The sequence below is a fragment of the Onychostoma macrolepis genome, chromosome 01, assembly GCF_012432095.1.
Source record: "Onychostoma macrolepis isolate SWU-2019 chromosome 01, ASM1243209v1, whole genome shotgun sequence".
Taxonomy (NCBI): domain Eukaryota; kingdom Metazoa; phylum Chordata; class Actinopteri; order Cypriniformes; family Cyprinidae; genus Onychostoma; species Onychostoma macrolepis.
Genome location: NC_081155.1, coordinates 38,318,896 through 38,607,253, shown reverse-complemented (window position 1 = coordinate 38,607,253; position 288,358 = coordinate 38,318,896). Strand labels below are relative to the sequence as shown.

General features: G+C 36.6%; 13 protein-coding genes across 19 annotated transcripts; 6 read left to right on the top strand and 7 right to left on the bottom strand.

Moving 5' to 3' along the window:
- Positions 1 to 18,102: 18,102 nt before the first annotated feature.
- On the top strand, positions 18,103 to 25,090 carry npy2rl (neuropeptide Y receptor Y2, like). 2 transcript variants are annotated; one of them, XR_009271506.1, is made up of 6 exons: positions 18,103 to 18,625; positions 19,537 to 20,230; positions 20,673 to 20,829; positions 21,729 to 22,059; positions 22,275 to 23,026; positions 23,169 to 25,090. XR_009271506.1 is itself a non-coding variant. In XM_058777153.1 (5 exons), the coding sequence occupies exons 2-4, from the start codon at positions 19,596 to 19,598 to the stop codon at positions 22,056 to 22,058; spliced, it is 1,122 nt and encodes a 373-aa protein (XP_058633136.1). In that variant the 5' UTR covers positions 18,103 to 18,625; positions 19,537 to 19,595; the 3' UTR covers position 22,059; positions 22,275 to 25,090. The 2 variants fall into 2 exon arrangements, 1 of the variants encoding a protein (XP_058633136.1); XM_058777153.1 differs by having other exon boundaries at positions 22,275 to 25,090.
- A 5,144-nt stretch (positions 25,091 to 30,234) lies between these two features.
- LOC131544473 (uncharacterized) lies at positions 30,235 to 35,120 on the bottom strand. Its single transcript, XM_058782697.1, has 2 exons — positions 33,363 to 35,120; positions 30,235 to 31,061 (listed from the first exon to the last, which is right to left on the bottom strand). Exon 1 carries the CDS (start codon positions 34,593 to 34,595, stop codon positions 33,489 to 33,491), a length of 1,107 nt encoding a protein of 368 aa, XP_058638680.1. The 5' UTR covers positions 34,596 to 35,120; the 3' UTR covers positions 30,235 to 31,061; positions 33,363 to 33,488.
- A 22,022-nt stretch (positions 35,121 to 57,142) lies between these two features.
- eif3f (eukaryotic translation initiation factor 3, subunit F) lies at positions 57,143 to 61,889 on the top strand. The gene is made up of 8 exons (XM_058792102.1): positions 57,143 to 57,300; positions 57,486 to 57,556; positions 57,825 to 57,904; positions 58,990 to 59,127; positions 59,220 to 59,311; positions 59,476 to 59,612; positions 61,307 to 61,420; positions 61,776 to 61,889. Exons 1-8 carry the CDS (start codon positions 57,189 to 57,191, stop codon positions 61,851 to 61,853), a joined length of 822 nt encoding a protein of 273 aa, XP_058648085.1. The 5' UTR covers positions 57,143 to 57,188; the 3' UTR covers positions 61,854 to 61,889.
- Positions 61,890 to 62,074: 185 nt separating this feature from the next.
- On the top strand, positions 62,075 to 67,217 carry zgc:77880 (zf-DHHC domain-containing protein). The gene is made up of 9 exons (XM_058792090.1): positions 62,075 to 62,258; positions 63,033 to 63,121; positions 63,864 to 63,937; positions 64,107 to 64,219; positions 64,377 to 64,438; positions 64,767 to 64,887; positions 65,011 to 65,083; positions 65,444 to 65,588; positions 66,262 to 67,217. Exons 1-9 carry the CDS (start codon positions 62,134 to 62,136, stop codon positions 66,351 to 66,353), a joined length of 894 nt encoding a protein of 297 aa, XP_058648073.1. The 5' UTR covers positions 62,075 to 62,133; the 3' UTR covers positions 66,354 to 67,217.
- A 440-nt stretch (positions 67,218 to 67,657) lies between these two features.
- Positions 67,658 to 73,251, top strand: pip4p1b (phosphatidylinositol-4,5-bisphosphate 4-phosphatase 1b). Its single transcript, XM_058775005.1, has 7 exons — positions 67,658 to 67,893; positions 69,566 to 69,756; positions 69,886 to 69,992; positions 70,589 to 70,694; positions 70,806 to 70,858; positions 70,963 to 71,053; positions 71,140 to 73,251. Exons 1-7 carry the CDS (start codon positions 67,791 to 67,793, stop codon positions 71,284 to 71,286), a joined length of 798 nt encoding a protein of 265 aa, XP_058630988.1. The 5' UTR covers positions 67,658 to 67,790; the 3' UTR covers positions 71,287 to 73,251.
- Positions 73,252 to 73,849: 598 nt separating this feature from the next.
- On the bottom strand, positions 73,850 to 84,806 carry LOC131536034 (FERM domain-containing protein 7). 2 transcript variants are annotated; one of them, XM_058768664.1, is made up of 12 exons: positions 84,328 to 84,806; positions 81,716 to 81,820; positions 81,018 to 81,060; positions 80,036 to 80,114; positions 79,838 to 79,935; positions 79,607 to 79,721; positions 78,993 to 79,140; positions 78,767 to 78,862; positions 78,096 to 78,259; positions 76,878 to 76,946; positions 76,100 to 76,175; positions 73,850 to 76,025 (listed from the first exon to the last, which is right to left on the bottom strand). In XM_058768664.1, the coding sequence occupies exons 1-12, from the start codon at positions 84,454 to 84,456 to the stop codon at positions 74,979 to 74,981; spliced, it is 2,169 nt and encodes a 722-aa protein (XP_058624647.1). In that variant the 5' UTR covers positions 84,457 to 84,806; the 3' UTR covers positions 73,850 to 74,978. The 2 variants fall into 2 exon arrangements, with proteins under 2 accessions (XP_058624647.1, XP_058624656.1); XM_058768673.1 differs by having other exon boundaries at positions 79,607 to 79,718.
- Positions 84,807 to 99,945: 15,139 nt separating this feature from the next.
- dachb (dachshund b) lies at positions 99,946 to 144,358 on the top strand. 3 transcript variants are annotated; one of them, XM_058768690.1, is made up of 12 exons: positions 99,946 to 100,547; positions 124,459 to 124,574; positions 130,143 to 130,262; positions 135,806 to 135,925; positions 136,205 to 136,374; positions 137,004 to 137,142; positions 138,547 to 138,618; positions 139,851 to 139,981; positions 140,391 to 140,538; positions 140,634 to 140,771; positions 140,862 to 140,927; positions 143,313 to 144,358. In XM_058768690.1, exons 1-12 carry the CDS (start codon positions 100,096 to 100,098, stop codon positions 143,348 to 143,350), a joined length of 1,710 nt encoding a protein of 569 aa, XP_058624673.1. In that variant the 5' UTR covers positions 99,946 to 100,095; the 3' UTR covers positions 143,351 to 144,358. The 3 variants fall into 3 exon arrangements, with proteins under 3 accessions (XP_058624673.1, XP_058624678.1, XP_058624665.1); XM_058768695.1 differs by having other exon boundaries at positions 137,001 to 137,142; positions 139,941 to 139,981; XM_058768682.1 differs by having other exon boundaries at positions 137,001 to 137,142.
- Positions 144,359 to 149,793: 5,435 nt separating this feature from the next.
- On the bottom strand, positions 149,794 to 158,572 carry cnpy3 (canopy FGF signaling regulator 3). Of its 2 annotated transcripts, none has more exons than XM_058768707.1 (6): positions 158,347 to 158,569; positions 157,690 to 157,816; positions 157,208 to 157,304; positions 152,688 to 152,810; positions 152,012 to 152,129; positions 149,794 to 151,426 (listed from the first exon to the last, which is right to left on the bottom strand). In XM_058768707.1, exons 1-6 carry the CDS (start codon positions 158,444 to 158,446, stop codon positions 151,152 to 151,154), a joined length of 840 nt encoding a protein of 279 aa, XP_058624690.1. In that variant the 5' UTR covers positions 158,447 to 158,569; the 3' UTR covers positions 149,794 to 151,151. The 2 variants fall into 2 exon arrangements, with proteins under 2 accessions (XP_058624690.1, XP_058624697.1); XM_058768714.1 differs by having other exon boundaries at positions 151,154 to 151,426; positions 152,007 to 152,129; positions 158,347 to 158,572.
- A 5,830-nt stretch (positions 158,573 to 164,402) lies between these two features.
- trpc5a (transient receptor potential cation channel, subfamily C, member 5a) lies at positions 164,403 to 257,808 on the bottom strand. Of its 2 annotated transcripts, none has more exons than XM_058789947.1 (11): positions 257,787 to 257,808; positions 213,120 to 213,514; positions 203,127 to 203,648; positions 182,565 to 182,901; positions 182,068 to 182,207; positions 179,885 to 180,207; positions 173,999 to 174,194; positions 172,732 to 172,944; positions 169,256 to 169,297; positions 168,948 to 169,037; positions 164,403 to 165,795 (listed from the first exon to the last, which is right to left on the bottom strand). In XM_058789947.1, the coding sequence occupies exons 2-11, from the start codon at positions 213,504 to 213,506 to the stop codon at positions 164,914 to 164,916; spliced, it is 3,132 nt and encodes a 1,043-aa protein (XP_058645930.1). In that variant the 5' UTR covers positions 213,507 to 213,514; positions 257,787 to 257,808; the 3' UTR covers positions 164,403 to 164,913. The 2 variants fall into 2 exon arrangements, with proteins under 2 accessions (XP_058645930.1, XP_058645924.1); XM_058789941.1 differs by lacking the exon at positions 257,787 to 257,808 and adding an exon at positions 241,005 to 241,120.
- Positions 257,809 to 260,489: 2,681 nt separating this feature from the next.
- Positions 260,490 to 262,798, bottom strand: zgc:174945 (uncharacterized protein LOC793867 homolog). Its single transcript, XM_058789979.1, has 3 exons — positions 262,477 to 262,798; positions 261,943 to 262,275; positions 260,490 to 261,847 (listed from the first exon to the last, which is right to left on the bottom strand). Exons 1-3 carry the CDS (start codon positions 262,544 to 262,546, stop codon positions 261,741 to 261,743), a joined length of 510 nt encoding a protein of 169 aa, XP_058645962.1. The 5' UTR covers positions 262,547 to 262,798; the 3' UTR covers positions 260,490 to 261,740.
- A 308-nt stretch (positions 262,799 to 263,106) lies between these two features.
- LOC131548568 (OX-2 membrane glycoprotein-like) lies at positions 263,107 to 266,316 on the bottom strand. The gene is made up of 5 exons (XM_058789963.1): positions 266,072 to 266,316; positions 265,638 to 265,976; positions 264,530 to 264,829; positions 264,160 to 264,267; positions 263,107 to 264,020 (listed from the first exon to the last, which is right to left on the bottom strand). Exons 1-5 carry the CDS (start codon positions 266,112 to 266,114, stop codon positions 263,956 to 263,958), a joined length of 855 nt encoding a protein of 284 aa, XP_058645946.1. The 5' UTR covers positions 266,115 to 266,316; the 3' UTR covers positions 263,107 to 263,955.
- Positions 266,317 to 271,216: 4,900 nt separating this feature from the next.
- LOC131546822 (OX-2 membrane glycoprotein-like) lies at positions 271,217 to 274,418 on the bottom strand. The gene is made up of 5 exons (XM_058786831.1): positions 273,845 to 274,418; positions 273,392 to 273,733; positions 272,297 to 272,596; positions 272,003 to 272,101; positions 271,217 to 271,898 (listed from the first exon to the last, which is right to left on the bottom strand). The coding sequence occupies exons 1-5, from the start codon at positions 273,966 to 273,968 to the stop codon at positions 271,867 to 271,869; spliced, it is 897 nt and encodes a 298-aa protein (XP_058642814.1). The 5' UTR covers positions 273,969 to 274,418; the 3' UTR covers positions 271,217 to 271,866.
- A 3,655-nt stretch (positions 274,419 to 278,073) lies between these two features.
- On the top strand, positions 278,074 to 283,938 carry mpc2a (mitochondrial pyruvate carrier 2a). Its single transcript, XM_058786842.1, has 5 exons — positions 278,074 to 278,452; positions 279,295 to 279,335; positions 280,108 to 280,192; positions 280,650 to 280,761; positions 282,770 to 283,938. The coding sequence occupies exons 1-5, from the start codon at positions 278,305 to 278,307 to the stop codon at positions 282,816 to 282,818; spliced, it is 435 nt and encodes a 144-aa protein (XP_058642825.1). The 5' UTR covers positions 278,074 to 278,304; the 3' UTR covers positions 282,819 to 283,938.
- Positions 283,939 to 288,358: the final 4,420 nt, after the last annotated feature.

Below are 288,358 nucleotides of genomic sequence, written 5' to 3'. Positions count from 1 at the left end.
ATCTTAGAGAACCCAAATTTCTTAATGGTATTGGATGTGTCTTAATTGTTATTAATTAAAAATCATTAACAATTCTGAGTCATTTTTACGATTTGATCATCTAAACTAACCTTTATCATAATGATATATCATGATTTCCTAATTATACTTTCCGGTGCTACATTTTGTCTTCAGAAAATAAGTGCCACATCACTGATTTTAGCGTATTAGTGTTTGATGCACATTTATTTTTGCAGCGACCTGAAGCTTTTGTAGAACAAGGCTTCTCCTTATGAAAAAGTAGGACATTAAATTGTAAGCCATATCAGTGAAAACTCGTAATGTTCTCCATCTTCCCATCATCTTGTATCATTTTCTCATCTAAATTTTGTCCCAATAACACAAACCCATGCATTCTGTGAGGCTCTGATAGACACTCATAGACAGCATTATAACATCATCGTGATTTTAGATTTTTTTTTCCTGCTTAGATGTCAACAACTCAGATATAGATTCTCAGCAGAGGAGAATATAATCTCTTCTCAATAGCTGTCACATTTTAAGCATGTCCTTTTCCCAGATCCCTCAGGGGTTTTAAGATTGTGTGACTCTGAGGTCTTTGGGGAGGCATGAACAGGGCTTGGGGTCTCTAGTCATTCTAAACCTGAAAACATATTAAAGAGTCCATGCCAATTGCTGCCAATGGATCTTAAATCTCTTGCCTGTTTGGCATTAAAGGGGTTATGCCATGGATTTTCTTTATTATTTTAATATGTTCCACGAAGTTCACTTATATACTTAAATGTTTTTTACACACACACACACACACACACACACACACACAAAAGTCATATATATGCAATCATTTGATAGTTTTCAACACTCGTTCTGAAACGTTATTTGAAATGATCTGTTATAGGAGGCATCTCCCTTAAGGCTTGCAGCCACTGTTGTGATAATGCAATTATAATGCAGTTGCATGGAAAAAAGTATCAATGTCCATGGGAGTAAGTGTTTTGAAAACATTGTCCATATAAAACCATCATTTACATTAAGCATTATGAAATTGTTTACTTATGCTTTGTGATGTTACTGCTGTCAGATACAATCCAGTTGGCTGCTTCATCGTTTAACAAAAGCTTGTTTGAGAAGTCTACATTACAGCCTCATTTACAAAACAAACTGCCATTAAATGCTGTGAACAAACATAACCCTCCATTGTGATCTGGGACTTCAAAAATAAGAAAACATCGACTTGTTCTTAACACATCTGAACCAGTACAGACTGTACTTTTCCATTTGTCCTGTTGTCGGGAGTAGCTCAAGCACGTGGAGTACATCAGAAATTTAATGGGCATCTGTACTGTGTAGACTGTGTCAGTGATTATAATGGTTTCTATTTGCTTTTGATACAATAGTCATTGAACACCAGCCCCTATGGTGCAATTATGTAAAACTATTTGTTAATGTCTTCCTCTGGAGACAGTCATATGCAAATATATTTACCAGTGTGATGTCACAAAACCTACAACATCCAGACAAGTTACCAGGTAAGTAATGTTATGATGTTATGTCATTTTGTAAAGCTGTTTGTTTTTGTCAATTAATACTTTATTTTGGTGCTTCAATCTAATAAAATTTAATCTAATCTATTTTTCAAATAGTCTTCTTTTAATGTTTTATTTACATTTATCACCAGCAGGACAAAACAAACGTTTCAGCTCAAGGCCTTCTTCAGTGCATTTTTGTGAGTGCAGATCATGATTTGATATACTAAGATGTTATGATATGAAATGATATGACAAATGATATGAAATATTAAGAGTAATTGGGACAGATGATTTGCCTTGATCTTTCTTGAGTTCCTCTTTCAGGAACTCGAGCTGCGTCGAGACGCTTTGGGAACGCCTTCAGCGTAACCACGCTCTGAACCATGTGTGTAATCAGTCCAATGGATGGGCGAGACGTCACGGGCAGATGACGTAATGACCAGGAAGCTTAAAAGCACGTGCGGTGGAATCGGTGTCAGCTTTCTGTCATTCAGCAAGCACTCTGTGTGTGTCAGTCTTATTGTTACTGACAGTTGTCTGCCCATTATCACTCCTTGTTTCATATACGAGTGAATACAAACATAGGGCGAGGGCAGGCAACATCTCAGACTGTGTGTTCTTCTCTGCCCGCGCTATATTACGGGTGGGGATACACACAGTTTGTGTGTTGTCTGCTTGAGAGCAGAGCACGCAGAGTCTGCTCTCGAGGGAGCTGACTTCCCGCTTTGCGAGCATTTGTCACTGCGTATGCTTACTCTCGGAGGGCTCTCTTTGAGGAGGGAGACTTCACCAGCGTTTCTTGCGGTGCCGACCCCGCTTTTGCCGAGGCAGAGCGGTGGCTGTGCTCGTGGGAATCACAGATGGATCAGGTGGGGAGAATGCAGATGGGCGAGCCCCTATCTCCTTGCTTTTCCACCAGATGCAGCGCCCACTCTCTGGGATCGGAAGCCTAGTCTTCCGCTAAAACGTCCTGATGCCTATGGCCCCTCTGGGGAAGAGCGGTGTACACCACATTACACAGTGCCCGTCTCCTTAGTGCCCTCAGGAGATCAGTCTCCAGGGAGCGCTTCTCTCAGTCTCTTCTGCCCGGAAACGTAGCAGAGCTGAGAGGCTCGCCACCCCTTCGGGGGTCTCTAGAGCAGCTAGATCAGCCGTCTCCTGCTGGTCCTCCACTTCAGGGCACCGAACTAGCCGCTCTAAGTACACCAGAGGCCAGTCTCGAGAGACTGGTTCCCTTATTAGGTCACCTGGCGGTGTGGGAGCCCCTGCCAAGCATGTCTCATTGGGTCCTGCCTGAGCAGGCTCTGGTTCTATCAGTCTAGTTTTCCTAGGGGATGATGCAGGTCTGAGGCCCATCGTTTCAATAGGAGACTTCAGCTGAGGCAGTCCTGATGCCCATGCCCCAGGACTTATGAGGGCAGGCCCCTCTGGGGAAGAGCGGTGTACACCGCATTACACGGTGCCCGTCTCTCCTCAGTGCCCTCAGGAGATCGGTCTGCCAACCCTGCCAGTGTTCCAGGGCACAGCTGTCTCCAGCGAATTCTTCTCTGTGTCTTCCGCCCGGAAACGTAGCGGAACTGAGAGGCTCACCACCCCTTCGGGTGCCTAGAGCAGCTAGAGCGGCCATCCCCCTGCCCCTGGAAACTACTGCCAAATGTGTCTCGATGGGTCCTGCACACTGTAGAAAGAGGCTATCGCAGTTCAGCGCTCCGCCGCCGCCTTTCAAAGGGGTCATTCCCACACTGGTGGGTCCCGAGCAGGCTCTGGTAATGGAACAAGAAGTGAATACTCTCTTGAGGAAGGAGGCCATCGAGGTGGTCCCTCTTCTTGACAGAGAGTCCGAGTACTACAGCCGGTACTTCATCGTTCCCCATCACAGGGAGTTCTTGAGGTTTGCTTTGGGGGACAAAGCATACCAATATCAGGTTCTTCCTTTCAGCCTTGCACTCTCACGAAGTGTGTGGATGCTGCTCTGGCTCCTCTGTGACTCCAGGGCATCCGCATACTCAACCACATCGACGTTTGGTTGATATTAGCTCATTCAGAGCGGATGGCGGATCGGCATCGAGATGTCTGTGGAGCGGCCACCATCTCACGTGGCACATCGATTGTCTTGAGGTGCTGGTCGTGTTTCAAGCTTTGAAACACTTCCTCCCGGACCTAGGAGGCCACCATGTGTTGGGTGCATCGACAACATGGCGGTGGTTTCTTACATAAACCACCAGGGAGGTCTGTGTTCACGCCCCCTTTACAGGCTGGCGCACCAGACCCTTGTGTGGGCCCTCCTTTTTCGGTCACTGCAAGCGTTGTTAGGTCTCCTGTCGCTGTGGAGAGTTTTCAAGGCCTTCGCTCGCCAGAGCTCTGCTAGGACAGCATCTGTGAGTGGTGGTCTCTATGTGAGCCTCCTTACAGGATGTCCGGAGTGTGGAGTGTAGTCAGGCCTCCTCTCGTTGGGGAGTTGTAATTTGAGGCCTTCGCTCCAAGAGCTCGACCGTGTCTGCAAGTGTCGTCAAGGTCTCCTCTCGCTACAGAGAGTTATTGAGGCCTCCGCTCGCCGGAGCCCCTGGGGGAAGGAGTCTCCACCCGATGAGCTCCTGCTCATCGGGAAACAGACTTGGCCGAGGCTTCGTCTGTACACCTCCCTAGATCGCATGGCTCCTGGGAGTTCTGGAGAGAGTGTGCCCGACGGGTAGCCTTGGTCTGGCTGGGCCAAGTACGCTTCTCGGACCTGATTTCCCTTCTCAATGACTCTCCGTGGAAGATTTCCAACAGGAGGGATCTCCTCTCTCAGGCGGGGCCTTTCCCCCGCCCGGAGTTTTGGAATTGTGGATGTGGCCCCTGAAGGGGCACAGCTCATAAGTTCCAGTCTCTCAACTGAGGTTGCTGATACCATTCTCGAGTAAAGAGCTCCCTCCACAAGGAAACTGTACTCCTTGAAATGGAGACTCTTCATTTCATGGTGCGGAGACCGCCAGCTCAACCCAGTTAACTGCCCGGCTGGTACAGTGCTGGAGTTCCTGCAGGCCCAATTCTCCGCAGCGTTGACCCACTCCACCCTAAAGGTCTACGTGGCAGCCATTGCAGCCTACCATGCCCCTCTTGGTGGCCAGACACCCCCTCAGTTTCACGTTTCCTTCGGTGCACTGAGGCTGAGGCCTCCGGCCAGAGAAGCTTATGCTAAGTGGTGGATCAGGATGCTATTCCATAGCCTCGAGTCCTCTGATCTCTCCTCTCCTTGGGGGTCAAGACTCGCTTTTCCAGAAGTTGACCTTCGGGACGTGGGCCCCGCCCACTTTAGCCACTCCTGGCTCCTTTTCTCTCTCCTTAGTTGTGCTCTTCCACACTAGGCAGGGATTGGTAAGTCTGGCGGCATGGGCGTCTTGTTCCCAAAGCATCTCGACACAGCTCGAGTTCCTGAAGGGGAATGTCTCAGTTTACACATGTAACCATGGTTCCCCGAAGGGAACGAGATGTTGCGTCTCGGGGCCATACTTCCGGCATCCCTGCAAGTGCTTGCTTCATTCCTAGAAGCTGACGCCGGTTCCACCGCATATGCTTTTAAGTTTCCTGGTCATTACGTCACCCACCCGTGACATCTTGCCCATCCATTGGACTGATTACACACGTGGTTCAGAGCATGGTCTCGACGCAGCGTCTCGTTCCCTTCGGGGAAACATGGTTACATGCGAAACCTGAGATGTTTTCTTTCTAAGCTGGTACTTACAGTATCAAATAGGTAAAGATGTGTACAGGATATCTAAATAACTTAAGCAGAACTGCATGAATAATAGTGTGGTTGTAGTAAAAATATAAATTTGTGGTGCAAAACAAATCTATTTATTGATAGAACTTTGGAATGATCACTTTCAGTCAGTCTGAACTAAAAAGACAGGACTGATTAAGAGTAATTGAATAGAGACAAAACAGAGTGAGTAAACAGTAAAATGCACCATTTTTTACCCCTCAGAAGAATTGAAGCTCATTTCATTAAACTGAAGCTACAGTGAACAAAAGAGTTCAAACACATAAGAATCAACTCTGATTGTTCTTTTCATTTGCTCCCCTGATGCTTATTCTTCATCACACCCCTCCCTTTTCACAAACACTCAGACAAATTGTATTTCAGCAGTTTTCTCTGATTAAGCTTTGAGAGATGTTCCCTCACTCTGTTTATCACCTTGACAGCCTGTAGCGTTACTTTCAAGAATCAATACTGCAACACCTATTGCAGAGCATCTTTTTTAAAGGATGCTTAGCCATTTATTGCTTGGAAATTCAACTGTTTTGTGTTTTGTGAGAGATCAGATTGATTTAACTTGTTTTATAGTGCTTATTTATTTGCTAAAAGGAGGTTAAATGGAGGTTATCGAGTGGGATGTGGCTGCTACTCTTAACAGTGAGATACCTCCGGGCCCATTACATGGAAACATTGGTGTAATGGGCTGGGAAGTACCTTCACTGCAGGAAATTCATCTGAAACTTATATTCCTGGGTTCGCTACCCTAAACGTGTGTGTCTTGAGGGTAAATGGCACACTAAAGAGAGGAAGACAAAGTGGCAGCCAAAACACTCGTACATTTGTATGCATCACTGGATTTCTTTTACCGTACACCCATGCAAATGCACTCAAAATCTCACAAATACAGGCAACAGAAGCAGCTGCAATCCATCCCCTACTGTTAGCCTTTGCACCACCCATGTAGAATAGCATTCAGTCATAATCCTGTCAGAGCACTCATGTTTGCATGAAGTCCGAGGCGGGGACTGTTTTGAAAGCAATATGCAGTACATGAAAGTGAGAAAATATGTATCGACCGCTCTGTTTTTTTTGCATTAGATGTGGCTCTCAGCAGTGGTTTACAGCTGTGTCAATGTCTTTTGCATTATTCATGATATGATGTCTTGCAAATGTGTGTTTGGTGTGTGTGTTTAGTGACCCTGAACTGGTCTTTGTCTGTTGTCCAGATGTTTGTCCGCAGCAAGTATGAACAGAGGATTTCAGTTTGCTTAACATTGGCATGTCATCAAAAAAACAAAACCATGAAAAAAAAAAACATGGAAAGAAATGGATGAGATAGCAGCAGCTTGCAGGCTTAATAGTTTTCAGATAAAAGATAAAAGCTTGACATTTGTGAATGTGTTTTGCATTCTAAGCTGCTGCTCTGGACTCAGACCTTGCCAGCTGCACCGCACACAAACAGTGGATTATGTCTAACGGGAACATTTAGCCTGGAGCATTGTATTATTTTGATGATATTAAGAGGGAGGTTGCTGATGAGTTGGCCAACATAAAACACTTTAAAGGTAATAAGGCCATAAACAGAAATGAAGATGTCACAGTGCAAATATGGCCATAAACTTTGAAGTACAGCAGGCGTCAATATTATCTCTTCCTCAGACTGATGAGGAGAACTTTCTCAAAACCACAAACTCCAATCTGAAGTGTTTGGCATGAAATTAGGGATGGACCGATATTAAAAATTTTGGTCAATACCAACAAGCTGGTTTCTAAAATACACCAAAACTAATATTTAAAATGATACAAGTGGAGTTCTGTTAAATACAAAAGATTTTTTACGTCTCTCGTGATCAAGGTTACATTAATTTAATCTAAATGCATTAAAAACAGTAATATTGAACGTGAAAAATGTAATTGCAATTTAAAACAACTATTTTCTAGTATAATATATTTTAAAATGTCATTTATTCCTGTGATGCAAGGCTGAATTTTCAGCATCATTTCTTCAGTGTCATATGCTTTTTTAGAAACATTCTAATATGCTGATTTGCTGCATAAGAAACATATTATTGTCTGTGCAAAAAACAGTTGCGCTGCTTAATATTTTTGTGGAAACAGCGATAGTATATTTCAGGATTCTTTGATTTTTTTTAAAAAAAAGAAACTTTTAGAAAATATTTTTTTTTCTTCTGTTAATCCGGTCAATACCAATAAATGAAATGAAAAAGTTTCTAGTTTTGTTTTCAGAGTTATCTCTGTGTAAAAAAATCTTCTGGTCAAAGGGAACATATAACCACAAATCCTACTATAATTTTCCAGTGATTTCTTTTGTGTTATCCGTACAAGAGTTTGTGCTGCACTATTATTTGTTTGACCTACTGCTTTTCTATTATTGTGGTATCATCTATTTTCCTCAAACGGCACATACAAAAGAACATTGGATGACATTCTGGAAAGGTAGCAAAAGACACCACAGCTCAGAAAGCTGAAAGCAGCATTTCAACATTCTACACTAACTGTGTGTGTAAGTTTGACTATAGCTTTTACAGTTATGTCAGTAGTGAGCTGTTTCTTAATTAGATTTGCCATAGTGTTGTTATTCTGTTTTAGACCTTCTATTCTGTTCTGAACTTTTATATTAACATTTGTTAGTTCCAATTCATGTTAATTGGAAGAAAAAGACAATATATGTTAAAGCAGGTCTAGTTTTCTACATGCATTTGTCTTTGAGTGACCTCTAGGGTTGTTCCACCAGCTGTATTCCCTGCTGTGAAAGATAAGTGATCCATCAAACCAAACATCCAGATTTATCTCTGTTAATGAGTGCCAATGACTCATGCAGGACATGCAAGAGGAAACCATAGAGCCAAATTAAGAGCAGCAGCCTGAGAACAGATCTGTTTTTTCTTTTAATCATTACATTTATCTGTTCATGATTGTTATTAGTTGGGCTTGTGTGCACAGAAGATGCTCTTCTTATATGCACTTACATATATTTTATCAAAAGCCACTCACCACAACTGAGGAATTAAACAATATAAGCTACAACACAAGCAGCCTCCACAAAGCTGAACAGATCTTTGACGCTTTATAATTGTAGAATCAAACAGTCAGACTAAATATGTTTCATAATGCTGAATTGCTTGTGTGTATTATATCTCCAAGATTACTCTCTGTTATCCTTTTTTAGTTATAGTCTGGTGCGTTTTTATTGTCAGCAGTTCACATGAGAAAATTAAATAGGAGTGATGGTTGGGAAGAGACTGCGTATATGTAGCTTTTAAAAATAAATGTATTACCATTAAAAAAACAAAAAAACAACTAAGCAGTGGAAGGAATTCAACTGAATTAGCTGAACAGCAATGAAAAAAGTATATATGTGCAAATTTAGCATATATGTGCTGATAAGCATGTATGCATGTTTTAGTTAGAACCTGTATGACATTCTTTCTTCCATATAACTTAAAAGGAGATGTTTAGTAGAATGCCCAAGCTGCTCTCTTCCATTCAGTGAAAATGGACAGTGACTAAGGTATAGTAAAAGTAGTTCATACAACTTGTGCACTGAATTTTATATCTTCTGAAGCCTTATGTCAACTTTTTAAGAGAAAAAGATTCAAAAAAAGTATTCATTGAAAATCTTGTTTTGACAGCTGTGGTCACTATTCACTTTCATTGTATACAAAAGACATTGAACATTCTGCTATAAATAACTCCTTTTGTGTTCCAGGAAAAAAAAAAAAAAAAAAAGTCATTCAGGGTTCAAAAGGAAGTAAGGCAATAGTGGCAATTTTCCTTTTTGAGTAAACTATGTTTTCATTACGTGTGGCGTAAATTACAGCGTGGCTGAATGTTACCTATGATTGACATCCAGTAACTAATTATGTTTTTGTGAAGTTGACTGAGCCGTTGGGCATTGGCAAGTCTCATTACCTTCACCAACCAAGCGCACTAATCTCAATCATTTTGATCTTAGCACTGCCTTTAGCACTCCCAGAGCTGTCTATCTGTTGGGTGAAGGCAGTCCAGTTTGGAGCTTTGATTATTTTTTTTCCAGCTGTCTGGATACTAACACACTCTTTCTCAGCACCCGCACTTTCCCTTCATCTGCTTCATTACCAAATTTGCTTTCTCAGAAAGGCTGCTGCCACTCCGTAGGGGACTAAACGCAGAAAATTTCCTTGATATTGTTCTCAAAACCAGGGACGATTCTAGGATTTTCATTTTAGGGGGGCTGAGCCCCCAATGAGGGTATAATAATAAAAAAAATTTAAAAAATATTTACAAAAGAATTGATTGAAAATTTGTGCAAAAAATTGTAGAACCGTTCTACATAAATTCAATTCAAACTATTTTTTTTTTTTTTTAATTAATACAAAACACACACACAATGTTTCAATCTCTGTCAATCACTCTGATATGCAATTAAAATAAGTGCACTGACTGAGTGCTGTCGGTCACTGTCTTTAATCATTTCTATGCATAACTGTATGGTAGTTAATGCCACATGCACTGTAATATTATGTTCTATATTGAAAGCTAAATTTTCAAATGAAAATAGCAATAACGTGATCGTTTTATAAAGCGTTCATATGTGTTAAGGGCTTTCGCTGAAGGAAACAGCTGTGGTGTGATGAGTGGTGAATGCAGCGAAAACTTTACAGTAGATTGGAAACCGATTGCTCTCCATGACTTTTTGTAAACTGTATTTATGACAAAGAACTGCATAGATGTAGATATTATAACAATCTATCGATAAACACACACCTTGTCCTCTCCTCTGCGCCACCGCAGTCTGTGGATTGAAGAACGCGCAGAAAGATGGGGAGGAGCCGAAGTCTGCTGCCGCTTTCATTTGAAATTTAAAGGGAAAGAATCGCAAGATTTTTAGGGGGGCTGAGCAGAAATTTAGGGGTGCTAAAGCCCCCCTAAAAATGGCCTAGCGACGCCCATGCTCAAAACTATTCATTTGTAAGCTGATGTACGCATCCAGTCCACAGGGATTGTAAAATTTTATTCTTGAGAGACATTGGCTAACTTCATTTTTTTTCTTTCTTTCAACTTTCTAATTTCTTAAAGGTAATGCGTGTAATGTTTTTCAGTGTTAAAATACTTTAACGGACAACTAAAAGCTTCATTCACACAATACCGGCAATTCTGATGTTTTATGTCACTATTCACTGGTTGATCGCCAGTAGCAATTTCTTATTCTGGTTTCCTGTACTGGTTATTGATGTCAACTATTTTCCATTTTTAGACCAAAACAGATTTATGCCACTAAACATGTCCAAATCTGTTTTTAAACTAGCATTTGTCATTTGTAATTTCATTTCATCATAGTAGTGTGGAAATCACACCCTTCACCCTTTAAGTATTATTTGTTTATTTTAAAGTAAAATTAATAATTATATTAATTTGACTAAAAGTGACAGAAAATACATTTTCACAAAAGATTTCTGTTTCAAATAAATGCTGTTTTTGAACTTTCTATTCATCAAAGAATCCTAAAAAAAACATATCATGGTGTCCATAAAAATATTAAGCAGCACAACTGCCTTTTAATAGTTATAATCAGCATATTAGATTGATTTCTGAAGGATCATGTGACACTGAAGACAGGAGTAATAATGCTGACAATTCAGCTTTGCATCACAGAAATAAATTACATTTTAAAGCATGTTAAAAACAGAAAATAAAGTTTTTTACTTTATTTTTGATCAAATAAATGCAGCCCCAAACTTGTGAATATTCATTTTCACTTTTTTTGTAACTCTTCATGCAATTCAATGAGGCAAGATCTTTTCTAAATTTACATTTCATTAAAAATTGTAATTTTATCTGCCATGTGCCTGCGCACTCATCCCACGCTCCTGTCACGCCAGCAAGTCTGTCTGTCATTTAGATGGCACAAACATAGCTGCCAATGCTTTGATATGAATCCACAAGAGGTCTAGAGTAATCACACACACAATGGCATAAACACAGAGTGTCTCCCGACAGACAGATAAAAGGAATGTCATTGCATGTAGCTCATTTTGACTAAGTCATAACATCGTTTTCTTTTGCTTTCCTTGATTCAGCCCAGCACACTGCGTTCTGTTGGTTAGATTGACTGAAACTATTAGCTGTCAGGCGCAATAAATTACTGTTGCACTCTGAGACCTTTCACAATTATTTTTGAACACATTGTCCAAAAAAAATGATGGGTTTACAAATGTATTAATTAGCAGTGCTTGCTAAGGCGAGAATCACAATTATTGCTCATAGTTGTGGTTAGAGATTTTTCAAAACCCTTAATATGAACACTGTTTCCTAACCAGGCACAACTCAATAAAGTGACAAGCTATGTTAATACAATGATGTTTACAATTATGATAAACTCAGCACAGGCTTATTGGAAAAACAAGCCTGTGGTGACATTTCTGCAAAATTATATTATACAAATGAAAGCTTATTAGCTTCTATGGTTCCATGAAGAATTTTTAACATGAAGCCTTTCTACAAAACGTTATTTGTAGTGGGAAAAGGTAGTCTACAAATAATGTATATGGTAAAAGTGTTTTAAAGTCATAAAGTATTTGCAATTGATAATATGTCTTGTAATCATAATTTGTGTGAACAGGAATATAAATGATGTTTTACTGACACTAATGTTCCTATCGGCAGGAAACTGTGGTTAATTTTAACCATTTAAACATTTTAAAGTTTTTAAGATATATATTTACTAAAATTAATGAATAAATAAATCTGAAAAATATATATATACTGTATATACTGTGTGTATATATATATATATATATATATATATATATATATATATATATATATATATATATATATATTATTATTATTATTATTATTATTATTATTATTATTATTATTTTTTTTATTCATTCATTTTAGTAAATTTATATTTGAGGAAAAGAACAACAGCAAAAACTGACCAGAAAGTTGTTTAGTTGTTTACTAAGTGAATTCTGTCTGGATTAAAACTTTCTTTTGTTGCTTGGTGATTCAGTCACATACAAACACATGCTTATGTCATCTTTCCAATGTTACACACACACACACACACACATATATGCATATGCATGTGCATGTGCGTCTGTGTTGCTAGTACGGGTCACATCAGATGTGTCAGAGCTCACACATGCTTGAACTCTGCTAACCTGCGAACAAATATACACACACACACACACACACACACAGCCACGGTCATGTCAGAAGTGATTCAAATCAGTTTTCTAGTTAGCAGGGTTTGAATAGATGGAGCTGAAGGTGTTGTGAAGGTAAGGGTACTCGATAATGCTTTTGATCAATTGACGTAAACACGGTCAAAGACCTTTTTCCATTTTATTTTCAACCATTATAGCTACAGCTTTTATGTGTGAAAACTCAAGGATACTAAATCAAAAATTGCAGTCCTATTCTGAATCACATTTGCCCCGTCCAGTGATACCAAGAGAAAAACATGAGGATTTGTCACAAGTATATAAAAAATGATCGCTCACTGTCATCAGTGAAATCTGTCACATAATTTAGCCAAACTGCCTGCCTTGAAATTTTGCATCGTACACAATTTTATCCTTTGGTCCAAAGTCCTTCTATTGCAGAAATCTTCATATGTCCATCAGGATTTCATTACTCTGTGGAACTGAGCGATGCATCTTCTGTATACGGGTATACATCATGATAGTGGACTTGCTGTGCCAGCACATCTAAATGTCAAATGACGGATAGCTTCGCAATCTGCGAGTATAGAGGATATACAGTACATCCCTCCAAAATATAGTTGTATATTTGTCTTGCACTCCTTCATCTGTACTTGCAAGGGAGAGAGAGAGAGGTGGGCTGGAAGTAACTGGGCTCCAGGCTTTTTTTCAGAACTCGTACAAAGGGCAAATGAGGAGAAGCAGAGAGTGGCACTAACACACAGAGATCAGACAAAAGGTCAAACTATAAAAGCACCATAAAAGTGGTCTATATGACTAGTGTACTATATTACAAGTCTTCTGAAGTCAGATAACAGCTTTATGTGAGGAAAATGTTGAAAATTTAAGTTATTATTCACTGATTATCTTTAGCACTGCAGTTTTCAAATCAAATATGACTTCAGAAAATGGAATATAATGCACATATCGGACGAATATAATGGTTATATAGACTACTTTTATGGTTTAATATGCTGTTTGTATGCATGTATACAGTAGTCAGCATTTGAAGTGGATCAAAACCTTTCATCAAAGTTGTCCTAAAACTAAAACAATACCCCTTCTTGTCTTAGGACAACTTTAATGAACCTTTTTGATCCACTTCAAATGTTGACTACTATATACAGGTGCTGGTCATATAATTAGAATATCATCAAAAAGTTTATTTATTTCACTAATTCCATTCAAAAAGTGAAACTTGTATATTATATTCATTCATTACACACAGACTGATATATTTCAAATGTTTATTTCTTTTAATTTTGATGATTAGAGCTTACAGCTCATGAAAGTCAAAAATCAGTATCTCAAAATATTAGAATATTACTTAAGACCAATACAAAGAAAGGATTTTTAGAAATCTTGGCCAACTGAAAAGTATGAAAATGAAAAGTATGAGCATGTACAGCACTCAATACGTAGTTGGGGCTCCTTTTGCCTGAATTACTGCAGCAATGCGGCGTGGCATGGAGTCGATCAGTCTGTGGCACTGCTCAGGTGTTATGAGAGCCCAGGTTGCTCTGATAGTGGCCTTCAGCTCTTCTGTATTGTTGGGTCTGGTGTCTCTCATCTTCCTCTTGACAATACCCCACAGATTCTCTATGGGGTTCAGGTCAGGCGAGTTTGCTGGCCAATCAAGCACAGTAACACTATGGTCATTGAACCAGCTTTTGGTACCTTTGGCAGTGTGGGCAGGTGCCAAGTCCTGCTGGAAAATGAAATCAGCATCTCCATAAAGCTTGTCAACAGAAGGAAGCATGGAGTGCTCTAAAATTTCCTGGTAGATGGCTGCGTTGACTGTGGACATCAGAAAACACAGTGGACCAACACCAGCAGATGACATGGCAGCCCAAATCATCACTGACTGTGGAAACTTCACACTGGACTTCAAGCAACATGGATTCTGTGCCTCTCCACTCTTCCTTCAGACTCTGGGACCTTGATTTCCAAATGAAATGTAAAATTGACTTTCATCTGAAAAGAGGACTTTGGACCACTGAGCAACAGTCCAGTTCTTTTTCTCCACAGCCCAGTTAAGATGCTTCTGACGTTGTCTCTGGTTCAGAAGTGGCTTGGTGGCCCTTTTCCTGAAGACGTCTGAGCGTGGTGACTCTTGATGCACTGACTACAGCTTCAGTTCTCTCCTTGTGAAGCTCTCCCAAGTGTTTGAATCGGCTTTGCTTGACTGTATACTCAAGCTTGCAGTCATCCCTGTTGCTTGTGCACCTTTTCCTACCCAAATTCTTCCTTCCAGTCAACTTTGCATTTAATATGCTTTGATACAGCACTCTGTAAACAGCCACACCTTTCAGTAATGACCTTCTGTGACTTACCCTCTTTGTGGAGGGTGTCAATGTTCGTCTTCTGGATCATTGCCAAGGCAGCAGTCTTCCCCATTATTGTGGTTTCAAAGAACCAGAGATACCCAGAATTTATACTGTAGGGATGGTCATTTATTCAAACTCAAATGTAAATATTCTAATATTTTTAGATACTGATTTTTGACTTTCATGAGCTGTAAGCTCTAATCATCAAAATTAAAAGAAATAAACATTTGAAATATATCAGTCTGTGTGTAATGAATGAATATAATATACAAGTTTCACTTTTTGAATGGAATTAGTGAAATAAATCAACTTTTTGATGATATTCTAATTATATGACCAGCACCTGTATGTATGTATATGAGTTGTACTGATTGAACAAATATTACTACACTAAAAAACTAAGCCCAGTGGTATTGTTATATTATGCAAAGTAATAACGGCATTTTAAATGAGGTGGACCTGAACAGTTGACATCAACTTAAAATGATAATTGTGACAGACAATTTGCATAAATTATGATCTAATACAGAAGTGTTTACATCTACATGCACAGATGAGGTTGGTGGAATTGGTATTTTCTGTGAATTCTTTTATACAGTTTATAGAAAATCTGAATTTATATAATATATAGGCTACAACGGGGCTAAAGGCGCCTTTGATATTATTTTCATCTAAACCACTAGATGGCACAAAATCGTGGCGTAGCACTTTCCAAAACATTCGCTTTTCAAGATGCACGTGTATATTTGTCTGGTCTTTGACGCGATCGCATATATTAATTGATGCATATATTTTGAGACAAATGTCTTCTTTATGACTTTGAGTTTTGTTTAAGATAATTAAAGCAACAGTTTTTAAATAACGAATAATATGTAAAAGTATGGTATTTGGGGTAAAAAGCACCTCTGCTGTTGGGGCTAAAGGCGCACAGTAATTAACATGATAATTAATAGATCGCTGACTTTTCCATTTGTTGACATGACATGGTTAGATTCAGATGGTAAATCATATATTATGTTGGGTGTCCATATTAGACATAATCACCATGTTTAGAATGAAACCATCATATTTAAAAACATGATATTAATCATATCATATAATAAAATATAATTTGTTGTTACTACTGTAAATAGCCTATATATTCAATTATTATTGGATCTCCTTCAATACTTTCAGAATCTTTACTTATTAAAATGATTTTGTTTCTGTATTTTAAAATATATTTGTGATATTAACATTTTAATGACAGTATATTTATTGAACAAAAATTAATAATTTTTCAAAATAAGCAAAAGATAGTACAAACTTTTCTAAACTTAGACTTTATTTAAAAACAACAACATTATTTTAGCTGAAGTATTTGTATCAATAGTGTGTGCGGTAAAATGCCCCTCTTGCCACCTCATACATTTATAAGATATTTAAACAAAATAAACGACTTGAATGATTTATTTTCACACAAAATCTGTTGCTCCGTTAATGTTCAATACAACGTATATATTTTTTCCGCAATTATACATTTTAGGCGCAGTTAATAGCACATTTTTTCTTAAGGTGGGCCTTTAGCCCCGTTGTACCCTAATAATTAAATACTTGTTCTATACACACACACACACACAGTCAAACCAAAATTTATTCATACACCTTCAACATTTCTCATATTATGACAGTTTATTCGCTATAATTTAGAAAATGGTAATACAATATGACACAAACTCAGAGTTAAACTGTGTCAGAACAAATTCATCTTGATAATGTCAAATAACTTTGATAGAAATGTAATGAATTAGGTTGAATAGCTGTCAGCTGTCAGCTGTTAAATTTTAGTACACAATTAGATAAAACCAATTTAGGTCAACCAATTACCAAGCAATGCTTAATTTTGTTCAGTCTGCGATGTAAAAAGGTCGCATTAGCAATTAAAGAAAAAACGCTTGAGCAAAACATGGTCAGGTCAAAGTGTCTGAATCATTTTTGATCACAAATGTTTTATCAGTTTTACACTGTATGAAGATTTTGGGTATAATATGTCACCATTTACTTTATCTTGCTATCCTCACTTACATAAATGAACTATATTGTCCTGCACCCGCTAGTAAAAAAAGCTTATTTTAAAAGGACTGCAACTACTAGCAAGTTTAAGATGAACAGAACAGCATTTTCAATTTCTCTACTTTTCTTTATCACACATCTGATGGTGCAGCGATAAGAGGAATTGGAGAGCAGCTCAGTGTGCTCTCCAATGCACAGCACACACACACACACACACACACACAGCCTTGTTGTGCAAAAGGCCGGTCTAATCTCTATCATTAAACCCACATAATATATCACAGCCAAACTCTCATAGACTGCTCGGTTAATATATTAAAAACACACATTTTCTAAGACTAAAGCACAGAAACATGGCAAAACACACACACATACACTATATATATGCCAATATATATCACACAGACGTATGCCCTCGGCCAACTGTGACCCTGTTGCTGCATAAAATACAAACTCACGCAAATATGCATATGAAGCACACACTTTCTTGAGGCACACACACACAGACATAAATAAGGTATGGTATGAAATGAAACAAAACTGGTATTTAAAAAAATAATAATTTATTGTATAATCTGCCTGTTTGTTTGTTTTTTAGGATATACATCATATTAGGAGTAGATATGATTTATTGGTATGACAGCGTTTTACAAAAATTCATTTAGGCAGAAATTTCATGTGATTTCTCATGACAAGATAGTTCAGCATGCATCAATAGTTAGCTGTATTCAGCAAAATTAGTACAAACACAGTGTGATGGACAGACTTTATTAGCCGTAACCACGCCATTAGAGTCACTGTTTCTGACTTGAGGGCTTCATCTTTTAATTACAACAAACACGAGAGGCTCAGTCACAAAAGTGAAAGCATGCATTTTATTGACTCCCTCACAGTGTTGTGTTTGTCCACTTATTTAACAACTGTGCACATAAATAGGTTTATATTTGAATATGCAAAATGATTTATGCAAATACCATTGTATGCTGCTTGAACAAAGGGAGATTTATAAACGTCTCACACTGACTGGGTTATAAGAGTAGTTAATCTAAAAATCATGAATCATTTGCTTACCCTTTCCAAACCATTTGATTTTCAAAACAAGATAAGAAAAAAAGATTACATGCATAGTGACCATAAGACATCAAGCTTTAAAATTGTGTATATATATATATATATATATATATATATATATATATATGTATATATATATATTGAATAAAGTACCAAACATATTGAAGGTAACATACCAGATATCAAATCATTATTTTGACCAGGAAATAAATACAATGCATAAATTATGTAATTTTGCAGCATATAACCTAAAATATATTGTTTTAATGTTTTTTCCTTTACCCAACAGATATGACGATTTTTGAATGGTGCATGCATAAGTTATGCACGCTTTATAATGTTTGTTTTATTAAGCCTAAACTGAGCCTAGCCATCGTGATTCATCTCTCTCCCTCTCTTCCCTATGGAGAACTCTGAACTTGTGGGTTTGGCTTGTGTGGATGAATGCAATTCAGTCGCGAGCGTCAGAGACGGTTGAGCTCCACAGCCCACCTCACCTGAACCTCAACCTTTCCTTCAGGAAAACACATTGATTGAAAAAGGAAACAGAAGAACATGTACTTGTTTATTGTATGTCAATTTATAAATATAGCTACATAACATTTCTAAAGATCTCTGTTTAACTGATGGTGATGTATCCTGAGGCGCACGACGTATTGTTGGAGACGGCGAGGTGAAAACGCTGCCTGGGAATCGGTAAGTCATTCTAATATAGTTCATTTTAAGTCCAAACCCGCATTTTCATCATTCCTCTGAACAGGGCATTAATAATACAGGCTACGATCTTTTATACGCCTCTCAGTTTCTTCGTTTAATTGGTGCGCCTCGTGCGCTCCTTCACGGACCATTGCGCCTTCAGTGTCCGTGAACTGGGAAGTGTGCCATGAAGTTTCCACGGACTCCAGTATGTGTTTATGGCTCCTAGTGATAATGGTTTCGCCATGTACCTATTCGTCTCTCAGAAAAAGACGATGGAGTGTGCACGAGCGCAGCCAAGCCGTGCGTAACGATCTCTTAACGCGCAGAGTAGCCTACATTTTACCTTAATGAAAGTGACCTGACAAGTTACCCCATAAGAAGTCGATACGCCTTCTTTCGCTGGTGGAAATAAAATAATATGGTCTCGCCAAGATGTTCTCTGACAGACTCTCTATAAAAAGATATAAAATATTTATACTCTGGAATGGAGAGCCGTACAATCCGGTAGTCCATTGTAAGATATGCATGTGAATTGGAAATAGACAAATTTTTTATGTATTTGCATTAATATATGGTGAGGTTAGAAATTATTTTATATTTTTAATGGAAATTTATTCAAGGAAATATATCCAGAAAAACCGATTAGTTATTTAAGTCTTATAATAAACGGTATCAGTTTCATAATATACAGTCCAAACTGTTCCCTCTGTGTAATGCATGTCCATTGCATACTTTTATGAATTTTGTTGTTGTCATATTATGTTTTCTATCTATCTATCTATCTATCTATCTATCTATCTATCTATCTATCTATCTATCTATCTATCTATCTATCTATCTATCTATCTATCTATCTGTGTTTGTATATCGATCAGATTCATAATGTCAAATCAACCCTGTGTTTTCAGATTGTCAAACCTAAGGGCAGCTTGGTCTTTCTCTAAAATCTGACATGGCCATGTCATAAATGGATTCCCTCAGCTTAATCAATGGCTCCTCTGGGAGCAAAGAGCTGGCCATCGGGGAGGATTCATCCGACTTGACTCTGAATCATCCGCTGTTGGAGTTGGGAGACAGCACCAAGTTTCTTGGGGTGCAGGTGGTCCTGATCTTGGCATACTCTACCATCATCCTTTTGGGCGTTGTGGGGAACTCCCTGGTGATTTATGTGGTTTACAAATTTAAGACACTCCGTACCGTCACCAACTTCTTCATTGCAAACCTAGCCGTGGCCGATCTGCTCGTTAACACATTGTGTCTCCCGTTCACGCTGGCTTACACTCTCCTCAGGGAATGGAAGTTTGGACAAGTGCTTTGTTTCACTCTGCCATACGCTCAAGGTCTCGCCGTCCACGTCTCTACAATTACATTAAACGTAATTGCATTGGATCGGCATAGATGCATCGTTTATCACCTAGACACTCGAATGTCAAAGGACACCTGCTTTCTGGTCATTGCCATCACCTGGGTGGTAAGCGCCGTTCTGGCAAGCCCACTGGCCATATTCAGGGAGTATGGAATCGTAGATCTTTCTCCAGATAACTCCATTGAGGTTTGTGGAGAGAAGTGGCCTGACAGTAGTACAGACAGCACTCTATACTCGTGAGTACCAGACATGCATATTTTAATGAACTGCATTATTACAGTTTCCTCAGGCCCTCAAGGAGGCACAAATGTATGCTGTGTTCATTTATCAAATGTCACTGTCTTCAAATTGCACTGAAAGCACACAGATCTGTATATTTTATAAATATACAAATTTATGAAGATTAAATGTTGATATTTATGTGAACAGATATCATCTATATTTTGACAAACATTTTCAAAGAGGATGATTACTGTGGATGATTTAGATTTAGATTCAAGATCTATTTTCATCTTTGAAAGCTTGTTTGTTCTGTAACAGATAAATTACTGCTAAAATGAGTCATAGCTTGTTTAATTTTGGAGCAAGATTGCATGTTTTCTGAAAGCGTCTTTAACAATAACATAATGACACTCTTCAGCTGCACTTATGCCGATGATGGCTGTTTTCTTTCTTCAGAATCTCCACGCTGCTGCTGCAATATGTGTTGCCTCTAGCAATCATCTCTTTTGCCTACATCCGTATCTGGAGTAAACTCCGCAATCACGTCAGCCCAGTTGGTCGCAATGACAGGCATCAGCGCCGCCGCAAGACCACCAAGATGCTGGTTACCATGGTGTGTACAGTTCCCAGCTTTCCTGAGCAAATATTATATCGTAGTGTTCCTGTATCTTCATATTATTATAGGCGTTCACATGTATACAGCAAAAAGCCTGATAATGAAAACGATGACCAACATCTAGTGGTTGACCAAAATGGGTTTTTACCACGGCTCTCAATGCCAGTAAAAACAGTAATATTGTGAAATGTTATTATAATTTAAAATAACCATTTTCTATTTGAATATATTTTAGAGAGTAATTTATTCCTGTGATGCAAAGCTGAATTTTCAGCTTTCTACTAATATGCTGATTTGGTGCTCAACATTTCTTACTATAATCAGTGTTGGAAACAATTATAGCATTTGTTTCAGGATTCTTTGATAAATAGATAATTCAAAAAAGCATTTATTGAAACAGAATTCAAAAGTCTTTACTGTCGCTTTTTATCAATTTAATGCATCCTTACATAATAAAAGTGTTAAATAACTTCCTGAAAATAGCTAACTGAACTTTTGGAAGGTGTATACACACACATGATAGATAGATAGATAGATAGATAGATAGATAGATAGACTTAAAACCTGGACTTCTACAGTTGATACTTCTGATATTCACATCAAGGACTTTGCACATTTTTATATTTTGTGTGTACTTTCTATTTTTTTTTATTGTTTAGAGCCTGTACTGCTAGAACAGCATGCATCTTTCCCAAGAGCATTTCCACATAAGAAGCAGTCTTCTGTAACCCAAATATTTTAGAGCTATTTTTGCCACAGTTATTTTGAAAGATGTTGTAGTTGCCAATAATATAAACAGAGAACTAGACCAGAATGTAGATCAGGCTTTAATTGCAGCTTGACCAGTACTGATGCAGCATGTGTGCAGATGTAACATCTCACCGTGTATGTTGCAGGTCGTGGTGTTTGCGGTCAGCTGGTTGCCTTTCCACGCCTTCCAGCTCGCCATTGACATTGACCACAACGTGTTGGACATGAAGGACTTCAGGCTTCTTTACACTGTTTTCCACATTGTGGCCATGTGCTCAACGTTTGCCAACCCACTGGTGTATGGTTGGATGAACCGGAACTACCGCAGCGCCTTTGTTGCGGTCTTCAGTTGCAAGAAACGGCTTGATTTGTTGAACGCCGAGGGCCAGGCTGCCACAGCGGTTCGCAGCAAACCCAAAAAGGCTTTAGAAGCTCAAGATATAGTAACGACACATCTCAATGCAACAGATGTCTGAGGTGATCTATCTGTCTGTCTATCTATCTATCTGTCTGTCTATCTATCTATCTATCTATCTATCTGTCTGTCTATCTGTCTATCTGTCTGTCTGTCTGTCTGTCAAACTCACTATCTATCTATCTATCTATCTATCTATCTATCTATCTATCTATCTATCTATCTATCTATCTATCTATCTATCTAAATTACCCTTCTCTCTGTTTTTATGGTTTAGGTGAGCATACTGAAAGGATTCCTAATGCCAGTTCAAAACTATGGAGGATTTATTGTAGCGGGAACTTCCTGGTGATTTGTGTGGTTTCCAAATTTAAGACACTTCATACCATCACCGATTTCTTCATGGCACACCTTGCCATGTCCGATCTGCTTGTCATCAAGGTGTGTCTCCCATCTATGCTGGCGTAGACTCTACTGTGGGAAAGGAGTTTGGAAGTGCTTTGCCTCACTCTCAAGGTCTTGCTGTCTATGTCCCTGTGTTAAATGAAATTGTGCTGGTGGCAACTTCACAACAACATGACCTAGCTAAATTCTATGTTGTGAACTTAATGTTTGGAAGATAATCTGATCATCTTCTTCAATTCGTCATCTTCAACAAGATGTGCATGTTGGCTGAATATACTTACATTTGAAGCAGGAACATTTTCACAAATATTTCTGGATCTTGCTGTGCAAAATGCCTCTCCATCTGTAGGAAAGATGACTGTATACAGTTTTGTTCATCATAGAAGAAGGTTCTTCATCATGAAAAAGTTTCAGATGTTACCATACGACAAATTTGTGCTTTCTAATCTTTAAGCAGCCATCATCTTGTGTGAACGTACAGGCGGGTCGTGCACTCAAATGGCTCTGGAAAGTGTTAACAGCAAATTGCTTCTCCTTTCATCTGAAAGTAATTTGCACAGAGGAACAGTGTGGTGGCACAGACTAACAACGGCATGAAGACAGGGAGGTGTTTCTACCCCTGCGGTATGAATGTTTCAACACAAAGATCTGTATTATCTCCTCCATTAAACCTTGCGGGATGTTCTGTCAGTTCAATACTTTGAAAATATTATGAATGTATTTCATCTAAAATACATAACAAAGAATTTTATTTTATCGTTGACAGGACTTGACGGATCAAAGTGGATTGTTCACTTGCTGTGGTTCACTTTTTATAAACTTAACCCTTGTAATGGGTTGGCATGTGCAAATATGACAACATACTGTAGATGTGTACGTGAAAAAAGAAAAAGATAAAAACAGTAATGTAAATGTGCTTTCTACTGTATATTGTTGTCATCTGTAAAGCTGTCACATTTGCAATCAACATGCCAGATGAATGTAATTTCAAGAAAAATCAGTATTCTTCTATGTAAGAAAAATACCTGACACACATGATGTACATATATATATCACACAGAGTAATTCATCTGCCTTTGAAAATGTCACTTGTAGAATTACTGAATGATGACATGAAAACATCCACTTATTCCCCCATGTTCTCCAATTTCCTGAAGGAAAATCGAAAGCTGCTTTAAAAAGCGATGACTCACACAAGTTATGGGTTTGCTGATGTATTTCTGTTGACATGGAAGGTATATACCTGTCCACTGTAGAACTAAATGTCTCCTTTTAACTTAAATTGTCTGCAGGAAATGAGAAAGCCACGTTTAATTAGTACTATGGGCTTCTGTGTGGATCCTGCTTGAATTTAGGATGAGAATTGAGAATTGTTTGTAAAATATAACTGCATTCAACTGCGCTAGTGTTGTTTTTGTTAAAGGAATATTCTGGATTCAGTACATGTTCTCTCTTGCGACAGAGAATCATTTTGACCAGTTCTTCAGCATATAAAAACAAACAATAATACATTAATGATGGAAGTCTAAAAGGCATTATATGGCATAAATGTTGAAAAGCACTGTGTATATTCTTATGAAAATCATGTAAAGGCCAGTAACAGGATATGCACCAGAAAGGGACTGTTTATTTGAAGAGTCACTCACAGGAATTACATCTGTAATGCATAACCAGAAATTCATCCGCAGAGAAAAATAGTTCCGTTGCTAGGACACAAAGTTTTGCACTAAAGCGCATTTCCATTTTTACACCCCTTTGAAATTACATTAAAGTGCATTTGTTTATTGCAAAAAGCAATTTGTCCACTACACAGAATGCAAAATCGCAGCTAGAACGTATCTGAGCAAGATTTTTGACCAGTTCACGGTGGGCAGGGCTGACAGCATGGCACCAGCATGACTGTATTATTTATTTAGAAATTATTGTCTGTGGCAACAGCCTGCAGATACTGAAACTTGTTTTAACAAGGGAAAGATGAGTGAGTCAGAATTCCAAATAGTCAAGTGGTGCCTAATTATTTAGTTGACTTTTTATTTTATTTTCCACATGTAGCACAAACACACAGCCAACAAAATCACCAGTCCAGTTTTGCTTCAGGGATCTCAGTTCACACATCAAAACCTGTTTGTCTGTGTGAAGGTCTTACAAAAACAGCCACCAGCCCTTTATAGTTTTTAATTATTATATTTACATGAGCGTGAATGCTTTTACCTGGCACATTTTGAGAAAACACTGAAAACAGACTTTCACTCTGCAAACCATTTACAATGTAACATACAGTACTTTTGAACATGTATATTTGTGGGTCTGTTTTTGTGAAATGTTGTTTGTATTAACAGATGTGTTTACATTTAAAAACATTATGTACCAAAACTTTGGTTGATACTGACCAAATTGTGCTGTGATATGTTAAAATTATTTTTTAATGTATAATTCACATTTTATTTATATATATATTTGCGATATAGAGGATGAAAAACGAAGATAATGGCTCAAAGGGTCTTTGTAAATAAACTTATTTGAATTCAATCTCACAATAAAATTGAAGCTAGCTGTTTAACTATTGCTGATTGTCCTTATCTCAGGATTTTGTTTTCACACGGTGCTTTAGATGACCGTTCATGCCATTCTAATATACACAGACATCAAGCAATCCCTCTCTAAGCCACTCTTCCGGCGATTTGCATGAAGCAACGGCCTTGCAGAAACGAAATGATTTGATTCAGTGAAATGGTGGCTGTCACTCTGAGGCTCATATATATGTTGACACACACCTACCCACTCACACATGCACTTTTTCTTGCTGTCTCTATCCTTATTTACTTTTGCACTTGTATTTCATCTGGTTATTGTACCTTGACTGATAAAAAAAAAAAAAAAAAGCAAAAATGTATTTTCAAATAAACTATGGGTCATCCATCATATCTGTTTGTCATATACAATATGAGGATGACAGGCCTTTTTCTTTCACACTCATGGTCTTTTCACAGACACTGACTGAAGCTGTTTCCTTGATTGCTTGGTCCAAACCCAAATTCAGTCGTACTCCCTCCCTTTTGGATCCAAATTCGCAGTATGATTATGTCCTCAACGTGAGCATCTCAGTATGCTAGCTGCAAATGTTTACCACTGTAACTAGACAACAACTGGAGGAGCAGGGGATGTTCTAGCTGTTTTAAATTAAGTACTTGTCCCTTCTTATTTATCACTTGAACATTATACACACAGAACATCACTTGAACCACTGTCCACTGTATTTCAATGTTTTGTAAGGATTCAAACAATGCGAGCCGCTCTCCAAATTCAGTTTAGTCAGAGACAAGCAGCTATGCCTAGAAATAAATTAAAGGGATAGTTCACCCAAAAATGAAAATTTGCCGTTAATTTACTCACCTTCAGGCCATCCAAGATATAGGTGACGTTTTTTTCTTCATTTGAACAGTAAAGAAGATTTTTAGCTGAATAAATGGCTCTTGGGGATTCATAAAATCCAAGTCAGAGGTCACCGTCACTTTGAGAGTAAAAAAAAAGAAGCATATCAGAGAACACAAAATTAAGACCTGTGGCTCCTGGCAATATATTGAGGTCTTATGAAGCGAAACGATCAGTCTGTGCAAGAAACTGAACATTATTTAAAATATTATTAACTGTAATCCATAGCCTCAGGCAGAGTGAACAGTCAAGTCATGTCAAGTCACTTTTATTTATATAGTGCTTTTAACAATACAGATTGTGCCAACTCCAGTTACTCCAGCAGTACACTGAACTGAGGAAACAGCTCCGACTCGGACAGAAGTAAAAGTTATGGTTTCTCATTGTTTATGTAAAAAGGTAAGTTGATTAAGACTAGTTTATATATTTTAGACATGTAAACATCCTCGTTTTACATAATTATTGGGTGTGTTAATAATATATATTAACACACCCAATATACGTTATGCAATTGCATGATTACATAAACTGATGAATCATTTTTTGAACCAGTTTATTGAAACAGACACTCTGAAAGAATCAGTTTGTGGAAAAGAATCAGACTTCCCAATTTGCCTGAGGCTATGGATTACAGGTAATATGTTGTAAAAAAAAAAATGGTATTTGCATTTTAAGGACCATGGTTTTAGCTAAAAATATTTTTTACTGTTCTACTGAGGAAAAACGTCCCCTACATCTTGGATGGCATGAGTAAATGAACAACTAATTTTTATTTTTGGGTGAACGATACCTTTAAAGATGATAACTGTAATGTTTACCATAAACTTACTATAAAGTATTAATAATTGTTCTAATTCTATTTTAACGATTACGATGCAGATAAACAAAACATGAAGAGTATTGGTGTAATCAAATTTCAGAATTTTTTATTTTTTTTCCCCATCTGATGAATGATAAAAAAAAAATTAAAAAAAATTGACAATCAGAATCCACCCAAGCGTAAAGCGGCAATCAACAAACCTGTAGCGCACACTTATGATAAACAGACTGTAATCTTCCGTTGGTAGACGCTAACATAGTTAGTAATCTTCTTTGTTAAGTACAGTGCTCTCCAGCAGGGGGAATTGACTTAATAAAACTTGGCTGTCTAGGCAGGAAAAACACTGGAAAAGTCGCAAACTGACGTATTTTGCGTTAACATCTGGGTGCAGGTAACACAGAGAAATAGTACACATTGTTTATTTACATATACAACATTGTAACAATACAAAGCTTGTTAGAACTCTGCAAACTTATCCTTTAAGTTCCAGGCTGCTTTTCCATATCAACCTTGTAATTGCAAATAATGACAACAATCAAATTTTTGAATGAACTGCTCTTATTATTGTTATGGAACTCTAGAGGAATAGCTGAATTTTGAAGGATGTATTTCTGTTATTTCTGCTGTTGTATTGGAGAGAGCAGTGTGAACGACTTTCTAATTTTGCCTTTCACAGAAGGGCTTGGAACGACAAATTGCAAAAGCTGATGCTTTACGAGTACTCAATTTTTGAAGACCTTGTAACAGGGAGAAATAGTTTTGTTCCCTTCTCTGCTGGAAGGAGTTCTGATATAGAGTGACCAGCCTCACAGCATTTGTGGCTCAGGTGATTGGCTCAAAAAATTTTTCCCCAGAAATGGACAATGTCTCTGAGAGGCAATGAATCAAAGATAACAGCGTCCAAGTCGTGACCTCCTTGAACCAAGCTTTCTCTCTCTCTATCTTTATCTCTGTCATTTCACACACAGAAACCTCTCTCAAGATGTCCACGGAATGGTAGTTGCTATTCAAATTTCATCAAATCAATATTGCTAAAACTAGCCATTATTACATGGCTTGAAAATGATGTGCAAGATGAAACTATAGTTGAACCAGAATTTTCTATGTATTCAGCTGTAAACTTGTTTGCACATTTGCACTTGCTTAAAATATAAAATCAGTGCAGATGTTGAAAATAACTTGGAAAACCATAAATTAAAACTGGGCTTGTCCTCAGTTGATAAACACAGACTGAGGTGACTGACTGTGTATGTACGCAAGCACTGAAAATAATCTAGCAGACTTTCAGCAGAATTTAATCAGACATAGCAGCTAACCTTTGAGTTGGAATTAATTATTGATTGTCAGTGAAATGATAAAAGACTCTGCTGTTTGATTTTTGTTAGTCTTAATGAATGTTTTCAGTTATAATTGCTATTACATTATGAGACTTGAATTTATAATGACCTGTTCTGCCAATTTATCAAATTTAATTTTGTTTATTCTTCCAGTTTAAATACACGAGAATTAGACATAATCAAATTAACTTGGCTTCGTCTTTGGTGATTGAACATAATTTCTCTGCTGCCTCTCTGAAAGCTGGAAAGTGAACGGTTTTTATGAACAGACATATTTAATAAAGACTGATGGATGTATTTAATCATGACTAAAGAATGATGAAGTCAACAATGACTGATGAATGAATTTAATTACTAAAGATTAATTTAGGATCTCTCCTCAATTCATATCTCATATAACAATAGTGGTAATATGAGTTTAGTTCAATTTCAAGATGTTTAAGAACCTCAGACAAACCAGAAGCAAGAAAAAACAGCAGAAAATATCTAGTGTTAACTGCATTTGAAAGTATATTTTCCATGTTTACCATAATGACATGTTCCTGGATCAACATCCTTGTTGTGGCTTGAACATCGATCTTATCAACAGATTATTTCCTTCTGATTTATAGGGCTGAGGTTAAGAATTGGGTTTGGATTTGTTAGACTGAAATATTGTTTCAGGACCAACAGATGATGTTAGAAGATCCGGACTCATTTGTTTCTGCCCAGTAAGACGCCTTTTAAGGAAGCACACATTCTTTCATCTCTAAGCAGCTGAATCACAAACTTAAAACGATTGTACAGTGGACACATGGTCTCCTTCACCATGAAATATGACAATTTCCCTCAGTTCTGTGGCGAGAACAAGAATCTGCCTACACAACCTCCAAAACAAAACCATTTTTCCAAAACAGAGGTTTTATTTATATGAACAAAAGGACATGGTGTACCTCATTGTTTACAGCTGAAGATTCATCACCAGTAACAGATAAATCAGGGAGTCTGGCCCCACCAGACATTGATAGGCTGGAGGTCAGACAATCCACAAGCTATTACGCACAGTTTTGTGTAATATATCCAGGCAAGGGAGGTGATCTACAACCACTGCAGAAGGCTGCAGAGGTTCGTAAATCAGCCTGCTGATAAAAATGACTACATAAACTGAAGCCATGAATTCGCCTAGTGTTAAATGTTATTTACTCAAGTTGGATATTTTCCTGGATCAACATCCTTGTAGGTTGTGAAACAGCATTCCCATCAACCAACAGGATTTTATACTTAGGTTTACGGTTAGGTCTAATTTTAAGTGTAGGTTATAGGGTTAAGGTAAATATTGTACACAAAACTGCCTACATCACAAACGTTATTCAGATACTCTCTGAGTAAATTTTTTGAAGAAGTAATCACTTAATGACAATTAAAAAGTAGCCTACATTCTATATGTGCGCATTACGAACATAATCAAGACATGTGTCATGTGATCTACCAGCTTCAATTGCATCTCTCCACTGCCATTCACAAATGATCTCCAATAGACTGTAAGTGCTAAGTGCTTATAAATAAATAAGACAAGTAAGTAGTGTCCGTTTAGATACACTTTAGTGTCATCCAGGTACTTTCGGCTGTTGTTTTATGAACACTATGAATTCAGACATACGGTACTACTGTTTTCATATAGTGTCCCTCATCATACACCCTGCGCAATGGGGCGCAAGTGTTTTTGATAGTTTCAGCCCGACGCAGTTCTCATTGTCCCGTCCTGTGCCACGTTGTTTAAATAGCAAATGCATTTGCGCCCATTTGTGCACCCATGGGCGTGCTGGTCTAAAAAAGAGGTGTGTTCAAGCGAATTGTTGGCGCATTGCTATTTTGAAGAACTGAAAATAGACTGGGCCATAGACCAACTCAAACCTGGTCTAAAGTCTAAAGTCAATGGCGCGATATATATATATTTTTTGTTATTTAAAGAGTGCGTTAGTAAAAAATGCGACTCTGGGTGGGTCCACAACGCGCATTCTTTGCTTATTACACACAGGGACTCGCAGCAGCACACAAACATGCCAAATATTTAAAATTAAAGAATTACAGTGTAAAAGAAAATTATTGTGTAGGCTACATAAATATGAAAATGTCATACATGTCATAATGGATAGTCATTGCGTGTATCAGAATTAGCCTACCTATTTGCTCGCCTATGAGCAGATCCGTTTGCTCTTGTCACGGGGCGAACGAGACGTGAGACGTGTGGATCCATTTGCAAGGCTTTTATTCAGAGACGTGGTCATAAAGCAGGCACGGTTCAGACAATGGCAAACTGGTACAACACAGGCAAGACAAAGAGTAATCCTAGGACAAGCGTGGGTCTTCGATCGGCGAACAGAATCCAAAGAGCTTGTCAAAAGGGGTAATCCATAAAGGCAAGTTTATTTATATAGCACATTTCATACACAGTGGTAATTCAAAGTGCTTTACATAAAAGGAAGTGAAAAAAAAGTCACAACAATAAAAACAAGGAATTAAATAATAATAATAATAAAAACAAGATATAAAAATTGATTTAAAAAGAATTTAAAACAGTTAAGAATAGAAAATGATTAGTGCAAGTTGCACAACTAGTGCTCATAGCACAGTGCTCATTTGACAAATGCACAGCTAAACAGATGAGTTTTGAGTCTGGATTTAAATGTGGCTAATGTTTTAGCACATATGATCTCATCTGGAAGCTGGTTCCAACTGAGGATAGCTATAATAGCTAAAAGCGGACTCCCCTTGTTTTGTGTGAACCCTTGCTATTTCTAACTGACTCGATACTAATGATCTGAGTGGTCTGTTAGGTTTATATTCAGTGAGCATATCTGCAATGTATTTAGGTCCTAGGCCACTGAGTGATTTGTAAACGAGTAAAAGTACTTTAAAATCAATCCTAAATGTAACTGGAAGCCGGTGTAAGGACCTGAGGACTGGTGTGATATGCTCAGATTTTCTGGTTCTAGTCAGAATCCTGGCAGCAGTGTTCTGGATGAGCTGCAGCTGTCTAATGGTCTTCTTCGGAAGGCCGGTGAGGAGACCATTACAATAATCCACCCTGCTGGTGATAAAGGCATGAACAAGTTTCTCCAAGTCTTGACTGGACACAAAACATCTAATTCTTGCAATATTTTTGAGATGATAGTATGCTGATTTAGTTACTGCTTTGACATGACTACTAAAACTAAGGTCTGTCTCCAGAATCACCCCAAGATTTTTTGACTTGATTTTTAGTTGTTTGACCCCTAGTGTCAAGGTATGCATTCACCTTGAGAACTTCATCTTTGTTTCCAAATGCAATGACTTCAGTTTTCCCTTTGTTTAACTGAAGAAAGTTCTGGCACATCCAACAGTTTATTTCATCAATGCATTGGCAGAGGGAGTCAATGGGGCTGTAGTCATGCATAAGGCTAGGCAAATCTGGGTATCATCAGCATAGCTGTGATAGGCAATTTGGTTCTTTCTCATTATTTGACTTAGTGGGAGCATATACAGGCTAAACAAGAGTGGTGCAAGAATTGAGCCTTGTGGGACTCCGCATGTCATGGATGTCCACTTAGACTTATGCTCTCCTATACTCACATAATAACCTCTTCCTTCTAAGTATGACCTGAACCATTTGAGTACCATCCCAGAGAGCCCGACCCAGTTTTCCAGTCTCTCTAGAAGTATGTTATGATCAACAGTGTCAAACGCAGCACCAAGATCTAGTAGTACCAGCACTGATATTTTGCCAGAATCAGAATTGAAGCGAATATAATTTATTATCTTAATAAGCGCTGTCTCTGTACTGTGATGCGCTCGGAAACCAGATTGAAAATTGTCCAGGTATCCATTTGAGTTTAAGTAGTTGTTCAGCTGATTAAAAACTGCCTTTTCAATAATCTTACCTATGGAAGGAAGATTGGATATTGGTCTATAGTTGCTCAACATTGTGTTATCAAGATTGCGCTTTTTCAGAAGGGGCTTAACAACTGCAGTTTTCAGGGAGTTTGGAAAAGTCCCAGTAAGAAGTGAAGCGTTCACCACTTCTAAGAGATCTGCTTCTAAACAGTTAAGCACACTTTTGAAAAAAGATGTGGGAAGTGTGTCAAGATAGCAGGTTGACGATTTAAGGTGCTGTACTATTTCTTCCAAAATGTTGCTATCAATTGTTTCAAAAACAGACATAGGCACTTCTTTTTGAAATTGCGGTCGAATCTGTGTGACCTCTGCATAACTTGAGGATGTGCCAATCTCCTTTCTGATATTATTGATTTTCTCAGAAAAGAAGGAAGCAAACTCATTGCATTTGCTTTATTGATGATATATATCATCAATAACATTCTTAACTTTTGAGTTAAATGAATCCAGGAGAAGATCAACAGTCTGCAGAAATGCTTGGTGTTGAAGATATAGCCTTCATAAATAGCGCACTAGTGTTCTTGTTAATGCATCTCTTTCTGACAGAGACAGATCTAGATTCAGTGGTAACAGAGATCAATATATCAAAGAAAATGCAGAAGTGATCAGATTGTGCTACATCCTTAATAACAATAGATTACATTTTTAGACCTCAACTGATGAGTAAATCTTGAGTGTGTCCACGATTGTGTGTGGGTCCATGCACATGCTGAATCAGGTCAAAAGTGTTTAAAACAGTTATCATTTCTTTTGCAGTTTTGATTTCTGCATTATCTATGTGAATATTAAAATCCCCTGCAATAGTAAAACTGTCAAACTCTGAGGAAATCATTGATAACAGTTCTGTGAACTCTTCCACAAAGGCTGGAGAGTATTTTGGAGGCCTGTAAATAATGATAAACAGAATGCGTGGAGCACCTTTCAGCACAATACCCAGGTATTCAAAAGACAGATACTGACCAAATGACACTTGCTTGCATTGATAAACATCGTTAAATAGAGCAGCTGCACCTCCACCTCTCCTAACAGTCCTGCAGACACTTATAAAATGAATGTTAGGAGGGGCTGTTTCATTGAGGACTGTTGCAATGCAGTTGTCTTCTAGCAATGTTTCATTTAGAAACATAAAATCCAGGTTGTTTGTGGTTATTAAATCATTGATCAGAAATTATTTATTTTTTAGGGAGCGAATGTTTAAAAATGCTAACTTGATGGAATTACATTTTTTCTCTACAGCAATCTTAGATTGGTGCATTACAGGCCACAGATTAGATGGGTCAGCCATACGGCTTGAGAAGGCCTGAGACTTTCTATCACGTGCTAAAACAGAGATAGAGAAAGCTACAGGCACACTGGGTTCCCGCTTGTTCTGTAAACATTGGTGAATGTTGCTGCTAATATAGCGGGGACCCGACACATATCACTGAGAGCTGTTTTCAGTTGTTTTTGGTTCACTTACAGCCGATGGAGGAGGGTTTGGGCCCTGGCGTTGTGGCAGCAGCCGAAGAGCTCTCACAGGAGGAGGAGGGAGATCTGGGCCTGCAGTCTTTGGTGGTTGAGGGGCCCGCCGTTTTTTAGTTGATATCTAGGGGCTTGCAGCGAAAGAATGGGAGAGTTTGGTCCCAGCATACACCAGTTCCTCCATTTTCTGTGAGAAGCTTAGAAGTGGAGATGCTGGAGAGAGGGATAATGTGTCTGGTGAGCGGGGCTCTGGCTCTGGTGTTTCCCGTGGCTGTGATATGTTGTCCTGGCTGTTTTCCAGAATGTCGTCCTTGGGTGCTGAGTCTTGTAGCTGATGTAATATGTCACAATCTGTTTGTGATGAGCTCTGTGGGCAGGGCTCAGCCGGGATAGTCTCCATGAGGAGAGCTTGTTTTGGCTGCATGGCGTTATAAATGTCCTTGTGGGTTGTGTCAACCATATGATGACTCTGAAGCTGATATGAAGTCCTGTGGTTACTCATATTCTGACTAGGTGTGTGTGTGCCATCCAGGCCGAGTGGATTGGCACACACCACTGAAGGATGACGGAGGGAGAAATAGATATTGTCCTTTAGCACTCTTGCACCAAGATTGGTTGGGTGGAGGCCATCCAGTTTAAACAGCTGTCTATGGCCCCAGAAAAGATTGAAGTTGTTGATGAAGTTGACTCCTTTTATACTGCAGATTCTTTGTAGCCATGTATTCAGCCCAAGCAGCCATGAAAACATATTAGTTCCCCTTGCTGGGAGTGGTCCACTGATGAACGTCTGAACTTCAAGTCTTTGAAGTGTTTCAAAGAGTTCACTGAAATCCTTCTTAAGCAGTTCTGACTTCTCTTTCCGAATATCATTCTTCCCCACATGGATGATGATTTGATTTGCAGTCTTGTGTTTCATCAGAATGTTCCGAAGTTCCTTGTTCACATCAGAGACGGTTGCTTGAGGAAAGCAGCATGTAGTTGTAGTCCTGCTACTGATGTTTCTGATAATAGAGTCGCCCACTATCAGAGTCCTGGGCTCGGCTGCGCTCTGAGCTGAATGCCGCTGTCTGCTTGACCTTGAGCATTTGTTAGTAACGATGTTAGCTGCTGGCTGATATGATCTATGTTCAATCACATTTGGGGATTCCTCTCCCACATTCATTAATGCTTCAAATCTGTTCTCAAGATGTATAGCGGGTGGTAGAATACCAGTGTTTACAAGTCTTGTCATAGCCGTATCTGGGGTAGAGGATGCTATGGCAGCAATACGAGATACTCGTGGCAATCTGATGTGTCCAGTGCCTTTGGGTCTTGTTCCCTGTTTGTGCCATCGATTAGTATGTCAATCAGTTTTGGCTTGTTTCTCTACACTTGGTATAAACTGTTGAGATTCACAGGACTCACCGGCTGTATGTTGAGGGGGTCCATGATTACCATCTGCTGTGTGTTCCGCCTGTTTTGGAAGTCCAGCAAATAACTTTGCTTCAAGAACCACAATTCTTTGTGGAAGTCTGTGGCAGTTCATGCAACAAGTAGATTCCACGAGAGGCATTTTCTCTTGTCTGTTTGAATGTAGACAGCTGTGTTTTCTCGTCTCCGGAATGTAAGCTGCTGGCAGTGGGAGGCAAAGAGTCTACATTTTCCCCCCCAAAAAATGTGTTGTTTGAGCACTGTGCTGATCTGCTGAAGTTAAAATCTTAGAGAGATCTGAGAAAAGTGCATAAATAGGGAGCAAAGTGCAGAGCAATAAGCAAGAGCGTTCGAACAGTAGCGAAGCCGGAAGCGTAATAAACACAAACAATACTCCAGACAGGATGGAGTCATGCGCCGGGATGCGTCGTTATACTAGCAAAAGTGGATTCGGAAACGCCCTAAGTGCATCTTTAGACCATGCGCTTAGATCGTTAAAATAGGGCCCACTATTTAGTAGGGAACTAGCCTATGTGATTTTAGATGCAGCCATTGAGTCATTAACTTAACAGATTCATTCAAACACACTGTTTCATTCACAAATTCATGTCATTTTGTCATTGAATCATTCTATTTAATTAAATTGTTCAATAACACAGATTAATTTTGGAACAAAAAGATGGCCTGTCCCAAAACGCACACTTGTGGTCTTGGCCCCTTGAGAGCATGTTCATGCATCAGGAAGTAAGTGTACAAGACTGTCCCAGATCAGAAAAATGCCAAAGCTCTGTGCCTTTAGTGCACAAGAATTCCCTAATGCCGCTTCAGAGTGTCATGGTATTTGAAGCTAAGCGTTCAGGAACTCATTTGCCCAGTATTTCACAAATTTGAGGAAAACTTTCCAGTTTAAGTTAAATTAGGTTGATATTGCATATAATTTGGTAGTAAAACAGTTCATTGGTGCAATAATGTATGTATGTTTCTTTTGTAAAATGTTTGCAAATACAACATTTTTTTTTTTTTATTGTTTTTGTTTGTAAATATTCCACTACCCAGCATCTTGTGTTTTTACACACACACACACGCACACACACACACACACACACACACACACACACACACACACACACACACACACACACACATGTCTGGTTTGCTATCCTTGTGGGGACTCTCCATAGGCATAATGCTTTTTCTACTGTACAGACCATATATTCTATTGCCCTACACCAACCCTACACCTAAACCTTCCCCTTACAGGAAACTTTCTGCATTTTTAGATTTTCAAAAAACGTCATTCTGTGTGATTTATTAGCTTGAGTCCCCATGAGTCTGTGTGTATTCAGGTTTAAGTCCCCACCTGAATAGAAAAACAGGTACACATACACACACACACACACACACACACACACACTTTCATTGCAAATGCGATATTGTTTGTTCCCCCTGCCTAAATAGGCAGTTTTAGATCCAAATAAGTTGCAAAGTTGAGTTAAAAGTCTGGCTATACAAGACTATTCCAGGACTAAAAAGGATGTTGGTCCAGGAACATGTCCTATATGTCTCAGTTGTCGTGTCTATTATCTGAAAATTATATGCACAAAAATGGATAAGTAAATTAATTTGATACAGTAAAGTTCTTTTACAGTGGCTTTTTCATCATTGAGGATTTTTGACAATGCCACAGCATAATCTAAATTAATCTGAAAGCCTCAAATATACACTGAACACTCTCAAATAAGGTATTTAAATGCTATTTATGTTAAACATGCTTTTAAAGAGTGGATTTATTACCATCTGAATATATTCTTGAACTCAGCATGTCACATTAATCACATGAAATAGCTAATGCTGAAATATTCAATCCAGAGGGTATTAGATGTTCATTTCTCAGCCAGCATTTTTTCTCAGGCTATTTTGGTTAGTTGGGATACATTAGATCACATTTTGATGAGCATATCCTTCTGAAATTAGAGGATGTTGCAGGATGCTGTCAGCATAGCTCAAGCTCAGAATCTCTGGCTATTTGCCATCAAGATATAATTCACAATTTGAAATGACTTACAGTAAGAAGAACATTACATAAGATGACACACAATCAAGAATCAGATTTTCTATCTGTCTGTGCTGTAAAAGAAATCCATCTGTTCTTAGCACTAATGTGATTAATTTAAAGCGGAGCCATGCCAACTTCCTGCTACTAATATAATGCCCTGTGGTGGTATTGTTACATTTACAAGAGAGAGAGAGAGAGAGAGAGAGAGAGAGCGAAGCAGCGAGAGAGGAAACCTTATCACAAAATCAAAAGACTTAAGGGTCAATACTGTTGTGGTCACTATATATGGACAACATTCTAATATATAATGGAAATGAAAGTGTTTACTAAAGCTGTTTTATTTTTATTATTATTATTTTGACTGCCACCAGGTCACTTTGAGTTGTCTCACCCGAAGAATCACACTTCCCTGAAAATGTAAATGCAAACCTCATTGATTCCATCAGAGGGGGTTAAAATGACTTCCGCTGCCAGAAATATGGCTTTTTTTTTTATTCATTTTTCATGAGCGATGAACCCTGTAAATGTAATAGATGACTGTGCACTGTAATGTTTGCCAAGCAACCCCAGGCAAGCCGAACTCTGCTGCAGTCATCAACGCTACTCTCCTCTCTGCAAAAGAATTATCTGTGATAACAGGAAAAATGGTGACAGTTAGCCACCATGGACCTTACCAGATCAGAACAAATGAATGTCATGTTTTTTTTTATAATTAGGATCAGGGGAGAGAAAAAAAATGAGAAGTAGACATTTACATTTTCCGAAGAGAATGAGCTGCACATCATGATGTGATTCCCATATCTGGTGACTGTGGAGGCCATTAGATTATAGCCTAGTGAACTCACTGTCATGTCACCTTATCCTGCTGGAAGTAGCCATCACAAGATAGGTAGACTGTGGTTATGAAGGGATAGATGTGGTCAGCAGCAATACTCAGGTAGGTTGTGGCATTTACTAAAAGTCCCAAGGTGCAGGATGGATCCATGCTTTCGTGTTGTTTATGCCAAATTCTGACCCTACCATCTAAATATCACTGCAGAAATCGAGATTCATCAGATCAGGCAACCTTTTTTTAATCTCGTATTATCCAGTTTTGGTGAGCCTGTGCAAATTGTAGCCTTAGTTTCCTGTCCTTAGCTGACAGGACTGGAATCCGGTGTGGTCTTCTGCTGCTGCAGATGGGATCTGCTTCAAGGTTCAATGTGCTGTCCGTTGCTCATGTGCGTATACTTCGGTTGTACCGAGTGGATGTTTCAGTTGCTGTTGCCTTTCTAGCCGGCCATTCACCTCATTCTCCAAAGGGCATTTTCACACACAAAACTGCTTCTCATTGGATATTTGATCTTTTTCAGACCATTTTCTGTAAACAGATGGATATGTGTGAACATCCCAGTAGATCAGCGGTTTCTGAAATACTCCGATCACCCCATGTATGTACATACCCCATATATATATATATATATATATATACCTATACACAGAGCTGGGTTGATTAATTACAAACTGTAGTCTGTTACTGATTCCAAATTACTGATTCAAAAATTGTAGTTGTAATGTAATCCATTACATTACACATTTTACATTGATTACTTTTAGTTTACTTTTGACCTAACTCGTTTATCACATAGATTTAAATAGGATAGTCTTGTACCATATTGATATAAAAAATACAAGGAGCAAGAAAATATATTCCATTTGTTGTTATTAACAAAGTGCATTAAACATTATATTACATCGAGGTTTCCCAAACTAGGGTCCATAAAGGAACCGCAGGGGGTTCCTGAGTGTAATGAAAAGCTAATAATTAATTAAATTTCTTGTTGCTATAACAACAGCTGCAAAGGTAGCTAGCGCTGTGTGCTGCAGAAATGTCGGCTTTTGAAGTTAACGGGGAGGGTGTCGGTTCACAACGGCGTTTGTGGGAGCGCGACATTATACGGGGAAGGAAACTGTATGGTGCTTCCAACAATTTAGTCCAGGACCTCCGAAACTAGTACGATCTGTCTACCGGCTATCTTTTCCTTTTTTCTTGTTGTTTTTGTTGTTATGGAAACGACTCGCCACTCGCTTGTCATTGGTCAGCTGTCAAAAAGGCGCTTGACGTAGGGCGTTTTTCTCACAAAAATTAAACTTTTTTCAACTCGGAAAGACGCTCTGAGCTGCAGAAAAAGACGCCGGCGGTAGCGTTTTAAAAAGCGTCCAGGACTTTTTTGAAAACACGGTTTACTCCATAGGATTATAATGTAAAACAGACGCTGGCAGCTTCAAAAAAGACGCCAAGTGTGAACACGGCCTTAATGTGTTTGAAAGTTAAAAGCCCCTCAAAGACGTAATACATGCTTAAATAACCTACTGAGAGATAATTCAAACAAAAATGAATGTGTTCATAAGTAGATTATCCAATGTTGAAACTAGTCTTAAACCTGAAGTAATTCATTCCAGTAATCCAGTGGTCAAATGCTGTGTAGAAGACTTTCTGAGTGTAAACTGTAGGTTATTTTAGAAAGGAACATTTAAAAGATGAAAAAGATGAATTCGGGAGAATCAATAAATTGTGAATAAAATATTTCTATTGTGTGAATATAATATGTAATCATGTAAACAATAAAAAATAACTGTAATCTGATTATGAGTTTTTAAAAATGTAATCTAATTACTTAATTTATAGATCCAGATTACATGTAATCAGTTACAACCCAGCTCTCTCCCCCTCTCTCTCTCTCTCTCTATACAGTATATATATATATATATATATATATATATATATATATATATATAAGTGTGTGTGTGTGTGTGTGTGTGTTTGTAATTTCCAGCAAAAAATAGTTGCCAAGAAATACAAATATTTATACCATGTTGTAAGATTTTGATTATACTGATTTGATCACAAATTCTGTGATATTCAGTGACATTCTTGTAGAGGCTCAGATAGGGCTCAGATTCCTCCACCTGTGTAAATCTATGGCATTTTCATCTTCTTTTTCATCTGCCAAAGGAAAACTGCAAGTCTGATTGCTAGGAACAATAATAGCACACCTCTCCTCAACAAGCTGCATGATTAGATGTATCATTCTTTTCCTCTAAAAATAGTATGAGAATTGTGCACCAAAGTTTAATACTTAGGGTTAGGGGCTTGTTCAAATTCTTAGCCTCAGTATGAGCAACTGTAATAGTGCTGATTGTCCTAGCAAAGACAATGATAAATTGTGGATAATGGGTATAAAAGAAAAGGTCACTAAAGGTGAAAAATTAATGTTATACTGTGAATCTGTCAGACAAGCAATCTGCCCAGCCATTATTTTGAACTAAAGCAACACAGATCATTAGACAACAACGATACATCATTCTAATTAGAAGTGGTTGCATGGGGTGGGTGGGGGGGCGGGGGGTTGTGAAATGTAATACATGCATAAATGGAAATAAACATGTCCCAACGGAAGGACTTGATAAGGGAGTATCAAAACAAACAGAACTGCACAGACCATTAGCTGCCAGAATTGTCAAACCTGCATCAATCACGTCTTAATTTTTATCCTGTTTTGTCATTAGATCTTTTTTTTTATTATTATTATTATTAAATTCTCAAATGTCCTGCCGTTTCCTGAGGATGGAAGTGTGTTTTATGGCACTTTCACAATGTTGAATATTGCCCCACAGAGGCCGATCTTGATCAGGTGGCAACAAAGGCTCATTCCCCAATCAAAAGCCACCCTAGAGATTAATTAATTCTGTATTTTAGGCTTCAAGTCAATTTGCTTTTCATCTAACTTTACACTCCCAGCAGAGCACAGTTTCCTCCCTTTGATTGTGTATCATGTTATGATGATCTCAGCAGGCCCTTTCTCTTAAAGGAGAGAAATTATACAAACCCACCGCCACGCTCCCTCAGTGTGTCGATTTAAAAAGCATTCTCTCACCCACACTTACACACACTATATATATAAGGACACACTGATGACTGATGTGGTCTTCAATCAAGCCACGATAGAATTCAATAGCTCTTCCTGACAGGAATCATCTGCCGAGAAGTTGTGGGTGGTTGGCCAGTTCTCATATATGTGACCAGCTCCATCATTTTAAATCGTTTTGACCCAGAAACACATTTTGAAATTCATGTACAAAATTAAAAAAATATATATATTATTTTGTTGTGAACGTATTGTGTTCTCTTATTGTAAAATATTATTACAAATTATATTATTAAAATAACACTAAATGTAATTCATTCCTGTGATGGCAAAGCTGAATTTTCAGCAGGGTTATTATATTTAACTAAAATTAAAAACTTTTTTGTTTCCTGAAATTAAATGAAATAACATTAACTGAAATAATAATAATAATAATAATAATAATAATATATATATATATATATATATATATATATATATATATATATATATATAAAACTTAAACCTATTTTGTTTCAGCAAGTTGCCAAATATATACTGTATATATATATATATATATATATATATATATATATATACAGTGGGGCAAAAATATTTAGTCAGCCACCAATTGTGCAAGTTCTCCCACTTAAAAAGATGAGAGAGGCCTGTAATTTTCATCATAGGTATACCTCAACTATGAGAGACAAAATTAGAAAAAAATCCAGAAAATCACATTGTAGGATTTTTAAAGAATTAATTGGTAAATTCCTCGGTAAAATAAGTATTTGGTCACCTACAAACAAGCAAGATTTCTGGCTCTCACAGACCTGTAACTTCTTCTTTAAGAGGCTCCTCTGTCCTCCACTTGTTACCTGTATTAATGGCATCTGTTTGAACTCGTTATCAGTATAAAAGACACCTGTCCACAACCTCAAACAGTCCAACTCCGAACTCCACCATGGCCAAGACCAAAGAGCTGTCAAAGGACACCAGAAACAAAATTGTAGACCTGCACCAGGCTGGGAAGACTGAATCTGCAATAGGTAAGCAGCTTGGTGTGAAGAAATCAACTGTGGGAGCAATTATTAGAAAATGGAAGACATACAAGACCACTGATAATCTCCCTCGATCTGGGGCTCCACGCAAGATCTCACCCTGTGGGGTCAAAATGATCACAAGAACTGTGAGCAAAAATCCCAGAACCACACGGGGGGACCTAGTGAATGACCTGCAGAGAGCTGGGACCAAAGTAAGAAAGGCTACCATCAGTAACACACTGCGCCGCCAGGGACTCAAATCCTGCAGTGCCAGACTTGTCCCCCTGCTTAAGCCAGTACATGTCCGGGTCCGTCTGAAGTTTGCTAGAGAGCATTTGGATGATCCTGAAGAGGATTGGGAGAATGTCATATGGTCAGATGAAACCAAAATAGAACTTTTTGGTAAAAACTCAACTTGTCGTGTTTGGAGGAGAAAGAATGCTGAGTTGCATCCAAAGAACACCATACCTACTGTGAAGCATGGGGGTGGAAACATCATGCTTTGGGGCTGTTTTTCTGCAAAGGGACCAGGACGACTGATCCGTGTAAACAAAAGAATGAATGGGGCCATGTATCGTGAGATTTTGAGTGAAAACCTCCTTCCATCAGCAAGGGCATTGAAGATGAAACGTGGCTGGGTCTTTCAGCATGACAATGATCCCAAACACACTGCCCGGCAACGAAGGAGTGGCTTCAGAAGAAGCATTTCAAGGTCCTGGAGTGGCCTAGCCAGTCTCCAGATCTCAACCCCATCGAAAATCTTTGGAGTCCGTGTTGCCCAGCGACAGCCCCAAAACATTACTGCTCTAGAGGAGATCTGCATGGAGGAATGGGCCAAAATACCAGCAACAGTGTGTGAAAACCTTGTGAAGACTTACAGAAAACGTTTGACCTCTGTCATTGCCAACAAAGGGTATATAACAAAGTATTGAGATGAAATTTTGTTATTGACCAAATACTTATTTTCCACCATAATTTGCAAATAAATTCTTTAAAAATCCTACAATGTGATTTTCTGGATTTTTTTTTCTTCTCATTTTGTCTCTCATAGTTGAGGTATACCTATGATGAAAATTACAGGCCTCTCTCATCTTTTTAAGTGGGAGAACTTGCACAATTGGTGGCTGACTAAATACTTTTTTGCCCCACTGTATATTTACAGGTGCATCTCAATAAATTAGAATGTCGTGAAATAGTTCATTTATTTCAGTAATTCAATTGTAATAAAAAATTGTGAAACTCGTGTATCAAATAAATTCAATGCACACAGACTGAAGTAGTTTAAGTCTTTGGTTCTTTTAATTGTGATGATTTTGGCTCACATTTAACAAAAACCCACCAATTCACTCAACAAATTAGAATATGGTGACATGCCAATCAGCTAATCAACTCAAAACACCTGCAAAGGTTTCCTGAGCCTTCAAAATGGTCTCTCAGTTTGGTTCACTAGGCTACACAATCATGGGGAAAACTGCTGATCTGACAGTTGTCCAGAAGACAATCATTGACACCCTTCACAAGGAGGGTAAACCACAAACATTCATTGCCAAAGAAGCTGGCTGTTCACAGAGTGCTGTATCCAAGCATGTTAACAGAAAGTTGAGTGGAAGGAAAAAGTGTGGAAGAAAAAGATGCACAACCAACCGAGAGAACCACAGCCTTATGAGGATTGTGAAGCAAAATCGATTCGAGAGTTTGGGTGAACTTCACAAGGAATGGACTGAGGCTGGGGTCAAGGCATCACACACAGACGTGTCAAGGAATTTGGCTACAGTTGTCATATTCCTCTTGTTAAGCCACTCCTGAACCACAGACAACGTCAGAGGCGTCTTACCTGGGCTAAGGAGAAGAAGAACTGGACTGTTGCCCAGTGGTCCAAAGTCCTCTTTTCAGATGAGAGCAAGTTTTGTATTTCATTTGGAAACCAAGGTCCTAGAGTCTGGAGGAAGGGTGGAGAAGCTCATAGCCCAAGTTGCTTGAAGTCCAGTGTTAAGTTTCCACAGTCTGTGACGATTTGGGGTGCAATGTCCTCTGCTGGTGTTGGTTCACTGTGTTTTTTGAAAACCAAAGTCACTGCACTCATTTACCAAGACATTTTGGAGCACTTCATGCTTCCTTCTGCTGACCAGCTTTTTAAAGATGCTGATTTCATTTTCCAGCAGGATTTGGCACCTGCCCACACTGCCAAAAGCACCAAAAGTTGGTTAAATGACCATGGTGTTGGTGTGCTTGACTGGCCAGCAAACTCGCCTGACCTGAACCCCAGAGAGAATCTATGGGGTATTGTCAAGAGGAAAATGAGAAACAAGAGACCAAAAAATGCAGATGAGCTGAAGGCCACTGTCAAAGAAACCTGGGCTTCCATACCACCTCAGTAGTGCCACAAACTGATCACCTCCATGCCACGCCAAATTGAGGCAGTAATTAAAGCAAAAGGAGCCCCTACCAAGTATTGAATACATATACAGTAAATCAACATACTTTCCAGAAGGCCAACATTTCACTAAAAATGTTTTTTTTTTATTGGTCTTATGAAGTATTCTAATTTGTTGAGATGAATTGGTGGGTTTTTGTTAAATGTGAGCCAAAATCATCACAATTAAAAGAACCAAAGACTTAAACTACTTCAGTCTGTGTGCATTGAATTTATTTAATACACAAGTTTCACAATTGAATTACTGAAATAAATGAACTTTTCCACGACATTCTAATTTATTGAGATGCACCTGTATATTTAAAAATATAATAAACATATGTTTTGAGGAAAATGTGGCAGTTCAAAAGTTTGGCATCATTAAGGTTATTTTTGAGCGAAAGTTACACTTTTATTCAGCCAGAATGCTTTAAATTCTATGTAAATTAAATTTATTTCAAGGAAATGCTGTCTTTTGAACTTTCTATTTATCAAAGAATACTGAAAAACAAAGCGTTGTGGTTTGCACAAAGCAAAGCATGTTAAGCAGCACGACTGTTTTCAACATTGATAATAATAAGAAATGGGTTTTTTTTTTAGCAGCAAATCAGCAATTACAGTTGTGCTCAAAATTATTCATACCCATGATAAATATGATCAAATGCGGCTGTGAAAATAAATCTGTATCATTAATCCTTTTGATCTTTTATTTCAAAAATTTAACTTTTCACTGGAGAATAAGAATTAAAAAAAAAAAATGGGAGAGAAATCTCATTATGAAATAAATGTTTTTCTCTAATACACATTACCCACAATTAATCATACCCTTTTATTCAATATTTTTTGCAACCTCCTTTTGCCAAGATAACAGCTCTAAATTTTCTCCTATAATGCCTGATAAGTTTGGAGAACATTTGACAAGAGATCAGAGACCTTTCCTTCATCCAGAATCACTCCAGACCCTTTAGATTCCCAGCTCCATGTTGTTGCTTCTCCTCTTCAGTTCACCCCACTCATTTTCTGCAGGGTTCAGGTCAGAGGACTGGAATGGCCAGCAGAAGCTTGGTTTTGTGCCCAGTGACACATTTTTGTATTGGTTTTGATGTTTGTTTGTGGATCATTGTCCTGTTGGAAGATCTAACCACGGCCCATTATAAGATTTCTAGCATGGACAGTCAGTATTTAATTTTTCATATGTTGGTATTTAATTGAATCCATGATACCATGTATCTAAACAAGATGTCCAGAACCTCCTGCAGAAAATAGAAGCCAGTGCCATTTGAAGTTCCAGTCGTGTCTGACAACTGAATATGCTGGAGTTTTTTTTGTTTTTTTGGATGAGCTAGGAGAAAGAATCTCTACCCCCCGTAAAAACATGTGGTGATGTAGGGGCTGTTTTTTTTTTTTTTTTTTCTGACCCTAAGATTCAACAAATCTCTGCAATTCTCCAGCTGTGATCCTTGGGAGTCTTTAGCCGCTCAAACTCTCCTTCTCACCGTGCATTAGGACGATATAGACATACGTCCTCTTCCAGACAGATTTATAATATATTTAGTTGATTGGAACTTCTTAATTATTGCCCTGGTGGTGAAAATGGGGATTTTCACTGCTCTAGCTCTTTTCTTACAGCCACTTTCTAAATTTGTGAAGTTCAACAATCTTTTGCTGCACATCAGAAATATATTCTTTGGTTTTACTCCTTGTGATGGATGATTAAGGGAATTTGACCTTTGTGTTCCTCATATTTATAATCCTGTGAAACAGGAAGCCAAGGGTAGACAACTTCATGTTACTAGTCACCCTGGTGTGATAAAAAAAAATACAAATATGAATGGGAATATACTTCATATCAGATTTTTTAATCATAAGAATTTATAGAGCTACCAGTAATTGTGGCCATTGTGTACTAGAGAAAAATATATATTTCCTAATGTGATTTTCCCCCACTTTCACTTTTTTTTAACTTCAATTAAAGGTTAGACTTTTTACAACATTTTAAATGAACAATCAAATGGATAAACAATGCAGACTTATTTTCACAGCCTTCTTTGATCATATTTACCAAGGGTATGAATAATTTTGAGCACAACTGTATATATATATATATATATATATATATATATATTCAGCTTTGCCATCACAGGAATAAATTACATTTGAAATACACTCAAATAGAAAACAGTTATTTTAAATTACAATAATATCTCACAATATTACTTTGGTTACACTTTATTTTGATAGTCCACTTTAGACATTCTACTAACTAAATGTACCTTTGTAACTACATGTCAACTAATTCTCATTAATTTGCAACTACATGTCTACTAACTCTCAGAGTAGACTTAGGGTAGGTTTAGGGTTAGTAGAATAAGTTGACATATACTTGCAAAGTTTCTCATAGTCAGTATGTTGTATGTTGTGGACCCATCAAAATAAAGTGTTAGAAGATATTAAGCAGACAGTCTACTACTACTCTAATGACTGCTAGTTGACGTAGTTGAAAAGTTGCTTACTGTTAGTAGAATGTCTAAAGTGTTACCATTACTTTTTATTTTGATAAGCCTTGGTGAGCTTAAGAGACTTCTTTCAAAAAAATGAAGAAGTCTTCCCGCCCATCAAACGTTTGAATGTAGTGTATATATAATTTATGTTTCACAAACAGCACATGTTTCATAAACACTCACATGACAAGTTTAATACTGAGCAATTGATAGTTTATGCAATGTATTATGCATTGTAATGCACTTTGAGCCCGAAGGTAATATGCAATGAGGTGCAAGAGGTTTGTTAAAGTGCTGTGAGTGTTCAGCAGGTGTTGGGCTGACAGTAGAGAGGGGGTTGTGTGTGCAGACATGGTTTGTCAGTGCTGGGTCAGTGAACGAGCACGACTGCAGCAGCCTGAAGGCAATCCACCCTTAGTCACCCTGCCAGACACACACACACACAATCACTCTTACGCAAACATGCTTGTGCACACACAGATATGGATTTACAAATGTGCAAACATGCACACATGTACACACAGTGCTCTCGCCTGGCTGACATTCTATTCGCATAAAAAATACATAATCATCTGGTTTTGTCCTGCTGACAGAGATTTAAGAGGTGAGGAGATACATCAGGACTCATGCTCAATGCATCTGTGCATGCTCTCTGCTTCAACACAAGAGATACTAGGACGCTAGAGTAGAGTAGAATAGAATATCATAGAATAGAATTTTTGCATAATTTGAGTTTTTTTTAATAACATTATGTGGGAAATTAAATACATCTTCATTTAATTTACAAGTTAGTACTGTTTGTTCTATTTCTCTGTTTTTATGAACTTTATTTCTTTCTTTTTGCCCTGTCTCCAAAGCACCCAACAAATAGCTGGAAATTACAATATAACAGTGTTTTTTCATAGTTTTGCTTTGGTCTTGTGTCCATTTCACACTTCAAAGACATGTAAATTATGTCCAGTAATATGAATATTTAAGCCCTTTCCCAAAGGTCTGTATACTGTGTCCAACATGAGACCACAGTAAACTTCCTGCATAAGTAATGGAGCAACTTAAATTCAGTATTGAATAAATAAAATTAATTAAAAAATGTTTTAATCTTTTTATGTTTATGTATAGTAATATTAATATGAATAGTATTTATAACAATATTAATTGTAAAAAAAAAGAAAAAAAAGTTGTTTTTAAAAATAAAAATAAAAAGTATCCTATATGCTCCCCAGTGCTGCATTTATTTAAACAAGAATAAAACAGTAAACAGCAATAATGTGAAATTATATTACAATTTTTTATATATATAAAAACTTTTTTCTTTTTAAATATATATTTAAAATGTAATTTATTCATATACTGAATTTTCAGTAGCCATTACTCCAATCTTCAGTGTTACATTAGAAATCATTCTAATATGCTGAATTGGTGCTCAAGAATCATTTATCACAGTGTTGAAAACATTTGTGCTGCTTAATATTAATAAAACCGAGATACATTTTACTTTCTTTAATGAATAAAAAACAGTTCAAAAGAGCAGTATTTATTTTATACAATGTAAAAGTCTTACTGTCACTTTTCTATCAGTTTATTATGTCCTTGCTGAAGAAAAATATAAATTTCTTTCCAAAAAATAATAAAAATCTTACTAGCCCTAAACTAATTCTAAACCTTAAGCAGACAAAATTCAATAACATAATGGATTCCTGTGGACTGTGCTAAGATGTGGAAAACAATATATTGAACCATAAAAACATTAGAAAATAGAGCCACTTTTCTTAATGTTTAATTATTTACCTTCAAACTATTGCAGGATTGAGCTTTGATGGTTGTTTGTGAAATGCAATCCCTAGATACAATACACAAAACAAAATTACCCATTGCATTTTGCATTGTGTAAACTAAAACTCTTTCTGCACAATCCAATCACCTTTGGTGGCCACCAACCCATTTGGCCCTGCTTTTTGGCATCCACGATAATGATAAGACTCATCCTTCAGCTCGTAACTCCCCCGTTGTCTGCTGGGAATAGCATGTTGCTAATTTATCTAATTCATTGCAGCTGCAGCAGGCAGTAATTGTTTACCTGTATCCTTATGAAGGTCATCACCAGCAGGCAGGATGTTGAATCATAAAGCCATCCCTATAGGATCCAGCATGGGAACAACATGACAATCGTAAGCATCTCAGGCACTCCAATGTTTAAGGAAACACCTCTACGTTTCCTCTACATCTGGCGTTAACTAACAGCCCAGACAGCAACATAGTGTTGGCCCAGATCTGGCCCACATCTGACCCGTGTGAAATCCACTGCTTGCTGTCTGGGGGCTGTAATCAGAGCTAGTCATATGGTGAGTCACTATTGCATCACTATGTCACACTGATTGTGAAAGTTTAGTCAATCTTTCATCAACATATATATCGAATAAAAGTTTGCGGTCGGTGAGATTTTTCTCCTGCTCACCAAGGCTACATTTATTTGATCAAAAATGTTGTAAAAACAGCAATATTGTGAAATATTATTACAATTTAAATTTGAATGCATTTTTAAAAGTTTATTCCTGTGACGGCAAAGCTGAATTTTCAGCATCGTTGCTCCAGTCTTCAGTGTCACGTGATTCTTGATCCCAGTAATCATGTTAATATGCTGATTTGATGCTCAAGAAACACTCTTATTGTTATTCATTTCTGAAAAAAGTTGTGTTGCTTAAAGGTTTTGTGATGATACGTTTTCTTCAAGAATCTTTGATGAATAAAAAGTTTAAAAGCACATAATTTAAATAAAATGGGAATTTTTGTAACAATGTAAAAAAACAAAAATACTGTAACTTTTAATCAATTTAATGCAATTTCTTGCTTTGTTTTTTTTTAATTGAAAAAGCTGTTTACACAAAATGTGTCAAATTACAGAAATAAACTATATAGGTGTCTTTACACGGATTGCTCTGAAAATTCAGTGTAAAGGTGCAATGCTACATAAAATACCCTCCCAGCCTCTAGTATCAAAGTATACAGTTGTAATTGCTGACAGTCTGTGTAAAGACACCTAAATGTCACTTCGGAAGCGTTTCTGTGCCGCCTTTGCAGTGTACATTTGGCAAATGGCAATAGTTTATGAACAGTATTTCATGCATATAAGGGTTCAGCATTTCCCCTTTGCCAGAGTTTTAAAACATAAAATATAATAATGTATCTGTGTGACTTCAACTTTCATTGCAGTTTATATTTGTACCCACAGCACATTATATTAACCCGCCTTGTGTGTACACCTGCTCTAGTCTATTCAACAGAGGGTGACCGCAGTGGACTGAAGTGTGCCATCTGTCCTCTGGACAGATGGAATAAATGCCTCCAGAGGCACTATCGTACAATCCGCATTGCTGGGTAGGGCAGCAAAGCGAAGCTTTTCTCGGAAGCTTGTACAACAGATTCTCCTGGGTAATGCTACAGGATGGCAGATGGCCACTACCAATGCAGCTTGCAAGAAAACAGACTGAAGTGAAACCTTGGGAGGTTGTGTTGCTTCTCCTTGTGCACCAAAACAGCATTAAATCTGATTTTGTTTGCAGATGAACAGATTGGAGTTTCCAAGATGCATCCCTCTAAAACAGTTCACTTTTATTGGAAAGAAAAATGAAACTATTTGGGAATGAGCTCAAGAAATGACACAGTTCAGCTTGCCCTGGAGCATAAGCATTTATCACTAAGCTACAGCTCAACTCAAATATTGCATTTTTAAGACGGATCATCACTTAAACATGTTTTTAATCTCGACCTGGTTGGAAACTCAATAAACACTCATAAATTAAGCAGTTATGTGGATCTCTGTGACTCATACTGATGTACATGTACACGTCTAAAGGATCATTGTCCTTTTCCCACATTCATAAAGACCAAAGGATTTTTAGGGTCATTGACACGACACTCATGTTCCTATACATTTCTATATTTAACAATCAAAAACTTTTCAAATACATTTCAGACTTGAATATGACTACTTCTTTCAGACTATATTATGAACATGTTTTAAATTTCTGAAATTATTTAATGTTCAATTTTCATTTGGCATGACATATTTATTCAGTTAAACGCATTTCATCATTCAGACAAACAATCTGTTATATGATGAATATGCTTGACATTTCTGAATCAAATCAGACATTTTTGTGTCTAACTACATACTGAAAACGGGTTCAATAAAAGTGAGAAAATCATTCAAAAAAGTGGTTTGCCATAATATTTTTTCTTGCAATAATGTATTTTTTTCTAAAAAAAAAAAAAAATTAAATTACATTTTTCATTATTAATAAAATATTGTTAATTTAAAAAATGTGTGTATGCCAGCCATGCAACTGCCATAAGATAAATGGGAATGCTAATGTATAACATTCACCAGAAATTAAGGACTAACTTGAGTATAACCAACATGCCATTTAGTGACAAGAAAACTGTGAAACAGGAAACAATATTACAGATGAATGTAATTTGGCACAATATCTCCGCTAGCAGGGAACATTCTCAGAAATTTGGCTAATGTTCTAGCAAGGTTCTCTCAAAGTTAGAAATAAGCATTCTTCCAGTAATGTTAATAATGATTGTTCGAAGTTATCTGTTCTTTAATAACACTCTATATTATTTAAAAATCAATAACGGAAAAATCATTTTTCTGAAACATTTTGTTTGGACATTAGTTATTTTTTAAATACTTTCAAAGGTAACTTTCCCATAATGTTTGCAAAATGGTAAAATGGAACATCCACATAACCAAGAAAAAACCTTTTTTAAAAAAAAAATAAATAAAAAGCTGGATGTTTTGCATGTTAAGAGAACTTTCAGGAATAATGCTTTCATAACTTAATGGGAACTTTAGAAAAACATTCTTAAAACATATTTTTGTTATCTGGGACTGCCCTACAACAACATATTCAGATCATTTGAGGTTCCTGCTATCCTAATATGTTAATAGCAGACCAGTAATGTTAAAAAACAACAACAAAAAAACTAAACAAAAAAAAACATCTAGTCTACAACAACAACAAAATCTACCTGCTCAAATATTCACATCTGTCATGACTCAGGTAAAGCTAAAGATAAGCATTCAGCTACTGAAGCAATGAAGCATGATGAGAACATTGGCTTAAAACAAGATAACAGTAAAATGGTCTGATATGGATTTTGACCAGCTGGACTTCTTATTATTCTGTCATTTGTTTGGATGCTGGTCTCTGCAAAACACATCTTTGCATAATTTACAATGATATTTTCCCTAGACACCTTGTGGATGTATCAGTAGGCGGTCTGCGATGGCCTTAATGTTATACTGATCAAAGCTGCAAGCCTTCCTTTCTTAGTAAATTAGACTGTGCGACCACATTCGCTCACTCATCAGTGTTGTCCTTGAGAGCAGGGGAAATTTTTAAGTGGCTATGCATCCTTCAATAGTTCTCTTGTGGAGAAAATGTACGTTTGTTGTGGCCTGAGAAGGAGACAGCAATTTGTTCCACAGAATCAATGTGCCAATAAGAGCTAAGGCACTGATCTAAAGCATGAATGAGACATTCAGTTCCATTAAAAATACATTAGGGCCAATCTGTGAACCAGCAGGGATTTGCTGGACTGTCTCTTGGCTGCCAATAAGAGCCAGTATAGTAGAGGTAGCCGGGCACTTAGTGCATGAAACTGAAAATCGATAATTGACTCTGATGTGAGTGACAATGACCATTCTTATCAGTTTTTTTGGCTTGGTGATTGGCAGATTGCCCTTTTCAGACTTACAGTGGTGATAGTGATAACAGTGCAATGCGTTTATAAAGTGATGTTTATTGCGTACATCAAAAATGTTCCAAAGTGTTTCCTGCGTGACAACATGGGGCGTACTTCCTGTAAGCTTTGCTGATCGCAATGAGTTTGAAATTGTTTGAAATTGGCGGGTGTCATAAAGTTATACTCACCAACACAGAAGCAGCAGTCCATATTTTGCATTGAAACTCATATGAAAAAGGATTTAGGATTTCCTTTGAAACAATTTTCATTCAGAAACATGAGGGAGAGTATGATGACAGAATTTTAGTTTTGAGTGAACTATCGCTTTAAGTTATATTCCCGAATGCACAACTGTAATATCTTTGGCTTTTGATGGGGAAAGTTTGATCAGTTTTACTCACGCAGTATGGAGGTGGATGTCTGTTTGGGGTCAATGGCCCTTTATTGCCTTTACATTTTGTCCGTCCTAGACTGTGATGTTTGACACACACTTAACTTTCAACACACGTTTGCCACTATTATGGCTTTCAGACATTAAGAGGATGACTCAGCTAAATGAGAAAAAGAGGCGACAGTATGCAGTGAAGCACATTAATAGACAGCAACACTGTTTTGTGTGAAAAGAGGTTTGAAGTGTGTATGCGCTATATGGAGTTTCTTGTTTTTCATTTATATTGCGCTTTGGAACATATTTTTCAAAAGTAATTATTTTCTTGTGTAAAACTTTACTAATTGGGAAAAACTACTGTAATGTGAAAATAAATCATTGGAAAAAGACTAAATATATGTTTAACAAAGTATCGATCAATATACTGCATGCATGAAGAGATACAACAAAACATTCTAAAATACATTGCATATTTTTAACAAATTTAGTAAAGAGATTTGTGCTGTGAACTGTTAAATTAATAACAATATCGCCTAATGTTTCCAAGATAATAATAAATTGTGTAAGAAGTATGCAGCTACGACTTCACACTAGCAGAGAGATGATGATGGAGTTTCTGTGTTTCTGCTACATAAAAAAGTTTTTAAGATCTTTTTGGAAATGAGCTGAGCTGTGATGTGTGAAATCTGGAGACAGATAATTGGATTAGCAGTCATCAGATTGACATAACTGCGTGATTTATCAGATCCCACAAGAACACATATCTTCTGAGACGTGATATGACCCAAAGTAGCTGAAACTGTAGAATAACTGGCAGCTGACAATGCAAAATCTTAGAAGAAACGGTTCTATATAGAACCTAAAAAGGTTCTATCAGGTGCTTCATATATGGAACCCCTAAAAGGTTCCATATAGAACCCTTTTTAAGGGTCCAATCAAAAGAACCCTTTGTAGCTGGGGAAAAAAAGGTTCTATATAGAACCCTTTAAGGGTTCCCATTATAGGATCATTTTTTGGATTTAATTTTTGTTTTATTTTAATTAAATTTTAAGACTTAAACAGCTCATATAGCTACATTATCAACTATAAGCATAACACATCAAGGAGTTGTGTGATCATTTAAGACACTTTTATTAGCATTTACAATGACGAGCAATATATAACAGCAATTCATGCTAAATTCAGGATAGAGTCTGTTCCACATTTAAGGTGTTGCTGTCCTGTTGAGAGAAACAAATGAGTTAAGGTCTGTAGTTTGAAACAGTGACAATAAAATAAAAAGATCATTAATTATGAGGCATTTCAACCCTTGGAAATAAAAAGATTAACCCTTATGGAACATAAATATGGTCACTGTCCCGTGTGCTTTGTAAACAGTAACTCTAATTACAAAGTTAATACCATTTATAGAGTGTGGTGGTTTCAAGGAGCATCAACTGACATTGTAAAACCACTGGAATAAATTGCTTTGAGGTTTATGCATTTTTGATGGGCACAGAAGTTTAATTTCAGTTCTATTATTTAATATGGCATGTATAATGAAATACTGGGAACTGAGTCATTTTACTAAAAAACCCATGGACACTCATAGCTATATATAAAAAATAATGCATGCTAAAAAATAAAAGCCAAAATTCCCCAGATTCAGGTCAATCAAGTATTTAAAATGTCTTCAAACCACCAAACCAAATCACTTTTTTTTTTTTTTTTAAATTTAGGGCTATATCTAAATTGTAAAAGTGGGACTAAATATTTAAATGATATGCAATATGATGATGCCCCTATAGGTGACGTAGAGCTAAACTAACCATCAAATGAACTAATGTGACTGGCAGGTATTAACCAACGGCACTTCAAGCTAGATTTGAAGTTTTTACATTATGCACTTTTCTGTATGAGTGATTTTACACTGCTTTGGGGAATGAATACATTTTGTTGAGAACCAAAAGGGAGTTGATTGCGCAGACGATTGTGTATTTCTGCTGCCTTGTGGCATAATTTCAGTACATTGACATTTGACTGCCCAGAGGCAGCAAAATTTGCATAGTTTTAAAGCTGCTGTAAGCATTTCTGCCCCATTGATGGCAAAAAAAAAAAAAAAAGGAATTTGAATAAAATAATAAGTGTTCACAAACAGGTAGCCCGTACAAAAATTCAAAAGAGCTCCTTAAATTCTTCGACCAGGAGTCCTGCCCCAAACTTACGCAATTGGCGGAGAGTCTCCTCTAGGATTTCTGATTGGCTAATACGTGTGGCTGCAGTCACAGAGACAAGGGTCCTGTTTCAATAAGGAGGTTCAACCAACTCTGAGTTAAAAATTGAAGTCTGACTGAGTTGACTTACCCTGAGATGGGAAACTCTGGGTTTTTGTTTTAAGAACAGCTGATTTGAGTTAGTTCATTCAACTCTGCTGATTATAAAAGTCATGATCAGTGGAGCTCCTAAATTACGATTCACAACATACTGTACTTCAACTCATAAGTATAATTCTTAATTACTGTTATAATATTAGAGGTGAAACTGGCAGAAATGCAAGTTATTGAACTAATAATCATTTTCATGATATCCCACGTACAAGTCATTTTTATCGTTCCGGTCAAATATTGCAGCCCAAATATTATTAACATCTTTAATATGTGAATGCTGGCAACGCTGCACGTCGGGCGGTTCTTCGCCTCCACGTCGTGCATTCAAATCGTTTAATGCACAGCTAGCTGTTGATTATCCCTTACATAATTCATGATGCATGTTTTTTCCACATAGTCTAATGCTCTTTTCACATTATTAAGCGCTCTCTAATTCAACCTGTTACATTTCTTAATTAGGGTAATGAAATTAACATTTGACTTTACACAGCTAACAGCAAGAAGTCAGAGGCTCACAAAATGGGGGGAGGACCTGCACCAGCACTACTGACAGATGAAGAGGAGATAGCCACAGATGAATATAGAGATGAATATAGGACCTCCTACTGACATACAGTAATCAGCTTGATTTTCGGAAGGTGATATAGCCATGTCTTGGTTTGAGGACGACCCTACTGTCGTTAGGTCTAAACTCGAGATATGAAGCACGGAGTGACAGTGCTTGTAAATTGTCCACTCGCTTGACCAACGCTCAAAGTTGATGCCAGATCATGCCTCTCACTTGAGAGAGAGGAGATCCTTCCTCAATGGAATTGGTCAAGGAGCTGCCTGCTGGATCAACTCAGGGAACCATGTCTGATTTCTCCAGACACTGCCCAGGCAAGCGGTGCACTTACCGTGCCCGTCTGAGTCAAGCAGGGGTTCCCTGTATGAGCCACACTCGTGGCACAACATTTGAAACAACATCGCACAGAAATTTGCTCAGGAAATGCCCTTTTTAAAGGTTGCCAGATGGCCGCAGGGGAAGCGCTGAGAGAGGGGATCTTCAGCTGCCGGGGCTCCAGCGAGGAGAGGATCTTCAAACTGAAGGAGAAAATTCTGATGAAATGGTGCTCAAACTAATTAATGCAGCCTCCTCAACTACATGATCCTGTATAAAAGGACGTGCCATAGCTATTTGTCACTTTGATGGTGTATGATGAAAATATGCACAATTAATGAATGTGGGGGATAATACAAAATATAACCATCATTACAGACACTTTTAAGCCCCCTTGAAACGATACATTTTTTAAAAAGACTTTTTGTTTTGATCAAGTCTGATCAATCTAGGAAAACTGGAGAGAAAATGAATGAACTTTCGCCACCTGCTGGGCATGTTGTGCAGTCAAACATCAACCACACCTCACTGAGAGACTCATGTAAATACCTTTTAGGCATTGGAACGGGCTTGTTCACCTTTATCAGACTAATTTAATCTAAACATAATGTAGTCAATATTACATAAATACATTGGCATCTGACATGTTTTTGCTGTAATAATTCACCTGTCACTTTTTGTCTTCCTTTTGCCTTGAAGTTTCAGTGAAAAGCTGAATTCAGTGTACCGTTGTCTTAGTATTTTATCGTTGCCTCTTTTGCAATAACAGCAGCACTTATGCTGACTTGAATTTAGCAAATTTATGCTAAATCAGATGATCCATGTTATGCAGCATCTTGTGCTTCACTGCAGTCAAGGACCTTTAAAGGACTTCACATGATAATGATTATGTGTTTGATGTGTGACTTAGAAATAGTATGATTGTTTTTATTTATTAATTAAAAAACTATCAGTTTTTTATTTTTAATTTTTTTCTAGAAATAAAATTGCCAATCTGGCCAATGTGGTCTCAAACTGTATTTGTCAGCCACCTACATCCGCGAGGGGGCAGCAGCACGAATCCCATGGAGACACGCGCTCTCTCTCTTCTTCTCCGTTTATCATCATCCTTCACTTCCTCTACGAAATCATGGCGGTCCACGGCCCGTTCGTGAAAATCCACCCGGTGGTTTTGGCATCGATTGTGGACTCATACGAGCGCAGAAATGAGGGAGCGAGTCGCGTGATCGGAACATTATTAGGTGGGTCCTTTATTTTCTCTGAATGAAGTCCGAGACAGTCGCGTTTCATGAAGACAACAGAAGCGTCGTTTTGTCTAACGAAGCATGTGTTGTAGTCGAGCAGGATGGCTGAAGAGGATGAGAAAGCGCATCCGCACTGAATTGAAAGAGCACCACTTAACTGGTTTAATTTGTGTGTCACACAGGAACAACAGACAAGCATTCAGTTGAAGTCACCAACTGCTTCTCTGTTCCTCACAATGAGTCTGAAGATGAGGTGAGACCAACAGCATCATCTCATTAACCCGTTAAAGTACTATGATATATTCGTGGTGTACCATGGTATCTGTAGTATGTGCCGCTTACACTTACTAAACATGTGCTGTCACTAAACATCTACCATATGTCCTATCAAATGATTGCATGTACTTTGGAGTTCCACCTTATAAATATCACAGTTCATTAGTTTCAAAAACATCCTTCAAAGACAAAGTGAATAACACACAAACGTGACCTCATCCTTGTTTACAATGTCTATATCATAGGTGGCTGTTGACATGGAGTTCGCCAAGAACATGTACGAGCTTCATAAGAAGGTTTCGCCAAGTGAAGTCATTATTGGATGGTATGTGGGCACTCATGCTAAGGAATTCAATCAATTTAGTTTGTCTTAGATTGATTTCACAGCATAGATAATATCGTGAATTAAAACCATAAAATACGTTATTGTTACTTAAAAGAAACATTAACTGAAATAAAAATGATTTCAGACAGTTTTCAAGTGAATGTTTTCATTTCATAGAACTTGATGGACTAACATAACTCAAACTGAAATATGAATTAGTAAAAAGAATATAGACGTAAAGAATTAATATAATTGACAAAAACAAAACTTAAACTAGCTCAAACTTAAACTAAAATTAAAATAAAAACTAATTCAAAATATTTATCAAAACTGCAGTAATGTCTCAATGATACTAAAATAACACTTTAACGGTAGAAAGGCTTTAAGTATTTTGCCAGTCATACAGTTGTTTTAAAGGAGTAGTTCACCCAAAATTTTTAATTTACTCACTCTCAGCAGGCCATCCAAGATGTAGATGAGTTTGTTTCTTTTTTTAGATTATATTATATTAGTTGCTCACCAAAGGATCCTCTGCAGTGAATGGGTGCCGTCAGAATGAGAGTCCAAACAGCTGATAAAACATCACAGTAAACCACTCCAGCCCATCAATTAACATCTTGTGAAGTGAAAAGCTGTGTGCTTATAATACATCCATCATGAAGGCATTTTAGCTTAAAATAGTTGCTTCCAGTTAATATATAGAGTTCTTTCTCTGTATTACTGTTTTTGCTTATGTAAAGAGAAAAATGCACGGATCAAGGGAAACAGTGAAAAACAGTTCTAAACAAATATGTTGATGTATTTTGTTTCTTACAAAGAAGCAGTTTTTCACTTCACAAGATGTTAATTGATGGACTGGAGTCGTGTGAATTATTTGGATGTTAATATCTGCTGTTTAGAGACTCATTCTGACGGCACCCATTCACTGCAGAAAGTGATTTAACGCTAAATTTCACCAAATCTGTTCCAATGAAGAAACAAACTTATCTACACCTTGGATGGTCTGAAAGTGAATACATTTTCATATTTGGCGGACAAATTCTTTTCAAATGCAAGCATAACGAGCACAATCTTTTGTTTTGCAGGTATGCCACAGGATATGACATCACAGAGCATTCTGTTCTGATCCACGAGTACTACAGCCGAGAGGCGCCAAACCCCATTCACCTGACTGTGGACACGGCACTGCAGAGCAACAAAATGAACATCCGTGCCTATGTCAGGTAAAGTCATCTAGACAAAGGTAGATTATTTCTTGCTGCTGATCTGCTCTACTCTGCCGCATTAGCAGTGTATTTGTTGTTTGTGTTGTTAGTTCCCAGATGGGCGTTCCGGGCAAGACGGTTGGTGTCATGTTCACCCCATTGACAGTCAAGTACATTTACTACGACACAGAGCGCATTGGAGGTCAGTCTTTTTTCCACTTATAAACATTATTCATTCTAAATTGAATGGCACTTCTGGTTTACAAAATATTTTGGATTGGACTGTTGTTACAGTTGCATATTTTAAGAACAGCATATTTTATTTTGAGCTCATTCTTATAATGGATTGATCACCTCTTTCTGTAGTTGACCTTCTACAGAGGACTCGTGAATCTCCCAGTCGTACCAATGGACTGACCACAGACCTGGCCCAGGTAGCCAGTGCAGCAGGACGCGTACAAGAAATGCTGTCCACAGTGCTCTCATATATAGAAGATGTACTGGTGAGTGTCTCTTTGGGACATAATCTTAATTCTTTTTGGTTACCTATTTGGTTTCAGAGGTAATTTATCCAAATTTCTATCCTAAGAGTTGGTGTTTTTCATACTTTATTAACTGCTTTGCTGCACAGAAGACTTTTAAGTTTTAAATTATTTTATAAAAAAAAAAAAGTGTATGAATAATACGTGTGTGTATATGTGTGTGTATATATATATATATATCTATCTATCTATCAGGGATGGGAAGATTCCCCGAAGCGCTTGGGGCATCGGCATAAAAAGTAAAAAAAAGAGTGCATCGGCTACAAGTTGTCACTTATGTCGCGATGCATCGTTTCTAATTTTCATCGGTAAAAACCAATTTATTTATATATAAGTACTAGTGGATGTGCTACACTTTTATTATTTAGAAAGTGACCAATAAACTGTGACCAATATTTTATATGTAGATTTGTCCTCTCTAAACTGTGTCTCAAGCACGTTCTCTCATCACCACTGCTGCGTGAATATGACACCACGGAGACCCAAGGAAAAACGGGGATTAAAGTCCAAAACCTGACTTGAAATAACCTAACAAATCAATCGGGGCTAAGGCGGTTCCATAAACGACAAATTAAATTCACACAATCTCACTAATTTGTGCACGCCTATTCTTAAGCAGCCCTTAATGTTGATCATGGATCAAATCAATCCACCATGGCAAACAGCAAATATATCTGTGCTGTTTAATGTATTTGAGACGTTGTGTTTTCCTCGGTGCATAACTGACATGTTTTCATGTGTAAATGTTAGAAAGTCATGCAAACATCTATTTTACTGTCAGGAGTGGGTGAGGCACGCGAGAGCAACAAGCGCTGCTGCGCGCATGCGTGTTAAACAGACAGAGCGCAATAATGTTGCTAAAATATTTGTTGTTGGACATTAAATGTGTCTGTGGAATTTTAAACCCACATATAAGTGTATTTTTATAATAGCAGTAACTGTAAAGGGACTATTGTAATGGGTAAATCAAATGTAAGCTAGTACAGTACTAATTACTAAGCTCAAATGAGTTCATGTGTTTCTTATAGCAGTTAAAATAGTTATTTTCTTTATTTTCATTTTTAATTCAGTGATTTTAACTAAGGCTAGTTATTTTAATGCAATTTTAGATTGTAATGTTCTGCTATTTGTTCTGTAAACTATAAAAGGTACAGCTGTCATAAAACCAGGTTACCATAGACCAGGTTAGTTTCCCAGCATAAGTTGCCACAGTGACTAAGCTTGATCTAGGCCTATGTTAAATTTGCTTTATGGTCAGACTAACTGAAATAAGCCTGGCTTATTTGGTTAACTTGTTTTATGAAACCGGCCTCGAGGCATTAAAAGTGATCTCCATTGCATCGAATCGCATTGTGTTGAATCGAATCGGATCATACTGCATTGTAATAGGGGTGAATCGAATCGTATCGCATCGGTAGATGCTTCATATGTATCTTTAATGTATCGTATCGTTGTCTATGCATCAAGATGCGTATCGTATCGGCCTCAGTTATGAGATCCACATCCCACACATATATATGTGTGTGCAGTTATATTAAAAAATAAGTTATTTTATAGAAAATGCAAGAATCCCCAAGAGTAATCAACACTTGTCTTGTAGGGTGATCTCACAAAATCCATTTTTGTTTAATGACTGAATATTATTTTTTTCCTAGTCTGGTAAAGTGACTGCGGATAACAGTGTTGGTCGTTTCCTGATGGATCTTGTGAACAAAGTGCCCAAGATCACAGCAGAAGACTTTGAGAGCATGCTGAACTCCAACATTAATGTAAGCGACAGTCTGTGCAATTTGATATACTACATGTTTTACATTCTTTCAGGGATCCCACAGTCATGAAAAACTGGAAATATCACAGTGTTGTTTTCCATGTCTGAAAACATCATGAAAGTTTTTAGAATGAAAGTGAGGTAGCTGAATAGAAGTTTTATGAACTACTAAAATTCTTTAATGGTACCGTAGCCAGTCTTCCTGAATCAAAATGATTTAAAAAGGTCTTTATCCAAGCAATCACAAAAAAGCTGTAAAATGCTAAACCCGTAGGAACCCTGTAATGTCTCTCAGATTGAATCATAGCTGTGTTCTGGTGTTTCTGAAGTGCTCATACTCTTCTGTTTCTTTGCAGGATCTGTTGATGGTGACCTACCTGGCAAATCTCACTCAAGCTCAGATCGCGCTTAATGAGAAGCTAGTTGTTCTGTGAAAAGGAATTAAATAAATATGTTTGTCATTCCAACAATCTGTGTGATTTATTTTATTTTAAACAGTGTGCTTAGATATCTGAGAGCTTGTGAGAACATTCCTTAAAAAAAAAAAAAAGAGGTACTCGAAAGTTTGTGCTAGATTTCTAATTGTATCATGTTTTACAAGTAGTTTTAAGACACAAACGTTCACAGGTGGTCAGGACTGAATGCGGTCGACGGTCGCGAGACACGTAAGGCTCGTCCCTTTATGACGTCATCAGGAAGACCACAGATGGAAAGATGGCTGCGTTTCGCTGTCGGCGAGACCCGTGCGGCTTTATTTGTCTCATTTTAACTTATTTCAGCGTCTTTTACGCCGACTATGTTGTGATTCAGTATGTCCTGATCCCCGCGTATTCTGGAAGGTGAGTACTGTATGAACGAAGCTTTGAAGAGCCAGCGTTTGGTTCACGTAACAGCACCCATGATCTCACGAGATCATCGCTTTATAACTGTTCCTTTTTAGAATCGCCCATAGCAACAGACTGCGTTCCGAATGTTATCAGCGTTCTAATGTGTTTTCCCGCGAACTGTGTTTACAGTGCGTTTAAACTGTTTGCAACAATCGTTGTCACTCTGCGGTAGAACAGCATTCAGCGTGTGTTTACTACACTTTCAGTCTGTTACACTGTGGTGGTCTAAGGTTTCAGGGTATCTCACATGAAATTAACAAGCTATCATACCTTGCACTGTAATATATCATTATATACCGCGCTCTCTTTCTCTTTTATTTAATTTTTTTGGACGTGTACTGTGTTATTGTTTGAAGTACTTGGAGTACTGTCTCTAGGCAGTAAAATGTGTATAGAGTTTGTCATTCCGTTCTTCTTGAAACTGTAACATGTCTCGCAACTTTATTTGGACATTAGCTTTTAAAATAGCAACTTCTTATATATTTGTCAGGCACTAGGAAAAGTTTTTATGGGGAAAAAACGCTTGTGCTTCTGCTTTTATTATCTGTTATTATAACCAGAATGGCAACTCTATCCCACATAATGTAAAGAAATTGTTTGGGGTTTATTGCTCATTTTCTTTAATTTAAGTCCTTTTAAGTAGCTGGCAACAAAATTACTACTGCACTGAATATATATGCGATATGCAAAATATAATGTTTATCTATTTTCTCTATTTGTGTTTAGTGTATGGTGCACTCTCCATGGATCTGTGTTTAATGTTATTTTATTACTGTTGCTGGCGTGCCATTCAAAAGCAGTGTTCTCTGATCCTGGTGAGTGCTCTTATTTAATGGATCAATCTTGTTTTCTATGGGTTTTATATTGTAGGCTGATTGTGTTTTTACTCTATGAAGTCTACTGTATCATATTTGATACATGAATTTTCAAATGCTCCAAATTATCAGCATGATCACAACTTGACAAAAAATCTACTACATGCCTTCTGTTCTGCTTGGTAGTTTATACTTTTTTTTTTGGAAGTAAAAGACTTTTTAGTAATTATCCACCTTCACGTGTCTTTTAAGAATACTTAAAGTAAGAATATTTTTATATTGTAAGTATTTAAAGATGAAATCATGTTAAAATGCAAGAATTAAATATCATACAACAGGCTTTTGAGGAATGTTGTATTGCTTTGCATTATATGTTTTGCCCCTCACAATAAAAACTACAGAGCTTTGATCATAAAACAAAACATTTAAATTTCATTAAAGATTATTGGGAGATATAAAGTGACAACTCATAATTATATGCATTTTATGTAAGTTGGACTGTTAGGTTATGTATGAGCTCTATACTCTCACTGTGTGGATACTATATGGACCATAATTTCCTGGTATTAAATATGATACAAAATATAACACACACATGCAAACTTTTATATTTTATGTTAGAATTTGTCTTGTTTAATGAACTGATTCAAAAAATGTGATTTCTCTGACTATCATTTCGTATGTCAGGCTTTACAGGGTCAAAAAGGCTATCAGTGTAAATTTGTACCGTTTATTATTACAGGTATGGTTCCTCTACCTGAGACAGCCATTGACTTCTCAGACTTGAGGTCCCAGTCCAACCGTCTGAATGACAGAGTGAGTGTTGCTGGTCTGTGTACTCCTGTAACAGTGTTTATAATGTAGCTATTATGTTGATTTAATAGTGGTTCACATAGTGTGTATATCCTATTTACTGGCTTTGGATCTGATTTCACAGTGCATTTGCTCTCTGACATGTCTTTAATCTTTGTGTTTCTCTTATCAGGGCTGTGAGGGCTGGACAGTGTGCAGTCGGTGTGAGACATATCGTCCTCCTCGAGCCCATCACTGCAGAGTTTGTCAGCGCTGCATTAGGAGAATGGACCATCACTGCCCATGGTGAATCTCTCATCATTTTCCATTAGCCAATGTTGTCAAATTGAATATATTTTCATGTAACTGGGTGTATTTAAAGTAGAACAAGAGTTTGCAATATAATTTTTTGTTTTTGCAGTCTTTCTGATAAATGTGTTTGCATGCGTTTGCTCTTTTATAGGATCAATAACTGTGTTGGAGAACTCAATCAGAAATATTTCATTCAGTTCCTCTTCTACACAGGTATGTTTTAAAAGGATAGTTCATCCAAAAAAGCCACTCCAAACCTAAATAACTTTTTTTTTCTGTGGAGAACAGATGATATTTAGAAGAATATTAATAATCAAATAGCTTCAGTGTTCCCTTTAACTTCCATTGTATTGTTATCCTTACTATGGAAGTCAATAGGACCCAAAACTGTTTGGAACAACATGAAATGATGATAGAATTTTCATTTTTGGGTTCACTTTCTCTTAAAGAACACATGAAAAGAAAAGAAAAGAAAAGTGTTGGATTTCATGTTTTCCATTCCTGTGCTCTAATGCCATATTGTTTGTGTATGACATTGTAGGCATGGCCAGCCTCTATTCCATGGCGCTGGTGGTGTCAGCATGGGTGTGGAGAATAAGGAGCGAAAGAGAGGGAGATGGAGATAAAGAAGGAGAAGAATCTCCCAGCAAACATCTCATTGTGTAAGTCACCAATACCTGTATAGGTCCTGTATATGTTCGTATAAATTATATAACGATTATCAATATTGTTTAAGATTATTATTTTTTTGTTAGCTTTTCACTTCTCTCACACTTGTTCTTCAGGGCACATTATATCATTTTGCTGGTGGAGTCGATACTTTTTGGAGTTTTTGTCTTGGTGATATTTTATGACCAGGTATGCTTCAAGATTATATAGTTTCTTAATTTTGGACCATACGTTAACATTATAATAAACAGCAATGCCATAATTGTAATATTTCATATTGAATTGCTACTGCTTGTCTTTTTGCATTTATCTGATCCTCATTCACAGATGATAGAATGAATACCGTGATTAATGCAAAGTGTCTCTTTTTAAACTAAAGTTTAAACTTAATCATGCATAAAACTTTAACGCTATTCTTTTTTGGCTTTCTAAATACTAGTATTTTCTTCAGAAAATGCTAATCTTATTTATGTAATTTATTGTTGAAATTTTTGTTGTTTGCATGTGTTGATCTGTCATCTCCTGTCTCTCTGTTGCTTTTGTCCCAAGCTGGTGTCCATTATAACAGATGAGACGCCCATTGAACAGATGAGGAACAGACTAATGAAAGATAAACCCAACAACACCCACCCATCACACATTACACACACAAGAAAGCCTAAAATTGCATTGCTGAGGGAGGTTTTCGGACGTGGTGAGTTTAATACTGTTTATTTACGGTGTCTGTTTTGATCCTGCAAGCTTGTTGTTAGAATTGCATCACTAGCACTTTTACAAACCCAAAGCATTGAGAAATAATGTTTTACATTATTTAAAACAAAACAAAAATGTGTATTTTTGTAAGTGTTTTTCAAAGTCTCTTATATTCACCAAGGCTGCATTTATTTGAGGGAAAAAAATACAGTAAAATCAGCAATTTTGTGAAATATTGCTATCATTTAAAATAACGGTTTTATATTTTAAGATGTAATTTATTCCTGTGATGCAAAGCTGAATTTTCAGCATGATTACTCCAGTCTTCTGTGTCACATGATTAATCAGAAATCATTCTAATGTGCTGATTTGCTGCTCAAGAAACAATTTTCATTAATATTAATGTTGAACACATTTCTGCTAATTAATATTATTGTGTAAAATACATTTTTTTTTCATGATTCTTTGGTGAATAGAAAGTTCAAAATAACTATTTAATTGAAATATAAATCTTTTGTAACATTATAAATGTCTTTACTGTCACGTTTGATAAATGTAATGCATGCTTACTGAATAAAATTAATTCTTAAAAAAAAAAAAAAGTGACCCCACACTTTTGAACAGATGTATACAGAATAATTGTTTTTCCGTTTGTATTTCTCTCATATTTACAGGTTCAGTAATATGTTGGTTGTTCCCACTCCATTCCTCCCCTCCTTCTGTTGGCGGCATCAGTTATTCAGCACTTCCTGATTACGATGTGTAACACTAACCAGTTTTCCATCGGTTCCTTTGAACGTTTCATCAGTATCGCATCATGTGTAGGACACTGTGAATATTATGTTACTGAGGTGCAAATTTCAGCTATGATGAAGGAAGAGTGCTGCTGTGTGAGTGTGACTTCTGCTTGCTGCTTCACACACACAGATACAAATACAAGGTACTTCCTCTACAAACCTGGATCTTTTTCCTTTCTCTGTTCATCTAAACGATTTCTCTTCATATAACCCAGGACATTTATTGGTTTTTAATTTTTTAAATATAATATTAATTACGAGGATTAGTCAGTTTTCTCTCATTAGTATCTTTTTTGAAGTTACTAAAGCAGTATCTTAACCTGAACCTTTATATATTTTGTTACATAACCATTGATTGGCTTTAAGGGACTTGAGGACACACTCAAAAGGTCAGCTGTGTTGACTTTATTTCAGGTAAATGCAATAGGATGCACCATCATTCATTTTGTTGTTATTGTGTGTGTTTGAGTACATGGACTGTACTCCATTTTACATAAGTATTGTAAATAAAGATGTATTTTATAACTTTAATTTCTGACAAAAGTGTTGCTGCATTTTCAGGGTACTGGACTACTTTTGTTGAAGTGCTTGGTTTTGTTTTGTTTGAAATGTTAATGTTTTTTGCTGTTTTATGGACAGCTTGAGGGATGTGTGTACATAACAGATTAACATGTATATTGATAATGTTTACATTGATATTTATTGTAATTTATCTGTGGATTTTTGTGTCTAAATGCTGCTCTGACTTATGTGAAGTAAAAGACATCTTTTCATATTCTGGCTTTTTCGCTTGAAAATTACAAATTTGAGTGGAAATAAACCAGTAGTGGTAAATATAGCCTACATTTCTTTCTGTGTTTTATTATTCAGGAAATCTATCTATCTATCTATCTATCTATCTATCTATCTATCTATCTATCTATCTATCTATCTATCTATCTATCTATCTATCTATCTATCTATCTATCTATCTATCTATCTATCTATCTACACACACACACACACACACACATCATATATATATTGTGTTATTATTTGTATTTGTTATAATAGAGTAATTAATGTTTTGCCCAAAATGTATAACATTCTCTAAAACAGACAGATTTTATAAAGGCGTGGTGAACATTAATATTTCACTAGATGCACAGCACAACTAAATGAGTAAGAGCTAATTAAAAAGGGATCATATTAATTTTTAAATCCTTCCGAGCTCGTCGCTTACTGGCCCAATCCAATCACGTGTTTGTGTTGTTATTTTTGTTGTCGACTTCCTGGTAGCAAAAAAATCATGTGATCATGTGACGCTTCCTGGAGCTTTACTTTCACGCATCACTTTTGCTCTTCGCAACAACATTTACCAGCAGCAAACCTTAAATCCACTGCGGGATTGTGCGCTCGTTTACGGCATGGCTGACGGTGAGCGATCGCCTTTGCTGTCGGACAGCCGCGATGGAATGAACGGGCTGTCACCGGGAGATGAGACCTACCGACCTCCGAGCAAACCACAGAGTGAGTCAAACCTGACCCGGATTGACAGAGAGTTTTTGGAGCTATCTGCCTCCACAGCATTTGTGGGCATCCGAGGCGAGTTCGAATGTACGGCTCGACTCGTTTCAGTTCGATTGGAGCGTTCGAACACGCCTGCGATGCCCACGCTCACAGGCTGACTAGGCATTTATTATTTATTACTTTTGTTTTGATTTATTTAGAGCACAGTGTGTGCATATTTTGACCATGCGATTTAATTTGCCGTAATCTGTAATCTGCAGATCCTGAGCACACTATAAATAGATTAGTGGCAGATTAGACAGTGCACCTGAATCACATGACTCTTAAGAATTCATGATTTTTGCCCTCACACTTATCAGTTTATCGGTTTAAGTACTATTGACTCTGGCTCAGGCTGAGCAAGTAAAAATTGTTGACCGTTTGTAAAAATGTTGAGTGGCAATAAAATTAAATTAATTAAAAAGTTAATATAATGAAGGGATAATGTTAGGTTAGGGTTTTTATTGATGTTGAGTATTTTTTGTATATTTATTTACTTATTATTTTGATGTATTTATTTACATAATATTTTTGTAATGTTTATTTAGATTATATTTTTGTACTATCAATTGTAAAAGTATCTTTCTTTCTTTGTATTGTACTTATGTATATTTGTAATTTATATAAACTTAATTTTAGTGCTGTCAAACGATTAATTGTGATTAATCGCATCTAAAATAATATTTTTTTATTTACATAGTATATCTGTGTGTACTGTGTATATTTATTATGTATATATAAATACACACACACACATACAGTATACATTTTGAAAATATTTACACGTATTTACATTACAAATATTTATATGCAAATAATTTATATAATATATAAATACTGTATATTTAATAAATAAACGCAACATATTTTTCTTAAATATATACATTGCATAGGTGTGTATTTATATGTACACAGTACACACACACACACATATCCTATGTAAACTCGCGATTAATCATTTTACAGCACTACTTAATTTATAATTTAAGTAAAAAGTTTGGAGGCCATAGCTGTTAGATGTTAGTGTAAATTTATTAGCGTAAGTGTATTCATTAATGTTGTGTAAAAAAAAAAAAAATAATAATAAAAGTGTAAATAAAAGGTTTTAAAGGATTGTTTGTATGGAATGTTGATTCTGCCATGTAAAAAAGGCGAAATAATTTTTTCTCTTACAACATTTTATCTAATTCTGACACTTTTTCTCACAATTGTGAGTACGGAGTTGTAAGATAAAGACTGGCAGAAGCGTGCTTTCGTAGTTTGCTTTTTGATATTGGTTAAAAAAAAAAAGTCCCTCTGTTTCAATGCAAATATTTAAATAAAAAAATAATTTATTTGCTCAATTAATTAATTTTAATTTCGTTTCATTGTCACAGGCAACCTAAAAAAAATCTTTATTTAAATAATATTATTAGTAATGAGTTCTATTTGATGCACAAAATGTTAGTCTTAACCTTAAATAAATTTTTGGGATATTGCATGCCATCGAGGGATAATAATATTGGAAAGGAGACCTTCTCCAGTTCTTTATATTTAATTTGCATGTCAGTTGTTAAATGTATTACAATCATCCTTTTCTTTTTCCACTCTTTCTCCTCCTCACATCATCTCTCCTGCTCTCTCTGCATCCCAGATTTCCCAGCGTTCCCGTCAGCTCCTCCCACGTCGATGCTGGGAGAGGCTCCTCCACCGTACTCCCCGCTGGGCTCTCCGGAGAGCGGCAGTGCTCCTGTCATCGGCTGCAGAGTGTGTCAGTCGCTTATTAGCGTGGAGGGCAAAATCCACCAGCATGTGGTCAAATGCGGTGTCTGCAATGAGGCTACAGTGAGTTAACAAGCACATTCATTTAGGATTCCAGTCAGCAGACATGCCTAATATTATGTGAAATATTTATTTGCAAATTGTACTAGATTTAAAGTTCAGACTGTGACATCGCTTGCTGTTTTTATCTAGCCCATAAAGAATGCTCCAGCAGGAAAGAAGTATGTGAGGTGTCCGTGTAATTGTCTTCTCATCTGCAAAGTCACCTCACAGAGGATTGCCTGTCCTCGACCTTACTGGTGAGAGACAATACCATCCTTCATGAGCCTTACAACAAAGCATTAGGTTAGGAACACACCAAGCTGAAGCTGGTCAGTATATAAGAACTCTGTTTCAAATAAATGCTGTACTTTTAAACTTTTTCTTCATCAAAGAATCCTGAAAAATGCATCTAGGCTTCCACTAAATATATCAATAATTCATTGATGATAATAATAAGATTTGAGCACCAAATCAGCATATTACCAGTTATAAACAGTTATTTTGAATAGTAATAATGGCTGTAGTTCAGCTTTGCCATCACAGAAATGAATGAAAATGTCAAAATAGATTATGTTGCTGATTTTGCTGTATTTGTGATCAAATAAATGCAGCCTTGGTGAGGATAAGACATTTCTTTCAAAAATTTAAAAACAAAAATGTTATCACCACAGAAGTTTTGAACAGTAGCATATATTCAAAAACTTTTCTTTAGTAGATAAGTCGGGAGATAATTAAGATTTTAATGATATTAAAGGTTTGTGATATTAAAGAGTTTCCAGAAATTCTTTTATTTAATGTTTTTGTGTTTGCTTGTTTGTTTGTTTATGTTTTTTTTTTTTTTGATGGGGATCAGTAAGCGAATTATCAATTTAGGTCCGGTTCATCCTGGTGCCGGCAGTCCGAATCCTCAGCCTAGTGGTGCCAGAGTTTCCTGTGGCCACTGTGGAAACACTTTTCTAGTAAGAAATTTTCATATTCATGCGCATATTTTAAAGCTCTTTATCATTTAATTTGCCCTGATAATAGCCTTTATATAAGCATGACTTAATGTCTCTCTGTTGTTGATTTAGTGGACAGAATTTACAGATCGGACATTGGCTCGCTGTCCACACTGCAGAAAAGTGTATGTTAAATATTATCCATCGACCTTCCTCTATTTAGTACCAACCGTTACATTCACTGCAAATAAAATAATAGCATGTAATCCCATTCTTTTCATCCATATAGCTCATCGATTGGCCAGAGGTACCCTAGAAAGCGGAGTTTGATATGTTTCCTGCTGTGCTTGATCTTCATTATAACGACTGCAGGATTGATTGTAAGAATAAAAGCATTTTAGAGTTAACTATTTCAAAATGCATCATCGTTTCAGTATACCAGGAATCCTCTTTTCTCTCTTTGTAGGCTGGCACATGGTGGAGGGCACCGACATATAAGGGGATTTATGCCTCCTGGGTATTTTTCATTCTCCTGGTGCTGATCACTTTGGTCAGAGCTCTACACTGGGCCTGCATGAAAATTAGTGATCCGCTGCACAACTACTCATCATAGGAGTGATGAATGTGGAGGAGGAGAAGGAGGAGGAGGTAGAAATGAAGTGTAAGAGACAAAAACAAGGAGAAAACAGAGCAAAAAGATGTTAATAAAGTGATGCTCTGTCAGGAAAATACATACAAGTCAATGCAAAAAAAAAAAAAAAAAAAAAGTAGTTCAATTTCACAAATAATAATCATTATTCTGGATGATAATGATAGTAATAATACTAATAACATCATTTTGATTTGGAGGTGAAATCAGTGTAACTAATTTTCACCCAAATAATAGTTTTTCCCCTTTTTTATTTTTATAGTGCTCTGCTTTTGAACCCTGCTCTTCTCTGAACTGATTTCAAATCCAACTTGCCCACATTCCTAATGGGAATCTGCTTCCTAACACGGCAGAATTAGAAAAAGCATAGAACAACAAATATCTCAGCCTTGTCAGTAGGATAATAACTTCTAGTTTAGTTGCACAATCAGTAACTGCTGAAACAGGGTATTTTTGCTCCGTGAATCACTGTGGCGTCACACAAATATATTGAAACATTACAGTTAGAATGAGCGATTGTGGCTCAATTGCTGACACAAAGTGTAAGTGCCTCATATGACAATGTGCTATGTTGTTATAACTTATACAGCATTTTTTTCATATATGCTGCAAATTGTACCCTGACCTGGCACATCAAATGAGCAAGAAAAAGGAAATGAAAACACACTGAAACATTTGGAAGGTTTAGAAAAGAGGAAATGCAAAAGCAAAACTGTTTTTTTTTTTAGACTGCATTTTAGTGCATGTCACCTGTTATTGGAATGTGCTATAGATTGAATCATAGGCAAAGATGAATTGATTATTCTTTCAGTGTAGTTTATTGCTTTTCCGTATATGTTATTCAGTGGACCTGTAGGGGTTTCTTCTCTTCTGTGGCCCAGGTTTAGACTAAACCTTTACCTTCCTTTTCTTCCTTCTACAGCATTCAGCATGTCTTACTGTGTATGTGCACCCTCAAATTCAGCTTAGGCACCAAATTATGCTTTGCTTACTAACTGACAATGTTCAAATATCCAACACAATGCAATATTACAGATAATTTTGAGATTTCTAATGATCCTTGTGTTACTTTTGTTGATGCCGTTTTTAAATCAGGCATTGCTGCTCATAGTTTGTACCTGTCTGTGGTTATATAGGTATGTAGCTGCATTAAAATCTTCTCCCTTATATGGTATGAAGACTTTCAACTTTGCCTAGTAAAGTAGTATGGGAAGACAATTTTTCTTTTTGACGTTTTTCTTTTCTCTCTTTGGCACAATCTGCACATAAAAACTGTCAAATGCTAGTGACTGTAAATACTCATCGAAGGAAATTGCTGTGATTAACTTAATATCTACATCGTCTTAAAAAAGGTGTGCAAAAATCGCACAACACTTTGCCACTGAGGCAACTTCATACCTTATCTAGCTGTAAAAAAAATAAAACCAATAGTACTTTAGAGTAATAATAAGCCTATATTATGTACCCTTAAGCTACTACTAGAACCCTTTGGGGGTAAATAAGGTACAAAGTTGTACCAGTGACAAGCTGTTGTCATTTTTTGCACGTTATTTTAGAAAGTGTAATCAGATGTAAATGTACCGGCTGACCAATCGCATAGGCTCGTTTCCAGCTGAAATGAACTTCTTGCATTGCACTCTTAATGAAGATACAGTTACTAATAGATATAGTACTTGTACCTATTCTGTGAAATGCAGAAGTGACCAGTATGTTTTTATTTTTGCAGTTTGATTTGTTTACATGAGTGTGCAGTTGTACTGGGCATTTACTCTTTAATTTTTTTTTGTTGAAAATGTTAGATATATATATCTATATATATTGTTGCACTACATTTTAGCGATTTCGCTAACAGATTCTACCCTTGTCATTGTTGATTTTGTTGTTGATCATTTTTGTATTTTCCTTTGTGACTAAAATGTTTTAACAATCTTCTGAGTATTTGTGTTTGTTGGGGGTTCTGACTATTTTAAATACTATAGTGGATATAGTATACTATATAGTAGTGGTACAGTGGAATACTATACTATAGTGAGAATAAAAAAAAATAAAAAAATTCTATTTGGTAAGTTTCCAAGTCAAATGCTAATTTTAAAGGGATAGTTCACCCAAAAATGAAAATTCTGTCATTTACTCACCCTGAAGTTGTTCGAAACCTGTATGAATTTCTTTTATTTTGAAGTATGTGGGTAACCAAACTGTTGACGGGAGACATTGACTTCCAAAAAATACTGTCGAAGTAAATGATGACAGAATTTTCATTTTTGGGTGAACAATCCTTTTTGGCTAAATTAATTAGTTTCATCCAAAGCAACCTGTAGTGCATTCAAGGTATGCCTATACATTTTATCAGTTCATGTGCTTCAGTTTGAGCTACAGGAATGATACTGGAAAAAAAAAAAAAAAGTCATTGTGAAATCTGTGACGTGATTTTGGCATAAAAAGTACGCAAGTGATTATCTTAGTAGCCAGAGAGAAGTTGCTTATTAAGAAAAATATGAAGTATTAAATATAAAATGCAGACATTCAACTGAACATTGTAGTGGTGAGAATGACGTTTTAATAAATGACACCTCTTTTATAGACAAAATTTAACATCCTTGCAAAAATGTAATTAGTACATGTCACTACGGTAGCACAAATGTCAAAGGAATAATTGCTAATGTTTTTCAGCCACACAGACATCTGAAAATCTTTTAAAAATTTTCATTTTCAGCTAATTGAGTTGTTATAATTAGTTGCATTATGGACTTGGAAAAAGTAATAACTTGTATTACTTTTCCTGAAAATGAAGATTTACTTTGAATCACCACAGAATGATTATTTACTCAGTACATTTTATGGAATATAACTAATTAAAAGTATAGTTTACCAAAGAATGACACTTAAGTCATCATTTACACACCCCCATGTTTTCAAATTCTGTGGAACACAGATTGAAAGAATATCCTATCATGCCTGATTCATGTGTTGAGTCTTTTCATTTGGTCTATCCAGTTCACAAATGATGCATTCACACATCTGATTGATCCAGTTCTGGAGCTCATCCTTTTCTTTTTGTATTCCACAGAAGAAAGAAAGTCATACGTGTTTGCATCGACATGGAGGTGAGTAAATGATAACAGAATTTTCATTTTGTGGTAATCTATCTCTTTACATAATTTCAAAGCAGCTTACGACAAAATATAACTTTAGATCAAAGATGCAAATCAAGATGAAATATAAGTTTTTTTCTTATTTACAGTAATATTACCTCATGTTACCTGACTAATAATGTGCCCCCTGTTTTTATTACTACCCCACAATCTCAGAAAAAAAAATGGTACGAAACCTGTCATTGTGGTAGCACCCTTTCAAAAGGTTCTAATATGTAGAATTTAGGTCAGAGGTGTGCAATCCTGCACCTGGAGGGCCACTTTCCTGTGGAGTTTAGCTCCAACACCTTTCCTGCCTGGAAGGAATTGGACACCCCTGATTTACCTTTAAGGTACCTAATATGAATCCTTTAGGATTAAATGAGGTACGAAGGTGTACATTTGGAAAGTGTACACTTTTTTTGTGCCATTTCTTCAAAGAGTGCAAGGTCTGCAGGCCCCAACTGTTTATATTATTTGTTGAGCCCCATCAGTCACTGCCAAGGTTCAAGATTCTACCCATGGCTACAACTTAAGCACCTTAACAGTGGTGAGAATTGCGTTCTCCTCATCATTTGGGCAGTCCAAGTCCTCTTCCTCTCCATCTTCTTCATCAAGTTGGAGGCTCCCAGAAGAAAAGCGCATGCGTGCCAACGGACCAGAACGCACCACTTTACCCAGTGCAGGAAAGTAGGGGTAGAAAGTGTCTGAATCTGAATCACTGTAACTACCTGTGCCGAGTACGCATAAAGAAGTGGGTCTTTCCGGGAGTGGGGCAGGACTTAGCGGAAGGTAGGTGGGCCTGGTAGGAACCTGGTGTCGAGAAAGGTGTGGATAATATCCCAGAGGGCGATACTCGGATGCATAAGCAGCGGCGTTGGAGGCAAGTGTAGGTCGCTGGAATTTGAAGTCTGGTTGGCTTGAGGCTCGACGCGGTAAACCGGTCTGAAAGGTGGAGTCATCGCTGTAATGCCCCGCTTCCACTCCACTCAAGTCCAGTTTCCTATTCAACCCAACCCTTAGTCCTAGTCCTTCTCTGGGGTACAATCTCGATTCTCCCCGGCCGGCGGGATGGAGCCTTTCCTGCTGCTTTTGTAGTTGTGGCGATAAGCAAGAGGACGGTAAGGACGAATGAGCAATTTGTCTGGGCAAGTATTGCAGAGGCACACGATTGTGATGAGTTTGAGGGAGGTGGTCTAGGGATGAGGATGTGTGGTCTTGCAGTAGATATGGGTGAGTGGCGAGTGGGAAGGTTGGCAGCACTGGGTGGAACTGTAGATGGGGCGCGTTAGGATAGAGGAGCACAAGATGCTGGGCGCTAGGAGACAATCGTCTCTTTGCCTTCTGTCTCTGAGCTCCTCTTCCACGATGTTCCGCTCCTGATGTGGAAAGGGAACGGAGCTTGGGAGAGGCAGAGTTGCTTGAGAAGGCAGGATTTCGTGACAAGGGCCTGGATCGTTCCAGCTCATTAGCGAACATGACTTCCACAGCGGATAGGCTGCGCTTTGCTACGCCTGTCTGTTCGTTGTGTTGCCCAGCAACAGTTGGGTTGGGAGGTAGATGCTCAAATAGCTATGTGAGGAAGAAACAAATGTGAGAAAGACGATCCAAAAACACATCTGAAATGTAAGTAACTGGTACAATACCTGCTTGGAGACGTCAGTCAGTATGTCAGGAGAGGATCTGCACTGTCGAGTGTCATATTCAGACTTGCAGTAACTTCTGAAAAAGTGCAAAACAAGCTGTAGATGCAGTGAAAAACAAACCCCTACAGCACTGTTCAATTCCCTAAAGGCTCTGTTCTTGCAACTAAAATGTTAAAACGCATTGCAGTTTAATGTTCAAAGACAACTTTAAACCATTTGTAGGTTGATATGCCCTACACTCTCATAAAACAAAAGGTACAAAAGCTGTCACTGGGACGGCACCCTTTCAAAGGGTACACCATTGTACCTTATTTACCCATAAAGGTGCATTTTAGTACCATAAAGATACAGATTTGTACATAAAGTGTACAAATTAGTATGTAAATGTATTAGAGCCTTTTGAAAAGATGCAAAGTTGTAAAATCTGTGGTGCATTTGTTATTGTTCTGTTGGTTTCTGTCCCGAATGGTGCACTCGATGTGTTCTTGTGTACTTGAAATGGTCATCACTTGTCCGTTCATGACACTGTAGGGTGTCCTATTTGACGTTTTATGTTTCAGATGTGTGCTCATGAGGGCCTTTGTTTGAGTGGCTCAACACAGTAATGTTGACTCAACCATTGGTGTTAGGTCAGGACTACCTAATTGTCTAAGCCAACAGAAGACAATTGTATAATTTTTGCTATTCTGATTATTCCCAATAGTGGCTTAGAAACTACGTGAAAAATTTATGAACAAATGTACTCACATAACATACAATACCCAGCGGAACATCTTACCTTTCAAAAGGCAAATATTTCTTGTCTCCAGAGCCTACACATTCAAGAAGTTGCTTCTGTGTCCTGCCACTGCAATACCACCATCGTAAGAATAAAAAGAGACAACTGTTACTGCTAAAAAATATATATCATCAAGCCTTGTTCACACTGACAGTGATTTTATAGAACATTTGAATTTTTCCGCCATTGGATGCCCGGATGTTATTTGTGGGTTGCATAACTGGCCAGAGCTTTTGAAAATTTAATCACAGATGGGTTGGCATTGGGTTTAAGTTTTTGAAAGAAGTATTTTATGCTCACAAAGGCTGTATTTATTTGATCAAATATAGTAAAAGAAGCAATATTGTGTATCATTATTGCAGTTTGAAATAACTTTTCTATTTTTATTTATTCATGTCATTAAGCTGGATTTTCAGCATTGTTTACTCCAGTCTTCAATGTCACGTGATCCTTCAAAAATGGTTCTATTAAGCTGATTTGTTGCTTAAGAAACATTATTAGCAATAATTATCAACAGTGCTTTTTTCTTTTTTTTTTTTGTGGAAACAATGCAACATTTATTTTCAGGATTAACTGTAGTGTGTATTACTGTAAAAACAAGATGCTATTCTATTTAGAGAATCAGTTTTTATGCAGTTAAAAATGAATATTCTCATTTGTATATAAAATCCAGCTGTGCATGATGCACCATATTCTGAACAAGATCAGTGATTGCCAATACATGACTCAAACTCACTCAAAATGCTGACCGTTTCTGACACAGTATCCACATATTTTTATTATACTGCTGTATGTGGGCAGAGATATATTATACAGAAGACTGAAATCACTCACAGTGACATTAACTTCTGCATCTTGCCTACACTCAACTATAGTATCTGATCATTTTGCCACATCTGTGCTTTTCTCAACTTTGTCATATCGCTAGACACACCCACTTTGTGTTACCAATGATTATCGTCACTCATTTTGCCAGTTATCATCAGCTCTCAATAAAGTCGTTATCAGAGTGAAAGCACTTTCATACATACAAACCAATGAATAAAGTCTCTTGATGTGTGTTTAGCAAAGAAGATTAGAACTACTCTGTTTAAAATCCTCATTACAATCTCTCAGAGGGTTTATGGAAGATGATTAGGAAGGATCATAGCATAAAGTATTAGACAACTGGGGCTTCTCATTGCATTCTGCAAAATCTAAAGTCTCTCTGTCACATACCTGTATCTAAAACTGGATCCTTTACTGGACAGAATGGACTTTTGATGTGACTTGGGCTCTTCGGTGAGTCTGAAGAAAGCATGATACTCCACACACATCTTCCAGAATGCCTTACACACATCTCTGCTGGCCATGGAAAACTCAACAGTGTCTCTCCTTGAAGGCTAACACAGTAAGAGTTGAGGGAATGACAGATGAGGATATTACTTAACATTCCATGTAAAATTCTATTTCATTTTCGTTAAAGCATTTTCAGCCTCAAATTAAATGCTTTCATCCTTATGCTAGCTTAGAAATACATTCCTATATTTATGGAAATCATCAATATAAAATATCTGGAATTTTACCACTTCAGTGTGGATTATTTAGGATGATAAACAAAAGTTGTGCATCTGTCTTCTTGCATTTTATGTTGTTTATCTTTATTTTATTTTCCATCATACTGTTGTCGCTCATGATAAATTGCTTGTGCTGTTCCTCATTTGTAAGTCTGCCAGCTTTGTATAAAAGTGTGTGCTAAATGCAAATCTAAAAGTCAGCACAGGCGTTGCAGATCTAATATATAATGAGAAAGATTATTTCAAGTGTTGCTGAGGAACTATTGTATTCTTTTCCCCACAGATTCCAATGTAAAAACAGCCGTTGCTATGGAGGGATCATTTGTGTCTCACCCCAGTCTCAGTGTGGAGTTTGATGAGGAAATTTTTCCTTTTGAAGCTCAGCTTTCGGATCTTGGCCCAGCTGAAGGTATTGATCTTTGTGTTTCCCTGATAATGGTATGAACATGTAAGAGAGAGTTTAAATTTCTAAGATGCATTTAAGTTTGCTGTGTATATTTGTTTTTATGTGTTTTTCCAATTAGAAGGCTAAAGAGTAAGCATATTTTTTGTACAGTACCTGAAAGACTAGTACTCCCATGTGTGTGACAGCAAGGTTGATCCTCATGCCTTCTCCATCATGGGCGGGGTGAGGACGGATCCCGTACATGTCCATTTTCCGGGCAACCTCCAGCAAATGCACATCTGATTCAGCAGGAGCGTGACCTCTGACCCCATAAACATAAAATTGAACTCACAGACCAGCCACTATGATTACATGGAAACACAGATTTTGACCATTGGATTTATTTATCTTAATTTTATATTTTTATGATTTAATTAACTATTACCTTTTCATTAATTTATGAACCCCTTTATTTTATTATAACTTTATTTTTATATCAGTATGGTACAAGATTATCCTATCTAAACGAATGCGATAAAGTCAGAAATTAGATCTAAAGTAATCAAAAAAGAATCAAAAATAGTCTGATCGTATTACCTAAAATGTGCATTGTAATAGACTACTAACTACACTTTTTGTCATGTAATTTGTAATCAGTAACGGACTGCGATTTGTAAGTAATCTACCAAGCACTGTGTATTTAGGACATTACATTTTACATTATATATGCATGTCAGTGGGAATATTATCATTCTTGTATACTTTTATGGTGTGTATCTGTATGTTACCTGTGCTTTTTGTGAAAGCGAATGATTTTGTGATCCAAGTATTCTTGGTTTGGCACATATTGCTTATTTTCAAGATGATGCGCATCTAACTCGTCGTCATAATCCCCGATTTCTGCTACAAATGGGGACAGAGAGGGAAAAGTACAATGTGCGTATGATAATCAAAAGGTAAGATTTGAAAGCGTTGTATTTTGATGTTATGTAAACATTCAATGAGGTAAGAGGAGCTACCTTGCAGTATATGAGAGACCAGCAGGGCTGCGCTGTTATCGTTACAGGTAAGGCTACCATTTGACAGATCCTGTTTGATCTGAAGGGCAAACAGATACCTGTATAAAAGAGGCAGCAGTCAGACTGAACGCATATCACCTATCACCATCTATTTATCTGCCTATATATATATCAGATTATCATGTGTGTGTGGTTTACCTGGTTAAGCCTCTCTGCAATTGTCCTGGGTCAGGAGGGAAAAACTTCACTATAAAATGGAATGCCACATCACTGATATCTATGGGTGAGGAGCAAACTATCTTATTAGACCCATAAAACTGGCATTTAGCCTACTTTATTAATAAGCTTAACATTCACTAAAGGCAACAGATCAAGTGGATAGCCGTGGTCTAATGGTTAAGCATCTGTGATGGTAAATAGAAGGTTTAATCCAGGAAAGAACTGAATCAATAATTGGTGAATACTGACTTCTGAGATTTCATATTCTACAGTAAGCATCTAGGATATAGGGAAAGTGGGGTAAGGTGTGCCAGGGGATATGTTCTCAAGATACAGTATTTTTTAAAAGTATGTTCATTTGCAAAAAAAAAATGCTGCTGACTTGCAAAAAAGCATGTCAGCAGCATTTCTAGCTGTTTGTGTAGTTTTCTACATGGCCATTATAATGAGTGTTATGTCAAAGAGTTTGGGGCAAGTTGGATCACTAAATTATTGAATCGCTTTTTATGGAAACCCTATTTTAATCCTTCCATCTTAAACCTTTCTCCTTGTCAATAGTAAAACTTAAGCAAAACCGATGCATCACTCCCCATTTACCACTATAAGTTAGCATAACAAGCATTTGCTAAACAAATAATAATAAAAAATTGTAACACTTTAGTTTAGGGACAAATTCTCTTTATCAGCTAGTTACTTATTTGCATACTTATTGCTAGCATATTGGCTGTTTATTAGTACTTATAAAGCACATATTAATGCCTTATTCTGCATGACAATATTTTAAATCACGTAATCCTACCTACAGTATTTAATTTAAATTTAAAAGCAAATTAGGAGTTTATTAGACATAAGTCATAATTAATAATTAATAGTGAGAAGGTCCCCAAATTAAAGTTTGACCTAAAAAAATTAACCAATGGACCTTGTCACAACAAAACAAATATGACACAACAAAACTCACTTTTGATTTGCTTAGCCACTGGTTTCAGGAGTTCAAGCCAAACCTGTAGAAGAAACAGTATCTGATTTAATTTTCTATGGGTGCAGCAAACAACTATCTGTTTGACAAGTGTTGATATAGCAACTATTTCAAGGGACAGTTCAACAAGAAATGAAAATTCTGTCATTTATTGTTCAACTGTTCCAAACCATATTTTCTTCAGATCAAATTTGAATCCATTATTCATAATCTTGCCATGCAATGAGCTATTAACCCAAGAACAGCTGCGACAAGATCAGTGACTGTGAACAAATCATTCAGATTAGTTTCTTGAACTGCATGAACCGACTAAAAAAAATCTCACTCAAAAGACCACCATCACTACTCTTGTGAAGTCACTGCAAAGAGTTTGACGGATGTCAGTCACTATAAATTCGAATTGGAACATCACACAAGTCAAATGGACCATTTAATGACACCTTTATGGTGCTTTTGCATCCTTTTTAAGGCTTAAACGTTCTAGACTTCATCCATAATAATTGCATGTAAAAGAGTGACCATCTACATTATAGAAAATTTCTTCTTTTGTGTTCCACAAAAGAAAGAAAATCAGGTTTGGAGCAACATGAGGATGAGTAAATGATGACAAAATGTTCATTTTGGGGCTGGACTCAAACTCTGTTATTGACATCATTGACAGGTCAAAGGTTTTGACTCACATAGCTGCCAGTATGGTGACGGAACTCCAGGCCAAAGTACTCTTTCTCCAGCAGCTTTAGATGACCACACACCTTATTGAAGAAATCAGAGCCCAGAATCTTTCTCTGTGGGAAGATGAAGAATCAATCACAGCACAGAGACAGAAACGCTTTATACATCATCTTACATGTCATTTCAAAATTGATACTCCTCTCAGTGCTGCTTGTATCAATGTTAATGTTGAGTGATGTGACTGCAGTGTCACTGTGAAATTACTCCTCAGATTTGCTTCTTTCTTCCATCTCTATTACTTGATGCAGGTGGTAATGAGAGGGTGATGCGATTTGAGCAGAATGTGACTCTTGGAGCAACTTTCTCCGGTAATTGAATCTGCAGCAACTGAAGTCCTCAAACAGAATTATGGGAAAGTCAGATGCTCACTGAGTCAGCCTCAAAATATAGGGTTGCTATCTGATGAGTGTGTTTGTGGGCACATATGTGTGTGAGGATGTGTTCTTGAACCCTGTATTTACTGTGACAGCGGGGCATAGAACCTCCCCATTATCTTGTCAAAGATAAGGAACATGAGAAGAAGATAGAGGGATAAAGTAAGGAACAAGCATGAGATAGAGAGGTTGAAACACATACCACAGTACAAAGATAGATCTGTGACTCTCATGGCAGGGTAAATTTATGCCAAAATATACAGACTTTGTAAACTTGTGAGGACATAATGGATGCTTTCTTGCACTGTTTATTCAGAACAAATAGGATCTTTAACAGTGAATCGTCATTGCTCATGCCCTTTAATTCAGTGCTTACTTTGAGTCCAGGGAATGCAATCTACATCAAAATACTCAACATTTTTTACAGGAAATGTGAGTGGTGCTTATCTGTGCAAAAGCTGACACCATGATGCCAGGTAGCAGCATTATTTTTGTATTACGTGTATATCATTATATTATTTATTAATAGTTTGAATGAGCTTTTATTGTAATATTTTCAAAAATTATGTAATATGTTTTAGTCATTTTGTTATGTGGTTTTGGCATTTTATTACTGTACTTTATTGCAAGGCAACACTTCCAATTTTTTTGTTTTAAGTGTAAGTTTTATCTTCTAATATTCAGATTTGTTTCTTTCTAGGCAATTAAAACAAATAAAAACTAGTCACTAGATATTTTTCTCTTTTAATATAAATTAATTACATTTTAAACCTGTTTTTGAGCTAATCCCTGCTGACGAGAAAAAAAAGCTAAAAACAGCCTGATCTGGCTGGAAGACTATCTAAAACCAGCCAACCAAACTGGTTTCCCCTGGTTCTTTTAGCAGATATTGCTTAGGCTTAAACAAGTAGGCTAATAATACTGCTCTTCTCCACAAATCTGAGGTGTGATTTTGATATATACTGCTTAGGTGAAGGAATTAAAAAAAAAAAAAAAAAAAAAAACTCACCTAACCTTAAAAATAATAATAACAAGCACCACTAAATATGCAGAAATTACATTTTGTTGACCAAGTATTGATCGGAAAAAAAAGATCATCTCTCTACAACCTCCTTCTCTCTGATTTCTTGTATTTTTCACTGCCTCTTTACTAATTGCCTGTTTTGCCTGAGGATGTAGGGGAATGCTGGCCTGCTCTCTGGAATGAGGCCAGGACAAGCTTCTGTTCAGTGCTGGCCACGATATTTACCCCTATTCAGACACACATATGGCTCACGGCTACTAACTAACTCACTCACTATCTGTCTTTTTTTCTGTCTATCTCCCCACCCCCCTGATTTTATATCTCACCTGCTTTTTCTGACTGGTAGGACAAGGCTGTTCTGTGTAAAAGCAGTGAAAACCCCCAGGCATGTACACACATACACACAGCATCCCCCATGAAGCAGAAGCAGCAAGCGGATAATGGGACATGAAATGATGCTCCTTTACAAGCAAAACACAGCTGGACCAAAAGTAAGACAACCCACCCCCAAACAACACACACACACACACACAAACACACACACACGCACACACTAGACCAGTGATGTGGTGACATAGTATATATTTTTCGTTTTCTTTTTTTAATGAACTACTTTTTAAATGTGGAAACTTTGATTTAATGTAAATAAGTGTACAATGTAGAAATAAGTGATTAAACGTCACGATTATGTTATCTTGTTATCAGCTACACCACACATTTTAAAGAAACTCTTATGCTTAAGTGGTTATTTAATACAAACAGGAAAAGAAACACAATGTAATTATGGGGTAGGGTAGACTTGTCACACTTTCTACTTCACTGAATATTTCACAGGGTAGGGTTATTTTTGAAAATCAGCACCAAAAAAAAACCCCAAAAAAGAAACAGTTCACTGAACATATTCTTCCTTTTTGTGGCCACATGCCTTAATAGAGGGCCATATTGGCACACTATATGGGCTAACTGTAAAATATTTTTGAGCAATCTATCATACACAAGTGAAAAAGGCAACATACATATTTGGGCAACAAGTAAATATGTGTGTGACAACTTGCCTCAACCTGGCATTTATGAAAACCACTGCTATAAAACAAGCATTTGTGAACCTTGTAGTTACCAATAGCCCCGGCCTGTATATACATATATATATATGATTTCTCACCTCCACCTCGAAAACTCTCTCGCTGTCGTCTAAAAAGATGACTCGTAATCGCAGTTTCTCATTCTTGTTCTTCTTCCGCACAGCTGTCCTATTGACAGGTTTCTTCAGCAGCTCGAACTTATCCCCCATCTTCTGTGCGTCTGTTTGGGGTTTAAGCGCCACACTTTTCTTTTAAATAAAGGACAGAGGATCCATAATGTGTGATATTATCCGTTTGATGCTGTAGTGAGGGAGTTGCGCGCGGCGGTCTCGTGACGAGTGTTCACGCATCCTGTTCTTAAACAGCAGCATCAGCAGCAGCAGCAGCACTGGATCTGATCTCAACCCACAGCATCACGCTACACAACAAACACAAGTCTCTAACTCTACAACGCGCAGAATCAACGGGTTTTTATGTTGTTAACAAAATTGCTGTCGTAAAATATTTAGTTTAGTCAATGTATTCATCGTTGCGGACGCTGAATAAAGTCTCAGAAATGCCTACGAAAAATGCACCATATTTTATATTATGATAATATATTTTGTATATGGGACAAAAATGTATATACTGTCAGCTGAAAAAAATTGGGGTGTTATATATATATATATATATATATGCGTGTGTGTGTGTGTGTGTGTGTATGTGTGAGACCCTGGACCACAAAACCAGTCTTAAGTGTCAATTTTTCAAAATTGAGATTTATACATCATCTGAAAGCTGAATAAATAAGCTTTCCATTGATGTATGGGAGATACAACTATTTGAAAATCTGGAATCTGAGGGTGCAAAAAAAAAAATCAAAATACTGAGAAAATTGCCTTTAAAGTTGTCCAAATGAAGTTCCTAGCAATGCATATTACTAATCAAAAAATAAGTTTTGATATATTTATGGTAAGAAATTTACAAAATATCTTCATGGAACATGACCTTTACTTAATATCCTAATGATTTTGGGCATAAAAGAAAAATCGATCATTTTGACCCATACAATGTATTTTTGGCTATTGCTACAAATATACCCCAGCGACTTAAGACTGGCTTTGTGGTCCAGGGTCACACACACACACATAGCTACACATGTGTATGTGTATATATATATATATATATATATATATATATATATATATATATATATATATATATATATATATATATGTGTGTACACACACATATACACAGTGGGGCAAAAAGTATTTAGTCAGCCACCAATTGTGCAAGTTCTCCCACTTAAAAAGATGAGAGAGGCCTGTAATTTTCATCATAGGTATACCTCAACTATGAGAGACAAAATGAGAAAGAAAGAAAAAATCCAGAAAAATCACATTGTAGGATTTTTAAAGAAAATATTTGCAAATTATGGTGGAAAATAAGTATTTGGTCAATAACAAAATTTCATCTCAATACTTTGTTATATACCCTTTGTTGGCAATGACAGAGGTCAAACGTTTTCTGTAAGTCTTCACAAGGTTTTCACACACTGTTGCTGGTATTTTGGCCCATTCCTCCATGCAGATCTCCTCTAGAGCAGTAATGTTTTGGGGCTGTCGCTGGGCAACACGGACCTTCAACTCCCTCCAAAGATTTTCGATGGGGTTGAGATCTGGAGACTGGCTAGGCCACTCCAGGACCTTGAAATGCTTCTTCTGAAGCCACTCCTTCATTGCCGGGCGGTGTGTTTGGGATCATTGTCATGCTGAAAGACCCAGCCACGTTTCATCTTCAATGCCCTTGCTGATGGAAGGAGGTTTTCACTCAAAATCTCACGATACATGGCCCCATTCATTCTTTTGTTTACACGGATCAGTCGTCCTGGTCCCTTTGCAGAAAAACAGCCCCAAAGCATGATGTTTCCACCCCATGCTTCACAGTAGGTATGGTGTTCTTTGGATGCAACTCAGCATTCTTTCTCCTCCAAACACGACAAGTTGAGTTTTACCAAAAGTTCTATTTTGGTTTCATCTGACCATATGACATTCTCCCAATCCTCTTCTGGATCATCCAAATGCTCTCTAGCAAACTTCAGACGGACCCGGACATGTACTGGCTTAAGCAGGGGGACACGTCTGGCACTGCAGGATTTGAGTCCCTGGTGGCGCAGTGTGTTACTGATGGTAGCCTTTGTTACTTTGGTCCCAGCTCTCTGCAGGTCATTCACTAGGTCCCCGTGTGGTTCTGGGATTTTTGCTCACAGTTCTTGTGATCATTTTGACCCCACGGGTGAGATCTTGCGTGGAGCCCCAGATCGAGGGAGATTATCAGTGGTCTTGTATGTCTTCCATTTTCTAATAATTGCTCCCACAGTTGATTTCTTCACACCAAGCTGCTTACCTATTGCAGATTCAGTCTTCCCAGCCTGGTGCAGGTCTACAATTTTGTTTCTGGTGTCCTTTGACAGCTCTTTGGTCTTAGCCATGGTGGAGTTTGGAGTTGGACTGTTTGAGGTTGTGGACAGGTGTCTTTTATACTGATAACGAGTTCAAACAGATGCCATTAATACAGGTAACGAGTGGAGGACAGAGGAGCCTCTTAAAGAAGAAGTTACAGGTCTGTGAGAGCCAGAAATCTTGCTTGTTTGTAGGTGACCAAAAACTTATTTTACCGAGGAATTTACCAATTAATTCTTTAAAAATCCTACAATGTGATTTTCTGGATTTTTTTTTCTCATTTTGTCTCTCATAGTTGAGGTATACCTATGATGAAAATTACAGGCCTCTCTCATCTTTTTAAGTGGGAGAACTTGCACAATTGGTGGCTGACTAAATACTTTTTTGCCCCACTGTATATGTGTGTGTGTGTGTCTGTAGGCAATACATGTGCATTTTTTATTTAATTTAATTATGATATTTGTTGCCTAAAATTATGTTACCTTTTGTATTAATAGTTTAGCAGTTTAATTTTTACCTAACAGCGGGGCATGTTGTCACAACAAGTCAACATGTGTTAAAGAACTATATATTTTTTCTTGGACTTTTCCTCATCCAAGGTTTTTTTTTTTTTTTGTAGTCAAGACTTTCACATTTGTCCCTAAACATAAACTTTTTTAAATAAGTCTACCTTAAGGAATATTCAGTGGAGTAAAATGTGACAACTAACATAGTCTTCCGTGCATTGTATAAAGGCTATAATATTTGTAACATGTAAAAATGAAAATCTATTAACTTCTCCGATTACGAGAAGCTACGGTACAACAGTGAGTATAGATCTCTAATGGTGAAGGTAGATACTGTAGTACTATTGGTGGAAGTTCTAGTTCAGAGAAATCACGTCTGCTGCAACTCCTAATGTTCGCCAGCAGGTGGCAGTATTTCCTCGTGAATTCCAAAGCAACGACTCAGGTAAAAACAAATAGGCCTACTGTAACTGTGTAGTTTCATGTCTGCCAATAGCGTACAGAACTGTGAGATAAGAGCTTAAACAATTAATTATAATATGCCGGCCTCTCAAAAAGCGTCACACATCAGAAGTGTTTCTCTCGTCCTCACCTATTGTGCTGTGTATTCCTGGGCAGGTGAATAATCTCTTGTTTTGATACGGCGGAGCGGAACCTGTAAGGGGAGCTGAAGCCGGAGCTCTGCTGACCAGCTGCTACTGTTCCATCACACATCATAATCATCACCACCGGCCCTGTTTGATTTTCCGAGCACCTGTCGGTCTGTGTGTTTTCCACCGTGTATTCTGAGGCTCATGTACGGCGGCTGAGAGGTAATCTGTCTCTACGACCACCTTAACCTGTGTGCTACAAGTTCCAACATCTGGAGAAATGCTGATTTCTGCTATGATTTTTACAAACCTTTTTTTTTCAACTTTTTTCTACTTGCACAGACATTTTGTCACGGAACTGCAGCCTAAAACAATCAGTTAAAAAAAAAAAAAAAAGTTTATATAATGTTGTTGCATAAGTTATAGCTTTACAAATGAACATCTAAAGCTGAACAGCTAAACTAAACCACAAGAACGTTATCAGAACTTTCTGGCGGGCTTCTCTTAACGTTGTGAAAAAGTTGCTTGGTCTATAATAATGTTCTCAAAATATTAGCTCAAAAACATTTTTATACATTATTTTTGGACCTTTTTTTCTGAAATATTTTAGTTGGACGTTATTCTTATTTATTTTATATATATATATATATATATATATATATATATATATATATATATATTAATATTTATAATATTTATTTATTTATTATTATGTAGCCTATTGGTTTTAGATGTCTTAGAGAGCTTTCAAAAGTAATATTCCCATAATGTTTGCAAAATTATAAAATAGAACATTTCCATCTGTCTCTAATGTTCACATAACTAAGAAAAAAAAAAAAAAAAAAAAAAAAGGGTGTTTGAAACATTCAGATAACGATCAGAAATAACATTTTCCTAACTCAATGGGAACCTTAGCAAAACAAATTTTTGTTAGCTGGGACCTGGGAGGTTGTCTCAGATGACAACTGAATGCTTTTTAAATTTGGCTGTTTTGTATGTTAGTTTCAAACACCTATTTCACATGCCCTGTCTCTGGGGCATGTCGTCACAAACATTTTGTAGATTTATTTTTTTTTTTTTCCTGTACAGAAATGGTGGAAATTTTAAATGTCTGTTTGTAGTCAAGATTTTAAAGGGGTAGCCTATTTACACCTGATGACTTGACATTATTTTGATCCGATTGCTGACCAAGTGTAAATGCCCTCCAAGACCCATGCAAGATGTGAATAATATCTGTAACAGAAGCGGATGACATAGGGTTTTAAAAAATAACCCTATCCTAAAAATGTTCACCAAAGTAAAATATGAGTACTTCACCTATAGCCATCTATTGATGTGTGTAAATGGCAAATTGTCTCATCCATTTGTTTCTCCCACCTTAAACTTTTTATTTATTGTTATTATTCATTTTCCACTTGAAGGATATAAAAGCACAAATGCCCAGAAAGAGTTACTACAAAATGTCAAGGGTGTCATTTGGAAAATGTCATATACCGCCTGGCATGAGAAGGGTGATATATTTTAAAGCTCTTCTGTTAATTTAGTAAGCAGTCAGTGGTCCTCTGGTTCATCTCACCCTGGGGGTCTGAGAAAAAAAATAGACACTGGAAAAGGTCTAAACCATTCCAGCCACTTTGCCCTTGATGATTCATTCACCTACACACTCAAAACGCATGTATTTAGCCAAACATCTGCCTTAAACTGTCTTCCCATTAGCTAATCCCCTATGGTTGCTTTTCCCCCCGTTTGCACAGATGTCGTTTAAAGTTTAAGACCTGCATTTTCTTTTGCTTCTGGTGGTTCAGTTTGTGTGGTTTATCAATCTGCTTCTCAATTTTGCAATGGATATTTTACATCTAAGGGTACTGGACAATAACAATTTTTATGTTAGAGTCAGCAGTTACCCTTTGCTTGTAGGTAATGTTGTACAGTAGATGCATAAAAGCATCTTTTTCCATTTACAGTCATGCAAAAGTACCTGTATTTTAATGAATTTTTTCTGTATTTAAAGTACCTGTATTTTAATTTTAATAAACATTCACTGCCATTCTAAAGTTTGGGGTTCATAAACTGGGGTTAATAAATAAATCCTTTTTTTTTTTTTCAGCAAGGATGACTAATTTAAAAATGACAGTGAAAACATTTATGTTGTTAAAGAAAATAAAAGCTGTTCTTTGGAACTTTCTGCAAAGAATCCTGAAAAAATGTATCTTGGTTTCCAAGAAAATATTAATGTTGATAATAATAAATATTTTTTTGAGCTTCGAATCAGCATGTTAGAATGATTTCTGAAGAATTTCTGCTGAAAATTCAGCTTTACTGTTATGGGAATAAATTACATTTTAATATACAGTTAAAGACAGTTATTTAAATTGTAATAATATTTAACGGTATGTTTACTGTATTTCGATCAAATAAATGCTGCCTTGGTGAGCATAAGAGACTTTTTTCAAAAACATTAGATTTTAGACCTTTTATTCACACACCACTTTATAATGTGATGAGAGAAGCAGGATATTCACGTCAAAAATATAAGGTGAGACTTCAAAATGAAAGATAACGAAGAATGTATATTAGAAAAGTAAACAGTGGTGAGTTAAAGGGATAGTTAACTAATCCAAAAAATTCTGTCATTAATTACTCACCCTCGTGTCGTTTCAAACCCATAAGACCTTCGTTCATCTTCGGAACACAAATGAAGATATTTTTGATAAAATTCAAGACCTTTCTGACCCTCCATAGACAGCAATGCAACTACCATATTCAAGAAAGGACATCAGTAGTTCAACCGTAATGTCATGAAGCTACAAGAATACTTTTTGTGTGCAAAGAAAACAAAAATAACAACTTCATTGAACAATGTCATCTCTTTCCTGTCAGTCTTCGACGCATGTTCACGAGTGTATACCACACAATGTTATTTTTGTTTTCTTTTGCACAAAAAAGTATTCTCGTAGCTTCATAACATTACGGTTGAACTACTGATGTCACATGGACTATTTTAACGATGTCTTTCCTACCTTTCTGGGCCTTGAACATGGTAGTTGCATTGCTGAAATATCTTCATTTGCATTCCAAAGAAGAACGAAAGACTTATGGGTTTGGAATGACATGAGGGTGAGTATTTAATGACAGAATTGTCATTTTTGGATTAACTATCCCTTTAAATAAGTGATTTATGAGTGAATCATGTTACATATCTCTTAATGTCCTTCCCTGAAGAAAGAAACCTCATCTATGTATGAATAAGTTCACAAGAAAATTTCCAGCTAATGTATATGCAGCCCTCAGGTATGGCACGTCTAACAACAACAAAAAGGATATGAAAGTGTCTTTGAGCTCTTAATAACTTGTTCACTTGTCTCACGAGACAATCCCAATCCTTTTCCAACCCACTCACCCCTCTGGGGTCCATGTCTCATGAGAAGTCTTCCTGTGTCTTCACTCTCCAGCTGATGTCATGACCAAGGACAATGTCACAGCCTATTAAAATCGTCCACACTGTTGGATCAGACTCCGTCTTTGCTTCATAAAAGAAGTAGGTGGAGAGGGAGAGATAGGGAGAGCAATCCCTTTATCCACACTGAAATGAAATTTAAACCCCTACTGTTTTATACCATGGAACGAACGTTAATGTGGATTCATTCTCTTTTGATTTTTAAATCTCCTTCTTCTCTTGTGTTTTAAATGAGATTACATGTCACAGCTTAAACGACTAGACAGAGGAATTTATATGGAGAAACAGAATCTGTTCAATGGTCACTTTGTATGTTAATTGGGATGTTTCATGGTTTGTTTCCTCAAAATTCAGCCATGAGAGTATTGGTGACTTTTAAGAAAATGTTTAAATAGGTATGCTGTCTCAAGTTCAAGAAAATGTATTGGCATCAACATAATACACGTACTTCTGCAGTATCAAGAATAGAAGAAAAGGGTTCTTGGTCAAGACTCTGGAAACAATTTCTATAAACGTTGCAGACAACATACACTACCGTTCAAACACTTGGGGTCAGTAAGATTTTGTTTTTAAAAAGAAATTAATTTTTTATTCAGCAAGGATGCAATAAACTGATCAATAATGGCAGTAAAGACATTTATAATTGCGAATAAATGCTGTTCTCTTGAATTTTCTACTGATCAAAGAATCCTGAAAACAAAATGTATCTCAGTTTCCACCAAAATATTAACCATCATAACGGTTTTCAACATTGATGATAAGAAAAGTTATCGAGCAAATCAGTATATTAGAATTCTGACAAATCATGTGACACTGAAGAATGAAGTAATGGCTGCTAAAAATTCAGCTTTGCGTCACGGGGGAAAAAATTACATTTTAAAACTTATAAAACAGTTCCATTTCCATTTGTGGTTATTGGTAATGTATGATGTTGTCCATTATATGGAGGACACTATAATCTGCCTCGAGGATGTGGATTGTATTTACATAAGATCTGTCAAAGTCAGTCTCGCACTTATCTGAAGTGCAGGACTGTGTCGTTTCATTTTAGTTTATGCCAACAAGAAACAGACAGTCGAGTACCTGCTGAAAGCTAAACTTGTGACAGGATACTCCTGAGGTGATTAATGGCTTTGCTTATGATTTCATTAATCTATTAATACCACTGATAAGTTTCCTGCTGCAGAGAGAGAAGGTCAGTGTCAGAATAAATCTGGACACTCATTAACCCCTCAAGCCAAACCTCTGATCTTCAGAAAGGTCTGCAAAGAGAGGCAAGAGAAATGGCATCTTGGCTAGAAAGAATGCTTTTAAAGAAATAGTCTGATCTTCTCAATGAACGGTTGATCCAGTTTAAAAAAGCCAGTGTGAATAGTTTGATCAGACAGATACAGTTTTCAATTTGAACTTGATAAATTCACAACACAATTTTTTGGCTATGTACAGCAATACCACCCAAAACATTCTTATGCTCACCGATGTCTGCATTTATTTGATCAAAAATACAATAAACACAGCAACATTTTGAAAAATTATTCGAATTTAAAATAACTGTTTCTATTTGAATATATTTTAAAAGGTCATTTATTCCTATGATGCAAAGCTGAATATTTTATGTTTTAGAAACAGTTGTGCTACTATAGTGCTGTCAAACGATTAATCGCATCAAAATAAAAGTTTTTGTTTACATAATATGTGTGTATACTGTGTATATTTATTATGTATATATAAATACACACACATACAGCATGTATTTAGAAAGTGCATTTCCATGTATATATTTATATTCATATAATTGATATTATATATAAATATTTTAAATATATAAACATAACATATATTTCTTAAATATATACATGCATGTGTGTGTATTTATATATACATAATAAATATACACAGTATACACATATATTATGTAAACAAAAACTTATTTTGGATGTGATTAATCGCGATTAATCATTTGACAGCACTTACATATATATCTATCAATAGACAGTTATCTAGCAGATATCTTGTGTAACATTACATTATACATTTCTTTACTGTCAGTTTTGGTGAATTTATGCATGTTACTGAATAAAAGTATACTACTGACCCTAAACTTTTGAATGGTGGCGTATTTAAAAAACTAAAAAAAAAACTAAAAGTATTAGCACAGGTCAATGACAGAACCATCACAATTGATTGATTGTGCTACTGTTGGATCAAGCAAAAAATAACTGCTTTCATAAGGTACCCATAAATCCAGGTATATACTTGATAGACACTCTAGATTAAAACAAGACAAGACAAGGTTTTTTAGATCTGTCCTATGATTGATCTTTTGGGGAATTTGAGGTTGAATACAGATGAAAGAGGCTGAAACTGTAGGTGTTTTCTCCATTATCTCATGGATCAACTTTTTCCTTCAAGTTGACTTTTTCATTTCTTCACCTTATCTGGGTGGATTTCAGCATTTTTGGCCTTTTGCCTGCACTATGCTGAAAATAGATGCTTTTATGCATCACACATTTATTTAGCTCAAAATCACATCCTGTTCTCTGTTTAGTAAGATAATTTCTTCATACTGCATTAGAGTTTCATTTGGATTTAGTTTGATGCAGGAGTAACTAATATTTATAGTCACAATTAAAACCTCTAGCACTTTTTGCTCCTTTTTAATTAAGCCGATAGCACTGATGGCATTGGTCTGTCGAAGATTGTAACTAAAAAGGTTTTTAGTGTTTAATCAATGCTTAAATTTGTGAAATTTTATATCAGCAGGTTTCCTTCACACATACTAATGCTATCCTTATAGACTGAATGACACTTGAAAGCAAATTCAATTAACCTTTTACACAGTTTTGCCAACATGAAAAAATAAGTAAACACTTTAACGTTTGTAACGCAAAAAGCATTAAATATGTAAAACATGGGCTGACAATTAAAAAAAAAAAATAATAATTAAATAAAAATTAAAAGGTTTGCTCATTGTGTTTTTTTTTTCTTTATTTATTTATTTAGTGCTATGTTTTTCCAATTTTTATCAAATGTTCCCAAATAAATGATTGGAGTACATTTTACAAGAAGATGCTATTTACATTTTTGCTAAAATCTGCAGTGAATATTTATCAGCTACAAAGCATTTTAAGTATTTAATTTAAATCTAAAGGTAATATTCTGAAACCGCAAACAGTTTTCAAATATTTTATTGATTGAAATAAAAAAGCTAAACATTGCAGTGCACAAGGACTTAATATTGAGATTTGAAATTTAAGCGGGCCTTAACAACACAAACCAGAAAATTTGATCATGCTTATGTAGTAAGAACATGCTACAACTTGGTCAAATAACTCCAGCTATACATACTCAGCATACCGCAATGGTTAACAACATGTTTGTCTCTGGTGAGACTGTATGGGGTTGTATCAGTTTCTCCAGCTCCAGATCTCAGTGTTTTTCTCATCTTTTACCAAGGCAGTGATATCTACACCTTGGTGGAAAAAAACCTGGCCAGGCATTTTTTCCCTCTGCCTTTATGGAGAGTGAACGGAAAGTTGTAAAACCTGGTGCCAGCTCTTACCTGGCCTTCCAAACCCCGAGATGAACTTGAAGCAGAAGGATGAGTCAAAAGCGATACATGGATGATTTAGAGCCTTGCAGTGGCTTGCGTTCAGGGAGCCCGGAGGAAACTCCTCTCCTCCGCCAGGAAAACTGATGGGACGAGAGGAATCAGTGAAGGAATGATATGTTCTGTCAGATGAAGTCTAACAATAACTGAGAGAATCTCTTCTGCACCAGGGAGATATAAAAGAGAGTGGAGGGGTGGAAATATTATGGTGGAAAGTAAATGAGGGCCAACATGTGGAGAAGAAGAAAGAATACGTGTCAGAGACAATGTAAGACAAGAGGAAAGGTAAACATTTTTTTTAACTATTTTTAAAAATAGGTTATCCAAAAATAAAAATTTGCTGAAAATTCTTCTTCTTACACCACTTTACCAATGGATCCTCTGCAGTGAATGGGTGCCGTCAGAATAAGAGTTCAAACAGCTGATAAAAACATCACAATAACCCACAAGTAATACATTCCTCTCCAGTCCATCGATTAAAATCTTGTGAAGCAAAAAGCTAAGGATGAGCAAATTTTCATTTTGAATTTAATATTTGCACCTTTTTGTTTCTTTCTTTGTTTGTTTCTTCTTTTTTTCAAATAGTGACTCTCTCTCTCTCTCTCTCTCTCTATATATATTCATAAAATAATATTTTTTTTAATAATTAATTCAAACACTTTATATTAAGCGAATTTCATATTTACATTTGATTAAAAAAATACTGTATAAAATATTTAATTGTTTAATACATTCATCAAATATTTAATTATTTTTGTACTGTAATATACAATATTTGCACATACTGTATAGTAAAAAATCAAGCTGCTGTCTTTCAAGTTATTTAATAACAATTAAGCAAATTTTCTCTACCTAACAGTATACCTGGGGGAAAATCTATTAAAAAAGGTTCACATTTTCAACCAAAGGGATCATTATTTACCATTGTAGTGACTTCAAATACAAATTCACAATCATATAATTCAACACAGTTCAGAAAATTATCTGTCCTACATTCATTCATTCATTTTTTGCTTAAGATCTTGCTGTTAAAGCTTGTAAACACCTGGCATACAGTGCTACTCTCATTTAATCTGACAAGCACAAATATTATTAGGAAAAGAATCTGCTTTTTATGCGATCATTATTGTCATACTGATATTTGTTGACTCAGAGAAAGTCCAGAGAGCTTTGTTAAATAATTAGTATTAAACTCTGCCTAACCAATGTCTGAATTCAGCTCAGGCATATAATAACAGCAGTAAAATTGAGCTAGAGGAGACTTCACCTTTTATCAGTGTCACGTCAGGCTGCTGTCACCTCAGACTCATTTAACCAAGAGGAAAATTCATGTAAGTGTTTTTAGCATCTGCCAGATAAACAACGCATCTGTTCTCATTTGCACACAGTGACAAAGAGCTGCCGAAAATAAAGGGAGCGTGTGTCTAAGACTGAGCTGTTTTTTCAAACATGTGCCAGTCATTTCTTTTTGGATGTGACGGCTTGTGATACGCTTAACGTTGGCAAATCATTCTTTCATCAGATGCACATCCGGTTCTAAATGGCAGATAATTAACATGTGTATGTGTACTATATGTATCAGATATATATTAAGCTTCTACGTCCACAAGGTTATCATAGTCCATCCTGTAGGATTTATTCTAGAGCATCTGGATTTTGTTTTTCCATTTGCTGAAGACGTTTGGTCACTCGTCTGATCTTTTCGTATATATATATAGGCTATCATGTTTATACTGCTCTTTTGAGTGGCATATCAGTGTCTGTCTGTCTGTAAATGCTTGTGTTTGAAACAAAGAAAAAAATAGATGAGACAGGAGTAGAAATATGGTCCGTGCTCTTGCTTTATTCTCTCATTCCTTGAGCCCTTCAAGTGATCTGATGCATAGCCAAAACTCTGACCGACTGACCTTGCCTTTTTTCAATTTTGTGCATATGTGTGTGCAATCAAATCCCGCAAACAATGATAATGTATCACTGTATTGAGAGATGGTATCAACGTATGTAATATTTCCCGTTTAAATGAGTTTAAGTTGCATTTTAAATGTTGAATTTATTTTGTTAGTTGTGTATTTAAGTCCATTTTGATGGTTACACTTCAAAATCTTTAAAATACATGAAAATATAACTTTTTTTTTTTTTTTTACAGAGAAATTTAGCTTTGATCCTATGAGCAACATGATTTATTGTCAGTGATATAAAAACAAAGGGAAGATGTCATGGAGAAATTCTCCTATAACTCTTTTTGTTAGCTTAAAGGAATAGTTCACTCAAAAATGAAAATTTGCTAATCATATAGCCTCAGGACATCCAAGATATGAGTTTGTTTATTCATCAGAACAGATTTGGAGAAATTTGGGTGTTAACTGATGGACTGGAGTTGTGTGTATTACTTGTGGATTATCGTGATGTTTCATCAGCTGTTTGGACTCTCATTCTGACGGCACCCATTCACTGCAGAGCATCCACTGGTGAGCAAGTGATGTAATGCTAAATTTCTCCAAATCTGTTCTGATGAAGGAACAAACTCATCTACATCTTAGATGGCCATTTTTTGGGTGAACTGTTCCTTTAAATTAACGTTAATCATGTAAAATAGAATGAACTTCAAATGCATTATGATTAACTTTACCTCTAGAATATAACATAAAAAAGGTACAGGTCTATTACATGAATTAAGCATATTGTTAAAAAATATAAATATAAAAAATATATATTTTACAATATAAAATAAATTGAACACATTTGTCTATATAATTAAATACTGTACAAGATTAAAAATAATAATAAAATAAAAGACCAGCTTATGGAAGCTAACCTAATATAACCTTTGGATATTACAAACCCCCTTTAATATAGAGAAACCTGTACACGTGATTAAAGACACCTTAGTGTCAATGCCAAACCAAAAAATCACTTTGTGATGTCTTATATGCATTTTAAAGTCAAATGAACAACAACAAAACTGTTTATTTCATTCTAATGTCATAAAACTCAAAATACAAAGTTTTAGACAGCTGTAGTATAGCACATTATTTAAAATTCATCATAACACTTTTTTGTTCATATTAATACCCTTATTTTAATACCCCTCACTTTTCAAATCATTCCTTCGCCTCTAAATGACTGAGTGTTCAGTGTGTTTCTACAGCTCTCGCACCATTAATTTACTGTCCATTAACCATTTAAAGAGAAGCATGTCAGTCTAAGACTAGTTATACACTCTCTCCTTTAAATTGGATTTGAATGGATTAACTGCAGCCTTGTTTCCCAGAAAGCCTCATTCCTACTGTTCATAATTACATTTTACACTGAAATGCAAATTCAGGTCAAAGTGTCATTGAGGTCATCCACATCTTCCTGACACTTTATCTCTTTATTGACTTTGGTCTGCGATGCTTGAAGTTTATACTATAAAACCGTGCTTCTCGATACCCAAAATGAATTTTCATGTGTTCATAATGTTGATCAATTGTTAATTAAATGCAACTAAATCTGTATTATGTCACTGTTTTATAATGGTTTCATGACTCACTCGACTTCAGAAAAACCTCTTCCTACTCTTCACCTGTGCAGTCTGAGTCATTTAGTATTGTACATTTGTATATATCAAAAGCTCATGAGTTAAGTCAGTTGTGTCACTCTTTCAAATCTCTAAACTACAAAACAAACTGAAAATGAATAGCATGAAAGCTCTATAACAAAACTGCATACAGTCTGAGGCAACTTGTAGATGTTTTCTGTTTTTCGAATTTAATAGTACTCGTGTCCTATTAACATACAATTAAATCTGCTACAGATTCTACAACAATAAAGCTGTCTCTTATAATGATACCCAGGAAAATAGATTTAGGGCATAGTTTGCCTAAAAATAATATTCTGCAATTATTTACTCACTCTCATATCATTCCAACCTGTATGCATTCATTTTGTTTCCTGCAGAAAAGATGTTTTGAAGAACGTTTGAGTCCAAACAACATTGACTTTTTCATTGTATGGACAAAAGGTTTCACAGATGCTAGTCAAGTCAGGTTTGAAAGGGCATGAGGGTGAGTAAATGATGACAGAATTTTCATTTTTGGGTGAACTATTCTTTTACCATTACAGAATACCTAAGATACTTTATAAAACTGCTTTATTAATGTGAATAAAGAGATGGCATGCCTGATGGGAACACAAATGTGGTTAAAAGGACGTGTGGGATATTTTTATGGCATTTTTCTCAAAGGATTCCTCGTGAGTCCCAGGAGAGGGGTGCACAGAAGTCTTTCCACAGAGTAGACACATCCAGATGTGTGAGCGTGTTTTCCCAATGATGCTGAACAGATGGCATTCAAACGCTTGAGTACCTGACTTAGCCTGACCTATAAAAGACAAAGCTGATTCTTCTGTTGCCTAAAGATCATGCTTCTTATTTCACACTTTATTTTCTTGACATAGAACTATTGCACACAATTTAGTGTGCATGAACAATTTAGAGTGTATTACACAGTGTGATACATGTGTGAGTGGAAATTTCTGTGAAGATTGTATTTTTTGGCCAGAGGGTCATGGAAAAAAGTGGGATCAAGAGTACTTTATATCCCTAGATAGATAGATTGACTACTTGTATGATCTTGACTATGTGTAAATACCAACTAATAGCATCTCTATGTTTGTACTTTTCTAAGTTCAAATAGTGAAAGAAGCTATTCACACTAAATGTAAATAGAAGTAAAATGCTATTTATACCTTGGTAAATTGTCTGAGCAAAGTGGGAGGAGTCAGTGCAAACAACCTTTCCCAATAAATTTGGCTATTTGCTCTCACTTTGAATAAACACTGATTATTAATAATTATGCGTGTGCGGGAAGAAAAAAAAAATGTTCAGAATGATTTTGCACTTGACTGACGGATGGTCAGATAGATAGATCTGGGATATAACATAACAGCTTGAGAGAAGCTGGACACTGGCTCAATAGAGGAGGAGGGCTGTAATTTCTCGACCTCCAGTGAAGTCTTTACCCTTAAATTGGAGCACATGTGGTTGGCAAAATGGAGCATCATTCTTCCAGCGAGAGGCGGAGTTAACCGGACCGAGAAGCGCTCCGCTGATCTGAATTTTCACACGGGTAAAGAGAGGAGCTCTGCTCGGTGCTGCCAGGTTTGCTCTGTGGACGCAGTTCAAAAGAGGAAGGCATATAAAGGAGAGTGATGAGAAAGTAGAAGACCTAAAATAACATATTAAAAAAAATAATAATTGTAATGACCACTATGGCCGTTCCTGCGACTCTTCCAGTTCACTCTGGGACTCCTGCGGTGTCCGGTAAACTCTTCAGAACCGACCCGTTCTTCTCGAGTCCCGCGGACTCTCCGCGACTGATCAACTCACTGAACGCGACGCTTCCGAGCGGCGCAGCGACGAACGAGTGCAAAATCGTGGAGGTGCACGGAGTGAAAGTCGCTTCTTTCAGCGTTGATGGACAGGAGCTTATTTGTCTCCCGCAAGTCTTCGACCTTTTCTTGAAGCACCTTGTCGGCGGACTGCACACCGTGTATACGAAACTCAAGCGTTTGGATATAAACCCGGTGGTGTGCACCGTGGAGCAGGTGCGCGTGTTGCGCGGACTCGGTGCCATCCAGCCCGGAGTGAACCGCTGCAAACTCATTTCCAGAAAGGATTTCGAAGCGTTGTACAACGACTGTACCAACGCAAGGTTCGTTCGGTCAATAACTTTTTTTTTCTGTTTACAGTTTAAATAACTGGTGACTGTGCATTAGCCTTTGAATTGCATATAGACCCCGAAAGAAATATATATATTTTTAGCACTTTTTCAGAATAACAGAAATTCCTAATTTCTTATTTCTAAACGCACCACGCACCACAGTGAAGCAGAGATGTGTGAACAAAACAGAGGCAGACTATATTTTATACTATGGCTGGGTGGAGGAACATAGTGTCCCGTTATGCTGCTTATAAATCATTTCAAATGGCAGTCAGCAGAAAGCAACAAGTGGAGCCCCAGTTTTGACTCAAGTTTTTAAATCTAGTTTAAAACCCAAGCTCAAAGAAAGTTCTTAGCAATGGAACTTTTGTGTTCATGCTCCTTTCATACCAGAATATTTAATTTCTGCAAAAATGTCAAAAGGTATAACCTAGTAAAAATTAAATATCTTAGTTAAAAGTACCCGTACCTTGAATAAAAGTTTATGCAATCTAAAACTTGGTATTGATTCACTATGATTTTCTTTTTTGTTTTTGTTTTATAGTTTTCTTGGGGCTTCCTACATGTTGGTTACACCACACTGACATTGATTTGGCAGCCAGAAGTTTTTTTCAAATATTTAAAGTAAATTGCAAACAAATTAATTAATTCATTACAAAAGTAAGCCTTTTAACGTGACTCACTTTAAGCCCCACAAAAGGTAAATGACTTTAACCCAGAAAGTGAAAACGCAAAGAGATTTTTTTTTTTTTAATTTGATTTTTGAATAACTTAAAGGATCCAGACCAAAAATACAGCACCAATGCAAAGTCCTGCAACTGCTTATTTGAAAAGGGTATTTTCTTGGTAAAACATTTAGTGAAAATTTGCTAGCATTAATACATCACAATGTGCTTATCTTCTCAGTGGACACCGTGAAGTACTTTCAGGGACCCCCAGGGGTCCACAGACCCCTGAATGAAAACCCTGGCTCTAATTAGATGGAATAGTTCCGTCAGGAACCATTAGTTCTGTGAATACACATTACACGTCAGCTTGTGGATTTTTTTGTGGCCAAAGTGTAATTGCCATTCTTTGAAGGCCAGTGCATGCCTGTCCTGTTCAATCCCCTTAGATCCTCACGTACGTGACACAGATAAATTTTCCAGGTCCCTCCATTATGTAAACGCATATGCATTGGTCAAGATAGGAAGCTGTTTACTCGCTTTCCGACCTCTCTGCTTGTTTTTCATTAAGTGCGTTTTGAGCATCCTGTGTTAAGTTTCATTACTAACATCAATAATAACAGACTTCTTCTAAACAGAAAGAGAGAGAGAGAGAGAGAGAGAAAGAGAACCAACTAGATTGCATTTCGACCTAAAAGACAATATTTGCTTGGAGCCTAGTAATGTAATGAATTTAAACAATTCATTTGAGTAATAGCTTCTGTTTATCTCTTAGTGTTTAACTACATGACTGTATATATTTTAGCATGTTTTGTACAGTGCTGTGAAAACACTGGGATCATGTAGCCTCTACAGAGTCAAGTTACGGTCGCGCTTTATTCACAGCAGACAATAGGTTAAAATTTGGCGCTTTGAACGTGATGTCTTAATCCTTCTCTTTGTTGCGGTCTGTTTGTGCAGAGACCATAACTGAATAGAGGGGAGATATATTGTCATATTAGGTCATGTGTTTTGAAGAAAGCCTATCATCAGGTTTCAAAGGGCCTTTTGGATACTTTCAGAGGTTTGCAGGAAATATTTTTATGGCGTGTGAAAGTCAAAACTCTTGCCTCTGGTGAGATTAGGAAACTGTAGTCATTTAAAAAAAAGTTTTGAAATTTAAAGCTATGACTCTTTTAAGGAAACGATAGAGAAAAGTGCATCTAGTAGTGTTTTTCTTTGTAGATAATTATGTAGAAACCCACTGTTTAATGGCTTTTTGTTCATTTTGAGGCCATATGTTTGCTATTATACTGCTAAAAGAAATTGATAATTCATTCATAATTAGTTATTTATGAGAAAATACAATAAAAAATGGAATGAATCCAGGAAGAACAATATAATTTTTAATTGTATTAAGAATTTAGTATTGGTCACATTTCACCTTTGTGTTGTCTGGATTGTGTTTCCTAGCAGATGGTTTACACTGCTGTGCATGAGTGAACTGCTTATTCACCTGTGACATATATTGTGGCGAACACACACATACACTCATGATTTTATTTCTCTGTATAAACATACAATGTCTCACCATATGTGATCTCAAAAATACAAAGGCTCAAAGGGTGGCTTGATTTATTGCCTAGCATGCCATGCATTAAACGTTACCATTTATTAAGAATTTGGAAACCATTAACAATAAGCCTATGCCTCAGACGTTTTTGAATCACAATTGAGTCAGTATGAAGTAATGCATGATGTAATAGTGAGTCTGTACATGGGGCTGCTGTGGATGACTACTATGTCTGCTATAATATGAATGCAGAATAGCCTCTAGGATCATACTAATATTCAGCTTTTGACTCTGTATTGACGCCATTTTAATGGAAGCTTATTTGTGGTTGTGGCTTTTTATCTGATACAATTCTGGCTTTTTAATGCAATTCTCGCTTTTCCTCAACAAACAAACCAGATTTAACCTCAGAATTGCCAGATATAAAGTATTATCGAACAATTGTGAGAAAATGTCAAGCTTGTTTCCACTCACGCAGGTTAACTAAACTAAACCTAAAACTAAAACCATATACAATTTAATTGTTTGAAATAAAATAAATGCTAACTGAAATAAAATATATAAAAATTAAACCTTTTTATTTTTTTATTTGCCAAGGGAACATTTTTCATTTTCACTTAGTTTACTTTGATGTACTAAAATAACTATAATTAAAACAGAAATAATAATAATAAAAATAAAAATAATAAAAACTAGAATATTAAAAAATAATAATGACAATGACAATGATACACAACAAAATTACTAAAACTTATTGAAATGAAAAAGAAAATGCTAAATATAAGAATAAATTCTAATTCATAAAAATTAAAACTGTAAAATAAAAAAACTATAATAGTATCTCAGTGATACTAAAATAACACTGTTTTTGCCACTGAACAAAAAAATTAAAAAGGTAATTGCTTATAACTGGCAATTTTTCAATTTTAAGAAAAGAAAGTCAGAATTATGAGATTAAAAAGTCACAGTTGACTTTTTTATTTTAATTTTTTATTCCATGGCGGAAATAATCTTCTGCATTTCTCTATTTCTGTAGGCACTGCAGTGTGAATCCAGTAACCTGTTAATATGGGGGCCACTGCAAATGCATGCAGTGTAAAACAGGCCGGACATGGCATTATGTGCTGCTTCAAGCAGTGAGTGTGAATGACTATGAGAGCAGCAGTCATTCATTTGATTCCTTATTGAGTTGTGTCTCGGCTGAGGTCATTCAGTACATTCAGTACTAATGAGCTGCACTAGGGGTGCAGTTGCACTCAGCGAGGTTAATGTGTAGCGTGAAGTGGACATTTTGATAACACTTAATTACATTTGTCCACATCAGAGGCGGATGTTGGATGGTACGACTTCTGCGTCACTGCTTTGTGCCTCTTTGTGAAGAATCAGGCTGTAAATATTACAAACTTCCTCTTTAGAAAGTTATTGTACAGACCAGGTGAATATCAGGAACATGTAGATGATAAAGCCCATTTATCTCAGACTGCAATCATTAGAAGATTTGGTTCCTGATTAAAAATGATAGAACTCCTTTGTGCATTTAGTCTTAATCATGAAAAAAAAATAGTTTAATTGCATGTAGAACACTACCGTTCGAAAGTTTGGGGTCAGTCCGTTTTTTTTTTTTAAAGAAATTAACACTTTTATTCATCAAGGATTCATTAAATTGATCAAAAGTTACAGTAAAGAATTTTAAAATGTTAGGAAAAATCTATTTCAAATAAATTCTGTTCATTCTATTCATCAAAGAATCTTAAAAACATGTATCACAGTTTCAATAATAAGCCACGCAAGTTGTCAGCTTTGATAATAATATAAAATGTTTTTTTGAGCACCAAATCAGCATATTAGAATGATTTCTGAAGGGTCATGTGACACTGAAGACTGGAGTAATGATGCTGAAAATTCAGATTTTCATCACAGGAATAAATGACGTTTTAAAGTATATATATATATATATATAAAAAGCTATTTTAAATTGAAGTAATATTTCATAATATTACTGTTTTATATATATATATATATATATATATTTTTTAATCAAATAAATGCAGCCTTGGTGAACATAAGAGACTTTTGACAAAAACAGAACCTTACGGAACCCCAAATTTTGACTGGTATTATATTGATTGGTATATAAACCTTCCTCTTTCTTTTGTTTTCAGTTACAGTTGGTTTCAAAGATTGTGTATAATCTTTTATGGACGTAGGTGAAACCAAAGAGAGAATAAAAGCGTTGTGAGCTTTTTACTGTTTGTGGTGAGACAAGAGCTTTATTTAGCAGTGGGATCACAAAGAGAAGTTCTGTATGTTACGCCATGCGATTAGCTGATTGTGAGGTGCTAAGTGACAGGTTAGCACATTAAGTGCTCGAGATACTGAATGAAACAGGAGGAATCTGGCATCTTTTTTTCATGACCTGACTCTTGTGCGGTTCACAGACGCATAAATGAATGATCTCGTCTAGACGCAACAAGAGTCAGCTTGTTTTCAGACAAACGGATCCTCCACCTCACTTGTTTTAGCCTTAGCATCGTGACCTGTTTATGACTTCTGTTGAGTATGTCATGCCTCGGTGTTTGCATTGTGGTCATGTAGACGGGTAACATGCGGATGGATAGATGTGTTGTGATAATGTATCTCTGAAAAAAATAAACCAGACTTCTGTTCGGCTCTCTTATCTGAGTGAAGGAGATAAGCTGCTGTAAAACAGTCAGTTTCCCCTTAAGACAGTCGAGCAGACAAACGCACTCTCACTCCCCACGCTTTTTCCTGTTGAGGTGTGGATGTTATGGATGGATGTTAGACACATGATAAGCCCTCTCTTCCTACTCACCTCTCCATTAGAGGCTTGAAGAAAACAAGAACGACAAAGTGGAGCTTGACAGTATATCTTTCAAAGCCTGTTTTTTTTTTTTTTTTGCCTTCCTTTTAAAGGAGAGGTTCACCCAAAAATGAAGAAAATCTGATAATTTACTTACTGTTATATATTTCCAGGTCTAACATATATGACCAAAATGGAGACAATTTTTTCATCACTTGTTTTGATGCAATTAAAGTGAAAGCTTTCATACTTTAAGATGCAAAAGCTTCATCATAATGGTAGTCTATGCGACATATGCACTATAGTATTTTTTATATGTACACACACATATGTAATTGTTTTAAGTGTTCTTAGTTCTTAGTTTGTTTGTGTTGTGTAAATTTGTGATGAAACTGATTGTATTGCTGCCCATTTTGGCCAGGACACTCCTGTGAAAGAGATTTTTACTCTCAGAGAGTCTTTTCTGGTTAAATAAAGGTAAATTAAATTAAATAAAATGAAAAAAACTGGTCAAACTTTTTGAATAATTTCAGTGAATAACGTCTCGGTTACGTATGTAACCCTCGTTCCCTGAAGAAGGGAACGGAGACGTCACGTCGGATGACCGACGAATTGGGATCTCGCCAGAGAGACCGATCCACTTCGAGTGTAACTAAATGAGCCAATGGACATTGGCATGCGATCATTGCATCCAGCTGCCGCTGATCACAGCGTGAGTATAAGAGGCAGCGGGTGCACCGCATTAATTCATGCTTTCGCTGAGGAGCCGAGCCGGTGACTCGGCCGCTCAGCAGTGGTACAGTGACTGTGGCGACGGGACGTGACGTCTCCGTTCCCTTCTTCAGGGAACGAGGGTTACATACGTAACCGAGATGTTCCCTTTCAGTCGGTCACTCCGAGTCACGTCGGATGACCGATGAATTGGGATCCCTACCAAAGCGCCACAGGAGCTGCCCCTTCCAGTGCCCTGTGTAGGCCTCCTGATCCTTCCTATAAGGCAGACGATAGGACCGGGCTCTACACAGAGAGGGTCAACTACTGTTGTTCCTTGGGCAACCCAGACAGTAGGACTTGGATAACACTGGGAAGCGTGCCCTTCCGTTTGGAAGAGCCCCTAGTGGAGTGAGCATGCAACCTGAGTGGGCAGGGCACACCTTGTGCTTCATAGGCCAAGGTGATGGCATCCACTATCCAGTGGGCCATCCTCTGCTTGGAGACAGCCTTCCCCTTCTGCTGTCCTCCGTAACAGACAAAGAGCTGTTCTGAGGTCCTGAAGCTCTGAGTTCTATCCACGTACTGTCGCAGTGCGCGTACAGGACAGAGCAAAGCTAGGGCTGGGTCTGCCTCCTCCAGGGGCAGCGCTTGCAGGTTCACTACCTGGTCCTTGAAGGGAGTGGTAGGAACCTTGGGCACATAGTTGGGTCTATCTAACCGGGGACTCAGCGTTGCACTGGAGTCAGCCGGCCCAAACTCAAGGCACAATTCAATCGAGGCCTTGATCGAGGCCAACGCAGTCAGGAGTAGGGTTTTCATAGAGAGAAACTTTAACTCGACCGACCGCAAAGGCTCGAAGGGGGCAGTTTGTAGGGTTCTTAGCACCAATGCCAAATCCCAAGAGGGTAGGGAGGGAGGCCTAGGAGGGTTTAACCTCCTGGCCCCCCTAAGAAACCTGACAACCAGATCGTGCTTCCCCACCGACCTCCCCTCTATGGGGTCGTGGTAAGCGGAAATAGCAGCAACATAAACCTTAAGGGTGGAGGGGGACAGCCTACGCTCCAACCCTTGTTGCAAAAAGGAAAGCACGGCTCTGATCGAACATCTCCGGGGGTCCTCAAGGTGAGAGGAACACCATTCGACGAACAGGTTCCACTTCAGCGCATAGGCCCGTCTTGTGGACGGTGCTCGTGCTGAAGCGATAGTGAGAGCTACCTCCTGGGGCAGATCACCTAGAACCTCCGCGTCCCGTCCAGGGACCACACATGGAGTTTCCACAAGTCTGGACGCGGGTGCCAGAGGTGCCCCGTCTCTGAGAAAGCAGATCCTTCCTCAGAGGAATCGGCCAGGGAGGGGCTGTCGCGAGGAGCATGAGTTCCGGGAACCAGGTCCTGTTGGGCCAATATGGAGCCACTAACAAGACCTGCTCCTCGTCCTCCCTGATCTTGCACAGTGTCTGTGCTAGCAGGCTCACTGGGGGGAACGCATATTTGCGCAGGCCCTGGGGCCAGCTGTGTGCCAGTGCATCCGTGCCGAGCGTTGCCTCGGACAGGGAGTAGAACCACTGGCAGTGGGTGGTTTCTGGAGATGCAAACAGGTCTACCTGAGCAACTCCGAACCGACTCCAAATCAGCTGGACCGCCTGGGGATGGAGTCTCCACTCTCCAGGAAGTGCTGCTCGAGACAGCTCGTCGGCCGCCTGATTGAACACTCCTGGGATGTGGATGGCACGAAGGGACCTCAGATACTTCTGACTCCAGAGGAGGAGGTGGCGGGCGAGTTGCGACATGCGACGGGAGCGTAAACCGCCTTGCCGGTTGATATATGCAATGGTCACAGTGTTGTCCGTACAGACCAGAACGTCCTTGCCCCGAAGACGCCCTCTGGGGCGGCTCAAGGCAAGGCGTACTGCCAGCAACTCGAGGCAATTGATATGCCAACACAGTTGGGGGCCCGTCCACACCCCAGACACTGCGTGCCCTTTGTACGTGGCTCCCCAGCCGGTGGCCGAGGCATCCGTAAATACCACAGCATGCCTGGATACCTGCTCCAAGGGCACTCCTGCCCGAAGGAACGAGGGATCTGTCCACGGGCTGAAGGTTTTGCGGCAGGCTGGTGTAATCTGAACCCGGTGAGTACCGCGTTTCCACGCCCACCTCGGGACTCGGCCATGGAGCCAGTGCTGAAGCGGTCTCATATGGAGCAGACCGAGCGGAACTGTTGCCGCAGCTGCAGCCATATGCCCCAGGAGCCTCTGAAAGAGTTTCAGTGGGACCGCCGTCCTGCCTGATAAAGTCTTGAGGCAGTTCAACACCGACTGAGCACGTTCCTGGGTGAGGCGTGCTGTCTGGTTGACCGAATCCAACTCCATGCCGAGAAAAGAGATCCTCTGCGTTGGCACGAGTTTGCCCTTTTCCCAGTTGACCCAAAGACCCAACTGGCTGAGGTGCCTGAGCACCAGGTCCCTGTGTGCGCACAACTGCTCTTGAGACTGTGCAAAACTCGCAGATCCAAGATCGGTCGTAACCCACCGCTTTTCTTGGGCACAATGAAGTAAGGGCTCTAAAACCCCGACCTCATATCGGCTGGAGGGACCGGCTCTATCGCGTCCTTCGCCAGCAGGACTGCAATTTCCGCACGCAAGACAGGGGCATCGACGGCCTTGACTGAAGTGAACCGGATGCCCCCGAACTTGGGGGGACGCCGGGCGAACTGAATCGCGTAGCCGAGTCTGATGGTCCGCTGGGCCAGCGGCGGAACAAAAACAAAACGAAACAAAAGATTCTCCACCCGGCCCTCCTCCGGGGGAGGGAGTGGTGCGGCCACCATCTCCCGACGAGCAGTCTCCTCCATCCCTGGGTCGCCCGTCTCAGGGCCTCTTGCACTTGCGCTTGCCGCCAGGTTTGGCGGGGGCCTGGAAGGGCTGGGCATCCTGCCTGCGACCGGCTCCACGGCGCTGCCTGGTGGAAGGCTGCTGCGACACGGGAGCATTCAGGAACTGTACCTTCTCCTGCTCCTTCATGTCAGCAAGACACAGCCAGAGATGGCACTCCTGGACCACTAACGTGGACATTGCACGACCCAGAGACTGTGCGGTCACCTTCGTCGCTCGAAGCGCGAGGTCCGTCGCAGCACGCAGCTCATGTAGAACCGCCAGGTCGTGACCACCCACGTGCAGGTCTTTCAGGACTTTGGCCTGGTGGACCTGCAGTAACGCCATGGCGTGAAGGGCAGAAGCCGCCTCCCCACAGGCTCTATAAGCACTGCCAGTTAGACCTGACGAATACTTACAGGCCCGCGAGGGGAGACACGGGTCACCCCGCAGAGTGGTAGCGGCTGTTGGACATAGTTGCATGGCCACAGACCGCTCCACCGAGGGGATGCCCGCATACCCCAAAGCGGCCCCACCATCAAGGGTGGTGAGAGCGGAGGAGCCACAAGACTTGTTTCGGGCAGTAAAAGGTGCCTTCCACGATCTTGTAAGCTCCTCATGCACTTCCGGAAAGAATGGCACCGGAGGGGGGCGCTGAGAACCAGCGTGACCCCCACCGAGAAACCACTCGTCCAACCTCGAAGGATTGAAGGGACGCAGTGGAGGATTCCACACGAACCCGACATTCCCGGCGGCCCGGGAAAGCATAGCCGTCATCTCTGGGTCTGGCTCGGACAACGCTACCACACCCGAAGGGGCAAACGCAGCCGAGTCGTCATCCCCAGAGATCGACTCACCCTCCGATGCAGCGATCGACATCTGGTCGTCAGAGGGGGCACCGAAGGAAACACGTGGTGCACTCTGTCCAGCAGAGGGCCCAGCGCGCTCCTTCGGCAGCTCCACCGGCTGCGGAGTGCTTGAGGGATGAGTAACTCTTCTTGGGGAAGCCCTCACTGTCACCCTCAGATCACCTCTGACTCCACCGGATCCAGCGCCGCCCCGGGAACGAACACTGGATCGCGGCAGAGGCAGAGGGACTCCGCCATGTTTGACATAGCGGAGTCTATTATGCAACTCCGAGATAGTCATGTCCCCACAAGAAGAACATGAGCCATCCACGAAAGCCTCCTCAGCGTGCTGAATGCCCAGACACGTGAGGCAGCGATCGTGACCGTCCTGAGGCGCCAGGAAACGACCACACCTAGATACGCACGGGTGATAAGACATCTTTAAAAAGACGCGATCACCCGTGTTACTCTTTTAGAGAAAATTTGCTCTTTATTAAGTGCTGAAGCACGCAGGGGAGCTGGCCACCACACACTCCTAGTGTGACTGCCTTCACGGGAATCGATCTTTTTCTCCCGTGAGACCGCGACCACCGCTGCTGCGCTGTAACGCCCGCACTCGCTCGCTCTTCTCACTCACAGGAAAGGAGAGCAGCAGTAATTCACCGCCGCTCGGCTCCGAAGCGAAAGGATGAATTAATGCGGTGCACCCGCTGCATCTTATACTCACGCTGTGATCAGCGGCAGCTAGATGCAATGATCGCATGCCAATGTCCATTGGCTCGTTTAGTTACACTCGAAGTGGATCGGTCTCTCTGGCGAGATCCCAATTCGTCGGTCATCCGACGTGACCGACTGAAAGGGAACTGTTTAGCTACATTTTGGCATGTTTCTCACACAAATCTTCAGAGGACTTACAATATAAGCATAAGAGTTGTGCTTTATGAATGTTCATTCCTCATTTATTGTCATTGTAGGGAAAAGAGCTTGAAAAGTCTCTAATTTTTCTGCATTCTTTTACCCGATTTTTTTACACACTTGTAAAATAGATGTTTTGTTTTTATCTGAAATCTAATTGATCAAGCCACAATGTATTAAATTACTTGAGGGAATATTTGTTCAGCAAACACCACATAAGGTGACACTTTATTTACCCCTTTAAATTATAAAAGTGTCCGCCCACTTTTTTACCGGCCTTGGTTTTGGAAGTATTATTCTCATTCATTTTTCCAATAGGAATTTTAAAAAAGACAGTGTCTATTTACACTGTGCAAATATCCCAACTTGTTGGTAGAGCCAACCAACGTGTGATTGGGCTAGTCAACACTACAAAAGTTGATCATGTAACATCAGCTCCAGTGGCGTAGATAGTAAAGGGTGTGATCGACCTGCGTTCAAATGGCCTTTTTGCCACCTTTTTTTCTCCCTTTTCAAATCTAATATCACATCAGAAAGGCATTTATTTTCAACAAAAATTAAGGAAATAATTGAAAAGTTGAAAATAAAGTGGCATCTAGTTAATAATTTGAATTAAAATTATAATTTACACTTAATACATATTGCATACTGTTTTATAATGTGCTACAATACTGAGGTGCAGATAATTGCCACTATTTGCAATAAGTAGTATAAATGAATTTCCAAACGTTGGTTCGGGACGAGCCTAATCATTCAGTCCTGTCAATCATCATTATGAGCCTATATAAGCAGCTGTCATTGCACCATCCCAGCCTCAATTCTTCTGGCAACCCTCCACCTCCCCATCTCCACCTCTGTTCCTGTTTTTCTTCCTCTAGGTAGTACTGAAATGGGTGGTTGAACTCGGTGCTGAAGCTGAGCCTCGGGTTCGAGCCTCCATTAAGGACAGCAAGCCAAGTTCGTTTACCATTAACCATCAGGACTGGATGGGCAGGTGAACTTGTGAAATAGCAGAATATACTGCTATACTTAGTGTAAATAGAATCCAATGTTATTTGCACTTAGTGTAAATAGCATCTTTCACTAATGAAATGGCAGCGGCTATTTACACAAGTGCAAATAGCAATGGATTCTATTTACACTAAGTGAAAATAGCAGTATTTTTTAGTGATATGCTATTTACACTAAGTTTAAATAGCTATAGATTGTACTTACACTGTTAAAATAGCAGGATTTTCTGCTATTTATACTACTTATTGCAAATAGTGGCAATTATCTCCACCTCAGTATTGTAATACATTATAAAACAGTGCAATAATAACTTATTGAGTGTAAATTTTTATTTTAATTCAAATGATTAAATGGATGCCGCCTTATTGGGACAAAAGCCCTCCCTACCCCCTAAACCTACCCGATACTTTATTTTCAACTTTTTGATTATTTCAATTTTTATTAAAAATAAATGCTTTCCTGGTGTGATCTGAAATTTGAAAAGGGAGAAAAAAAGTTTGCCAAAGGCTTTACCATCTGCGCCACTGGAGCTGCCAACTGATAACCGCCTTTTGTTAGGTTGACTAGCCCAATCACACGTTGGTGGGCGGAGTTAGTGTAAATAGCCTCTACCAACAAGGCGGGCTATTTGCACTTAGTGTAAATAGACACTTCGAATAAAATATGCTATTTTTACTTAGAGTAAATAGCGTCTATTGCTATTTGCACTTAGATGTAAATAGCCTCTATCGTTATTTACACTTAGTGCAAATAGCCACTGCCAAGATTTATAAACCACAAACAAAACTAACCAGCTATTAGGTGAAAGTCTTGCAACAGAGCATCAGCAAGCATGGCTTCTGCAAGCAACAATCCTCTCCTTCATATTCTTCTTTTTTCCTTTATCTTTTTCCCTGCTAATCAGCATAAAGACTACTTGCAATACAAGCTTCTTGTGGACTGCAATTTTTAACAGGAAGATATCCAGTCTTGCACGAGAACTCCTGTCTCACACGTGATCTTAATTTTTTCCTGTATCGCTTCTCACGTGTGTCTAGTTGTGAAATATAGTTTGTGGACCAGACAGAGTTGTCTGTTGAAAAGTTGTGTAACGTGTGAGCCCCTGTTGCTGATCCGTCGTGTAGTATGCACACAACAGACAGTCGTGTGTAGTGTGAGAAGAACAGCGATCCTCACTTCATGCATGTGCTCCTGGCATAAGTTTATTTATTTCTTCTTGTTGTGTAAAAAAACCCCTTTAATCATGTTAAAATCGCCGTAGTGCATGTTTCTCATGGCCTATTGCTTTATTTCAGTCCTGTCTCTTGTGTTGTTACTCATTCTCCCAGTTTTTCCATTCTCGCCCTGTAGCACCTTTGAGAATGCTGCTCGCGTCTTTCTGACCGATCACAAGGTGTCATCCCTGACTGTGCTGACTTGACACTTTCCCAACACACATACACACACAGAGGATTGTTTATTGGCTTGCAAATATGTCCTCTATCTAAAAAGGACAGAGAGGGAGGAAAGTAGAGAGAATTGAATAAGTAAATGTTTTAATATGCAGGAGGCAAAGAGGAAAAGAAAGACAGGAAGAGAGGAAGAGAGAGAAGGAGAAGTATTCATGAGGTAGAGGCAGAAACTGGCAAGCAGTCAATGCAGAATTGTGGTCATTAGTGACGCTTGCTAACGTACTGTAAGCATAACTTTTACTATTTCTCATATTTTTGTGATTTAAACAAACTGCAAAAACTGTGAGTATTGAACTTTTGAAGTTCTATTTCTTTAAGTGATCAGATGTGTAAGTTTTCACCTGGCAAAATGATAAAACAAGCTGCAAAGCCCTGAAGGCTTACAGTGAGTCAGGGAGCCTTAGGCCACCTGACCACCTATAGCAACCACACAGAACACCCTAGCAACCACCTATCAGACTTGAATCACAACTGAAACAATTACATTATTTTATTGATATTTTTCGTAATGGAATTAAATCTAAAGTTCCAACGTGTTTACACAGTTCACTATTTTAAAACAGATCATACGTGTGTTATGAAAGCAAATAACACTCATAAACTATATTCACTTGGTCATTTTGTCTTTTAAAGGCATTTCTATATTTACTAAAGCATTAATAAAAAATGCTTTAAGCCACCAGTTGTTGTGCCCCCTTTCCTCTTTCACTCTATGAATAGAAATCAGCATTTATGTTTTCTGTTTGCCTCTGTGATTCTTTTTAGAAAGAGAATGAATGAAGTCTTTGTGTGGTGAAGCAACAGAGCAGCAGATAAACTGTGCCTCTTTTTCTCTCTCTCGCTCTGTCCGTTTCCTCCTCTGCTTTCATACCCAGCCTTCAAAATGCACTTACTGTCATTTAAATGTACAATTATATATGTTTTGGAAAAAAAAATGTATACACCTGTGTGTATATATATATATATATATATATATATATATATATTTACTGTGATGTAAAATATATTATAAAATAATTATATTTAAAATATAAATAATATGCATTGGTATCTATAATATTAATATATAATAATAATAATCACATATATATAATGTATAAAATATATATTATTTTAAATATTCTGAGTTGTTCTTGCCCATCGCCACCACCGTTCTTGTGTGTTGTGTGTGCTTGTATTAGTAAGTAACAGTCAGACTTCATTGCCTGAGAATTGTGTTTTTTTTTTTTCATAATATTCTGTACAAATATAAAGTGTCAGGGGCTGTAAATGATATTGGTTTGGAACACTGAATAAGTCTCAAATTGTCTCATTGCGATCTTCTAATTCCTTCTCTCCCTTACCTTCCTCTTTGTTTTTTTTTGTTTTTTTGTTATGGCCATTTTTTCTTTCCTTTTGCATGTTTTCTCTGCCATCTCCTTCCTCTCCTGCTCTTCTCACTCAATTGAAAATGAGAGACTGTAATTAGCTCGTCTGTGGTCTACACAAAACCAGCCAGAGAAAGATGGGGCTATTGTATTTCTCAGAAGAAAGTCAATAGATGTCATTGTGTATGTGTGTATAAATGGGTGTGTGAAGGTGTGATTAAGCTTGTGTTTGTGTGTGTGTGTGTGTGTGTGTGTGTGTGTGTGTGTGTGTGTGAGAGCATTTGTTTATGTATGTGCTGCCTGTCTATCCTTATTATCATACTTGATAGTAACAAAGAAAAGAGGCAAAGGGCTACATAAATTCAATACCAAGCTCAAATGGAAAGAAAGAAAGTAAAGACGACAACCTTGACCAATCAATAAAGGGAGGGATTCCCTCCAGACCTGAGCACTATGACTTCATAGTAGAAAAAACAAAGAAACAGATGCTTTGTCTTATCAAAGCATGTCAGTTCAGGTGTATCATGCAAAAAAAGCAAAGCAACAAAATATAAATATAACTTTAAAGTTATATTTATATTACTTTTAGGGGGCAGTCGTGGCCTAACGGTTAGAGAGTCAGACTTGTAACCCAAAGGGTTCGAGTCTCAGGTCCGGCAGGGATTGTAGGTGGGGGGAGTGAATGTCTCTTCACCCTCAGTACCACGACTGAGGTGAGACCCTTGAGCAAAGCATTGAACCCCCAACTGCTCCCCGGGTGCCGCAGCATTGGCTGCCCACTGCATGTTCACAGTGTGTGTGTGTGTGTGTGTGTGTGTGCAATTGGATGGGTTAAATGCAGAGCACAAATTCCAAGTATAGGTCACGTCCTTTGCTTTCCTTTCCTAAATATATTTGCAATACAGTATCTACTGCAGTGCAGGGAGATATTATTTTGTATAGGTTGTTAGTAGTGCTGATTACATGTAATCTGGATTACGTAATCGGATTCTAAAAATGAAGTACTTTACATATAAAGCAGGGTTTCCCAAAGTGTTTTGTTGTTGTTGTCAGCCATACCTCTTTCACCTAATATATTTACTTGAAGTACCCTCTTAGATTTTAAAGTAATAAATTAATAATTAAGTAACACATGTTAAGTAACACATTAGGTGCATGTTCACGGTTCTCTGACATTGGTTAATGGTCACAATGGTCCTCATGATATGCAGGAAACAAATATTTAATCTTTTTATTTTGATTGTAGTAAAAATATTTTAGATTTAAGAAAATAAAATATAATAAAATAAAAATAGCTATAATAAAGCAATATTTTCTATAATGACAAGAAAGTGATATTCTTCTTGTTCTTTTTTTGCAACATTATTTACAAAGACAATTAAGTAACTCCCTCAGAGTGAATAAAAAATAAAATAAAATAAAAATGGCTATATTAAAATAAAATTATCTATAATATAATATTTTTTGCCATATTATAATAAGATTTGTTATAATAAAACAAATTTTATTTTATTTATTTTTTTACTACAATACATGCATGCTTAAATGTGATGGAAAGCAATTTTTAAGATGACATGTAATTTCCCGAGCACTCAAAAACAGCTAATATGTTTTGAAACCTTCACAGACCCACAATATTTATGCTTTTAAGGAAATCAACAAGAAAATGGCTAACATATTTTTAATATGTAAGTGTGTCCTAAACACACTTTTAATGGTCCTAAAATTGGACAAATATGCTTATTTTATATAAGACAATTCAGAATTCTTTTCCTTTTAATTTTGGAGTGAAATGTGAACCGATTTTGTGACCTGTTTCTGAGAGATTCACAGTTAACAGTTAACAGTTATAGTTAGTAAACATTTATGGATGTAAAGAGGAACTGCAGTGAGACCTGTGGTCAACGCCTATGGCAGCTGTTTGATATCTATCACGGCAATAAATAGCAGCGCTACCCTCTCTGTATGTGTGTGTGTGATTGACAAAATGAATAGTTGTTGAACTGTGTGTTGGTGTGTGTGTGAGCCTGAGCTTTAGTAATATGTCTTTGATCTCTGGGGGAATCCTCCCTTGTCCTCCATCTGCCACCAATCATAGTCGATGACAGAATATTGATTGAGAACCGGTTTCCATAGTAACAGACTCTTGGGTGTGGTCTGATATATGTTACATGCAGAGATTGTCTTTGCTGAAATGTAGTAATATTTTCATCTACACTCTAGAGTAAACAAAACAATAAATTGTTATTTTTGTGTTCACGGTGATGCAGCAAATATCATCAAGATCTCATATAAACCCTGCTTTACGTAGCCTATACGAGGGAACATGTTTAATTAGATTAGATTAGAGTAGATAATACTTTATTCTTCACTACTGTGGTAATTTGGCTTCACAAAGAAGACTATATACAAACAAATGAAAATGATCTTATGTATAAAATGCAAAGTATCACATTAGAAAATCACAATATTCTTAATAAATAAATAGAATAGATGTCAATACCATTCTGTAAATCATTTTCACATGTACAGCACCAAAAAACACTTCAATTGCGGTAGTATTTTCATTGAGAAACAATTAAAACTACTTTTGAACATAATTATTATTATTATTTTTTTTTACATTTGCATTGCTCACGGTTAGATTAAATACTTAGTCAATCTTTACTTAAATCGCATAAAAAAGGTTATATTGTAACGTTTCTTACCATGGAACTATTGTGACATCTGTAAAATTTATATGTGCAGAACGTTTAATTCACAAACAAAAAAGTTTCAAAAGGTGCTATGGTGCAGTTAAAAATGTTTACATGATTTTGGACGTAATCAGTTTATCAATTATAATCCGTAGAAGATTCTAAATGCAAATGCAGCAAGTCTTTTTGTTCCCTGTGAATCAAACCCGTGACCTTGGCATTTGTCGCATCTTGCTTTACCTGTTGAGCTACAGAAATGCAGTCTTATCTGACGCCATGATATTGGCATGACAGGCTTGTTTAGCCAGTGTGTTTCCAGTGCCTACAATCAGTTATTTTTCGGAGAGTTTGTGTGCGTCAGTGACCTCTGCATGACTGCATCGCTTCCATCAGCGGCTCATCCTGTCGTTCACTAAAAGAGAGGGATTCTTTTCTCTCTGATAATACAGAACAAAAGAGCTGTTGTCAGTAGATCTGGATTAGCTTTTTTTGTGTTTCCGTGCGTGTGCACAGAAAGACAGAGTGAGAGAAAGAGAGGGAGAGAGAAGTGGTATCAAGAGATCAATGAATGAGCGTCTCCAAGAGCTGTATTACTGTAAGCTTTGTAAACAGCGTTCTTCCTTTTGTCTGTGCTTTTAAGAAAGAGGAAACCATTCACACCCCCGTACATCAACACACCGTCCCACACACACTGCACACATTCCTGTTAGGCTGACACAGCGGGTTAGTGGATGTATAAACATTACACACCGGGATGAAAAGAGAGATATGAGCAGCTGAACTGCCGTGGAAATGCTTTTTTTCCCCTTCTCTTTCTTTCTCTCTGTTGGGATTCATCCGCATATGCTTGTGGCTCTTTAGGCATCGAACTAATTAAGCGTGCAAAAAAGCATACAAGATCCTTATTGTTTCAAAATCGCATTGCCTTATTAAATTGACTCTGTTTAAAATCTAAACTGCTGCTGAGCCTTTGTTAATACTCTGAGATTTCAAAGGGGCCGTATCAGAGAAAAGAGGATTTTCCTTGCTCTTTTAAAATACTAGAGTATTACATTTCAGTGCCTAACTCGCCCTGCACCGTTTATCATACAGACATGAATAATTGCAAAATTGTGTGGCTTGTTGAGAAGAGCCTGAGCTATTACTTTTCAAAGTGATCTGGAAGCCAATAAAAAAAAAAAATTAAAGATCCCATAGACTTTTGAAAGAGGGACCCAAATCAGACTTGAACCTGTGCTCTTTTGAGTCGTGACAGTTTTGCACAGATTTATTTTCATATTTCCTTCAGAAAATGTAAACATCTAGTTTAAATAGTTCAAGCACGAGGTTTGGGGTTGGGACATTCAGAACCTCGAGCATATTAGTCACTATTTCATATCAGTGGCTTTTTAGCAGTGTTGGGGAGTAACTAGGCTACATTTAGTAGGCTACGGTTAGTAAAGGGAAGCTATTCTGATGCTTTTGATTGGTTGATTGTGTTCCAATGCTGGAAATGTAAAAATCAAATATCAGAATGATCTCAAAGTAAAAAGAGGTGCTAATGTCTGATTTTGTGGTGGCTGTGCTTTAAAATTCAATTATTATAATCTTAATTCAAGTGATGAAAGATTTTTTTTTGTTGAGTAAAGGTCCTTGCACACTGAGTCCGAAATTTTTGTATGCGTTTTTTTGCTTATTTTGTATTCCTCATCCTACTACAGATGCAAAAATGTAGAAAATCGAACAGACGATTGTTTCGGAGGCAGTGTGTAAGCGTGATTGGTCGTATTTATTTTTTAATGAGCAAAAATTTTGGACAAGAATTTCGGACTCAGTGTGCAAAGGCCTTAAGACTAACCCTACCTGCTTTAAATGTTAGTAATTTAGTAATCAGTAAAAAAGTAATCTAATATAATCAGTTACATTACTTTAATAATGTAATTGAAATAGTTACACTACTTATTACATTTTGAATAGGGTAACTTGTAATCTGTAACCTATTACATTTCCAAAGTAGCCTTCCCAACACTGCTTTTCTTGATGAAGGACAGTATGAATATGCTGATATAGAAAGGTTAGTCAAACATAAAGGAAATTTTGTTTAGTTTAATTAAACTTTATTGTCTAGCCTTACCTGAAGATTAATCTTTGGTCTCGTTGTACATACAGTAATGACAATACATAAACTCCCACAACATACACAGGACACATTTATGTATAGAAGTATTAAACATATGGTATAGCAAAATACTGGTTTTATCGATTAATTGCTGGCAGTTCTTTTTTGGTATTAATCAACAGGGATAGTCAAGTGCTAGAAGATTAAGTAAAACATTTTAAATTTCACCTGTAAAATTTTTTATATTTGTAATTGGGAGCATTTCTTTTTTATAATTAGTTTTATTTATGTTATTTGGAGTGTTACTTTAAAGTTTAGTTTGAGTGTGTCTGTATTCTTTTCTATTTATTTTAATTTCTTTTAATTAATAGCCGAATTGTAAAACATTTTCCTCTGTAAGTTGCATCAATTTTGTAAGTTTAGCACTATTTTAAGAAAATAGTGTGGAAAATTATTTTTATGTACTTAAAAAAACCTCAGCCAATTAATTAGTTATCAGCCTGTTTTTCCACCTTAGTTTTTGGCATCAGCAAATTAAAAAGGCAGCGGCTATTTACTCTTAAGTGCAAATATCAATAGATGCTATTTACATTAAGTGAAAATAGCTTATTTTCTTAGAGATAAGTACACTAAGTGCAAATAGCAGTGGATCCTGTTTACACTAAGTGCAAATAGCAGTGGATCCTGTTTACACTAAGTGCAAATAGCCATAGCTTCTATTTACACTATGTAAAAATAGCAGTATTTTCTGCTATTTATACTACTTATTGCAAATATTGGCAAATATAACTGCACCTCAGTATTGTAGTATAAAACAGTATGCAATAATAACTTATTTATTGTCCCTTATTGGGACAATAAAGCCCTCCCTACACCTAACCCTAACTTCATTTTCAACTTTTAATTTTTTGAAAATAAATGCCTTTCCGATGTGTTATGAGATTATGTAAAAAGGGACAAGAAAGAGTTTGGCAAAAGGCGGATTCACACTTGGGTCAATTGCGTCAAAAAGTCTGCTTTACACATTTTACCACTTAAGCCACTGGAGCTTTTTTGACAGCCATCTTTTGTAATGTTGTCTAGCCCAACCACATGTCGGTGGGCGGAGTTAGTGTAAACAGACTCTACAACAAGGCAGGCCATTTGCGCTTAGTGTAAATAGACACTCCGAATTAGGCAACCTTGACTAAATTGGTACAATTTTTCATTTTGTTTAATTGGTAACGAATTTGTATGAATTTGTCTCATTAGCTACATATTCAGATTGTATGTATTCAAACAAATTCACCACCAACTCACACACACAAAAAAAAAAAATAATAATAATAAACCTTGATTTAAATTGATATCAGTCACAATAATAATAATTTAAAAAAATGTGTAGAAAAGGTGTAGTAGAATATCCCCACTTTAAATAAAAATGCTACTGGTTAACTTTAGCTTACTGTATGCCATTGTAATTTATTTGTTATTCACATATGGGTTCATGGTTGTTGCTGTATCAGAGGACAGATCACATTCTTGTCATCATCTACAATTACCACATAAATCAATGGAGGGATGTTAAACTCAGTCTGTTTCTCTGTCAGTCACGGGTCTCTGTTTAAAGGTCCCTCTCTTTTTTTATTCCACATTCTTCCAGGGCAAAAGCCCCTCAGTGTCTTTTAACCTTTGACTGCTTAGAGATTGTGTCTCTACCCCTGAGATGAACTTTTGGAGTTATAAACAAAAGCAAGACAGGCAAGAAAAGCTACCGGCTTTCCTTTTTCTTTCTCCTCCTGTTACCTCCCATCACCCTTACTGACTGGACAGTCTGTATACTCTATTTTGGCTATTTCAACTGAATTCAGAAGGGTTTTTCTTTCTTTATTTCATCAGTAGTTGATTGTGTTATGAACGCTGTTTCATATCTCATGATTGACAGGTGACAGAGAAAGTGCAATGTCAGAGCAACTGAAGAGCTTTTGGGAAAAACAAAAGCATCCTTTTTGAAATTTACTGAACAGTCTGCACCTGAACCTTCAGAAAGCTTTTCTTGCTTTGACCTTTATAAAGCCTTTCCAATTCCAGAAGTTAGAAACTCATGTTTACATTGTGTAAATACATTACTGTTCAACAGATGTTTTTATAAATAAATACTTTTATTCAGCAATGACGCATTAATTTGATCAAAAATGACAGTAAAGACATACAGTCATGGCCAAAAATATTGGCACCCTTGGTAAATATGATCAAAGAAGGCTGTGAAAATTAATCTGCATTGTTAATCCTTTTGATCTTTTATTTAAAAAAATCACAAAAATCTAACCTTTCATTGGATAATAAAAATTTAAAATGGGGGGAAATGTCATTATGAAATGAATGTTTTTCTCTAACACACATTGGCCACAATTAACGGCACCCTTTTATTCAATACTTTATGAAACCTCCATTTGCCAGTTTAACAGCTCTAAATTTTCTCCTATAATGCCTGATGAGGTTAGAGAACACCTGACAAGAGATCAGAGACCATTCCTTCATCCAGAATCACTCCAGACCAGTGATGGGAATAACGGCGTTATAAATAAACGGCGTTATTTTTTTCAGTAACGAGTAATCAAACGAATTACTGTTTCCCCGTTAGAACGCCGTTACCGTTACTGACAATAAAATGTGGCGTTACTATATTATATTATTAGAATTTAATTTTTCAGTTCATCTGAATGGATGCGCAGTGTAGCTGTATTTGATGTACCATAAACTCTAATAATAATAACTAATAACTAATAATAATTTATTCTTTTTAGTGTCCATTTCATTAATTTAACATATTTAATATTGGGAACATTTTTTAAAAAGTAACGCAATAGTTACTTTCCCTGGTAATTAGTTACTTTTATAATTTTTTTATACATTTTTTATTTGTTGGTATTTGATAGAATCAGTGATGCCATGTGTCTAAACAAGATGTCCAGGACCTCCAGCAGAAATATAGGCTGACAACATCAAAAATACAGCAGTATATTTCATTGTACACATGGGGTACTTTTTATCCCTGTGTTCACCAAACCCATCTTGAGTGTTTGCTGCTAAAAAGCTAATTTTTTAGTTTCATCTGACCATAGAAGCCAGTCCCATTTGAAGTTCCAGTCGTGTCTGATAACTGAATATGCTGGAGTTTGTTTTTGGATGAGCTAGGAGAATTTTTCTTGAAACCCTCCCAAACAACATGTCGTGATGTAGGTGCTGTTTGACAATTTATTTTAAGGTTTTCTGACCCTGAGACTCAACTATTTTCTGCAATTCTCCAGCTGTGGTCCTTGGAGAGTCTTTAGCCACTGAAACTCTCCTTCTCACTGTGCATTAGGACGATATAGATACACGTCCTCTTCCAGGCAGTTTCGTAACATTTTATGTTGATTGGAAATTCTTAATTATTGCCCTGATGGTGGAAATGGGAATTTTCACTGCTCTAGCTCTTTTCTTAAAGCCACTTCACTAATTTGTGAAGCTCAATTATCTTTTGCTGCACATGAGAAATATATTCTTTGTTTTTTCTCATTGTAATGGATGATTAAGGGAATTTGGCCTTTGTTTTCCTTCCTATTTATGTTTCTGTGAAACAGGAAGCCATGGCTGGATAATTTCATGTTCATAATCACCCTGGAGTGCTCAAAATTGTGAATATGAATGGGAATATACTTAAGAGATATTTTACTCATAAGAATTTCTAGGGGTGCCAATAATTGTGTCCAACATGTATTTGAGAAAAACATTTATTTCATAATGATATTTCCCCCCATTTTAAATTCTTATTATCCAAGGAAAGGTCAGATTTTTATAATTTTTTTTTTTTTTAAATAAAAGATCAAAAGGATTAACAATGCAGATTAATTTTCACAGCCTTCTTTGATCATATTTACCAAGGGTGCCGATATTTTTGGCCATGACTGTATGATGTTTCACAGTGCTTATATTTTAAATAAATGCTATTCATTTGAACTTTCTATTCACTGAAGAATCCTGAAAAAAAAAAATCACAGCTAAAAAATATGAAGCAGGTCGGCGCCGAGAGCCTCGTGTGCAGCACGTCGACATGTAGCGCCGTTGCGCTTTGGGCGTCCTGTGTTCGAGTCCCGGTTCGCGGACCTTTCCCGATCCCGTCCCCCCTCTTTCTCTCCAACTTCGTTTCCTGTCTACCTACTGTCCTATCAAATAAAAGGCAAAAACAAATCTTTAAAAAAAAGAAGAACAAAATGTTTTCAACCCTATTAATGAATTAGATGTTTCCTGAGCACCAAATCATCATATTTTTATGATTTGTGAAGGATCATGTGGCACTGAAGACTGAAGAAATGGCTGCTGAAAATTTCTGCTGTCAAATTGTTATAATATTAAACAATATTGTTGTTTTTACTGAATTTTTGATCATATAACGCAGCCTTAGTGAGCATAATAGACTTATAAAAGTCATGACAGACTTTTAAAAATATTACCAACCACAAAAATTTGAATGATAGTGTATAATTTTTTTTTTAATCATGCTGGGATTTGGGGGGAAGAACAGTCGAAAAACTGGAAGATTTCTAAATTTAATGCAAAACCGTTATCAGTTGTGCCATTGGCAGTGATCATGTTATGTCATTTTGGCTTTAAATTTACTTTTAAATACAATTTTTGTTTTAAATATGTTTCCTACCAAACTTGTTGCTGTAATTTAAATAAAAAATGTTATTTTTGATTTCTTTTTTTAAACAATTTTTTGTAGTATTATTATTTGTAACGTGTTATTAAAAGTAAAACATTTTTAGTAAAAAGGTTTTTTTATTTGCTTTAAATCTATATTAATTTTCAATGTCTCTGTTGTCCTTAACGATGGGCACAATACTAATGTGTGTTTACACCCTTCACAGCTCTCGTCCAGGTCGCCCACCGAAGCGTTCCTATGGGGCCGGTGTGCAAGAAAGCCCCAGAATCCTCCACCACAGAGCAAACAGCCTTCTGTCTCCAGCCCTGCTGTCACCCGCAGGTAAACGCAAACGTACACACACCCGTCTCGTTTTTCACCACGTTCAGTGTGCTGTAAATTTAGATGAGCCTCAATTTACTCACTCACAGCCCCCTTCAACACATATGAAAAGTATATGCTTAAATCACTCCCTCCTCTGCTGTCCTTCTGCTCATCTTTCATTCTCTCTCCCTCTCTGCCGCTCAGTTCGGTCATCTTTCATGCACCTTCTTTTACGGGTGACAGTGATGAATGACACACCCCAGCGGGATCACTCATCCATCTGTTCATCCCTCTCTATTTCCCTCTTCCTCTCACTGGCCAGAAGCCTCACATCCCCCGTCCTTGCTTCTCATCTCTACTGTATCACATTGGGAAGGGTGGATGCTGAAATCTGCCCCAAGAAATGTCTTATTTCTGCCAGAATCAGGAGTGTAGCAATGATTATACCTGGAAGGGGACATGTCCTTCCCACTTTTAGACAATTATGGCTAATTCTCAGGAAACAGCGGCTTTTTTTGCCAGATAATGTCTGTTTTTACTTTTTTATCATGTGAAAAAGTAACTACTTAACTTTCAAGAAATCATATTTTCCCACCTCAGATCCAAAATACCTGGGCATTAACCATCATAGACATAGTTTTATGACCTATTTTTTCTATCCTATATGCGGTTACACCAGTAATTATTTCTGATTACTAGCCTTAAGACATAAAGTTTCAACCGTCACAATAAGTCACAAATAAACTGTATTTATTTATGTCATGGTCTGTCTCAATTCTGATTGGCTGGCAGGTGTTGATTAAATTCGTTTAACTGCACTGTAGTTCCAGGTCAGTTTAATCACGTTCTATATTAATGCGCTTCCTATAAACATTGGTAACCATAGTAACATACATGGTTACCAATGTATGTCCGTTGCAAGTCAGGTGGTTCTTCGTCTCCACATCGTGCATTTAAACCGTTTAATGCACAGCTAGCCGTTGATTATCCCTTACATATATTGCTGTTTTATTTTGATATTTTATAGTTATTATTTTAAGTTTGAGTGATTTTGTGTGCTTTGTAATTTTATAATTTTTTATTTCTATTTCGCTTTAAATTATTTTGATTTTATTCATTTTATTAATTTATTTTTATTTAATTATTTTATTTTTATTTTTAGTTCTTTTTAAATACTTCAGTTTCAACCGATTGTATCTAACCTATTTGCCAAGGCAACATTTCTAACCTTCGTCTAATTTCTCATCAAGGTTATCATCTAAAATTCATATTTATATTATATTTCAGCTTCATTTCATTTAACTAAAATTATTTGAATAGTGCTAGTTTTAACTTTATTTAACTGTAATAACACATTACATTATTTACACAGCTTTGTGTAAAAAATATGAAAATGCATTTTTTCCCCCCTTTCTTTATTTAGCTTGATGAGGCCAGTGTAAGTGTAAACAGTAATAACCCCTGTTTCACTGTGGTCAAAAAATTGTCACTCAACATTTTTAAGACTTTTGCTTTAAGACCTTTGCAAAAATAATTCACTATATACTGTATGCTTATACAAAAAAAGTATTCCCTCTCTCTCTCTCACACACACACACACAAAGTTGTGGGGTCACCATGGAGGATGCGCTAGACTGTGCAGTGATATTCTGCCGTGTTTGAGCAGTTACCGTGGAGATGTCACTTAGAGTCTTGGCATCGTCAAGTGCCAGATGTCAGGACTCGTTAGGAATGAGAGTAGGGCAGTTTGCTTTGATTTGCCAAGTGCTCAGTCATTGTTTGGGGCTATGACAGTTGGGTAAAAAAATAAAACATGGTGAGTGAATCAGTGATTATATTCTAACAGCAGCGTACAACAGGCCAGAAAACACAATGGAGATGTGACAGTATTTTGCTTTGCATTTTGTTTGCTTAGAGAAGAAAGAACATCAGAAATGCGTTTAATATCTCAGTTGTTTCTCTTAGACAGGAACTAAAATGCTTTTCAGATTGTTTGCATGAGAGAGAGGAAAAAGACTAGTCTCTGTTTCTCTAGAGCTTCAGAATTGATCTGAACAATGTATCAAACTGTGCTCAGATTTGCCAAGATACAGTGCAATCAAATGTCAGAGATTTCAATATGACATCTCAGATTAGGCAAGTAAAATTTGACTTTGACATTCATTTAAATCTTTCATTTTCTTATTCTTTAATCTACAACTGCAGCAAACTGGCCTTGTTGGCATGTTTTGGAATTTTCTGGACTTTTTGTCACTTAGGGCAATGACAGACAGCAGGGGGTGGTGCCAAAAGACGCCGAGGAGAGGAGAAGAGAGGAAAGGAAAGGGGGGAGATACAAGTATTAAGGTTTAATTTAATGGGTTATTAAGATGTGTTTATACACACAATAGCTCAAAGCTACCTTAAAGAAAAATACTTTTATATACACACTACCATTCAATAGTTTTAGATTTATTGGTCACACTTTATTTTAAGGCCATTAACAAACCATTAACTACAAATTTTGCCTCAATAAACTCGTAATTTGTTGCTCTTTAATAGTCAGTAAGGTAAGTTCAGGTATTGGCTAGGATTAGGGATGTAGAATATGGTCATGCAGAGTATGTGCTTTACTAATAAACAGCCAATATTTTATTAATAAACATGCTAATAAGTAACTAGTTAATAGTGAAAATTGGTCCCTATACTAAAGTGCTACATTTATTATTATTATTATTTTTTTATTTATTTATTTATTTTTATTTTTTTACATGTTTTTGAAAAGTCTCTTGCGCTCATCATGCATGTAACTATTGAGAAAAAATAAATAAAGACAAAAATTGCAATATTGTAAAATGGTATTACAATTTAAAATAACTGTTTCCTATTTGAATGTTTCAAAATGTAATTTATTCCTGTGATGGTGTGTTCAGCATCATTATTCTAGTCTTCAGTGTCACATGATACTTCAGAAATCATTCTAATATGCTGATTTGCTGCTCAAAAACATGTCTTATTATCAGTGTTGAAAGCAAAACACATGAACAGAGTTTATTTGATGTAGAAATCTTTTCCAACGTGATAGATGTCTTTATTGTCACTTTAACCAATTGCATGCATCCTTGCTGAATAGTCATTTCTTTACAGAAAAGAAAAAAAAAAAAAAAAAAACGTACTGACCCAAAACCTTTTAATACAGTATATGTTTTCATTTTCTCTGTACCTGCAATATTTAACCCAAAAATGATATTCCAAACTTCATTCCAAACTTAAACCATTTCCAAACCATTTGACAACTTTCTATAAGAAAAAGAGAAATTTAAGCTATGGTGCTCTAAGTTGTATCGTAACTGTGAGTTACAGACAATACATGTTTTTTGGAGGAACTACTCCTATATTGGTGAGCTGCATCAAACAGCTCAGTTTCACAGCTCATTTTTTAAAAAGCGTGTTTTCTCTATGAATGTTCATATAATCTTAACACACAGGTTGTGTGTGGCTGTGACTTTGTTTCCGCTATACCGTAAGAGTTCCCCCCTCAGGAAAATCTCACTTCACATGAACGATCACTTTCCTTCTCATACAGCTTACGTAACTCACCTCAAGTCTCTGAAGATTGTTTTTTCCCATGAGTCCACAGCGAAGCTCATGCAACAACTGTATACTAGATTTAGTCACTCAGCATTTACATAGAGATGTTAAAGTCATGATGGGCCAAGCAGCCAATGCTCTCCTGAGGGAATATGCCACTTTTTACTTGTGTCTTTGTGTGTGTTAATGGTCCATTGTTTTTCTCCTTATCAGCAGTCAGCCTCACCTGCACCTTTCTTCTCCTTTGTCACAATGTGAGGGAAAATCGTGACCTTGTCATATACAATACACACGCTCACCCAAACTCATATGCAAAACCATACAAACACACACACACACACACACACACACACACACTTGAATTTGTGGTTTACGGGGACTCTCCATAGGCGTAATGGTTTTTATACTGTACAAACCGCATTTTCTATTGCCCTACACCAACTCTACACCTAAACCTACCCCTTACAGGAAACTATTGGCAATTTTTGAATTTCATAAAACACTGTTTTGTATGTTTTTTAAGCCTTTTGTTTTACGGGGACACAGGAAGTGTCCTCATAAACCATGTTTACGTTGTAGTACCCATGTCATTATACACATTTGTGTCCTCATAAACCATATATACCCGTGTACACACACACACACACACACAATGGACATCTTTAGAGTTACAGTGTTGTGTAATGAAAAAAATCTGAATTATAATGAGAGAGGCAGCAATTTTAACATCAATCACTAGTCCAGAGAATTGACTGTCTGTTGCTAATCAATACTATTTTTTTTTTTTTTTTTTGATGGTATCCAGGGGAAACCAAGGCCAGAGCTCTTTGCCTGGCTAATTGTGCTGCTGGTGTGAGGAGTTTAAAGTGATTGATTGGCAGATGGCTATTTCTTGGACTGCTTCCATGATATGCTTATATAAATAATGCAGTCCAGCTAACAGAGAGCTAATTCAGGTCCCTTATCTCACTGTGACCCTCCAGTTGCTCTGACTAAACCCTGCTGCTGATGACAACATCCATTTACTGTCAACTAAGGAATTTATTGCTGTAACTTTTAGACTAATGTGCTTCATAAATAGCACATCTCTTAGCAGCCTGAAACCAGTGTATTAAGGTATTCAAAACCAAAAAGTAAAGGCTTTTTTTTTTTCATTGTTGTCTTACAGTAAAACCCTTACTAGTGAAATTTTTGGTATAATTAAGCTTTTTTAAAAATGTTTTTGAAAGAAGTCTCTTATGCTCTCCAATGCTGCATTTATTTATTAAAAAATACAGTAAAAATGGGAATATTGTCAAATAAATATATATATATATATATATATATATATATATATATATATATATATATATAAATGCAAGAACTGCTTTCTATTTGAATACATTAAAATGCAATTTATTCCTGTGATGGTAAAGCTCTGATTAATATTCAGGTGCTCATTTATTACTAATTATTATTAGTGCTTACATATTAGTAATGGTTCTGTTTTCAATGTTGAAAACCGTTTTTGTTGTTTTTTCAGAAGCACTTGAAATAGAAATAATTGTAACAATCAGCCTTTTTTATGTTACCTACAGTCAAACGTTTGATCACTGTGTATCACAGTTTACACAAAAATGTTAAGAAACAAAAACTCTTTTCAAATAAATGACTCTTTTCACATTTTTTGATCAAATAAATGCAGCCTTGGTGAACATAAGTCACTTCCTTCAAAAGCATTATTATCCTAAAATTTTCACCGATAGTTTATATGTACATAATAGATTTTTGGATGGAAAATTAGTCTTGACATTTTTGGCATTTGATTAGGAAAATCATGGCAAATTTGACCTCAGTTTGGGATTGAGATTTGAGATTGTTGATGTCTTTAATAAAGCTGTTGAGGAGACACATGTAAGTTGAAGGTGTCTCTATTTGATTACTCTATTGCTGTATAGGAGAAACCAATGAGATATGGAGTGTTTTGTGCGTGTACACAGTTGTTTGTGTTTGTGATTGTTCTTGAATGTATTGCAGGTCTAACAACAGCTGCCATGGCTGAAGCTTTGAAGATACAGAAGATGAAGATGATGATGAATTTACACAAGACCCATAATGGCTCAGATTTCGATTCAGATGAGCTCAACTCTAATACAGGTACAGGGCTTTTGCTTTCACGATTTGTTTGTTAATGTGTGTTTGTGTTCCTTTAAGGCAGCTTGTTTAATCTGTAGATGTGCCAGACAGATGGCCTTGCAATAGTAACTTGGGCCTTTTGGGTGAGATGAGCCCCATCACGGAGCTCGCTCAGGGGGCCCATGTTGCAGGGTTGTGCTTGGTTTACAGAGACTAATGGTGACATTAATGACTGCTGCCTGACTGTGCATTTAGAGAAGACCAACAACAGGCAGAAGAATAGTTAATCGTACACCAGCCCTAGAGATGAAACAAGACATTTGCTCCAGGGGTGCATGTGTTTGTGTGTGTGCATACAAGCCAAGTAAAATTAGAAAATGTGTAAATGGATAATGTTACATTTGTACAGTATTTGTGTGTGTACATGCATAAGTAGAAGCAAAATTTGTGGATGATGCAAAGTATTTAAAAAGTGTGCAACTGATATGCCTTATGTGGCTTTTCTGATTTAACTTATTTATTATTTAATTTTATATTTAAAAATATTTAGTCTCTATATTTATATTTATATTTATTATATATGTTTTTATGATAGCAAATGCGACATAAAAATAAAATAAAATATAAAAGAATATAATACACAAAATAATAAAATTATTTATATATACAGTGGGGCAAAAAAGTATTTAGTCAGCCACCAATTGTGCAAGTTCTCCCACTTAAAAAGATGAGAGAGGCCTGTAATTTTCATCATAGGTATACCTCAACTATGAGAGACAATGAGAAAAAAAAATCCAGAAAATCACATTGTAGGATTTTTAAAGAATTAATTGGTAAATTCCTCGGTAAAATAAGTATTTGGTCTGTTTGAACTCGTTATCAGTATAAAAGACACCTGTCCACAACCTCAAGCAGTCCAACTCCAAACTCCACCATGGCCAAGACCAAAGAGCTGTCAAAGGACACCAGAAACAAAATTGTAGACCTGCACCAGGCTGGGAAGACTGAATCTGCAATAGGTAAGCAGCTTGGTGTGAAGAAATCAACTGTGGGAGCAATTATTAGAAAATGGAAGACATACAAGACCACTGATAATCTCCCTCGATCTGGGGCTCCACGCAAGATATCACCCCGTGGGGTCAAAATGATCACAAGAACTGTGAGCAAAAATCACAGAACCACACGGGGGACCTAGTGAATGACCTGCAGAGAGCTGGGACCAAAGTAACAAAGGCCTCAAATCCTGCAGTGCCAGACATGTCCCCCTGCTTAAGCCAGTACATGTCTGGGCCCGTCTGAAGTTTGCTAGAGAGTATTTGGATGATCCAGAAGAGGATTGGGAGAATGTCATATGGTCAGATGAAACCAAAATAGAACTTTTTGAGTTGCATCCAAAGAACACCATACCTACTGTGAAGCATGGGGGTGGAAATATCATGCTTTGGGGCTGTTTTTCTGCAAAGGGACCAGGACGACTGATCCGTCTAAACGAAAGAATGAATGGGGCCATGTATCGTGAGATTTTGAGTGAAAACCTCCTTCCATCAGCAAGGGCATTGAAGATGAAACGTGGCTGGGTCTTTCAGCATGACAATGATCCCAAACACACCGCCCGAACGAAGGAGTGGCTTCGTGAAGCATTTCAAGGTCCTGGAGTGGCCTAGCCAGTCTCCAGATCTCAACCCCATCGAAAAACTTTGGAGTCCGTGTTGCCCAGCGACAGCCCCAAAACATTACTGCTCTAGAGGAGATCTGCATGATATACCATATACGCCAAAATACCAGCAACAGTGTGTGAAAACCTTGTGAAGACTTACAGAAAACGTTTGACCTCTGTCATTGCCAACAAAGGGTATATAACAAAGTATTGAGATGAAATTTTGTTATTGACCAAATACTTATTTTCCACCATAATTTGCAAATAAATTCTTTAAAAATCCTACAATGTGATTTTCTGGATTTTTTTTTCTCATTTTGTCTCTCATAGTTGAGGTATACCTATGATGAAAATTACAGGCCTCTCTCATCTTTTTAAGTGGGAGAACTTGCACAATTGGTGGCTGACTAAATACTTTTTTGCCCCACTGTATATATATATATATATATAGTACATACACACACACACACACACACACACACTGTAAATGATTTATAAAAAAAATATTCAATTATACACCATTAAAAACAGTAATTTTATTAAATATTATTACAATTTAAAATAATGTTTTCTATTTTAATATATTTTAATATATTTTGTAACACGACCCTTCAGAAATCATTCTAATATGCTGATTTGCTGCTGAAAAATATTTATTGTTATTGTCAATGTGTGCTGCTGCTTTATATTTTGTTTGGTGTATATTTCTTTTCAGGATTCTCTGATAAATAGAAATTTCAAACAACAAAAAGGAACATTTCACCTCTGTTAGTGTTTGCACTAAGCAGTATTTGCTAGACAGATTTTTTAGGCATCACATAAAATCTTGAGTCTTCAAACACAGCAGCCATATACTTACTGTGGCTAAAACTAACACAGATAATGTGGACTTCAAAGGCCATTCTCACAAGAGTTTAGGAGGAAGAGAGCATAGCATTCCTAGAGAGAACAGCTGTGGACAAGCAGAATTTAGGAGAGAAGAAAAAAAAACGGCCTTCATCAGAAAGATGGAATGCAGTCAAGGAAAATCAGCATCAAGGATGACATCAGAAGAGCAGAGTGAAGCAGTGAGAGATACTTTTTTTCCCCTGCGTTGACAAGTTGAAAGAAAAATTCCATGCATTATTTAACAAGATGGCCGAAACCTGTCATACGGGTGATTGCCTGCGTTAACAGAAACAGGTGTGCGCTGTGTGCGTGCATACGGGTGTTAGCACATGTGTGCTTGTTTTCACGTCCGCGTGCGCTTAGCAGGGAACTCGTGTATAGTGTAACGCACACATTATCTGTTTGCCCCTCTTTCCCTGTGAGCATATGGTCAGCATTTTTGTATATTCACCCATCCACCTCCTTTCTCTCTCATCTTGTCTGTTTGAAGTTGCCCTCATTTTTAAGATGCTGTTTAAATCAGTAGAGTTTTTTTTTTTCGTTTTTTTTTTTGTGCAGCCAATGTGTGTGTTTGTTTTGGTGAGAGCAAACATGTAGAAACACACAAATCTCTTCTAGTTGACTTTTAAAGCATTTCTCACTTGATCAAACAGTCTAGACAAGCTGACCATCTGGTGTTTATTAATTACTGGGATACAAATTACTGTAATTAATTACTGGCCAAAAATACTCAAAAGTGAGCAATAACCGTTTTCATGAGACAGTTTTGACCTTGTCATCATGGCTTATTTTTTCTCATACAAAATGCATACACTAAACCTAACCTATAGTGTTAATTAAATAAATGTGAGATAAAATGCATTTCCTGAAGCAACCATGCCATTTTAGCTTGCTTCTACAATTCTTTGCATCTTTGAGCTGTTTTATCGGGTCTCGTGGTTCATTTCACTAATATTTGATCGCTCCACATCAAAAATGCAGTGCCGAGCAAGTTTACTACATAAAAAAAAGCATGGAGCTGGTTATGTGACACAAACATCAAAATGTATTAGTTTACAAATCATGCTTTTGGTAAAAGTGTGTTTACTGTCATAAAATAGTAGTGTGCAAGAAACCACATAAAACAAGTCTTCATTAATAACTAATCTGTCCCTGTACACTCTTAAAAATAAAAGCGCTTCACGATGCCATAGAATAACCTTTTTTTGTCTAAATGGTTCCATAAAGAACCTTTAACATCTTATTTGTGGTGAAAGAAGGTTCTTCATATTATACAAAGGTAAGAAAGAGATGGTTCTTTAAAGAACCTTTGACTGAATGGTTCTTTGTGGAACCAAAAATGGTTCTTCTATGGCATCGCCTTTTTTTTTTCTTTTCTTTTTTTGTAATGAAATGGACTTTTGGCCTATTTCATTATCCATCAGGTGAAAATGATCTGTCTAAAATTACAAGCACAAAATAATAGGTATCTTGAATAACATGCACTTATGAACCACACATAAAAGACCAGGAATGTTTATTAAAAAGAAAATATTGATTTTATGTTGACATTTCGCAGAAAGTTTTTTTCCGAAAATCACTTTACAGTGTATTTCTCTTTACACCAGCTCCTTTCAGAATGCCAGTAATCCAAAGCAAGCTGTTCTAGACATCCGACCAAAAGCTGAAAGCCGTTTCTATTTGAGTACTTGACACGGGAGAATATACCGTATGCACGTGTGTGTACGTGTGCATGTTTGTGTTTGTTTTAGTGTGTTTCGCAGCACAGCTGCAGCTCTTGTTGTCTCTGATTGCTCTTGCTTTCCCTCCTGTCATCCATCTTCATCTGTCTGATTACTGTGAATTAGCGCCCTCTCACTTACGTTAGAACTCCAGTCCCACAAGATATGTGAGCTTGTGTTGACACTAGTCTTGATTTCCATGGACGTGCAGATTGTCGCACAGATGGCCGCTCTATTGTACAGTATTTATGTCATGGTGAAGGGCCCAGGTTGCGAAGCTGCCGTGGCGTTGTAATGTATCTGCAGTGTTGGGTTGTGTCGTAATGAGGGAGCTTATTGTTTTTAATCAGGTTATTTTTGTCCGGTCGTGTGAAGACCTTATTGGTTGGAGCATGTGATATTCTTAGGGGGACCGACTTCATCCTGCGCTATCATTGATTCCTTCGCCACAAATCTGCCACCTAAACACCATCTGCTCCCAATGGCACTGACATGAATGCTGATGATAGATTATCAGTTCAGTTCATTGTTGCTGCTGGTCGCTGGGCAACTTCCATTTTATTGTTTCCTTTTTTCCCCCTTTTTTATTGTTTCCTTCTATTGAGATATGTCCATTCTATAGTATTCTGCTCACTTATTTGGGGGATTCCATTCTAAGCATATTACAGTATGTGGTTAAATGTGCACTCGAAGCTAACCAAAAGCATTGAATAGTACTTTTAACAAACTTTAGTCATAGTTACTTTTGGTTTCAAGAATGCTTGTGAATAGGATATTTCTACTGTAACATCCACACCAGTAGGTGTCAGTATGACGTTTAAAGTCACTTAAAAAATAAAAACATAAAAATATTTCTAAATACAGTTTATGTATATATGTATATATTTTACCCATGTTACTAAATTCTATATATTGTTATAATTGTGTATTTTAATAGATTTAAACATGTATCTTGCTTTGCTTAGTCATACTATAGTTTAGACTAGCTTCAATTAGTTAGAATCAATGAACTGAACTGAATCTGTGAATCTGTATTGATAAAAAAATGTGCATACAGTACATATATAAATCTATATATTGATATGGAAATCAATAAAAATTAAAACTATATGTAACTTAAAAAACTTAGACACTAAAAACACTGCAAAATATCAAAATACATTAATACAATATGAATATATGTTCAAATATAAAAGCTTTGTTATATGTTAGCTATGTTTTTTAAAAAAGTAACTACCTGACTAGCCATATTGCGAATATTTCTTTTCACTACTTCATATTCTTTTATGATTAAACAGGATTTAGCGCTTTGTCCTGGGAGAGAGAGAAGCATTCATCACCTGCTTCAGAGAAAACACAGCACAGCTTGAACAACTCTCAGCTCAACTCTCTCCAACACACCCATCTACTGGCCAACAGTGAGAATTAACCATTCACTTTCACACCCTGATGTGTTTAAAGAGATCATTCGATATAAAATGAAAATTCTGTCAGTAACTTCTCGCCCTTATGTCGTTTGACTGTCTATTTTCAATGACTGGGCCAATTAATAGGGACTAGAGAATTCAAGCTTATTGTGCAAAAGCATCGTAAAAGTATTCCATATGACTAAAGTCTAATCTGAAGCCATATAGATTTGTGTGATAAACAGGCCTAAATTTAAGCAGTTATTCCATGATTCTTTCTTCTTCTCGTAGGACTGGACCTGCCCTTCATGATGATGCCCCATCCCCTGCTTCCTGTTGGACTTCCTCCCGCCTCTGTTGCCATGGCAATGAACCAGATGAACCACCTTAATACAATTGCCAACATGGTTGCCAGTGCACAGGTGCACAGCCCCGTCTCCAGGCCGACATCTGCCATCAAGGTAGGACATACTGTACACACCAGATACTAAAACACACAGCTCTTTTGCTGCAAGGTCATCAGGGACTGTTCACACAATTCTAGCTTGAGTTTATTTATTTTGAGTCATTTAAGGCAATTTGCTGGTCCACTTGGTCCAAAGGGGTGTAAACTGCTTTAGGTAAGGTCAGGTAGCTTGAGACCTGTTTTAGGTTCTGTTTTCACCATGTTCCACATCACAGCTTAGTATGGAAGCTTGTTATCTCACAATTCCAATTTTTTCTAGCAAATTTTTCTTGGAATTCTGAGTTTACATCTCACAAATCAGTTTAAAAGGTAATTGTTTTGACTTTATATTTAGCAATTTAGAGTTCATATCTCGTAATTATTTACAGAAATAATTCAGAATTGCGAGATATAAATGCAGAATTGCGAGAAAAAATTGACAATTCATCCTGTGGCAGAAACAAGCTTTCATAACTTACTAGCCTTGCCACAAATCTGAATTTGAAAAACCTTAATGATGATATGAACCTCAAAGCAACCTGTCTCTGTTGGATTTCAGATAAACTGGGCCAATGAAGATGTTGTCATGTGGGGAGTGTTTATATAGGTTTGCAAGACTCAACTCTCTCTTTTTCATTTCAGCAGGAGTGTTTTGATGAAAGCCCCTCTCTGACACCATCCATAGACGGGAATGTTCTTCAGAAAACTGAACCCTCACCTCAACAAACCAGTTCAGTTCCCAGCAGCCCCACACAACCTTACACACACTCTCCCCAAAAAACAGGTAAGTTTGCATATTCAGGCTGTCAGTTGAATTAATTACATGATAACATGTAATTAATTACAGTTATTATTAAACAATCCTCAATCTCTGCTGAGCGAATTAAGTTTGTAAAGTTTGAGGTGATTAAAAAAATCAAAAATTGTTTGTTGTTTTTTTAAGAAATTAATACTTTTTTCAGCAAGGATGCATTAATTTGACCAAAATTTACAGTAAAGATATATAAAGGGATACAGAATATTTATATTTGGCAGTAGCTATTTGCATGAAGTGTAAATAGCGTTAGATGCTTACATTTAAGCGCAAATAACAATATATAAATAGCCATAGCTTTTATTTACACTCTGTAAAAACTACTTATACTACTTATTGCAGATAGTGGCAATTATCTGCACCTCATAATTGTAGTACATTAGAAAACAGTATGCAATAATAACGTATTATAAATGATAAGTTTTATTGCGTAAATATATTGTGTGAATTATACATTTTATTAAGTTTTTTTAATTATTAAACGGATGCTGACTTATTGGGACAATGAAGCCCTTCCTACACCTAACCCTTACCCTAGCCAATACGTCATTTTCAACTTTTCGATTATTTTCCTTCATCTTTATTGAAAATAAGTGCCTTTCCGTGTGATATGAGATGTGAAAAGGGACATTTGAATTCGGGTCAATCATGTCAAAAAGTCTGCACTACTCGTTTTACCACTTACGCCACTGGACTTTGTCTTTGACAGTGGTCTTTTGTAATGTTGTCTAGCCCAACCACACGTTGGCATTATATTTGGCAGGATATTTGCACTGTGAATACACACTCCGTTTCTATTTCAAGTAAATAGTGTTGGAATCAAAGAATCCTAAAAAATGTACAGTGGTTTGCACAAAAAGCATTAAAAATCTTACTCACCCCAAACTTTTGGACGGTAATGTAATTCAAATGCATTATTGTGGCATATGAGTAAAACAGCAAAAAAAAAAAAACATTACAGACAGTAGCATTAAAAGCCATCAATCATAGCCGATTGTTTGTTTTATTTCCATATAATTGAACATAAGCCTGTCATTGGCCTGTAGTCCAGTTGGAACACCTTATCAAACACAGCGTGTTGTTTCTGAATGTTAGTGTATTTACAGAGACCCAGTTACTGTGGTTAGCATCTTCATCTTGAAGTGTGATATTACTGTTGTTTCATAATATCTTACATATAATGTCCATAGAAAACAGCATTATATGATTTACATTGAGGAAAAAATGTTAAACTAATCAACAAGGCTTGCAATGACTCTGCTTGCATACACAATAACAGCACAAAGCAATATATGTTGGCAATAGCCTGCGCTGCTCTGAAACTTCTTGTTTCATTTATCTGCTGTCTTTATTTATCTCTTTCTCTCTCTGTAGCATATGATGTTCACGATGAACAAAGTGAGACAGACTCAACTCTGCATATGAGCAGACTTTCCAACGACAGGGGTGAGTTTCCTCAACATACACGAAATTTCATAAAAAATTAAATTTAATATAACATAACATTACACAAAAGCCTCTCCTCTGACCTCTTCTGCTCTCATTATAGTTCAATTATTGCACAGAGCCACTATATTGCATTGTGTTTAGTTGGGTGATGTAATGGTATGTTGTATGTTGTAATGGGATATTCTAGTTTTTATATACAAGTAATCTCAAAACAGTTAAAATAATATGCTCATGCCTTGCTTCATCCTCTACTAGCAAATGTATAAAAAGCATAAATTAACATACAGATTCTGTCAAATTAAGGTGCAGTGAGAGTTTTTTTTTATAAATTAAATTAAATGAATCGTTTTATTCAACAAGGACGTATTAAATTGACCAAAAGTGTCAGTAAAGACATTTGTTTAGTTTTTTTTTTAAGTTACAATAAATTCTATTATAAATAAATGCTGTTCTTTTGAACTTTCTGAAGACTGGAATAATGGTGGCTGAAAATTCAGCCCTACCATCACAGGAATAAATTAAATTAAAATGCTATATATTATTAAAACAGTTATTATAATAATAATTATAATATTACTGTTTTTATTGTATTGTTAATCAAATGAATGCTGCCTTGATGAGCATAAACAATTAACTTTCAAAAACATTAAACAATTTGAGTGCCCTCACTCAAAAAGAACAACCAAAAGCTAAAAGAACAGGGATTTTCTGTCGATTTATTAACTGATGTAATTTAAATTACATAATTTATAACTATAAATTAAGAATATTCTCCAAAAGAAAAAAAGTTCTTATTTGCTGAAAATCTTACCCTCCTTTGTAGCTTATAAATCACATCTGAGGCCAGTGTTATTTTAGTGTCGTTGACATGCTAGTATAGTTTTTGTTACATTTTTTAAATTGATTTTTATTTGAATATTTTCTTTTAATTTTAATATATTTTTTAAATGTCTATATAGTTTTTATTAATTTGATATCAGTTTAAGTTTAAATTCTAGTACATCAGTTTTTTCAACTAAATGAAAATGAGAAATGTTGCCTTGCCAACTAGCTGCAATTTTATGTAACGTTTACTTTATTTCAAGTAATTTTTTATGATTTTACTTTTGGTTAACTAATAACCCTGTATAAGACTGAGTAAATGACAGAATTTGAATTTATAGCTAAACTATTCTTTTAACAGTCAGTTGATCAGTTGAATTCATCCCTTTGTGTTTATTATTTTACAGTTGAACAAAATGCAGTGAAACCAACAATCTTTGAGAAGGTCCCAACTCAATCATTGTCCTCTGGTTTCCCTGCTTCCCTTCTTTTCACAGACGGCCTTTCCTCCGTCGAGACACTGCTCACTAATGTCCAGGTATGCCCATGAAGAAATGCAACAGGCTCACACACACACACACACACACACACACACACACACACACACACACACACGTTTGTTTTTGTGAAAAGTGGGGACATCCCATAGGCGTAATGGTTTTTATACTGTACAAACTGTATGTGCTATTGCCCTACACCAACCTACACCTAACCTAACCCTTACAGGAGACTTTCAAAACACTCCATTCTGTGTGATTTATAAGCGTTTTGAAAAGTGGGGACATGAGGTAATGTCCTGAAAAGTCACCTTCTCCTTGTAATACCTGTCATACCCTTGTCATTATACAAATTTGTGTCCTCATTTGTCACAAAAACGCACACACACACACACACACACACACTCACTCTCATGTTCAGCATCAATAACATGTGGACATGTGTTGCAGGGTCTGCTAAAGGTGGCTTTGGAGAATGCCCGTCTGCAGGAGAAACAGCTTCAGCAGGAGAGGAGAGAACTCAAGATGGAGCTGTACAGAGAGAGAGAGATGAGAGAGAGTCTAGAGAGACAACTCACCTCTGAGCTACACAGTCGAGGTAAAATGTTGCGTTATAATACATATCTGAAAAAAAAAAAAACTGAAATCGTCTATTTCCGTTTGATGTTTACACATGGATCTTTTCTCTTCCAGCCACCATTCAGAGACGTCTAAAGAAGGAGAAGAAAGCAAAGAGGAGGTTACAGGAGGCGCTGGAATATGAGTCCAAGCGGAGAGGGCAGATCGAGCAGGCCTTACAGCAGGCCATCTCGTCAGACGCTCTCACACACGGTGAGATGCTCACACACACACTCAGAGAGTTTCATTCAGGCCGATAGTCTTCTAGCAGGCTTTGTCAGCTGTCGCTGTCTGTTAACACAGATCCAATCAGTCTGGACATGGAGACGGAGCGATGCAGAAGCCCGGAGGACAACCGCTTGTTACAAGGTATTAAATTTTATATAAACCTAGATGAACTGGCCCCTTTTCATAGAAATATATATTAAGTACTTATATATACACTCTCAGAAATAAAGGTACAAAAGCTGTCACTGGGGTGGTACCTTTATCAAAAGATACACTTTTGTACCTATTAGGTTCAAATATGTACACTTTAAGTACTAATATGTACCTTTAAGGTACCAAAATGGACCCTTTAGGTACAAACATGTACCTTTTGAAAAGGTACCGCCCCAGTGACAGCTTTTGTACCTTTATTTCTGAGAGTATATATATATATATATATATATATATATATATATATATATATATATATATATACACACACACACACACACACACACACAAAATGTAAATTGTGTATAAACACAATGAAAAATAATATATATAGAGTGAAAGAACAGTAAAAACAGTAATACTATGAATTTTTTTATTACATTTATTTTATTATTTTATGTAGTGTCTTAAACATATTAAACGTTAACATTATGTGTTTCATTAACATAAATAAAAATAAAACTGAAAAAGTATGACTGAACTAAATGAGCTAAAATGAAATAAACTAAAATACATTTTCATGACCATTTCATTAACCGTGAGTTAATTTTAGTTTTAGTTTTTGATACACTAGTATTCAAATTTTTATGTTCTTGAAAGAAGTCTCTTCTGCTCGCCAAGGCTGCGTTTATCTGATTAAATATACAGTTATATGCAGATATGCTTAAGAAACTTTTTATTATTATTATTGACAATGTTGAAAACCGTTGTTCTGCTTGATATTTTTGTGGAAACTGTGATACTTTCATTTTTTTTCTTATTCTCAAGATTCTTTGATAAATAGAAAGATAAAAAGAACAGCATTTATTTAAAATATATAGTTTTTGTAACTATGTAAAAGTTTTGGGGTTTTTTTTGTCTTATTGTAATTTTTAATCAGTGTAATGAATTCTTGCTGAATGAAAGTATTAACCTCTGTAAAAAAAAAAAAACAAACAAAAAAAGGTCCTTGTACAAAACGCATGCCCATCAACACACTCATGTATACAGTATGTATGTATATGGATGTGCACAGTTTCAGCCGTGGCTTATTCAGATTTGTTGTCTTGACCTCACTTCCCCTTCCCATCAGTCTTTCTCAGCAACACCGTGTGTCACTCGCCCGTGTCCTCCAAACAGATGAGATCATCGGCTCCCTCTGTCTCAGAGTGAAACCATTAGCAAATAAACACATAGATGAATCAAAAGACTGGGGACTAATTGCAAGTTTCCTGTGTAAGCAAAGACTCACCGCATGAATATTCCAGCGCCGCCCTTCCACCCGTTTATCTGTTTCTGCAGCTGGCCGTTCTCGCTCTCTCCCCCTCCGTGAGACAGCTAAAGCTACATGATAAATTACTTGAATTACACCTTGTGTTAATTTTATTAAAATGGCTCCCTAATGTTGAGAAAATCTGCTACGCGTTGGCACAGCACTGGACTGGAACTATTTTAGAGAAGAGGGGCATTTGAAATTATATGTAATATTTTAGAAATTATGTATTTATTTTTATTATTATCTATGTCTTATATTTCAGTTATCATGTTGATCAAACGCTAGGCCCACCTTTTTATTAGCTTAAATAAAAATACACTTTGATGTCTCTAAACTTACTAAAAAAATAAACATGAGTTAATTTTATTTTTTGATAATTTTGTTACCGTTCAAAAGTTTGGGGTTGGTAATTTTTTTAATTTTTAAAAAAATTTTTTTTACTGTTTTTGAAAAGTCTCTTTTGCTCACTAAGGCTGTACGTATTTTATTAAAATACAGTAAAACAGTAATATTGTCAAATATTATTTTGTGTTCTATTTTAATATATTATAAAATGTAATTAGTTCCTGTGATGGAAAAGCTGAATTTTCAGCAGCCATTACTCCAGTCTTCAGTAATTTGTGGAATACAGTATGTGGAAACCATCATACATTTCATTTCAGGATGCTTTGATGAATAGAAAGTTCAAAAGAACAGCATTTATTTGAAATGAATACATCTGTCTTTGTCACTTTTCTTCAATTTAATGCATCCTTACTGCATAAACGTATTAATTTATTTTACAAGCAACAATCAATCCACTAATCAATCAATCAATATCTTACTGACCCCAAACTTTTATAAAATGCAAAACCTTTATTAAATATGCAAGTCCCATTAGATGGCCCAGAGAAGTTTAAAACTATTACACATACTTAAATAATTGTTGAATTAATATTGAAAGTTGTCAAGGTTTCAGTCTTTTCATTTTTATATATATCAGTCTTTAAATTTACAGTAGATAAAATAAATTCTCAATGTTTAATGTTCTCAAACCTTCCTGTTGTTTTTCTTTCTTACAGAAAGCAGAACATACACAAAAAATCCAATAATGTACTAAGAAGAGGTGGACAAGGATGTTCTCCACATCACACACTTTCCGAATGCTGAAGACAGGACTTCAAGGTTTTATTCAGGGAGCTACATTGGAGAAGATCTTCTCTTTGACCCAATCAAATGCTCCATCCACACAACATTCCAGAATCCTCGACTGTTGTTTTATCTACATACATTGTACTTAATTCCCTGTTTAAGCTCTGTGGAGAGCACTGTTGGTGTACTGTTACTTGTTTTGAAGCAACTGGATGCTGTTTTGGCATTATCCCTTCAGGACAGTGACCTTCAGTCTAATGCCCTCAGGACAGGCTGAGGAAAATGTAAAAAAAAAAGGAAGAAAAGCGATGCATCTGGCTTGTTTCATTCTTGTTTAAAGACTCTAAAGAGTGTGAAATCTTACATTTCGTTGCTTTTCTCTTGTATGTCTGGTTCTACGGTCCATTTATCTCTCTTTGTAGGTCAGTTTAGCTTCTTAATACTCTTTAAAATGTTCACCTGTTCTTCAGTTTGAGCAACCTTATGTTATTTTATTGGCTTTCAGAAAGAAAAACTACTGAATGTGTTTGAATCTTTCCTAATGAGAAATACAGTATTACCACCACCACCTCACTCAAGAGTTTCAAAGTCAAAGAAAACTTCACCCTCATTATTCTAAGGAGAACCTGTGGATATTGTAGATGTGGTTTCATGTTCTCAAGCATTTACAGCGATTTGATTCACTAACCATTTTAGCATAAGCTAAAACTAGACACTAAGGCCGCAGAGGATATTTTCTTATGCATTTGGCATTTTCCCCAACACACGAGTCTTTATTTAGTCTGTGAGTTACTTAAGGAGGAAAACAGACTTCCCGCAGAACAGAATTCCCTGCTGGTGTTGTCAGGATGAGCCATCCATCCTATAGGCATTCGAATGCTAAATGATGTCTTGAAAGGTCTAGATCGATGTCTGTCACTATTTTGTGAACCAGAATGAACCGACAACACAAATAAACAAAGCGATGCTCATGTCACCAGTGTCACCTTGTCGTCAATAGCGTTCCTGATGAAGCTAAAGCCATCAAACAACCCTATTGATTCAGGTCATGCAAATGAGACCCCATTAGTGCTTAAATGCCTCCGCTGCTACATATTGGCCTTTATTGACACGTATCAAAGTCCTCATTAACATTCAGTTTGTGGTCTTCTTGTGGCCAGACACAAGCTAAGTATTGTTCCCTACTGATATTTCTAGTCTAAAACGGCACTCCGACAGCTCCAGCTGTATGATATCCGACTCAAAGTACAGTACTGTAACATGGATTTATAATATTTTTCTTTTGCATACTTTAGGAATATCACCCGAGACCATAAATCTGTGGGGGCCATAAATAGATTTGAAAACAATTTACTCTGATTTGGAATTGCTCCCTAAAAATGGGAAATGACCATTTGGGAACGTGGGAAAACTACAGCTAGCAAAAGATAGGAGCGGAAGATAAACATATGTGTTTAGGATACAGAAATGGCATCTGTTTTGCTCTGATTGTTTTGTGAGAAATATATCAGTACTTGTAAACTTGAAGAGGACTGTTGCGTTTGTTTGTGTATTCAGTTCAGTACAACATCCTGGAAAATATATTATTTTAGCTGTACACGAGACTGGAAACCAAAAAAAACTAAAGAAAAAGTGAAACCTCAAGAATCAAAAACATGATCCAATACATTGAAAAAAAAAAAGCTTTAAAACAATTTTCACAAATTATTACAAAGAATGCAACATGAATTAAACATTAAATTCTGAAGCAAAAAAACTGAAATACTTTTTTTTTTGTGTGTGAAACACAAGTATACAACTGCAAACCAATACAGAAAATTGTTTTGATATTTTCTTTAAAATGATGAGACAAGTTGTGGGCTCATTCAATTCCCTCAAGCAGGGTAAACAGAAATGTGCCTGACATGTCAGATTATTCCCAGGATGCATTGAGGGTGGCTGCTGTTTTCTCAGGGTGGTGCGACTATGACTATAGATAGTCATACGCACTGATTGACTGATTTGCCCATAATATTCACAATAGAAACATGAGTTTATTTTGTTTCTCATAAAAAAGGCAGCCCAGATATTTTTTTTAATGCAATTTGAAGGAGCTTGTTGTCTTTCAGTGAGTTATAGACCCATTTCATGCACCACAGCCTTCAAATAAAGACACACACTTTGAGGAAAAGGCTTAAATAAGACATGAAAAAATGTTTGTTTAACTAGATTACCCATATTAGGGCATGATGGGATGGAAAGGGAGGCAACGCTTTGAAAGGAAATTATTAAACCGTGATTAAGTCATTGAACTCGTGAACAACTTTTTACTTGACATCTGAAGATAACAGGATGTTTTTCCTCATCTAAAATGACCAACGCTTCACTCTTTTGATTAGCACTTTGTAGAAGAATGAGAATGTTTCTTTAAATGATGGTTTCAGATAATCCAAGAAAAAACGAGGCATTTACTTATTTATAGTCCTACACTATCATTCCAAAGTTTGGGGTTGGTATAATTCTTTTTTTTAATGTTTTTAATCAAGCCTACAAATACATGGGGGATTAAATATTAATTCAATATATTTAATTAAATATAATTAAATATATTTAAAACTTTAAATATATTTAAAGTTTTGAATATATTTTAAATTGTAATTTATTCCTTTGATGGCAAAGATGAATTTTCTGCCTAGTCACTATCACTATAATATGATGATTTAATACTCAAGAAACATTTCTTATATTATTTTATTATAATCCATTTTTGTGGCAATTAATTACATACATTTTAGTGACTTTTTTTATTGTCTCTTGATTAATGTATCATTGCTGAATAAAACTATTAATTTCTTTCTTTTTTACTTTTTATTTTTAAATCTTGAACGGTATGTATACACAGGTGCTGGTCATATAATTAGAATATCATCAAAAAGTTGATTTATTTCACTAATTCCATTCAAAAAGTGAAACTTGTATATTATAGTCATTCATTACACACAGACTGATATATTTCAAATGTTTATTTCTTTTAATTTTGATGATTAGAGCTTACAGCTCATGAAAGTCAAAAATCAGTATCTAAAAATATTAGAATATTTGTTTGAATAAATGACCATCCCTACAGTATAAATTCTGGGTATCTCTTGTTCTTTGAAACCACAATAATGGGGAAGACTGCTGACTTGGCAATGATCCAAAAGACGAACATTGACACCCTCCACAAAGAGGGTAAGTCACAGAGGGTCATTACTGAAAGGTGTGGCTGTTTACAGAGTGCTGTATCAAAGCATATTAAATGCAAAGTTGACTGGAAGGAAGAATTTGGGTAGGAAAAGGTGCACAAGCAACAGGGATGACCGCAAGCTTGAGAATACAGTCAAGCAAAGCCGATTCAAACACTTGGGAGAGCTTCACAAGGAGAGAACTGAAGCTGTAGTCAGTGCATCAAGAGTCACCACGCTCAGACGTCTTCAGGAAAAGAGCTACCAAGCCACTTCTGAACCAGAGACAACGTCAGAAGCATCTTAACTGGGCTGTGGAGAAAAAGAACTGGACTGTTGCTCAGTGGTCCAAAGTCCTCTTTTCAGATGAAAGTAAATTTTACATTTCATTTGGAAATCAAGGTCCCAGAGTCTGAAGGAAGAGTGGAGAGGCACAGAATCCATGTTTCTTGAAGTCCAGTGTGAAGTTTCCACAGTCAGTGATGATTTGGGCTGCCATGTCATCTGCTGGTGTTGGTCCACTGTGTTTTCTGAAGTCCACAGTCAACGCAGCCATCTACCAGGAAATTTTAGAGCACTTCATGCTTCCTTCTGTTGACAAGCTTTATGGAGATGCTGATTTCATTTTCCAGCAGGACTTGGCACCTGCCCACACTGCCAAAGGTACCAAAAGCTGGTTCAATGACCATAGTGTTACTGAGCTTGATTGGCCAGCAAACTCGCCTGACCTGAGCCCCATAGAGAATCTGTGGGGTATTGTCAAGAGGAAGATGAGAGACACCAGACCCAACAATGCAGAAGAGCTGAAGGCCACTATCAGAGCAACCTGGGCTCTCATAACACCTGAGCAGTGCCACAGACTGATCGACTCCATGCCACGCCGCATTGCTGCAGTAATTCAGGCAAAAGGAGCCCCAACTAAGTATTGAGTGCTGTACATGCTCATACTTTTCATTTTCATACTTTTCAGTTGGCCAAGATTTCTATAAATCCTTTCTTTGTATTGGTCTTAAGTAATATTCTAATATTTTGAGATACTGATTTTTGACTTTCATGAGCTGTAAGCTCTAATCATCAAAATTAAAAGAAATAAACATTTGAAATATATCAGTCTGTGTGTAATGAATGAATATAATATACAAGTTTCACTTTTTGAATGGAATTAGTGAAATAAATCAACTTTTTGATGATATTTTAATTATATGACCAGCACCTGTATATATATATATATATATATATATATATATATATATATAAAATATTACTGACTGTACATACACAAACATTTTTCATTTGTATTATAAAATTATGTCTTTATCACTCAGTAGTGTTTTTGATGTATTCATTTTAAGTAAACATCTGCATTAAACATATTAATAAACTTCTGGCAAGAATAGGGTAAAAAGGCCCTCAATTCTTTACAATTAAATGTTAACAAACATTAAAAAAAGGTTTAAATTAGTTCAATAAACAACATTTTTAAAAATATATATTTTCTACAATCAGCTAAACAGATATATCAAAAATGATGTTGTATGATTTCAAATGTGGTGAAGAGAGAGATTAATTATGTGGTTATTTGGGCACCATATCCAGGGGAAACCATGCAGGGGCATATAAATGATTTCATATAGCCAGACACGGCCAAACACTGAAAACTGAGAGAAAAAAACAAACAAAAACAAAACAAAACAAGACAAAGGCCCAGAAAAGAGAGATTCATATTCTTGCTCACACATAGGCTACTGTCTCTCGTGTAATATAACAGGTGATTGCAATGTAAAAGATCAATATTTCAATTTCAGACAGCATTTTTATTCTCAGAGATTAGAGAACAATCAAATTCTCGATTTTCTCCATCTGCCATAGGAAGAATCTCTCATTCTTACTGATAGCAAAAATGAAAAGGTTTTAGCCTGGGTGCAAGATGTTTGTTTTTGTGAATTATTCATTGAGATGTGTTTGTGCAAGTGAATAGCCATTTGCTCCAATACTGAAGGGCAAATAATACAGATTGCTCAAACATAACAGAAGAGGAATGTGACATTGAGAAGTGGAAATGCGGACGAAGCCTTCTGCACTGCAGCAGGGTCACTTACTGATAAACAGGCCTCGTGACAGACGGAACAACGCTGAAGCCTCTTCATAACACACCATTACATCATGTCGTTTATCCACATTAATTCTAATAAAAATGAGAAAGAAATGTTAATGGATATCAATAAGTTCCGTTTCTGTTGTTTTTCTTTGAGGGCATAGCACTGCTCAAACAAAACAAGTTAGTTTTAAATACAATGATTACACCTTAAATTAAACGGCTTTTTAATTAATTTTCAAATTTTAATATAGAAATATAGAATCTTAATTATATAGACAAGACCCCCCTATCTGAGAGTTGTCCACCCTAAAAAAAAAAAAAAAAAAAAGATTTAAAAACCACGCTGTGTATTGTAAAAAAATTTTATACTTAAAATAATTGAGTAAGTAGTATAACAACACAAACGGGGCAAAAATGCGTTTTAAGTATAGAAACATTTTGAGTCTCCTCCTCCTTTGCCTCACAGTGCTTTGGTCCAAATGCTTTCCTCTTTTATATCACACACACAAGTCCGGTGAGAGAGAGAACAAAGTCTCAATAGCTGTGGAACTCCAGTAAGTAACGTTAAGGCTGTCAATTGGCTATTTTATTCACTTAAACATCGGATGAAGTGATTATTTTCTCTTTGCGAGAGCTGCGTGTTTCTGAGCGCGCGCGTCCGGTTTTGTGCGAGACCAAAGATTCGCGCTCGCGCATCATATTAATGTGCTTTCATTTGTCATTAAAATAACGCCTTAGTCTCCCTGCTACACTAATAGTTGCAGCTTTCCTCTGTGCATACATATCTTTACAAGTACAATTTTAGTTGCATTATTTGTGTCCCCTTCAAAAACTGCTCGAGAAATTTTATGTATATTGTCCCCCCCCCTACTGTTAGACGAAATTTACGCCCCTGGTCCCAATGTGCATAAGATAGGGTGGATAGTATGCATACTGCGACGCAGGGTAAAAATCATACAGAACGTCCCAGTGACACGTGCACACTCGAATAAAACTCGACTACAATCTCACATCAAGCAAGGATTTGTTCTTCCTTCTTGGCGTTACCACCCCCTTGTGGTGAAGCCAGGAAAACTAGTTTAAAAACATTTCTTTCTGAAGTTTTTTTTTTTTTTTTTTAATCAGCCCAAGAGTTGTTGTCAGTTTTCTCTTTTATTCATCAGTCATCTACACCTCACCAAACACTTATCAAAAGCCTCAGCTAATGAGCTGCTGCCAAGAAACACAAAACCTGCACATGTTCCTCCCATTACACCATTTGCATACACAGTTCAACCTCAGGTCAATAACTTTCACACACTCCAAACAACAGTAATCAGAATAGGCATACAAACACCTGCAGGAGTTCACACACACACACACACACACAGCTTTTGGAAATAGCGACGCCTGATATCAGATAAACAGCTTAAGTAAACAATACCGCTGAAGAAAATATTAAATAAAAATGTAACTCAAACATTCCCTGTAAGTGACATCACATACATAAACATAGAAAATGCAAAAACAAAAACAAATATGAACAGATTGAGCAAAAATGGTACACCCTTATTTGGATAAGAAAGAAAGAAAAGGTCCCAAGTATTTTCTCAGGGTTTCTCCCATTATCTGCATTACTGAAATGAGAAATGTGGGAAATTAAGAGACTTTACGAGATGCCAAGTTCAGACTGTTCAAGCTTAAAAAAAAAAAAAAAAAGAAGAAGAAGAAGAATAGAAAAAAACAAACAATTAATTTAGAAAAAAAAAAAAAAACAGTTTATGTTGAATCACAAAACACAATCTTTTATGCATTTGTTGCATCACAAAAGTAAACCTAAAAATATTTTCCTACACAGAAAAAAGATAAAAATCAGATATTTTTATATAGCTTTTAAAATTTGCACCACCTAATTATATTAATACTGAAAAAGCTCCAAGTATGTATTTCCCTAGTGGGAATCTAGGAAGGATCTTTAACTATGAAATCAATGGCAAATAAAAGTAACAGCTTAACTAAATTCATAATCTATAACCTAAACTAAATTTTAGGGGGGGAAACAATCAGTGAGATGAGTCAGAGTAATAGAGATGAGAACGACAAGGATTTCCAGAATCCATTCCAACAGCTTGCCAACTTGATTGATTCAAAACACTAGTCCCCAAAGGCCGACATTTTTCTGGAAGGAAGATTTCAGCTTGTTTAAAATGTTACCGACATGAAACCAGCATGAGAACAAACACAAGCAAACATCCAAGCTACAGTATAGTTTGATTGGTCTAGATTCCATTTTTGGATTTGAAATGGCATTTGATTTGAGCTTGTTCCTGGATGGAGTTAATGTAACAAGTGATCTAGAATGAGGACCTCAATATTACCTTCTTCTAATAGACTAAAACTCAGTGTACATCTCAGTATCAGTCATAAATTTAGATATCAAGGAGATAAGTGTCAGAAAAAAAAGACAAAAAAAAAAAGAAATAAATCTATCAGAGTTCAGTTTTATCCTGATTAAGAGGAACTTTCTTCTGGATCTCCTCCTCATCTGAGGTGTATCCAGCTTCTTCAGTTTTCCGCTTGCTGGTCTCAGTGTCAGTCAGCTTGGACTTTTTCTTCTTCTTCTTCACCTTCTTCTCCTTTTTCTCCTTTTTCTGCCCATCCTCGCTGTCTTTACCCTTCTTCTTTTTGCCCTTCTTTTTCTTCTTGTCCTCTGCGATAGCTGCCGTGTCTCCCTTTTTCCCAGACCAGTTCTCTTTAAGACAGCCTGCAGAGAGAATCAGAAGTATGTGTTTGTAAGTATGTGTCAGAAGTATCTGTTTTTAGCAACAAGTGATCAAATCAGAGCTGCGTGTTCAGGAAGTGATGTCTTTTTCTGGCAGATCTATATTGGTTGCTATAGCAATGGCAAAAAAAGGCCAGTACAATGCCAAATTAATCTTTTATAACAGGAAGCAACAAGCTGGTCATATGAAGACAGACTGCAAATCATTTGTATTTGCTCATTTACAACCCAACTAGTATTTTTTACTGAGGATTCATTACTTATTTTATATTACATTTGATAAATGCTTACATTTTGTACAGTTTTTACTTAACACACACACACAGATATGCTTATCAAAAGTATTAATTCCTTGAAAAAATGAATATTTGTTTTAAAGTATATCCCTGTACTATTACTGCTCCTGTGGCCTTGAGTAGCCTGTAAAGTCTTCCCAGAAACAACAGCTCTTAAAGTTGGTGCCGATAAAGGAGATCAAGAGGTTTAGTCATAATATTATGTCTAGAGCGGTTTAACTGTTATAAAAGAGGTTGTGATGGAGTAAAACAGCTGTTAGTTTCACATTACTGGTGTCTTGTCCTTTCAGCACATGTTTTTCACACAGGTAAGTGGTGAGATCTTCCTCCTGATTGCCTTTATACCAGTCTTCAAGGACTTCTTCATACTGCTCTACCATCACGTCACACTGAGGGAACAAAGCACACGTCTCATACTTCCCATGTACCTGTACATATACTGCACAAACATGCATTCACATACATTGTTTTTATTTGCACTTCCATTAACCTATGCTAATCAAAGTTATAGCTTGAAAAAGAAACAGAATCAAAGATTTTTACAAGAAAAAAAAAACAGCATACCGGTTGCACAATATTGTTAAAAAATTACATAAACGAAGAATTATTATCAATGTTGAAAACAGTTGTGCTGATTAATATTTTTGTGAAAACTTATGCATTTTTTTTTCAGGATTATTTGATGAATTGGTATAGCAGCATTTATCTGAAATAGATATATTTTGTAACATTATACATGCCTTTACTGTAACCTTTAATCAATTTAAAGCATCCATGCTGAATAAAAGTATTAATTTCTTTAAAAAAAAAGAAACTTAATGACCCCAAATTTTTTAACGGTAGTGTAAATATTGTTACATTTCAGCAAATTTTCAATTAATCACATTAGTGGCAAAATTTAACCCACTAACAGCCTTAATTCTAAGATTTATCAGTCACTCACATACCTGTTTTTTGAGATCTGCCACTTCTGCACTGGTCTCGTTCCACAGTTCAAAAGGAATGTCCATGACCACCTTCACGCCTTTATTAACCAGGTTATGTAAGGTAGAGAATGTCTCAGACATACCCTGAGCAGAGAAAGACAAATGATCAGGGGCCCGTTCTTCGTACGTCGCTTATTACATCTGAGATGATTTGAAAGATTCCAGATCTTCTAATCCTGATAACTGATCTCTGGCTAATTTGGTTCTTCAAACAAATTTACGTATTAGATTAAAATATCTGGATTAAGATGTCTAAGATTATTGCACGTTCTCGTGTTGTTTTAAGGTCTCTTAACTAGTTGCTAATTAGCATGCATATTAATAGAATTTTAGCCATTTATTAGTAGTAATTAAGCACATATTAATGCCTTATTCTACATCCCTAATCCTACCCAATACCTAAACTTAACAACTACCTTACTAACTATTAATAAGCAGCAAATTAGGAATTTATTGAGGGAAAAGTCGTAGTTAATAGTTAATAAGTGTTCCCTATTCTAAAGTGTTAACCAATGCTGTAATTAGCAATTCATTTAATTTTATATTTTAAGCAGATTTCTTATGTGACCAAGAGATTTCTAAGAGATCAAGTTATCTGCATCTGGATAGCTGTCAACACTCAATTAATGCACGACTCTGATTAAGTGCATATGTAAGACTCCAATACAATTATAAAGTAATTATTTCATCACTAATAAATATTTTAATGAGTAAAACTGGCTGTGTCTATAGTAATACTGTCACGAATCCTGTCGGCACTTCCATTCACCACCAGAGGTCACTCGCTCACCACATGGACTTTCACACCACACACCACACTGGACTTCATTTCCCATCATCCAACACTGATCACAGCTGTCACCAATCACTCATTGCACTAATCACAGGCACACCTGATCCCACGCACATACTGATCACACACGCTTTATAAGCCTTGGACCTTCTCTGCCTCTCTGCCGAGTATTGTATGCATTTACCGCTCCCCTAGCCGTAGCAACTCTACCAAGCCCCTGATAGGTTTCCCCGTGTTTGTTCTACCCGTGTTCCCTGGATTAACCCTTGCCTTGCTGTCTGGACACTGTTTACCCCGTATTGGATTCTAGCCCGTGTTCCCTGGATTATCTCTTTGCCTTGCCCACTGGATACTGTTTGCCGATCATCGACCTTTGCTTGCTCTAGGATTACTCTTTGTCTTGTCCCTGCCATGCCTGTTTGCCATTGTTTCGACCCTGCCTGTACGACCATGTCTCTGCCTAATAAAAGCTTGCGAATGGATCCGCACGTCTCACGTCTCGTCAGCCATGTTACAGAATACTCGGCCCCACCAGGATCCAGCAGCTTTTCTAACGGACCTTTGTCAGGTATGGACCCCTTCAGTCAGCTGCTTGACCTGCGTCAGGGGAGATTATCCATTGAGGAGTATGTCATTCAGTTTTGTGTGCTTTCTGACAAAGTACCATTTGACGAAGTGGTTCTAAAAGACATTTTTCGTTTTGGACTAAGTGAACCCATAAAGTCATGGTTACCTGAGGGAAAATTTAATGTTAGTTTAAGGGATTTTATGGACTATGCTTTGCGGTGTGCTGGCTCTTTGTTTACTGTGGGTGTTGCGGAAGAGGAACGCGACGCTGCGTCGGTGACTGAAATGGCAGACGTACCAGCGTGCGCTCACGAAATGGCGGCGACAGTTGAGCCCATTCACAAAATGGTGGCCACAAGTACACCCCATCAGGTCACTGCTGCCATTCACGGGTCGAGCCAAATCACAGCTGCTCCCCTACAGCAGCACGACACCGCTGCTCGCCCAGAGTCACAGCAGCACGACACCGCTGCTCGCCCAGAGTCACAGCAGCACGACACCGCTGCTCGCCCAGAGTCACAGCAGCACGTCTCAGCTGTTCCCGTCACGGCTGACCTTCCAGAGTCGCAGCCCGTCACGGCTGACCTTCCAGAGTCGCAGCCCGTCACGGCTGACCTTCCAGAGTCGCAGCCCGTCACGGCTGACCTTCCAGAGTCGCAGCCCGTCACGGCTGACCTTCCAGAGTCGCAGCCCGTCACGGCTGACCTTCCAGAGTCGCAGCCCGTCACGGCTGACCTTCCAGAGTCGCAGCCCGTCACGGCTGACCTTCCAGAGTCACTTCATGTCAATCCCAATTTGATGTCTAGTTTGAGGGATGTACCGCTGGTGTCTGCACGCACTGCTGGTATCCCCAAACCAACTCACACTAACCCTCCTGTTCTTATGCATATTCCCCTGTCCGAGGCACTTCCCCTGATGGGAACCGCTTTGTTGCGTTTGGGCTGCGTACACCACCGCAGAACTGCCCGAGGTGGCGGCACACGCTGCAGAACCTTCCGAAGCGGCCGGGCTCGCCTCAGCCTCTTGTATGGTGGTGGCGCCCTGCAATGTTCTCTCGGTCTGTCGAGTTGCGGTCGAGGAGACTGTTACCGCTGTAGAACCTCCAGAGGTGGCGGCAACCGCTGCAGAACCTCCGGAGGTGTCAGTGGTATCCACTCACCAACTCTCGTCTTGCCCTGCCACGGCCACAGAGGCCGTCCTTGATTCCTCGTCCTGTCCTGTTTCGGCCAAGGAGGCCGTCCCTGAACTCTCGTCCTGCCCTGTCACGGCTGTGGAGGCCGTCAATGAACTCTCGTCCTGTCCTGTCACGGCTGTGGAGGCCGTCAATGAACTCTCGTCCTGTCCTGTCGCAGCCAGAAGGGCTGTCCCTGAACTCACGTTCTGTCCTGTCACGGCTAGGGAGGCCGTCAATGAACTCTCGTTCTATCCTGTCACTGCTATGGAGACTAATTATAAACTTCCTATGTTCCCTACCTCAGTCCTTGTGTCTGTGCATGTTCTGTCTCCTCCTTGTGTCTCCATTCTCCCTAGTTCCCAGGCTCTGCTGTGGGTTCCTGATCCGTCGTGGTGGTCTTCGGGTCCGTCTGCTCCTCTCTGGTCTTCTGTTCCACCCGCTCCGCTGTGGTGGTCCACTATCTGGCTCTGGTGGTCTTCTGCACCGCCCTGGTGGGCTCGTGCTCTATCTGCGCCGCCGTGGTGGTCTGCTGTCGGGCTCTGGTGGTCTTCTGCACCGCCGTGGAGATCTTCGGGTCCGCCCTGGTGGGCTCAAGTCCCGCTTGCTCCGCGCTGGCTTCCTGCTCTGCCGGCTCTACCTCGGTCCCAGATCACTCCGCTTCCACAAGGACCTGGCCCTCCATCCCTCCCCCTGTTCCGCCTCCGCTCCACCTCCCTCCTGGATTAAAGACTGTGTGGAGCATCTGGAAGCCGCTCTTAGGAGGGGGGCTCTGTCACGAATCCTGTCGGCACTTCCATTCACCACCAGAGGTCACTCGCTCACCACATGGACTTTCACACCACACACCACACTGGACTTCATTTCCCATCATCCAACACTGATCACAGCTGTCACCAATCACTCATTGCACTAATCACACGCACACCTGATCCCACGCACATACTGATCACACACGCTTTATAAGCCTTGGAACTTCTCTGCCTCTCTGCCGAGTATTGTATGCATTTACCGCTCCCCTAGCCGTAGCAACTCTACCAAGCCCCTGATAGGTTTCCCCGTGCCTTGCTGTCTGGACACTGTTTACCCCGTATTGGATTCTAGCCCGTGTTCCCTGGATTATCTCTTTGCCTTGCCCACTGGATACTGTTTGCCGATCATCGACCTTTGCTTGTTCTAGGATTACTCTTTGTCTTGTCCCTGCCATGCCTGTTTGCCATTGTTTCGACCCTGCCTGTACGACCACGTCTCTGCCTAATAAAAGCTTGCGAATGGATCCGCACGTCTCACGTCTCGTCAGCCATGTTACAAATACAGACTACACAACATTATTATTATTATATATATAATATTTTTAAATTATTATTATTTTAAATTATTGTCTCTGGACCAGTAGGGTGATCTTGTAATAAAGCAGCGGTGGCTAGGACAGATTTTAATGATCAATTCTGCTTACAAAGATGCAATCTAATCCTGTTTACATGAAATAAGCCTGCTCCCGAGCAGGTTTAAGCTTAAGGACCTTTTGCTATGACAGCAAGTCCAGGATGAGCTTCGAAGAACCAAATGATCCAAGATCAAGCAAAATCGTCAACAATCAAATCCTGCTAACTGAGTTAGCGACATACGAAGAACGGAGCCCTGATCTCACCAGCTATAATGCAGTATAACACATCACAGCATACAGTAAAAAAATACAAAACTGAAATTCTAAATTGCATACTGTACATTCTACATACATCCATTTACTACTAGATTAAATTATCAGTTGGAATTTCAAAGCTTATTTTTCACATTACATTTATTATATGAAATTGCCATTGCAACTTGGGGTATTCATTCACAAAATCAATTCCAAATCTCATTCACTCATGAACCAAAAAAGTAAAATCACTGAAGTAGTGCTGCAAAAACAAATGTGGTAGAAGAAAAGGAAAAATGGTGGCCGACCTTTGCAAAGCGATTACTTCCATCTCTCTCTTTGTGTAGATTGTACTGCATAATCCTTGAGCAAACATTCTCCACCACTTCTATGAAACGAATATCACTGAAAAGCAAAGGACATTGCTTAATAAAATGCACAAGTCACACTGCATCCAAAAACAGTAGGCTATAACATGGTTACTTTATGGTACTCCTGCATTTCTAAACTAGAATCAGTGGAAGAATGTTGTTAACCAAACAGTTGACAATAGCCATTGATTTCCATAGTATGAAAAAAATAAAAAAATACCATGGAAGTCAACGGCTACCATCAACTGTTTGGTTAACAACGTTCTTCAAAATATCTTCTTTTGTGTTCAACAGGAGAAATAAATTCATACAGGTTTGGGAAAAACTTGAGGGTGAGTAAATGATGACAGAATTTTTGGATGAATTATTTTTTTTAAGGTCAAAGTTTGCATTAAGAAAAAAAAAAAAGAGTGACTTACGATTTGACATATTTGATTGGCGGTGCACCTTTGTCATCCAGGAAGCGGTAGTTGGTTTCAATCACTTCTTTTGTTTTGCCAGTCTCTTCAAATGCAGACTTCATTTCAATACTAAGAAATTTGCACACTATAAAACATACAGAACATATTCAGCCCCAGAAGAGGAACAGAAAGCAGCTGTGCCTCAAATCCTAGTGTGCTGCCTACATAGACAGCATTGTTTGTCATTACAGACCCATTCAACGTTCCAAACATGCAGCCTAGGTAGGCTTCACACTAGGTTTTGAGACACATCCAGTGAGGTCTGTTGAAAAGAGGAAATCTGCTGCCCTTGATTTTTCCCAGTATGTCAATGCAACATTTTGAATGAATTCTTAGAATTAATGAATAAAACGAGAAATAGTTAATAAAATGAAAACAAATGGTCTCTTTCGACTTACAACTGTTATGAAACAAAAAAGCAGACTGCTATTGATACACATGGACATCTGCACGGAGTATGATAGCATATATCGCAGACCTATTATATCGTGTAAAATGTGTCTGCGATTGCATTAAATGATTTTATCAAGCGCTGAAAATAAGTGTGGAAATGCGCAAGCGATTATGGTGTATTTAAAGCAAAACACTGATTCATTATAAATTAGGACAGTCTACCTTCACATTTATTTGGCAGATGCACCCAGTCATCGTCCCCGCTTTTGCTAGCAGCTGCGGCACTTACGAGAAACAACACGACGCAGATAAAAACATTCATTTTTGTTAGTAGGAAATATTTACAACGTGCAATACTAAAATACCGAACATGCTTATTTATCTAGCCACTATTTCTTCTGAAGCTTTCACTTCCGCTGTAGCAGGTTGACGCAGACGCTGCGCGGAGTGGACCAATCACGGACGCCGGAGTGGCACGACGGAGCCAATGAAAAACGTGGGCGGGATCCAAAACATCATGCACTAGAGATGTTTATGAAAGAACGGCTTGGTGTATTTTTGACAGCGCGCTTAATTAAGATATAGAAAGAAAGTGTACGTTTTCTTGAATATCGTAAAATAAGCGGATTCTAGAATATGTTTTCGTTTTGAAATTAGCTCAATACAAATAAAATATACCAAAGAAAGTGTTTTAATTGTGCAACCACCAGAGGGCATTACAATCCACATAATTACATTCTCTCCAGGACTTGAAAATTGCACTCATAAATTAGCATGTCATGTTTACCAATTACTACAGTGGCAGTGTTGGCTAATCTTAGCCTACCAAATACCCTCAGGAATATTTTCTCTGTCATTCACAAATTTCCCACTGGTTTGCATAGGCATTTTTAATAATTCCGTAATAGTTGTACTAAAAAAATATTTTTTATCAAAGGACATTTTTATTTACCTTTCTAAGATAAACTATTTTACTATTGTACTGGGTCACCACTTGACCTCTAATGTAAACTCATGAGCCCAAATTGAAAGTTGAGAACCACTGTGTACATTAAAGCACATTTTACATGCATAAAAATGCTCTACACTACAATATACAGTGGGGCAAAAAAGTATTTAGTCAGCCACCAATTGTGCAAGTTCTCCCACTTAAAAAGATGAGAGAGGCCTGTAATTTTCATCATAGGTATACCTCAACTATTAGAGACAAAATGAGAAAAAAAAATCCAGAAAATCACATTGTAGGATTTTTAAAGAATTAATTGGTAAATTCCTCGGTAAAATAAGTATATGGTCACCTACAAACAAGCAAGATTTCTGGCTCTCACAGACCTGTAACTTCTTCTTTAAGAGGCTCCTCTGTCCTCCACTCGTTACCTGTATTAATGGCATCTGTTTGAACTCGTTATCAGTATAAAAGACACCTGTCCACAACCTCAAACAGTCCAACTCCAAACTCCACCATGGCCAAGACCAAAGAGCTGTCAAAGGACACCAGAAACAAAATTGTAGACCTGCACCAGGTTGGGAAGACTGAATCTGCAATAGGTAAGCAGCTTGGTGTGAAGAAATCAACTGTGGGAGCAATTATTAGAAAATGGAAGACATACAAGACCACTGATAATCTCCCTCGATCTGGGGCTCCACGCAAGATCTCACCCGTGGGGTCAAAATGATCACAAGAACTGTGAGCAAAAATCCCAGAACCACACGGGGACCTAGTGAATGACCTGCAGAGAGCTGGGACCAAAGTAACAAAGGCTACCATCAGTAACACACTGCGCCGCCAGGGACTCAAATCCTGCAGTGCCAGGCGTGTCCCCTGCTTAAGCCAGTACATGTCCGGGTCCGTCTGAAGTTTGCTAGAGAGCATTTGGATGATCCAGAAGAGGATTGGGAGAATGTCATATGGTCAGATGAAACCAAAATAGAACTTTTGGTAAAAACTCAACTTGTCGTGTTTGGAGGAGAAAGAATGCTGAGTTGCATCCAAAGAACACCATACCTACTGTGAAGCATGGGGTGGAAACATCATGCTTTGGGGCTGTTTTTCTGCAAAGGGACCAGGACGACTGATCCGTAAACGAAAGAATGAATGGGGCCATGTATCGTGAGATTTTGAGTGAAAACCTCCTTCCATCAGCAAGGGCATTGAAGATGAAACGTGGCTGGGTCTTTCAGCATGACAATGATCCCAAACACACCGCCCGGGCAACGAAGGAGTGGCTTCGTAAGGAGCATTTCAAGGTCCTGGAGTGGCCTAGCCAGTCTCCAGATCTCAACCCCATCGAAAATCTTTGGAGTCCGTGTTGCCCAGCGACAGCCCCAAAACATTACTGCTCTAGAGGAGATCTGCATGGAGGAATGGGCCAAAATACCAGCAACAGTGTGTGAAAATCTTGTGAAGACTTACAGAAAACGTTTGACCTCTGTCATTGCCAACAAAGGGTATATAACAAAGTATTGAGATGAAATTTTGTTATTGACCAAATACTTATTTTCCACCATAATTTGCAAATAAATTCTTTAAAAATCCTTCAATGTGATTTTCTGTATTTTTTTCATAGTTGAGGTATACCTATGATGAAAATTACAGGCCTCTCTCATCTTTTTAAGTGGGAGAACTTGCACAATTGGTGGCTGACTAAATACTTTTTTGCCCCACTGTACATTTTAATAAGAAATATTGAAAAGCAGTGTAGAAGTCACATTTATCTGAATTTACCCAAACAAACTAATTTATAGGCAGCTCCTGTCATCAACAGCATTATTTCTAACTACAGAAGAGGGAAATTGGATGTGTTCTTTGGACAGTATGCTGAAGTTTAACTTGACAACTATTAGTCAGCACTTCCAAGGGCTCAAGAAAATAGTTTTCGTAGGCAACTTGACTTGCATTTGCTTAGAAATGTTAAAATAGTCTAAAACACCATTACAATTTTCAGTTAAGTAATTAACGAATCAACATGAATCAATTATTCCCAACCCTGGTAAAGTCTGCCCATTTTACAGTGGATACAGTACTGCGGAAAATACCATGGTACAACATGATACATGTACCATGAAAAAAAAGTATATTATGCTCTCCAAATCTTTATTTGATTAAGAATAGAATAAATTAGAAATAGTACAAACTATTTTCACAATTTAAAGTAACTTTTCTATTTGAATATATTTTAAAATGTATTTTTTTAGCCACTACTTCAGTCACATAAACCTTCAGAAATCATTCTAACATATATACCATAGTACATAAATCATTGTACCATGCAATACATCATAGTGCCAATTTGACAAAACTATTGTACGACGGGGCTGGCATTACAAATGTCCCCCATGATAACATTGTATAGTATTTTAAGGTTCTTTTTTGTTACTGCCAAAAATCTGGGCCTTACGTACTTTACTGTACATCCTACAGTAGAGCTGCAGCCAGGATAGAGTAGAGCACATATCTACATTTAAATCTTGTCGGGAAATGGCAAGAAATCAAAGACAACGCCAGGGTTATTCAGCTTTATTGAATCTGCATATTCAGCATTCCCTTGAGTTCAGTTTCTGGCTGTCAGAACTACTTTTTATCTTCATCGTATGTTCACACATTTCCAAGGAAAAGTAGAAAGTGGTAAGAATCATACAAGAGGAGCATGTATTTCATTCAAGTGTTTACATAAGCATTTACAGCGCCTTTCCAAAAGTAATCAGGCCTTGACCAATTCTGTCATGTTACTGGATTACACAGTCCCACATTGCAATTGTGTCCTTTGTGAGGTTTCATTTGAAAGCACTGAAACAAATCTCCTAAAATATGACATTGTTTTGTTACATTCAGCCCCTGCAGTTTAATATTTTGGAAGCTGACAGCATCACTATATCTATATCTATATATATATATATATATATATATATATATATATATATATATATATATATATATATATATATATATATATAGTTAAATATTTTCAAAATGTTTTCAAAATTTTTAGATAATATTCGTCCCTTCACCACTTTTTATTTATATTCTCCAACATAAAACCATGTCAAATTAAAAATGACCTCTAAATACAAGTATCATCAATGTCATATTTATAATACAGTAAAATAGCAGAGTTGGTCAAAAGTCTGAATATTTTTGCATGGCGCTGTACATGGTTTGTCAGCATTCATCATCGCAGAGCAGGGGGATGTCTTATTCGATGCATGTCTCTGGACATCTCCCCTATACCTGATTATTATAATATACTAATTAATATTCACATACAGTAAAAAGTAAGCAGTCAAAGAAAAGAAAAAAACAGCTCCAAAAACATTATAATAGTATAATGTATAAATAATGTCTGTCTAGACTAAAACAGTCTTGAAATTAAATAATTTGTACATGCTATTCAAAATACAAAAATAAGATTTCAGTCATGTTAGATTCTAGCATAACTTCAGCCCTCCGGGTGCATAACACGAGTAATATCACACTATGATGTGCACGTATCATAGCACTAAAGTGAAAAACCTTCACCGCATGAGTGCCAACGGCTCACTGATCAGTTACTGAGGGAAAAAAAACATCAAACCTGTTCCACCAAGAGCATGATGTCCTTAAACATACACTGTAGGTCCATATCAGATGTGTTTCTTGCTCAAGTACACTTTCCAATGAGAACTTTCTATAAAAAAGAAATACATGAACTGACAATGCTTCTGGTCACATTGGAGATATAAAGTTGAATTATGAATTGAATGGCATGAATTGGTTGACTCCTGTGGTTTAGGGTTAATGTCAACATGAAACAGCACTCACAAAATATTTTACTAATGTAATGTGACATTTTGAATAAAATAGGATATTTAATGTAAAAAAAAAAAAAAAAAGAAAGTCGGATGGGTTGGATCCCAACAATAACACTCTGCAATTGCTATTATTGTTGTAACCTTTTCAAAATGAACTTTAACTGGCATTATATTAATGCCATATATATATATATTAAATGACTAATTAATATTAACATCCTGAACAGTCTACTTAACATCAGCCAATAAGACAATTATCAAGATATTAAATTGTTTGATGAAGACAAAACATTTTTTTCTTTGGAATAACATGCGCTGATGAATCATGCACAATCATGTCTGGAATATGTATTAATAAACTAAATAGTGAATTTTAATGTTAAAGGAGTCATCGGATGCCCATTTTGCACAAGTTGATATGATTCTTTAGGGTCTTCATGAAAAGTCTATAACATACTTTGGTTAAAATTTCTTAACGGTAGTGTAAAAAACACATTCTTTACCCTGTCAAAATCAGCTGTTTTCATCAAGCCAAGTCCAAGTTTCTTTAAATGCTAATGAGGTCTGCTGACCCCGCCCCTCTCTTCCGTGGGATGATGAGCAGACTGTAAACTTCAGCCGCGAAACTGGCTAACTAGCACGTTATTAGGAAAGGCGATTTGCAATGATTCATAAAAAAAACCCTTATACTCACTTCTTCTGTAGATGAAGCTGGATCACGAATGCTTTGCGTGAACATAGATGCATTTAGGCAGATTGGGGATCGGCACATTCCCTTCAAAGCGAAAGTAATGTTAATCCTCTGCGTCTTCAGCAGCTCAGATGTCGGGAGTAAATGACGACTGCTATATTCCTTATTACATCCAACAACAAAGCACCTCAATCGCTTAATCTGAGACATCTTGTCTTCCCCTGCACCGGAGTCTCGGCTCTCGGCTCACTCAGGGCGAGTCTAAGGTAAGACAGTCTTGTCAATCAACTATTGGGGGAGTGGCCTGCGCAGAACTACATCATTCTGACAGGAATCTCAGAACAGCCTTGAGAAAGGTGATTTTAAAATAGGGATTTAAAAAAAAAAAACACTGGGTGGATTTTTATCATTATAGGATGGATGTGTACACACACTTCCAACACACATTTATGTTCAAACAACTTGTAAAGTGAATTTTGCATCCGATGACCCATATAAAAGGATATTTCATCTAAAAATAAACTTTATCTCCCTCATGTCATTCCAAACCTGTTGGACTTATTGTCTTCTGTAGAACATTTTTAGAAATGTCTCAGTTGTCCATACAATGGACCATTTTCACATTTCTGGGGTTCTTAGAAGTGGAAACTTCTTCAGTGGTAAATGGAAACTACAACTAATATAATTTTTGCATTCCCACTTGCCATAACAGTAAAAGCGAAATCTACAATAGCGTTTCTATGACTTTCCAAACAGGAAAAAAACATATTGAGAAATTGATCATGTGGGTCAGAATAAAGTCAAATGTCAAATTTGCAGTCGCTCCCTCAGCTGTTGTATTAGAAACACAAACGCAGTGGTTTTTAAGAAAACACATAGTGGTCCATAGAAATCAATGGTAGCCAAAACTAGTTTTGACTTCAAAATATCTTCTTTTGTGTTCTGCAGAAGAAGAAAAAAATCATACAGGTTTGGAATGGCATGAAATTGATTAGCAGATTTCAGAATTTTCATTGTTGAGTGAACAATGTGATGTAATGAAAATACAAAAATGCAACCTGGCCTGCATTTCTCTGATGATTGCACTTTTCTGTCCCTTCTGAATCTCTTTCATCCGTCATTTAATTCACTCATCCCATCTGTCTTGTAAATAACTTTCAATTTGGTTAAATCTCAGAAAGAAATGACAAATATTGCAGCAGCAAACAAAAGAACGAACAGAAGAATCGGTTGTGGTTAAGGTAATAGTTATTGATATCATCACTGATTATTGTTATTATCAAAGTGCTGTACAGTACATACTAGCAATACTATAGCTGCGTGGTCACCGAATCATCCTGTTCCGTTACCCAGCGGGAGGAGTCTGGCATTTGTCCGCCACAGGGCCCGACCAATCCCTGGAACACGTCCTCATTTGAGTCCAGGAGGCGGGAGCTGGAGGCGGTGAAACTGGAAGCACAGTGCAGGGAAGAGGGTGGGGACAGAGGTCCTAATGTCAGTAAAACATCCCTTCCGTTAGCTCTCTGTCCATTGGTCGTCATGGCACCGTCGCCCTCATTTAAAGCACCCACGTCCATCTGATTAAGGTTGGTCTCGCTTCTGGTGACGGGACCGGCTCCCCTGGTGAAGCCCAAGTCTTGCCAAGCCCCCGGCGGGTGAAGCAGTCCATCTGAGATAGTGTAGGTCGCAGCGGTGACACCTGTCGGTTGCGGAAGGTGGCTGCCCATGCGTGAGAACAGCAGGCCGAGCCGTCTGAAGGAGTTCTTCTTGGAACTAGAGAAGCGGGAAAAGCGCCTCCAAGTTCGTGAAAGTGCAGGTCTTGCTGGAGCCACTGAAGACAGGGAAGAGGAGGGCGAGGGGTTCTTCCTCAGTCCGTTGATCTTTGGTTTACCCTCTCTGTACGCAGACGATGCCGCTGTCGTTGTCGTAGTAGTAGCGACCTCCATTCCGGAGATGGAGCAAAAGAGGGCAGAGACTCCGTACGACGGATCCGAGGGCGTAATGGTTTTGAAAGACACACCTTTGGCCCCGATGCTGCTCCCGTCGCTGTGGTGACAGGCCTCACCATCGTCGCTGACCTCGTCTCGAAGCGTGGCCTCGCTGCTGGAGGAATAGTTCCGCCGGGGCGGCTTTCGGTTTCCCAGAAGGTCCAAAACTTCGTAGCGGAAACTGGAAATGTCCTGTTTCAGCTCCTAAGGCAGAACATTATTATAGTATTACATAATGCATTTGAAAAAGATATGCATTTTTTCTACAATAAAAGTTATGTTTCATGGCTAAACTCGTTCGCAAGTTTGCAACAACTCCAAACATTTTTAATGTTACATATTTGATGTACTGTTACATAGCCGCGGGAACTAGGGGTGCTGAGGGGGCTGCAGCACCTCCTGCCGCAGGGCTGGGTCTAAGAGGGGCCATGCCCTCCAGATTTTCCTTGTGCCCCTCAATCATCTCCAGGATACTTCATTATTGTGATAGTTTTGTGATTAATTACATATTTAACCAGAAATATAGTGCAGTTGTATTTGGTTAGCGCGCCTCGAAGCGTTCATGTGAAATGTTCACATGATATTACCGTAATTTTAGATTCCAACTTGTAAAAAGCATTTACATCCTCGTCCTTTTTATGAGCCGTATTCCGAAGCTTTCTCGCTTCTCAAGATGGCCACCGATAATCACATGCACAGCTCTTTAATTGCGCATATAGTCAAGTGTGCTCAAACCACTTTATCCTAATTTAATCTATTAACTACGCACGTCATAACGTTTTAGGCAAGAACCATATTATGTCATAAAATATTTTAATAAGACTGATTTTGTATTTAATCTGATCACGTTTAATAAAAAGACAATTTAAGTTTAATTATAACGCCTCATGTCCACGATTAATCAAACAACAAGCAAAAAGCGTTATCAAAGAATATCATGGAATTCAGTCTCGTAAGCACTCTATAAAAAACTCCATTTATAATAAGTGAAGCTGTCTGCAGTGTATGATGAATAAACCTTTTTTGCATCGCATGTACATCTGCACTTGTTGTTTCTGATGACATAATTATAAAAGTGTAATATTCAGAGCGTGCATATCAGCGATGTAAATATTTAGTAAATAATAGAAATATTAAAGAAAAAATTCTTGATCTAAAATCACAAAAGCACAAATATATATTGGTACTCATGTCTCTGTCTTCTTTAATTTATATGTTCATCTACAGTATAAAAGTGTTTGGGCTGTTTAATATTACGATTTTGTCTAAAATCCCCCACCGTGGCTCTGCCCTGCAACATCAAGCCCCGTCCCCAGCACCCCCCAGATAAAATATGTTCCTGCGGCTATGTACTGTTATTAGAAACCAGATTTTAAACCACTGAGATTTCACTGTGAGTGGAGAAAGAAAATAAATTTAAAGGACTGTAATGGACTGACATTACTGATGATGCTTTATGTCTTCACTGTGTGTGGTGTAATAATGTAAATATGCTGTAAAATGTGAAATTTACAGTAAATAAACAGCAGTTGTGGCTGTCAGAAGTTTACCATGAAAAATACAGTAGCAACATTTTAAGTTTTATGGATTGAACACAAATTAACTGGAAAAAAATTAGGGGTGTCACCGTTAACATGTTAACGCATGCGATTAATCAAAAAAAATTAATGTGTTAATATTTTTTTAACGCAGATTAATCATTTGATAAGGTTTGACCCCAACTTCTTCCCGTCATCGCAGCGCGGAAGGTTATCTATCATTGTGTGATGAGGCCACAGCACCAGTGTTACCAGGGTAACGGCACAAGTGGGCTGTTTTGAAAATACAGTCGCAGGAAATAATTACAGAGCCGTGTACCGCGGCTGCTCAAAGTGTATATAGACAAATAAAAATTAAAATAGATCATTTTACTAATGTGTATTATACTTGGAATATATCCCTGGCAACTTAAGAATGGAGAGGCGGTTATAACATCACAAACAACGTGAGTTTCAGCCAGAGCACATGTTAAGGCTTTTACACAGCAGAAATAAACATGACAACAGCCACTATAGATTATATAAGATAATAAACACACGATTACGATAGATATGGTCTGTATGTGATTTTCTTGAATTGAATGTGTACATCTGAAATGCTAATTTGTGCAGCGATATAAAAGGCTATAAATTGCATATTTTAACAACAGTAAACGACCAAATTCCACATGTGATCGCAAAAAGAAGTTATTACAAACACTCGATGGTGGTTTGAAGTGAGGTCTGAGTAAAAGTGTACTATTAATCTCTTAAATTGTCTTATGAAGCATGATGCTAATATTAGCTCTAATGCAGCTGCAGAACAGGTCCAATTCTTCTTCATAATGCATTTTGACATAATACTTAAGGTCGCAAGAAAATGTTTTGTTGTGTTTATTTAGAAATACTTTTGATAATAGTTGGGTAAATGTAGACTGGGATTGAAGCGATGTGGCTTGGTAAACGTTTTATTGCCAGTTTAAAGGCTGATAATGGCTGAATAAAAACAAAAGAATAATGATAAAAGAATAATAAGGATTATGTCTCATTCCTGGCGGAAGTGTGAAAGGTTCTGTTTCCTTAAACTAGTTTCATGCATTTCTTTTTCAACACATTTACAGGTAAATCCTAGTATTTTAAATTTGCGATTAATCATGATTAATCACAGCCCATGACTGTGATTAACGTGATTACATTTTTTAATCGATTGACAGCACTAAAAAAAAATTTCATTAACTGATGTAATACTAACTGAAAACATTGAATGCCACATGGAAGTTGATCAGTTACTACATGAAAGAGTAAATATTAAAATATAGAGAGTATACACTTCTACACACAAATACAAAAAGGAAATAAACATTCATTTAACAACATAAGATGTAAAAAAAAAAAAATGTGCATAAGTGATAAAAAATCTATTAAAATTCACTTTAAAAAACTGTACTTTTACCAGGATTATACTGTAAAGATGTATTATAGTTTTTCACTGAATATACAGTAGTAAGGGAAATTACTTTTAATCAAATAACAGGTATTTACTGCAGCATATTTGACAAAAAAAAAAAGTATTTTACATTAAAATGAAAACCAGCTGTATAAATTATAGGCCTATTTATAATTATTATATTTTTACTATACAAATATTTTATAAATCCTATTGACAGATTTTTAAAAGCTAAAAAACCTATATAAATAATTGTGCTAATGATTGCAAATAAAGATTATAAGAATTTTATAAGGCATTTGAAGAATGATTACTTGTGTCAGTGTTTTTGTTTATAAGCATGCATTTCCATTTATGTGAGATAAATTGAGAGCAGTCAGTTTCAGAAGCACCTTAAAATTCTCCTCTGTCAGCCCTTCGCTTGTCTTGGCGCTGCGGATCATGGACGCCACATACCTCTTCACTAGACTGCGGATGACCTCCTGAGGGTTGAGAAGGAGAAGAAGAGAAGCAAGCAATCAGATAGAACTCCCTAATCTTGTTAATCTGGAAATGTACAGTTGGATCTTTGGTGTGACGGTGCAAGGAAAAAGAGAGACAGGGAAAACAAAGCCAGAGGCGAAGCGATGTAATGCAATTACATGCACATTGTTTGTATTCTCGCATGTGTGTAATTGCAGAGCTTTATCTGCTGGCATACCTGATAATGCTGATTCTGTATCAGTCTGTCAGCATGCTTTTCCTGAAAGGAGAAACAAATATTCACACTGTAATTATGCAGGGTAATTGAGCTCATTAACTAATCAAATACATTGCACTTTTTTTATTTGCTTTTCTTAGATGATTATTCATTTAAACCCAGAGTCATTCACAAGAAACTGCCATTTGTGTGCTATGAGTCTCCATTATTTACATTTAAGTTTAAATCAGTTACAACATAATATCATGAATTTGAATTAATTTCATATAATTTATACATTCATTATGTATAATTTAGTGTAGAATAAAGTATTAATTGCATTTTTTTAATAACTTTTTTTAAACATAATAATGTTCATGATTATTCTGACACCACTACTTTACATTTATATTGGTCTCAACAATACTAATTTTTCAACAATATTAATTTTCAGTTAGCATATTTTTAGCATAAGAGATTGAAAAACATACACTACCATTTAAAAGATTGGTTACACTTTATTTGATAGTCCACTTTAGACATTCTACTAACTAGAAGTAACTACATGTCAACTACATGTCAACTAATTCTTATTAATTTGCAACCACATGTCTACTAACTCTCAGAGTAGACTTAGGGTAGGCTTAGGGTTAGTAGAATAAGTTGACATAGTCGGTATGTTTTATGTTGTGGACCCATCAAAATAAAGTGTTACAAGATATTAAGCAGACAGATTACTAATACTCTAATGACTGCTAGTTGACATGTAGTTGCAAAGTTACTTACTGTTATTAGAATGTCTAAAGTGGACTATCGAAATAAAGTGTTACCAAAAGATTTTTAAAAGTTATGGAAAGAAGTCTCTTACCAAGTCTAACTCACCAAGACTGTGTTTATTTGATCGAGAGAAAAAAAAACCCAGTAAAGCAGTAATAAAGTTAAATATTGTTATAATTTAAATGAAATATTTTCTATTTGAAAATATTTTCACATTTGTTACTTTATTCCATTATTCCAGTCTCCAGTGTGAGAATCTGATTTACTGATTTGCTAATCAGGAAATATTTGTATTTTTTTCAATGTTGAAAACAGTTATGCTGCTTAATATTTTGTGGAAACCATAATACTTTTTTCAGGATTCTTTAATGAATAGAAAGTTGAAGAGAATGAAGATGAAGTGAATAGCATTTATTTGAAACAGAAATGTTACTGACCCCAAACGGTAGTGTATAAACTGAGCTGATGGTGTTGAAAAAATGAGTTTGATCACATGACTAAGACATGTTGTATGATCTGTTAATGCTGTCGATCCTCTGGTAGGACATTTAGGCTGATGCAAACTGCAAAAGTGTCTGACAGTAAAAATACTGAATAACTAATTTCATGGAAATGAAGGAACAATTGGGTTTTGTTATCAACACTTTCCTATCGCATCCACAATGGGAGAATCGATCGAAATTTTCAAATGCAATTTCAATGCAAATTCTCATGTGCAGTTATACTCCCTGCTTTTGCATTGTATTGAGATGTATGAGTCCTGCAGATGCTTTCTAACGGGAATGCTGCTACACTCCGAAAACAAAATCAGATGAGCACTTCACATGCAGATGAAGGGATTCAGAATTTGCAGTATAAGCTGAGAGATTCTTAGTATTCTTATCAGATATTGTAGGAAAGCTGCTCTCCTCTTAGCTCTACATGTAGGCAGCTTTATATAATGATCAAGGTTTGATCCCAGCTCAGCAATGCCCGCAAACATGTGGGAGAGAGTTTCGAGTGAGTGTGCTTTGGCTGTGTGTGTGTGTGTGTGTGTGATAGTGTGAGAAAGAGAAAGAGAAAGAGAGAGAAAGTGCACGAGCATCTGTATTGATGCAGGCCAATAAAGGCCGTGCAGAGAGATGGATGTGTAATAAAAGTGCGTCAGGTGGAACAAGAGAGGATATATTCGAAACAGAGATAACGGGAGTCCCGGGAGTTTCAAGGGGAGTTGCATGGCAACACAGGAGGTTAAACTCCAGACAGACTCAGGCCATGTTACACCTCATTACATCATCAAAGTCGAAACAGAAACTTGTTGAATAAAAAATTTTCCTTCATAGAAATTTAATTAATTTATATGGAACTCCACTTCAGTGATTCAATTGAAATGAAATTTGCTACCACTCAGGCCACTCTAAATGAAGCCAGTAGTTGAAGTTTGTGGGGGAAGGTGGGCTGACAAGCTGGTTGTGATGTCAAAAACCTGTCTCATGAATATTAATTAGGTCATGCTGACGTTGCTAGGTAACCTTCCTGGTTATCTAACCTAATTAATATTCATGCACCAAGCCTTTGCCATAGTAGGACTGATAAATGGGTAGTTGACATTAAATGTACCTGCTAAACGTGCTAAACTACAACTAAAGCTATTTTAAACAGCATGTCACCAGTCGTTTTAAAATAAATGCATGCCGTTTTCTTGGCCTCATTTTAGCGACACAGAATAATTGTTCTTTTAAAAATTCATGCTGTGAAAATGGAAAGACCATTTAAAAGAAACTATTGAAGACAAGTAATGTTGATCAATTTCAGTAGATATAGAGTACCGTTCAAAAGTTTGGGGTCAGTAAGATATTTTTTTCAAGGAAATAATACTTTTATTCAGCAAGAATGCATAAAATATATATAAAGTGAGAGTAAAGACATTAATAATAATTCAAGATTTCTAATTCAAATAAAGGCTGCTTCAATAATTTAAATAAATGATTAAAATATATAAAACTTTTTTAATTGTAATAATACTTTACTCTATTTTCAATTAATTAAATGCAGCCTTCTTTGAAAATCTTACAGACCTCAATCTTTTTAATACTAGTGTATGATTTCTCCCACATACTCATGTTAATTTTAATCTATAATCTTGATGTTAATAAAAAAAGAAAGCATGGTTATGTTATTCACATCTATACCCGATTAGTGCATAATATGTTTGAGTTATGTGGTGTTGCAGACATACGCTACCACATTCATGTCACTGTTTGGAGATCAAGATCATTTGATTTTAGAAATGACAAAACTGTAATAGCAACCGATTAACACCAGATGCGATATAAATTTAGTGTACGGAATTGTGTATACACTTTCTCTCTGACATCTGTTGATTTGAAAGTCATGCTAGATTTTTAAGCGACTGCCTTTGTTAAAGTCAAAGGTTTTTCTCTCACCCAGTGATACCTGAAAGTAATGCATGATGATACCAGTCTAAATACAATTACTGCATCCCACTATGAGTCAAAAACCAATAGTTCAAAAGCAATAAAAATGTAAATGAGCTGTTTTAGCGTTCATTGTGCTGATATATGTGTGTGGCTGTGCTGTTAGTCATTGTAATGGGTAATCAGTTACACAATGAGCCAGCTGCATTGTGCTTAAAGTGTAATTTAAACCAGAACCACTTGATCAGATTCAGATGAAATCACAGTGTGAATGTTCAGATGGATTCAGGTTGTTTTCTTTACCGTAAACTCCTTCAGATTCTCATGTTTATGGGGGTCTTCTTCAGGCGGAGCAGCCTCCGACCCGCAGAGCCGCCCGTGTACCCATCGACACAGGTACCAGAATGATTTAGGACTGGGGATGGCGTTGAACGGTGGGGGGAGTGTCCCGCCCTCATCGAAATAACTCATCCACAGCTTGGTTCGAGCAAACTTCCACTCGATGTCAGCATGGTCCTAACGCACAGTGACAAATAAATTATTAACAATATGAACTGAATGATGATAATCAATGAGGTATAAGATCGTAAAGCAACTGTATCCAGAATGCATAAAAAAAATTATATTTATATTATACAGTAGAGTACATTTTTAAAAACCTATGATTGAGAATGTGTCACAATGATCAAAAGTTTGGGTAACACTTTATTTTAAGGTGTCCTTGTTACACATTACATGTACTATTATAATAACAATTAATGCATAATTACATGCAAGTAACCCTAAGCCAAACCCTAACCATATAGTAAGTACACGTAGTTAATTAATATTACTCAGTAGTTAAATGTATAATTACTCTGTAACAAGGACACCTTAAAATAAAGTGTAACCAAAGTTTGGGGTCTGTCAGATTATTATAATTTTTTTCACTTTTATTCAGCAACGATGCATTGACCTGATCAAAACCGTAAAGACATTTATAATGTTACAAAAAATTATATTTCAAACAAATGCTGTTCTTTTGAACTTTTTATGCTTTAAAGAAACCTGAAAAAAATTGATCACAGTTTCCACAAAAATATTAAGCAGCAAAACTGTTTTGAGAAATGTTTCTTGAACAGCAAATCAGCATATTAGAATGACTTCTGAAGGATCATGTGACACGGAAGACTGGAGTAATCCTGCTTTGCCATCAGAGAAAAAAAATAAATTTGAATGTATATTGAAATAGAAAACATTATTTTAAATTGTTGTAATATTTCCCAATATTACTCTTTTTACAGTATTTTTGATCAAATAAATGACACCTTGATCACCGTGAGACTTCTAAAACATTAAAAACCTTACCAACCTCAAACTTTTCAATCACAATTTGACCGATATCAAACTTTTCAATTAAAAATAAATCTTTAAATGTGAAAAAGTCTAGAATTTCTATTCATCAGGAAGTGCTATATTTAAGTTTGTACTATGGGAACATGCTTGCAATTTGTGTACATGCAAAATGAGTACAATCTGTGTAAAATACAGTATATTTCTGGCTTTTTGAATTATTGTGGTCAGTACTCACTGCGATGAGCTGGTAGGAGTTGTTCATCATAGCGATGAGCATGTTGAGGAGAACCACCAATGAGATGACATTGTAGGTGCCGAACATAGTGGCTCCAACAAACTCTGTGAACTCGTGCCGAGCTTTCACATTTGTTACATACAGATTCAGGAGTCCAAATATCGACCAGAACAGTGACTGAAGTGTTTCAAACAACCTGAAAGGCAAGAAAGAGAGAGAGAGAGAGAAAAAACATGAATCAGAATATTGTGCAACAATATCACAGACACATTTAGGATGGGCCAGAGAAGGTTACAAAGCTCCAGGGATAAACATGGATAAACACGAAATAGATCAAGTTATTAATATAACTTTAATATATATACAGTGTTTCAATCCATTTAGTTTTTTTTTTAGGTTTATCAAGTTATATTTAATTCAGGAATATATATTACATATATCACATTTTTCACATTGCTATATTTATTCCATTGCAGTTCCATTGAGAAACCTCAAAATCTTCTTTGCACTGGCAGTCTGAAAATCTATTTAAAATTGAATGAATCTCACCAACTGATGGTTTACACAGACATAAACATGCACAAACAATGCGAAACGAGGCTGTCACAGCTTTGTAAATAAGAAGCTACAGTATTGCAATGTACAGCATCCAAAATTTCAGAAAGCAATGTCTGGCTGCCTCTAAGAGTCGAAGTTTGTGCGTCTACGAGCTCCCTTATAGGGTGAAAGGAATTGTGATTATTTTTTTGTCACATTAAATATTAAACATCGTCAGCTTTCATCAAAGTCTTGGCAGAGATAAATACAGTGTGGTTTCCTGAAAATAGGAAAGAGGACATAGCACTGTGGATCACCTATTAGACTGCGTTTGATAGAGTTTGATGGGAGAAACTTCATTGGCACATACATACAAAAGAAACATACAGCAAGACTATTGAGAGAACGCTTACAATGAAAAGAGCTGTGTCTGGGAATCCAGTCTGACGGGTGAAAAAAATCCTTTTATTTTGTGTTTGTAGCAGACTTGTAATGCCTTTAATTCCCAACAGCACATGCAATGGCAGCCTTGGCTCCCTTTGTGCCCCAGGCAAGATAAACACGGCTGAAAACACCCCCAACAACAACATGTAATACTATGTATATAGTGTGCAGTACAGTATATATGAAATATAGATACAATTTATGCATTTATGAGTCATATGTGTGTGTGTGTGTGTGTGTGTGTGTGTGTATTATCTATCTATAACACACTGTAAACATATGCTTGATTTCGTGATATGTTTTTGATTACCACTTGATGCTTGGTTTATTTAAATCCATGTGGCTAAAATTGTGACAAGACAAGTGGCCCCTCGCTTTGAATTGACATGATGTTTCTGTGCAGGACATCGATATATCTGTGTGCAAGCTGTGAATAGTGGTGTCCATTTTGAACACATGGGCCGGATTTAGAAGGCTGCATCCACGTTATATTTTTGGCACATTCAATGTCACTGATACAATAAACAAATAAAAAATAAAGCGTGGTGGGCACCTTAAGCACAGGACTGCCGTGACAGACCTGCCGTGGCGGAGCCCTAATGGAGGCACACAGGTTTGCCTCAAGCACCTCACTGACTTGTCAGAGATGGTGACATAACAACTGGCAGCCCACTAGAGCCAGCAGCCCTCCACATCCTGAGTCGTTTCAGCCGACATTTGGCATTTGAAGCTTTCGAATTGAAAGGCCAAAATAATACAGAGAAGACATGAATATGTTCTGAGTGTACTGATGTGTATAAGATCTGTCTTCAGAAATCTATTTTACCTCTATGCACTGAACAAAAAATAATTTTGAACCAGAATTTTCCTAGTAAAAATATCCAAACATCCATAAAGCAAGATACTTCAGCAAAAATTAAATTTCAATTAAATGTAAAATATATTTCTCATTTATTTGAGAATACCTGTTTTCCGAGAACATATTTTGAATCAAGTTTATTTTCCTTACCCTACACTCACAGAAGAAAAAAAGGTACAAAATCTGTCACTGGGGCAGTACCTTATTTATCCCTAAAGGGTGAACATTAGTACCTTAAAAGGTACAATTTAGTACCTAAAGTGTACATATTTTCCCCATACAAGCTTAAAAAGAAGAAGAAAAAAGAAGCTTATAGGGAATGTTTTTCTGAAAATATATAAACTGTATATACTGTATACTGTGTATATATATATATATATATATATATATATATATATATATATATATGAAGAGTTCATTTTTTAGTTTATGTTTTTATTAATTTTCATAAATCTTGTTTTTTTATTGTTATCATGTTTTTATTGTGTTTTATTGTGTTAGAGTTAGCTGTATACAGTCAGCTCTATTTTTTACTTATTATTATTTTCCATTATTATTATTATTATTATTATTTCAATTATTATCAAAACAACCAGTTTGATTGATATTAATTGAATACAGGATAAAAACAGTCATCTGTTTTAGCAAATTAACTCTTTATATATATATATATATATATATATATATATATATATATATATATATATATATATACAGTGAGGAAAATAAGTATTTGAACACCCTGCTATTTTGCAAGTTCTCCCACTTAGAAATCATGGAGGGTCTGAAATTGTCATCGTAGGTGCATGTCCACTGTGAGAGACATAATCTAAAAAAAAATCCAGAAATCACAATGTATGATTTTTAACTATTTATTTGTATGATACAGCTGCAAATAAGTATTTGAACACCTGTCTATCAGCTAGAATTCTGACCCTCAAAGACCTGTTAGTCTGCCTTTAAAATGTCCACCTCCACTCCATTTATTATCCTAAATTAGATGCACCTGTTTGAGGTCGTTAGCTGCATAAAGACACCTGTCCACCCCATACAATCAGTAAGAATCCAACTACTAACATGGCCAAGACCAAAGAGCTGTCCAGAGACACTAGAGACAAAATTGTACACCTCCACAAGGCTGGAAAGGGCTACGGAGAAATTGCCAAGCAGCTTGGTGAAAAAAGGTCCACTGTTGGAGCAATCATTAGAAAATGGAAGAAGCTAAACATGACTGTCAATCTCCCTCGGACTGGGGCTCCATGCAAGATCTCACCTCGTGGGGTCTCAATGATCCTAAGAAAGGTGAGAAATCAGCCCAGAACTACGGGAGGAGCTGGTCAATGACCTGAAAAGAGCTGGGACCACCGTTTCCAAGGTTACTGTTGGTAATACACTAAGGCGTCATGGTTTGAAATCATGCATGGCACGGAAGGTTCCCTGCTTAAACCAGCACATGTCCAGGCCCGACTTAAGTTTGCCAATGACCATTTGGATGATCCAGAGGAGTCATGGGAGAAAGTCATGTGGTCAGATGAGACCAAAATATAACTTTTGGTCATAATTCCACTAAATGTGTTTGGAGGAAGAAGAATGATGAGTACCATCCCAAGAACACCATCCCTACTGTGAAGCATGGGGTGGTAGCATCATCTTTGGGGTGTTTTTCTGCACATGGGACAGGGCGACTGCACTGTATTAAGGAGAGGATGACCGGGGCCATGTATTGCGAGATTTTGGGGAACAACCTCCTTCCCTCAGTTAGAGCATTGAAGATGGGTCGAGGCTGGGTCTTCCAACATGACAATGACCCGAAGCACACAGCCAGGATAACCAAGGAGTGGCTCTGTAAGAAGCATATCAAGGTTCTGGCGTGGCCTAGCCAGTCTCAGACCTAAACCCAATAGAGAATCTTTGGAGGAGCTCAAACTCCGTGTTTCTCAGCGACAGGCCAGAAACCTGACTGATCTAGAGAAGATCTGTGTGGAGGTGGGCCAAAATCCCTCCTGCAGTGTGTGCAAACCTGGTGAAAAACTACAGGAAACGTTTGACCTCTGTAATTGCAAACAAAGGCTACTGTACCAAATATTAACATTGATTTTCTCAGGTGTTCAAATACTTATTTGCAGCTGTATCATACAAATAAATAGTTAAAAATCATACATTGTGATTTCTGGATTTTTTTTTTAGATTATGTCTCTCACAGTGGACATGCACCTCGATGACAATTTCAGACCCCTCCATGATTTCTAAGTGGGAGAACTTGCAAAATAGCAGGGTGTTCAAATACTTATTTTCCTTACTGTATATATATATAACTGTTCACACACCTTAATCCATGCATAAATGTATTATGTGGCAGAACACAGAAGTTTACCATCATGTGGGAATTATGATCACACAATATTGAATCGGCAGAGAATCGTTTTTCTGAGAGTCATTAAGAAATTATGGTTCTATTCTAGTTAAAGAAATATGAGGTCAACGTGTGAATACATAATGTGCGCACTTTTGGAGTAAAAGTTTGTCAGTTGTGTTGCGAAGCACTGAGCAAAAATAAATGGAAGCAAATGTGATTGAATATGTACAGGTTTGTGTCTCGTTATTCAAAATCTAATCAACTCCTGATTGATTTTGCATTTTTAGCAGAAATAAGACCTATTAGTGTCACTGAAACCAAGTATTATCATAAATAGCTATCTAATCTCAAGGTGAAATCAGACTATTTATTGTAAAAATGTTTCTGTAACAGCTTCCAAAACTAATCTATATATTTATAGATCCACTATGAAATCATCCTCTGGTTTGTTCACAAATCGTATGTATATATATATATATATATATATATATATAAAGGTACAATATATATATATATATATATATATATATATATACACACACACACACACACACATAACCTATAGTTTTTCTGTTTTTCCAAAATGTAATTTTTTTATTTTCATTTTTCTTTTTCTGTCTTTATGAAAGGCCCAAGCCGCATGGAATATCAAAGACTTTAATCTGTGAAGGAGAGTCTCTGTGACTGAACCTCAGAAAAACACCACAGGAAGCCTGAAGGAGCTCGTGCTGCTTCAGAAGTGATAGGGGTTGAGGGATTTGATATCTCAGTGTGGTAATGCCACATACAGCTCATATGCAGCTGTAGGCAAAAAATTGAATTCTGATGGAAACGCAAGAAAATCCCCAGACGTTTCAACAACATGCTCAGGTTTTTTTTTATTTTTCAGGTGTTTATGTTTCACAGAGCAGCTGCAGTTTTCTGAGAGACACAGCACAGATTTATCTTCTTCTTTCTCAACATTTGCTCTCATAAATATTCATGAGATGATTCTTGAACCTGCATTATTGTGCATTCTTGGATGATTGTGCGGTTATCGATGTGTCATTGATCAAAAAAATCACTGGTAAAGCAAGAGGTCTTAATGAATATTCAGAAGCAGCATCAGCGCTGCCCTATCAGGCGTTGACTGAGGCTGACCTGAAGCTGCAGAGCAGGAAAGGATGAATGCATGTTGTAAACAAACAGCATTAAGAAAGCTTCCTTGAAACTACTAACAATCTAAAATTGTTCAAAAACTGACTACATAGAACTACTGTACTGCAGGGAGGATGTAAACAAGTTAGCATTTAGCACTTCCAATGCCAATTCCAAGTCAATGGGATTTTTGAAGGGGTGTTTGGTTAAATGCCTGAAACAAGGTCTGTGGTTAACACAAGCTGAAGATATTTTCCCTCCTTTGTGGAGGACATTACACATCATCACACGGAACAGGTAAACTCATCTCCTCACTAGTCCACTTTTACAGCCTTGCTGTGTTTATTTATAATTGCATATTTGCTAATTATTTTAACTCAAACTTTAACAACTGCTGCACAGTAGTCAAAAATGAATCTGTGAATCTTTGTTTTTAAATGATTCATTTAAATGAAAAATCCAAATGAACTAAAGAACTAAATAAACAGAATAATGCAACAAACGGATGCCAGAGGTTGAAAAAAATAAATAAATAGAAAGCTGACAAACTTACGTAGAGAATGCATTGTTCTGTTTCTCGCAGCGGATCCCCTTACAGTGGTTGGGTTCATCAGCTGCCTCAGTCTCGTAGTAAAAATATAGCTGGTTGAGTCCATTGGCGAAGGCCAGCAGCACTAGACAGTAGATGAAGAGGAACTTGAGGATGTCCAGCAGCATGCGGCCAAGTGAGATCTGCAGCGGGCCCAGGTGAGAGTTGGCCGTGAAGAGGGAGATGAGCCGAAGCGAGCTGAAGATGTTAGCGATGGCAAACAAAGCCTCGGCGATCAGCGTCGGATGCCACATCTCCCATTCCTCTCGTGGACGAGAACTGTTATACTAGAGAGGACAAAAATGTCATTATTTAATTTCTGCATTGAAATAAGCACTAAACCCAGTGATTTAAAATGTACTTTACACAAGTATGTAAACACAATTACTTCTAATTATGTAAACATAATGCAATAGTAGTGCAAGACTGCATTTATTTGAACAAAATACAGTAAAAACAGCAATATTGAGAAATATTATTACAATTTAAAATAACTAGTTTTCTATTTTATTATATTTTAAAATGTAAGTTATTCTTGTGATGTTGAAGCTGAATTTTCAGCATCATTACTCCAGTCTTCAGTGTCACGTGATCCTTCAGAAATCATTCTGATATGCTGATTTGCTGCTCAAATAAATATTTCTTATGATTAACAATGATAGCGCTACATATTTAAAAAAATTTTTAATCATTAGTGCATGTGCATTGGGATCATGATTACAGATGGTTAGCCAAGTCTTGGCGTATTTGTGTTAAGTCCATTTTTAGCCTTATTCACATACTTTAACACCCACAATCTAATATAACCAGGTGCTAAATGCACTGGTATAGCGCTGCATCATGCATATTTATATTCATTGCCAAGTCACTGTCATTTGTTTCTGGACAAATAGGCCTCCTTTTTATGCAAATGTGGCTCAGTGGATCGGATTCACATACGTGAATGGATTGGCTTATTTGCCTGCTGCAGTTAATGATGCACTACTTAAAAGGAATGTTTGTCTACATTTTCTAGTGATCATGGCAGCAGTAATTCATCAAATGATGATCAGAAGATGGAGAAGAGTGTAATAACTATCACATATCTATACACTGTAAAATTTTGCCATTTTAAAGAGTGGATTCAAATGCCTGGACTGCAGTGGTGCAAGAAAAATTGCAATCAGCACGTGATTGCACCATTAACTAACATGATTTGCATATTTCATTGAGTGTATCTGGTGCTGTAACAATACCGACAGCAGACACAAATGACACAATACTATCAGTAGGTTCAAATCACTCTTAGTGAATTCCTTCTAGAAATTTTTGGAATGGTAATGGAAAAGTTCAATGCGGAAACTACAGTGTGTGGAAGTTCTTACATTAGTTTTTGTTCTGGATCTGCCTCAGTCTTTTTCTAGGCAGTTGAGTCAAAGGTCTAACAGATTCTTAAGGCATTTCCTGAGCTTTTGCCTTGTGTAACTTCACTTGAGGGTGGAACGAGATGCCTTCTCCCCTCGGCACCATCCCTCAATTCCATGTTTCAGTGGGCAGAGAAATAAGACTGGCTTTTCAGTGCCAGGCATGGCTGAGCTCTTCTTGCTTTAAATTCTGTTCTCTACTGGGACTAAGACCACAATATTAACTGTCTAATAAATTCACCCCCTACACACAAAAAAATGGTGTAGAAACAATTTTCACTCAGAAATTGCTAGTAAATTTCACAAACAGCAGCAAGTAATGCTGAAAAAATATGTAAAAACTAAAAACTAAAAAAAAATATGAAATAGTAATTTACAGTTTGCTTTTTTACAGCATATTCCCACGTTTTGGAATCATTCTTTAAAATAATAATATATGCAGACAGGAACATTCACACAACATTTATAGCCTGTAAATGTAATTGTTGAAAACGTGTCCAAACACAAAACAAAACATAAATTATATGGCTTAAGTTGGACCATTTATCATTTCGCTCATGTATGCACACACACACACACACACACATGCTGTAAGTGGGCTGGAACCCCTTCCATGCAGGGTGACTAACACAGCTGCAGATGGTCATGAAGTCTGGAGTGTGTCTGCGTGCATGTGCTCGCGTGCATTCGAGTGTGAGTGTGGATGACTGAATCGACAGCAAAACATTTACAGGAGGAGCTCACCTTGACATACGCGACGATCTTTAAAGATATAGTGGCCAAATAGAGAGAATTCATGGCAAAGTCCATCAGGTTCCACCAGTCGTGGACATACTCATTAAAACCTCCGTCCCACATCTCCTTAATCTCAGCCCATATAAAGCCTATGAGCAAAACACACAAACATACAGGCCTAAACTTGGAATACAGAATATACTGGTTATTGGAAAATATTTTAATTTATTGTGACAGTTGATTTAATTGGATATATGTGACCCTGGACCACAAAACCAGTCTTAAGTGTCAATTACAGGGGTTATGCTTTTAATGGTAAAGGCTTAATTAGCTGTAGAACTTTATTACTTGGATTAAGGGTTAAGTAAAAATCCTTGATCTGAATATTTGAAGAATATCAATACAGTGTTGACTTGCACACAATTTCATAATATACTGTATTTCATTAACAAAATTTATACATGCTATATGACCTACATCCCCATCACACATCCAGTCATACTCACCCAGCACCCAAGGTAGTATCATCCACTCCACCACAGTGGGCGGAGGGCCCTGTATGTGTAGGTTGGTGCGTGCTATGTGCTGTGAGGCTAGGAGGAGGAGGAAGAGGAAGGTGAGGTAGGAGGCTGTGTGGCAGATAAATTTGATGAAGGGTTTTTTAATGAAGAGCCCCAGTGTGCTTTTTGGAGCCAGCAGGTAGACCAGTGAGAAGACAGGGAAGAGCAGGCCGATAATGAAGCACATGACCAGCTTAACTGCCCAGTGACGGCGCCGCCAGCCAGGAAAACCGTCATACCATAGTGTGGCCAAGAGCTGCTGACAGTTTGGCTGCGCCACAAACTGGAGGGAAAAAAAGAGAGAGAGACTTGTAAGTGGATTTTAAAGGATTTGTAAATGCTCATACATAATGGCATCCGTACGCAGAAGGACCAATTAACTGGGAGAAAAAAGAGCATTATTCATTCCGACAAGAATGAGTAATCTTTCATCTATCCTACAGATGGGTAAAACTACATATTTTCATAATCCATTCGTTGGTGGGTGGTATGATTGACTAGTTGACTGACTGATCTTAAGGAAAATCTGTATAATTAGGATCCACTAGATCCAAATCAGATAGGTTTCTTAACATTCATAATAAAATAAAATCTTTTCAAATTCACATATGCCATCTTAAAAAAAATCCAGCACTCACGGTGCAAACTTTTAAACTTTTTAAAAATGTTTTGGGTGCTCTGTTTGATGCATGAATAGAAATCCTACATTTTTATGATGTATGGATTTATGATTTAAATACAACAATTAACTTTTAAGGCTTTGTAATGAGTCTGGCCTGTGTTCCCTGTTTTTCACTTGGACTTTTAAGTTGCTTCCTGTCTGGTGTGTCTTTGTAGCCAGTTTGTAGTTCTTTTGGATTCCTTTATTACTCCCTGATTGTGTTCAAGTGTGTCTTGCCAGATTGTTACCCTGTGTGTATTTAAACCTCTGTATTTCATTGTCAGGTCTTGTCCACTGTTGGATGTTATGTTGGCTTCTTTTTGGCTCCTGTTCCTTGTCCTTTGATTATTGTTCAATAAATACTGCGTTTGGATCCTACTCTCCCTTGTCTCTAAGTTCACCAGCACAACAGGTTTACACCCTAATTTCTCCATTACAGCCAAGTGATAATGTAAAACAGTATGTTATATGTTGAGAATAGTTTCAACCAAATCATTAAAATGAACCAGCAGTTCAAAAGAACAATTAGTTCACAAATCAGATGTCACTGCTTTACACAGATGCCCAAAAGAAAATGAAAGTTACTGTCTAGATTTATATATAAAAAAAAAGATACATCTAGTACTCTACGTACATTTATTGCATAAACATATCTCGTTTTAAAGAACAGACAAATAATGTGATTCATTTCTCTGCATTTGTTGTTGATTGAACCATTTGTGTTAACACATTTAGCTCTGAAATGTCACTCATGGTTTGCAGCTGAATAAGAATGTGGTGACAGGAAGACAGACAGAACTGGCAAATGCAAACGGCACTATGATCATTATATTCCTATAGGAAAGGTTTACTCATCTTGCTTATGCCATTCCAAACCCCTCTGACTTTCTTTCCTCCATGGAACACAAAAGGAGAAATTTCGCTTAATAAATGGTTGAAGCATGCAGTGACTATGAAAGGGAACTGGAGCTGTCAAGCTTCAAAAAGTACACAAAAGTATCATAAATTGGTACAATAGTATATTCTGAGTCCTTGATAACTTTTTGTAAGGAAGAGACCCAAATGTAAACCATTAATCACTGAAAATTGTCATTTAGAAACTTTAAAGCCCCAGTCTTCATTTATTTTCATTATATTAAAAAGATATGCATGACAAATAATACTAAGAATAAACAAATACAAACACAGATACGTTATATAGGTTTGCAACAACACAAAGGCAATTAAATTATGACAAAATATTCATGTTAAAGTGAACTATTTTCTTTAATGATGCAAAAAGTATCTCTATTATCAATCATTCTCAAAGAAGCAAGTGGAGGATAAATTGAGAAAAGCTTCTTCAGAGTGTAAACAAAGCTAATTAAAAGTTTAGTGCATTGCTGTAGGAGACTTGCTTGAAAGAGAGCATCCTCAGAAACATCTGCTTTGAAATGAAGCAAGCCAAGAATTGACTTGCCTCATATTTCATAGCACATTTGTGATAAGTTATCTAGTGGCTGTAATGGAAAATGCTGCGTGGGATGACAACACTGCATGATAGATGAGTAACAACTCTTTCTCAGATTTAAAAGTTTCCATTGTCAAGAGTTTCTGTATAGCAAGCCTGAGAGAGCAGCGGCTTCTGAACCAACAGTGCCCCTCTGAATATCCACAGTTAATCACTAGTTTCCCACAATCCCTCATTAAACCTTATTGCATATATCACAAAAAGTGGAAAAAGACAATCAACCTCCACTTAATGAAGTAAGCTAATAGAAGCACCTGAACCCCAGGGAGGGGGCATGGAAAAGGGGAAAAAGGACACAAGAGTGAATTTAACAAAGAGCTTTGAGGAAGGAGATAGGACAGTAATTTCCTTCAGGTTTGATTTTATAATGAACTGCTTGTAAGGTTGGCTCGCTTCCCTACACCTGACTTGTTGGTATTTCATCCATGGTGTGAGGGTAACGCTACAGCAATAAGCTAAATCCCTTCTTCATCCATCAATATGAACACTAACCTTCAGGCGGCCCTTTAGCTAACAACACCATCCCTCAACCTGCCCACGAAATGAGACTGATAACATCCCAGCCAGCATGCACCGCTACAGACCGTAGTAATGACTTACAACACGTGGCTCGCAAGTAAATAAATGGCGTCTTGTATTCTGACCTGTGAGAACGGTCTGGGTGCTGTTCATACCTCAACACTGCATTGAAGATAAATGAAACTGGATCACTGTAAAGATGGATGAGTTTGCTGTAGTAGTTTGCTAGACTTTGATATGAATGAAGTGAATGAATTGATCTTGCTCACTTCCATGCAGTCCTGGGGAGTAACAAACTAAAACCAGTGATGCTAGTAAACTAACTACATTTTTCAGTACCATGACAGAAGCTCAGCTACATAATAGGTTTCACAGCTTATTTTACCATGAGTAAAGGTTTGTTGACAGATAATGACTGAATGAAAGGAGGCATGTTGTTCACTCTGTTTGGCAAGGAGACAAAATGAAAGTGCACTGAAGATCAGTCTTACTTGTGGATATAGCACTATCCTCAATTTATGGATATGGATAAATGAATAATGTCCATGCACACACACACACACACACACACACACAAAGAAGTCAAAGAAGAGTAGCCTTTTTTGTTGAACAGTAAGTTTCTATGGAAGCTAGAAGTTAATGGAGGCTAACTGGAGGAAAAAAAATAGATCTGCTTTGTTTTCATTTGTGTAGAAAATGCTTATGGTACTGAAACACAACACCATTTCTCAAATCTCCGTATACAGAGATTTCCAACTAGGGGTAGTTTGCAAAGATTTTAGTTTTGCTTTGTTGAAGCTATTAAACAGAAAGTATAACTGAATTGCATTTAATTTATAAATAAATGTGTCTTTCTCAGAGACATTTCTCAATTATTGTGAAAGACAAACAAGCGTGGCTCTTTAAAAGATTAGTTCACTTCCAGAATAAAGAAGTTCTGATAATTTACTCTTAATTTACTCTAATTTACATCTTGTCATCCAAGATGTTCATGTCTTTCTTTCTTCAGTCGAAAAGAAATTAAGGTTTTTGAGGAAAACATTCCAAGATTTTTCTGCATATAGTGGACTTCAATGGGAGCCAATGGGTGAAAGGTCCAATTTGCAGTTTTAATGCAGCTTCCAAGGCCTCTACGTGATCCCAGCCGAGGAATAAGGGTCTTATCTATAGTGAAACGATCGGTCATTTTCTAAAAAGAAATAAAAATGTATATACTTTTTAACCACAAATGCTTGTCTTGCACTAGCTTGATCTAACGTATTACGTAGTCACGTTGGAAAGGTCACGCGTGACGTAGGCGGAAGTACCGACTACTAGTGTTTACAAAGCGAACGTGCAAAGAAAGTCAAACACCCTTTACAAAAAAGAGGTAAAACAATGATTTTGGACCATTTTGAAGTTTGAGGAGAAAATTGAGTTTTTCACCCTGACCTACCTTTTTGAACCGAAGTACAAAGACGAAGAACTAACCATGCGTGACCTTTCCAATGTGATTACGCAATGCATGAAGTCACAAATGTGCATTGCTAGGTCAAGATGCTTTCCTCAAAAACCTTACTTTCTTTTCGACTGAAGAAAAAAAAGATATGAACATCTTGGATGACATGGGATGAGTAAATTATCAGGAATTTTTTTATTCTGGAAGTAAACTACTCCTTTAAAAGGAGAACCTATTTGTTTTTTGTTTGTTTTTTTTCATTCGCAGTATTCATTGTTTTAGTTTACACTGTATGGTATACTACAAGACAAGCACTTGAAGATCTTCAACTCAGATTTGCAACATACCTTGACAAACAGTCAGTATATACGAAGGTGCCAAGTTATGCAGTAATAATAAATAATAAAATAAACCAATATTGCAATAATATCCACTTTAATAAATTAAATTACAGTGTTTTAGAATTAATATAGGCTATTGAAGACATGAAAAAAGTATTCACTTATAATTGAAATCCCATAACTGCTAGTCCACCCATTCAAAAAATCAAGTCACTAGGATGAATCAACACTATTAGTTTAGATTCACACTGAGCGAACTTTATGAGACAGTTCAGGAGGTGAACAGAAGGACAGGTTATGAGTTAATATGTTGTTCTTCTGCCTTGTTTGACAGAAAGCGATTATAGAACAACAGATGTCCTGTTCATGTTCTGGTTGCTAGGGAGCAGTATGCTAATGAGGATTGATCTCCAGCTCTAATAATGCAAAGAGTTTAGGCTGGTTCACTCTCGAAGAGTCACTGACTCTATTGCAAAGTCAAAGAATACATTAACTTCCCCCAACACTGTGCACACCTGCTCGGCATGATGTGCATCTCACCTGCATGACAGACTGCATGTGTGCCCAACACTATTTGGATGCTGAAGTCACCCTTAAAAATGCATGAATGCATTATATAGCAAAATATGACCATGGCATCTGCAAACAAATTATTTCACAGGTTTTCTCAGAGCCGACTTTACTTTTCTGACTCATTTTTGGTCATTGCATGAAATGAAGAATGAAGTCAGTTCTCCTCGAGTTCTCACAAGTGTGCAACAGGTGCAGTTCATCACATTAACTATGAACATGTTGGTCCCACTTTATATTAGGTGGCCTTAACTACTATGTACTTATATTTAAATTAATCATTTGATACAATGCACTTATTGTGTACATACATTGTACTTATATTTTTAAAAATACCTATATGTACTTACATATGCAATTAATTTCTGTAATTACATTTATAATTACACTGTCAACCCATCCCTTACACCTTAACCCACCCTTAAACCGACCCATACCACCAAACCTGTCCCTAACCTCACCCGTATCCCACCTCAATAGCAGCAAAAGTGTTTTGCAATACAATATGAACACAATAAGTACACTGTACTTATTTTTTGATGTAAGTACATAGTAGTTAAGGCCACCTAATATAAAGTGCAACCAACATGTTTCACTAACATCTAACAACCAGAAGGTTTCTAAGTACTTAAGTCTTAATTTTGAACAATATATCTATTGTTTCTATAATATATCTATGAATAATGGTTCTTTATTGGCATTGATGGTTATATGAAGAACCTTTAACATCCATAGAACCTTTCCATTGAACAAAAGGTTCTTTATAGTGGAAAAAGTTCTTGACACTTGTTTAAGAACGCTTCACGGAAAGCAAAATCCTCTGTAGGACCTTTATTTTAAAGTGTATCATTTAAAATATTATATACATTCTTTACAGTTTGAGGGCTTGATTTCTAAATATCAATTGAATTTTGATGGTTTCATGCTCTCAGCAGCCAGTAATTTACTACACAAAGGACAAATCACTCATGCCTATTATCCTGGATAACATTTTCTTTATTATATAAAATTGTCCAGTTTCATTGGACAAACAGTATTCAATATCAACAACAACCGAAAAGTAAGCCTTTTCTCCTTTCAAAAACTGATAATCCTATTTATTTTCCAACTGTTGATATGCATGTATCATCTGCTTTTAGTGTTGTTTTCCTGTCCTTGACCCTCATTAGTACTGACATGTGAGTGACCCATTTTGAGAACCACCGCCTTAGAAAACAACTTCATTGCAATGTGTACTGCAGCCACCAAACAACATCTTTTGTAATCTCAAAAGATTACAGAAAAACTGCAGAAGTGCACTGTGATCAGGGGCTTTTTTATTTCTGCCAAATTAAGTTGCTCTTGGTGATCTAGCCGTTCCCTAAACCCCACACATAGCACCTCCTAAATCTTTTAAAACGGCTCTTTTCTAGGAAATTGTCTCTTTAAGGGTACAATGCTTCCCAAATCCCTTTGAAACGCTCTGCTGTAAAAAAGGCTTTGCGCATCAAAGTTTCTCAATATGAGCCGGTGGACTAAATTGCATATCTGGCAATAAAGTAGGAGGTGAATCAAAACTCATACTGAAGTACAAAAGACTGAGAGAGAGAGGGAGAGAATGGATGGTGTTTTGTTTTCATCCTCAGTGCAATGCAACAATGGTTTATATTCAAATCTGTGAAAAATGGTCATTAAAATCTCATTATACACACAGAAAAGCTGTCTTGAGGCTCATGGCAAATATTAGAGTCTAAAAAAACTGGATATCCATGAAATGTGTATTTTTTGTCTCATTTTGTCATACAGAAAGAAACAATGAACCACATATGTAGAAAGGACTAAAGGTTACTCAGGTGCATAAGCACTCCCTTTAGATTACTCAACAAGAACTATTTAGCTGCCACTTTGACTTTATTTGAGTAATGAAACTTGCAGACCTGACAAGGCGGTGGGTACAGGCTACAGGCTACTTTAAGTCACATTAGTATGAGTTATCGGCATGTCAGTTGCATCTACTCGAATCATGCTCTAAAAAGATAGTTTCTCATTAAGCTCCTTACAATCAGAACACAGTAAGTGTGAAAAAAGTTATCCACAGTAAGGTAAGCTATTACTAGCTCTTTCGGCATTACATAACAGATTGCGTGCATCTCATATGACGTAAAAAAAAAAGTATAAAGATTTTCAATGTTTCTTAAACTGCTTGAAGGAGATACTATAATAATTTAAAATGGGTTTACAGGAGTTATAATAAATATGATATTATATTATAATATATGATTAATATTATATATTGATTCTCATTTGTACATACATCTATAACAATAAATAAATAAATAAAATATTAGATCAAATTAGTGCAACAAAGAATTAGTCAAACGTCCACATGCATAGTCAAATGTGGATGTTTAGGAAATATTGTATCATATTATACTATATTATATTATTGTGGCAAGTAGTAAGTGCTTATTTAAACTGCAATGTTTTAATATTAACTTTTTTTGTAGCTTCAATGCTAACAAAAGAGCTACTGTAGTTTAGGAGACATCAGTTATACAAACCCTACGCTTCAAATCTTCCCCTCCCCACCACGCGGTTCTCCTTCAACCTCTCCTAATAAGCGTTCAGCTTGCTCAATTTCATTTTGCACAGTTCAGGTCAGATGTGATTTAAATGCTAATTTACTTAGCCTCTCCAGTTCCCCCAGCTGCATTGTTGCTGCAGTGCCACTGCAATTCTGTGGAGCCCAGGCAGTGCTCCAAACAACAGATCACGATCGCTGTTAGCAGAATGTCATTCACTCTTTAGCTGAGCATGAGCAACCTGGCAGATAATGCACTGCTGGCTGCAGGAAGTGTCGGGTGTCACTCCAGCCAAAGTTCACAAATCATGATATCACTTTTTACTTGCTTTGCACAACAGGGGAGTAAATATTAATTTCATCTTGTTGCAGTACATTCATCTTATGCACTCTAAATGACATAATTATAATTAAAAGAGGAAGGATGTTAAAGGAAATGAGATTGGACCGACCAACTGCATACTGTATGTAATAATGTCAGGCCTAAAGACATTTCAAAGCCTAATAACATAAATAAAAAATACATATACATAACTAGTTTGTATCTAGTTTACACAACAGATATTGATTATGGACAAATTTGTCAAGTTCCACAATGAAACCATACAAATCATTCTGAAGAGGCATCCCAAAGTCCTAAAAAATATTATTAAATGTATTATTATTGTGTTAAAAAAACACATTTCTATTCACTGTTTTTGTTTTTTTCATCTAGTTGAAAATGCAACATTTCTAATTTTCATTTAGTTCAACTTGTTGTACTAAAATAATACAAATTAAAATTAAAAATAGTAAATAAAAAATAAACTATAGACATTTTTTAAAGAAACCTAGCAAAAAAGACAACTAAATTACTAAAATTACTAAAAAAACAACAACAAAAAAATCGATTGATGGTTCCATGAAGAACCTTTAACATCCATAGAACCTTTCCATTGAACAAAAGGTTCTTTATAGTGGAAAAAGGTTCTTTAGATCATAAAATATTCATAAAAATCTCTGATTGGGGGAAAGCTTGTTGAGTCTTGTTACTAATGAAAGATAACAGAAATGTTATTTTTCAGAATAAATGACTAGCGGGCGAATATCACAGATGATTAGAAATCGCAATGATTAAAATACAATTTATTTTTCAGTTCTACTTCCTATTGCTAGTGTGAGATTTTGTCTGGACAAACATTTGGTTTTGCCTGTTAAGATACAAGATGCACCATCTGTTTTATGGTCCACTTTTCAGGAAGAGAAAGACAGAAATATATGCCTTAAGCCTCTAGGAGTACACTAGCATATAAATGACCTCAAAGCTACCAGATGAAGTCAGTGAACTCCAATTATGGTTTCAATCATCTTTAAAGAGTTATGTTCACAGATTGTGCCTAAATATGACCAAGAAATGCTCAAGAGCAATAATAAATGTAACGTTCTACTAACTAAGCTCTACTAAACATTAGTTTAGTAACAGACATCAGCAGTAGAATCCCAGTGTCGTACAGTATGACAACCTGACAGCAAACAAGCTGTAAACACTTCCTCTGATTTCCTAAGTGAGGAATCATCAGGACATGTTCTCCAGGGCACAATCCACCAGCGAGAACTTCACTCACCAGTAAACCCACAGAATAGATAAAAATAACCGCTGCCAGTGATAGAGTAAGAACGAGAGGGAGAGATTATGAGATGGAGGCGGAGGCCAGCGAAAAAGTGAGAGATGCAGAAATGCAAGTGTAAGACTCTGGAGTGAAGACTAATCGCTCCCAGCTTTTTCCACGGAGATCTTCTGTCCCTGTTTGTACTGTAGCAGCGGAAAAGAAACAACATAGGGAGGAGGAGGACATAGCTGAGGAAAAAAATGAAGTCAAAGAGCATCTTGATGAGACAGAATAAGAGTAGGATGGAGACCAAATTTAAAAAAGGTGGAAAGGGACTGTATGGATTAAGCACTATTGAGTTCGGCTAACTCTTGGCAGATGTCATGGCCGCTGTCCTCGCAGGTCTGAGAAATGCTGTTTCAGGGTTATATAAATAGGCATTGTGCCACTCTAGTAAGCTGTGCCCGATGGTCTGTTCAGCTGCCAAAATGACATAGCACAAGGTCCCAATGTTTCTCTGTACAATCTGTAAAACCGCTTTAATACTCTGTATTGAATTATGAACAATGCTGATGTATTATTCAGCCATTTATATGACGAAATCCCTCATAATTCATATTTAATCACAAAATAACTTTGAGCTAACCACAACAGTACAAAGTACAAATCAAAGGTGAAATGTTCAATAAGTGTCCTCATATTTTGAATTTTTGAATACTCACAAGAGCACATGAGAAATGTGCACAGAGCAGATTGAGAATTGTAAAACTATTGATTTTAGGTTACCAAATCGTGCGGGTGAATCACAACTACACAGTAGTGCTCGATGAGGTGTGAAGTGGTTTAATAGATACATAAGTATTTGTAAGATTTCTTTAACACTAGGAGGCAAGTAAGTTGAAAGATATAATTAATGCTTTGCTGAAACTGATGATGCAGAATATGCATGAATGTCATAACAGCACACATCAGATTCTGAGAAAATTAGAGAATCTTCTGAATTAATCAAACTGTGCATTCACCCGGTTTCCTACAGCAGTTTTCACTGTTCACACATGGTTTAATAGAAAGTTTTACTTTTACATTTTACCTTTTATGATGGCTGTGCATTTTTAGTCTTATTTTGTCATGATATCAAAACATATTTTCTTAAAGGGGTCATCGGATGCTAAATTCACTTTACATGTTGTTTGTACATAAAGGTGTGTTGGAAGTGTGTGTACACATCCATCTTATAATGATAAAGATCCAGTGTTTTTTTTTTTAAATCCCTATTTTAAAATCCCCTTTCTCAAATCAGGCTGTTCTGAGAATCCTGTCAGAATAACAAATTATTAATTTAAATGTAAGTACATAGTAATTAAGGCCACCTAATATAAAGTAGGACCAAGTTTTTTATGAATCTTTGCAAATTGCCTTTTCTAATATATGCTAGTTAGCCAGTTTCACGGCTGAAGTAAACAGTCTGAGAGAGAGTTCGAGAAGAGAGTTCATTAGCATTTAAAGCAACATGGACTAAAACAGCTTACTGAAAACAGAGCTGATTTTGACAGGGTAAAAATGGTGATTTTTACACTACCATTGAGAAATGTTAACCAAAGTATGTTATAGACTTTTTAGTAAGACCCTAAAGAATCATATCAACTTGTGGAAAATGGGCATCCGATGACCCCTTCAAGATCCTGACTTCTCTCTTATCTTACAGCTGATGTACAATACCCATATGATGCAGATATACTGTATGAAACTGTCCTAAAGTTTCCATTGAGCAAGGATGCATTAAATTGATTAGAAGAGATAGGAAAGATTTCTGTTTCAAATAAATGTTGTTATTTTGAACTTTCTAGTCATCCTGCAATCCTTAAAAAATGCATCATGCTTTCCATAAAAATATTATTACAGTGCAACTATTTAATTATTTAATATAAAGTGGGACCAAATGATTTCTGAAGGGTCATGTGACAATAAATACTGATTTGCATCACAGACATAAATTACATTTGAAATAATATTAAAACAGAAAACAGTAATTTTAACACTGTCTGTGATCACTATGGGCATTTGGCTGTAGCTACCTAACATATACATATCCATGCATATTAGAATAGAAGTGTGTTGTTTTTGATACAAACAGCTCCTCTTTGTAAACAGACCGAGATTAATAATTAAACAAACACAGCATACAGAAGAAACACATGCTAAAATTAATAAATGGCCATATGCATGTTTGCAGACTGAATAACTTCATTTACACACACATACAAACACCCTGCAATTTACAGTAGAGTTGTATGTTGAAAAACTAACAAAATTACCCACAATGCCTACATTAATATATAAACACAAGCACAGAATACTGCAGTGGGTGGAGCTAGTAGCTATATTCACATTAAAAAAATACATATTGTTAACATTTTGTGTAATAGGTTGTCACAGAGAAATCTCTAGTCGTTGTCATAACTTCCTTGTGTATTTAAGTTTTCTGCTTCAATCTGCTTGTCACAGAGACACTGGAGCGCTGGTTAATTTATGCAGCCCTGCTATTCTTACCAAGTGAGATGAATAAATGACAAGGAAATGCTAGGCAGGGTAGTGTGTAGAAGCAGACGGGCAGCGGGCTGAAACTCCAGTTCACACACAAGCTGCCGGGGATAAGCCTGATGTTACTGTAGCCAGAAAATCGTCTTTTTTTTTTTTTTTTGTGGCTGGAATAAGCTCTCTGTCTCTCTGCCTCTTAGCTTCCTGTTACCTCCTTGGCTCCTTCCCCTGCTTCATCCTTCCTGCTTAGTCCAATTTACAGCCCATATTAATGTTTTATGGAAATATGAATGAGCAAAACAGCACATTCTGTATGCAACTTTTAACAGAGTATGGCATCATAAGTAAGATAAATGTGCACAGGAAGTTTGTACTATTAAATGATAAAACATGATTGCACAATATTTTGAGTATCAGGAGAGTGCGTAATGTTGCCATCACAGGCAGCATACAATGTGGAAAAGGCTATAAAACTATAAAATGTATAATTTATAAATGTTAAAAACAAGATTAAAGGGGGAACAAATGTAACATCTTAGTGTTTCGTGCTGTAATTGTTAAATAAAACTATATATATCATTTCACAAATAATAATTTCAAAAATTGGAAATGTGAAATTTTAAAGTAGAGTAACTGAAAAGGTATTTTCTCATAAAGCATACTTGAATAATCAGCGTTTTATTTACAACTTTGTAAAATCATTTTTACGTGTCTAAGATCTGGTTAGTTTTCATAGACATATCCTTGGTATCCAACAATCCCCTCTGGTTAAAATACCGTAAGTACATTATATTTTTTAAAAAGCATCCAAAAATACTGGTATTTCTTTAGAGGTAATATTTTTTTTTTTTAATGTGGAAAAGGCTAAAACTATAAAATGTATAATTTATAAATGTTAAAAACATGCTCAAAGGGGGAAAAATGTAACAGCTTGGTGTTGTTATTGTTAACTACAACTATACACATACTTGAATAATCATTGTTTTATTTACAACTTTGAAAAATATTTTTTTACAGTTTAAAACTAAATCTAAAAATAAAACTAGAAAAATAAATTACATTTAAAATATTAAAATACAAATAAAAAGTATTGAAAAACTAAAGCTAAACAGAAAAATATAGCCTAATATAAACAATGACAAAAAAATAACACCAAAATTACTACAACTTAAACTAAATTTCAATTAAAATATTTATAAACACAGTACTATAATTGTACATGAATAATGATAAAATAACACTATGCACTTAACTCAAACATCTGAGCACATGCCCAATAATTTCCTATAATCTCTTTATTATACTATGAATACAAGGGCCAAAAACTAAAGCAAACTATTTTGCACAGCTTATCTTGGATTCCTGTAACGAAACAAGTCATCAAAGCAGAGAAGCATTGATTGACTTTACACACAAGGTCCAAAACAGCAGAATAGAGCAGTAGAGTGCTAGAGAGAAAGAATAAATCTCTTTCTCTCTCCTCCCTCGCTCCATCAGAACAAAAGCAGCCATTGCTGCTCAGTTGGCCGGGAGCGATCAACCTGCCGACCAGGCAGAGTGAGAAATTGATTTGTGTTGTATTATTCAGCAACAATTTGTTCTCAGTCAGATCTACTTTCGCTGTCTTTTCTATCTATCTCTCGTCCTCCCCCCCACCCCCAAATCTGTGTGTTTGACTTGGATCAGTAAGAAAGAGTGAGCGAGAGAGATGCTGTGAGAGAGAGAGAGCGGAGGGAGCATACTGTAGTCCCAGGGTGCCGTCAGTGAGAACAGAGCGAGCAATTCCTCCGGCAGGAAGCAGAACTAAAAATACAGGGCAATATCCAATGTTCTTCCAGTATCCAATGTGAAGAAGAACGAGTGCCTGCCACTTGTCACACAAAAATGAAAATTAATTTACTTATTCTCAGGTTGTTCCAAACCCAGTTGACTTTCTTTTTTGGAACATTAAAGCAAACGTTTTGCACAATGTCCGAGCTGCTCTTTTCTGTACAATGAAAGCGCATGGGGACCAATTCAAATTTCAGTCTGTTCCTCACACAATGTTATCATAAGGCAACAGACTTTTATGATGCTATTTTGACCTTTTTAGAGCATGACAGGCTCAAAGAATGCAGTTTCTGCTACATTTTTCTTCTTTTTTTAAGAGGACACAAGGGTGGGTAATTGCCTGTGTCTCAGTACGTTTCTATTCTGAGATGTTTGATATGATATTTGTAATTAGTTTGACATTTTCTGCAGCTAAAAAACACAAAGTAATTAAGAGCCATCAGGTAAGTATGTAATATGTAAGGGAAAATGTATAGTCAAGAAGTCATTATCGCAAACTAAATCAAGACTAAATCAGTACACCAACACAAATGTCATGAAAATACTAATCCACAAAAAAAAAAAAAGAAAAGAAAAAAACAACTGTGAATGACCCATCAGAATTGAGCATTCAAGAGATTTAAAGTGAGTTCAATCAGTGTGTTTCAAATCTTGTAATTTATTTAATGTTGAAATTAGTGACACAAAATTTTGGCTACTGTAAATATTCAGCCGAGCAAAACAAAAAAAAATGTAAAAAATAAAATAAAATAAATAAATATATATACTGTATATATAAATAATTTCTGGTTTCCACTGAAATAATTTTGGAGGTTCAATCAAAATTACTGATGTTTAATTAGTGTTTCTCCCATGACACATTTTAACTGTGTGAGCATCTATTTAATGCACACAACATGAATAAATACCAAAGTAAAATGAAAACTTTAGTTGGTAAAAAAATAAAAAAATAAAAAAAATCAGTGGATCACTAGTCCTATCCCAAAATAATATTTATAGCATTTACAGAGAAGAGATGTTGATGTGAAGGGGAGGGGAAGTTAATGTTTTTGATTAAATATTACGGGGACGCAATATTATTTATAATAAACACTGCAATATTCCATAAAACAATAAGAGTGGTTAATTTTGATTTATTGGTGACTTTAAATCACTGAAATGCTCAACCACTTTGAAGTCCCATTCAATAACACTGGCCAAAGCCTACTTCTTCCAGTTCTATCAGCAGCAGTTGCGTCTATCGATGCACATGAATACAGTGCTGCGTTCAAGCAGCAGTTCAGATAAGAGGCGAGGTAAGGAGATTGAAGCACAGCAGTTACTGAGCAAAACGCTGCTCAGAGTATATGGGGTATGTAATCCTTATCGATTCAAAAAGCGAGTGAGCGAGATGTGGGGTGGGGGATGCTGACTGCGCTGATGTTCCCCTGCAGTAAATCAACTTTCCTAAATTACAGAAAAGAAGAGATGATGGAAGGACAGGAGGTGAGGGGGAGAGGCACAAGAGAAGAAAAGAATAATGAGGGAACAACATAAGAAGAAGTGTAGGAGGGCCCTATAGTATCTGTTATCTACACCTATGGGTTTTTTGCCAGTTTAATCATCTGCCAGGTAAAAATTGTAAGCCTGATCACAAGATTCAAGGCTTCATTCATGTTCATAGTACAAACAATGAGTTACACACCAAAGTTTTAAACTACTCTTTATAGTCAGAACATGACAAACACTTCATGTTTTTAAATTCTTTACACTTTTCCAGTCACAGGTTTGTGTTCCCTGACTTTGATGACACATATCTTCAGCACAGTTTGCAGTGCAGGCTGCAGTATTAATAATATTACTTTTTTTTTTTTTTTGTCTCTCAGAAATGCACATTTGACAGTAGCTTGAGTTGACAGTAGTAGTAGCTATTCTGTACATTCAATGCTGCCTTGGAAAATAACTGAAATAAAATAAGTTATATAATGAGTTGACGCAGTAAAATTGCTCAAATTAAAACAGGTTTTAAAAATTAATAACATCTAATAAAAATGACAAAAATCACAAAACAAAAATACTAAACTTAAAATGAAAAATGAAAATCTAAAAATAAAACCAAATAAAATAAAATAATATTAATACATGGCCTTGAATAAATATGTTTAAGTAATAGAAATATTAAAAAATAATTAAATAAAAATACAAAAATTACAAAAGCACATAACGTAGTTACTAAAAAGGAAACTAAAATGAAAACAAAAACTAATCACATAAAAAAATAAAGGCCATTTCAAATTAGTAACAAACGCTATAATAGGATTTAAATAATACTAAATAACACTGATACAAAATATTTGAAGATTGTTCCAATTCCCAAGCCTAAGATGCAGCAATAATTACATCTTCAAGATGAAAAATCCACAAACCAAGCAAGTCTTGTTGACGTTTGTGTGCAAGGTTGTACAATCCTTTAGCAGTAACAACAACAAAAGAGCAGAACCGGTATGGTCCCATTTAAAGACAGCTCTAAGCAATGCAAAGGCTCTTCCTGAGACCTGTGAGTGTATAATGAAATCCATAAGCAGCATTGTCTGTCATAGAGCCCTGCACGGGCCTCAAATTTAGGCCGGACCTGACCCGAGACACTCAGGCCCTAGCCCGGCCCGTGTCCGACAGCTCATCAGAATTACCGGCCCGAGTCCGACCCGAGCCCGTCTTTTTTACCCCTTCTCCCAAAACAGCTTATACTACTGTTTTGGCTATTAAAATAGTTCAGTTTTGTATGTAATGGCAAAATGATTATATTTCGTTTCGTTTTTTCATTAAGTTAATTTAGAAAACCGTTTGAAGCATTTTTGTTTGTTAAATATACATTTTTGTTTTTTAAAGTAACGGCCAGCGGCAGACAGTGAGCTGATCCTATGTTTGATCAATTTAGCCTTCTCAAATCATCACGTCTTGCCTAAAATAAAATTTATAGATATACTAAAACAGTTCAAGCATATAACAATGTTTAAACGTTAAACCTACGCTATAATAATAATGTGCGCTAGCCTATATCCAAGTTTGTGGAAGCTAAAGCGCGCTCTGCAGGACATGGAGGCACCAGGGCAATCACTTGCATTTTTTTTTTTTTTTTCAGTGGAAACAACTTAAAATAGCCTACGCTGTAATTTTTTTCTGATAAAGGTAAGAGTAATACATCTTTCGGAACTGTAAAGGGTCTACTTTTATTTGTGTGCACTCACAATATCAACAAAACGTGCTTTTATAAAACATAGAAAACAAACATAATGTACTTTCTGATAAATATATCTATAGAAAGCATTAAATTACCACTTAACGAAATTAAAAAAAAAATCGAAAACAAAAACTTTTATTATCTTAATCCATAAAGATGCATTTCTCTCTAAAGGCGTGTCTAATGAGGAGACGGCAAGTCAGGGTCAGCAACTTCATCCTTGCGAAATGGACTCAGAAAACACTAGTTTATTAGTAGGCTAAATAATTCAAATATCTCCTTACTATTTCTCCCGGACACATTCATGGTAATTATGTTTGCTGGGGCTTTGCGGCAAGCTTTAGCCTATTGCGAGCTTTTGAACGCAGAACTCTTCAGCTGCGCTGACAGCTCTCTGCTGCTGCAGGACAAACACCGTCGAGCCGCTCTCGACAGACGCGGCAGCGCGGTCTCCTGTTGTTTCCACCAGTGCGGCAATTTTTTTTTTTTTTTTTTCATCACTAATTGATGGATATCTAAAATATAAAAATAAAGAGAAACCTAAAACAGGCCCGAGGCCCGACCCGCGTCTGAACTCTGACGTGAAAATTGGCCCGAAGGCGGGGCCCGTCGGGGCCCGTCGGGCCCGGGCCGAAATGCAGGGCTCTAGTCTGTCACTACAATGCCCCTGAGTAATGTTTCAAGCAAGCCTGTGTAGCTTTATTCCAGATGTATTTGATTCCCTGCACTCTCTTCACCCTTTCAACCCTGTTTACTATTACAGCATCATCTTCTCTGACTCATTTAATTCTCATATCAAATGAAAAGAGAAATTGCTGTGCGAAATCTGGAGCATAACGCTGGTAACCTTTTCTCAATATTTAATCTCATTCTATAAAACTTTAATCACTACAAATATAAAGGCACACTAAATGGGCTCATAAGAGTCTTCATCTCTCTTTTTCAGTTGTATAGCATCTCTTGGCTCAAAGCCCCACATCTGTCTTGACCATCTTTCCCATGTGTGTACACGTACAGTATTGTGATCTGTATTCACAGCAGCTTTCCTTGAGGCACACAAAACAATTAGAGCTAATTGGAAGAGCAGTCTCGCAGGTCAGGGCCAGCATCACCTCTGATTGACAGGAAGAGAAACGAGACGTTCTGACGCATGTGTCAGTTCTGCAACGAGACCATTTGGGTTTCAGAATGAAAAAGTTGACTGGAATCTCCCTGGAAAGCCAAAGACGGTTTTTAAAATATGAGTGTAAAGCAAGGAAATGTAACTTGAGATGGTTTCCCATGCATCATCCAAATGTTTTTATCCTTGTTTTGGTGGAATGGCTGGTATTTTTCACATTGTTTGATTGAAGATCTTTATAACCTTTAATGTAAGTGTTAGATTAACCTTGCATGTTTCCTTTTATAACTTTAGTCCCATTGTAACCCATATGCCAGTTTGTTTCCTGGATAACTTACGTTGCAACTTATTGTTCAATAGTATGGTTAGTAAGAAGTCTCTTATGCTCACAAAAGCTGCATTAATTTGATCAAAAACACATCTAAAGCAGTAATATTGTGAAATATTATTACAAATGAAAATAACTGTAAAATAATAAAACACTTCTGTGATGCAAAGCTGTATCTTCAGCATCATTACTCCAGTCTTCAGTGTCAGATGAATATCATTCTAATATGCTGATTTGGTGCTCAAGAAATGCGTCTTCTTATTATTAATGTTGTGCTGCTGGATTCTTCAGGATTCTTTGATTGATAGAAAGTTGAATAAACTGATTTTTTTTCTGTAGTACTGTAAAAGTTTTCACAGTTGTCCATTTAATACATATTTTCTTTAAAAAAAGTGTACATTTCATGCAGAATGGCTGAAATATATACACCTAATTGGACACTAATACCGTGTTGTATTACAATGACTTACAGCAGCAAAATCAAAATGCTGAAAGAAATTTAAATTCAAATGCAAGTCTTAAAATATGTTGCAGCTGCTTAAGTTTATCTCAAACTCAATACTACGGTACTTTCTTTGCTGCATATGTACAACTAAAATACACTGCCTGCTTCAACAAAATGCTGCAAGTATTCTACCTAGCACATCATTCCCTTGCTTTTTTCCCCCCAAAACATAGTGATCTGCCTACGGAGGTAGCATTTTAAAGCATCATTGGAGCGCTTCCAGTATGAAAGCTGTTCCAAAAGGTAGGCTTAAAAACTTAATTATGCTGCCTTCTTTTAGCCAAATTCTAAGGCAACATCATGTATCTTTGTGGAGAATGCAATTCTGTAATGCACTGCGACAAGCAGTGCATTCAGTGAAAAAAAAAAAAAAAAAATCCAAGATGGCAGATGAGTAGAGAAATTTAGATTATACTGTAAATAACTGTATATTTAATTCAGTACTTGAGAAGTATCAAAATGGTTCAGAGTAATTAAAAAAAATAAAAAATAAAAAAAACATTCAACCCAACATTTGTGTGTGATGTATTTTTATGTTTATTAGATAATTGTGTGATTTGAAATCAATTTTAAGTCAAGTATCAGTTGCAAACCACTATTTATTTGGTGCATTGATCGATATTCCCTAAAGAGTTTCAAATCTCTTCCAAGACTATTGGATGCTGAATTAGAAAGCAGCTGCCTATAGGAAAATACGCAATGTGGCAGCTCACAAGGTCTTGGAACAGAGCAAGTGTCTATCATCTGCCCAGTGCTTCTTTCCCATTGTATCTATCTCCTGTCTTTCTAATCACGTCAAATCTCTGGTCTTCAGCATACATTGTATCCCCCCGTGGATCAGAAAGTTTAGAGGGAAAGCTTTAGGTTTGGAACAACACATTCTAAAATATTCCAAGGGTCTGCAGAATATTAAATAGCAAAAAAAGTGAGTGGACTTATGCAACTCTTTACCCTAGTATTTTGAGCATTTTTTAGCTGCTCAAGTAAAATTTTGCATTGGTGATGCAAATTTGATGCATTTATACCGCATCTTTATATGACAGAAATGCATAAATTACAAATTTATAAAGCACAAAAAATACTTTTCTTGGTGTATTTGGGTGCACCACACAAAAAACATGTCCAGATCATATTTCACCACATAATCAGACAAAATTGAATTGTATTAAATATAAAGACTATTATTGGACAATTAAAATTTGAAAATTAATCAATTTAAATTTTGTTATTTTCATGATAATTCAGCACATCCTCCACCCCATTTCTCATAAGCATTATGGAAAAAAAAACAAAAAAACTTCTCAGTACTGTAATGTAAAAAAAAAGAATACATTATTTAAATGACATTACATACATAACTTAATTTGTTTAAAAATAACTTAAATGTTAATTGTAATTTAAATAAATGCAAGAATTAATGTAAAATAAATAAAATAAAAGTACTATTTATACTATATTGAGGTATATTTGTTTTGATTTTATTTTATGCTGATTTTAATGAAAACAAAAATGTATTATGCAAATTAAGGAAATATAGGCTTCGTTATTTCCTGCAGATTATTTCTTTTTTTTTTCTTTTAGTTTTTGAAGGGAAATCTGTGATGCAACTGCAAAAAAGAGCCAATCACTCAGCGATACACACTTTTCCCAAAAGCATCAATTTACAGAAACTGTACAAAACCTTGGGAACATCTAATTTATTTGTATGTTTGACATTAGACTGGATAGAAATAACCAGCAACAATTATTTTTTCAAGAAGCTACAAGAAGTCTCCTCACCTCTTTCTGGTGATATTTAATGGCCAGCTTGAGTTTGGCCAGGTCTCGGCACTCTCGCGGGTCCAGCTCCTCGCTCTGGTCATCACGGTGATTGAGGATGGTCTCCAGCTCACGGGAGCTACGTGCCTGGTCCAGCAGGTCTTTGGCAAAGAGCTTACACTGTTGAGAAAGCTCCTCGTACTCTTGTCGAAACTCATTCTCCACTTTACTGAGCTCCTTCAGTTCCCAGCCCAGTCTGAAGGCAGTTAGGATGGGATCCTCGCTGGAGAGGGCGATGAGAGAGGGGCTGGCAAGCGCTTTATAGATGTTGAGACGGGACCGAGAATGACGCAAGCTGTCCACCTCAGAGCTGGACACACACTCCACACAGTCACAGCGGATCTGGTGCGGCCGAGGGATGGTGACTTTGCGTTGGACCAGGAGTTTGATGATCTCATAGTTGTTTGTGTGGGCAGCGAGCATTATGGGAGTGATGTCAGGTGTGAACTCGGAAAACTGGGCGTCCATCATTAATGATGGAACCTGAAAAAGAGGGGACAAGAACGAAAGTGTGAAAAACACCTGCACAAGCTGCTGAGAGTCTATCAGTATGGCAATCCACCAACCCACACAGCATGTAAACACAAACTACAAAGCGAAGCAGCAGAATACAGATGACTGGACGAGAGTGCAGCCAGCTCTGCTCACAGGAACTAAAAACCACAAATGAGCTCTCTAATATCCCAGCTGCTTGCTGTACCAGCCATGAGATTAAATGGGGAACAAACTGACCATTCAGCTGGTCAGTGAGAAAAAGGCACTAAACGAAAGCAAAAGCACTGGATTTACAAAAATAATTTCAGGTTTATGTTATGTCTTTGGAAGGCTTTTGTCTTTCAAATTCATTCAAATGCATATATTCCAAGTAATGCAGGCATTCCAAAACTTTTTGTCATCTAAACCTTATTCGCCAAATATACTTTAAGTATATACTTTAAGTACCCCTGAGATTTTAAAATAAATATTTAAATAATTAAGTATCACATTTGCATGTTCACAGTTTCTTTGATGTTAATTAATGGTTACATGGCATGGAGATAAATAAAAATATTTAATATTTGTTTAGTAAGTGTTTTATTTTAATTGCTATTTTAAAACAGTGCCTGCGTCCCAATGTGGATACTATCCATCCTAAATTCTATGTGATTGCAGTAATTTTCAATACTATTTAGGGCAGATAGGGTGGATAGTATACACATTGGGACGCAGGGAATGTCTATAGAAATACAAAGACTGTTCACTCCTATACTTATGAATGGGAGAAACTGCAACACGCAATAAGGAGGAATAGTCCCACCTTCTGAATGAAAGAGCCAATCACTGATTGGAAAAGTCACTGCGTCACTTCAGCGCCCGTTAGAATCTCCAGTTCCCATAGAAACCTGAGGCTAGACCAGCCGATGTGCATGCGCAGTCATAAGCGCGTTATGACTGTGCATGCGCATTGGCTGGTCTAGCCTGAAAAATAAGCTTTTTAAGAAACAACATTCATGGGGCAATTAATTTCAGATTTGTGTTGCTGATTTGACGTATGTAATTTAATTGCGAGTTCAGCAAGCAGTTTTTGAGATTTCAGGATTCACCCATTCATTAAGATAGGACTTGGTCTTGTATGAGCTGCCCGGAGGCGTTGCAAATATGGCCCCCGAGTGAAGAGACTTTCCTTGAAAGGGACTTTGTTTTAAAATGATTTATTTTAATTTTAAATTGTTAGCTTTTCATTAAACTCACGAGCCCCTGCAGTTCCTTTACAAACCCTAGTTTGGGAAACCTTGATGTAATATAATGTTTAATGCACTTCATTTCGTTTTCATATTCGTAATGCACTTCATTTTTTAATGCACACATTTTCGTACTCTTTGCATTTTTTACATCATTATGGTACAAGATAATCCTATTTAAATCAATTTGATAAACAAGTTGTCAAAAGTAATCTAAAAGTAATCCAAAAGTAATCTGATAATATTACCTAAAATGTGTAATGTAACGGATTATGTTACTGACTACAATTTTTGTCATGTAATCTGGAATCAGTAACGGATTACAATTTGTAAGTAATCTACCCAGCTCTGTATATTATCTCCATTTCACCAAAAATGTCACTTACGCCCTTCTGGTTCTCACCCCTCGATATACACTGTATGAAACAACGCAAATATATAATGAAATCACCCTGCAGCAAATCTATACAGGTGGAGCTGGGGAAGGTGGAGGGTTTCTGAAGTGTTCTACAACTGCTACAGCAAGCACTAGCCAAGAATTTGAATGTTGAGCAGCAAGTTCATTGGCTGCTGCCTGCTGATATGAAAAGAAACCAATCAGCTTTGGCAAGTGAATATTGATGCAATTATGTCAGATTGAGTAAGAACTAGTGCTGTCAATCGATTAAAAAATTGTATCGCGTTAATCACACTCGTGGACTGTGATTAATCATGATTAATCGCAAATTTAAAATACTAGGATTTACCTGTAAATGTGTTGAAATAAAGAAATCCATGACAAACTAGTTTAAGGAAACAGAACAATTTTTTGGATTAATCGCATGCGTTAATGCGTTAACGTTGACACCCCTAGTAAGAACCTAATGGCCTCTGCTTTCTAGAGTTTTCTAACAGAACTTTGGATTTATTTAATTGAATTCTGAAAAATGTCAATTTACGTTTTTTCACTGTAAATGTAAAATTACATGAAATGTCCCATTAGATATTTAAGTTTTTCACTGCATAGACTAAGGAAAGACCGTTTACCAAATAACAGGTTTCTGCTGTAGCATTTTTACAGTCTTTTATCATTAACATTAAGATCTCAAACTCTTCTGAGTACATGTGGAGCAGAATGGTTGATTAAACAAAAAGTCATCCATCAACTGTACACAATTAGAGAGGTCGACTGACTTCAGTATTTTAGCAGTGGAGCATTTAAAGCAAGACCCAACTGTATAAATTAATTAAAGGTCCCATGACATGCTGCTTTTTGGATGCTTTTATATAGGCCTAAGTGGTCCCTAATACTGTATTTGAAGTCTGTTTCCCGAAATTCAACCTTGGTGCAGAATTTCAGCCACTATGAGCCAGTCCCACAATGAGCTTTCCTTAGGATGTGCCATTTCTGTGTCTGTAGCTTTAAGGACGAGAGAGGCGGGGCAAGGTGGAGGGTGGGTGTGTGGCCTTAACCAGCTTGCGCTACCATGCGCTAATGTTGACAGTGGATGTATCGCAAGGGCTCATAGACACGAAGTCATTCAAGCTTTTCAGTTTGACCCAGAATCTGATCCGGATGGAGAAGCACCGGATGAAGAAGTTGCAACTCAGCGGCTACAGCAGGACGTCTCCGAATGGTTAGTTTAAAATATTGTGTCTGGATATGGTACTTTAGTTGGTTTGTTTATGTATGCTGTTACAGTTATTATCATGTAGCTAATGCTAGCCATAGGCTCAGATGAAGGAACTAAAAAAATACTTTGGTGTTCATTTGTACATCCAAACACTGAGCAACTATCATGCTTCGCTCGTTTGCAAGCCATGATGTCTCTCGAGGGAAAAAAAAATATTGCGCTCGCCTCGCACGGTAGTAGCTCATTTTCTCATGGGCGGGCAAAGCAGAGAAAGGGGAGGTAACCTTTCCCCGTATGACGACATAAAGGGAAGATTCCAGATTGGGCCATCTGAGCTTTCATTTTCTCAAAGGCGAAGCAGGATACCCAGGGCTCGGTTTACACCTATCGCCATTTCTAGCCACTGGGGGACCATAGTCAGGCTAGGGGAACTCATATTAATGTTAAAAAACCTCATAAAGTGAAATTTTCATGCCATGGGACCTTTAAAGCAAGAACTGCACTGTACAAATTCACCTTCATGTTAGGAACACGTCAGCAGTTTTGTGTCGTTCTTTTCTTATGAAGACTTTGGCAGTTTTTATGCAATGAAATGTTATAATTAATTCACATAAATTAATATAATTAATTTGTCAAATATTTGTCAGTTACCTTTTTGAAGTCTGCAGCATAAAGTTTTGCAAACAGATCTCAACAGTGTTCAGATATCGCAAGGGCTCCAGAGTGGAACTAAAATACTCACAAATGCAACAAAAATAACAGTGTGCAACAATAATTTAAAATGTATTTATCATATTGAACAGAAGTTTTTTGTGTGGCCATTTCATCCAGTCTCATTTTGATATTATCGTTTCCGAGCTGCAATCAGCAACGAACATGAAAAATAATTTCCGAATAATGATTGTCACGAACTGGTTCTTTATAAGGAGTCAATCAAAAGGGTTCACGAAACTGCTTCGAACCCGCTACTCCCTCTTGATGTATATCTATCGTTTTGAATCAGACTCATCATTTTTCATACTTAAAAGTTTGTAATTAAAGCTTTTTTTAAATCAACTATAGAATATAATAGAGAACAGAATAGAGAACAGAATAGAGACAGAAAGCAAAGACACAATACACAGGTCAGAAGGAGTAGCCAAGACTGGAGCTTTATATTGATGCATATTTTCAGGGATGAAGGAAGAAATGCTCACTTGACAGAAAAGAGAATTGGTTAAAACATAGGCACTTCCAGAACATGATGTGAGACAGTCCTAAGCCCTGCCTCCTCTGTCTTTCACTCCTTTCCTCGCAAACACAGATGCAACACAAGAGCATGAAAGATGAAACTTGAGAGAAAGACTGCTTACAGCATGAGTGAACAGACAAAACGACTGATGATGGAGGAGAAAACTGCATATATATATCAAGCTGTTCTTGCAGCTGTGTGCCATGGAGGGAGATGAACTCTGTCAGAAAGATGAACCACAAGCCAGTTAGAGCCTTTCCTCTCTTTCATTTCTCCTTCTTTCTGTCTTTCACCCCGTTTGTACCTTTTCTCCCCATCCATCACATCCACATTCATTCATATGCTTTACCACGAACCATTGTGTAATTCCTTCCCTTTTTATCCTGATTGTTTACCTTCATTTAGGAGTCAAGGGCTGTACTTTCAAAAGCAGATGACTGCATGTAAACACACAAGCACATACTTAAAAGCATATCATATGCATAACACCATTAATTCATTTTTAAGTGCCAGTATATGACCGAAATACTCAATCCTATCATAAAGACAGCCATATCTGCCATGAGAACATTATGGAAATATGATTTGTGGTACGTCGGTGTTACAAGCCAGCGAGTGAGTAAGTGAGGTTTGCAAACGCATTTTATTTAGAGATTTATTTTCAGTCCATTAGTATAACAGTCCTCCCCCAGAACTCCCAAGTGGCTGCAAGGGTTGCTATAGTGATAGCAATGCAAAATAGCCCATGCTCTGTGAACGGGCGGGCACATGGTACATGGGATAGATTCCAATTTAGGCCCCACGGCACTTCCCGTAACAAGCTCACTTGATGTATCTGCACCAACGAAGTTCACTTTAGGAAACCAAATAATGAAGCAAAAAGAACAAACCTGGCTACCGGCTTTATTTCCCCTAACGCTTGTTCACTCTAACATCAAAAGTATAGGAACCCTGTGCCTCTCTTCTGAACCGTATTAGTGATGTTGCACTTCACTTCATAAAAGTGTGCACGTCTAATCCAAGAGGGAGCAACAAAGCTACCTGGAGCTGAATAAACATCATTGCTGCTCCAGTGGAACTCAGTGAAGCTGTAGAATAATAATAGTTACAAAATAATTCATCTGTCCACATATTTACTCTATCCCAGGGCTTCCCACACATTTTGCAGCTGAACTCCTTAGACGTAAAATATTTGCTTGAGATTTTAAGTTAATATTTTAATGATTTATCATCACATTCGCAAGCTTATGTTTATCTGATGTTAGTTTATGATCACATGACACACAAGTAAACAGATAATCTTTCTTTAGTTAGCGTTTTATTTTAAATTTTGAACTGTTGTAAATTACAATTTTCCTGTAAAATAAAAAATTATATTTGATAATTATAGGTCTGATACTTATTTTACACTGCAAGTTATAATGCCAATATTTTTGTCTCAAATTTTCACTTTCAAAAATTCAAATCTTTACGCTTTTATTTTGATGGAATACTGGTGAAATGCTGTAAATTCTATCCACAGAAATGCTGGAAATTGTGCAAATATGTACATAAAGTGAACCTAGCTCACATTGCATTCCCAAAATGCAAGTTAAACTGTGCACATACAGAGATTGGTGAGAAGGAGCATTTACTTAATGCAACAGACTCTAAACTTATTTCAACTGCATTGCCATCTTTGATTTGACAATCAATTATTTTATTTCAATTAATTGTGCAGCCATTTTTATTTATTTTAATTTTACATTGAATTTCATTATTCGTTTTTCATCAACTAACAAACCCCCAAGGGTACACAAACCTCCATTAAGAAACGCTGCTTTAACCAGCACAAACGATAACCATGTTAAACCATGTTTGATATATAAAATGGAAATAATAACAACAATCCATAGTTTAAAAAGCCAAATAAGTCGGTGCCAATAGCCTCGTGGGCAGTGCAAGACATATATAATCCCGAGTTAGAGTCCCAGCTCGAAGACCTTTCCCGATCCCGCCCCCCTCTCCCTCTCACTTTGCTTCCTGCCCACTTACTGCCCTGTCGAAATAAAGGTATCATAATATGGCAGCATTTTGGGGACATTTTGTTTACTTATATATGTTATGTGAACAATGTAATCATTCTGGAACTCACTGAAATCACAGTTTCTTAACATAACGTTTATGTACCACATGTGTGGCATCCTGTTGATAATCACAAACAATGATTTCAACTCATCCCTCTGTGTTTATAAACAAACCAAAAACGTTTTTATAGTAAATAACTCACAATGTTCACAGTACATAATACACTTGTAAGCAAGCCAGCAGCACCACAACTCTTAAAGACCTCATAAATCAATAAAAAAAGATCAGATTTCTTTCCTGTGTTGATTATTCTCTATTGAAACAGGAAATTAGGGTGGGACACATTGAACAGCCAGTCATTTTTAGTTTAAAAGAATAATTTGACATTATGTAAAAAAATTATATTCCATTAAACACACAAAAAACCCTGCTTGCTCATAATTAAAACACGCTAATGCAATACAGCTCTTGAACAATCACAATTTATTTTTACTCCATGCAATCTGTCTAAATTTGAAAAACAGAAGTTTACTCAATCCAATGATCCTTAGAATTAATATTTTTCATTGGCAGTAACACTGCATTACTGAAACTGGGCAGAGTTTCCAGCAGGCTTTGCATGGGACTGGCTGGGGAGAGTAAATTATGAAATAAAGCTTTATTTAATGTGTTTTGTGCAAAATGAGAAAAGTTGGAGTTTTTAGTGTTTAAATGATCAGTTATTATGGGACTCGGTAGAGTATATGTTAGGGTGGTGTTTTTATGGAGAAAAGTGGAACTGTTGAGTACCTTGTCCAGAGAGAACATATGACTTGATAAAGTATAAATAGATCTGATTGTTCAGATCACACATGCTAACTTTACAGACTTGAGAACTGAACTGAACTGAAAAAGTGAAAAATTGCCACGAGTTTGCAAATTACTTTGATGTTAAAGAACCCCTCTCCACAACTGAATAAAGTTTGGCAAAATAATTATATTTTTTAAGTGAAGAAAAACTGTGAAGGCTTCTCAACAGAATTGCTGTATATGAAAAAAAACATTTAAAAATAATTTAATGAGTTTCTGCAGAATCTGCATTTCCTGCTCAGCTTTACATCAGCTATTCACTTGTAGATGAGAGTGATTCTATATGTATCATTGATTCTACTCCTTAAAAAAGGGCATTCACAACCTCAAGCACTGATAAATTCATATTGATAGCTTTTGTGTGCTTCTGGCACCACGCTGTACAAATTGAACCTCGGTTCACAGTGAATACTGCTGTCACATGCCCTTTTTCAGTGTATGTTAGTGGAACTCTCTTGAAGTTACATTCCCCTTCATCCTCCACTGGCCACCAAATCAAGCATGCCGCAAAACTCGATCTATGAGAATACAGGAATGCAAGCTTTTCAGGTTAATCTTACCATTGAATGAGGGGAAAGATTAGAGGATAACAAAATGCAATCCAATAAAGATTTGTGGTGCTACGTGAGGTGAAAATCAAATCTGAAAGATAAATCTCTGCCATCTCATCTCTTCTATTAGCTTTGGAACGCCCACTCATCCGAACACATGCACATAGAGTACAACCACAAATATGAACAGTTCCCACCTGCATACACACTGTTCACACAAACAGCGATATGGCATTGCATACGTAGGAAGACACTGACAAAATACATATGCAAGCACTATATTTATATGTACTGTGTCCTAACCAGGTGTGCAGGGTTGGGAATCAAGAATAGGTTCTATTTTTTTATAAAAGTACTTATATCAAATTATTTTAATGACATTCAGGGCCACTGACGATCATAAAGTCCATTTTATCACTGATGTGGATAATATGCTATACTAAAGAACCACACCATGAAAGCGTTCTTGTTTTGCAAACAAATGTACATCACCACAGAAAGAGGAATTATGGTTTAGCTGAATTATGAGCTTACAGACACGGAATAATGCAAATACAAAGGTTCTGTAGCGTTGTCCTCTTGAATCCGATGCACAAAATGACTCTCTTGAATTAGTTCTTTTTTTTAAAGAATCAGTCAAAATTTAAAAGTGCATTGAATCATAATTATTTGAGGAAGGGCTGATATACTGAATCATTAAAGTCCTTTAGTTCTAACCAGGTACAATAAGCATTTTCAGTAACAATTTAAACAATATATTTTATTCGTGAACTTATGTTAAGCTATGCTTTTTAATATTTAACTTTTTACCATTTTTAAATTTTTCGGATCATTGGTCATCAAAGCTAGGTAAATATTGATCACAGACAGAGATTTATGTTCAATTTTACCAAGCTGATTACTTGCTAAAAACTCTCACGGATCATGTTTTCAGGCCATTTCAAGTCTTATTTTGATGCAACAAAGTGATTATATTTAAGTGTGTGAGTTGTTTGTTTACTTTTTAAAATTAATATTCCCATTCGCGAACGTGGAGTGTGCACAAACACAAGAGGCAGGATTTATCACATGAACCAATCAATCACAGCCAGTCATAAGTAGATCATATCCAATCATATTGCGATGGAGGCATTGCCTACTCTCTCGTGACTTTCCTCCATTCATTCTCAATTACCCCAACAATCTCACCACATGCTTAAGGGGTCTGTTAAAACTCAATGGGCTCAGGGGAGGCGAGATAGACTATAATGAATATAGACTAAATAGACTATAATAGATTATAATGTAATATTTGCATTGTTTTATTTTTGTACTACAATTTTTTTTTCTCATCCAATATTTTGAGGAGAAGCGCCTCTGATATATGTATATATACAAAATCAAAGTATTTTGAGGGCGTATTACTGTAAGACTTGATCACATCATTCACGGTGCTTCACTGTGGTTTCCTGCTCTTTTGCTACAATTTGCTCACCATGGCTCTCTGATTGGTGGAATTTTCTTTAGCGGCATCATGGGAAATGTAGTTTTTCACCAGGAATTCTGCTGTTAAACATGATACTTTGAAAAATAAGCTTAAATAATTAAAAAAATGGCTTCAACAAAATAATATATAATTGATTAACAACTTTCAAGCTCATATGTTATAATTAAGTTATTATCAAGTTATAGTCAATTTCCTTATGGAGAAAATTGCTGCAATGCACCTGGTCATACACAGTGTAAACCAGGTTAAAAGTTTAGTATGGCATATTTTGTGCTGGTATCACTCTCAGGCATCTTAACTGACTTATCCAACACCGTCAGACCAAGTCTAGACAAGATAGCGTAAACCAGCCTGGGCCATGACAGAAATGAATAATAATGCATAGTGTCTCTTTTCAGCTGAGAAAAGCATATAAAACACCAACACACATACAGACCTGTTTTTCTCCACTGGGTTTCCTGTGGGACAACAGTAACTCTACAGCTCCCACCACTTCTTTGCGGATGGCGTAGAGCAGAGCGTCTCCAGTGTTCACTCCGTGATCCAGAAGCAGCTCGATCACCTCAAGGTTCTCATTCTCAATAGCGATTAGTAGCGCACTGCGGCCCAATGGATCCACACAGTTGACATCAATATTGTAGTAGACCTCCGCCTCACGTAGTGCATGCTGGACCCCTGCATAGTCACCCTTTTCCACGGCCAAAAGGAACGAACGCTCCTCTGGGGAAAGCTCTACCTCCGCCCGGACGATCTGTAGAGGGATTCGGTCCCGGTACGGAGAGTAGCTGCTCTTTTTGTAGTATAGATGTGACATGGGATTCATGATGGATGCTGGTAGAAGAAAAAAAAAAAAACAGAGAAGCTGTAATAATTTAACATTCACTAACAAACAGGATATGGGCACTTGATAAACAGTGAGTCAGCTTACTTGCTGTTTGGCAGTGGAAATAGTATACATTTATGAAATACATATATTATCATTCCACAGAAGTAATTTCAGTGATCTTGAAATGCATTAAAAGATGCTTTAACCTGAGGAAAATTCAATCAGAGATAAAAAAAAAAAAAAAAGAAAAAAAAGTGTACTTGTAGACAGATATGAGAAATTAATAGGTAAACATTAATGTTCACTACATCTGCAAAAACACTTACTTGGAATTACTTTTTAATAGGTTTCCGGGAGTGACTGATGCCTCAAGTCATTTTTCTTAATGGCCACAATGTGGTCACAAGCAACAGCTAGCTCTGTTATTATGTTCAGTCATCAAACTGTGGTGCCAGTAATTCAGCTTGGCCACATTTGCTACACTATTTAAAAAAATAGAGCAAAATCAGGTGTGTGTGTGTGTGTGAACATAATGGTGTTATCGCACTCTATTGACACTTTTGTTTAGGGGAAGTCATTTAGAAAAAGGTGAAGAAGAGTTGATATTTTATAATTATGTCATCTGAGAGTTGAGTGCAGTGATAATTTGAATCATTATCACATTCCTTGTTTTACTAATATTTGCATAATTTGGTCTGTCTTTAAGGTCACTCATATTTATACAGAGAAGAAGTGTCTGTTAGAAAAGTGTATGGAAGGATTAATTATGTGATCTGAATCAGAATCAGATTCATGTCTTAAAGCTACATTATGTAATTGTTTTGCAATTTTTAAATTGGTCGAGGATATTTTGATTCATAAGTAAGTCAAATCTTATAAACACATTCACTAAAAAGATTGGTTCAGATTCATTCATTGATTCATTCAGCAAATCTTTTTGCAAGCAACATTGTTTTGCCAGTAGGTAGCGACAAATGTTGTGACAAATTCGTGCATAATCCTGTCTTCAAATCTGCTAGAAACTCCAGAAAGCATTTTCACCTTAAATGACACAAATCCCAAGCATTAATCCATATAATTAATGACACGTTATAATCTATCAGATCAACAAAAAAGGCTGACAGCATGAAGCGTTGTCTTCTAAACCAGTGGTTCCCAAAGTAGGGGTCGCGCGATGATTTCCAGAAATCAAAACATTTTTTTAAACTATTACAAATAACATTTTATCCATAACTAACAAAAGATAAAAAATAGTTAATATTTACATTAAAAAACATGCAAATAAAAAAGCCATCAGCCTTTCGATTTTCTTTCCGTTCGATCGCGACCCCTGAGGTGATTACGACAGATTAACGACACAGCAATAGCGTCAGTTGCAGCAAACCAATTTACAGCACCACGTTAAACATTCTGATATGTGCACGTAGGTAATTTTTTTCACTTTAGGCTTAGGATATTATTTTTGTTGAAATGAAACATTGGTTAATATCGACCAATGACAACGCAGGGAGACCAGCAGAGAGGCCAGCGGAGGAACGCGGAGAAGCACCACCATCAGAAAGGCAATCAATGTCAGGTACGGAAAGAGACCGGGGTGTGCATAAAGAGGACATCCATAAGCAGTCGGATCAGCCTTACTCAAAATGTCGAAAGTATCAAGAGGAATTTATCCAGTATGGATTCACATGCGTCATCGTCAAAGAAGTACAACATCCCCAATGTGTTGTGTGCACTGAGGTGCTTGCACATGAAAGCCTAAAGCCTGTAAAAATGCTACGACACTTGAAAACCAAGCACCCCTCTCTTGCTGCTAAACCAATAGATTTTTTCCAGCGAAAGGAGCGAGAGTTACAAGGCCAAAAGAAAGTCCTAACTAAACAAACAACAATCCCCACCAAAGCTCAACAGGCATCATATGAGGTGGCATATTTAATTGCACAGGCAAAAAAGCCACATACGATCGGGGAAACCCTCATTAAACCCGCTACTATAGCTATAAGTCGGGCTATGCATGGGGATAAACTGGTCCGTGAGCTACAATCAGTGCCGCTGTCTAACGGGACTGTTGCCCGCATCTCCGACATGGCCCAGGACATAAAGTGTCAGCTGGTGGACAGAGTGAAGAAAGGGAAATATGCATTACAGTTAGACAAATCCACAGATGTATCAAACTCTGCCCAGCTGCTTATATTCGTCAGATACAGTTTTGACAGAAAATGTAACGAGGACATTCTGTTTTGCAAGCCACTGGAGGGAACGTGCACAGGCGAGGACATTTTCACAAAACTTGACAACAAACTAAAAGAAGATGGACTGTCTTGGAGCAAGTGCATCAGTGTGTGTACAGATGGTGCTGTAGCGATGCTGGGGAAAAAGAAAGGTCTTAAAGCAAGAGTCTTACAAGTGGCGCCTCACGTAAAATTATTATACACAGAGAAGCTCTTGCGAGCAAAACACTTGACCCAGAACTTAAACGTGTTCTTGAGACTTTGATAAAAATGGTCAACTATATAAAAGCGCGTCCACTCAATATCAGACTGTTTGCCACTCTCTGTAACGAACTGGGATCGGAGCATGAGTGCTTGCTGTTCCATACAGAAGTCAGGTGGCTTTCGCGAGGAAATGTGCTCAGCCGCCTTATTTCTGATGGAGCATGGGTCCCAGCTCACTGACCACCTCAGTGATCCTGACTGGCTAACAAGGCTAGCGTATTTGGCTTGCATATTTGAAAAACTGAATGGACTTAATATGTCATTGCAAGGTGAAAACACAAACACCATGTCGCTGAATGACAAAATCCACGCATTCAAGAGAAAACTTGAGCGCTGGACTGAGCAAGTTGAAATGGGTAGGATTGATATGTTTTCTGAGCTGGACGAATTCATGGAGGAAAACAAACTGAGTGTTAACATAGTGAAGAAGTCTATCACTACCCACCTTCAAGCCCTCCTGGAACACTTTAACAGGTATTTCCCAGAGGAAACAGCTCCAGAACAATACGACTGGATAAGATCACCATTCACTGTAACGAGGGCAAATCATCTGACATCTGACCTGGAGGACGCATTGGTTGAACTGTCAAGCGACCGAACCTTGAAGACAGTGTTTAATTCCAAGACGCTGGCTGAGTTTTGGATTTCAGTCGAGAGGGAATACCCACAGCTATCCAAGGCCGCTATGGATGTACTGATGCCGTTTTGCAGTACCTACTTGTGCAAAAAGACTTTTTCGGCACTCACGTACATTAAAAATAAATACAGGTTGCGACTGAACGTGGAGGATGATCTCCGAGTGGCGGTCTCCAAAATTAAACCAAGAATGGACTTGCTGTGCTCCAAGCATTGTGCCCACCCATCTCATTAGGTGCGGTTAATGTTGAAATTAAACAAATGAGTAAATTACTATAAAAAAATTATATGGTTGTTAGACAGTTGTGTTTTTTTGTGTTGTCATTAGGCTATGCGCATGTTTGGATAGGCCTATTGGTGCATGTGCGCCATTGCACGCAACGTTTGTATATTTTATCCACCTCCGAGGATAGTGGGGGTCGCGAGTCACTGGCACCGTTATTTTGGGGGTCGTGGGCTGAAAAGTTTGGGAACCCCTGTTCTAAACGACCAATTAGAATTGATATTGAAATGACGCAATGCTGTTTGCTTCAAAGTTGCATCCCTAGTCTGTATACAAAACCAATCAACTTCAGATGTAAACCATTCAAGCCAATCAACATTCAGTATCAGAACATCATCAAACCACTATGATATTAAAACAACAGGCGAAGATAATATTACATTTTAAACAAAATATTAATACATTCCAAACAGACCCAACGTCAGACTGCTTACTTGAATCAATTACTTTAACATTTAGTTGTCAAAACAGTTACAAATATATGTACAAAATGTGTGGTTTTCAAAAGGATTTGTGTTTAGACAATGACACTATATTTGTACATGTAAAATGTTAAATTTACTTGGCCACTGTCTATGGACAGTATCTGGCAATGCTTTGAAGGTAAATAAACTGTAAAATCATTTTGAAGTGAGATTAGTTGCAGAAACCTCTGAATATGCCTTACTAGTGTAATTCCTGTGGGTGTAGTTTTCAAAACTTGGCTGTTGGCTCCATGTAAACAGTGCTATACGGTTACTTGTGTTGTGTTACATCCTTCCCATGATATTCCTGGTATCTTGATATGTACCAAAATCTACATTGAGACATTTTTAGTGCACAAGATATTGGTTTCAGTACAAAAAGTTATGTTAAAATAAAATATTAATCTCTCACACAAAACTATTTATTTTATTTTAAATGACAAAAGCATTTCAATTAAGATATAATTAAATGCAAAAAGTCTAGGTGTGCTTAATGGGTACATTTTTGTACCCTTTAAGCACACCCTTGTTCCCATTAAGCTCACGTCATGTTTTATTAAAAATTCTTGTTTATTTTAAGAAAAATATTATATTTAAAAAATATAATATTTATTAAAATGACAGGATTTTTGCTAAATAAATAGTCTAGGTCATGTATTAAGTTCATACATATTTTAATATGAACAACTATTATTAACAATATCTATGAAATGATACTTTTTCTTATTGATGTCACGCTGAAGCTGTGTGATTTTCATAGTAGTGCAACCTTTAAGCTCACCTTAAAATAATATGAAATCTTTAAAAAATTACAGCAGTGTAAAACGACAGACCAGCAATAAACTGTCAATTTATAATATTACGGATGTAAAAGTGCAAGCCAGTAATGCCTGTGAAGTAATATGTTAGCATAGCACACAATCTTATACAGCTAGTCAGCTAACTGTGTTCTGTAGCATCTGCGCTGTGTTGCAAAACTATCTTTTGGATCCAATGTAATTATTTCCCACATCCAAGTTCCAGGTTATAATATGCAAAAGTCTGAACATTAATCTCTTAATTTTAAAATAAGTAGTGAAATTTACCCAAAATAAAGGCTTAAACATCTAAAAAAAAACTTTTTAGACAGCTTTCAAAATGGCCGCCAGACCGTGTGAACACATGGAGACTCATATCTCAGTGTGCAATGATCTGATTGACTTGAAATTACAGGAGGTATATAGTAACAAACACATCAATTGGTTAAGACATCCAGTAGGATAATAAATTATTTTTTCTTTTTATAATCTGATCTCAAAAATGGAAGTGTGCTTAATGGGTACGTGAGCTTAATAGGTACGTTTACCCTAGTGTTGGTGAACAATACTAAACATTAAACATTTATTGCAGACCCGCTTGCCTGCTAGGCTGCTATTATGATAATATACTTATGAATGCATTTATCATTCATTTATACAGAGGGGTGAAATTCTTGTTTGTGGTAATCGACAGCTTTTCACAGATGCGGCCCATAAACTCAACCTAGATTATGCCTTTAAGGAAACGCCACAAAAGTGGCTGCTTTCTTTGGTCAGGACAATTATTTCTTTGCTATTTCTGTTTTTCTGCTTTCTGTGTACGGATAACATTTAGTGGCATTTAGTGTTATTGGTAAGCAAACCAGTGAAATATTCAAAAGGATTTACCAGTTTACCAGTTTTGACAGTTCATCTCAACTAATTCCAAAGTGTGCCGATCAGTGAGTGAAAAATATCCCACTAATTTCAGAATAATTGAGAGAACTCGAGTAATTACTGAGATTGAGTCTGTGATGATGTTGCATCTTGCTTTGATCTTCCTCTCTGAAGAAGATGAACAGACACACCAGGTGGCATCTTCCATATGGTCTCGCTTCAACTGACACCTCACATGCGCACACACACTTATCAGCACACTCAGACTCATTAGCACCCAATTCACACTTTGCATTGAATTTTACATTATGGGGTCTAACCGGTGTCTAATAGATGCAGATCTCCTAATCCACTCATAAATTAGACGTCATGTTTTCTATAATGTCTACTTTTTTTTTTTCTGGGGAACTACAGTGGAATTCTGACTTAATTTATTAGCATTTTTTCAGCTCGTCATTTTCAATATTTATACATCTATGTACTTTCTGTTGAATCACTGCATTTTGCACTTAAAGTCAGAAATCTAATTCCTTAATGGATCTCATTAAGATCCATGGAACTATCCATGCATGTTTTTTTTGAGCTTGTAATTTTTTTATCAAAATGTTATAACTCCTGTTGAAATTACTTCTCTTTGGTGACAAATGCTGGACTTCAGTCATTTAGTCCACTAAAATCTAGGTGGACTAAATACCATTTTTGTCAAAACTGATCCGAAACCAAAATTCTCAATATCGGATAATACTGACCTGATATAATTTAAGAGTCGCATCTTGTGACATGATATTCGTTTATTGGTTTGTTTAGATGTCTTTGTTTCATGTTTGATTCACATAGGTGTTAATTTCTTTTTAGATAGTCAAAAAATATGATTAAAAAAGTTAATTGACAAGCTTTTTTCCCCAAGACTAAAATGGGACGATGGCGAGACGACAATAATGTCAATAAACAATAACGATGACTATATCAACATGCAATATCATTGACGATAAAAGATGAGACTAAAATGTACTGTATTTAAAAAAAATAAAAACTAAATAAATGTTTATTTTTGTCAAAATCTATTTTTATTTTCATCGATAAAAAAAGAGACAAAATATTATTGCATGACTCTACTACACAAGCTTTCATGTGTGTGGTTGCAAGATATCAAGAGTTCAAATCCCTAAATCAGAGCTTCTCTGTTAAAAGGATACATTTTCTGCCCTGTGATCTGCTTAATTTTTGCAATCTGGCAACCATGCACACACGTTCACTCTTCATTGCGGAAGCACCGATGATGATCTGAAAACACAGACAAACAAGTAAGCTAGAGTTTAGCAATATCCATGTGAGATTTTCGGCTTAAATGAAAGTGTCAGTCAGTCGGCGTTCTATCATGAGATCTCGACTATTTTGTTTGCGATTGTAGTTGCTGAATAAATGCACTTACTCAACCGCTGTCGTTTTAATAGAGAAACATTATTGGAATTACTATTACAAGTCCACATTCTATTGATTATGCGAATTTTTTTAAATAAATTTCTTTGATACTTTTGGAGCTTTAGTGTTGCTGACTTTGCATTTCTAATATGCTTCTACTTGTTTTTTAGTCGAGCACCCATTTGAGATCGATGTTGCTTGCTCTTACTGTTTTATTAATTTAACCATTATACAGCATGACGACAATGTGACTAAGTTTTCATTGCCTAAAACAAGATTAAAATGCTCAGACATTTAGTCGACTAAAATTTGACTAAACAAAAATTGGACAAGGGTGACTAAATAAACTAAGACTAATTTAAAAGACTAAGACTAAATTAAAAATGGCTGACAAAATTCACACTATGTTGCATTCATATATCAGTCAAACTGCACCAGAGATTGTTTGGAAATGGACCCCCTGAAATGGTAGGTCTCAGTCTGCTTGTTTTGTGTGCACTAAAGTTCAGATGGCAGTGTTCACTTATTTAAATTAACTTCTCTAATAGAGCATTCGCACTAGAGTTGGTTTTAACTGAACCAAACCTACCAAGAACACACCTTTGCAGCTGACCTCAAGATCACATTCAGATATGCCTTCTTCCAATCAACCACCAATGGATAAAACCAAGCCTCCTCCCTACTTCCGTTACATCACAACTACACATCGTATATTGAAAGAAAGTCATTCTGTGGTACCCAACAATGATTTTACCAAACAATAGCCTCAACTTTTTCTTTTTCCGAGTTCTTTTTCTCAGCATCTCTAAATATCCACACCATGTTAATCCTATGCTGGTGAACACATCAGTGCACTTGCCCCCACTGCAGCTGGTACACCCACACAGCTTTCTGCTCCTTAATGCAAATTTTTAGATACTGGATAAGCACATGGTACAGGCAGACCTTTCCAGGATCAGTACTGTTTTCAAAATGGATCCTGGTTGCTTTTAGGAAAAAAATAAACCATTGTGTTATTCTGGTTCTTCTGACTGAAAAGCAAAGATTGCAGTGATTGTGAGAACTGAACAGTGAGTTTTACATGCTTTTCTACAGAGAATTCCCACTTGGAAACTGTTCCTACAGAACTCAGATGAAAGCTCTGCCGATTGCCGTAGAATTGAGATATTTGTCATTCACAAAGTTGAACACATCCCCTGTACCTTGCGTATTTGTATATAAACTGAATTGGCTAATTTGATAATGCTTTCAACTACCAATAAAAATGTAGTACTCTCAGCTCTGTTTTTTTTATATTTTACAATGTTAAGTCCCATGGTGATTTTGGTTAGTAACAATAGTTTATGGTAACATTAACTATGGACATGTTCCACTTAGGTCTTAATTTTGAACAATACATAGTTTTGTCATTTGAAACTAGGGCTGCAACTAACGATTATTTTGATTATCGATTAGTTGGCCGATTTGTTTTTTTTTTTTTTTTAATTAATTGATTTTTTTCCTTCTTCTTCTTCGATTAATCGATTAATCGGATTAAAAAGCCTTTCTATTTTATTGACAACATACACAAATTCCACATGCTGCTGAATGCTGTCCTTCAAACAGACATGCCAACTGAATGCTATAAACATACTGTATGGTGAAAATATCGATATCTATGCTATACATTATGTGCAAAATAAAGCACATAATGTATAAAGAACAGTTTAAATGGAGAGTTTAAATAGACAAATGGACAAAGGACAGTTTAAATCCCTACTAAAAATGGAGATAATAATGAAGATAATAAATAAAAACACAAACTCAGTGTTAACAGATGAGACGAATGTTCTGCATGAACAAACACATTGCATATTACATAAACCTGTTATACTGTAATTTCTTTATTCTGTAAATGTAAGGAAAGGCTTAAATGGATATACAATTACACGCTATTATCCCTTTACAGTTAAAATCGTAAAATGCTTGAATTACATGTTGACTTTTACAACCCGAATTCCGGAAATGTTGGGACGTTTTTTAAATTTGAATAAAATGAAAACTAAAAGACTTTCAAATCACATGAGCCAATATTTTATTCACAACAGAACATAGATAACAAATGTTTACTGAGAAATTTTTCTCAGTAAACTAATTTTCTCATTTCAAATTTGATGCCTGCTACAGGTCTCAAAATAGTTGGGACGGGGGCATGTTTACCATGGTGTACCATCTCCTCTTCTTTTCACAACAGTTTGAAGACGTCTGGGCATCGAGGTTATGAGTTTCTGGAGTTTTGGTGTTGGAATTTGGTCCCATTCTTTCCTGATATAGGTTTCCAGCTGCTGAAGAGTTTGTGGTCGTCTTTGATGTATTTTTCATTTAATGATGCACCAAATGTTCTCTATAGGTGAAAGATCTGGACTGCAGGCAGGCCAATTCAGCACCTGGACTCTTCTACTACTACTGTTTCTCTAAAACCTTTATATACCTTTCAGCATTCATAGTGCCTTCCAAAACATGCAAGCTGCCCATACCGTATGCACTTATGCACCCCCATACCATCAGAGATGCTGGCTTTTGAACTGAACACTGATAAAACATGCTGGAAGGTCTCCCTCCTCTTTAGCCCGGAGGACACGGCGTCTGTGATTTCCAACAAGAATGTCACATTTGGACTCGTCTGACCATAGAACACTTTTCCACTTTGAAACAGTCCATTTTAAATGAGCCTTGGCCCACAGGACACGATGGCGCTTCTGGACCATGTTCACATATGGCTTCCTTTTTGCATGATAGAGCTTTAGTTGGCATCTGCAGATGGCAAGGCAGATTGTGTTTACCGACAGTGGTTTCTGGAAGTATTCCTGGGCCCATTTAGTAATGTCAAAGAGAGAATCATGCCGATGAGTGATGCAGTGTCATCTGAGGGCCCAAATACCACGGGCATCCAACAAAGGTTTTTGGCCTTGTCCCTTACGTACAGAGATTTCTCCAGTTTCTCTGAATCTTTTGATGATGTTCTGCACTGTAGATGATGAGATTTGCAAAGCCTTTGCAATTTGACGTTGAGGAACGTTGTTTTTAAAGTATTCCACAATTTTTTACTCACTCTTTCACAGATTGGAGAGCCTCTGCCCATCTTTACTTCTGAGAGACTCTAAGACACCATTTTTATAGCAAATCATGTTACAGACCTGATGTCAATTAACTTAATTAGTTGCTAGATGTTCTCCCAGCTGAATCTTTTCAAAATGTGTTGCTTTTTCAGCCCTTTGTTGCCCCCGTCCCAACTATTTTGAGACCTGTAGCAGGCATCAAATTTGAAATGAGCTCATTTTGTGCATAAAATTGTAAAAATTCTCAGTTTAAATATTTGTTAAGGCCTTTCCACACTGAGTGAAGTGAAACGAATTTGACGCACTGAAATAAAACAACAGCTTCCTATGGAAGCTTCCACATAGGCCGCGAACATTCGCACACCGAGAATGCGAATATTTTTTTTTCGTCCAGTCCGACGAATGTTTTCAGTTTCAAAAAGCGAAAACACGGGCAGTCCAATAAGATTTGAGCATTACATAACGTGGCCAGAGCAACTACTGTTACCCAGAAGGTCGACGCGGTGTTGCTAAAAGCTCAGAATTCTGTATTGAGCAAGAGCGCAAAAACGCCGAAGTAGAGGACTTTTTCCGCAAGAGAGAAGAGAGTGAATGCTGAGTTCTTGTTATTGTTGGTATTTAAGAACAGACTATTCTCACATGTTCTTTATGCAGAATAACATTTCTATTAATTCTCCACTGAATTATGTGATCTGAAGAGCACCGTACATTATCTTCCACGAGCGCGAGTGTTTATGAGTCAGAGCTCGTTCACTCTAGACCTGTCAAGCATGTAATCTCTTGCCCTTCCATATATAAAAAAGATAAATATTTTTCTACACATGAAATATGAAAGCAAATAGACCTATAATTATGAACACAGGTTTTCTATATATGTTTTATGCAGCTCATGTTATTTTTTTTTAACAATAAAGGATGTTTATGACACATGACAAGCAGGTATCAATCAGTCCATTATAAAACAAACAAAGAGTGCATGTCTGCACATTATAGAATCAAAATCCATTTTAGATCACAATCGGAAGTTATTACAAGCACTCGATGATTATTTAAAGTGGGTTTTGAGGAAAAACATTAATAATTACATACATTTTAAATGTAGCTTGATGCATATTCTACCTCTAATTATTTCAGATGTATTCTTGTAAGCATTATGGATATTTTATGTTTCTGATTAAGAAAAACAAGTTATTTATCTTAATTTAATGCTGTATATTGAGCAACGGACAATGTAAACCACACGAGATACATACACGACATGAAGAAAAATGCATTGTCGGCGCCACCTAGCGTGCAGGCTTGAATTAGCAGAAGGCGAACATTCGTTTCCCGCTCGGTGTGAAAGCAACATTCGCAGGCGATTCGCCTCGCTTTTTTGCATCGCGCTCAGTGTGGAAAGGCCTTTATGCTATCTTTGTTCTATTGTGAATAAAATATTGGCTCATGTGATTTGAAAGTCTTTTAGTTTTCATTTTATTCAAATTTAAAAAACGTCCCAACATTTCCGGAATTCGGGTTTTAAATGCTAAATTTAACATTCAATAACAGATATTTCAGATATTTTTGCGCTGCATATTCATTTTCTTCCTCTTTACTACATTCAGTCAGTTTGAAGCACTGTTCAGTTAATTCTGAAGTTTAACTCAAACTGTCAAGATGAGCATGCTGCAAAATAGTAACACTTGCGTGAACATGTAACATTTACAGATAAGGAGATAACCTAAAATAAAAGTTTAAAAGTTTTGCGCTGAGGAATCATATCACACATTAAAAATACGCATCTGTCAAAGTGCCTGACAGGACAAGCCATGTTAAACATTAAGCTAATGAATTAGCTTGAAGTTTAAAATTAAGCATTCGCATGTTTTGGGCAACTTGGATCGTGCACCTTTCCTGAAGTAGCTTACTCTGTTTGAAGAAATGCATTATTCAGTGGTATAATTTGACGTGAATGGCAGAAGTTTTCTGTGCATGGTGAGGCAGATGCGACTAATCGATCATGACATTCCTTGTCGATGATTTTCATTATCGATTATAAGCGATTTGATCAATTAGTTGTTGCAGCCCTATTTAAAACATGTTTATGAATCAGGGCCCGTATTCACAGAACATTTTATCTTACCACTAAGAGTTCTCCTAAATAGCAGTAAAAGTTTTTAGCTTAGAGTTTTCTCTTAAAACCTGATGGTTTTTTTGGAATAACCTCCAAAAAATGCCGGCAACAGTCATTTTAGGATAGTTTGTGGTTTGGTCTTAGTGACTTAGGAGTCCTCTTCACTACTCCTAACATTTCATTTCACAGATTTAGGAGCTAGTTTTAGTGCTAAAACGCTTTGTGAAATACTAAATTTAGGACTGACAACAACTTTTTAAGATTTTCTACTAAATTGGCGAGTTATGAGCTACTTTTAACCTTAAGATGTTTTGTGAATATGGGCCCAGATCTATATCATGCATTTATAAATATTAATAGCCCTAAGAAATTTTCATTTCATGAAGGCCCATTCACTCCAAACTATAATGATAACAACACAGAGGAACATTATTGTTGGAATCACTTTCAGAACATTTTATTTTTCAGAAGATGAATAATAAAAGATTGACAGCCAATCAGAATCCATCTTGCTTTAAAAAGCTCAAGCATGAAGCATCAGATATCATAATTGCAGAGCATGCTTACGATAAACTGTGTGCTTATGATTATTGTGCATTGATGTGGATGCTATTATAGTTATCATTATAGTTATCTTTCTTGTTGTGAACGGGCCTTAAACCTGCAAATGGGCCATGCAGTGTATATCCTACCTATAGACCAGCAAAGAAAGCAATTCTTACTTCAGCCTTCTTTTACTTTCATGTGGTTGCTGTACATTATAATGATTTCTAACAATCAATGACCCTTCCTATAAACTTTACCCTGCTTCTAACCCTGAGGAGAAGATAAAGGGAAGGCAAGCGCTTGACAGCCCCAGTGACTCCACTACAAAGCACTACTCTGACCGAGCAATTATCTCTGCAGTCTAATCGCAGATGGTTTAATTGTGTAATTAATCTGTGGTTCTCAGTCCTCTAAGGGCTGCTTATCTCTGAGGAATATCATTAGAATATAAACTGGGCCAAACATTAGCTGATAAATTAGACGTAAACTAAGTGTGCAGGACAATCCCTAGTGATCCATCTGAAGTGGAGAACGTTTCTCTCATTGGACTGGGAGCAATTCCGGAGTGCCTGAACTCGGTGATACTTCCTTCCATAGCATCTACCAAAAATTATTGATTTATTTACTGCAATAATAAAAAAATATGATCTGAAACTTTTTTACAGTACCATGATTTGAAGTATTATACAAAAGAACAGGTTTTTAATCATACACAGTATATGACATCGACCATGTTACTTACAAAGTCCATTATCTTGAAATCAGTGTTAAAAACAATAGGGAGATGCCAAATACTAAGACATTCTGAGATTCATATATATACAGTATATACATACAGGTGCATCTCAATGAATTAGAATGTCGTGGAAAAGTTCATTTATTTCAGTAATTCTACTCAAATTGTGAAACTTGTGTATTACATAAATTCAGTGCACACAGACTGAAGTATTTTAAGTCTATGGTTCTTTTAATTGTGATGATTTTGGCTCACATTTAACAAAAACCCACCAAATCTCAACAAATTAGAATACTTCATAAGACCAATAAAAAAACATTTTTAGTGAATTGTTGGCCTTCTGGAAAGTATGTTGATTTACTGTATATGTACTCAATACTTGGTAGGGGCTCCTTTTGCTTTAATTACTGCCTCAATTTGGCGTGGCATGGTATGGAAGCCCAGGTTTCTTTGACAGTGGCCTTCAGCTCATCTGCATTTTTTGGTCTCTTGTTTCTCATTTTCCTCTTGACAATACCCCATAGATTCTCTCTGGGGTTCAGGTCTGGTGAGTTTGCTGGCCAGTCAAGCACACCAACACCATGGTCATTTAACCAACTTTCAGTGCTTTTGGCAGTGTGGGCAGGTGCCAAATCCTGCTGGAAAATGAAATCAGCATCTTTAAAAAGCTGGTCAGCAGAAGGAAGCATGAAGTGCTCCAAGATTTCTTGGTAAACGGGTGCAGTGACTTTGGTTTTCAAAAAACACAATGGACCAACACCAGCAGATGACATTGCACCCCAAATCATCACAGACTGTGGAAATTTAACACTGGACTTCAAGCAACTTGGGCTATGAGCTTCTCCACCCTTCCTCCAGACTCTAGGACCTTGGTTTCCAAATGAAATACAAAACTTGCTCTCATCTGAAAAGAGGACTTTGGACCACTGGGCAACAGTCCAGTTCTTCTTCTCCTTAGCCCAGGTAAGGCGCCTCTGACGTTGTCTGTGGTTCAAGAGTGGCTTAACAAGAGGAATATGACAACTGTAGCCAAATTCCTTGACACGTCTGTGTGTGGTGGCTCTTGATGCCTTGACCCCAGCCTCAGTCCATTCCTTGTGAAGTTCACCCAAATTCTTGAATCGATTTTGCTTGACAATCCTCATAAGGCTGCGGTTCTCTCGGTTGGTTGTGCATCTTTTTCTTCCAGACTTTTTCCTTCCACTCAACTTTCTGTTAACATGCTTGGATACAGCACTCTGTGAACAGCCAGCTTCTTTGGCAATGAATGTTTGTGGCTTACTCTCCTTGTGAAGGGTGTCAATGATTGTCTTCTGGACAACTGTCAGATCAGCAGTCTTCCCCATGATTGTGTAGCCTAGTGAACCAAACTGAGAGACCATTTTGAAGCCTCAGGAAACCTTTGCAGGTGTTTTGAATTGATTAGCTGATTGGCGTGTCACCATATTCTAATTTGTTGAGATAGTAAATTGGTGGGTTTTTTGTTAAATGTGAGCCAAAATCATCACAATTAAAAGAACCAGATTTAAACTACTTCAGTCTGTGTGCACTGAATTTATTTAATACATGAGTTTCACAATTTGAGTTGAATTACTGAAATAAATTAACTTTTCCACAACATTCTAATTTATTGAGATGCACCTGTGTGTATATATATATATATATATATATATATATAATTTTATTTTTTAGATCTTTTAGATGAACTTTTAATTAACGTTTTGTGCTGATATTTTATTTTATATTATTTTAAAAATGCAAAATAGCATCATTTTAACAACACTAGTAGTCTCAAGCTTTCTGAAACCCTACTGTAATATTGTCTTGCTCAAATAGCTTTTCCTTTGTTTTTAACCACAGTAAAGAAAAACAGGTCACAAAAGAAACACTGTGCTCTGAGGGGAAATAACTTTAACTTGTACGATCAATGAAAAGCCGCTGACGAGGTCTGAACGGGTACACTGATTAAATCAATACATCGACGAGTATATTCCAGATTGAATCAGACAGAGAGTATGGATCTTTCAGGAGAAACCTCAGGAGAATCAAACACAGACACTTATAAGAAATCATTTGGGCTTGTCTGGTCCATTGAGATGAGTAAATTAAATTAAAAATGGCCTGGCACAGCACAGTTGCATCTTACATTGCATTTACATTTAGTCATTTAGCAGAATTTTTTTATTTTTTATTTTTTTTAATTACAGGAAGCAGGGAGATTGACACATATAGCTTCAGTCGTAACTAAAGGAACAGGCTGGCATGGATGCCATGCAATGGCGTAAACATTTACGGGTATTAGAGGCATCAGAAATTGAAGCATGCCATCTCAGAGGCTACAAAACAGCAGATTCTGAAGGATGGCACGTTTATGCCACTGTAATCCAATTAAACTCCTTGCTGTGCTGTGCTGTGTGTGTTTAGAAAGAGACAGTCTGCAGTAAACCTGTCTGCAAAGATGAATATGTGAAATTGTAGCATTTTTCATCTTTACCTTAAGATCTCTAACATTTCTCTCTATACCCACTGGTTACATACCCATCTCTTTGTTTATCTATCTATCTATCTATCTATCTATCTATCTATCTATCTATCTGTCTATCTATCTGTCTATCTATCTGGGCGTGTGTGTGTTCACTGCTGTGTGTGTGCACTTTGGATTGGTTAAATGCAGAGCACAAATTCCGAGTATGGGTCACCATACTTGGCCACATGTCACGTCACGTCACTTTCACTTTATCTATCTGTCTATCTGTCTGTCTGTCTGTCTGTCTGTCTTTCTGTCTGTCTGTCTGTCGCTAGCAAATGCCTAGCAACTGCTAAGCGACCACTCAGAACACCATGGCAACCACTTAGAAATGCTCAAGGAAACACCTAAATCACTTTAGCAAAGTGCTCAGAACACCTTCGCAACAGTCTAGCAACTTCAGTACAACCTGGTAAAGGCCTGAATGAACATCAAACTTTTTTCTCAGTCACTTTGCATTTCTCAGATCAGAAATGAAATCATTCTTTTGAACAAATTGTGATTGCTTTGGTACATTCATGCAACTGATTATGTACATTTGTCTGCAGTTTCCAACATTTTCAGTTGCTAATATCATGTTGCTCAAAATGTATTATACAGTTCTCTGTGCTATAGTCTTAACCCTCAAAACATCTAGTTATTAGTTCATCGTATAAGTCATTAAATCCAAAATGGTTGATCTAGTTGTCATAAACTGTCAAGCATATTTTATACACATTTCTATTAGACTTTTTGTAAATTTGCCATGAATTGTGCAAGTGAATCTTGACTTTCAATAATGAGGAGAATATAGATCAACCAATTATAAACCAGTTTTCTGAAATAGCTCAAAGGTGCATCTCATGAATCTTCAATTGGAAAGCATATAGACAGAGGACAACACAAGAGTTACAAATTCTGACCATGGATGAACATCCAGGAAACGATCAGGGTCAACAGCCGAGAGGAAGAAGAGGAGTAAAGATGCATGGTGGAAGGATACAGAGGCAAAACAGAGGAAGAGGCAGAAGAGGCCAAGGACATAGGCGCATGTCAGATGAAATAAGGGCCACTGTTGTGGACCATGTTGTCAATCATGGCCTTACAATGGCTGAAGTGTGCAGCTAAATATTGGGAGATCAACCATATCCTCAATTATTCAAACATTTTGAAACAGTCTCTTTCAATCAGTATCCCACATACAGTAATGTGTAAATTTGTACATTTGAAAGGATATAGCATACATAAGAAGCACAGCCTTCTGCATTTCAATACAGAAACTGTTATCCAAACTGTTTCCATAGTTTACATCAGGTAATACTAACAGAGTACACTTTTATACTGACAACATGACTAAGCATTTTGACTATCTTGTTTGTGAAAAATGACACAAGGACTTTTCATTCTGATTGCACTGATATGTTCATTGACATAAATACTTTTGAGAGATGAACTAACGATTTTGAGTAAGTTACAGGCTTTTGCAGGAAATCCATTGTGCGGTGCTGTTTGTATGAATTGTTTTGAGAAATGCATATAGTTCTTTGCAAATATTAAGGATGATTCGAGAAATGCACCAAAGCGACTGAGAAAAACTGTAACAACAGTTAACAGAGTTTCTCTTGACAAACTTTCCTTCTCTACCATCTGTTGTTTTTCTGCTGTTGTAACTTATCATCGTGGTCAATTTGTCATGCCCTACAGTTAACATTTAGAGGAAACCTCAGTCATTTTGCCATTACTCATTCGACAAACCCTAACAAACACTGACAGGCAGACGTACAATGAAAATTTAACATACGTCTGAGAGGAAGGAAAATGCTTCCTCCTGTCAGATTCTCTAACAACACAAAGCGACTGCTTGCCTCACCATTATATCTTTTCCTTTTAGCAAATGTACCCGTGTGCTCCACCCTCATGTCAGAAAGCCCGGAGCAAACCCATGAGGATGTTTGGGAAGCCTTTAAAATAGCATGAAGAGCTAAGCTCTGCAATCTTTCGTGATCCAAAACAAACTTACGAAAGACAAGCACGGAAACATCTTCACCTTGTCGAGTGTAAAGAATGCAAAGACTGGAAAGACTATGGCTGTTCTTCCCAGCATGCTTCACGTATAAACATGAAAAGCCCAGATCTGCTTCTCCAATGTTTATCCGACAGGCAGGAAGGGGCAAATGTATTTTTTGTGAAGTAGCTGCTTTCTATTACATGCTCAAATATGTTATTTTCTAGCGACTTCCCTGGCAGATATGGCTGCAAATTCTGAAATGTGTTGTTTTTTCTTCTTGGAGGCATTTATTATTGACTATTATGTGGTGAGGATAAGCTATACATACACCATACTTAACACTCTTTGCTTTGTTATTTTTTCATTAGTTGGCTGCATGAATCCAAAGCATCCTGCAAAGCCAGTCCTGCTTCTGTACAACAGATACTCTTTTCTTATTAATCCCCAAGTCATACCTGGATATATTTCCAACAGCCTGTCTCCAGTTTAACCTTTTAGTTTAATAGATAATTATCAACCCATAGTCTCCCTGCGTTTGCAACATGCACACACAGTTTTCTATCATTTATCCACGTCAACAAACTCGCTGGTCTATGGAAAGGCTCTTTAATTCAGTAGCAGCGATAATTACGGGAAAGTATAAGCCATGAGTGAGTTCATCTTGTGAGTCATTTTCGGGGGTTAAGAGCTGTTCGCCGTGACATATGGAGACGCTGTGGCAGTGATGTAGAGCATCGGTGTGAGAGTTTAATATGCCAGGCACGTTGAGTTACTCTCCGCTCCGTGAACTTAGGCGATACTTCAAAGCCATGCTTTTGTCATGTCTAAAGAATGTGTCATCGATGTGAGATGGGATCAAAGTTTCTGTTTTGTGTGTCTGCAGCTCTGTTCCACAACCTAGCGAGCTTCTAACGCAGCATCCTAAACAGCATGGGAACTCAAACGTGACTGATTTGGAGCACTCTAAGGCAAATCCATGTGCCACACCAAGAGCTTGTCTCACATGAAGCAAAAAGCATACAAAGCATAAAAACACATAGCACACACAAATATTTAGGTAAAATAATAGTGTTCTACTTACAAACCCGATTCCAAAAAAGTTGGGACACTGTACAAATTGTGAATAAAAAAGGAATGCAATAATGTACAAATCTCATAAACTTATATTTTATTCACAATAGAATATAGATAACATATCAAATATTGAAAGTGAGACATTTTGAAATGTCATGCCAAATATTGGCTCATTTTGGATTTCATGAGAGCTACACATTCCAAAAAATTTGGGACAGGTAGCAATAAGAGGACGGAAAAGTTAAATGTACATATAAGGAACAGCTGGAGGACCAATTTGCAACTTATTAGGTCAATTGGCAACATGATTGGGTATAAAAAGAGCCTCTCAGAGTGGCAGTGTCTCTCAGAAGTCAAGATGGGAAGAGGATCACCAATTCCCCCAATGCTGCGGCGAAAAATAGTGGAGCAATATCAGAAAGGAGTTTCTCAGAGAAAAATTGCAAAGAGTTTGAAGTTATCATCATCTACAGTGCATAATATCATCCAAACATTCAGAGAATCTGGAACAATCTCTGTGCGTAAGGGTCAAGGCCGGAAAACCATACTGGATGCCCGTGATCTTCGGGCCCTTAGACGGCACTGCATCACATACAGGAATGCTACTGTAATGGAAATCACAACATGGGCTCAGGAATACTTCCAGAAAACATTGTCGGTGAACACAATCCACTGTGCCATTCGCAGTTGCCGGCTAAAACTCTATAGGTCAAAAAAGAAGCCATATCTAAACATGATCCAGAAGCGCAGGCGTTTTCTCTGGGCCAAGGCTCATTTAAAATGGACTGTGGCAAAGTGGAAAACTGTTCTGTGGTCAGACGAATCAAAATTTGAAGTTCTTTTTGGAAAACTGGGACGCCATGTCATCCGGACTAAAGAGGACAAGGACAACCCAAGTTGTTATCAGCGCTCCGTTCAGAAGCCTGCATCTCTGATGGTATGGGGTTGCATGAGTGCGTGTGGCATGAGCAGCTTACACATCTGGAAAGGCACCATCAATGCTGAAAGGTATATCCAAGTTCTAGAACAACATATGCTCCCATCCAGACGTCTTCTCTTTCAGGGAAGACCTTGCATTTTCCAACATGACAATGCCAGACCACATACTGCATCAATTACAACATCATGGCTGCGTAGAAGAAGGATCCGGGTACTGAAATGGCCAGCCTGCAGTCCAGATCTTTCACCCATAGAAAACATTTGGCACATCATAATGAGGAAGATGCGACAAAGAAGACCTAAGACAGTTGAGCAACTAGAAGCCTGTATTAGACAAGAATGGGACAACATTCCCATTCCTAAACTTGAGAAACTTGTCTCCTCAGTCCCCAGACGTTTGCAGACTGTTATAAAAAGAAGTGGGGATGCCTCACAGTGGTAAACATGGCCTTGTCCCAACTTTTTTGAGATGTGTTGATGCCATGAAATTTAAAATCAACTTATTTTTCCCTTAAAATGATACATTTTCTCAGTTTAAACATTTTGATATGTCATCTATGTTGTATTCTGAATAAAATATTGAAATTTGAAACTTCCACATTGCATTCTGTTTTTATTCACAATTTGTACAGTGTCCCAACTTTTTTGGAATCGGGTTTGTACATTACAGCTATTTTTATTTATACTTTTCTGATACTTTTTACTTTAAATAAGCAGTGTAGGTTTTTATTGGATATTATTCTTACTGTACATTAGTCAAAAGTTTGAAGTGTGGCTTTGCAAAGTGTTTTATCTGCCATTTGTGTTTAAGGGAACTTATCACTGTCGAATGAAGAAAAAAGCCTAATTTGACAGATTAATTTACCTTGGAGTTAATGTAGGTGTCCTAACCGATGTTATGCAGTACTTAATAGAGGGCTGACATATAGTTTATTCCAAGGCATTAACTTTGAAGTGTTTATTTGATTATTGAACAAAGGGGAAATCTACGGCATCCCTGTAATATGTAAGGATTGAATTTAATTTACACTTTGGTGCATTTCTCAGACCAGAAATAAAATTTTCAAAACTCCTTGTTCAACCTCCACATCATCTAGTCACTTGTGCACATCATAAAAGCAGTTTCTCATTCTTTTGAACAAGTTGCGATTGTTTTGGTACATTCATGCAACTGATTATGTACATTTGTCTGCAGTTTCCCTACATTTTCAGTTGCTAATATCATGTTGCTCAAAATGTATTATACAGTTCTCTGTGCTATAGTCTTACCCCTCAAAACATCTAGTTATTAGTTCATCGTATAAGTCATTAAATGCAAAATGGTTGATCTAGTTGTCATAAACTGTCAAGCATATTTTCTACACATTTCTATTAGACTTTTTGTAAATTTGCCATGAATCTTGACTTTCACTAATGAAGAGAATATAGATCAACCAATTATAAACCAGTTCTCTGAAATAGCTCAAAGGTGCATCTCATGAACCTTCAATTGGAAAGCATATAGACAGAGGACAACACAAGAGTTACAAATTCTGACCATGGATGAACATCCAGGAAACGATCAGGGTCAACAGCCGAGAGGAAGAAGAGGAGTAAAGATGCATGGTGGAAGGGTACAGAGGCAAAACAGAGGAAGAGGCAGAAGAGGCCAAGGACATAGGCGCATGTCAGATGAAATAAGGGCCACTATTGTGGACTATGTTGTCAATCATGGCCTTACAATGACTGAAGGGTGCAGCTAAATATTGGGAGATCAACCATATCCTCAATTATTCAAACATTTTGAAACAGTCTCTTTCAATCAATATCCCACATACAGTAATATGTAAATTTGTACTTTTGAAATTGCTATACTGTATGGCATATATGAGAAGTGCAGTCTTGTGCATTTCAATACAGAACTGTCATCTAAACTATTGCCAGTTTACATCAGGTAATACTAACAGAGTGCACTGTTATATTGACAACATCACTAAGCATTTTGACTAAGTTTGTTTGTGAACAAAGATACAAGGACTTTTCATTCTGATGGCACTGATATGTTAATTGACATAAATACTTACTTTTGAGAGATGAACTAAAGATTTTGAGTAAGTTACTGGCTTTTGCACTACACCATTTCTTTCAGTTATGTAGATCTCTCTTCGCTACAAAGCAAAATTTTACTATATTTTTGAATCATTCGCGTAAAATTTGATTTAAAAATAAATTTGCAATCTTAACACAGAGGACTTCTACTTACAAAAGCTTGTCTGATAGTATAGTCCATAGTAACACTCGATTAGATAGGACTGGTCAGTTTTTTAGGCTTTAACAAAAGGTCAATAATAAATATAAAATTAAATAAATAAAATACCATTATATAAATGTAAAAAAAAGTACCAATTTGTGTTATCCCAAATAGACAAAATTTGAAAGGATCTATTTTGAAATCACATTGACCAATCATTTGATCTTTAGATGTAAATATGACAATAATCACATCCAACAATGCATCCAATGAATTTTATCATTACCATAACAGTAGGTACATTTTGCATTTCCAATAATGGCACAATATTCTTGCTAAAGAGCATTGGCGGTTTCATTAATGGGTTCTGATTTGATGTAAACCACGTAAGCAGCGTGTATGAGTCTGGGCCTGAGTTGACTTCTGCTGGTCTCAAACACTCAGTCACCGCATAAGTCACCAGACACCCAGCAATTCTATTAGATTTATTATCTTCTCACAAAGTACATCTGACTGTATCCCTTTGTCCTTATTTCTCTCTTTCCTTCTTCCTTTTCCGCTTTTTAACTGTCTTTACCACTGTACTGTTTGAAGAATCTGTGCTTTACTTCTAACCAATAAGTCTTCTTGTCCTGAATGATGCCACAGTGACAAAATAACAACCTTTTTTACTCTAAGGCCCCCCTCCTCCCCGAATCAATACTGCAAGAACCCCCAACCTTTTCTATTCACAAAAACCTTTGTATTCTAGAGTTATTACTTTTCAGTTCCATGTAATTATTTTTAAACAAAACAAATTCAAGACAGATTTAAACATTCAGTTTTTTTTTTTTTTTTGTAAACATACTTTGCAAAAATGTCACTACATATGTTCTTTATATCTTAAAAATACTTAAAAGTGCATAAAGCTCAATTATACAGTAACTTTAACAAATAAGCACAGGTCAACCTCCCATACCAAACAAGACTACAGGGAGATGCCAAAGGACTGCATACACTGTAAAAAATAAAAAGATGGACAAACCATCTTAAGCAGATTATTGAGTTTTCTCAACTTGTTGTTTTAAGTTTATTCAACAACAAGTTGAGAGAACTCAAAAATCTGCTGAAGCTGGTTGCCTTAAATTTGTAAGTTTGCTCAACTTTTTTTTTTTTACAGTATAAACTACTAAATGGATCCATTCAGAATCACTAAACACACCAAAATACAAATGAAAAAAATGAAAGCAATCTGAATATGTGGAAACTCAGATATTTGAAGGCAGGTCGATGCCATCAGTGAATAGTTGCTCTGTCAGAACAAGCTACCGTGTCTGTATTTGGAGCATCTGTCGCTCATATGTACATAAACTCACAAACTTCTCCAAAACACTCTTCTTTGGTGGGCATCTGTTATAAAACACTCACTGTACATTCATTTTGAAAGCTATGTGAATATACTAAATATTCCTCCCCAAGGAACTTTTTCTTCACTCTTTTTCTACACTCTCACACACTGTTAGTCTTTGTCCTTCAAAGACTCCTTTTTTTTTTTGAAGGCTTTACCATCCTTGTAGGTGCACCGTACATTAAGGATTTGATGATTATTCTGAGAAAAGCATAATGATCCACTTTTTTGAAGACGTTTGTAGGCCAGTGAGTACACACCTGTATTTGCCTAAGTCCCAAATCTGTTTATCTTATGTAATGCACCATTAAGCGATGTAATCTTATTTGAGAGGCTAGGTCACTCACTTATAATCAAGGGTTTGAAAGGTTGGACCCTGATGGGTCCTGTGCAATTTCATTAAAACCCTGGAGATGAAAAACTGGGGACAAGTTTAAATTGATCCCCAGAGACATTAGTCCAAATGAACCCTGGCTTATAAACTCAAAGCATCTCTTATACACCAACAAACCGAACGTTATACAGTAAATATTTTTTCTTCTGTCACCTCCTAATAGTGTTTCTCACGCCAATTTCTTTTTTCCCCTGAGCTCCCTTAGGGCAATGAGCACGGAGAGTCCATTTGGGACAAACCTTGTCAACTCCCTCCCTTTTGTTTCCACTCAAAACAGCACCTGGAACAAGTGTATACACTGGGATCACACTCCTCAGCCCTCAGAGATGGACAGATATCATGTATTATCCTGTAGCCTTAAGGTAACTGTACACATCCAATGTCTGTTTAAAGACATAATGCAGCATAAAAATGGTACTAAAATATGCCACAGCACTGACTCATAGTATCCAAACCAGCTCTGGTGCTCCTTCAAAACAGCAACAAACAGTCTTAAACTTTCTATATTTCATAATTTATATCTTTGTTGTTTCTTTGTTTTTTCTATTCATAATTTCATTGCTCAATTTCATGTTAAAAACATTAATGTTATAACATTATTTCTGGATTCATAATGTCTGTATAAATGCATTTATACTGCATGGAACATTTTGTATAAGTGGTATATATACTAATAAAATTAAATAAGTAATAAATAAGCGTCCGATTGATGTGTGGTTTGTTAGGATGGGACAATATTTGGCAGAGATACAACTATTTGAAAATCTGGAATCTGAGGGAGCAAACAAAATTTAATATTGAGAAAACTGCTTTAAAGTTGTCCAAATGAAATCCTTAGCAATACGTATTACTAATCAAAAATTAAGTTTTGATATATTTATGGTAGGAAATTTACAAAATGTCTTCATGGAACATGATCTTTACTTAATATCCTAATGATTTTTGGCATAAAAGAAAAATCGATCATTTTGACCCATACAATGTATTGTTGGCTATTTCTACAAATATACCCCAGCGACTTAAGACTGGTTTTGTGGTCCAGGGTCACATATATATATATATATATATGAGTTTGAATGAGAGTTCAAACAGCTGATAAAAACATCATAATAATTCACAAGTAAAGTAATCCACAAACTGTGTGTTTGTAATAAACAAATCCATCAATACGTTTTTAACTTCAAACAGTCTCGTCTGAGTCAGGAGAGAGATATGCATATATCGAGCACTGCTTACAAGCGAAAACAGTCCATAGCAGTTCTAAACAAATATGTCAGTGGATTTTGATGTGAGAGGACAACAGGGGATGGACTTTTCACTCTAGGAAGCATTATTATGGATTATGGTATTTTGTACAGAAGCGACAGTTTAAAGGTAAAATGCCTTGATGGATTTGTTTCTTACAAACATGCAGCTTTTCACTTCACACGATGTTAATTGATGGACTGGAATCATGTGCATTACTTTTGGATTATTGTGATGTTTTTATCAGCTGTTTGGACTCTCATTCTGACGGCACCCATTCACTGCAGAGGATCCATTGGTGAGCAAGTGACATAATTCTAAATTTCTCCAAATCTGTTCCAATGAAGAAACAAACTTATCTACATTACATCTTAGATGGCTTAAGGATGAGTAAATTTTCTGCAAATTCAGAAAATCATGTCAAAAAGAATGATATTTGTTAACAATACCATTACAGTCTAAAACGTTGAACAAACACTGCAGCATTAGGCTCTTTTAGGACTTGTTTTAGAGGATGGAACCCATCACACCATTACAATACAATCTAAAGATGTTAAACCCTATTAACTACCCAGATCATAAATGATGCAACTATCATTTGCATCCTTGTGACAATTTCCTTTAAAATATTACTAAGCTTCCCCAGTTCATTAAGAATCTGCATTAAAAATGCTTCATTTACTGTACATACCTAATAGTGTTGCTCACACCAGTTTTTTTCCCTCAGCTCCCTTGAGGCGATGAGCATGGACAATCTATTGGGACAACCCCTGTCTATCTCCTAACCTCTCTTTCCACACGTACAGTAACAGTGGCCTGGAACAAGTGTATAAATCTTTGATCACAATCTTAAGCCCTCAGAGAGCAGCGGGTATCAATAATGATCCTGTAGCCAGCAGTGCCTTCTTAGCAAGTCTTACATGCATTAAAGAATTTTTTTTTTTTTTTACATAACCATTACAATCTGGCATTTTGAATACAGACAGACTGTTGATTAGTTTGACCAATATTTATCCTGATATTCAGTCTTTTCAACTTATTAGATCTCTGCTATTTGTAAATGATGCCATTTGATTGATCACTATGGAAAAGCAGCCAAAAATTATATTTACAATTGGAGAAACTTATTTAATGCATTGCATCAATGCTTTTAAATGCCACCATCTAGATTGCAAACAGTTTTGAATAAATAATCTTCATCATCATCAATAATAACATTCAATTCGGAATGTATATGCTGTTGTATTATTTCATTCATTATCGTATTTTAAAAAAAAACACACACAAAAATAAAGCAATTAAAAATCTATTCTGCATATTGGTTATTGGATGCTTACATTAAAAAAATAATAATAATAATGCATATTGGTATAGTCACCAAAAATCAATATCGTGTGATCTCGAAGTTGAACTCAAACCAACACTGCAGCATCAAGCATCCATGCAGTAATCAGGATCATTTAAGATTGAATCCCCAATAGACCATTACAACAAAAGATTTAAGTTGTTAGAAGACCCTTTCAGTAAACAGAACATGAATGTTGTGGTAACTCAACCTATTCATGGTCTTAATATTGGCAGTCAAATCTCATAAAGCTTCCCAAATTAATTAAAATCTGCATTAAAAAAACGCTTCATTTACTTTACAGATCAGGTTTGCATGGTCAGTTGCGTGGTATGTCCATTCTTGTTGACCAAACGCACGCACTGACACCTGCAGATGTAGGTAGGAAGGCGCTTGAGCGCTTTCACTTTTGCGACGCATCAAATGATGCTCGACAAAAGACGTTTTAAAACTTCAATGCGAATGTAACGAATCCCCGTATGGCGTCGCTTACCTGATACGCCTTACTATATGGAGATTCAATCGCCCCTCGTATCAAACAAGGGGTCTCTGAGGAAGGTGGTCTTCTTATGTGACAGGGAGTCTGAAATACTATTTATCATTGGCGTCCTCCCGAGATCCTCATATTCCCCATGTAGAGCCAGTGGAACGCGTGCGGCGAATGTACGAGCCTCTTTTCTTTCCTTTATTTTCCTTTCTCACTCTCTCACACATGCATTAACACGCACAGCACAACACGCCCCAGTGGGCTCTCCACGCGTAAACGCCATGAGGAGCATCTCTGACTCCAATGCGCATTTTATCGCTCCTGTACGCGCGGCTTTTTTCAGTGTACTCAACCCAGCGCAGTTCTTACGGCACAGGAATATTAAGGTTTGGCCAGCAGAAAGGCTGTTTAACTCACATTGCCCACGGACGCTAGATACAGGTGGTTTTGCGAATCTCCGACGTCTTCTTCCAAAAGTGCGGAGCGAGGAATATTTCAAAAAAACAAGTGCGTCTCGCACGCGTATGGCGGCATCTTGTCTTCGTATTGGGCTTCGCGGGAGCTGCAAAGATTCCAGCGTTCGCGCGCTGCGGTTGTCATGGTGTCAGACTGAGGGATGCTGCTGTGGCGCTTGATTCTTGACATCACACAACCGTTTGAATTGCTACAACTTTTCTTTTATTGGTTAACACTTACGTGGTTTCCCTTCTTATAATTTAACTCTTAAATGTTGGAGTTAGGGATGACTTTGCAACAATATTCAATTCCTCCTAACTATTGGGATCAATCTGTTCCAGAAATAGATCCATCTATAAATGAAAATTCTGTTATTCCGAATCCGTAGCTATAGACACAAAATTAGATGTTTTGAAGAATGTTTTTGCTGCATTGGATTCTTCCATTTCACAAAACCATATAGTGACCAGGAACTGTCAAGGTCCAAAATAAGCCTCAAAAGGTAGTCCTTTCCAAGACATGTAATGCTTTAAATAGTAATTCTACTATTTAAAATAATAATTATAATAAAATAAAATGCAACCTATTAAAGGAATACTTCATCCAAAAAGGAAACTTTGCTCAAAATGTACCCAGGCCATCCAAGATGTAGATTAGTTTGTTTCTTCATCAGAACAGATTTGGAGAAATTAGTATTACATTAATTGCTCACCAATGGATCCTCTGCAGTGAATGGGTGCCGTCAGATTGAGAATCCAAGCAGCTGATACGAACATCACAATAATCCTCAAGTAATCCACAAGATTCCAGTCCATCAATTAATGTCTTGTCAAGTGAAGAAGCCATGTGTTTGTAAAAATAAAATCTATCATTAAGGCATTTTTTTTTTTTAACTACAAACCATTTAAATAATTGTTTTATTTGTAGTTAGGCTATATATTTTAAATAACTGTAATTTTTGGATATTGACTGGTGGTTCTTCTAGCCGCCTCAAGGCATAGCTGTGATTCACAATACCCATTTTGTCCTTATTAGCTGAGGACCTGAACACAAGAGAAACATTACAGAGTCCCACTGTGATCTCACAATCATCACCATTAAATAGTCATTAAATACATAACTTGTCTCAGCTCAATCCATCATCAAAGGGAAATTTCCCTAATTTTATCAGATGTATTTGGGCTCTCTGCCCTCAACAAAATCTACATCTTTCTCTTGAATTCAAATCTCATTTTTATGTCCTGAAAACACTGAGGGAGGAAAATAAATGCACCATTTCCCTGTTGGAAAAAGCAACACATTGACACATGACAACAGTATGGGCCCTATTTTAACGATCTAAGCGCATGGTCTATAGCGCACAGCGCAGGTGCACTTAGGGCGTGTCCGAATCCATTTTTTCATGACGGGAAAAACGGTAGGCGCGCCCGGCGCATGGTCTAAAAGGGTTGTCCCTATTCTCTTAATGAGTAATGGATGTGTTTTGAGCACGCCCGTGAGCGCACAAATGGACTCAAATGCATTTGCTATTTAATCAACGTGGCGCAGGACGTGAAAATGGAAACTGCGTCGGGCTGAAACTAGCAAAAAACACTTGCGTCGCGCCTGGCGCCGCATTGCGCCGGGTGTAGCCCTGTGATAGGGCCCAATGTGGTAAAATAACTTACCGGATTAAAAGAACAGTTCACCCAACACAACAATGAAAATCTGTTAAAAAGTCGTAAGCAACTGTTTGAACATAAAAACGTCTAAATGATAGATTTGTTTCCTACAAACATGCAGCTTTTCGCTTCACAAATGTTAATTGATGGACTGTAGTAGTGTGGATTTCTTGTGAATTATTGTGATGGTTTTTTTTTGTTTTTTGTATTCATGTCAGGGTATTCAGATTCGGCATTCCACACTACTTTACGATATGATTTTGGAGAGTCTGATATTCTTCATGATATTGTGTTTATAGAAAATTATACAAAAATATAAAGTGTCTGAAATAGCCTACTAGTAATCTCTCCACTTTAATTATTTAACTGTTAATTATGAATGAAATATTTAATCGTTAAGCCAAAAAAAAAAAAAACTTTGATATATCAGGGGGAAAAAAAGTTAAATAAAAAAAAATATTTTTTTAAACAATTTAAAACTAGGTAGTTGGCTTTATTTATTAGTGGTTTATTCAAAATCCACTAGAAGGCTAAAGAACTTGAACAAAACAACTACTTTTGTGGGCTGCCTATATATTTATTGAGTTGATTAGCATTTATATGTACTTAACATGCCAAATTGTTAATGGACAAATTTGTTTATTAAATTTGCATCCAGTGGACCAATGCCTTGTGAAACATGCAAGTGCTGAAGGAAGTGCTGGGTGTTCTGCACTTCCAGTAAAGTAAACAAATGAGTTCTCATGCATTGTCAAAGGAAAGATTAAAATAAAATTAAAATATTTACTCACCCTCAGGCCATCCAAGATGTAAAGTTTGTTCCTTCACTGGAACAGATTTGGAGCAATTTAACATTATATCACTTACTCACCAACGTATCCTCTGCAGTGAATGGGTGCCGTCAGAATAAGAGTCAAAACAGCTAAAAAAAACAAAACAAAAACAAAAACAACACAATGATCCACAAGTAATGCAGATGACTCCAGTCCATCAGTTAACATCGTGTGAAGCAAAAAGCTGCATGAAACAGGTCTGTCATTAAGGTGTTTTTACTTTAAACTGTCGGTTTCGGTCCACTATCCATAATAATGCCTCCTCCAGTGGAAAAGCTCATCCCCTGTTGTCCTCCTGCATTAAAATCCACTGAAATATTTGTTTAGAACTGTTTTCATCTTTAAACAGTGCTTGGTCTGTAAACATTTCTCTCCTGATTTAGATGAGGCAACTTCTTATGTAAAGCAGGTACTCATATTTTAGCTGGAAGTGAAGTTTTGAAGTTAAAAGTGTCTTAATGATGAACTTGTTTCTTATAAACATGCAGCCTTTTCATTTCACAAGATGTTTACTGACGGACTGGAGTCATGTGGATGCTTGTGGATTATTGTGATGTTTTTATTGGCTGTTTGGACTCTCATTCTGACGGCACCCATTCACTGCAGAGCATCCATTGGTGAGTAAGTGATAATGCTTAATTTCTCCAAATCTGATCAGGGCCCGTATTCACATTTTAAGGCTAAAAGTAGCTCCTAACTTGCCAATTTAGGAGAAAATCTTAAAAATAGTGGGCGTGTCAGTCCTAAATTTAGGACTCCTACATTTTTGCTCTAAGAGTATTTCACAAAAGTGTTTTAGTGCTAAAACTAGCTCCTAAATCTGTGAAACGTTAGGAGTAGTGAAGAGGACTCCTAAGTCACTAAGACCAACTCACAACTATCCTAAAATTTCTGTTGCCGGCAATCTGCCTCAGAATATAAACATTTTAGAAACATTTGATAATGAGCTTTTAAAAAGGTATCACCTTTAGGGTTTGGAGGTTATCCCAACTCCAAATTTTCCATTGATTATATCCTTGTTTTCATTAACCAGTTGGGCAAGAAGTAACAGCAGTTCTTGCATCCAGCTTGGTTTTCTTTTACGTTTGCATGTCTTACTATCAGCCATGATTATTCTACTCTGTTAATTAAAAAGCTGTTTATATGCATATCCGCCACGAGAAGCATACATGCAAGAGGCTGACATTTAGCTGAACCAACCGAACATATACTTGTTTGATTAGCGACACTTAGCCTGCATTTTAAAATCTTTATTTGAATGTGGCAATTAACATTTCATTTTTAAACCTTTATTTGAATATGGCAACATAATATCGCGCTCTACAATATTTCTATGAATAAATCTCTGACAGAGACTATCAGCCAAACACTGTGTGCATAGTTAGTAAGCATGCTGACATCATCCATAGCAACGAGGTCAACCCCGCCCCCTTACTCTTAGCTTAAGACTGCTCTCTATTCCTTAGTAAAAGTTTGTCTCAGCAGCTTGGTGAATAGGTTTTTTAGAGAAAACTCTTAGCTAAAAACTTTTACTGCTATTTAGGAGAACTCTTAGTGGTAACATAAAATGTTTTGTGAATACAGGCCCAGATGAAGATACAAACTCATCTACCTCTTGGATGGCCTGATAGTAAATACATTTTCAGAAAATATAAACTAGGTAGTTCAGTATCAGAGAGTTTGTTTGTTTGTTTTTTATTAATTTAGGTTTTTCTACTTATTTTTTATTTTTTTGATTCTGTAATTGTTTGTGAAATTTACTAGCAGTGACAATTTTTAATAAGTGAAAAATGTTTCTACACCAAAGGTTTTTCAGTGTATGCCCACATTTAGCTGTTTTCATATTTAGCTGTGGTAATTTCAGGTTTTACTGATTGCATTCAGTCCAGGCGAAACATAATTACAAACCATAAAAGGGCAAAAGGTTTCTGTGAAGGTATAAGGTATATGGCTGGCTGTGGGTTAGAGGATACAAAATTTAATTAGTGCAGTATAAAAACAGTGTGAATGTATGCAAAAAGACCCCACCTTGATTGACAAACAAATGTGTGTTACTTAAATGCAGGATATAAGCTCCTACTTTTAACAACTCTTTTCCGGTTGGAAAACTGTGCTCTGTAGTAAATCCAGGGATTATTTCTATTTTTAGTTGTATTTTTGCAAGATGAATTTTGCAGTTTGCTGCAGTATTACTTAATTTGGTGAAAGAGAAATATTGGTAGCACTTTATTTTACAGTACGTGTACTTCCCTGGTACATACAGGCAAATGATTGGTAACACAAGGTACTTACCTGAAGTGTATGGTAACAAATAAGAAACACGGCTGTACTTAATGCATGGTAATTAGTTTGTACATACAGACAAGTGTGGGTAATAACGGTCACTTACAGGTAGTACCTGTACATGGTAACTAATTAGATACTTTACTGTACTTACTAATGTATATACATGGTAAATATGTAGTACTTACGGACAAGTGGGTACAAACAGGCACGTCCTTACAGTATCCGTACATGGTAACTAATAAGACACATTACTGTACATATGTACATGGTAAATGTGTAGCACCTATGGAAAAATGTGGTATGTGGTAACAAACAATACTAAGTGCATATTGTACTTGGTGTACACGTGGTAAATATGTAGTACTTACGAACAAGTGTGTATTATAACGGTCACTTTCAGTGTCAGTATATGGTAAATAATAAGACACATTACTATACTGACTAATGGTATATACATGGTAAATGTGTAGTACTTAAGTGTGGTTAATAACAGGCACAAACATACAGTGTATGTTCATTATAACTAATGTGAAATGATATGTGCTTGCCAAAACTTTGACAATTTATGGATGTCTATAAGTTCAAGTCCTCCTGGTACATGCTGTGGAAGTTGGTTGGGAACACGGCAGTAACTGTGGAGCACTGCATAGTGTCTTAGCAGGCACAGTCCTTTTAAATAGGGATTTTGACACATGACAATCAGGAGTTGCAAGTGAGTCTGGTAGCTACTGTATAATTCCAAAATAAAATCTGTCTTCACACATAAATATCAGGAATGTACGTCATCAAAAATAGGACTTTCAAACATTTTAAACACTGTTGTGGAGAGCAATTTAGCATTAACAGTCCTACAACCCTGCTGAAAAAAAAACAGTAGAACCCTGCCCAAAACACAATAGAAAATGTAATGGATTTAATGGTTTTAATGGGAATTGCATTGGTTTTAATGGAAACTATAATGGTGTCTACTGGTATGTGATGGATTCTATTGGTGCACTCTCAGAAATAAAGGTACAAAAGCTGTCACTGGGGCGGTACCTTTTCAAAAGGTACATTTTTGTACCTATTAGGTTCAAATATGTACACTTTAAGTACTAATATGTACCTTTAAGGTACCAAAATGGACCCTTTAGGTACAAACATGTACCTTCTGAAAAGGTACCGTCCCAGTGACAGCTTTTGTACCTTTATTTCTGAGAGTGTGGGATGTTAAATCCTATTGGAAAAATGCCCAAAACACACTAGAAAAAGGTATTTTGTAATGGTTTTACTGGAAAAAGCTAATGGTTCATAATGGTATTTTAATGGAAACCACTGGAATTTCTGTGATGGTTTCTATTGGGCTTCTATTGTATTGTTTTTTTTAGCAGGGAAGCAATTGTAAAACAGTCCTGTTGATATTCGGTAAGGTTCGGACTTACCAAGAGTACTGTATATACCAAGTACAGTATGTGTCTTGTTTGTTACCACATAATACCACATTTTTCCATAGGTGCTACACATTTACCATGTACATATCAATAGTATGTGCAGTAATGTGTCTTATTGGTTACCATATATGGATACTGTAAGGACGTGCCTGTTTGTACCCACTTGTCCGTAAGTACTACATATTTACCATGCATATACATTAGTAAGTACTCACTAAAAATAGTTGGGTTAAAAATGACCCAACAGATAACCCAATGGTGGGTTACTATAGCACCTACCTAATGTTGGGTTATTTTAACCCAATGGATTGGGTAATAAGTTTTACCCAATGCATTGGGTTATAAAATAACTAATTTGTTGGGTTATTTGGCCAAAATGTTTTAACCATCCTGGTATTATTATTATTATTATTATCATCATCATCATCATTATTATTATTGCTATGTAAATAAATAATAATGTACAGCATACAAATATATGGAAAATGCTTTATTTCCATTACATTAAAAGTTGCAAATACTTCTATTAAATTAAATGACTGGTTGAAATTGTGTTATTAATTATTTCCTTATCACATTAGGTTATATGCAATTGTTTCAGTTTACAAGATAAATATAAATTCACAAACAAACAGAACAAAGCTAATACAGACAATGCAATTACAGCTGCAACAGGTTTGGGATACTCAATGTTCCAAATGTAAAATAATTTAAAGCATGTATCAACTGCTTGTAAAAAAGACGGCCTTGCTTCAGTGCCATTTCTCCCACAATAATGAAGGCTTGATTATGAGGGAATTGCCTTGGTTGCTCCTCCTCCTTCAAATACAGAATTAAATTTGTTCCGACCTTTAAACAGATATTTAAAATGGTAAATATGCACACATACATCGGATCAAATAATACCCAAAAATGTATTGTCATAAATGATGAACTTACCCACTTTGTATGGCAATGAAGGAGGATATCTGGCAGGGTTTTACTGCAACTTTAATGCAATCTCCAAGACCAACTTAAATAGAAAAAACAATAGATTAAACTCCAAACATGAATGGGGGGAGGGGTCTTTTCTAAGCCATGGTAGCAGTTTTTCATTTGATTTCTTACTGTTGTAATAATGGATTAATATCTGTTATATATCAATTTGATTAGCCGAGTGTTCCAAGAGTTGTGTTTGTATCATTGTAGACAGGTGTGCGAATTTTTGCTAGTGGGTGGTAATGTGAGTGTATCAATGACATACTGAATGAAATTTAAGTTATGTAAAAGCTATATCACACTCGTAATCGTGCTGTTAGACTCTATATCAGCAGGCTGTGGTTATCTGTGGCCTCATACATGATCTAGAGCAGGGCTCCTCAAATCTGGACCTCGAGATCCACTTTCCTGCAGAGTTTAGCTGTAACCCTAATCAAACACACCTGAACATGCTAATCAATGTCTTCAGGATCATTAGAAAATCACAGACAGGTGAGTTTGATCAGGGTTGGAGCTAAACTCTGCAGTGGATTGGACCTCCAGGGTAAGATTTGAGGAACCCTGATCTAGAGTCTAATGCCAAATTCACACTATAAAGATGGCACAAAAGCACTTCTGAAAGTGGCATTTATGTGTCTTTACAATACTGTTTAATGCCTCTCAGAAGGGCATAAATGCATTTACAGAATTACAAGCGCATACTCAGATTCTGAAACGGGTCAGAGCTGGAATTTAGTTTACCTTTTATGCTGCATTGCATCTATACAGTGAATTTTGAGCTGGCACAAGCAGCCTTAAAGGAGAAGTCCACTTTCAGAATTCAAATTAAGTACAAAGAAATTAAGTTTATTGAGGAAAACAATCCAGGATTTTTCTCCATATAGTGGACTTCTATGGTGGCCAACAGGTTGAAGGTCCAAACTGCAGTTTGAATGCAGCTTCAAAGGGCTCTATACAATCCCAGCCAAACAATAAGAGTCATTTTTCTTAAAAAAAAACAAACATTTATCTACTTTTTAACCACAAATGCTTGTCTTACACTAGCTCTGTGATGCGCATGTGTGTCTTCATGCATTACGTAATCATGTTGAAAAAAGGTCACGTATGGTTAGTTCTTCATGTGTGTACTCCGGTTCAAAAAGTTAGGGTAGGGCGAAGAACTCCCATCTAATTTTCTCCTCCAACTTCAAAATCGTCCAACATTGTTGTTTTACCTTTTTTGTAAAGGGCATTTGATTTTCTTTGCACGTTCACTTTGTAAACACTGGGTCGGTACTTCCACCAATGTCATGCATGTGTGATTATGTAATGTGTGAGGTTGAGCTAGTTCAAGACAAGCATTTGTGGTTAAAAAGTATATAAATGTTTATTGTTTTAAGAAAATGACTGATCATTTCGCTAGACAAGACCCTTATTCCTTGGCTGGGATCATGTAGAGCCCTTTGAAGCTGCACTTAAACTGTAGTTTGGACCTTCAAACCATTGGCCACCATGGGGGGTGAGTAAATTATCAGGAAATTTTTATTCTGTAAGTAAACTTCTCCTATAACTCAGCTATGTAAAACACCTTCACAGTACTCTTGTTTGTGTGAAATTGCTCAAAGGAATAGTTCACCCAAAAATGAAACTTTTGCCATTATTTAATCAACCTGAAGTTGTTCCTGTAGCTCAAATAGTAGAGCATGGCGCTAGCAACGCCAAGATCATGGGTTTGATTCCCAGGGAAAGCAAGAGCTGATAAAATGTAAAAACTGTAACTTGAATGCAATGTAAGTCGCTTTGGATAAAAGCGTCTGCTAAATGCATAAATGTAAATGTAAATGTAAATGTTCCAAACCTGTATGAGTTTCTGTCTTCTGTTGAACACAAAAGATTTTGTAGAATGTGTTTTTATTAATACTATGAAAGTAAAATATATTTTGTGTTCAGCAGAAAAATTAAACTCATAGAGATGTGGAATAACATGAGGACGAATAAATGAGAAAAAAAGTTTTATTTTTGGGTGAAATAACCCTTTAAGTGTGTGTTGGTGTGCTTGTCAGTACATAATGTAAAATATTACAATTTGGCATGAAATACAGAGCAGGGTTTTCTCACCAGAAGAAATATCCGGAAGATCCAACCAAGGCTCTCTTCATCTCTCCATGCCCTTTAGAGCTCAAAGTCTATCTATCCCTGACATGTGGGTATAATATACCTTAGTCCAGAGTAATCTAAAATTAACAAAGAAATGGAACAGTTAAAATCAAACATTAACATAAGATGACTACATTTCCTACTTCAGTGTTCAAAATATAATTAAAATCTCACTTGTTATTATCTATCAATTGAAAAACAGAGACATGCATTTTTTTATGGTTTTGTGGGTTCCATATATTATTCTAATTAACTAACTGGTTTTAATACAGTACACCAAAAATCACACTATGAAAAATATTAAACATAAATCATTCCAAATAGCAAACAGATTAAAACAGTACTACATTATTACAAGGTTATGACTTCACACAAACACATTACAAAAATAAATATGAGAACATGATAAATAAAACAAATATAAACTACTTAACAAATATTCTAAACAAGTTCTAGTGTACAATCATATTTTCATTTTCACAAACTGTTACATGCAGTGCATATATAATACAAACTTTTTGAACTTTTCAAATGTGATTATATGTTTGTGCTTTTGGAAATTAATCTTTAATTCGCCTTATTATTTTGCATTTAAACCTCTTTTTGAGCATAAAATGTAATTACATTCTGAAAATGTAATAGTTGCATGTCCAATTATTTAGTTGTATTTTCATTTATCCACATCAGTGCGCACTTTCATCCAAGTGGTATAGTTAAGACGTATGAGGTTTTAACAGTGGACATTTCAGTAACGTTTACAATTGTGTAAAATCCAGCATCCTGTTCAGACCCTAATATGGTACATACAGTCAGTTTTAATTTAATTTAACATTAACAGTTTGTATGTGACTATACCTTGAAACCGATAACGGTATCTTTTGATAATTGATGATAACAATGCACCGCTCTCTTCCATGTTCAGTTCTTCGTGGCTGAAGAAGCGGCGCGTGTAATCAGTGTAGCTCGCAGCGCCCTCTGTTGGTGAAAATAATCACTACACGATTGCTCTGGTAACCAGCAACTTAGAGAGAATAAAATGCTTAATTTCTGCGTGTTTCATGGTGTTTTAATTTTACACTGTAGTTTCCTGGGGAAAGGACATTAAATTTGAATAAAAAGGCGACATACCTTCAGTCAGAGTGGACGCGACACCACGGAAGAGGCTCCGCTGGTCTTCAAGGTGAGCGCTTCTGCCTAATATCTGAAATGTATGTAAAAAAAAAAAAATTCCCCCAAAATTGTCGAGACGAACAGAAAAAGTAAGGAAACCGTTTTTTATACGTTTGAAATCGATCTGCTACAAGCGCTCGTGTCGTTAGTCAAGAGTGCAGAAAAAAACGGATTAAAGTTTCAGTCGACAGGGGAGATGTAAACAAACTCGTAGGAAAAACAGAAATATTATTGTGTAAGGGCATGAAGACACTTTGTAACGAAAAACATTACGCACACATATTAATTTACCACTGTATCATCTGTCGCAGCTGCACCAATCGACCGTTGAATTTAAATTTTAACCCAACTGGTTGCGTTGTTGTTGAAATAACCCAATAAACATAGGAATAACCCAACAAAGCGACCCAACATGTTTAACCCAGATATTGGGTACAGTAAATAACCCAACGTTTTTTAAAGTATCTAATTAGTTACCATGTACGGGCACTACCTATAAGTGACCGTTATTACCACACTTGTCTGTATTTACAAATTAATTATACCATGCATTAAGTACAGCCGTGTTTCTTATTTGTTAGTACATACACTTCAGGTAAGTACCTTGTGTTACCACTCATTCGCCTGTAGGTACAAGATATTTACCATGTATGTACCAGGGAAGTACATGTACTGTAAAATAAAGTGCTACCGAAATATTTTACCCAGTGGTTAAGTTGAAAAATAAGTTTGCAATACACTCAGTGAAATGACGAATACTTCAAATGCTTTCGTCCTGGGGAATGTTTATTACTGCAATAAAAGCACCTCAGTGCATAAGTACACTTATCTATGAACATCCACATGTAGCAGTTGTTTCTACCCAGTTCCCTCTCCATCTATTCAAGTAATAATAAATTATAAATTTGCTCCCTTTTCACAAAGGAATAGGCCATTCTTCCTCCTTACATCTACTGCAAGCTATTGTCCAATCGGAAGAAATTCTACTGAGGTTTCATTATCCATAGATGGTGCTTTGTTGGAAACATAACATTATAGACTGTCAGATTTAATGGAACTCAGCACATATTATTCATTGTGTTCAGTGAATATTTTTTGAAAATTCATATATTTTATTCATTAGCGTCAGTGATAAGGAAGTAGGAAGTTACATGCACAGTGTCCCTCGGAAGACACTGAAGGCACACTTAAATCGCCTGAATCTTGCTGCTTTAAAATAGGTATCCCTTGATTTTATATTTTGCTAAAGAAAGATAGTATAAGCAAACACTCCAGAAAAGCTCTCTTTTATTTGCAAATTGCACTTTGTTTGAAACTGTATCTAATGGAACTGACATTGTATATTGTATATGTGTGCTTTAGAAGTATTCTTTTTGAAATACCACATCCAATCAACACAAATGTGATCCTGGACCACAAAACCAGTCATAAGCTATAGGTATTTTTGTAGCAATAGCCAACAATACATTGTATGGGTCAAAATGATTGATTTTACTTTTATGCCAAAAATCATTAGGATATTAACTAAAGATCATGTACCATGAAGATATTTTGTGAATTTCCTACCATAAATATATCAAAACTTAATTTTTTATTAGTAATATGCATTGCTAAGAACTTAATTTGGACAACTTTAAAGGCAATTTTCTTTTCTTATTTTTTTGCACCCTCAGATTCCAGATTTTCAAATAGGTGTATCTCAGCCAAATATTGTCCTATATCCTAACAAACCATACTTAGGTGGAAAGCTTATTCAGCTTTCAGATAATGTATAAATCTCAATTTCAAAAAATTGTTCACCCAAAATTGAACATTTGCTGAAAATGTACTCACCCTCAGACCATCCAAGATGTAAATTAATCTGTTTATTCAACAGAACTGATTAGGAAACATTTGTCATTATCATTTACTCACTAATGGATATTTTTCAGTGAATGGGTGCCATCAGAATGAGATGTTCTGATGAAGAAACAAACTGATCTGGGAGTGAAGAAATGTTAATATTTTTGAGAGAATTATTCCTTTATAATATGGTTTACTCAGCCTGTTCTGATGAAGAACAGTCAAACTGATCTGAAGGTGAAGAAATGTTCATTCTTGAGAGAACTTTTCCTTTAAATATATGGTTTACACTCCCTTTGGATTTATTATTTTAAACATCCTGATAATATATTATGGCAATTTATCCACAGTTGCTTGCTACAAGCATTCCCGGAAATGAATAATTGATATAGAGCTTAAAATGATTCCACTAAAATAAAACCCACACCTCCACTACCTCTCCTCTCTGATTATGAGCCACATTAACAATGGACAAGCCCTCCTTGCTCATTTGACAAAGTGATGTATTTGAAATGCACTGGACGGCTCTATTAAATAATACATTAAACCTGGGTGTAATTTGGATGCATGTAAAGTGGGGCTAGAACTGGTGGAATGAGATTGGTTTATCACACTGACATCTAATTACAAATAAATGAGAGGGTGAGCGAGTGTTTATAGATTCCTCAGAATGACAACCAAATATACACATGGCAGTGGATTTACCTCAGTCAACAGTTTAGTGAAAAGGTTTAGGGACCGTATTAATAATTTTAGTCAAACTGCTGCTTAACCAATGCGAATTTATGAAACACAGTCTATAAAAAGGTTTACTTTTTAAAGCAATGCATTTTTATACTGAAAATGAATTTTCATTGAGACTAGATGTTGTTATCATCACTTTGGTCTGAGCTGGGTTAAATAAGAAATAATATGTAAAACATTACTCATCAAGTTTAAATATACTACTTCTTAAACTTGAAATTTGAATCTATACCAGTAAGTGTTGTATATATGAAAATGTGATAAACAAACAAATCAACTTCAATATGCTTAAAGTTAAATTGGTTTTATGTATGACTAAAACAGCTTTAAAATTCATATCGCTTGGCATTTTAAGGCAATAGTGATCTTTACTGGGGACACAAAAGGTACTGAATACTAGGAATGACCGATATAGGTTTCTGTCCCATTGGTTTCTAGTAATTTGAATACCAGTATTATTTTTTGCCTGTACTTTTTCGTGACATAAGCAGAGCACTGTGAAATGTCCGCTGTATCCCTGTTTGTTCTGCCAGTAATTTGAAAACAAAAAAGGAGATTGTTTTTCAAGACGCAATGTCGTTCAAGGGGAAGTATGGGAAGATAGATAGATAGATAGATAGATAGATAGATAGATAGATAGATAGATAGATAGATAGATAGATAGATAGATAGATAGATAGATAGATAGATAGATAGATAGATAGATAGATAGTGAGTTTGACAGACAGACAGACAGACAGACAGATAGATCTAGTCATTTTGGTATTGAGTGACCAGCAGAAAATGACGGAGGGAGTTTTCGGTGTTTTCTTAAGAAGAATAACTAAAAATGAAATCACAGAATTACCTGGCATAGTACTTGGATAAGGTCACCACGAAGGAAGAACTAAATAGGGAGAGAGACTGACAGGAAAAGAAAGAGGAAGTCAACGGACCATACAAGCCGTAAAAGGCCATTAAATCTCACATCTCTTGAAAGCCACTAAACCTCCAATGATAGAACGTAAAACGTGGTTGTCATCTGCCACTTTACCACCTCATGACCATGAATAATTTTATTCCAAACTCATTTAATAGCTCATCAGATCTTTTCCAGGTTGCGTGTACTTGGTTATGTAAAATACTGATGTTAAATTCTCCCCCAACCTGTCAACCGTATCATCTCAGGCAGAAGTGCAATGCTCACACAGCCTTAGAAGGTTTATTATGGCCACAAAAGGAACACTTTTAATTACTGAGTCCATGAGTTGAATTCATCACAGAAAAATAGGGAAATATTGTGTTTTCCAGTGACTTCTAGAAGACATCTGATATAAGATATACTGTATATCCAGTAGATGGCAGTATTTCTTAATCTGCACATATTTTGCATGTCTATTTAGATTTTGTTTTATCTTTATGTTTTAACTGAAAAAAAAGTGTACCAGATGCTTTGAGGTAAACTATACATCCTAATACTGGTGTACTGAATTGCTTGCATACCATCACCAGTGCAGACATACTTTTATGATGTTGCATTGTTATGCAAATTAGCATTCTGTGACTTTTGGTAGTAATAATTATTGACTGTTACATTGGCAACTGTATCACATGTCCACGGTCAAATGCAAAAAAAAAAAAAAAAAGTGCATTGCACTGCGTGTGTCTTCACTGAGCTCATGAGTTTGTCTCTGCACTAGGTAACTTATGTCTTATTCAACACATTTGTCCAGTAAAGCATTTTTTACACCTTTAGAGGCTCATCTATTGTTTGGCAAGATGAGCTTGGTTTTAGTTTCAGCCACAAGCCTGGACCACTGCGCTGAAATGTTCCATTGCAGTTAAAAGTAATGTAGCATAAGAAGTCATTTAACAGGCTGCGCAATGCATTATCCCTTTCACAAAATAAAGTGATAGTCTAATAAATCTCAATTTTGTACAGCAGTGCATTTATGGCAACAATTAGAGAAAAAAGAATCATCAGGTAACCAACTACTTTTAGGTACGTATGCCATCACATTGTAAGAACTTAAGACTTTAGATCAAGTCTAGAATACAAGAAAAGTCCAGTTGGTCACATATTTCATAAGTTGATACAGTACCTTGTATTGCTCTATACTGAAAACACAATGTCATTTAATAACGCCATAATAATAACAATAATAATAATAATATTGCGCTGAGTGCTAGCGCAGTCTGCCTTTTTCTAGACCAGACAAAGCATCCCTTTTTCAATATATATATATATATATATATATGTATGTATATGTGTGTGTGTGTGTGTGTGTGTGTATATATATAAAAAAAATTATATATAGTATTGCAAGATATTTTGACTTTTTCTGACAGAATTCTGACTTTCGTGCAATTCTGAGTTCATAGCATGAAAGTCTGACCTTTTTTCCTCTAAACTATGAGTTTAGATATTGAAAATTCTTTTTTTATTTTTTTATTAAGTAATTGGGACTTTTTATCTCACAATTCTGAAATCAGTTCTCAGAATATCTCACAATTCTGCGTTAATCTCCCACTGACATTTGCATGGCTTTACATTTGATTAATTCATAAATTCACAAATGTATCAGCCTGAAAATTTAAAATAACAGTATGAATATTATCTGTGTATCATACAGTTATTCTTTGTTATCAAAATATTTTGACAGTGATAAAAATATGTATTAATGCAAAGGAATACTATTCAGTAATGTAAACATAATAGGCTAAATAAATACTAGTCAAGAAATTCTTGATTTCTTTAAGGAACACAGTTTAGAACTCAGAAGTTCATATTAACAAAGGTCATGAGCGAATAAAATTGGTTATGCTGTTTGTCAGGCCACAATATGCTTCATGTTGTAACCCCTAAATTAAAATGGTTTTATTTGTGTCAAAAATATTATTTAGAATGAGAGAATGAGCTTTATTGCCAGGTATGTTTACACATACAAGGAATTTGTTATAGTGTTATAGTGACAGAACTAATATCTGTACATAAAATCCATGATAACAGATTTAGCATGACTGAACTAACCTGACTGCATTACGCAGAAAGTAAGAACAGCTGTGAAATATAATCATTTGAAATATATAGCACTCCTTTAAAACCTTAGTAATTAGATATATTCATTTTGACTGAGGGAGTTTTCAGTGTTTTCTCAAGATAGAAGACTAACTAAAAATGAAATCACAGAATTACCTGGCCTAGTTCTTGGATAAGGTCACCATGAAGGGAGAACTAAATAGGGAGAGACACTGACAGGAAAAGAAAGAGGAAGTCAACGGACCGTACGAGGCACTTAATCTCACATCTCTCGAAAGCCACTAAATCGCCAATTATAGAATGTAAAGAGTGATTGTCATCTGTCACTTTACCCCCTCATAATGACAATGTATCACTTTATTCCAAACTCATTTAAAAGCTCATCAGACCTTGTTTATGTTGCGTGTGCTTGGTTATATAAAATAGCCTACTGATGTTAAATTCTCCTCCAACCTGTCAACCGTATCATCTCAGGCAGAAATGCAATGCTAACACAGCAGGTTTATTATGGCCACAAAAGGAACACCTTTAATCAGGCTACTGGGTGCATGAGTTGAATACATCAAAGAAAGGAGAGAAATCAACCTGGTCTCATAAAAATACGTACCTCTGCGCACTTTTTTGTGCGACACCGTTTTACGTACCTTCCTGCACGTTTCGCCGCAGTTTCAAATAGAAATGTCCACTGAGTGGCGCTAAAACACAGGTTCAATATGTAAACCCTGGCGCGTTTTTATTACGTACATATTGGTACGTATTGCTGTTTTTTTTTTTATTACGTTGCTTCAGATACGTATTGCGACGGTTCAGAATTCAAATATCCTTGGACTGTCGGAGCCTGTCCTCCAACAAAACGACCCTATAGGTCGTTTGTGCAAGCCCTTATTACGACCTATATTTACGTTTTAAAGTTAAGCGCCCTCTAGCGCGCGTAAAAATAATGACAGTCTCGTGTTGCGTCTGTCGTCATGATATGACGTATGACTGTCATTACCAATCAAAATGCGTGTTTATTTAAATGCAATATGTGGACTTTTTACACCGATCTCACAGTATTCGTACATATTTTACTAGGTGGCTAATTCGTACGAATGACCACACCTAACCCTACCCCTAAACCTACCCCTTACAGGAATCATGCAAAATAAGGATTTTTAGTGCACATTTTATGAGCGCGTGCGTTCTCTGGGATCGAACCCATGATCGCGTAATTACATATCGCCGTATAACGCAATGCTCTACCAACCGAGCTACACGAAACCCGAACTATGACGCAGATAAAAGAGTACAAAACATTAATATGAAAATGTCCTGTTGCCGATAGGATAGGGGCGCAATTGTAGCATACGCTCTGATGGGTCGTATTTCAGGGATTTGGACAAACGACCTATACGGGCGTATTGGTTGGAGGACAGGTTGGAGCGAGCCGAGCGTCGCTAAAGGTTAATGCTCTATCGTGTTGGAAATCTGCCCTACACCAAATCCAGCCCTAAACCTACCCGATAGTGTTAACAAATGCAACATTGATATAAAAACGTATTAGCTGATGCAACTGTGCCATTTGAACTTCATTTTATGCAGATTTTAACTGCTTTGTTGAACCGTAGTTACACGGGATTCGAACCGGTGCTTCTCGTCTCGAACAAATTTATCATCTATGAAAACCCATAGATATGAAGCTGGATGTGTGCGATGCTGACGTTCAAACGCATCAGTTTTCAAATCTCCCAGCATATTAATATTGTTTTGAAGTCATAGCATGATATTCTTCAAGTAATTGTGCGAAAATTACGCTTTATTAATCGCAACTCTGTCAATTTGTGTGAAAGTGTTCATTTATTTTGGAAACTGCAGTGATATGTACTTATTGGTACGTATTTCATGTCACGCTAAAAAAGTGCACCTAGGTACGTAAATGCCATGAGACCAGGTAGAGAGAAATATATGTTTTCCAGTGACTTCTGTAAGACACCTGATATCCAGTAGATGGCAGTATTTCAAATAACCCTTAAAAATACCTTGGTTTGCATTCAAATCTGCACTCTTTTTGCATGTCTAAGTAAATTTTGTTTTATGTTTATGTTTTAACTGAAGCATTTACCCAAAAAAGTGTGCCAGATGCCCTGAGGTTACTTACATCCTAAAACTGGTTTAATGGCTTATTTGCATACCATCACCAGTGCAGTAGCTATATAATTTTATGATGTTGCATTGTTATGCAAATTAGTATTCAGCCCCTTTTGGTAGTAATAATTATTGACTGTTACTGTCACATGTCTATTGTCAAATGCAAAAAAAAAAAAATGCATTACACTGCTTGTGCTTTCACTGCTTGTGCTTTCATGACTTTTTCTGAAAATTAGGTAACTGTATGTCTGGTTCACCACATTTGGCCAGTAAAAGCAGTTTTACACCTGTAGAGGCTCATTTTCCGTTTGGCAGGATGAGCTTGGTTTCAGTTTCAGCCACAAGCCTGGACCACTGCACTGAAATGTTCCATTGCAGTTCAAATGAATGTACAACAAATAATTTAACAGAGGCTGTGCAATGCTTTATGCCTTTTACAAAATATAGTAAAAGACAAATAAAACTCAATTTTGTACAGCAGTGTAACAATCTATGGCAACCATTAAAGAAAAAGAAAAAAAGAATCATCAGGTAACCAACTCTATAACAACTTTTTAGCTACATATGCTATCACATTGTAATCCAAGACTTTGGATCAAGTCTAGAATACAAGAAAAGTCCAGTTGGTCACATTAGCAGAGTTATAGAGTGCATTTCATAAGTTGATATCTTGTGTTGCTCTATACCAGGGGTGCCCAACCCTGTTCCTGGAGATCTACCTTCCTGTAGAGTTCAGTTCCAACCCTGATCAAACACACCTGTCTGTAATTATCAAGTGCTCCTTCAGATCCTAATTAACTGGTTCAGTTGTGTTTGATTAGGGTCGGAGCTAAACTCTGCAGGAAGGTAGATCTCCAGGAACAGGGTTGGGCACCCCTGCTCTATACTGAAAACACAATGTCATTTAATGACACCATAATAATAATAATAATAATAATAATATGGTGCTAAATGCTCCACCGTGCACTTGAGAGACAATGACAGACCTTCAGTCTTTGTTACCGGTTCACACGGGTATCTCACAACCACTGCGCATGGGAAATATTTTGTATTAGCCCATAAAAAGAGCAGAATGTAACACCAAAATGACAAACAAATGTGTCCAATTTATTTATGTGCAGTGTTTAAAAAACCCTCACAGCAAATAAGTGCTAAACTGAATGCTACCACATCTGCTGGCAGTGACATATTGCAGCTGAGTACACTCTGACATATAAAATTTATATAAATATTCTTAGTTGCTTGAGAAATCAGCTGACTGGTGAAAACAACCATTATGAAGAACACAGATCACATGTCAGCGAAGTGCTGTTTTAAATTTTCAAGTTGGTCATTTGAGGGAACAAAATCTCAAAATGAACTTGTATTCGGTTTTCACTGGTGGTGGTTTGATACGCAAGTTGTGTTAAATGCTGCATAAGCACTTACAAGATTTAGACCTTGTACAGGAATCATCCATCAACTTTTACTGCTAACGTGCTTATAGCTTTAAATGCATTATTTTCAGCTAGATCAGACAAAGCATCCCTTTTTCAATTTTTCAATTATTTTTATCTTTTTTTTGTTGTTGTTGCAATACGTCACAATTGTGAGATATTCTGACCTTTTCTGATAGAATTCTGACTTTCTCGCAATTCTGAGTCTATAGCATGACAAATCTGACTTTTTGCTCTCTATAATATTAGTTTACATATCGCAGTTGATTTTTATTATTTTTTTCTGAAAGTTATTTTTTCACCACAAAATAAAAACAGTAACTAGGACTTTTTAAACACAATTCTGATTTTATTTAAATTACCTCACAATTCTGCGTTAATCTCCTAATTCTGAATTTTGCATGGCTTTACATTCGATTAAGTCTGAAAATTTTAAATAACAGTATGAATATTATCTGTGTATGATATAGTTATTCTCTGTGACAAAGAGAATTGTATCATGTCTATTGTCAAATGCAAAAAATGCGTTACACTGCTTGTGCTTTCACTGTGTTCATGACTTTGTTTCTGCCTAAGAGTATGACTTGTTCACCACATTTCGCCAGTAAAAGCATTATTACACCTGTAGAGGCTCATCTATTGTTTGGCAAGATGAGCTTGGTTTCATTTTCAGCCACAAGCCTGGACCACTGCACTGAAATGTTGTATTGCAGTTCAAATTAATGTAACACAACAGGTCATTTAGCATACAGGCTGTGCAATGCATTATCCCCTTCACAAAATAAAGTAAAAGTCTAATAAAACTCAGTTTTGTACAGCAGTGTAGCAATTTATGGCAATGATTAAGAAAAAAGAATCATCAGGTAACCAACTCTATAACAACTTTTTAGGTACATAAACTGTCACATTGTAAGAACTTAAACCAAGACCAAGTCTAGAATACAATACAATTGTAACAGTTGGTCACATTAGCAATAACAGTGAATTTCATATGTTGATACCTTGTGTTGCTCCATACTGAAAACACAACGTCATTTAATAACACCTTAATAATAATAATATGGTGCTAAATGCTAGCGCAGCTGCATCTGCCTTTAACTGGCCGCTCCATGTTGAGACCTTCAGACCTTTGTATGGATCAGCTGTAGAAAAAACATCACATTAACAAGTGACACAATCAAGAGCATTGTAATATACAACAACCTAAGAATCAAAATAATGTTTTTTCAGCTCAAACCTGTGATGTTGACAGCCACAAGATGGCCTTTTGCTTGAGTCCCACTGTCGAGACATTTGGCATCACATTGGTAGAGGCCACTGTCTTGAAGTTTCAAGGAACTGATTGTCAGGAAAATGTTCCTCAGCCTGAGCTTCTTTGTTTCTAATTCTGTTTCATTTACTGTGATTAGATATGTGTTCGGATCCATGATGGGCAAAAGCTCATAGCTGTTTGTATACCACCATTTGGCCTCAATGTCGCAATCCTTTTTTCTATACTCCACCGTGCACTTCAGAGACAACGAAAGACCTTCAGTCTGTGTTACCGGTTCACGCGGGTATCTCACTATCACTGCACATGGGAAATATTTTGTATTAGCCCATAAAAAGTGCAAATCAAATCAAAATGAAAAATTACTTCGACCAAAATGACAAACAAATGTGCTAACCTGAATGCTGCTGTGTCTGCTGTCAGTGACATATTGCACTGGAGTAGACTTTGAAATTTTAAATATAAATAAATATTCTTAGTTGAGAATTGAGTGAGACTTACCTGCTGAAGTTGGCTGACTGCAGAGAACAAACATAATAAGAAACGCAACGGTCGGGTGAAAGATCTGCATGTTTATGTGCGCAGTCAGTCAGAGGAAATGGCTAACTTGAATATGGCTACCTAAAGTGTGTCTGAAGCGCTACCACATCAAGATGACTTCCTTTGAACTTTGCAGATGCAGCACCAATGCATCACTTTAGACAGAGGATATGCCTGCTGAAAACAAGGTGTAACAAAGTGCTGTTTCAAAGCTTTGAGTTGGTCATTTGAAGGAACAAAATCTCTACATTTTCTCTGGTGGTGGTTAAATGCAGCACAAGCACTTTACAGTAGGTTTATGCAGTAGGTTTAACAGGAATCATGCATAACTTGATTCATTTTCCCCTTCTGTTCACAATTTGAATAGCTTCCTCTATTCCTTTCACAATCTGCAATGTCATATATTTTTAGTCGTCGTATGTGTCACATTAATTTGTTGATATAATTTACAGTATGTACCCTGCATAAACCTTCTGTGTTTGTCCTGTTTTTTATTTTTTTTATTTTTTTTTTACCTTTTTGGGTTTAAACATTTGGTAGAAGTACAGTGTAATAAAATGTTAGTAAGTAAACCAGTCATTGAATTCAACAGTTCACAATTTAATTCAGTGCAATCACATATTTTAGGTTATACACATACTATAACATACACATATACATCACACAGAAATATTTTCAACAACATAAATGTTTGTTTATACTTTTATGATTTACTTTACAGTACTTTTTTGCTAGCAAGATACACTTGTACCTCTATTAAGATTGTTGCAGTCAACAACAAATAATAGTACAAATACTAACAATAGCAGTAGTCTCTCTGTGCAGCCTTTAGAGTTTCATGCAGGAAACCATAAAACAGCTTCTGTGACCAATAATGACATAACTTTCACTTTGTTTCAGACTGCTGAAAACTAGGTTTTTCACCCTTTAGCTTATCTGTTTGTATTGGGTAATAATGCTTTTCTCTTCCCCAAATCACTGTCATTGCTCAAAACAGTACTGTACCGCTGAAGTGTGACATCAAGGATTGTGGGAAAATATCAAGGCTGGTGTAGAGCCTGCGTTTATGAATTTATAAATTACTTTCACAGACTCAACTCCACAAGTAGACACAATTTTAAATTATTTAGTGCATGCCAGTACATTCAAATGAGTCAAAGTGCAAATACATGAGGCTAAAAATCTAAACTTACAGAATAAATATCATCTGTCTATGATATAATAATTCTCTGTGATCAAAATACTCCACCATAGTGGAAATAATATTATGTATTTTAACTGTACTAATGCAATGGAATACTACACAGTAAACATAAATAAATTAAATAAATACTACACAAGAAATTCATGATTTCTTCATGGAATGCACAGTTTACAACCCAAAAGTTCATATTAACAAACATCATGAGCAAAAATCCATACTATGAGGTAGCAGCAGAGTTAACATTCCTCGTTTGTGGCATTAAGGGGTTCCTCATAAGTAGATTTTATCCCAAAAATAGCTCCTTGGGGGAAAAAAGATAAGCAAAATGAAATAATGTATTAAATAAGTTTGCTATTGAGATCTGTTCTTAAAAGATGACAGTATGTTGCAGTTGTATTAGCCTATTTCATCTAGTCGTATAGATGGATTTTGCTGCTTACTCTTTAGTCTGGTGTGATGACAGATGGCAATAATGACAAGAACCACAACAGTAATGATAATGAGGACTGAAATTGTAACGATGTAACTTCTTGGTGTAACGTTGTTCACTGTAAGACAAAAAAAAATGTATTCAATATTGAGAAAAAGTATTGCAGTCAAAATGTCATCATAATGAATGTATCTTAATTGGTTTTGCAGTGTTGTCAAGCAAATCTAAAAATGTGCTTCATGTTGTAACATCTAAATGAACTGGTTTTATTCAAATCAAAAATATGTAGCATAACTGAATCAACATGACTACATTAGGCAGAAAGTTACTGTATAGAATAGTTATTCTATTCTAACCGATATCCATGTTGAACCTCTTACCTTTATAATCTTCATCAGACACATAGATTTGGTCGCTCTTCTCTATGCCGCCACTCTGAGCCACACATTCCACGTACTTCCCATGAAACTGTGACAGTGGAAGCGTGAGGTTGCTCGTAATGGTGGTTGAACTGTCTTTGTTGAGAGTCGTGAAATTACTTGACCAAAAGTTGTTCAACTCTTTCCCTGCAGATTTCCAGAGGATAGTTGGAGCCGGTTTACCAGTGACTGAACATGAGACTACAACATTTGGATCAGAACTGGGTGCAGGATTCACTAAAGCTGTTATTTCTGATATACCTGCAAAAATACAAGCAACATAATGACTTAATTATGTACAATCTTTTTTTTTTAATACCACACACAAAAACAATGGATAATTGGCTGCATGTACTCCTTTCATTTTTCTGGAACTGGAAACTGAGTGAAAGTTTCAGTTGCATCTTGAACACATTGTTTGGTCATGCACTGAGATGCCATTATTAAGATTGCTGATTCACACCATCCCTTACCAGTTTGGGCATATCTGCATTATCTTGGATGAGATTATTTGTTTTTTACTTAGACAACATATACTGTACACTTTACTGACAAATTAGGGGAGAGTGGTTGTCACTTTTTAGTCCAGTGAATATTTCTCAGGGTAGTTTTGCTTTTGAAAGTACATTTCTTTGTAGACACATAACTTAAAAAGCTTGACTAAAAAACATCTATTGAACATTTTCACTGTTATTTCTCTGAAAAAAGATGCAGCTCATTTCACTCACATCAACCTTGTGTTCCCAATGGTATAGAATATTGTCAAAATACATGGGGTAAGTTGTCACAATGGGAACTTGCCATTAAATAGCTCTATCAAAATAACCATGAAATAACTCCTAAATCCATTTTAAATCAGTTTTAAAATGTATATGAATATCAAACGACTCTTTTGGCAAATTGTATAGAATTAAGATATTTTTATGTGACAGCCTGACCCAAACTGACATGCCCTGAAAACATGATTCAATGTTTTGATTAAAATTTTTAGCTGATCCTCCTGTTTTTGACTCGAAATCTGAGAGAAAAGCTTTGTGGCTTTCATGGTTGTAGCAAGTATTTCACCTACCTTTAACAGTGAGGCACAAGGTTTGTCGTTTAGGTTGGAATGGATACACTTTGAAGGAACAAATGTAGCAAGCCTCGTCTTCAAATGTTGTGTTTTTGATCTCAATGGACGTTGAATTAACTGACGCTGCTGTGAAAGTGACTTTTCCGACGTATTGATCATCCACGTGCTCCTTGAAGAGGTCGCTGAATGTAGCCAGAGTTTGTACCGGTTCCGTATCACGCACCCGCTGCCAGGTGACTTGTTTGACACCGGACGCCTCTGACCATGCACAAGAGAATGAAGCATCCTGTCCGAAGTAAACAGCTGTGTCTCCTTGAGCTACAATATCTGAAAAAGCTGCGAAAAGAAAAGTTACTAGGTTACAAACTTTATACAGTTTTGTCTCGAAAAGAAATGTAATGTATTGAGTGAAAAATAAAATAATGTCCAACCTCTGTTTACGAGGCTTAAAATTAAGATCAGTAGACACAACATGTCGAATGGTTGGTATGGTCTGTTTTTAAGCAGACACAGCTCGCTTATATAGACTGGTGAAGCGGCCACGCTGATAGTGAAAGTATGAAATTCCCACACGCTATTACCGGCTGTGAGCGTTTGGCTGCTGGTTTAAAGGACATTTTGAGGGTTTCCCGGGGGTTGTGTCTTCTCGTTATATTCAATCACGAGTTATGTGACCTTTTTGTGTCCGGAAGTAGTAAACTAAGCATAGGGTACACTAAACATTCAAATTAACTTATACTTAATGACTTATAAGACATTTCTGAAATATGAATGCAATATAGACCGATGTATAAGAGTTCATTCATTTATGTAGCTAAATTAATCATTTGCCAACTTTAGCATCTGAAGTAGCCTACTTATTGGAGTTTCCTGTTATTATATAAACAAATGATTGTATATTTTATGGCTCGTAAAATGACTCAACACTTTTGGGAATGAATCATGATGTTAAACGGGAACAGTAGTATTTCCCAGAAACTGAAAGAAATGCTGAAATGGCTTTTGTTTTTGCTGTCTCATTTAATGTATTTTGGTATATCGTAGGGGTGTGCGATATGACGATTTTTGATCGTGGACGATAAAAATGTCTCCACGATCTGGTTTTGAAGAAATATCGTAGTATCGCGCTACAGCCAGGCCCGGATTAACACAGTGTAGTGCCCTAGGGTGAGCACATTTGAAGTGCCCCCCCCCTCCCTCCCTCAAAAATTCAGGAGCACCTTCTGATCAATAACAAAATTAGCTTTCCCATTAGAAGGTGATATTTGACTCCTTAAAGTGATTTACAGGGCATTTTCTTTTTTTTTTGTGCAATGCAATTTTTTTCTCTAATTTTATTAAAAGTATGTCATTATGTCAAATTCAAAAGTCCATATTTATAAGCTTTTCCAAAATGTCTAATAAAAAAAAAAATAGAATAAGAACAGGTAGAATAATAAGAATAAGTTACCAATCAAAATAAATCAATATTAACAAAATCAGTTTCCACTACAAAGGTGGCACAGAACACAAAAGTGGCATGAAGGTAAATTTACAGACATTTACAAAGGCTCAGAGGTGGGATGGATGTTTTAAATTCATAACAATGTTGTGAGATTAATGTTTTAAATATAAAATTTTGAATATAGAACTATTGTTTGATCGAAATGATTTAAGTAACTATGACACTTTAAAAAATAAAACTGCCAGCAGGTGGCAGCAAGTCACTGATTTTTATCACTGAATCATTCATTTAACTGATTTGTTTGAACGGCTGATTCATTCAGGAACGAAGCAAGTGACTCCCTGCGTCCCAATGTGCATACTATCCACCCTATCTGCCCTAAATAGTATTGAAAATGACTACTATCACATAGAATTTAGGATGGATAGTATGCACATTGGGACGCAGGCACTGTCTTTATGAATGGATAATTGAATCACTGACTCTAGATTCATTTAAAAACGCAGGTTCATTCATAAACGAAACAACGCTGTATTTGAATGGAGATGCGCAGCGGCTCAGCTGTGACTGTTTGAACTATTTTCCTTTACGAAATAGAGCAAAATCGGGAAATATTGTTAAATTCATACAATGTACATCACTTTATATAACTTATTTTTGATATCACATTTGCAAACTCCCCTATAATCTTTAAAAGCTGTCACAGTTCATCGCAATCTCACAAAGCTCCATAATAATCAATGAAGCGCTCTACACTGCACAACGAATCTCTTATTTACACCCTGTCTACACTTTGTTTGTTATAACGAGAGGATTTGTGAGCTTGCATAACTCAGCAATGAACAAAAGTATTTTGAGCAGTGAGTGGATTCTGATTAACATTGCATTCAAGAAATTAATGTCTGCGACACATTACTCACGCTGCGCGAACACGCAAGTAGAAACCTTTGAAGCTCCCTGAGCGAGCGCAAACACAAATGCTGATCGGGTATGTTTTGATAGTTGCACGCAGTACTTTTCAGTCGCATTGTAGAGGCCTGGCTATGTGCCCTGATATTTTCTCATTTTTTAATTTACATTTAGCCCAACTGCTACGCTGATGCTGCCTATCCATTATGAATTGAATATTATAAATTGGCGGGCTCGACTCTGACTGGGGGAGGGCGCAATTACACTGTGGCCTGACCCAATCGCAGTTCTATATGCATGCATATATTTTATATTCTGTCTGTATACATTGGATCATTAACTGTTTATTTTCTATGCATCTGCAACTCTTCCAGCAAAATAATATATACAAAACATTAAAAATATTTTAAAGGTCTAGTTATTTTCTTAATCACTTGGTGCCCCCTTACTGGCTGGTGCCCCAGGGCACTCGCCCAATCCCGTCTATGGATAACCCGGCCCTGGCTACAGCGCACATTCTATCAGCTGCAGTTCTTATTCCTCCGTCTCAATATACTGTACATTATTCGGATCTGCTTTAAAGCCTTGCCGGTTAAATGTTTTATTCACGCGTTGGTCTGACGTGCGCTTTTGTTTATGTCTAAAATGAGTAAGTAAACAGCTGAGAGAAAACGGATGCGTACATGTCTTAAAGGAGCAGTACTGAACATGCTGCCGACTGCCATTAAAGGGATAATTCACCTTAAAATTTAATTTCTGTCATTATTTACTAACTCGCATGTTGTCCCAAACCTGTATTAATTTTTTCTCTTGTGCTGAACACAAAAGAAGATATTTTGAAGAATGTGGGTAACCAAATAGTATCTGGTCCACATTGACTTTTGATAGAAGGAAAAAAAAATACTATGGAATAAGTCACTGGGGACCAGCAACTGTTTGGTTTTCCATGTTCCTCAAAATAGCATTTATGTTCAGCAGAAGAAACTCATTCAGGTTTAAAGAAACTTTTGAGTGAGTAAATGATGGTATAAATATAAAACTCTTTATTTTAGGGTTAATTATTCCTTCAATGTTAATAAAACACCAAAACACAAAGAGAAAAATCACTCACAACGTTAATACAGTTGATTTAATAGGAATAAATCTATATAGTGTTTTATTTTTATATTTGTTGATTCAATTTCTCGAATGCTCCTGCTAAATACACCTATTGTACCTGAAAATAAAACACTGTTTTATTTGTATAGTATGTGTATTTGTAATGTGTATCTTTGTTCTCATTTTTTAATAACAAAGATAAAATAATGACAAAGATTTTTATCTTCGCCCACTTTGGCCTAAATATCCGCCATTCTTTTTTAAAATTTTTGTTACCTTGAAAGGTTTTGTCTTTATAATAGGGAAATTAGTTTGGCTGTAATGCTCAGACAACTTGCAAAATAGTAAAACCAACATGACAAAGAATCGTGATAAAATCGTAAATCGTGATTTTTCTTAAAAATGTCGTGATATTATATTTTTGCCATATCGCCCACCCCTAGTATGTCGTGTGCATTCATGTCAGGGTATTCAGATTCAGCATTCCACACCACTTTACGATATGATTTTGGAGAGTCTGACATTCTTCATAATATTGTGTTTATAGAAAATTATACACAAATATAAAGTGTCTGAAATAGCCTACTAGTAATCTCTCCACTTTGATTATTTAACTGTTAATTATGAATGAAATATTTAATCGTTAAGCCAAAAAAAAAAACTATATATATCAGGAAGAAAAAATATTTATTTTTGCTAACATAATTTAAAACTAGGTAGTTGGTTGTATTTATCAGTGGTTTATTCAAAATCCACTAGAAGGCTAATGAACTTGAACAAAACAACTACTTTTGTGGGCTGCCTATATATTTATTGAGTTTGATTAGCATTTATATGTACTTAACATGCCAAATTGTTAATGGACAAATTTGTTTATTAAATTTGCATCCAGTGGACCAATGCCTTGTGAAACATGCAAGTGCTGAAGGAAGTGCTGGGTGTTCTGCACTTCCAGTAAAGTAATATTTACTCACCCTCAGGCCATCCAAGATGTAAAGTTTGTTTCTTCACTGGAACAGATTTGGAGCAATTTAACATTATATCACTTACTCACCAACGGATCCTCATATTTTAGCTGGAAGTGAAGTTTTACAGTTAAAAGTGTCTTAATGATGAACTTGCTTCTTATAAACATGCAGCCTTTTCATTTCACAAGATGTTTACTGACGGACTGGAATCTTGTGGATTACTTGAGGATTATTGTGATGTTTTTATCGGCTGTTTGGACTCTCATTCTGACGGCACCCATTCACTGCAGAGGATCCATTGGTGAGCAAGTGATGTAATGCTAAATTCATCCAAATCTGTTCTGATGAAGAAACTAACTCATCTACTTCTTGGATTGCCTGAGAGTGAGTACATTTTCACTAAAGTTTCATTTCTGGGTGAAATATTCCTTTAATGTGCCCGGTTTTAATGTGAATAAGGCAAGTATAATGTTTGTTACACAAAGTTAGATATGGATTAAGAAAAAGCTTAAAATTAATATTAAAAGCTCTATTATTTTTCCATTCTATCTGTTTTTCTTTTTATTTATTATATAATTAAAAAAAAACCTTGCTAAGTGTTCTACATTAAGCTAACTGAGACTTGTTATAGTACTTGCGTATCATTGCTCTTTTGTTGATTTTGATTGCTTCCATTGTCCTCATTTGTAAGTCGCTTTGGTTAAAAGCGTCTGCTAAATGACTAAATATAAATATATAAAGAAAAAATAAGCACTATGTTTTTGGTGACTTTTTTTTTTTTTTTTCATTTTACATTTCAGGGGGTAGTGGTTACTTTAGGTATTTTCCTTGCAGAATTTAAATCAATACCTAATTCCAGTGCGACTCACTGGAATGACTGTCACTGGATATGACCTAACATACTACTGTACATGTGTCACTGTCACATGAGAAAATGTCCTGTATTAATCAGAAGGTCTGTCCTTCTCATTTGTATAGTGTACTTTTAGTGCTAGAGCATGCCCAAAACATAGAAGAATGGCTTGTGAATATGCAAAGGATACAAAGGAATTTGAACAGGAATGCTTTCTCTAACAGTGATGAAAGCATTATTCTAATGCTTTTTGTGGTGGGTTAGTCTTCAGTGATTGATGATTCAGGAATGTACTTTTGGGTCCAACAAGAATATTTTATTATAGAACTTTGAGCATTATGGACAGATGACCTGCAGCTTTGCTGAACAGCATGTCAGTTTGTTGTAAATTAGTGGAAAGACGTTTTCATGTCTGGCTCAAAGAGTTTCAGTAATGGATATGGACACCTAGGGACTATACATAGTATAGATAAGAAGAATATATATTCAACATATATGAAATTGTTGAAAACCACACAAAATGCATTTATACAAAAGGTTTTGCATACACATACACACACACACACAACAACAACAATAAATGCACAAAAAACAAACAAATCTATTCTATTCAATATACAAGTTCTGAATTGGTAAATAAATACAAAATGATTTACTGCTTAAAATTAAATTGAGCATATTACTCTAAGACAGACAGCTGTAACAGAATTATTTAAAATCTCACAACAGTAAATAATACTGAATGTCAAGGTTGAAAGAACTTAAAGTGCAGACTCAGGATGTAGAAACTGTGGAGAAATGCAGAGGTTCTCAGGTGAACAGATATTATTTATACTATTATTTAAAAATTAGCTTATTCACAAATGTAAACATGAAGTGACTTTTATAGTAGCTGACAAAAGTAGCATCAGAAAGATTCATAAATACTGAATAAAGTGACAGTTGCACAGTAGTTCAAGCCATATACGCAGATTTGTGATGTTTATCTGAAAAAAATAATAAATAAATAATGACTATACACAATAATGATGTTCTTTGCATGACAATAAATACGGTGCTGATAGCTAGAGTGTAACATTTTTCTGCTTACCATTTAACTTAGTGTGAAGATAGATGACGAAAATGACAATACTGATGATAATCAAGACCAGCATCGGAATTATATAATTTCTTACTGTGACTTTATTCTCTGTGAAACAAAAAACAAACAAACAAAAAAAAATTGAGTGTAAATATTTTTATTTAAAAATATGCACATACATAATTTTTTAGCTTAATTCTGAAATTAACAATATTGCCACTGTTTGATTATTTGATGTAGTTTTAAATCTTCTAAGTCACTACCACTCAAATGACTTATGTTTCACAAGTCAAATCAAGTTACCTTTATAATCTTCATCAAACACATAGATTTGGTCGCTCTTCTCTATGCCGCCACTCTGAGCCACACATTCCACGTACTTCCCATGAAACTGTGACAGTGGAAGCGTGAGGTTGCTCGTAATGGTGGTTGAACTGTCTTTGTTGAGAGTCGTGAAATTACTTGACCAAAAGTTGTTCAACTCTTTCCCTGCAGATTTCCAGAGGATAGTTGGAGCCGGTTTACCAGTGGCTGAACATGAGACTACAACATTTGGATCAGAACTGGGTGCAGGATTCACTAAAGCTGTTATTTCTGATATACCTGCAAAAATACCAGCAATATAATGACTTAATTATGTACAATTTTTTAATACCACACCCTAAAAAGTGATAACTGGCTGCATGTACTCCTTTCATTTTTATAGAACTAGAAACTGAGTGAAAGTTTCAGTTGCATTTTGTACACAGTGTTTGGTCATGCACTGAGATGTGATTATTATTCATAAACCGATTTCTGAGTATATCTTCTAATTCACACCATGCCTTACCAGTTTGGGCATATCTGCATTATTTTGGATGAGATTGCTTGTTTTTTACTTGGACAACATGTACTGTATACTTTACTGACGAATTAGGGGAGACTGGAGCTAGTTGTCACTTTTTAGTTCAGATAATATTTCTCAGGGTTGGTTTACTTTTTTACTTAAAGTCTTGACTAAAAACAGCTATTAAATATTTTCACTGTTATTGCCCTATAGTTCATTTAACTCTTATCAACCTTCTGTTCCCAATAGTGTGGAATATTGTCAAAGTATATGGGGTAAGTTGTCACACTGGGAAGCTGCCATTAATTGCTTTTCAGACATTTCAAAACTGCTAAACATCAATGAAACATGTAATCATTCATAAATAAATTTTAAAACAGTTTTAAAATATAACATATATAAATATAAAACCACTGTTTTGGCAAAAGGAAATTGTATAAAATTTCAAACTGACATGCCCTAGTCTTGAAAACAGTGTTAAAATCTTCCATTGTTAGCCGATCTTTGTGTTTTTGACTCAAAATCTATATTAAAAGCTTTGTGGCTTTCATGTTTGCAGGTATTTAGCCTACCTTTAACAGTGAGGCACAAGGTTTGTCGTTTAGGTTGGAATGGATACACTTTGAAGGAACAAATGTAGCAAGCCTCGTCTTCAAATGTTGTGTTTTTGATCTCAATGGACGTTGAATTAACTGACGCTGCTGTGAAAGTGACTTTTCCGACGTATTGATCATCCACATGCTCCTTGAAGAGGTCACTGAATGTAGCCAGAGTTTGTACCGGTTCCGTATCACGCACCCGCTGCCAGGTGACTTGTTTGACACCGGACGCCTCTGACCATGCACAAGAGAATGAAGCATCCTGTCCGAAGTAAACAGCTGTGTCTCCTTGAGCTACAATATCTGAAAGATAAGCTGTGGAAAAAAAATGTTGTTATAAACCTCCCGCCATATCCATCCAGTTTAGAAACATCCAGCCAGAGCAGTGTCAGATTTAGCCATATGAGTAAGGAGTCAATTACCGACCTCCTCTGAGGAAACTTAAAATGATCAGAAGACGAAGCATGATTGTCTGGCTTCTATCTATGAGTAGATATATATATAGCTTATCTAGGGAATTTCCACTAGAAGAGCAAGGGGAATTTGACATTGTAATAAAAAATACTGTTTATCTGAACCAATGCCTGCTTGCTTTATTTATTTATACATACATATGTATATGTATGTATACATACATATCCATATACATATATATATATTCATTAGGCTTTTTGAATTCAAAGATTTAGTTCCTTCCAGCAAAGCTGCAGTGGCCATAAAAAAGTATTTGGGCTTTTACAATATTGGGCTTATTGTTGCACAGAAAACCGGCACCTCATGATATATATATATTTTTTTTTGGAGTGATCAGGTTTGTTATTGCAAACAAAACTTTGCCATATACAATAATATTTTTGTGTAAACTGTTTTAAATATTGTTTTAATGTACACCCCCAATAAATGAATAGTTAGTTGGTTCAGTGCCTCCACCAAGACACACTTCCAGCTAATGCACTCATATATTTGCTGTGTTGTTACATTCTTTATCTTTATAGTTTGTGATAGTCTATCTATCTATTCAGATACCTTGTAAATGCTTTCATATCAGGGATTTCTAACAGGGTTATCCCGGACTTTCCACTGAAAAAAAAAACACATACGCGACTTGTTACTAAAACACTTCCGCTTTTATTCATGCACGTCATGTCATGTTATGATGGCAGATAATATCCATAATACACTGTATATTTCCTCTATTGTGTAAAAGCGACTGAGTCATCTGTTAACAATGTAAATTAACCTCTGAAGACTCGAATGACGAGCTTCCCGAGGTTTCACTATAAATCCGGTGAAAAGGCGGTGACTATTCCTGCGAAATTCAAGCATGAAGACCGACGCCGTACTGTCATTGTGTTTTCTTATGAAGAAGATAAGAATAACGCAGAAGACAAACGCACTCATCATGCGTTTCACAAGAACACATGACAAGAGATAAATTACACAGCCTACTGTAAACTCCGTGATTTCACCCGTTTCCCCAGCACATGATCAAATCAGACTCTCGATTTAGTCCTGTCAAAATAAAAGCCGCTTTTTTTAAATTTATGAGTAAACAGGCTTGCTCTGAAAAAAACTTAATATGGATATACCTTTATTTTTCTGTTCAAACTTTTGATGCTTATAATGCATATTGATTTAACCGTAATGAAATTGATAATGAATACTGATTCACTGAGACTATAACATTCTAAAGTGTACCAACATTCCCAGGGAAAACCTGGGAATAAAACTAATTTATTTTATTTTTTTCAGCTCATTTTTTAATTTTGGAGAATTCTAATTGTTCTATTAAATCTTTTTATAACTTCCCAGATACCAATTTGAACTTCCTCGTTCTTAATTTTTGTATTCACTTTAAGGGTTAAAGTTAAGATTTTATGATCAAGATTCAGGAATGATTACCATTCAAATGTGGCTTGTTTTCCCCAAACAGAAACCATTGCATAACAAGTTACTGTTACGGCTACTGCAGTGACATGTTTATTTACTGGTATCAAAAGGGAACTTCTCTCAAGGAATGAAAAAAATAAAAAATACCAATGTATTACACCCAAACAACAAACAACCACATATCACGTGCAATTCATAAATATGTGGACTGTTAATTTTTCAGTCACAGAAGAGTATTGATTTGTTTTTCATAAGGCAATATCCAAAATATCATCTTATCATTGTTTCATTTACCCATATAGCACAGGACAACGTTAGGAAGACAGGTCTCTGTTCTTATTCACCATAGTAACCACATAGAATAAATAAGTTTCACTTTATCTTGTGTAAATATAGCAGACATGTGAACATACAGCGAGCGCCACTGATTTCTAAAATGACTTTTGGCAAGGTAGTGTATTGTCTAATTAAGCAAAAGTTATGATTTCTTATGTGCCTAACATGTCATCAGTGTTGCCAACTAATTTTCAGGTAAAGTTGCTGAAGGCAGGTCGATTTGTTGCTAAAAGTTGCTAAATGAACTAACCATGACACAAAACTGTATCATTGCGTAGAATACACGTTGAAATTACTCAAATCTCAGCAAAGAATATAATTTGAAGTATGTTCATTTAGATTTGTTCGTAAAAATAAATATTTATCATTATTTGCAAAAGTAATATAAACACATTTTTATTTAGCCTACATTGAATTATTGAAAAGTTACACATTTTTGAACAATCACATTTGATGTACTTTCTAAATAACTAAAACTACACATAATTAACAATTAGAGTTTTAAGCAGTGTATTGGTAGTAAGTTAAATGATGCACTCTAAGGGAAGTCCATAAAAAAATATGGCACAGTGTATGTGTTAATATATGAAGAACTTTTCTGTGTTAATTTTTCACTAGTATTTTACCTATTTTAAATTACACATTCCATTTTTATAGATAGCTAGATGAGATAGATTGATTTTTGAGATAATATGATCAACAGTGTACCTAATTATGTATAATTAATGAATCTTTATTATTGAACAAGTGCAACTTGATTCACATATGACGTGTGTACTGCTAGGCATCTCTCTCCAATTCTCTACCAGCTGATGTGCTGCTGATGTGTACCTAGCTGTTCAATAATGTCTTCTTTTTGTGTGGAAAAATGCATGCCTTTTTAATAATTTGAGTCACTTTCCAAAAGTTGCTCAAATTTGCCAAATACATTTTTAAAATAGCTAAATGTGTTGCTATGTGCTTTTTGGATAAGCAATTGCTGGGGTAGCTTGAAAAGTTGCTAAATCTAGCAACAAAATTGAAAGGTTGGCATAAATCGGTGCATTTCTATTACTTTGACCGTTCTCTGTAGCAGTGTTGCCAAATAAGTTTCAGAGAAAGTTGCTAAAGGAAGGTCAATTTGTTGCTAAAAGTTGCTAAATTATGTTGTAATGTCATTGCGCAATGACGTCTATGCGTAATCATGGCGCAAAATTGTGTCATAACGTCAAATCTAAGCAAAAATATGTTAATTTAGATTTGTTTGTAAAATAATATGCATAATATAATATTAAAATATAAATAACTGTATTTTAAAATACATTTAATTATTGAACACTTACAGATTTTTGAATGATTACAATTTAAGTTTTTTTTTAATTTAATTTAATTTTTTTTATATCTAGTAAACTAGTAATACCAACAACAGCAGTGTATTAGTAGTTAGTATGCTACACTCCAAGAAAATTCTGTAAAAAATAGGGCACAATCTACTATGTTAATATGAAAGAATTTTCCGTATTGGTTTTTTTACCTGCATTTTAAATTACGCATTGTGTTTTCGGGTTACAGGTTTACAATGGATAATGGAAAATTACTGGTAGCCTATCTTTTCCATTTTTCTTACAGCGTACTAACAAAGTGTATCATAAATGAACAATTATTCAGTTATTATTATTATTAAAATGAAGAATTGCAAATAGCTGCTAACTCAATTCACGTGATGTGTGTACTGCTAGGCATCTTTGGTTTTATTTTTGTGTAATTTGGATGGAAAATGTGTGTCTTTTTATTGTCTGAGTCACTTATCAAAAGTTGCTAAAAGTTGCCAAATAAATTTTTAAAATTGCTAAATTTGTTGCTAGGTGCTTTTGGAAGAAAAGTTGCTAGGGTAGTCTGAAAAGTTGCTAAATTTAGCAACAAAATTGCTAAATTGGCAACACTGCGTAGATCCCACCCTCTCGCACGCCACGATTGGTCGATTATGTACAATGCTTGCACGCTATTGGTCAAACTACGTCTCAGTCATTTCCTTTCAGCAACTATGAAAACAATAGAAAAAAGACGACGTATTTTATTATCATTTTTAAAATTTCATTCAAATGGGCCAAAATTGTATTAGCAACTAATACGGTCAACTGAAGTAGTAACAATATTGCTCATTTAAAAAGAAAAGAGAGCGAGAGATTGCATGCCATTTCTTAATGAATTGTTTAAAGACTTTAACAAAAGATAAGCCGTTTCTTCAAATGTATTCTATCTTCACCCGGTTCGTTTTCACGTTGTCTGCAGTGACATCTGCTGGACGGAAGCCGTCAGTAGCCTACTTTATGATGATAGGCACCAGTGCATGAGCTTTAATATTACACCAGACATTACCTATTAATAGACCATGTGACCACATTTTCCTTGAAGAGATCCAACGAGCCCATTTTAGAATAAATGTAGGCTGAGAGATTGGTCTTTTATTTAATAATCCATTTATTCATTGGCTTCTCACAATAATTCTCAAGATCAGTCTCACGTGCATCTCCTTGTTTGTGTTTCCGTAAACTCGCTGGCAACCAAGACGTGTTTTCTGTGATGGTGACATTGTGATAGGTAGTCTCGGAGGGTGGAGAGAGAGAAGGTGCGCGCCGAATAACTTCCTATCGACCGCGTGCTTTTTGTCACTGCAGAGAATGAACATGAGCAGCGGCAGACTTTATTCACGACTGCAATCATGTCGTTTTTATTCCGGTGGTTTGAGAGCGACGTATCACCGTACCCTGGACAAGATCGAGTTAAAGCTGCCGCCTAAATTAAGACCTCTCTACAATCATCCTGCTGGTAAAGACATTACTCTGCATCTGTCTGAAGACATACACTAGCAGTCGGTCATTGTCAAATATTGCAATGATATTCTAATCTAATTTTGAAGCGTTTATATAATTAGGCCTACATGTGTGTTGCACCTGAATTCTCTCTTCTAGATTATCTCCACAATGTGATCCATGTTATTTTTCTCAGCCATATACTGAGAATACTCATTTGAGGCACAATTAAATGCAGTAGACATTAAATGCATTGTTTATTTTAAAGAATGAAAGCACAAACACACATTTACTAAAACAATTGAGTAAATCTGTAAACTACTTATATGAAGGTCATACATCCACTAAAATCACCATGGGACCATGCTGTTAGTGCTAAGCTCTAGCATTTTTTGTTTGCATATGCAGTTGGTTTGATATCTTTCAATGAATGCAGTTGAATTAAGATATTTTAAGTGTTTAGGTAAATATTTTTGGACAGTTTGAATGAGCTAGTCTTATGTGAAGTCTCACTGATGTAAGTCTTGTTTGAAGGTCTCCATCACTACTTAGACCTGATGGAGACATTGGTGCCTATACAGTATGTGCTGTTGAAGCTAAATTTTAATTTACTGTGTAAACATGTTGGACATTGCTTAGCCGACTCTAACACCTCCTGCTCTGACTAAAAGATTATTTCTTATCATATACGGCTGCATGACGTTTGAAGGTGGATCATATCTGCTCCCAAGCCTTTTTCCACTAGTGTATTCTCAATTTTTGTGGAATTCAGAGCATCAATTTAAAAAAAAAAAGTGCTTTACACTGTAGCACTTGCCATAATTTCTAACGTAATCTTTTTCTTTTTTTTCCCCTCAGGGCCAAAGACTGTTTTCTTCTGGGCACCTGTTTTTAAATGGGTAAGATGAGTTTGGTTTTTCTCACAGCTGAAATTGTCAAATATAAAAATACATCACATCATGTCTTATTTTTTGACATGGTAGCAGTTCTAAGGCTAGATTGTAGAACGTCCTGACCTTGGATGTTTGTGTTTGACTTAATTATAGAGAACGCAGTGAAAATGACTAGTTACAGTAAGGAATAGCTCATCATTTACTCGCCCTCCCATGCATTTAAAAACCCACTCTTTCTTCTGTTGAACATAAAATTTGCAGAATGTTGCTGCTTTTTCTATACAAGGACTATACCTGGCATAGGTTTAGCATACGTGACCACACCTGGCTTAGATTTTCAAGGCATTCAGTGATTGGCACCTTAAATTTTACTCTGTTTCTCACACAAAACAATCATATGGCTTCAGAACATTTGGAATATGGTGTTGAAGCCAAATGTACTACTTTTATGATGCCTTTTTTGTCCTCTTTTGAGCTTGACCGACATAATTTTATTATATGGAAGAGTGCAACTCAGACATTCTGCTAAGCTTCTCCTTTTGTGTTCTGTGGAAGACTGAAACTCATACAAGTTTGAAAAGGCATGATGGCGGTAATGATTTTTGGATGAACTATCCCTTTAAGCAAAACAAACATGGCATTATGCAAATTGGCAGCACACATTTTGCAATTTGAAATGTTGCAATGCTGTGATGAATGCAATCATATCATGGATTTACCTGCTGATCAAGGCCTTCGAGCAAGCTCACCCTTGTTTGCTCTTTCTTTCCTCTTGCAGGGTTTAGTTGTGGCTGGATTCTCTGATATGACCCGGCCACCAGAAAAGCTCAGTGTCTCTCAGTCCTGCGTCATTACAGCCACAGGTACTTGTTTTAATGTGCGACAGAGAGATGCTTGATGGAGTTTGTCAAGATTTATCTACATCAGTAGCTGTTGTCAGTGTCCTGTAGATGAGAATCTCATCTAAAGCCTCATCGTAACCTGAGACTAGTGTGGCTGAAAATAGAAGCTGAAATGAACCCAGGAAACTAAATATCTGAGCAGTGTATCCTATCTGACAGTCAAGAAAATATTCTCTCTTGATCTCATTTCTGAGACTGGTAGTCTTTTTTTATTAACATAACTGTTCTAAAATTTCTCATACTAGATTCAGCAATTCAGACATGGTCTTGGCCTAAGTTTTGACCTATATAAGTACCAACATACTAAGACTAAGGCCTTAATCCACTTTGCCTACAAAAATAGTTGATTCTGCAATGTGGTTTTTATATAAACACCGCATTGTTTAATGCAAATCTGTGTTTTTTTTTTTTTTTGCAGGATTAATTTGGTCAAGGTACTGCTTGGTGATCATCCCTAAGAACTGGGCTCTGTTTGCTGTGAACTTCTTTCTGGGCGTGTGTGGAAGCATCCAGCTCACGAGAATATGGAGGTTAGTCATTATGAGTTCTGTTCTAAGGTCAGCTTTGTTTACCACCATCAGTAAATACACAGAGGTGATGAGCTTAGTGGAGTAGGGTTAAGTTGAAATGACTTTCAATTTCAATGGTGTGGAGTTCAACAAGATACTTACAAAAAAACATGAAACTGTTAAAGCAGACAATATAGTCCTAAATTACACAACCGAAAACGCAACGCACATTACATGACCATTCATACAGGTACAACCATAGATTTGTAAAGATAGATCCCTATTATTTAGATGGCGGATGCGTCTGCGTGCTTGGAGCGGTCGAATGGGGGAATCTACCCATACGCATCTATGGGTACAATAATGCGCATGATGTTATTGTTTACACTGTCGTCAAGGATACGCAGAGACAATGTGGGCAGCCACGCCATCGTTTTCAAAACCTTTTGGTCCATTTACACTGAAACACAACCCCAGAGTTTTCAAACTAAAACGACCTCGAAAACGCCGGAGTAGTGTAAACGATAGGCGTAACCGTAGCAAAAGTTATGCATTTTAAAACAAAAACGCACTAGTGTAAATGGGGCCTTAGAAGTATTTAATTGGCAGAAAGTCTAGAACAGGGGTGTCAAACTCAGTTCCTGGAGGACCGAGGCCCTGCAGAGTTTAGATGCAACCCTAATTAAACACCTGATCCAGCTGCTCTAATCATTTAGGCTTATTTGAAAGCTACATGGTATGTGTGTTGGAGCAGGGTTGGAACTAAACTCTGCAGGGCTGCAGCTCTCCAGGAATTGAGTTTGACACCCCAGGTCTAGAATAATCTCATTTGGGGTGGCAGGATCAAAAAAGCTACTACAGTGACTACATCTTTTAATTAGACTTTTTAAAAATATATTTTTATAAAGTCATTTTAATTATTTACAATTGCTGACAGTTTGACTAGAGTTTTTTCTTTTTTTTTAATTAAACCTCAAATAACATCTTGTTACGTATTGTTTTCAGACTACAAAACCCCTTTTATCATACTGGCCTTAGGCCTACAGCATATTTACTACCAACATTTACTTTTGTTGGCAGACATGTATGTGTATCAAAAAGGTGTGTTTCAGTTCAGTCATTGTTTATTGGTTGATTCCATGTTATGAATTATGCATTTTGCAGTTGTTAAATATACTTTTTATATAAATATTTAAATTAATTCAAATTTAAATGAAATATTTAAAATAGTTTGTTTGTAGACTGATTTTTATTCATTTATTTTTGTTTTTAAATTTGTATTCACTATTTAAAATTTTGATCACTGATTCCTTAAATTTTTTAATTCTACTACGCGCACACATTATAAAAACACTGCAGTTCAACTTACATAAGATATTACAGCATTGTCCAGAGATGGGAACTCTGGCCCGTGAGATCCACTGTCCTTCAGCTCTGTCCCTAGTCTCAAACACCTGCCTGTAATTTTAATGTAGACACTGTAGACAAGTCTTTGGTGTTATTTTTTTTCAGTTGTGTTTGAATAGGGATGGAACTGAACTCTGTAGGACAGTGAATTTGAGAGTCAGTGTTGCTTATGCCTGGCATAGATATTTATGGTAAACGATGGTATATGAAATCAATTGATGTTTGAAACATATTCTGTTTATGTACATAAAAATTTTTAAAAAAATTGATATTGGTTATGTCTATATATATATATGGCCACGAGCATAAATACAGTTGAAGATTGTGAAGGTGCCCTGTAATTGTGTTACATGAGTTTTGAGAAAGGCTACGTGGCTCTTATACAGTATATCCACATCTAGTAAGTCCAGTGGAAGGTGAATTGGAGAGTTTAGCATAACAGTTAAAGAGAGCGAGAGAGAGAGACCGCTGCAGAATAAGCATGAATTTACTACAGCACATATATTCCCAGCAACCTATTGTGTTCCTTCAGCACCTGCATTGCTTTGGCTAAACAATTATGCATTTAAAAGGTTTGATGCACCTTGTAATTGTGTGTTTGTGTGTGTGTGTGTGTGTGTAGGTACAACCAACAACTCAAGCAGAAAGAAGAGGAAGTGCAGCAGTCTTGAAGTGCCACTTATTCTGACGAGTGGAGCGGTGAACTTTTGCTGTGTTACTGTAAAAGCAATGAATCTGCATTTTGCACACATCAGTCATGTTATATAGATCAAACAAATATGCTCTGTCTGTGTAAAATAGAGATTTGTTTTTAAGCACTTCATAATCATTTCATATTTTATCTTGTAAAATTGTGATATAATATTGATTGTAATTCACATGTTCTTGATTGTATATTGTAGTGTGTGTTGTCTGATCCATAGTTAATATTTCTATAATTATTCAGTTTTAAGGGGGTCATATCATAAGAATAATAATTAAAAAAAGTTACTGGAGTTGTGCCTACGTTGTGTTGCCTAGATTGTGTAATGTTTTATTTTGTGTGCCAAAACAGTCACTATTGAAACACCGTTGAAACAACTATTGAAAAAATAGTTTTTCAAGAACTAAAAAAATTCTAATCCATAGAATTAACTGTATATATTTTGTTATTGTGCCTTTAAGAAACTTTCTTTGGCTTCGCTCACTCACAGGCTGCGTTTCCTGTTGCTGTATCTAATATAGATTTTTACTTCCTACATGATGCATGTTTTGCGTCGCAATAAAATAATCTGTGTTAAAATGTGCCACAAAAATGACTAAGATCAAACTGAAATGTTATGGATATTGTTAAGGACTCAATGTTTTTCTATTACAAGTTTTTTTTTTCCTCAAAGGATTAAGGCATAATTTGATTCCTCATGATATGACCCCCTTAAAATCCAACATAAAACTAACAGTCATTTGATAAAACTAACATTCTATTGCACTGTATAGGCTAAATTGCTGTTGCATTTTTTGCATTAGAGACTGAGATCAGATGAACACATGTAGTGGGCAAAGGTTGAAACAACCTTGACACGCAGGAACAGATAGACTTTGCCCTTTATATGGACAGAGAAGACACACAATGATAGATAGAATGTTAATACTAATGTCAATGTACGCATTTATTAAATTAGTGTCAAAATAACATGGATTCCTAGGACAAAAGTCATTTCGTAATCTCACATCTTTGTATTTTGAGTCTGCAGTGCAGCTGCATCATCCTACGCTGGGCTTTAATAAAAACTTTAGGGTCATTAAGCAGCACACGCTTCCAGACTCTCTCTACTGCTGCTAAATCAGGAATCAAGGGTGTATGACAACCACATGCACTACTTTGTTCCCTTGTGCTAAATTAGACCTGTTAATCCCCTTTAAACCCGTTTTCAGTGAATCCTACATGCTGACTAAATCAAGCAGGCAAGGCATTGAATCATCCGTCTGTCTCAAATCTTAGATGTCACACTTCACCTCTGCAGCCCACACTCTCTTCAGATGTGAACAGCATAGAATAGGAATTCTGTGTTCTTGTGCTTGCTGCATGCATGGCAACAAATAGCTGTTTGAGTCATTTTATAAGATTTATGGGTAGCGGTTTACAAGAAGGTTTCATTTAGTTAAATTAGTCAAAATGAACTTACAATGAACAATACGTCTATAGCATATTATTTTTAGTTAAAGGAATAGTTCACCCAAAATTGACAAATTTCTGAAAAAATTGACTCATCCTTAGGTCATCCAAGATAGAGGAGTATGTTTCTTCAACGGAACAGATTTGGCATTTAGCATTACATCACTTGCTCACAAATGGATCCTCTGCAGTGAATGGGTGCCGTCAAAAGAGCTCATAAACGCATCACAATCATTTACATAGAGAACGTAGACCACTTTTTTTCAATTTTGCTTTAGAACTTTAATGGAAGACTGCTGCAATACAAACATTGTATACGCAAGTTGTTTGACAAAGACTGTTAAATGCAATTGATTTATAATGATGTGGTTCCATATGCTAAATAGATCTGCTTCAAAATTGTATTATCTCGAGTGTTGAAATGAGTTGTGTTGGTACATTTATTTATTTACTTCATTTATTTATTTTTAGCTGAGAACTGGATACAGAGAATGAAGGACTCGTGCTATGAGAAAAGAGTGGGTTTATGTATTTCGGACTTCGTACCCGTTCACCTGACTTAAATGACTCCACTGTACTGAAATAGTTGGCAGTTGTGAGTGCAAATAATAAAGTAAACATTAAGAGAGAGAAGTCTTGTGAAAGTCTCACTCTTACTTCCATGCTGTTAAAATGGGTCACATTTAATTAATAATTGCAAATGTAACTGTAAAGTTTATTATTATTTATTTTATTTTTTTTACTTTATGTAGTTATGCACTTGAAGGGTACACACAGACACGTGACCATGCGCAAAGTTTATTTAAATAGCATTGACAGTTTTCTTATAGAACATGCCAGAGCTATTGTTTACTACTTATTTTATTTAATACACTTGAAAATTCTATTTTTAATCAAGGCTTTTATCTTGTTTTTTTAGTAAAATATAGAATTCTTAAAACAAGGTACATTTAAAATTGCTTTAACCATTGCTTGCCTTTAACTTTTATGAAATTTAAATTGTATTCAAATGTACTGTTTGCAGTGTAAACGGCAATTTGTAGCTAATTTGAAGCAGACAGTAAAGTACAGGTATGATGCCATAAAAGTCATGTTTAGTTTTAAGAAAAATTAAATGTAAAGTCGGCAACACCAAAGCTCCAAAAGTATCAAAAATTTTAAATACATTTTTGATACTTTTGGAGCTTTGTGGTGTTGCCTACTTTACATTTAATTTTTCTACTTGTTTTTTAGTCGAGCACCCATTTGAGATTGATGTGTGTGCTTTCGTTTGCATTTTTATGTTTAGTTTTAAGAACATGTGGTTTTTGATCTAATATGTGTGCGCAACATGCTTGCTTTATAGAGCGCAATGGCAGGTGTCCAAAAGTTAAATTGTCATTCCCACAATCCCATTGTCATTGTGATGTCATCTTCATTTTTACAAAACATCACTTTTACTTGCTGAATTCCAGATGAAGAACTACACTACCCAGTGAAACAGGAATTGTGTCAGTGACCTTCCACTCCCACAATGCATTCTCAATGATATAATGGAGTTCCTACATTTTAATACAATATTTGAATAATATTATCAATGACTTCTAGTAATCATTTTATATTGTATGGCCATTTATGATTTACTTGTTAAAGTACAATTAAATGATCTCCATTTCAGGTTTTTGTTGCCTTGGTAACGTGACCAACCCATCATCTCCTGCTTTCAAGGTCAAGCCTTAAATTGCTGCAGTGGCAGTTCCAATTCATTTCAGTGGCATTTGACACTCTCTCTGTTCCATTCTCTTCTCTGTCTCCCTCTGTCCTTTTCCACACTGATGCATTAGAGATACAGAAATACAATTCTTTCTCAGTATATTTGAAATATATGTTGCTCTATGTAAAGTATTCTGTCATGTTAATATGCTGAAGTCACAGGTTGACTGGCTCCAAAAATAGCATGGCAATCTGCATGCAAAAGTGTGTGTGTGCCGCCACCGTAAGGTAAACCTGCTTATCCCACCTGGTTTCCCCATGCTTTTTTTCCATGTTGTAGCTAGGAGCCGTGCACGTGTTTGCACGTGTGAGTTTGGTGGGGGTGCGAGGGGGATGGTGCATGAGACAGGAAGAGCAATAGAGAGCGCTGTTCTCTAAAGGACGAATGCAGACACAGCAATTAATGCAGTGTGAAGGACACTAGAAAATGCAACTCGATCTCACAGCACTAAAGGCAGGAGACCACCTTATCCTGAGGAACCTGAGCTTATATATTCCGATTCAAAATGTAGACATATCTATAAAATAAGAACAAGTGTGAATGAGAAGTAACAGAAACAGGGAGCCATATGCTTGATATGAATAAATTAGCTTACCCTTGTCCATGTCACTGGGGACAAGAGCTTATGTGAACTTCATTAGTTTGGGATTATTTTATGACTCATGCAAATTTAACTTGACTGCAAAATCCCTTGATGATATCGCCTATTTGCTCTTTAGATCACATGAAATTGAAAAGTAATTTACTTAAACTTACAGTGTGCTGTTCCAAACCTTGCGTGAAACACAAAAGTAGAAATTTAGCACAATGTCCAAGCTGCTTTTTTTCTGTACAATGATGCTAAAAATATTATTTTTTCATTCAACAGCAGAAAAGGAGTCGTACAGGTTTGTAACAAAATGAGGATGAGTAAATTATGATTTTTAGGTGAACTGTCCCTTTAATATAGAAATAGCTGGAAGATATTGTCGTGCACAAGTTTATCTCAATGTCACTGTCAGAAACTAAAGTGTTCCTCTATTACATGAGTGCTTTGTGGTTTCAGGTGCCCACACAATTGTTCTGAAGAGGAAGAACTGGTCTGTTTTGTCATGGTGATTTAAAAGCTGTTGTAAACATGTTTTGACAAGCCATTGTTTAAATAAGTTCCAGAATGCACACTGTATCAGATGAAGACCTGCATTGAGAAAAAGCATGCATAGTAACGTTAAATGCTGAATATAAATTAGCAGTTTTTTTTTGTTTTTTTTTCATGTTTTTGTACGGAGCCCCGCACATAACATGCAAGAAAAAAACAATAAATCGTGCGCACGACTTACTAAAAAGTGCACACGATTGACTAATTTGTTCCCTCGATTTATACATCGTGTGCACAATTTATAAATCGAGGGAAGAAATAGTAAATTGTGCACACAATTTAGCCTACTATTTTTTTCCTGCATGTCATGTGCGGGGCTCCGTATTTTTGTGCACACTATGGCCTTACATGACCCTGCGCATAAATACACCACTGGAGGGCGCCATAAAGTTTTCCCCTGCAGGCTGAGGTGAATGGAAAGGGTGAGTTCCCGGATGTCTGAAATCTAGGTGAGCATTTTGGGTACACAGTTGATGTCAAATGATCTAAAGAAATTTAAGGTACATTTAATTATTACAATGCTTATTACACCATTAGAGATCGAGTCATTATAGTAGATAGAAAAAGTTTTAAATTTAAATAAATTGTAGGACTAAAAATTAATTTACTCTATTTAATGAACACAGGATATCGCAGGCAGCAAAGTACACATTCTGCCTCTGAACTACGAACAGTCAAATTCATCTTAGCATGCAATCACTAGTAGAACAGTAGTTCTGTCAGGACCACTATTGTCAAAGATGATTGACAATTAGCATACAGTTTAGATTGGTGGTATGGTTTTGTTCAGGCAAAAACTTCCTGCCCATCCACGCAGCCTAGCATGGATAAGAGCAGGGAAAGCAGTGATAACACCCTTAGGGTAAACAGAACAGAACCAAATGTAGCAGATATGATTAATGTTCTTAATGGCAATTTAATGGAACAACATAATTCAAGATATAGGGGTCTTATTCAATAAGGAATATCAAAAGGCCAAGTCTTGACAGTGGACGAAAGGAGGAGCTGGGGATGGAGGAGGGTAATTAGCTCCTGAGCAGAGCTGCTGAATAATCCTGAGTGGACCTTATGCTGTAATAGGCGTTGTATTCCTGTAGGTAGATGTGGATCAGCTGATGCAAGCTTGACTGACGTGACCTGTCAGAACTAATGCTACGCTTGATTT

Coding starts and splice junctions, on each gene's coding strand:
- npy2rl (XM_058777153.1), top strand. CDS start 19,596: ATGGATTCCCTCAGCTTAATCAATGGCTCCTCTGGGAGCAAAGAGCTG. Junction 20,231..20,672: donor ACAGACAGCACTCTATACTC/GTGAGTACCAGA, acceptor TTCTTTCTTCAG/AATCTCCACGCTGCTGCTGC. Junction 20,830..21,728: donor CCAAGATGCTGGTTACCATG/GTGTGTACAGTT, acceptor TGTATGTTGCAG/GTCGTGGTGTTTGCGGTCAG.
- LOC131544473 (XM_058782697.1), bottom strand. CDS start 34,595: ATGACAAGACTTGTAAACACTGGTATTCTACCACCCGCTATACATCTT.
- eif3f (XM_058792102.1), top strand. CDS start 57,189: ATGGCGGTCCACGGCCCGTTCGTGAAAATCCACCCGGTGGTTTTGGCA. Junction 57,905..58,989: donor AGTGAAGTCATTATTGGATG/GTATGTGGGCAC, acceptor TTTGTTTTGCAG/GTATGCCACAGGATATGACA. Junction 59,613..61,306: donor CATATATAGAAGATGTACTG/GTGAGTGTCTCT, acceptor TTTTTTTCCTAG/TCTGGTAAAGTGACTGCGGA.
- zgc:77880 (XM_058792090.1), top strand. CDS start 62,134: ATGGCTGCGTTTCGCTGTCGGCGAGACCCGTGCGGCTTTATTTGTCTC. Junction 63,938..64,106: donor CCAACCGTCTGAATGACAGA/GTGAGTGTTGCT, acceptor TTCTCTTATCAG/GGCTGTGAGGGCTGGACAGT. Junction 65,589..66,261: donor GAGGGAGGTTTTCGGACGTG/GTGAGTTTAATA, acceptor TCATATTTACAG/GTTCAGTAATATGTTGGTTG.
- pip4p1b (XM_058775005.1), top strand. CDS start 67,791: ATGGCTGACGGTGAGCGATCGCCTTTGCTGTCGGACAGCCGCGATGGA. Junction 69,993..70,588: donor GCCTGTCCTCGACCTTACTG/GTGAGAGACAAT, acceptor GATGGGGATCAG/TAAGCGAATTATCAATTTAG. Junction 70,859..70,962: donor TGTCCACACTGCAGAAAAGT/GTATGTTAAATA, acceptor TCATCCATATAG/CTCATCGATTGGCCAGAGGT.
- LOC131536034 (XM_058768664.1), bottom strand. CDS start 84,456: ATGGGGGATAAGTTCGAGCTGCTGAAGAAACCTGTCAATAGGACAGCT. Junction 79,722..79,837: donor GGTCTCTCATATACTGCAAG/GTAGCTCCTCTT, acceptor CCCCATTTGTAG/CAGAAATCGGGGATTATGAC. Junction 76,026..76,099: donor TGACTGACGTCTCCAAGCAG/GTATTGTACCAG, acceptor TTCCTCACATAG/CTATTTGAGCATCTACCTCC.
- dachb (XM_058768682.1), top strand. CDS start 100,096: ATGACCACTATGGCCGTTCCTGCGACTCTTCCAGTTCACTCTGGGACT. Junction 136,375..137,000: donor GGCCGACATCTGCCATCAAG/GTAGGACATACT, acceptor TTTTCATTTCAG/CAGGAGTGTTTTGATGAAAG. Junction 137,143..138,546: donor ACACTCTCCCCAAAAAACAG/GTAAGTTTGCAT, acceptor CTCTCTCTGTAG/CATATGATGTTCACGATGAA.
- cnpy3 (XM_058768707.1), bottom strand. CDS start 158,446: ATGAATGTTTTTATCTGCGTCGTGTTGTTTCTCGTAAGTGCCGCAGCT. Junction 157,817..158,346: donor TCTGCCAAATAAATGTGAAG/GTAGACTGTCCT, acceptor TATGTTTTATAG/TGTGCAAATTTCTTAGTATT. Junction 151,427..152,011: donor GCTGAAAGGACAAGACACCA/GTAATGTGAAAC, acceptor TTCTCTCTGCAG/GCTGTCTTAAAGAGAACTGG.
- trpc5a (XM_058789947.1), bottom strand. CDS start 213,506: ATGAATCCCATGTCACATCTATACTACAAAAAGAGCAGCTACTCTCCG. Junction 172,945..173,998: donor ACTCCTACCAGCTCATCGCA/GTGAGTACTGAC, acceptor ACTGTGCGTTAG/GACCATGCTGACATCGAGTG. Junction 165,796..168,947: donor TGACAGAGGAGAATTTTAAG/GTGCTTCTGAAA, acceptor GTTCTGCCTTAG/GAGCTGAAACAGGACATTTC.
- zgc:174945 (XM_058789979.1), bottom strand. CDS start 262,546: ATGCAGATCTTTCACCCGACCGTTGCGTTTCTTATTATGTTTGTTCTC. Junction 262,276..262,476: donor CAGTCAGCCAACTTCAGCAG/GTAAGTCTCACT, acceptor TCCCATGTGCAG/TGATAGTGAGATACCCGCGT. Junction 261,848..261,942: donor TGTGGCTGTCAACATCACAG/GTTTGAGCTGAA, acceptor TTTTTTCTACAG/CTGATCCATACAAAGGTCTG.
- LOC131548568 (XM_058789963.1), bottom strand. CDS start 266,114: ATGTTGTGTCTACTGATCTTAATTTTAAGCCTCGTAAACAGAG. Junction 265,977..266,071: donor TTTAAGCCTCGTAAACAGAG/GTTGGACATTAT, acceptor TTCTTTTCGCAG/CTTTTTCAGATATTGTAGCT. Junction 264,021..264,159: donor TCATCACACCAGACTAAAGA/GTAAGCAGCAAA, acceptor TTTTCCCCCAAG/GAGCTATTTTTGGGATAAAA.
- LOC131546822 (XM_058786831.1), bottom strand. CDS start 273,968: ATGTCAAATTCCCCTTGCTCTTCTAGTGGAAATTCCCTAGATAAGCTA. Junction 273,734..273,844: donor TTTAAGTTTCCTCAGAGGAG/GTCGGTAATTGA, acceptor TTTTTTCCACAG/CTTATCTTTCAGATATTGTA. Junction 272,102..272,296: donor GTTTGATGAAGATTATAAAG/GTAACTTGATTT, acceptor TTTGTTTCACAG/AGAATAAAGTCACAGTAAGA.
- mpc2a (XM_058786842.1), top strand. CDS start 278,305: ATGAACATGAGCAGCGGCAGACTTTATTCACGACTGCAATCATGTCGT. Junction 279,336..280,107: donor GGGCACCTGTTTTTAAATGG/GTAAGATGAGTT, acceptor TTCCTCTTGCAG/GGTTTAGTTGTGGCTGGATT. Junction 280,762..282,769: donor CAGCTCACGAGAATATGGAG/GTTAGTCATTAT, acceptor GTGTGTGTGTAG/GTACAACCAACAACTCAAGC.